The sequence below is a fragment of the Elephas maximus genome, chromosome 13, assembly GCF_024166365.1.
Source record: "Elephas maximus indicus isolate mEleMax1 chromosome 13, mEleMax1 primary haplotype, whole genome shotgun sequence".
NCBI lineage: Eukaryota > Metazoa > Chordata > Mammalia > Proboscidea > Elephantidae > Elephas > Elephas maximus.
The window spans coordinates 29,670,016-29,939,541 of record NC_064831.1 but is presented as its reverse complement, the minus strand read 5'-3'; the positions used below and the strand labels follow the sequence as shown (position 1 = coordinate 29,939,541).

General features: G+C 41.9%; 1 protein-coding gene, 1 long non-coding RNA gene and 1 pseudogene across 4 annotated transcripts; all 3 read left to right on the top strand.

Annotated features, from left to right (window-relative positions):
• The first annotated feature begins 17,024 nt into the window (after positions 1-17,024).
• Positions 17,025-24,110, top strand: LOC126057260 (uncharacterized). The gene is made up of 3 exons (XR_007512458.1): positions 17,025-17,221; positions 22,113-22,192; positions 23,830-24,110. It is a non-coding gene; the product is annotated as an uncharacterized LOC126057260 (long non-coding RNA).
• Positions 24,111-43,091: 18,981 nt separating this feature from the next.
• TMEM131L (transmembrane 131 like) lies at positions 43,092-234,515 on the top strand. Of its 3 annotated transcripts, none has more exons than XM_049852640.1 (35): positions 43,092-43,278; positions 44,028-44,098; positions 51,820-51,863; positions 131,946-132,014; positions 136,169-136,292; positions 137,626-137,742; positions 139,931-140,041; positions 168,193-168,270; positions 168,464-168,617; positions 170,401-170,459; positions 170,777-170,885; positions 172,822-172,921; positions 173,977-174,130; positions 174,777-174,947; positions 176,616-176,685; positions 177,795-177,912; positions 180,199-180,340; positions 182,673-182,782; positions 184,286-184,358; positions 187,405-187,532; positions 189,898-190,040; positions 191,992-192,178; positions 192,381-192,566; positions 193,158-193,307; positions 193,672-194,297; positions 202,663-202,814; positions 214,207-214,331; positions 216,990-217,153; positions 218,785-218,970; positions 219,380-219,458; positions 220,312-220,394; positions 229,502-229,622; positions 230,930-231,021; positions 232,292-232,431; positions 233,393-234,514. In XM_049852640.1, exons 1-35 carry the CDS (start codon positions 43,155-43,157, stop codon positions 233,666-233,668), a joined length of 4,836 nt encoding a protein of 1,611 aa, XP_049708597.1. In that variant the 5' UTR covers positions 43,092-43,154; the 3' UTR covers positions 233,669-234,514. The 3 variants fall into 3 exon arrangements, with proteins under 3 accessions (XP_049708597.1, XP_049708596.1, XP_049708595.1); XM_049852639.1 differs by lacking the exon at positions 43,092-43,278 and adding an exon at positions 43,307-43,932 and having other exon boundaries at positions 182,724-182,782; positions 233,393-234,515; XM_049852638.1 differs by lacking the exon at positions 43,092-43,278 and adding an exon at positions 43,307-43,932 and having other exon boundaries at positions 233,393-234,515.
• A 26,424-nt stretch (positions 234,516-260,939) lies between these two features.
• LOC126057323 (toll-like receptor 2) overlaps positions 260,940-269,526 on the top strand; it is a 13,654-nt pseudogene continuing 5,067 nt past the window's right edge.

The following is a 269,526-nucleotide window of genomic DNA, read 5'->3' as shown; positions in this document are numbered from 1 at the left end:
TGCTTCCTTGGTGGTATGAGGTCCCCCGTCTCTCTGCTCAGTTCTTTCTTTTATATCTCAAGAGATTGCCTCAAGACACAATCCAATCCTGTAGGTTGAGTCCTGCCTCCTAACACAACTGCCCCCTACCCTCCCTTTTTAACATCACAGAGGCAGGATTTACAACATATAGGAAAATCACATGATACTGGTAATCATGGCCCAGCCCAATTGATACACACATTTTGGGGGGACATAATTCAATCCATGACAGCAGCCCTAGCTCTTAACCACTGTGATCTGTCCAGTAGGTCTGGCCTTTTTTAGAAATTTGAGTTTTGTTCTGTATTTTTCTCCCATTCTATATGGGACCTTTTATTTTGTCCCTGGTCAGAATGGTCAGTAGTGGTAGCTGGGTACCATCTAGTTTTGGTGTGTGACAGTTTTGAGGATGAATTCCTTGACAAAAAGAAAAAGAAAAAAGTAAAGAGTTACGAAGAGTTGATTCTCTAGAAGGAATGGGAAAGTAAGGCAGAGATGAGTTTGATAGAAAAGGGGAGGAAGTATAAGTTGTTGAGATCTTTTAAATTTCATTTTCCATGAACTTTCAGAAATTAAGTAATTTTTTATTGAATCAACTCAATGCCAATGGGTTTGTATATTTTATTGAAACGATTCATATAAAATGAGCTAGGAATCTATGATCAAAAACAGATTAGTGAAAGAAGACTTTTAGCTGGAATTTATTAATGAAAAAGGAAATTTGTAATTAATGGTCATGTGTCTTTAGTTAAATATTGTTCTTAGCTTTCAAAAGTTAAAGGCCAAATGCACTCTGAAAAGCCTGCTTAAAATATACCTTAACAATTTCGAGACTGGGTTTGATGAAAAAGTGGTGAGTTATTTTGCAAACCTGAACTTGGAAGACATCATGTTTCTCATACTATTTTGAAAAGTAATTATGTGTCTTAGTTATCCAGTGCTGCTGTAACAGAAATACCACAAATGGCTGGCTTTAACAAACAGAAATATATTCTCTCACAGGTTAGGAGGTTACAAGTTCAAATTCAGGATGCCAGTTCCAGCGGAAGGCTTTCTTTGTTGGCACCAGAGAAAGGTCTTTGTCATCATCCTTTCCCTGGTCTAGGAGTTTCTCAGTGCAGGGAACCCAGGTCCAAAGGACCTGCTCCACTCCTGGCTCCTCATGCTTGGTGGTAATGAAGCCTCTGTCCTCTCTGCTTCCTTCTGTCTTTCATGTCTCAAAAGAGATTGACTCAAGATACAACCCAATCCTATAGATTGAGTCCTGCTTCATTAACTTTTTTTTTTTTCATTAACTAACTGTCTCTAATCCTGCCTCATTAACATCATAGAGCTTAGGATTTACAACACATAGGTAATGTCCTATAGGGTCACTATGAGTCGGAATTACAAAAATGGAGGACAACCACATAATACTGGGAATCATGGCCTAGCCCAGTTGACACACATTTATGAGGACACAATCCAATCCAGAACATTCCCTCTGGATCCTGGATCTGACTCGTCATCATCTGACCTACAGTTCATGGCACTTGAGCCAGCAGCTTACCATCTTACATGCTGATCCTGGATTCATCAGCTCTGTGGCCTGTGAGCCAGCAGTCTACCATCAGACCTGCCAATCTTGAGTTAGTCAGCCCCTGCAGTTACAAGAGTCAGAAGCCTCCAGTATGATGCCTGACTCACAGACTTGGGACTTGCTATCCTGCACAACCTCACAAGCCATTTCCTTGAGATAAATTGCTTTCTTTCTCTATATGTGTATATAAAAAACCAAAAACCAAACCCACTGCCGTCGAGTCGATTCCGACTCATAGTGACCCTATAGGACAGAGTAGAACTGCCCGATAGAGTTTCCAGGGAGCACCTGGCAGATTTGAACTGCCGACCTCTTGGTTAGCAGCCGTAGCACTTAACCACTATGCTGCCAGGGTTTCCATATGTATATGTATGTATATATATATGCTGGTGGTGCAGGGAGCCCTGGTGGCACAGTGGTTAAGAGTTCAGCAGCTAACCAAAAGATGGGCAGTTTGAATCCACCACCCACTCCTTGGAAACCCCCTGGGGCAGTTCTGCTCTCTCCTATAGTGTCATTATGACTCACAATCAACCCAATGGCAACAAATTTTTGGGTTTTTTGTATATGCATCACTGGTTTTCTTCTCTAGGGAACCCAACCTAAGACAGTTGGTACCGAGAGTGATTCCAGAGCCATAAAATTGTATGGATGAGTTATCTAAATTGGTTATCAAGTCTGGTTAGTCTTAAAGATGTTGATGACTCTGCTTCCAGTAATAAAGAGGGCACTGCTAATCCATGATGTGAGGTGGCAGTAGAAATACACAAAATATCACAACCAGTAGATCATGTATTCGTGAGAGATGAGGCTCTGGGTGATTACATGTTTGATGCTTTTCTACAATTTTGTCAGAATAAGAAGTATAAGGAAGCTGGTTTGTTGGTCCTACTTTTGCTAAACAATGTGGTGAAAGAAAGAAATGAACTCAGGGCTTCAGAGTCAAAGCTCAGTGCCACATAAACAGCCTCCGTGATGCCACTTGCAGTAACAGAGCTGATATCGCTGAAAACCAATCCAGAGACTTACCACAAGAATAGCTGAATTACAATGCCAGTTAAATTCCCAGCCTCATAAGGTGTCTGAAAGTTAAAGTGAGGGCATCGATTTGGAAGAAATGGGATCCCAAAACTTGAGATGGGAACATACGAGCAGATAATCAAGAAGCTGGGGATGCTGAGCCCCAAAATCCTGTCGAATTGCTCCTGCCAGCAAAACCATTAGCCCCTCTATCCACATCTGATGATGTTAACCTAGCTGTGTCTGAAGAGCCTTTGTCTGAGATATTGCTTGGGGCAACATCTAAGTCATCGCCTGGGGAGATGTCTGAGTCATTTCCTGGGACATCACCTCCGGCATATGCCTTACAAGACATTACTGAATATTCTCAAAACACATCCCCACCACCCGTTTTTGCTTCTAGATCTATAGCTAGACTTAAGGCCCAGCGAGCCCCAAAAGGTGAAGTACAAAGTGTGACCCAGGAGGAGGTACACTACATTCCAAAAGAACTGCTTGACTTTTCTAATATGTACAAATAGAAACAAGGGAATATGTGTAGGAATGAATATTGAGGGTGTGGGATAATAGTGCAAGGAACATAAAGTTTGATCAGTCTGAGTTTATTGATATGGTCCCAGTAAGCACAGGCTTTCAAACAATGTTTCAGCCCAAGAGGTTAGGAAAGGATCTAATAGTTTATTTGGCTAGTTCGCTGTAGACTGGGTTACACGGTGGCCTACACTAAATCAAGTTGAAGTACCAGACCTTCCTTGGTATACTGTAGAAGAAGATGTTATAGATTGAACTGTGTCCCCCCAAAATGTGTGTCAACTTGGCTAGGCCATAATTCCCAGTATTGTGTGATTGTCCATCATTTTGACATCTGATGTGATTTTCCTGTGTGTTGTAAATTCTACCTCTATGATGTTAATGAGGCAAGATTAGAGGCAGTTATGTTAATGAGGCAGGACTCAATTCACTAGATTAGGTTGTATCTTGAGTCGATCTCTTTTGAGACAAGAAAGAGAGAAGTGAGCAGAAAGACAAGACCTCAAACCACCAAGAAAATAGTGTCAGGAGCAGGGCGTGTCCTTTAGACCTGGGATCAGGGGAAGATTGATGACAAAGACCTTTCTCCAGTGCCAACAGAGAGAGAAAGCATTCCCCTGGAGCTGGTTCCCTGAATTTGGACTTCTAGCCTCCTAAACTGTGAGAGAATAAATTTCTGTTTGTGGAAGCCATCCACTTCTGGTATTCCTATTGTAGCAGCACTAGATAACTAAGACAGAATTTGGTACTGAGAGTAGGGTGCTGCTCTGAAAGATTCCTACACTGTGGGAGCAATTTTGAAACTGTAAATGGGTAGAGGCTGGAAGAGTTTTAAAGTACCTAATATTAAAAGCCTACAATGCCTTGAAGAGAGTGTTGGTGGAATTATGGACATCAAAAAGCGGACTCAGGAGGAAGTGAGGAGAGCTGTTACACTGGAGATGGCACTGACGATGAGAAACAGCAGCAGAGAAATGGCAGCATCAGAACAAGGAGACCAGTGTGAGACAGTGCTGGAGCCAACCCACAGAGCAAGAGAGCTGATTGTCTTTGTGCAGAAGGCTTCCTGTCAGAGTGGAGCCTCTGGGCACTTATTGGTGGAGTTTAAGAGCTTTAGAACACTTGCCCCAGCAAAGCAGACGTGGGTGGTAAGGCCCGAGGGGCTGAGAGGCCAAGGAACCAGGAAACAGAAGATGAAGAGACAAAGAACACAGAAATCAGAGCTGCCTCAGTCTCAGAGGGGAGGGCCATGACCTCTGGAGTCTCAAATCATGGAGACACAGCTTCTGGGGCTTCAAAGAGTGCGGCCACAGCCTCTTAGACTTCAAAGAGTCAGATATTCACCAATTCGGTTCTAGAGTGTGAAGCTGCCTTTCACAAGTGCCAGTGGGATGGAGTCAGATCTGCTGCCCAAAGCTGAGGGTGTGGGGCTGTCATGCCTTAGGGACAGAAGAATAGGGCCTGCCTGGGCAGAGGAGTTGGTGTTGTCCCTCAGACAAACTAGGAGAATGGGGCCGCCCAAATCTGAGGGGGCAGAGTTGCTGTTCCAGTGGGCCTGGAACACAAATCTGAAGCCCAGGGCCAAGGAGCCTCCACCCAGAGTCCAGAGAGTGTGGCTAACACCCAGAGTCTGGAGGGTAGGGCCATTGCTAAACGGTCTCAGAGAACAGAGAATTATTTTCAAACCTTGAGAGCTAAAGTAATGTGTTCTGCTGACTTGCTTAGTACCTGTTATCTCTTCTTCCCCTCCAATTTCTCCCATTTGTAATGAAAATGTCTAGCTTGTGCCTGTTCCACCATTGTACTTTGGAAGCAGATAACTTGTATTCTGGATTTCGCAGATGTAGAGAAATTCTTGGATTTTGAACTTGTAATTTATTTAAGATTTCTGCTATGATGTGATGGGATGAATGTGTTTCACATGTAGCAATGGCATGAATTTTTGGAGACCAAAGGGTGGAATGTTATGGATTGAATTGTGTCCCCGCAAAATGTGAGTCCACATGGTTAATCCGTGATTCCCATATTGTGTGATTGTCTACCATTTTGTCATCTGATGTGATTTTCCTGTGTGCTTTAAATCCTACCTCTATAATGTTAATGAGGCAAGATTAGAGGCAGTTATGTTAATGAGAAAGGACTAGATCTACTAGATTAGATTGACTCTTGAGTAAATCTCTTTTGAGATATAAAAGAGAAGTGAGCAGAGAGATAGAAGGATCTCATATCACCAAGAAAATGGTGCCAGGAGCAGAGAGTGTCCTTTGGACCTGGGGTCCCTGGGCTGAGAAGCTCCTAAACTGGGGAAGATTGATGACAAAGACCTTCCTCCAGAGCTGACAGAGAGAGAAAGCCTTCTGCTGGGGCTGGCATCCTGAATTCAGACTTCTAGCCTCCTAGACTGTAAGAAAATAAATTTCTGTTTATTAAAGGCACCCACTTGTGGTATTTCTGTTATAGCAGCACTAGAAAAGTAAGACAGAATGTATTCCAAGACTTATGGAAATTGGCATTTTAGAGTTGATTTATCAGGTTAGACCCACAGACCCACACATGAAGTACCCAGAGGACATACCTTTTACAATGGTAAGAAACAAATTTGTGAAGGGAGCCCCAGTATCCTTGAAGACTGCCGTGATTACTGTTTTTTGTAAGTCAGATTTGACAGTGGGAACTGCCCTGACTGAATTAAAACACCTAACTACAATGGGACTGATTGGATCCTGTCATGGTAGGGGCCAAGTGCTGACACTCAATCGACAAAGACGAGGTGGGTATGGATGTCATAATGGACAGCAGAGTCAAAGCAGTAATCAGAATAGTCTGATTTGTATGGTCTTACGGTGTTGGCTACTAAGCCGTGGTGTCCCTAAGAGTGAACTAGATAGGAAATCTGCTAAATATTTACTTGATCTGTACAAGTGGATGAATTGTAGGTCAAGTAAACAGCAGTCTAACTCGAATCACCAGAATAGAGAGTCACAGCCCCTCAGCCAATTCTCAGACTTGAGTAAGTTTAAAGACCCACAACCCCTTGATTGAAGGTGAGTCTGGGTCCCCTTGAGGAAGGACTCCAATACACTGCCAAAAACTTATACTAGTCTTTCTCCCAGTCTCCCCAAAGGGATCTACAGCCTTTTATAAGAGTGACTGTTCACTGGGAAAAGGAAATAATCAGATTTTGGGGGGATTACTGGATACTGGCTCTGAACTGACACTAATTCCAGGAGACCCAAAACGTCAGTGTGGCCCATCAGCCAGAAAGGAGACATATGAATGTCAGGTTATTAATGGAGTCTGAGCTCATGTACATCTCACAGTAGGCTCAGTGGGTCCCTGAACTCATCCTGTAGTGATTTCCCCAGCTCCAGAATGCATAATTGGAATAGATATACTCAGCAACTGGCAGAACCCCACATTGGATTCCTGACAAATGCAGTAAGGGCTATTATGGTAGGGAAAGCCAAATGGAAACCATTAAAACTGCACCTACCTAGGAAAATTGTAAACCAAAATCAATACCGCATTCCTGGAGAGGTTGCAGAGATTACTTGAAGGAGCAGGGGTGGCGATTCCCACCACATCCCCATTCAACTCACCTATTTGACCTGTTCAAAAAAAGTGGATCTTGGAGAATGACTGAATTACCTGAACTTAACCAGGAGGTGACTCCAATTGCAGCTGCTGTTCCAGATGAGATGTGGTTGCACTGCTTGAGGAAATTAACACATCTCCACACAGCTGGTATGCAACTATTGATCTCGCCAATGCCTTTTTCCCAATCCTGGTTTTGAAGGACCACCAGAAGCAGTTTGCCTTCAGCTGAAAAGGCCAGCAGTATACCTTCACTATCCTACCTCAAGGGCATGTCCACGCTGTAGGCGTATGTCATAATTTAGTAGGCAGAGATCTTGATCACCTTTCCCTTCCATAAGATGTCACACTGGTCCATTACATTGATGCCATTACGCTAATTGGACCTAATAAGGAAGAAGTGTCAATGACTCTAGACTTATTGGTAAAATATTTGCATGCTAGAGGGTGGGAAATTAACCAGATGAAAATTCAGGTGCTTTCCACCTCAGTGAAATTTCTAGGGGTCTAGTGGTATGGAGCATGTCAAGGTATTCCTTCTAAAATGAAGAATAATTATTGCATCTGACCCCTCCCACAACTAAAAAGAAGGCATAATGCCTGATGGACCTCTTTGGATTTTAGAAGCAACATATCCCTTATTTGGGTGTACTACTCCAGCCTATTTATAAAGTAACTCAAAAAACAGCTAGTTTTGAGTGGGCCCAGAACAAGAGAAGGCTCTGCAACAAGTTCAGACTGTTGTGCAAGCCACTCTGCCACTTGGGGCATATGATCCAGCCAATCCAATGGTGCTTGAAATGTTAGTGGCAGATAGAGAGGCTGTTTGGAGTCTTTGGCAGGCCCCTATTGGTGAATCACAGTGTGACCCTTAGGATTTTGGAGCAAAGTCCTGCCATCCTCTGCAGATAACTACTCTCCTTTTGAGAAACAGCTCTTGTCTTGTTACTGGGCCTTAATAGAAACTGAATGCTTAACCATGGGACACCAAGTCACCATGTGCTTGAGCTGCCCATCATGAACTGGACGTTGTCTGACCCACAGAGTCATAAAGTTGGACATGCACAGCAGCACTCCATCATTACATGGTAATGTTATATATGAGATTGGGCCCGAGCAGTACCTGAAGGCACAAGTAAGTTGCATGAGGAAGTGGCCCAAATGCCCATGGTCTCCACTCCTGTCACATTACCTGTCCTCTCCCAGTCTGCACCCCTGGCCACATGGCAGTTCCTTATGATCAGTTGACTGAGGAAGAGAAAACTAGAGCCTGGTTTACAGATGATTCTGTGCAATATGCAGGGACCACTCGAAAGTGGACAGTGGCAGCATTGTAGCCCCTTTCTGGGACCTCCTTGAAGAACAGCAGTGAAGGGAAAATCCTCCCAATGGGTTGTTCACACTGCTTGGAAGGAGAAATGGCCAGATATGTGATTGTATACTGATTCGTGGCCTGTGGCCAATGGTTTGGCTGAATGGTCAGGGCTTTGGAAGGAACGTGATTGGAAAATTGGTGACAAGGAGGTATGGGGGAGAGGATTGTGGGTAGACCTCTCTGAATGGACCAAAGAATTGGAGATATTTGTGTCTCATGTGAATGCTCACCAAAGGGTGACCTCAGCAGAGGAAGATTTTAACAATCAAGTTGATAGGATGATGCATTCTGTGGAAACCAGTCTTCCTCTTTCCCCAGCCACTCTCATCATTGCCCAATTGTCTCCTGAACAAAGTGGCCATGGTGGCAGGGATGGAGGTTATGCATGGTCTCAGCAACATGGACTTCCACTTACCAAGGTTGACTTGGCTACAACCACTGCTGAGTGCCCAATCTGCCAGAAGCAGAGACCAGCAATGAGCCCTCGATATGGTACCATTTCTTGAGGTGATCAGCCAGCAACTTGGTGGCAGGTTGGTTACACTGGACCTCTTCCATCATGGAAAGGGTAGCATTTTGTTCTAACGGGAATAGACATTTACTCTGCATATGGATTTGCTGTCCCTGAATGCAATGCTTCTGCCCAAACTACCATACATAGACTTACAGAATGCCTTATCCACTGTCATGGTATCCCACACAGCATTGCCTCACAACAAAGGACTCACTTCACAGCAAATCAAGTGTGGCAACTGGCCCATGCTCACGGAATTCACTGGTCTTACCATGTTTCCCATCATCCGGAAGACGCTGGCTTAATAGAACGATGGAATGGCCTTCTAAAGACACAATTACAGCACCAGCTAAGTAGGAATACATTGCAGGATTGGGGAAATAGTCTCCAGGAAGCTGTATATGCTCTAAACCAATGTACAATATTTGGTGTTGTTTCTCCCATAACCAGGATTCATAGGTCCAGGAATCAAGGATTGGTAATGGAAGTGGCACCAGTCACTATTACCCCTGGTGATCCACTCGCAAAATTTTTGCTTCCTGTCCCTGCAACCCTGTGCTCTGTGGGTCTAGAGGTCTTGTTTACAAAGGGAGGAATGCTTCCACCAGGAAACACTACACTGATTCCATTCAACTGGAAGTGAAGAATGCCACCCAGCGATTTTTGGCTCCTCATTCCTCTGGATCAACAGGCAAAGAAGGGAGTTGGTGTGATTAATCCTGATTACCAAGAGGAAATCAGATTGATATTACATAAGAAGTAAAGAAGAGTATGTCTGGAATATAGGAGATCCCTTAGGACATCTCTTAGTACTACCATTGCCTGTGATTAAAGTCAATGGAAAACTACAGTAACCCAATTCTGACATGACTAAAAATGGCCCAGACCCTTCAGAAATGAAGGTTTGTGTCACCCCACCAGGCAAAGAACCATGACCAGCTGAGGCGCTTGCTGAAGGTAAAGGGAGTACAGAATGGGTGGTGGAACAAGGTAGTGTTAAATATCAGCTACTACTAGTGACCAGTTGCAGAAACAATGACTATAATTGTTATGAGTATTTTTTCCTTGTATGTGTGCATCAGATATTTTTGTTTTCTTTACCTAAAAGGTGCAAACAGGACTAGTGTGTTTTCAGTTGTATGCATGATAGTTGTATCATGTTAGGCACAAGTATGACTTTATAATTGTCTTTATTTAGAGATTATATATGGTTTAAGTAGATGTGTAGAGGTGCCAAGTTTACAAGGGGTGAACTGTGATAGTTAAAGTTGTGTGTCAACTTGGCTGGGCCATGAATCTCAGTGGTTTGGCAGTTATGACATAGTTTAGCAGCTAGGTAATGGTATAATCACCTCCTTAATGAGATCTGATATAATGTAATCATCTCCGTGATGAGATCTGCTAAGAGCAGCCAATCAGTTGAAAGGGTATTCCTCGGTGGCGGGGGGAGGGGGGCCCTGCATCCAATATATATGGACTTTCTGGCAAAGCTCCCTGGCTTTTACTCACTTCGGATCCTGCATCTGCCTTGTCATCATCTGATCTCTGGTTCTTGGGACTTGAGCTAGCAGCCTGCTGTCTTACCTGACGATCTTGAATTTGTGAGCCTCTGCAGCCCATGAGCCAGCAGCCTGCATCTTGTGTTTCTCAGCCCCTGCAGCTACGTGAGATAGGAGAAGCCTCCAACCTGACATCTGATCCATGTCCTTGGGACTTGCCAGCCTCTGTAATCACATGAGCCATTTCTTTGAGATAAATCTCTTTCTCTCTCTCTATATATGCATCACTGGTTTTGCTTCTCTAGAGAACCCAGCCTAAGACAATGACTAAGCTTAATTTTAATAAGAATTTCATATACTTGTGTAGGTGTATGTTTACATTCTATAAGAGAGAGACCCTATACTCGAACTCTTAGTCATACAAACAACAAATGACCACATACCCACCACCAAACTTCCTCTACACTAAAAAATAAATCATTTGTAAGCTGAAAGGAAAAGAAAGAAAGAAATCTTGAAGGTCTCCATACTTTCTGGCCCCAACTTTTTCACCCTTATTTTTCACTGCTAATCTCTTAGTGGAAACCCTGGTGGCGTAGTGGTTAAGTGCTACCGCTGCTAACCAAGAGGTCGGCAGTTCGAATCCGCCAGGTGCTCCTTGGAAACTCTATGGGGCAGTTCTACTCTGTCCTATAGGGTCGCTATGAGTTGAAATCGACTTGACGGCAGTGGGTTTGGTTGGGTTTGGAATCTCTTAATTGAAGAATCATTAGCGTGCAAATTTTGTTTGAGCTCTTTATCAGGCATGCTCTCCAACTAAACCATTTCTTCAAGGTCCAGCACAAGCTCAGCATCCTTCATGATGCCTTCCATGGTAATTCCGGCTCACAGTGGCCTCCCCTCCGTTAGGTTGTTGCTCTGAACTATATACCAATTTAAGGCATGGCAACTCATCTAGCACTGGTCATGTACTGCTTTGTAAAGTTATCTAAATGTTCCAGTTTTTTTTGTCTTCTATTCATTGGATTTCAAGCACATGGCCCCTTGCATCCTCCACATAGAAGGCACTTAATATTCTTCAATCAGTTCATCTAATCCATTTACTGAGCGGGGATAATTACTGCCTAATCAAAACCGTTAAATGGAAAATTAAACAATAAGCTATTGGCCTTGTCCCTGAAGTCCCTGGGAAACAGCACTGAACTGTGGTTTTGGAATCAGGAAGTTACAGTCCTGGCTGTAACTGTTTGACTTTAGCCAAGTTTCTTAACATCTCTAAGCCTTCCTTTTTTCTTTCTTAAATGCAGATAAAATGAATGACTTTACAGATGTTGAGATTGTTTGGGAAAAATTAGGCGAAATAATATAAACACAGCAATTAATACTGTGCTCCAGCACAGAGTGTGTGTTCAATTTGTTGTTAGTTGCCATTGAGTTGTCCTGGCTCGTGGCAACCTTACTTATGACAGAAGGAAACATTGCCTGGTCCTATGCCATCTTCATGATCTTTGATATGTTTGAATCATCGTTGAGGCTATTGTGTCAATATATTTCGTTGAGAGTTTCCCTCAATTTTGCTGACCCTATGTTTTACCAAACATGTGCTATGTAAGGAAGACCTTACATCCTGCCATCCTCACTTCTAAGAAGCATTCAAGTTTTATTTCTTGTATGTGCTCAATAGAAGGTAGTTATATCATTGTAAACACCTACGGAGTTTTGGCAAGAGAAAATAAATCCTCCTCAATGCAAATACAGTGACAGAGGTCACTGTTACAGGGTCCTGGCCTCCAGGGTCTGGATCCACCAGTCCTCGCCTCCACCTTGGAACCCTTGCTATTGCTGCTGGGGGAGCCTAGTTTTCCCTGCCTCCCCACCCCCCCCCCGCCCCGCTTTTCACCACCACCACCTCCCAACCAGCCTCTACACTCAGAGCATCCGCATTCCTTCCAGATTGGGAGAAGATCAGTTATTGGAATCTCAAATTAGAAGTCGGGAAACATTTTTCTTTTTTTAATAGAAAGACGTTTTACATGGTGGATAAGGTCTCTAGTAAAATTACTTATGGGTGAATGGGCTTCTTTAGCCATATCTGGAAATCTAAACCACCATATCTAAAATTGCTTCTATGGGAAACTATGTTCCAAGTTCCAAACAACTGACTTAGAAATAAACTATGGGAATGCAACTTGTTTGGGGACTGTCTGTAGGCCAACATGTATAACTCATTGTTAATGAAAAAGGAGATGACATTTATTCTGCCATTACTGAAGCATACTGCACATATATTTCTTCACTGTTCCTTGAGGACACCAAGTATCTGAAGTTATTTAAAACAGCAGCCACGTATACTTATCAGGTTGAATTGATATATTGGGTCTAATTATATCTCCGCTACTAACTCCAGCAACTCTGATGTGCTTGTCAGGTGTCTTTTAGACATTTTTAGAATTTAGTATTTTTAAGTAAGGCAGAAAAAGCCTTTTACTTTTGCAGCTCCCTTGTGGTTATATAACTGCTGGGCTGAAGAAATGTCCTCCCTTCCCCTCCCCTCCTTGGAGGCTTCTCTGCCCATGTATGGAAACTGTTCCACAGCAGTTCTTGGTATTGATGTTAGCAAGCTGGACCCTTATTAGGATCCAAGCTTGCCAGTTAAACAGCTCAAGGGCTAAGATTAAGAATCCCCTGTAGAATCCTGTAGATACCGTATGGATCAACAAAACTGGGTTTGGGACAAAGTCATTCTAAGAAAGAGGAAAAAGTTTGATATGAATGATTTGTATGTGGTTGGTGTCCTAACAAAAAATCAGTTAGTTACCTGTTTTAAATCCGTTCTATCTTAAGTCCTAAGAAAGCATTTTTCTAAGGTTCTTTCGTTTTCATTTCATCTACCGCAAAGAACATCACGTATGTTCTTTCTTTTTCTTTTCTTTTTAAAAATACCAACAATAATTTAAATTTTTTTAGCAAAAGGAGAAGAGACAAATCTTACATCTTTGTGTATGTAGACAAAGACAATTTCAATGTCACTCACCCTCTTTTTTAAAATTAGTTTCTCTAAGAGGGAGAGTTAAAAAACAAAACTAGGCAGAGCATTAATTTTCTCTTTCTACGCCCTTGTCAAAGCCAGCTTTCAAGAAAGGTGGGATAGGAGCATCATTTACTATATCATGATAAGACTTAATAAGATGCCTCATCCAGAGTGTTTTCCTTGCTCTAAGGGATGGTTACAGCTTTTTGAGAATTACGGAAATTAAGTAAGCTGAAACTATTTTTTTTTTTTTTTTGCAAAATAAATTCTTGGAACACCATGGATCTCCAGTCATTTATGAAATGCCTTTTTCACACCATTGACAAAGATGAATAACAAGGTCCAAGCCTTAAAGAAAATCAGTCGTGGTGCACAAACAGAAATAGAAATAAGTAGTTACATATAATAAGTGCTTTTTTATAATAAAGATTTTCAGAGAATGCCAGGGAGTTTAGAAGAAAGAGAGTAACCGTCCAGGAGAGTCTCGAAGGGCCTCCTACAGGAACAGATGGTTTATCTAGGTTAGGTCTTAAAGGTAAGATGTTCTCCTGAAGTAGAGCAGACAAATATAAGAAAGGCCAGAAATTTCAAAAGGTAATCTGAGGGTCCTTCAGGCTCTCTAACTCTTAGGAATGACATGTGGGCTGAACATTGATACTTTTCATCAACAAATACTTACTGGGCATTTATTATGTGCTGCGGGTTACAGTGGTGAACAGGTTCTCACAGAGATTATGGCCTAGTGTGTGAGATGTTGAACAAAAAACTATACACATATAATCCAGATTGGATCATGTTAGTTATTTTGCTTAAACTGTGCTTGTAATAAGTACCATAATGGAAAATGCAGGGTACTAGGAGAGAGTTTAATTGAGAGACATTTTGGATTGGAGTGGGATGGATGGGGGGAGTGTCAAAGAAGGAAATGACACTGAAACCAAGACTTAAGTCTTCATGGAGGCAGAGAGAATAGTGTGAGTGAGACTTCCCAGGGAAAAAGCTGGCTTCAAAAGGAAAAGAGGGTCTGTGGGAAAGAGCCCCATGCCTGGGGGTATAATAGGTTGCAGAGGAGATCAGAAAAGTAGACAGACCCTTCAGGGCTTCTAGGAACTGTCATGGATTTTAGACTTTGTGGACAATGGGAAGACATTGAGCAGCTGAAGCAAAAAAAATTAACGTAATCACATCTGTATGTAAAAAAAAGTTATTCTGGCTGCTGTATAGAGTAGTGGCCACCAAACTTAAAATTATACACTTCTATCGAAAAAACATTTTAAACGTGCACACTAATATGTTATTGTTGTTGTGTGCTGTCGAGTCAATGCTGACTCACAGCGACCCTGTTACACCTGTTGCCATTGAGTCAATTGCAACTCATAGAGTAGAACTGCCCCATAGGGTTTCCAATGAGCAGCTGGTAGATTAGAACTGCTGACCTTTTGGTTAGAAGCTGAGTTCTTAACCACCGAACCACCAGTGCTCTGACCCTATTATAAAAACCCATTGCCATCGAGTCAATTCTGACTCATAGCAACCCTATAGGAGAGAGTAGAACTGCCCCATAGAGTTTCCAAGGAGTGCCTGGCAGTTTTGAACTGCTCACCACCTGGTTAGCAGCCGTAGCTCTTAACCACTATGCCACCAGGGTTTCCTGACCCTACTATAGATATATTTATTTACAGCAATGGGTTTGGTTATGTGTATTATAAAATACAGAAAAAATATTATGTATATTGTAAAATAGATTTTAAAGGATGAGATAAATAGAAGTCCTAAGATTTTCTTCCAACAGCCTGTTGGTACATCTTTTGCATTCACTAGGTGTGAGTCCAATTTTGGGAAGCTACAGGTATGGAGTGTGTAGGGACAGCAAGACTGGGAGTGGGGAGACCGTTTATGTTTATTGTAATAATCCAGGTAAAAAGTGGTGAGGCCTTGGATTAGGACAAGAAAGGAGAGAAGTAGACAGATTTTGAACACACTTTGCTGGTTGAATAGAGAAGACTTGGTGATTGGTTGGATGCAGTAGGGATTGGGGGAAGGGGGGGAAGGAAGAGGACAATGTTAAAGATGACTCCCAGTTTCTGGGTTGAGTAACTTCTCAGATGATAGTGTCAATTCACCCTTTAAATGCAGTTAAATAAACATCTGCCATTTGAATTTTGGAGAAAAAAAAAAGAACTCTTATAGTCATTTTACCAACATTTGTTTGTTTTTTCCATGAAAGGAATTATCTTCAGCCCTCAAATTTTCTGTTCTCATGTTCTTGTATCTCCCCTGAGGACTCTAAGGATAGGGAATTCCCATAGAAAGTCAAAATCTATAAGGCCTCACCTCTCTCTTTCTTTATTTTTCAGCTACTGAGCACCTGCCAAGTTGTAAAAACTACAAGAATACTTTTATTATTTGAGATTTTTATTGTGAGATATATACATATATATCATGTATCTTCTTTTCTCTGTTGATCCATTTTATGACCCAGATCTTGGTAAATTTCCAGAACCACTTGAGTTTATTTCTCAGCATATCGTACATCGAAAGCAATGCTGATCACTGATTTCCACCTACACACTCACGAAAATCTGGAGGTGTTATGGTTATTACAATATGTAGATGGCAAGCGTAGTTTACATATTTCCAGAGAACTACCTGAGAATTCCCTCATTAAGTAAGCCCTTGAATCAATACTTACCTGTAGGCAAATGTTAGCTGCAGCTACTATTAAAAAATCCTTTAAAAAACTAGCTACTACTCATAGAATCCAAAAAGACAATGGGTATAAAGCGTTTTGTGAACGGAAACTCACAAATATACATTAAAATATTTAATGTAAACACTAATATCTTTAAAAGAAAATTATTTTTAAGTCTCCTTGAATGATTTTGAGTTCAGAACAATATTTAGAATGGAAGCAGGATGATTCTCCTAGATGCATATTGAGTAAAAGTAGGTTTTCTATACCTTGTTAGATGTTCGTAATTACTTTTGCTTCAATTTATTATTTATAAAAATTAGCAAGCAAGTCACAGAAGTGGGACTGTTCATTGGTCCTAGAGTGTAGGAAGGATGTTATTTATAAACTTATAAATGCCTTGTTAATTTCCTCCAGCAAATACCATTTGAGTAACTCTTGAACTAATTTTAGAAAAATTCAACTTTATCTTTCCAAATATACAAGTTTATAAAAGACTTGACAACTACTTTGGGGACAGAAGCATTTTCTTTATTCTGTTAGAGATCTAAATATCGTTTGTAACTAATCACATTCATTGTTTGGGTTCAAAAATTGCTGCTGAGAAAGTGACCTAAATTTATGGTTGGAATTCTTGTTTCCTTACTTTTCAGGTGCGGCCTTGTGCTTGTTGTTTCAGTGAGTCCTGGAAAGTTGAAATCTTAGTTTTTAAAGGCCTGAGTCCTAGAGAGGACTCACAGTTATAGATAAGCTGTTGCTATGAGTCAGAATAGATGCGATGGCAGTGGGTTTGGGTTTTTGGTTACTGATTTAAAGGCAAGGGGGAGAGGGTTAGTAGGCACAGTCAAAATATCTTGTCCAGAAACCTGAAGGGAAAATTTCCCTGATATTAGAGAGAAAATCCTCCAGGCTGGGACGAAGAAAAAAAGAGAAGGGAATTTGGGGGTTCTAAGAGTTAAAATTTTTTTTTTTTTTTTTTTTTTTAAGAGTTAAGGCGGCATGGTGGTTAAGTGCTATGGCTGCTACCCAAAGGGTCGGCAGTTCCAATCCACGAGGCACTCCTTGGAAACTCTACGGGGCAGTTCTACTCTATCCTATAGGCTTGCTATGAGTCGGAATCGACTCGATGGCAATGGGTTTGGTTTTTTTTGGTAAGAGTTAAGGGAAATCCCTGGGTGGTGCAAACAGTTCACACGCTTGGCTGCTAATTGAAAAGTTTGAGGTTAGAGTCCGCCTAGAGGTATCTCAGAAGAAAGTCCTGGTGATCTGCTTCCAAAAAATCAGCCATTGAAAACCTATGCGGCACGTTTCTACTCTGGACGCACATGAGGTCACCATGAGTGGGAATCAACATGATGGCAACTGGTAAGAGTTGAGGGGACTTGGGCACTTCCTCTTGGTGTCACTGCTAAGGAGAAGGCAAGACCCCGAGAGAGATGGGTATGAGGTGTACCTGGATAGTTGGGGCCATGAGGCCTATAGGTAGACAAGGATTTTCATGTCCTGAATATGGCACTGAAGTAGCCAGGAACTGATGGACCTAAGCTGACATCTTTGCAATTGGCAGCTTCCATGAATCGAGGACCAGACACACAAGTCCTTGATATTATGTAAGATCTCAGAGCTGTGACACCATCTTGGGAAGTGGGGAGGGGAGAGCTTAAAAAGGCTGTGATCCCCTGTAGGATGGAGGCTGGAAATGGAAAATAAATTGATGTAGAAAAATAAAGTTGTATTTTGTGGGCTGTGATTCATAACTACTACACAGGGACATTTTTTCATATGAAGTGCAGAAATAAACTTCCATTTAACATGTTCAGGCAATTGTACACATTCTAGAATAGTGGGGAATGAATGAATGAAGGTTAACCATGCCAGCATTCTAAAATGAAAAGACATGGAAAGTGTTCTAGGAACGAAAGTCAGAGTCATTTAAACAGAGTCAGCTGTGGTTTTTTGGACAAGTAGCAGAGGCTTGGATGAGATTTTAGGCCTAAGAGAGAGGTTACACAATAAAGTTCTACTTCATTTCTATTTTTCAAAAAGGTACCGTTGAGGTAAAATGGGACTGGTAGCTCCAAAGAAACAGTGAAAAGTAAAGCCTACCCTACGAAATCTCCTTTTGACTAGCCAGAGAGTACCGGAGAGTTTCCAGCGCACAGAGGAGATGATCTCCTTTTCACCCCAGATGTCCAGTAGTTGTTAGTAAATGAAAGTAGCAAGAGGATAGGCTTGACTTCCATTCTCAGTGTCTGCCATGTGGAAGGGTACTAGGAATGGCCAACTGAAATGGCAACTATGAAGGGTAAGGTTAAAAGCAGAAAGGTGTGTTTGGCATAGAAACAGCTTGCCCCCCCCTCGGAGGAATGAGACTCAAGATGTGAACACAGAGAAAGTTAGAGATAGCAGGTAGGTGGAAACAAGCTGAGGAGATGTGTCAGGGAAGAAATGAAAGGGAAGGGAGAGGAGAAAGCATCACCACGACTTGGGGATTTCTGATGGGAGAGGAAGTGAAAACTACAGAAACGGAAAGAGGAACTTGGCGACTTTCTTTATCCTGCGCTCCCCCCCTCCCCACACCCCAAAGAAGCAACCGTATTAGGGGAAGGATGTAAAGGAAATATCCTTTTGCGTCTTCGACCCTGATTTTGTAACTGCATAAGATGTCATCTCTTCAATAAGGTATTTTCTAGGTTGGAATGATATGAGGGATGTTCCCAGAGGGGAATGCCTCCCGTTTGCATTTAGAAGAGGCATGAAGTTCCCGTCCAGCTTTGATGCTAATATTTGAAAAAGAAGGGGAAAAAATTACAAACTGTCACTTTTTATGTGGTGTTCATGAAAGAGGAAAGGAGGGTGAGAAAGTAGGAGGAAAGCAACATCAAAACCAAGTCTTCCAAGAAAATATTTTATCAAGCGTTTAATCAATGCTTGCTCAAGGCTAATGGTGGAAATAAATTGCGTACCTCTCTGCTTGCAGCAGGCAGTGTGCAAACTGCAGGTGCGACTCCACAGCATCACTGTTAAGTTCCCAGATGCAATTCAAAAGGTATTTACTAAACGTTAAACCAAATTTACGAGTCTTGCCTTATGTTTGGGGAACAAGACATAGACTGCCGCCACATTAAAATGTCTAGAAATGAGCCAGTGTTGAGAACTGTCACCAGAGGAGTGTCTATACTTTTTAAGGGGAGAGACATGAAAGGAAGAATCTATGTTTTGTGAAAAAACAAAAAAGCAAAACTATATATCCATATCATTTTTGAAAAACTGCTAAAGCCTTGAATATGTTTTTTAGTATTTATTAGGTTGGAGAAGGTGGTTGGAGCTGGACTTCAAGGTTTTGCTCCAGACCCTCTTAGGTGCTGGGATGGGTTCTTTCTAACCTCACAGAGATCAAATCAAGACTTTTTCTCCCTTAATAATTTTATGTGTCACTTTGGCTTAGTATGATTCCTAGTATTTTGGCCGAATAATAGATTAGTTAATGTTTTGTAATGTAATGTAATTATTTTCCATAATGTAATCAATCAATCAATTGAAAGGGATGTTTCCTTAGGGTGTGTCTTGCCTTCAGACTATAAATAGATATTTTGGCAGGACTCTCTATCACTTAACCTACAGATCTTGGGATGCAAGCTGGCAGAAGTCTCCAGCCTGCTGCCTAACTTGGGAATTTTTGACTTGCCAGGCCCCACAATCGCCATGAGCCAGTCCCCTGAAGTAAATCTCTCTATATATATATCTATGTCTCACTGATTCAATTTATCTGGAGAACCCTAACTAAGACAGCAGATGGGAGTGAACACTCATTCCCTCTATGATGCCTGCTTCCTCCTAACCTCTCCTGACCTTCTACCCCTAGAATGGTTTTCTAAATAGGGTTTAAAAAATAGGGTTTATGGGAGCAAAACTAGAGGAAGCATGCCTCTGTTCTTTCAAGTAGAAATCTTTATACAAGAATTCCTTTTCCTGGACCCAAATTTTGAAAACTTTTATTCTGAGAGTTGAACTGGATTCTAGTCTTTAGATAAAGAGAATTAAGTTAATGACTTGATCCTCTCAACTCCAGCCTTAATCTTGAAAGCCTATGCCTTTTACTATAACAAAATTCTCATCAGCTCTAAAATTGCCATAGTGGTCGCTTTTGACCTTATCCTCCAAAACATAAAAAGTCCTTTTTCTTTAATTTCCTTCAGGATGTCTCCTGTAATGACAGATGGCAAAGTATGACCAGCCTCACCTTGGTATTTTGACATGACCAACTGGCCCTGAAAATAACCTCCAAATTCATTACGCTCTAAAACTTCTGTTCTTGTACAAAGCAGCCAGGCGGCATCAGGATTTATCAATAATCTATTGGCCCATCTGGTCATCTGCAGAGCAGGAGCCTAAGAAAATATGAGCATTTACTGACATTTATGATTCCCATAAAACTAACTTATGGGACCCAGAAAAGCAAAATAGCAGACACTACAGCCTTTAAAAAAAAAAAAAAAAACTAGTGCCATCGAACCTTTTTAATTAAGAAAAAAAAAATCTTTTTTAGATGTTTACTTTTGAGGGTACCTTTTCACATTTCTTAAAAGTCATCAAGTTTTTAATCTAAAAGTATTTTCAGGCATATTTTTCGGAAGATTGAAACTAGTGAACATCTCTGTTTTCAAGCAGGGCAGTGTTTCTTCAACCTCTTCAATATATTTGAAGAAAAAGAAATTTTATAGCCCCCTGCAGTTTCAGTTCACTAGTTACTTGTCCACTGATTGCTCCATGAATTAAGATCTAATTCTGGGAGTGGAAGAAAGAGGACCTGGAAGGGGAAAATTGGAGAATAAAGAAAAGAAGTCTCAGGAATTCATAGATGGCCATTTGAGGCAACTCTCATGAACTTTTTTGCTTTGTGTAAAAACCTTGTCTCATCTGAGCAACTTCACTTGTACACTGATCTCCAGCCTTATCTGAAATTATATACAGAGGTAGGCAAGAAGAAAATGTATCGATTATCCATTACATATCTTTCACTCTTCATCTGAACTCAAGTCTGTAGGCTATCTTCTAGCAGTTTCTGTTTTTCCTTCTAAGAGCCCTTTGCCTTTGCAGGAAAGCTAAGGTATATTACCAGCCTTAGAAGAACCAGGCAGTTTAGCATATTTTGGGGCCTGTGAAATATGAATTTTCTAAAAGTGAAATTGTACAGCAATTGAAAACATTACCTATAGCTTTAAAAAATAGTTATTTTAAAAATCCTTTACTTCTTTCAGTGCAGAGGCTCCTTCCTACTGTTGTATAAGCCACATCTGGCAGATAGTATTTAGGAATCCTTCATTTCTCAACTTTGCTTGAAGGAAATTATGAGTAATTTTATTGCTCTTTTTTAAATATAGAGATTCTAAAATGGAGTAGCTCCAGAACCGTCTTTTTCTTGCTGGTTCATTACTCTTCCATAAACTTCTATCCACTAAAGATCACTATTAGGTTCAGCAATTGAAAATGTTACCCATAGTTCTTTCTCAAGCTAAGTGATTTCAATTTTTGTCTATTAATAGATACCTGTGCCCACACATTTGTTGTGGTGAGTCTCACATTGGTTCTTCTCTGAACCTTGTCCAAGTTATTTATATCACTTCAATTTTGAAATCTACTAGTAGACTCTGCTTAAAATAAAACAAAGCAGTACTCACCAAGGGTTTACCAGAACATGTGTCTTTATTAGACTCACTAGTGAGAAGCAGTTATGGTTCCACTGGGGCCGCTGGGTTTCACCTCTCTCCCTGTGATTTCTCACTCTTAGCCTCACTGTCCCTCTGCCACCTCAGGTCTGGTCTCCTCTTAAAACTCCAGTCCAAACTCAAACAAACACCTCTTTCCTTAGTTTTCTACAGTTGAAACAGTATGGTACAAAAATGCATATGTTAACTGTACTTTCCAGAGCAGACCTGATTTGAAATATTTTGATCCACTTTCATACCTCATGTCTGGTGGTATGATTTGCTTTTTTGCTCAGATAGTATTCTGCTAATGAAAGCTTAGTGGAAGAAAAGCACCCGGGCATGCTAACAGCAAGGCTCATGCCCTGACCACCTTGGTGTTTACTTGTGCTTGTGCCCCCTCCTAGCATGATCCCTTGAATGGGGGTCCTCAGTGAGTTTGTTGACCGAATAAATGAATGAGGGATGAGTAGGTTTTAGAGGAGTAAGATTTAGCCCCCGGTAAAAAAATAAATTTAAAAAAAAAATTTTTTTTTTTTTTTTTTAAGCAAACAGTCAAGAAGCAGAAGCAGAAGCAGGAGCAAGGTGACAAGTTACAGCAGGAATAACTTGTGAGGACCCAGGCCAGGTGAGGATGAGATAAAAGTATGAGTGGGTTTGAATATGACCAAATTATCCAGGTTGTAACAACCTAAAATCAGTTCTAAGTGGCTTGTCAGGAAGATTATGCAACCAGAATCCTACACAAACAAAAAGGAAGAGAGAAACAGAGGGCGGGAGGGAGGAAGAGCTCTCTTCCCAGCATCCTTCAGTTTTACATGCCTGGCATCATTCATGGACATGATCCTAATCATTCCATGTCTTCCTGATACCCCTGGCTCTATATACTGTTACAGCCACTCCCGGACCAAGTCTGTCTTCCTTCAAACTACAGTTTGTCCTAAATTTACCCCTTTTTAAAGCACGCTTCAAGTAAAGATTCCATTCTTCAGAGTTGGGAAACCATCTGATTACCTTGTTATAGGTATATTTAAACCACAGTCATCAAGCAGTTAGCGGTCAATACATGTTTTGAATCACTTGATTAAAATAATGTACTGTTTAAGTTTGAGTGATTGATAGGCTGCATTCTCCCCAGGAACATTTGTGTTTCAAAAGAGAGCATCATTAACCTAAATGAATCTAACTGATGGAATGAATTGGGGCCCTTTGTGGTGATCCTGATACTGGGCAACATTGTTCTCTCCCTACCTTCAGGCAAGAAATACTGGAGTCAGCAACTTGGTATCCCAACTATCTTCCTGTTGTAGGAAGCCATTGCAGATTCAGTAGGAAAAAAAGACATGATAAAAATGTTTTAGAAAGTTTCATAGAGAAGCAATCTTTAGTTCTAGATGAGGACATGGGAGGTGATTTCTCCTGCTGCTTTCCTGGTGCTCATTGCCATTTAGATTGAGTCCAGGGGAGGAATACAGGTAGGCTCTGAGCTCAGTACTTCTAAGGAGTGCCACTTGCTTCTGAAACATGTATCAAGTGCCTAAAATGTACCAAGTGCTAGGGATACAAAGATGAGTGAGGTCAAAAAGAGTAATCAAGTCTACCTGAGGTGAACACAAGTGGAAGCGTGACCACTCTGCCTAGAGTGGGAGGTATAGTTGGGAGAGTGACCAGCTCTGTCTGGGGAATATAGACAAGAAAGTAACCAAGGCTACCTTGGGGAACGTAGATAAAGTCACCAACTCGGCCTGAGGAAGCTGGAGAAGGTTTCACTAAGTAAGAAGGACCCAGCTTTATAGCACTTATCATCTTGCATAATTATAAAGTCTACTGTTTTTACTGTTTATAAATCCGGCTTTACCATTCTGCTGCTCCCGGAGGGCAGGGACTTCCTGTTACATATTTTAGGGCAGCTCAATGCATTACTTGGCAGAGGGTAGTTATTACTGTTAAATCTTTGAAAGAATGAATTGTGATCTTTGTGTCTTGAAAGATGTGTAGAAATACATAGGACTTTCTTACTGCATGCGGAAAGACGACAACATAAAAATAAAACCTCAGGGTTGGGAAATTTAGTGAGATTTTCAGGGAATACAATTGATTCGTTCCTGGAGTTTGGGGTGACTGGGGGAAAGAGATGGGAGGAGAATCAGAGTGTGGAGGGCCTTCTAGGCTGTGCTAAGAATTTAAACTTTTTTGCATAGGCAATAGAGATCCACTGAAAGTTTTAAAGCAGGAAAATAATTAGATCAAACTTGTGTTTTAAAGGAATCACTGGCAGCAACATGGAGATGAACCGGAGTAAAGGAACATTGGAAGCAGCAACTGTCAGTCTTCCGTGAGTGGCGAGGGGAGGCACAGACTTTTAAGAGAAAATTCAGAGTGGTAGTATTAGAGTGAGAGAACGGAAAGAGCTGAATTTTTAGTTCGAATTTGAGTGTTGTGTGAGAAATCAAGATAGGAAATGTGAGAAGAGAAGTAGGGGGAAGAAGAGATTAATTTAGTTTTGAATATTTTGAGTGTAAGGAGCCTACAAAATTTCCAGGGAGAGATGCAGGTATTCAGTCAGTCAACAGTGTGGAGTCCAGGAGAGAAGTCAGGGCCAGAGATACAGTTTGGGGTACAGAGCCATTTGATTGGATGGAAATCCAGAGGGATCATATGGAAAGAGAAGAGTAACAATGAGGTCTAGGGGAAATTTGACCCCCTCTCATTTTTTTTAAGTTCAGTGCTTTTCTCTTCATTACAAAAATATTGAAAAACCAAAAACAGTCCCTATTAAAGTAGAAATCACATTATATATATATATATATATATATATATATATATATATATATATTTTCCCCCCAGAAGTTCTTTATCTTCTGGCACTGTGAGGTGGCAATTTCAGATCCAGGAGTGCTGGTGAGGATTCTTCTCTGGGAGTTGGCTGCTGTGTAGTTTTAGGTCAATACAAGCACTTTTGTGGAATCAGCTCATCAAGGAGTTTATCAACAGGCCTTGAAATGTCTGCACATGAAATCCCAGGGGCAGGAGCCAGCCCAGCACAGAGGAAAAAGCTTGAGTCCAAGCATCAAAATGATGGAGTGGTTTAAATTCTCTTACTGTTAACTGTCTTGAAATGTTTGAAGACTCTGTGATGGCAAGTAGTCTAAGCAGTTTCTGGTGGTGGCCAAAGAAGAACCACAGGCAGGGTGGGTAAGGGAGGGCTTGAGGCACAGCACAGCCTGGAACACAACGGGAGCGAAGTATGTGGTAACTCAGGGTGGAGTAGTCATCCTGTGTGCGTGTGAAAATATACACAAAACATATATCCATTCAACAGTTTCTACCTGTACAGTTCAATGACGTTGGTTACAAACTCCATATTGTATCACTGTTCTCACTACCCCACCCGTGGTATTTCACCATTAACATAGATTCTGTTCCTTAAAGTTCTCATCTGTGCTTTAGATTTGTTCAGCGCAATTCTCAAGGCAAACATTCCTTATTAGTTGAGCTAAAAAAAAAAAAAAAAAAGGGAGTAGTAATTTTTGAGTGAATTCTAGGAGCAGAGGATGAGTAAAAGACTTAGAAGCTAAAGAATGGGAGAACTTAAGGGATTGGGGGTCCAAACTCAACAATGATGTTATTAACAACATCACTTGATTGAAATAAATCATTTCAGAAAGCACATTAAAGACAACAGCAAATGCATTTTGCAGGGGAAAGGATCAGGGTAGACTTCCTGGAGGACCTGACAGAAACTAACACTTCAGTGCCAGGCAAGATTCAAATGGGCAGAGAGAGAAGAGGTGGTGGGTAGGCAGGGAGAATGGTGTGAGCACAAAAGAAAAACAAGCCTGTGTAAAAATGTGATGACACGGGCTGTGTTTTAGCCAGCTGATTGTTTTTAAAACAAGGAAATATACACACTTGTGGATGGGCTGGATATTTCATTTATTGCCATCTCAGTTGATGACAGCTCCACTCCTCTGCTTGCTCAGGCCCAAAACTTTGGAGTCATCCTTGACTCCGTTTGCTTTTTCACATCCCACACCAGTCTCTCTGTCAGAAGTCTTGTTGGCTCTACTTTTAAAACATACCTGGAATCAGACTACCTTCCAGCCTCTCCACCGCTAACACCTGGCCCCAGTCGCTATAGTTTCTAGCCTGGGTTACCACGTTAGCCTCCAAACTGCTCTCCCTGTTTTATCCTTGCCCTCATACAGGCTCCTCTCTATACTGCAGCCAGAGGGGTCCTGATGAAATATGTATATTTCAATGAGGCCTGCCTTGACCTCCCTACTCAAAATTGTGCCCGCCCCCTTCTTCCCCTTTCACCACCACTCCTCACCTTCGAGGTTATACAGGAATAATTACTTCAGCTGTTCTACAAAAGGTTGCTAAAATACTCTCATCTCACAACCTTCCTTCCAGAGACTTCTGACATTAGAGCTCAAGACTCAGGTCAGAGAATCCCACTGCTTACAGTCAATGGCTTTATAGCAAAGTCATAACCATGTCTGTTGTAATTGAATAAACAGAAATAGAAGAGAACATTCCTCAAGAGGAACTTTTGATATATAGATGAATGTCTGGATATCTAAGAAGAATCCACTTCTATTTTTTATATAATTTAAGTCTAGTTTTATAGCCATTGTTCATAATTTGACTTTTCAAGAAATGAAAACACCTATTACACTTAAACAGACTTGAATTATTCTTTACTATTGTAATCTTATGTACTGCCTCCCAAAATAGACATAATTACCCCTTTTGAAAATTATTTTTTTAAGGTTAGAGTTCTTTTATTTTGATAATATACACTCCTTCATTCCCCAAAGGTTTTAAATTAGCAAGATCAGACAAATCAAACTAGAAACGTACATTAAGATCTTTAATCCCAGAGAAGGATCAATAAGACGAATCTAGAAATTTGAGACCTAGGAGAGATCTTTGGGCTGGTCCCCAGTTCAATTCCCCTCTCTGTTGAAGAACTGGAGACCTAGAGAGCACGTATGGCTTGCCTGAAGTTGCTCAGCTGATTGATGATAATTTACTAAAATAAATCATTAAAGAGAGGAGTGATGTCCTTATTACCCCAGACCACCTTCAAAATAGCATCCCACAATTATGCAGGTAGCCAGATTTTATTTATGTATTAACAGTTGTTGTTGGTTGCCGTCAAGTCAGCCCGACTCATGGCAACCCCATACAGAATGGAACAAGATGCTGCCTGGGCCTCACCATCCCCATGATGAACTGTGGATCAGACTCTTGTGATTCACAGGGTTTCACTGGCTGATTTTTGGAGGCAGATGGCCAGGCCTTTCTTTCTAGTCTATCTTAGTCTGGACGCTCCAGTGAAACCTGTTCAGCATCATAGCAACACACAAGTCTCTACCGACAGACAGGCGGTGAATGCGCATGAGATGCATTGGCTGGGAATCAAACCTGGGTCTACAGCATGGAAAGTGAGAATTCTGTTCTTGTTGTTGTTAGCTGCCGTCGAGTCACTTCCGACTCATAACGACCCTACGCACGACAGAACGAAACACTGCCCGGTCCTGCGCCATCCTTACAATCGTTGTTATGCTTGAGCTCATTGTTGCAGCTACTCTGTCAATCCACCTTGTTGAGGGTCTTCCTCTTTTCCACTGACCCTGTACTCTGCCAAGCATGATGTCCTTCTCCAGGGACTGATCCCTCCTGACAACATGTCCAAAGTATGTAAGATGCAGTCTCGCCATCCTTGCCTCTAAGGAGCATTCTGGCCTCACTTCTTCCAAGACAGATTTGTTCGTTCTTTTGGCAGTCCATGGTATAGTCAATATTCTTCGCCAACACCACAATTCAAAGGCGTCAACTCTTCTTCGGTCTTCCTTATTCATTGTCCAGCTTTCACATGCGTATGATGCGATTGAAAATACCGTGGCTTGGGTCAGGTGCATCTTAGTCTTCAGGGTGACATCTTTGCTCTTCAACACTTTGAAGAGGTCCTTTGCAGCAGATTTGCCCAATGCAGTGTGTTATTTGATTTCTTGACTGCTGCTTCCATAGCTGTTGATTGTGGATCCAAGTAAAATGAAATCCTTGACAACTTCAGTCTTTTCTCCATTTATCATGATGTTGCTCACTGGTCCAGTTGTGAGGATTTTTGTTTTCTTTATGTTGAGGTGTAATCCATACTGAAGGTTGCGGTCTTTGATCTTAATTAGTAAGTGCTTCAAGTCCTCTTCGCTTTCAGCAAGCAAGGTTGTGTCATCTGCATAACGCAGGTTGTTAATGAGTCTTCCTCCAATCCTGATGCCCCGTTCTTCTCCATATAGTCCAGCTTCTTGTATTATTTGTTCGGCATACAGATTAAATAGGTATGGTGAAAGAATACGACCCTGACGCACACCTTTCCTGACTTTAAACCAATCAATATCCCCTTGTTCTGTCCGAACAACTGCCTATTGATCTATGTAAAGGTTCCTCATGAGCACAATTAAGTGTTCTGGAATTCCCATTCTTCGCAGTGTTATCCATAGTTTGTTATGATCCTCACAGTCGAATGCCTTTGCATAGTCAATAAAACACAGGTAAACATCCTTCTGTTATTGTCTGCTTTCAGCCAGGCTCCATCTGACATCAGCAATGATATCCCTGGTTCCACGTCCTCTTCTGAAACCAGCCCGAATTTCCGGCAGTTCCCTGTTGATATACTGCTTCAGCCGTTTTTGAATGATTTTCAGCAAAATTTTGCTTGTGTGTGATATTAATGATATTGTTCTATAATTTCCACATTCAGTTGGGTCACCTTTCTTGGGAATAGGCATAAATATGGATCTCTTCCAGTCAGTTGGCCAGGAAGCTGTCTTCCATGTTTCTTGGCATAGACGAGTGAGCACCTCCAGCGCTGCATCTGTTTGTTGAAACATCTCAATTGATATTCCAGCAATTCCTGGAGCCTTGTTTTTCACCAGTGCCTTCAGAGCAGCTTGGACTTCTTCCTCCAGTACCATCGGTTCCTCATCATATGCCACCTCTTGAAATGGTTGAATATTGCCTAATTCTTTTTGGTGTAATGACTCTGTGTATTCCTTCCATCTTCTTTTCATGCTTCCTGCGTCGTTTAATATGTTCCCCGTGGAATCCTTCACTGTTGCAACTCGAGGCTTGAATTTTTTCTTCAGTTCTTTCAGCTTGAGAAACGCCGAGCGTGTTCTTCGCTTTTGGTTTTCCATCCCCAGCTCTTTGCACATGTCATTATAATACTTTACTTTGTCTTCTCGAGAGGCCCTTTGAAATCTTCTGTTCAGTTCTTTTACTTCATCAATTCTTCCTTTTGCTTTAGCTACTTGATGCTCAAGAGCAAGTTTCAGAGTCTCCTCTGACATCCATCTTGGTCTTTTGTTTCTTTCCCATCTTTTCAGTAATCTCTTGCTTTCTTCATGGATGATGTCCTTGATGTCATTCCACAACTCGTCTGGTCTTCAGTCACTAGTGTTCAATGTGTCAAGTCTATTCTTGAGATGGTCTCTAAATTCAGGTGGGATATACTCAAGGTCATATTTTGGCTCTCATGTACTTGCTCTGATTTTCTTCAGTTTCAGCTTGAACTTGCATAGGAGCAATTGACGGTCTGTTCCACAGTTGGCCCCTGGCCTTGTTCTGACTGATGATATTGAGCTTTTCCATCGTCTCTCTCCACAGATGTCGTCAGTTTGATTTCTGTGTGTTCCATCTGGCGAGGTCCATGTGTACAGTCACTGTTGAAGTTGGTGAAAGAAGGTATTTGCAATGAAGAAGTCGTTGGTCTTGCAAAATTCTATCATTCGATCTCCAGCATTGTTTCTATCACCAAGGCCATATGTTCCAACTACTGATCCTTCTTTGTTTTCAACTTTCACATTCCAATCACCAGTAATTATCTATGCATTCCGATTGCATGTTTGATCAATTTCAGACTACAGCAGCTGATAAAAATCTTCTATTTCTTCATCTTTGGCCCTAGTGGTTGGAGCATAAATTTGAATAATATTTGTATTAACTGGTCTTCCTTGTAGGCATATGAATATTATCCTACCACTGATAGCGTTGTGCTTCAGGATAGATCTTGAAACGTTCTTTTTGACAATGAATGCAACACCATTCCTCTTGGAGTTGTCATTCCCAGCATAGTAGACTATGTGATCATCTGATTCAAAATGGCCAATACCAGTTCATTTCAGCTCACTAATGCCTAGGATGTCAATGTTTATGCGTTCCATTTCATTTTTGACGGTTTCCAATTTTCCTAGATTCATACTTCGTACATTCCAGGTTCCGATTATTAATGGATGTTTGCAGCTGTTTCTTTTCATTTTGAGTCATGCCACATCAGCAAATGAAGGTCCCGAAAGCTTTACTCCATCCACGTCATTAAGGTCGACTCTATTTTGAGGAGGCAGCTCTTCCCCAGTCATCTTTTGAGTGCCTTCCAACCTGTGGGGCTCATCTTTCCAGCACTATTTCAGACAAACCTGGGTTTGCAGCATGGAAAGTGAGAATTCTACCATTGACTATCTAATAAATGTGGGGAAAAGTAGGCCAAACCACCACTACATTAGTACTCTTGCATTAAGTGATGAGATTTAATTTGAAAATATACAGAACCCTTTTCTATAAAGTTTGAGTGTTTGCTCTGGCAATTCACTCTCTGGCATTAGCCCATTTATCAGAAAGCATTAACGAACTCCCTGTTCTTATATGTGTGTGTGTGTGTGTGTGGCCATTTCTTAGGACCTAATGAAGGAGAGTTAGATCAAAAGGGATGGAATAATGTTCACCACATGAACAAACAATGGAGACTGTCAGGTGAAGTTATTGGAATGGAATGGTATCACTATGGTAACCAAATTCAGTTCCTCAGACACTGTGGGCTAGGGACTTCTGAGGAGATTCAAGTAACCTTCCTGGTTACCCCCGATGTTGCCAGTGCCAGTTTGTAGTGACGCTTTCTCTTCTCCATGCTCCCACTCTTTAGTCCTCAATAGTCACAAGAGTAAATTGTAGCCATGTGTCTTTGCTAATCTACCTACTAATTTCAGGGCAAGGAAAGAATTGACAGGAAACTCAAGTTGTCAATATGAAATAGCACAGAACTAAATAGCACATTTCTTATTCTATTCTATTCTATTTTGCAAGCATTTATATAGCATTTGAAATCCTAGACTTTTCCTCCCTTGCGACTAAGGTAGTCAGACTGTTTACGTCTCTCATCAGTTGAGTGAGAGTCACTTTATTATCTTAAATGTGAGCTCCCCTCCGTCTGGCCCCATTTCCTGATAGCCAATGTCCACCAAGAGAATGGAAGTGACATTAACAATTGGGTGTCTGGGGATTTTCAAGATAAAGTCTATTGTCACCAAGGTATAGAGATTTTGTAGGTTATTCTATGTTTTCAAAAAACCATATTCTTAGAATCAAAAATGTTTAGCAAACTTGTTTATGCTTGCCCTGAATTAAAGTGGGAAGCATGGCACATTTCTAGGTTACAGTTTGCTGTCCCAGGGCCCTGGCTATTTGGAATGCAGACTGCGCCCTGTTGGCAGGGATTTGGAATCAATTTACAATGTGCGATATGATAACACGTGTTCTGGATCAGTGGCAGGGGAATGTTTGGAGCTGTAATTCTGTCTGTCTGCCCATTAGCAGGAAGCCTTGCTAAATTCACAGCTGGAGAAGTGCCTAAAAAGAACGAGGCTCTTTGTGAGTATATGTGTGTGTGTGTTTATAAAGACAACACAAAACCCAGCCCCAGGGATAAACGCTAAATTGAGGCCATTAAAAATGAAAAGGTGCTTTCATCACTCAGATAAACTGGTGTCTGTGGTCAAACTGACTAACTTTCCCAGCTAGAAGCGTTGCCATATATCTTCATACATCTGGTGATGTTTAACAATATAAGAGAAAGAAAACAACCCTAGACTCCGTGGTGGCAAGAAAACCCAATGGAAAGTGTGCATTTTAATAAGGCACGAGGGGATATACAAGATTCAAACAACGTGACTTGAAACCCGATATCCCTGAGGCACAAGGTAAAAGCTGACTCTTGGCTCTGGTGGGCCAAACATTAAGAAAACATGTAACTACGTGTAAGTGCAAGCGTGTAGCCAGCATAGTTCAGAAGGCTTCATGAAGCCAAATGCTAAACTTAGGCAAGAAAGACATAATAGCCTTCTTGAAAAGATGTAAGTTACTTGTACTTTGAGATCAGCAGAAAGAATGGCTTGTATAATGTGGCCGTACTTTCCTATTTTCTTTTTTCCTGAAAGTCTACAGTGTTCCGTCGCTTACTGATGGGATTGTCCAATGTTCAGTCCGTTACCACTTTTAACCTATGTCCACAGATACACACAGCACTTTTCCTGTGATTATCCTGAGTAAATGAATAGATAAAGGAGCGTGCATCTAACGTAGGCTACGCAGATTATAGAAATCATTGAGCCAATCATGGCTGATTGGGGGTTTTAGATTATTTCAGTAATTCACAATATGATCAATTTAATTATGGCTTATAGATCTCCAATAATCTAATGAAAAGAGTCAATCTGGTTGAATGGGAAAGATACAATCCTAGTCTCAGATAAGAAAAAAGATTGCATTTGCTAAGCAATTTTGTCATGACTTACTAAAAAATTAGAACCGTTAGAATTTGTAAAATCATTGGTCTATCGATTTAGAATTATAGTTAAAGAACACAGTAGTTATTTTTTGCAGTCTTCTTTTACAGTGAAACATAGTCTTTAGGGCAAGCATTTATCAAGCATCTCTCAGTTGGCAAAGTACTTCACACATTATCTCATCTGATTTTCTTGACCTCTTACTGTTTCACTCAGGGCTTCTGTTTCAGAGGTAATCTGAAGTATTTGGTCTCAGTATTTAGCAACATTTTCCCAGAGTCCTGTCTTCATTACATCAACTCCCTCTGACAGTGAATAAGACTGGCTTTGCCATTTCCTGTTCAGAACCCTGATGCCTTTGAGACATTGACCTGTGTGCCAGCTTCCTGCTGCAAAGATGCCTTTAGTTCCCTGTAACTTGGTTCATTTGAAGAGCAGAGAGAAATCCATCATTGATCCCCTTCCCCATCTAGCTTACCACCTCTACCCCCTTCTCTTTGGTGACCCATTCTGCAGTCTTCCACTTAGTATCCTATTAAACTATGTGAAAGTTTTTCCCCCTTTCTATTCAATTTTTAAGAGTCCCCGGGTGGCACAGATGGTTAAGCGCTTGACTACTAGCTGAAAGGCTGACAGTTGGAACCTACCCAGAGGCGCCTGGGAAGACAGGCCTGATGATCTGCTTCCATAATGTCACAGCCTTGAAAACCCTACGGAGCAGTTCTACTCTGCACACATGGAGTAGCCACAGTCAGAATCAACTTGATGGCAAATAACAATGACAACAACGTTGAATATTTAAAATAATTTGATAGAAAAAAGCACAAACTCTTTGCTCTTTACTATAGGCTTCCACGTTTTTTGGGTTTGGGCTTGTGTTTAAACCACACGTCTTATCCGTGTTGATCCTGGCACTCGCGGCCCTTCCTCTTGTGCACAAACCCACGTTCTGCCAAACTGAAATCCTCTCCTCCACCCTTTCCCAGTTGCACTGTCCAGAAGTCCCATCTTCTCCAGTACCATGAGCATGTAACAGTCCCTTCTACTCTTATCTCTTTACAATATTTAAAAACCATTTTTATATACGTGTCATATGATTGAGTAGATAGTTTTTCACTGACTCTATCATAGTACTTGATAGGTTAGTAACTGATAGAGTCAGTGAAAATCTATCTACTCAATAAAATGACAAAAATAAAATGGCAAAACTACTCAATAAAATAATAGTCAGGTCTCTGGGTGGCACAAATGGTGTGTGCTCTACTACTAAACTAAAGGTTGGCAGTGCAAACCCACCCAAAAGCACCACGGAAGAAAGGCCTGGTGGTCTGCATCCATAAAAATGACAACCGAGAAGACCACACGGAGCAGTCCTACTCTGTGACACACGGACCTGCTGCGAGTCAGGATCCATTTGATGGCAATGGGTTAAAGGAATCGTAATCATCTTTGCCATTTCCCAGTTAGTGGGTTTATTTAGGGTGTTTTCAGTTTGGAGCTATTATAAATAACATTGTCATAAAAGTCTTGCAAAGTAGCTTTCATTTAAAATTATTTTCTCAAAGTAAATTTCCAAAAATATCACCGTGCAAAAGGGTAGGTCATTTTTATGACTCTTATTCTGTGTTCGGAAACCCTGGTGGCGTAGTGGTGAAGTGCTACAGCTGCTAACCAAGAGGTCTGCAGTTCGAATCCGCCAGGCGCTCCTTGGAAACTCTATGGGGCAGTTCTACTCTGTTCTATGGGGTCGCTACGAGTCGGAATCGACTAGACGGCAGTGGGTTTGGTTTTGGTATTCTGTATTCAGGTTGCCTTCAAGAAAAAGTACCAACTTGTTCTGTCCTTGGCACTGTAAGACAGGCTTTCTTACTCTCAATCTTTCCCCAAACTGGATTTTCTGACTTACCTTTTTTTGGTTAATTTAATCACTATCAAGTGATAGTGCAGAGTTGTCTTCATTTGCATTTCTACATTTCTGGTGAGGCTGAGGGGTCCCTGGGTGGTACAAATAATTAACATTCTTTGTTACTAACTGAAAGGTTGAAGGTTCCAGTCTACCCACAGGTACATTGGAAGAAAGGCCTGGCAATCTACTTCTGAAAAATCAGCCATTGAAAACTCTATGGAGCACAGTTCTACTCTGACACACATGAAGGCGCTGTGAGTCAGAACTGACTTGAAGGCAACTGGTGTGGTTATATTTTTTCTAGTGAGGTTGACTTATCAACATAAAATTACTGGACTGAGATCATACAGCACAAACGATTTCTTCAGGGGGAGGTCATTCCTTTAAAATTATTGGACTGACTCAGAAGACTTTGTTTACTCATTTTGGGGAAAAACCCCTATTGTCGTTTTATAAAATTGCTGCCTCTGCTCAAGTCTAAATGCTTATCTCCTTACACACAGAGGACTGTCATAGCCTCTTCACCAATTTACCAACCTGCAAGCTTTTACTTGCTGAATCATCTACCATACAGCTTCCAGTTTAATATGCTCGCAGGGGAAACTGGGCCCTAGGGAGGGCCAGGGACAAGGACACAGTAGCCCGTTAGGACTGGAATCTATGTCTCCTGAGCCCTAGACCAGTGTTCTTTCTCCTACATCTCGCCCCTCTCACTGCTTTCTGGGCACTCAGATGTCTCAGGAGGGCTGCTGTGTGCTGGCGGAGACTTTCCTTACGTTCACTGGCTGCAGCGGCAGCAGCCACTCACCGCATGAGGTTCACACACCCGCTGTTTGTGATTCTGCCCCTTTGCCTCCCGCTGGCCAGGAGTCCTCACACATCTGATAGCTCAGTTTGAGATGCTTCCTGCTGTCACCTCCATGCTATTGTTGGCAGTTGACTTGCCTCAGGTTGTTTCTCGGCCTCCTGTTTGCCTCGGGCATGGCTACTCTTCCTGAGCTGATATGGTAGGTCCTGTTCTCCTGTGCCATGGTCATGGTCAGCCAGGGGACAGTGAAGGTTGTGAGTTACATCAATCTCATTTCTATGCTGGTGGATGCATCCTCTGATCATACTGTGCAGTTTCTTTCCTGTTGTTAGGTGCTGTTGAGTTGGTTCTGACTCACAGCGACCGTATGTACAACAGAGCGAAATACTGCCCGGTCTCATGCCATCCTTGAAATCATTGCTATGTTTCAGCCTATTGTTGCAGCCACTGTGTCGATGCATCGTTGAGGGTCTTCCTCTCTTTTGCTGACCCTGTATTTTACCAAGCAGGATGATCTTCTCCAGGGAATGGTCCCTCCTGATAATATGCCCAAAGTACGTGAGATGAAATCTCGCCATCCTCACTTTGATGGAGCATTCTGGCTGTACTTCCTCCAGGACAGGTTTGTTCGTTCTTCTGGCAGTCCAGAATTCAAAGGCATCAATTCTTCTTTGGTCTTCCATATTCATTGCCCAGCTTTTGCATGCATATGAGGCGATCGAAAATACCATGGCTTGGGCTAGGTGCACCTTAGTCCCTAGAGTTACATCGTTCCTTTTTAACACTTTAAAGAGGTCTTTTGCAGCAGATTTGTCCAATGCAGTATGTCATTTCATTTCTTGACTGCTGCTTGCGTGGGTGCTGATTGTGGATCCAATAAATCGAAATCCTTGACAACTTCAGTGTTTTCTCCGTTTATCGTGATGTTGCTTATTGGTCCAGTTGTGAGGATTTTTGTTTTCTTTATGTTGCCGTGTGATCCATATTGAAGGCTGTGGCCTTTGATCTTCATCAGTAAGTGCCTCATGTCCTCTTCACTTTCAGCAAGCAAGGTTGTGCCATCTGCATATAACGGATTGTTAATGAGTCTCCCTCCAACCCTGATGCTCAGTACCTACCAGCTAAGTTCACCTAGATAAGCTATATGAAGTCACATGAACTCATATTGTTATAGTTTTCCAAATTAATACCATATGTTAATTTCCATAGCCAGATGGAATCCTAATAGTAGTATTTCAGCAACACTTATGTGACTTACCTGTCTGAACAATCTAGCTGAAATTTTGGAAAATATGCTTCGTGACCTTGAATAAGGCACTTCACCTTCCTGGCTCTTTTTTCTTGCCTATAAAACGAAGCCATAAGATGATATGACCTGGAAAGTCCCTTTCAGGGCTAATGTATGATTTTCTGGCCTGACCTGATAGCTTGAAAGCAGGAAACCTAAACTTTATCATTTCTTATTACTTCCAAATCCACTGAGTAAAGCAGCTTCACAGCTTCCTGAATCTGCGTGCTTTCAGATTACAGTCATGTTAAGTTTGGCACTTCAAGTTCAAATAAAAAGCTGTCAGGTCAGCTGCAGGGAGCCAGATGTTAGGGAGAAGGAGTGATAAAGGGGGATCTGTTCTTCCCTTAGGGGCCAGCCTGCACTGCCAGTCCAGAGCCACCTGGCAGTTTGCAGTTGGTAGATTCTAATGCCCTATCTGTGAGGTCGTGGGCCGGTTACTTAATCTCTCTGTGCTGTAGTAAAATGGGAATAATAGTATCTACCTCATAGGTTGTGGCAACTAAATGAGTTAGTACTTACCTATAAAGCATGTAGAGCGGTGCCTGGCACATAGTTAAGTGCTATATAACGTTGTCGTTGTTTCACATACTAAGGAAAGCAAAGTGAGACCTCGAAGAAGGTAAGCCCCTTGGATGGGCACTGCAGGAGAGCAGCTCGAGGATGACCCGTGAAGTGCCTCTGCCGCGTCCACTGGCGTGCCAGGCCAACGTGAAACTAATGCTCAGCCATGTTGTGCAGATGCCCCTGTTCGCTTCTCCCATTCGGATGCATGTCTAAATTCCAGGCTCTCAAGCGAATGTTTCAGAAAGGACCTTACTTTTCCTCCAGTTACAAAATAAACTGACCTCCATTTGAAAATGCAACACACAGTGTGAGATCTGTCAATCCTATAATCTCCCTCCCTCTTCAAGGACTAACGGTGACAGCAGCAAGCACTCATATGGCAGAGGATAAGTAACTTCTCCAGGTCACAGAGCTAATGGTGGAGCCAGGATTCAAACCTAAGCTGTCTAGCTCCAGAGCATGCACTTGTATGTTAGCAACCACAGCGTTCTGTGGCGGCAACAGACAGCATTCAGTGCGTGCGCGTACGTGCATGTGTGTGCACTGCATGTGTGTGTGCGCGCGTGCTTGTGTGTGCATGTTCGCGGAAGAAGAGAACAAAAGTGTGCCCTAAAGGATTTGAAAGGAAGGCCTGCTGGATTATTGAAAAATACACTCTCAACATGCAGAAAACATGACATCTGACTCCTCATTACGCTCAAGGTGAAAAAATACCAGTTGCTGTTGAGTGGATACTGACTCATGGGGACCTCATATGTGTCAGAGTAGAACCATGCTCCATATGGTCGTAAATTGCCAGTTTTCAGTGACTTTTACTTCTCCCTTCTCCTTAGACATAATAATATTTTAACTAAAAAAAGGAACGCCCCTTCCCCCCGGGCAGACACAGCATCCCGGGCACATGGCTTGGCCACTTGTCAGTGCCCTATGTAGAATTAGGAGAAGATTTCTCTTGCTCCAAGCAGCTTCTATCCAGGCAGGCTCTTGGCAAGTCAAAAGAGCTGGATTTCAGCCCCTACTTCTTGGGCGCTCCACGCACAATCATATATGGCAGCCCCACATAAAACGATGGGGAGGAGATGGAGGCTGACAGTCAGAAAGGAGAGCTTTCTAGGTAGAAAAAAGAAGTGCAAAGGCCCCAAGATGGGGTCCAGCCTGGTGGGCTTGAGGAACACAAAGGCCATTTGGCTGAAGAATAGTTATCAAGGGGAACACTGCTAGAAAATGAGGTCAGAAAAGTAGGTAGAGGCCAGGTTTCACAGTTCCTTGCAGGACAAAGAAAGGAGTTTGGATTTATTCTAGTTGTGTAGGCTGGAGGGGTTTATATGTAACCTAAATTCTATTTTAAAAAGATCATTTTGGCTGTTGTACAACTTGTCTGTACAGGGGCAAGAGAAGCAGCAGAGAGGCAACAGGAGACAATAGAGGGAGTCTACAGGAGGGATGAGGCGCTTAGACCAGGGTAGTGGCAGAGAAAGAAAGAAGAGGTACGGGAAATATTGTGGAGGTGTCACAGGACTTATTGGCAGACTTAAGTGGTGTGAAGGAAAGAGGACTCAAATATGACTCCTTGGCTTTTGGCTTGAGCAACTGGGTAGATGGTGGTGCCACGGACTTGACGTTGGAAAGGCTTGGGCAATAACAGATTAAATAGGTGGAATCAAGCATTTTGGGCATGTTTGGGGATGAGATGATTATTAGACAATGGAGATGGTAAGTAGGCAGTCGGATGTATGAATATGGAACTTCAGGTCAGGGATAAAAATATAAGGTGGAACTCATGGGTTTATAGACAGTATTTAAAGATATATTTTGGATGAGTTCATCTAGAGAGATAAAGTATAAACAGTGTCTGGGACCAAGCCCTGGGTACTCTTAGAGGTTGGGCATAGGAGGAAGAGGCTACAAGGCAGACTGAGGAGGAGGGGGAAATATCATAGATGGTACCCAGAGCTCTACTTTATATCCAGCACTGTCTGTCAGATGTGGCATACCAACAGGCTTAAGGTGGCGGTTCTGGTGATAGAGTGTCCTTTGGAGAAAAAACTAATTTACTAAGTGATAAGCCCTGTTTCTCTGCGGCCATCTAGTCATTATTTGGTTTTGTTACTTTTAATACTTTGCTAATTTGATATGCTTTTTGCTTGCTTTTGTTGCTTAATTTGATATACAATGATGCATGCTAGTTGCTTTGATCTACATTTGGAAATTAAGTCAAGTACTAGTTTGTTATTTTTTTCCCTTGTTATATGAGCATTCTGTTAATATCTCAGAGACTGGTTATTGCTAATGATTACTGTTTTGTTTCATTTTTGTTTTTGTTGCTTGTCTTACATTTTCTCATTTCGGATTGCTTTTGGTTGCAAATAAGAGAAAATCTGACTACAGTAAGGGGCTAATTTTGCTTATAAAACAAGATGCCAGAAGATAGACAGTCCAGCAATTCAATAATTCCACCACAGATCCAGACTTTTTCTACCTATCTGATCCACCATCCTCAGCATGTAGCTTTCTTCCTCAGTTCACCTGATGGCTGCCGAACCCCTAGGCATCACTTGCCAGAAGAAGGACACAGAGGAAAAGGGATGTGCTGAGTCTATTCCTTTCATCAGGAAAACAATAGCTTTCCTTGATGCTAAGCCCGTAGAAGTCTGCTTATATCTCACTGACCAGAACCTGGCCAAATGGCCATGCCAAGTTGCAAGGGAGTCTGGGAAGGTATTTCTTTTCCATTCATTTAATCACACTTAAAGCACAACCATACGCAAGACATCCTATATAAACCACATTCTAGCTTCCCTTAAATTTTTTTTATGCTTAAAAAATTTTTTAATTACATACAATAAAATGTACTCTTTTTATTGTGAAGTTATATGAGCTTTGATAAAAGCATAGAAAAAAATGAGTATTTTTAACTTCGAATACTGCTGTTCCCCCCAAACTGCTTGATGTTTCCGTTATAAAAAAAGACAATTACTCAACACAACAGTTTGAGAAAGCAGAGAATCCTTATCCAATTCACCTAATCAGTCTTCCTGAGATGAGATAGAATAAAGTTTGATTAAGAAGATTCCCCCTTAGGCAAAGGGGGCAGTTTGCATCTTGAGAATATATTGTCAAGTAATCCCTAGGTCTCTGCCCTGTCCAGGAACTATCCCTTCTAGGCAGCTCCTCCCAGGCAGAGATAATGCTTGGATTCCAGGAATGATGATGGGGGTAGCTTGGTGAAACACTTGTCTTTAGTGTCTTCATTAGGGCAAAGCCTAAGACGGATGGCTAGATTGGGCAGCAAAAAGCTGTTACATGTACATTTTCATCAATCACTCCCAAATCTGGCATGTCTGAGTGGTAAATGATATGATAATGAATGATAATGAATGGGTAACTCAAGTAATTTAATTTCAGTACCAAATTTACCACTTTAATGAAAGGTCTGGCATGCCCACAATGTTAACACAAGATAACATATTCACTGAGCACCTACACTAGATGCTTAACATACATTATCTCATTTAATCTTCGCAAGATTCTTGTGACCAGAGTGTAGTGGGTATGGACTGGAAATAGCAAGATTCTTGTGACCAGAGTGTAGTGGGTATGGACTGGAAATAGGCGATTTGACCTGCTTTGTCAATGTTATGAAGAATGTGTTGAGATAAAACTCACACTGAGAGGCTTGCTCAGTTTTCATCTGGACTCATTAAAACAAAAGCACAAGGGTAAAGTGAGTCAAAAGCATGGTCAACATGTTGCATATTTTAAAATAAGTATAGTTTTTTTTTCTTTTTTATAGATTTAGCCTATTATTAGGTGTGAGTTTTTTCAAACCATTTTAGTTTATATGACTCTAACTTAAAATTGATACACTCTAGTAAGATATCTCCTTAGTGCCTCTTTCATGCTTTAGCATATACTGTTTTCGTATTGACTTAATTCATGTTTACATTAAATATTTTTGGTTAACATTATATCACGTATACTTTGCCATAACTCTGTCATGAAAAGAAGCCCTCTAAGTCGGATATTTCTCATCTTCTTAGGGCTTTAGTGTCTTCATTTGCAAATGAGGCAGTTTGGCTATGAATGATTTCTAATTTTTTTCAAGTTCTAATATTCTGCGATACACTATCTATTATCTACAGGCGCACAGAAGTCTTCTTTGGAGAACAAGTTTATTCCAAAACATGGATGCTGCTTAATGGGCCTTAACTTTCCTGTTGCTCATGAGTCAGCATGAAAAATACCTCCAGAGAAGGCTAAGTAGGTCAGATTTATCTAAGAAGACAGCTGTGTAATTCTGTATCCCTCTCCAACCCCATGGCACTGTAGATACATGCTTCTGGCTTTTGGAACAGCAGTCAAATAGCATTAACCACTTTGTGATGTCCACAGGACCACAATCTGAAACATCAAGTTGGCCTTAAAAAGCTTCAGTAGGAGAACAAAATAGAGCTGCATTATATATGGTCCACAGTAATGTTCCTCTATTTTTCTTATGTCATTTCCATTAATGCTGTGATACTGGTTAGTGTGGGAAAGACTTTAGCAGTAAAAACAAAACTTTTGCATCATGACTTTTTATTAAATCCGTCTGATAAAACTTGTTGGCTTGCTTGCCTTTCTAAGTAGGGTAGTCATAAGACGGCTTGAAAATACATACTGTAAATAAGTAGGCCACTGAGATGAACTTTCATTTAAAAACAAACTTTAAAGGTGTAGTTACTGCCTAAGTGGGTACTTTTCCCATTCGAGGCCTCTTTAACACAGTGGGGGACTTTCGGAGCTCTCTGGGCAAAAACAAACTTGGAGACGTGAAATGAAGAGAAAAAAGGGGAACATGGGATGGGGCTGGAGATCCTTGCTAAGGAAAGGAAGATGTTGGCAGGGAATACAGAAAAATAGGAAAAAAAAAAAAAAAAAAAGGTAAAAAACAGAATACTGGACGTGGTCAAGCTGCAAAGTGACTTTTTTTTTTTTTTCCTCACATCAACGACTTATATTTATGCTAGCTTGCTTAAATGTTAAGTTCTGGCCAAACAATTAGGGTATTTAAGTTTGTTAGAGTTATTTCCAAACAGAGCGTGAGACTGCTTTCACAGTACTGTATTAGTATTACATCCTTAAGAGCAGCCGATCCATAATTCATTTAGTTCTCCGGCATCTGTCCTGCTATGCGACCACTGCCTTTCCATTGTCTAGACTATAAGGCACCAGAGCAATTAAACAGAGGATCAGTGTAAGCAGACAGGTGTGTCCTGGTCACGTCCCCTCTTTATACTAAAAAAAAAAATTAGATTGCTCATATTCTCTGAGTTTCATCCAAGCTACTCTGCAAGCAGTTATCTAACTAAAATTTAACTAAGATTCCCAATACTTCCAGGTTATACAAACCAATTGCTAATATACCCTTGTTCATGGCATTGTTGGCAAAGGTGTGATGTTAAAGGAGCTATAAAAGACATAACCAAGTATTACTTCTGTTAGCCTGTTATTGCCAGAAACAACCAACCGACCACGTTCTCGACCCCAGCCATGTTTCAGAAAACGCTAGTTTTTGCAATTCCGAAGCGGGGTGTCTGCAGAGTCTTTGAAGCTGTAGATCCCCTAGGATGAATGAGGCTTCCCCACCTGTCAGAACTTGGACCGTCTCCACCGAGGGTGCCGAGCGCGCCACAGCCACGCGGCGCGGAGGTCAGCCTCCCGGGTCTTAGGAGAGCTCTTTCTATTCTAAATTACAGACTTTGCAGCCACCGGATATCCTCGCTGCACAACTGCAGTAGCCATGTGGCTGCACTCGCGTTTCCTGACAACCACTGCATTATTTCCATTAATATCCTGTCTGTGGTCTCTCGCTGAGCGAGTCCTCACTCTCGCCGCCGCCCCCCACTCTGCGGGAAATAACATTACAGTGGCCCGTGTGCCCGAACAAAGCGGAAACCACCGGAAAGTTCATTAAAACGCACTTGGCGACAGGGGCCTGGTATTGCCTCTCGACAACTGTAAGCCACCCTGTCCCAGCCGCAAAAAGCGCCTCCACGCCGCAGGTTTGAAAGACGCCGACTTGCGATGCGGGGGAGCCGGCGACCATGTGCTCTGCGCGGCGCGCGGGGCGGGGCGCACGAGGCCGCCGCGTTCGCATTGTCGACGCTCCCCGCACCCCGCCGCGTTCCATCCCTCCCTATCTGTGGCGCACACGCGCGCAGAGCAAGCGGCGCGCCCGAGGCTGGAGCTGCAGCGGCGGCGGCGGCGGCGGCGGCGGCGGGGGTGGGGCGGGGCGGGGCGGGGCGGCACGGGGGCGGGGCGGCACGGGGGCAGGCCCGGGGCGGGGAAGCCTGGGCGCCAGCGAGAGGGCGGCGAGCGCTGCGAGCACCCGAGAGGAGCGCGAGCACCAGCATGGCGGGGCTCCGACGCCCGCAGCCCGGCTGCTACTGCCGCACCGCCGCGGCCGTGAACCTCCTTCTGGGCGTCTTCCAGGTCCTTCTGCCCTGCTGTCGCCCGGGAGGGGCTCAGGGACAAGGTCAGCCTTGCGCCGCTTTGCTGAGTTCTCGCTCCACCCCGCTCCCCCCCCCCCCCCGCTCTTTCTTTTAGGGAACTGCTGAAGTCTATAAGCGGGCGAGGGGAGGAAAGGGAAAGGGGCAGCAGGAGGAAGGAAAGCTGTTGCAATTCTCGGTTGATAACATTTCCTAAGCACATCATCTCCTTTCACCTCCTCTGCCCCCAGCACACCCGGAGAGTTGGGAACTCGCGGGGCTGGGGGAGCGCCGCGCAGACCGCTAGCCGCGCGCGCCCCGGAGCCTTTGTGCGCGGGCCCCGGGCGCCCCGGGCGCAGCCCCCGCTTTGTGTGGCGCGCGCTGGTTCCCTGCCGCGGCCCGGGCGCCGCGCTAACCCGCCCGGCTTCCTGCAGCTTTGTTCCCCGAGCCTGGCCGCCCGGTAGCCAGACTCACACAAGTCCGCCCCCGGTGCTTCGGGATGCGGAGCCGTGAATGCTCCCGGGGTGGCTGCACCCTCTCCCCCGCACGATCAGCCCCGACCCGGCCGCAGGCAGAGCGCAAAGACACGCTGTCGCCTTTCTGTCAGAGGGGCCGCCGGCTTACACCCAGTCCATTGTGTTTTTATCCCCGTCTCGCTTTTCTTGCCTGGGTGTTTAGAAGGAAAACGAGACTTGTTTTTGGTGAGGCGGGTGGAATGGGGGGACAAGAGTGGGACAGGAAGCATTTCTTTTCCGTGCATTAAAAATGCAATGTCTTTATTTTGGTGTTCGTGTAGCGATTGAGCCCCTGCCGAACGTGGTGGAGCTGTGGCAGGCAGAAGAAGGGGAACTCCTGCTGCCCACTCAGGTGAGGACGACCAGGTGACAGGGCGGGTGTGGGTGTGCGAGGGAGGAGAGGTGTGAGGCCGCCGGCCTCCCAGTGGCACCGACGCTCAGGCCACTTTGCAAGGCAAATAAACGGTCTGGCCGAGACCGAACACCTGGCAACGGTGGCCTTCCTGGCCTCCTCCTGCGCCATGTGACAAGGCGTGAGTCACGCCGGCCCCAAGTTCAGGGGTGGGAGCCCAGGCCACCTCAGCAGGGCCGCGGCTAGCGGCTGCGGTGCGGAGGGGAAGGGCGGGTTACTTGGCCGGCGCGTGGTCGAGGGACGTGTGCGCAGCCCTCTCTAATGAGCCCGTGCTGTGTGGATGGCACGGCAGGATGGAAGGTTGAGGATAACAGAAATATTGATCTCATAAATGTTAGTGAGTGGTACTCGCCATTAGCGTTACGTAGCTTTGGGACGAAGATGTGACTTTTAAAGGATTGTAATCTTGGATTTTTTCTGAGTGCCTTTAATTTGTGTTAGAATACACCCTCTTAAGAACTTGAATTTCAGGTTTTTTTTCCTTTCTGTGTGATGATATAATGATTGCATGTGGAAAGATAATTACTAACGTTTTATTGGGACTCTGGCTCATCATATAGTGTTTACTGTTACAGCAGATAAAAAAAGTGCTGCAAAGCTTCATGTTTAAGGTTTAACTTTTATGAGAAACTCTCATTATTTGCAGATGTACACGTTTGAATGTAATACTGTTTTTTCATCAGTGACCCAAAGTGTGTTTTTTGTGCACTAATAAGGACATATTCAGCTCGTGGGCAGTGATTTCCAGTACGTTCATACTCCACTTTGGTGGCAGCACTTCCTTCAGCATTGTCTCCCGTGTCAATTTAGAGAAGCAGGCTGTCTAGCTGTAACTTTACAGACAGGCTGGACAGTTTTACATTTCAGTCGTCTCCCTCCTCTGTGAAGCATTTAGAGTGCTGCTGGTTTTGAGATATTTGGAATATTCATTTTAACCAGGGCTAATGAATAACAGCTTCAAGGTGGAGAGGTCATTTTAGAGGAAAATTTCCCTGGCCCTTCCCTGAGGGCCAGCAGGCTGAATAAGACCAGTCGTGTGAGAAAAAGGCCTCATCAAAAAGGGGAGGAAAAACCTGCCCCTCTCTCAAAAGTTTATTCCCAAATGGATTTTTTTCCTGATTGTAAATAATACATATGTGTTGTAGAAGGTTTGGAAAATGCAGAAAGATACAAAGAAGAAGACAGAATAATTTATAATCCTACTGAGAGAACCACCCTTAAAAATTTGATGTGTTTACTTAAAAGTTGTGTATTTGTGTCTCAGGGTTGTTAAGAGAGATACTAGTGACATTTTAGACCAGGTAATTCTGTTGTGGGAGCTGTCCTGTGCTTTGCAGCGTCCATGGTCTCTACCCGCCAGACACCAGTGCCACTTATTTCCCCCCCCAACCCCACATGGGACAACCAAAAATGTCTCCAGACATTGCCAAAGGTCCCTGGGGAGAAAACTGCCTCTGTTGAGAATCACTGGTATATATCTTTATGTATTTGCATTTTTACTCAGTTGTAGCCTCCTCGTCTTACTGGTTTGTGTTGGAAACCAACCCAGACTAAAAGGAAAGTACATTATAGACTCTCATTAGTTACAGCAGTTGAAGATTTAGTCACTGTGCTTAGAGATGGAAATGTCAAGGCCTGTGATACGATTTTATTATTTTATTTATAGGCCCAAAACTTATTTTATAAAATTCTTAGTTTCTGGTTTTGTTTTGTTTATATATGTATAATGGAGTTTGGTAAAAAAAAAATGTTAGGTTTTAGAAGGTGTCTTTCTGGGGATACTCACTATAGAGGCGTTTATAGCTAAATTACTTTAATCAAAACTATAATGAAAGTGAAACTGGCATTCAGAACAATTTTCTAAACACATAATCTCTATCTGTATGTGTACCTTTTTGAGACTGTTTAACCTGCATATATTTGGGTGGAAGTGAGAGAATATATATGTATATATAGCATAAGCAGCAGAGGGTTCTGAGGAAAGTCATTTTTAAGAAATGCTTTTCAGTTTTTTCTCAGAAAGAGTTCCCTCGTGTGTGTCATATAGGGCCTGTTGAAAAGAGAATATTTATAGGTGTTTGAATTTGAGGATTTTGTGTTTAATTAAGCAGTAGGTTATGTTCCTTTCTTTAGGGAGGACTTCACAGATGGACTAAGAACTTCAGGTTTACCAACGATAGGTGAAATAGCAGCATCAGAAGATAGGGTGCTAAACAAACAGAAAAGAATACTGACATGTTTGCCAATACTATTTATACAAATTGTTTATTTTGGAAATGTTTTCTATTGAATTGTCTTTTTTTTTTTTTTTTTTTAAGTGGGTCTCTTAAGCGATCAAGGGTGTCCCTGGGTGGTGCAGTTAACACACCTGGCTGCTAACTGAGAGGCACCTCAGAAGAAAGGCCTGGTAACCTACTTCTGAAAAATCAGTTATTGGAAACCCTATGGAGCACAGTTCTACTCTGACACACATGGGGTCTTTATGAGTTGGAATAGATTTAACAGCAGCTGTTTCTTTAAGCAGTCAAGAACTTAAATAATACATCATTCCATTAAGCCCATCGCCATGGATTTGATTCTGACTCATAGTGACTCTATAGGACAGAGTAGAACTGCCCCATAGGGTTTCCAGGGAGCGTGTGGTGAATCTGAACTACCGACCTTTTGGTTAGCAGCTGTAGCTCTTAACCACTGTGCCGCCAGAGTTTCCGATACATCATTGGTAAAATCAGATAAAACAATTGAATTGTTATAAACTGCCAGACCGTCTGGCCAGGCTGAGTGGATTTGGTTCCCAGCTTCATTTCTTTCAGCTCTGTTAGTTCGCCTTGCTGTCCTCTGTTTCCTCATCTGCAGGATGAGGGTGATACTAGTGCTGACCTCAGAGGATTTTGCGAGGATTAAGTGCCTTGATTTCAGCAATCACCTAATACGTGCTACCTTTTATTTTGGTGATATCTCAGCTGAACCCTAGACTTCATCATAGGAGAGCATGGAACAGCTTTCCTGCTTTGAAGGGACTGAACCAGTCCAGATAACTCCATACTGTTCGATGGAGTATATTATTCATATCTTTTTGATGTACATTGTTATTATGCTGTAAAACATTTTGGTGCAAGAACATAAAAGCTGTATTTATGCATGATGATAATGATAAAAAAAAAGTTGCTGTTGATTCAATTCTGAGTCCTGGCAACTTAGTGTTTCAGGGTAGAACTGTGCTCCATAGGGTTTTCAGTAGTGATTTTTGGAAGCAGATTGCCAGTTCTTCCTTCCAGCGTACCTCTGAGTGGACTCAAACCCCCGGCCTTTCAGTTAGCAGCTGAGTGCTGATTATTTGTACTACCTAGGCACTCTAATGTGATGATAGGAAGGAAAAAAAAAAAAAAAAAAAAAACCTGTCAGTGACTTTTATTCTTAGATTTACAGAATTTTTCCTCTTCTTTGACTACAGCTACAAACGAGACACTGAATTCAAAGTAGTGATGGTTAGAAACCAGACAAGTGTTTTATTAGCTTCATGTGTGTGTGCAAGGTACTGCTGCTTGCGCCTTTTTCCCTCACCTTCAAGGTCAAAACCTTCCACAATTCCCTGTTATCCAGAGTGATGTCCACTTGATCTGCTGTGGCCTCCAGGGCCTTCTGCAGTCTGACCTTTGTAAGAAAAAAAAAAAAAATTGTAGCTCCAGTCAATTCAGCAGTAAGAAGAGCAACCAAGAATTTGTCGTTTTAGTCCATTCAGACTTTGCTGAAAAAAACTGACTCCTGATGTCCCCCAGTTGGCAGGTTTGGACACAGACACTGGTGCTGTATAGTGCAAGCAGCTGCCACCTGATGTAGATAGTGTTGACTCTGGTCTGGGAATGGTAGGCTTGGTGCTCTACTGGCTCGTTTGTTCTTTTAGCAAATACCTACCATGGGCCTGGCCCAGGTAGGCCTTGGGATACAGTGATGGGTAAGGTAGTCTCTGCCTTTAAAAACCTTACGTCTTTCCCCCTTACACCCTGTGAGCGTAGATAACGGAAATTGGTAGAAAGTGAAACAGGAAATGGTACATTGAGCATCTGAGTTCCTTTTATTTTCTCAGGTACCGTGTTATGTAATGGAATCTTGCTCCAGCCAATGAATCATTGAGTAGTATTTGGAAACCTTTTTGTCCTAGAGATTTATTTTTGGTGTAATCTCCTTTTACCATCAGCGTTAAAAAAAAAAAAAAGTGTGTTGAGCACTGCCCGCATTGTTTGAGTGTGTTATGAGTGTTAACTCATGATAACAACTCTAAAAACTATGAGGTATTATGACCAGATTTCAGAGATGAGGAAATTAAGGCACAGAGAAGTTAAATAACTTGCTCAGTTTATGAAGTGGCAGTGGTGGGATTTGAACCCAGGAAGTATTAAGCTCCAGAGCTTGGTGCTTGGTTAACATGCTTTCACCCACTGTGTTATTGTCGGAGTTTTAGCATAGTATGACCGGGGAGAAGTTTTGTGGTAATAAAGTTCTCACATCAGAGGGAAATAATTTTATGTTATTTTGATTTAGAAAATTTGCTTAACAAAGTTACCAAATATAGTCATATCCTCTTGTATTTAAGAAACAGCTAGACTGTACTTAGCTCTGCGGGTATTTATGGAGCATCTATTATGGGCTGCGTGGAGCCCTGGTTGGTGCAGTGGTTAAGCACTCACCCGGCAGCCAAAAGATCAGCAGTTCAAATCCACCAGCCGCTCCTTGGAAGCCCTGTGGGGCAGTTCTGTTCTGTCCTATAGGGTCTCTGTGGGCCAGAATTGACTTGTGGCAACTGGTTTTTTAATGGGCCAAGCACTGTTTTGGGGATATCATAGTGAAAAAGCAGAAAAATCCCTGCCCTTGTGGAGTGTGCAATTTAATGGAGGCATGTAGATAATAAACAAGGAATATAATAAATTGTCTAACCTGTTAGAAAGTGATACATGGTATGTTGGCAGAGTGGAGGAGAATTTCAGGGTGTGACGGTGGTGGGAGTTGCAGTTTTAAATTGGGTGGTCAAAGTAGGAGTCTTTGAGAAAGTGATGCTTGAGCCAGTCCTTGGAAAGACCAGAGTTAGAACAGCCAGTTCTGAGGCACTGCCAGGAGGGGATGGAAGGTGGAGGAATTACAGGATTTGGTCTCTGCCCTTTGAGATCTTGGTGTTACTGGTGTGATAAGGCTGGTAATACCCCGAGATAACAGTCAAGTGCGTAGAAATTGAAAGATGAACTGTGTGTATTGGATGGGTCAGTTAAGGCTTAGGGGATGACGGGGGAGCTTAAAGATTGAATTAGCAAACATGTGACGGGGTCCAGCCCAGAGCCTCACGTGGCATACAATGCAGTGTTTTTGTGCGGATATTTTAAATGATGCTGAGAGCACCTGCTGAAGTGTGGTTGTAGAGGTTGGGGATGAGTATGTCTAGGCTGATGTTGGACTGTGTCCAGTGCTTGGTTAAGGAGATTAGAGTATATCTGAATAGTGGTTAGGGAGCCATTGTAAGTTCTTTTTTTTTTTTAATTGTGCTTTAGGGTCGCTATGAGTCGGAATCGACTTGATGGCACTGGGTTTTTTAGGTAAAAGTTTATAACTTAAGTTAGTTTCTCACACAAAAATTTATACACACGTTATGTCACCATAGTTGCAATCCCCACAATGTGACAGTACACTGTCCCTTTCCATCCTGGGTTTTCCATGTTCAACCAGCTCTTATCCCTTTCTGCCCTCCCATCCCTCCTCTGGACAGGACCCACCCATTTAGTCTCGTGTATGTACTTGAGCTAAGAAGCACACTCCTCATGAGTATTATTTAATGTTTTATAGTCCAGTCTAATCTTTGAAGAGTTGGCTTCAGGAATGGTCTCAGTTTTGGGCTAACAGAGAGTCTGGCAGCCATGTCTTCTGGGGTTCCTCTAATCTCAGACCATTAAGTCTGGTCTTTTTACATGAATTTGAGTTCTGCATGCACTTTTCTCCTGCTCCGTCAGGGACTGTTTGTTGCGTTCCCTGTTATGGTAGTCATTGGTGGTAGCTGGGCACCATCTAGTTCTTCTGGTCTCAGGCTGATGGAGTCTCTGGTTTATGTGGCCCCTTTGGCTCTTGGGCTAGTATTTTCCTTGCCATTGTAGGCTCTTGAGCAGGGATTAACACAGTGACTTTGAATACTGGGTCCATACCGCGTTTGAGGTAAATAATGATTAATGTTGAGGAAGATTGCTCTTGAAGTGATGTTCAGGGTGGTTGAAGGCAGGGGGGTCTTCAACCAGAGTGAAAGCCCTAAAAGTCTGTCCTGGTAAGTGAGGCCTGGGATACTAATGGTGTGGGCTAATTTGCTGGCAGGAGGGATGGAGAAGAAAGGACAGGGGTGAGCTTCATTTTAGATTAGCAGGTAGGGCCTTATGGTTGGAGGTGAAGGGAGGAGAGCAATATAGGGTGACCATAAGGTTTGCCCAGGGGTCAAGGAGAGTGTCCTTGACATGTTAAAACAGAAGCCAGTTGGGCGGGACCCCTGAGGTTGGTTGATAAGTGTGGTGTTGGTCGGCATTGTTTCTGGGGAGCCGAAGGTGAAGGGGAGGCACAATGCATGTATCCTGGAGGTGTTTGGAGATAGGGTTGGAGTGGTAAGACAATTCATTCTACAAGTGTTTGGAGTACTTACTGTGTGCTAGTCACTGGGCTTGGTGTTTGCTGAAGATGAGTCTTGGCTCTTCTGGAAGTGTGGGTATATCTATCGGGTGTGCACAAGCGTGGTGGAGTGAGAGGCTGGGGCTGGAGATGGGGGTTTGGGCTTCATGGTTACAACCACAGGTTAACTTTCTGAGGGAATTAGTGTAGAGAAGCCTGAAGAGAGCCAGGGCTGCTGCGCCCAGAACAGTGGCAGCGACAGATGGGAGGGGCAGCCAGGCAGTAATACTGAGTTTGGGAGGCACTGAAGAAACAGGAAGAATTAGTATCCCTGCAGCCAGTGGTGGTGAGCCTCAGGAAAGAATAGTATGTCACCTGACTTGAGAGTGTCTGTCAGGCAAGTCACAAATGCAGTATTTAATCGATCTGCTCTTAGGCTTCTGTTTTGAGCACCTTTTCTTTTTACCCTCACAGTACCTTACATGTGATCAGATTTCCGCATGTTAAGTCTGGGAGAAGATTTTTGGAAGAGTTTTTGAGTATGATGTTTATACCAAAAACCAAAACCAAACCCAGTGCCGCCAAGTCAATTCCGACTGATAGCAACCCTATAGGACAGAGTGGATATTTATACCATTGATAAAACTATCTACCTTTTTTTCTGTTGATGTCAAAACATAACAGGTATTCCGTTAGGGGATTCTGAGCTTAACAGAATTCATTTCCTATATTTGGAAATTTTGATTCTTATTAAACTTAAGGCTCTTGAAAAGAAGTGATGTTAGACTAATTTTGAGATTATGTTTGGCTTGCGCTTTTAAACAGACAGAATATTTACTTACAGTGAATATCAGAGGAATCGCTTAGCAGTGATGTTCTTGGTACTTATTAAATGCCTGCTCTGTGCGAGGCACCGTTGTAGATGTTTATTACAAGTTTATCACCCTTGGGTGAGATTTCAAGAACTATTTCTTTTGTTCATTCTCTGTTCTCTGAAACAGCTGTTAAAGTGTGTGCTTTCTCAATAGGGTGATTCTGAAGAGGATATGGAGGAGCGGGCTCAAGAACAGAGGTAAGGAAAAAAATGGGTATGAATGCCTGTGTATTGAACTTCCTTGTCCACTTTGGATACCATCTGAAGTCTTGGTATATGTCTGTCCATATATGCGTTTTTGTGTATTTAATATTATCTGCATTATACCCTTTTCTTTGACATTTGTGGTATTTATTCTCTAATAATTAATTTTTTTTTATTTTAATATGAGGTTATATAGAAAGCTGTTAGAAACACCCCCCACCCCCCGACATATACACACAACCTGACTTTTCCCCCTGCCCTGCTTTTTATTCTTGAACATCTATTGAGCATCAGGCACCGTGTTGGGTGCTGGACATAAAACACTGTGCAAGACCAGTGCCGTGTGTAGTGAGGGAGTCAGTCATTAGCGTAAACAACACAGTTACGCTTATGATACGAATTGCCAAGAATTAGACTCCTGTGGTAGAGAATAAGGAGGTAGACGGGGTGGTCAGGTGAGGCCCCTCTTAGGCGGTGATGTTCAAGCTGAAGTCTGGAGGATGTGTAGGAGCAACCATACAGCAAGCAGAGGAAGAGTGTGCTGGGCAGAGGAAATAGCAGGTGCAAAGGCCCCGAGGCAGGAAGCACTGGCAGCAATCCAGGAACTTGGGGGTGGCCAGTGTGGTTTATAGGATGGTGAGATGAGGTAGGGCCTTAAAGGCACTGGTAAGGAGTTAGCTTTTCTTTTTTAAGTGTTGGTGTGCATTGGTAAAGGATTTTAAGCAGGGGACTAGCAAATCAAAAAATGTAGATTATATATACCTTGGTCATAGGGATGTTTTGGCCAATTGCTGTCAAAATATGATATGTGGTCACTTGTAGGTCCATGGGGTAAATTTCAGGGAATTAGCTGCAGATCCCCACTGACCTTATAACTCTTTCCTGACGTCGATGTATCTGTGGTCACAAGTTCACATTTCCTACTTCTCCTTTTACAAGCTCACGTCTCTACTTCACAGAAGAAAGGCATGCTTCTCGCCCATCCCAGCCCTACTGCCTCCTTCATCGTGGGTGGACAAAGGGGCAATTTGAAATATTGGCATTAGGAGAAAGTGATTAACTCTGATCGGATGACAAATTCCTTTGTAACTCTGGTGGTTTTCAAATCTTTTCTTTCAACAAAAATTGAAGGAGGACTTAATCAGACTGGCACCTGCACCTGATAGATCGTTAAAAGTTATTTTGAATGCTAGATCAATGTGTGATTTTTGGATAAAACTCTTAAGAGTGTTTAGAGAACTTACGGACAGACCTGTATAACAAAACTCTTCCATTCACATATATTGATGTGAACACGCTTTCTCAGTGCTTATATTAAAAAAAGAAAAGAAAACTAGGTGTAAACTGATGCTAACTAACTCTGTCTCATTCTAGCAGTAAGAAATGTTTACTCACAGATAGATGAACCAATTGAGGAAGGGGGAAGACAGCTCTATCCATCTCATTGAAAGGGTGCATTTTCACTAAAATGTTATTTATGTGAAATTTCTTCACCTGATCAAATACAAATTGTAATGACTCAGTTCAGAAGAAGAACTTAATACATAGACCCTGTGGTTATAGGAGATCTAAAAAACTCTGAAATTTTAATTTTCAGCCATAGTTTTGTTTCAAAAAGCTTTGAACATAAAGATACATGGGGACAGGGGGTGAAAATAAGGGTTCGAGGAGAAAAAGGAGCAGAGTAAAACATCCAGCAATAAGGAGCATATTCTTGTGTTTTTTAAAATGGGCAATGGTGGATATCCTCGCAATGATATTTAGATTCCATTGAATATATTTTAGAAAGTGATTGGGAGTTTTATTAAAACAGTCAGCATTTACTATATGCCAGAAATTACATTCTTTCTAAGCATTTAAACTCACAGTATAAATTTTATATGTTGGACAACTGAAACACGTGGACCAGGGTTCAGAGTTTGTCAAAATCCTTTTTGGGTGTATGGGAACAAGAAAAGGCAAGGATGGTAACTGGGGCAACAGTTGTGGCAGTGGGGGTGGAGGGGCGTGGGAACCTTTGAGATGTGGGGTGGAGCAGATGGACTACCTGTTGACTTGTTGCGGAGGGTGTGAGAAAGAGGGATCGTGGAGGACTTCTGGAACTTGGCTTGAGTATCTGGGGATGTGATGATGTGTGTGAGGTGAAGTGGGAGGGAAATGGGAATGCCAGTTATGTCCTCAGGCTCTCAGACTTCGTATGACACGTCCAAGTGGAAATGGCAAGTTGAGAGAGTTTGGTCTGTGAGTGCAGTACTAGGCAGGCCTGGGTGCAGACCCTAGCTGTGGGTGTCTTCACCCTCTAGGTAGCCTTGTGGCCTGGGCCTTTGTATTCTCCCATTTTGTAGTTGCATTTCTCTCCTTGTTAATTAGAACTGGTTTCTTTCTTTTTTTCCCTTTCAGTTTTCTGTCAGACTTAGAGGTATTACCTGATTTTATCCTTCCTGGCCTTTTGACACAGTGCCAGATTATCAGAAAGAAAGATATGGGGGTGAAGGGGAATTAAGTCAATGATTTAGAGCAGCAACTTCAAACTTTTGGGCAGCGACTCAGTTTTACATTATAACTATGTATTTATGCATATATGTATAGATGTACGAATATGTACATGTAGGCATATGAATTTATTATTAAAAAAAAAAACTGAAGTTCCACACAGTAGTACTTGCCTTACTACCCAAGATGTACGTGCTCTTACTTTCAGTTCCATTTTATTTCATTAAAAAATGCTGGTTGCTGCCAACTGGATTGATTAAAAAAGTCCTTAGTGGATCATGGTTCACGGTTTGATCAACTCTGATTGATGTTTTGTCTTCCTGATATCAGATGTTCCAATATTTTGCTTGATTTTATCCCTGGTTGCTTTCCTTTTAACCTAACTTCCAAGCCTCCCTGTTTTTCTTGACCTATTTTGGTTGAGATCTATTTTTTATGTATAAAGACAAGATTCTGACATGGGTGGGATGCTGCTCTTAGAAAACCTTTGTTACCATTTTCTGAAAATGTGGATTCTGGAATTATCTCCAAGAATTATCTCTGTAAGTGTAATGCTCTACGATTGTAAATCACTCACCTAAGTACTGACTGGGGCCCTGGTGGTGTGGTGGTTAAGGACTACAGTTGGCAACCGAAAGGTTGGCAGTTCAAATCCACCAGCTCCTCCGTGGAAACCCTATGGGGGCAGTTCAGCTCTGTCCTATAGGGCTGGTATGAGTCGGAATCGACTCGAAAGCAATGATTTTTTGGTTTAAGTACTGACTATTCCTGTGTTCCACTGCACGATTGAGGATTTTTTTTTTTTTAATTTTATTTTTCAATTCTCCCAAGATCCAAAAACCCATAACCCTAATCTAACCATGAGAAAAACATCAGACAAACCCAAATTGAGGGTTTCTGTCATATGGACTCATGAATATTTATTTTACACTTTGGGTTATAATCCAGTACAAGGTTTGCTGTGCTATTTTAATGTCGTTTATTCTTAATCTTATTTATGAAGTCATTACTCTTTATACATTTTCCAGACCTTTTTGCGATTTAAATTTTCATGACTATTTCACAGTGCCAGCTCTTAATGATGGTAAGGCGTACTTGAAGTCAACAGAACCAACACTTAAATGTTGAAAACGAATGCGTTTTCTCTGAAAGGACCATGAGGAGGAGCAGCTACTAACTTGGGACTCAAGAAGGAAACTTGACCATAAAAACAGAATCTCAGTATGTTCCAAGAAAGGTGGCACTGACATCTGTCACTGGAGAGAAATCTAGATAGTGAAGAGGGCTCTTGTGTTTCAGCCCCAAGACTGCCCAGGTTGGGGCCAGAACCTGGCTGCAGTTAATTCTGGGGTGTAGGGTTCTAGAGCAGCTTGCCCTTTATCTCAAAGCACAGCTTGGGAAAGCTTTCAGGGTAAAAGGCCTCGTTGAAGTTTTTGTTTATATTATCTAGACTTCATCTTCTGCAAATGCTATGTAATTGTATTTGGTTGAAAGCCAGAAAAGCAATATTCGAAAAACTTTTTCCCTCTTTCCTCTCCCTCCCCATTTTTCTCCTGGGTGTTCTCAAATATCAGCAGTATTCTATGATGAAAGCAAATGAGAGCTGACTTAAGCTCTTAGTAGAATTGGAGACACTCTGGAAGCTGGTGTGGCTTTCTCTCTGTGCGTGCATCTCTGATAAGCCTTTTTTTTTTTTTTTTTTGTATGTTTGTTAGATTATGAGAAATTTAAGTATTGGCAGAGTATGAATGGTGTATTATTTCAGCGTTTTAACATGGTTAAAAAAAATCATAAATACTGGCTGGCTACCGACAGTGTCTGTGAAAGGATTTTTTAAAATAAATTTTCTTTTATCTGGTTAGTAACAGCAGCAAAATAGGTTCTCCTGAAACAGTTTGTCAGTTAAGGGCAGACCCTAAGAGTCAGAACTTGAAGAAAATCTCATTAGCCTTTCAGGAACATACTGAAAGATATAATTACAGACAATAAATGACTTAATCTTCAGGGAAACTTCCTTTTGGCCGTGAAGGGGATGTTGGGGCCCCCACAGGGAATGGAACTACTTTTCACTTTTTGTTCTCCTTCAGAAATTGAATGCAGTGTTGTTGACAAAACCCCATCTTTATCTGTTGATGTGGTCATAGCACTTTTGAACCTGAGTGTACATTCCCCAGGGTTCCATCTCTCACCCTCCTCTCTTCCCATTCCTAGGTAAACTTCCTATTCTGTTGGGTTTTGATATATATGAGGAAGTTTAATGTGGGTTCTACCTTCTGACCGGGGGTCTTGCCTGGTCCCACACTGTTCAGTTGCTTCCACAGGTCTTCCTTTGACTAGCCTTCAGGTGTTGCAAAATTAGCACATCCTGAACTGAGCTCCTTGGCTCACCCCTGCCCCTTTCTTCCCTCCCCCAGCAGCTCTCCCTCCTGCTGAGTGGCAGTACCATGCCTTCATTTGTCTAACACAGAAATGGGATCCACTCTTGAGTCTTCATACTCTCACACTCCCAGTGGATTGCCTGTTATGTCTGGATCTTCTTCAAATGGTCTCCCTGCTGCCGTTTTATAGTTACCTCAGCCTGTTCACATTTTTGCCAGGGTGATGCATCTAAAACATACATTTAAAATTTTTTAAATAGTTTTCTTTGATTAGTAGCAGCAGCAAAATATGCCCTTAAAAACAGCTTTTTTGTGGACCACATTACCTCCAGGATAAAGCATAAACGTCCTTTTGGTGATCTAGGCTGTGTTTACCTCTTCAGCCTTCCACCCGTCTGTTTCTCACTTCCCCACATTCAGACAGGCTCGTCTTTTTGCCTCAATACTTCCCTTTCCTGACTCTCCCTTCACCTGGCTGACTCTCTTAGTTCAGATTCACCTGGCATCCTGGCACTTACCTAGTGCACTGCACTTACTCCCCTGCTCTGAAATTGCCTTTCTCAGCAAACCCAAGTTCCTGTCTGAGTCTCATTCACCTTTGATTCTCCAGCACCCAAACCTGATACCTTAGGTAAAGGACCTTAGGTAAATAACTTAGGTAAAGGATGGCTTAACTGGAGTAGAAGGTCATATTTTTAAATTTAAATCTTTCAAATTGATTGCTTGTTGTGCTTCTCATGTTCTCTTCATATCCAAGCCCCCAAACCATATTTGCCGTTGGAACCATAGTACTAGTTTTAGCTGTATTAGAGGTTGTGGTTTTTAAAATTAGGTTATTGCAGTTAGTGTGTTTTTGAAGAGAATGGGTTATTCACTTTGTATGAGTGTGCCCTGTGGTACCTTCTGCAGTGTTGTTTGGGCTCTGAGAGGCGTACAGAGTGAATGAATTCAGTCATGGTCTCCATGGATATAAAAATGTAAAGTGAATTTTCTCTCACTGTAAAAGAGCCAGAGTTTAGGTATTTTTGTTAACACAAGGCTTTAAGCAGGATTCTTGGTATGTACTAAAATTATTTTCAAGCCGTAAAACCCTTTTCAGGCTTTTAGGTTGTGAAACGTTTAGCAAAGCCTTTTGGCACTTCATTTATAATTATTTAGCCCTCAATTGAAATCAGTTAGAAAAATAGTAGTTGTGCAGTAGGATCAGAATCCTAATTTTGGTTTTCACTGAAATTTTTAGTTCACCTAGATATATCTTTTTTTAAGCTCCTGGAGTGATTAGAATTTGTATCTTTATTTTGAAAAAGATATTCGAATGTTTGATAATTCAAGGTATATTTTGAAGGGTTAATCTAGAATAAAAACAGGCAAAAACACTTGAATCATGTCATTATTCCTTAAACCAGAAAAGTGGAATTGAAGTATGGGGGTTGAGGGGGTTAGTTATTATATGTAAATGTGTGAATATGGCACCAGAACCTCTGTGTTCTTATCACTGTACACATTGTTTTAGACTAAAGATTTATTTTAAGAGAAGTGGTTTGTTTAATCTTAGAAGTCCAACTCTATGCTGGTTTCATTCCATATGCCACTCGATGGTTTGACTGATTGTCTGTTACTCAGTGTCACAATACTTAACAGTAAAATGGAATCCATTCAGTTGGATGTGTATTCTAAAGAAAGAACCAGGCCGACTCATTAACCTAGGACGACTTCGCCGTGGAAACTACAACATGGTTAAAAGATACGTGAAAGACTTATGACAAGCCTATTTCAGAAGAGTGGAAGATACCACTGTAAGCAGGAGAGAGACTTGGGTGTTTGCCATGGGATCCAACTTATATTTTTAGGGAAGCTTCTGGTCATGGGTGAGGTGCCATTTGGGTTGTTTTAGGCTCCTTTTATTCACTAGGCATTGTGCTTTGGATTGCTCTTTACTCTCCTTGTCTTGGTGGGTCGATGAGGAAAAAGGCACCATTTTAGATGAATCGCACAGCCTGGGCTGTGGTATCGATTAGTTCTGTAAAGGTGTTCTAGGTGTGTGGTAACACCAAGATTTCTACTGCTTAAAAGGTGGCGGAGCTTAGATTTCAAGGTTGGAAAGAGAAGTATAATTTCCCAAGGTAATATTGTTTGTCTAGGAACACCAATATTAATATAATGGGATCCCCTGGGAACTTGTTACTCTAGTTTTAAATGAATTATCATTAAATTATTAGTAGGTTGTTAAGTCTTCCACCTATGAAATAAGACTCTAGAGGAATAGTGACTTTCCCCAAATAAATGAAACAAAAGAATGTTGTCACTTTACAAATAATTGCCTTGGTAGTCTAGACAGTATTTCAGACATGTTGTGGAGCTCAATGAATATGTTTTTGGAACCATTGTTGTAGAATTGCCTTTATAGCAAATTTATAAAAGATATAAAAAAGTTTTATTTGCTTATTGTAGTCCTTGTCAACATTTTCCCCCAAAGTAGTTGGGATGTACTTTGAATCAGTCTGCTTTACACATGAAAATCCTTTGAAATTAAAAAAAAAAAAAATTCAAAATGCTTTGAAAAATTTTAATCATTTAAAAATTTCTCAATGATTTTTTTTTTTAACCCCTCTAAAAATCCTATAGTAAAATTGATGCTCCAGGAAGATGGCCATATTTATCTCGCGGCCTTGTTTTCTCTGATACATGCTTGAGAGGGCCAAGGGGGCGTATACGTCTCTGTTTGAGAAACATGGGTTTAGTGTCATGCCTGCTTATTTCCTTTTCTCTCATTCCTTTTGTTTTTACCGGTTTGTCTGAGTATTTCATTCAGAAGATAGGATTCTGAATGACAAGTGGCTGTCGGGCTAAAACTAAACATCTTATCAGAGAGATGATTTGCTCCGAAATGTCCAAAGGAAACCACTGCTTCACTTGAAGGCTGTTGCTAGAGGATGAAAAAGCCCATTGCCGTTGAGTCGATTCTGATTCAGTGACCCTACAGGACAGAGTAGAACTGCCCCATAGGGCTTCCAAGGAGCAGCTGGTGGATTTGAACTGTTGACCTTTTGTTTAGTAGCCAAGCTCTTAAAAGCAGAGGACATGTTGGTGGCCTCCCAAGCTGACTGCCATGAAAATGTACGCAGTGAATAATTCAGCGTATCAGTGTCATGCTTGTGTAACATTGACTTTCAGGGTTGTACTACTTTGTGGATGTTGGTCCCTTTAGCTGCCACTAAATTATTTATAATAGGTGAAACTCAGTTTGAATAACCATCCAAACAAGCAGTATTCCAGTTGATAGTTTTGGGAGATCTATGTGGTAGGAATTTTGGGTGAAGTAATGCTTCTGGGATCGTGATTAATCTTTATCTTTTGAAGTCAGGGCCAGGTTAATCCACTTAATCCACTAAAAATTGGGTTTAAGTAATTACCTTTTCTTGTTATCGCAGTGGTTTCTGAAGTGCGTTTACATGCATTATCCTTAAACAACCAGGTGCATGGTGGAGGTATTCCCACTTCATAAATGAGGAAACAGGTTCATGAAAAGGTAAAACAGTTTGTTCAAGATTACAGAGCTGTGAAGTGGCACAGCTGGCACAGAACCCCAGCTGCCCTCTCTCTAGATGACGTTTGCCTGCCTTGTTGGATCTAAAGTGAAATGGTTGGAAAAGCATTTTTCCAGCTAGATAGTCTGATTTCTGTAGAAGGAGACTTAAGTCTAGGATTGATGTGTGGAAGCTACTTATTCCTTAATATACTCCAGAATGATGTGGTCCTTATCAAACCCCCCAAAAGAGTGAGAGCATGGCTCTTAAAAGAAAACGAATTTATATTCTAAACTTTGCAGAGTTGAGTCTTAAATAATACTTTATTGTGTGCTAGATAGGCCCTGGATAGTGCAAGTTCTTAACACACTTGGCTGCTGACGGAAAGGTTGGCAGTTCAAGTCCATCCAAAGGTGCCTTGGAGGAAAGGCCTGATGATCTACTTCCCAAAAAACAGCCACTGAAAACCCTGCAGAGGATAGTTCTACTCTGGCACACGTGGGATTGCCGTGAGTCAGAATTCACTCGGGGGCAACTGGTGTGCTAGGTTGATTCTTCAGTTTTACACTATTTCTAAGTTTATCCACAGACATTTGGTTACATAGCTTTTGAGGCACCCTGGAAAATTTAAATACGGAATTTTAAAATTACTTTGTAGAATAGATGCCATTGTAATAATGTGCTGAGAGGTTGCCTTTAGTCCTCAGACCTTGCTATCTCGTTAGCTTGCTTTGTGATTAGATATTTTCAGCTCAGGTAATAGAAAACCCTGACTCAACCTGCTCAAACAATAAAGGATGTATTATGTCACCTAACAAGAAGCCAGGAGGCAGGGTGGTTCTAGGCTTGGCTTATTCAGCAGGTTAGTGTCTTTGCCAGGGAGCCAGTTTCTTTCTACCCGTTGTGCTGTGGTCAGCTGCCTGTTGCCCTCCAAGCCATGGGAACATCTGGAGGCAGGTTGGGAGGACCCGCTTCCTGGGCCTCTTTCTCAGAAGCACCCCTCAGCAGAGTTCTCCCTGTATCTATCTAACAGGTCAGAAATGGGTCCTGTACCCAAAATGGGTCCCCTACCCAAAAATGGGAACCCTAATCACCCTGAGAAGGAGCTCTGGTGGTGCAAATGGCCAGGCACTCAGCTCCAACGGAAAGGTTGACAGTTTGAACCCACCCAGTGGCTCCCAGGGAGAAAGACCTGACAATCTGCCTCTTTAAAGATCACAGCCTAGAAAACCCCATGGAGCGGTTCTACTCTGTCGCATGGGGTGGCTATGAGTCCGAATTGACTCGATGGCAGTTAACACTCACCCTGAACCAGTCACCAGCCTAGGGAGTGGTGGGACCACCATGATTAACCTTGCTCACAGGGTTGACCCAAGTCACAAGGGGACGTCCAGCCAATGTGGGAGAAGGGGAAGTGGACGGTGTGCAAGCGTAGCAGTGCGTGCTGCCCTGAATTAGTGAGGTGAGCTGAATGAGGCGTGAGAGGTCTAGGCAGTGTTTCTCAGAGCACAGTCCCTGGACCTGCAGCATCAGCATCTCCTGGGAACTTGTTAGACAAGTTCTCAGACCCCACCCAGACCTACTGAATCAGAAGCTGTAGGGGAGAGGCCCAGCAGTCTGTTTTAGTAAGCCCTCCAAGTGATTGTGAGGTACCTAAGAAATCACATCTCAAAATACACTTTTCTTCAAAATTTTTTTTTGTCGTTGAAAATGTACACAGCAAAACATATACCAGCTCAACAATTTCTACATGTACAATTCAGTGACGCTGATCATATTCTTCAAGTTGTACAGCTCCTCTCACCTGCCTTTTCCCAGTGATTCCTCCACTGTCAGCAGGAGCTCACTGCCCCCTAAGTTTCAAGATAGACTTCTTATTGAAGATGGAGTAATGAGAGACAGAAATGGTCTTGTAGATGAAAGATTGGGGTGCAAGTTGGAAGATGAAGATTGTTCTGTATAGCCTTGTTTACCGACACTAGGACCCACTACTTAAAGCCCTTGGCTACCGACTGAACGGTCAGGCATTCGAACCCACCAGCCGTTCCTTGGGAGACAGTTGTGGCAGTCTGCTTCTGTAAAGATTTACCACCTTGGAAACCCTATGGGGCAGTTCTGCTCCGTCTTGTAGCGTTCCTATGAGTCTGAAACAACTCAGAGGCAGTGAGTTTGGTATATCAGAATTTTAGCAAATTTAGAATACATACACATTCTCTTAATATGGTATCAGGTTTCAGCTCGCTGATCCAAGTTCTCTAAAAGAGTTCCGTCATAGTTTATGGGGTGGGAGGTCCCAGGCTGAGCTTTGGTGTCCAACTGTTGGGGTCCAGCATGCTCTAGCACGTCTGGTAAACAGGTGAGTTAGGCCACCACCAGTCAGTTTCCATGGGAGAGCTTACAAACTTTCTCCGGGATAATTCATTCATTATAAGGGAAGTGAGTCTGGCAGGAAATCTTGGCTCGGTAACAAAAAGTCTCAGTTATTGGATGGGAGTGGCCATTCACAGTACAGGGTAGTGTGTATGCTCAGATTCGTCTCCTGGCCCAGCCCCCTGTGGACACAGAGCTGAGCAGGGAGGGGAGGTGTATAAAAAAAGGGAAGGTTATTGGAGCATGAGGAAGCGGATAAGCAGGTAAAAACCGAAAGAAGTGTTTTATGAAAAATTCTGCTCCAAACTGGGGTGGGCGGAAGCAGCTCAGGCACCTCCCACAGTGAAGGGGACTTCCGTGTCCCGCCTTCCCATCCTGCTTGGCACAGGGCCCCCAAATGCGCGGGAGTGTGGGTGTCATTCAGCAGATGTGGTGGAAGAAGTGGCAGGAGGTACGAGTTGGTGCCCAGAGGAGGCGGCTGGTTGCAGGGAGAAGGAACAAAATTGGGACGGTAACGGCCATGGATGGCTGAGCCTCCCCACCCCAGCCACAGCCTGGGGTTGCCCTGAGGCCCTCTGTGGTGGGCGTGGGGACACTGCCAGCTGAGAGCAGGCGGAAGGGACCCCATTCAAGTGTGGTGACCAGTGGGACTTATTTATGAGTCCCCGTGAGGGTCCTCTCGCCTTCTTTCCCTGCACTCCCGTGCTCCAGGACTCTCAGGAAATACCTTTTTGATATGAGGTTGATGCTGTGCAGACTGATAGGTTGTGAGCTTTCATTTCTTAGAGCCGCGCATACCATCTGGTCTGTCGCAGCTTTGCTTGTCGATGCCCCAGCAGCAGCCACAAGCCCCACAGATTTTCTCAGCAGCGTAGTGAATAAACCTGGCCATTTGGTGGAATGGATTTTATTTCTGAGCATATCAGTAGGAGCATATTCAAGGAAATTATTTATTTACCTACGTAAACTGAGTGCTCAGAACAAGTATTTGTGTGTGTGCTTGTGCATGTGTGTGCTTGCATGTGTGTTTTCTTGTGGGAAATTAGTGGGAAGATTTTTTTAAAGACTATTTCAATATATCCTGGAGCCTAATGAGCAAATGGGCAAAACCACGAAATCAAACCACATTCCTTTAATTAGAATTCAGATAAATGCAGCTACTGAAACTGCTGGCAGGCTGTGTGTGTGTTGTGGTGTGTGAGCATCTTAGATTTGTTTGATTATCAACTGGAAGTTAACAAGTGAATGCGTGTGGGACGATCCACTTGCTGAGGCAGGTCCCCCTTAGGCCTTCATTGGTTATGGAGGGAGAATCCTTTTGTTGTTCCCTGTAAAATGCAGGAATCAAGATGAGTCTCATTCTGCTTCCTTGTATTTTAACCCAAATTGTCCTGTCTCTGGAATTTTTCATATTTAACTAGCATTATCTGGGTGTATAATTGTGCGGCCCATAAGGAATGACTGCTGCTGGTGTGAATTTTAATACTTCACCTATAAGTCGACTTTCAGGTGCATAAATGTCACACCCAAATTGCCTGTTAGTCTGACTTTCATATAACTTAATTAGCAGATTGGTGTTTGGGGAAAATCTGATCTGTGATCCTGAAATTGGTTACAGTTGGCGTAATTTGTGGGTAATTAGGTGCCTTCACAGTGACTTCTGCAGTCATTACAGAACTGGGGTTATTTGAGGTTGAAATGTGAGAGTGAGGAGAAAGCAGTTGCTCTCTAGTCCTTAATCTTTTCATCCATTTAACCTGGGTTGTAAATTCAAGCTTTGCTTTAATTTGAAAGTATGTCTGGGTAATTGGGAAGGGTTTTTATTAATTCACCACATTTAGGTCAGAACTGAGGGAGAAAAGTTATCCCTAATTGCCTGGCCGGACCAACTTCTTAATATTATCATGGGTCCATTAAAGTTATGTTGCCCCTCATTGGAGGCCACAATTCTAGATGTAAAATTTAAGCCTAAAACCAAAGCAAAACAACTCAGTTCAGAGTCAAAACAGTATGTCCTTGCCAGATTCAGAATATATTTGGGGCTTATGGAATAGAGTTTATGGGGGCACAGGTATCAGGTAACCGGGGCTCTTGCTGAATTAAAGGCCTGTCACTTACGTGAACACACAGTAGACCCTATTTACATTTTATTTCTGCATTTGAATTGGGGTTAAAAGGAGAAACTGGAGGAGAGATGCTCAAGAGACCTGAACACCTGTAATATTGACTAAAAGAAGAGAAGGGGGAGTACGTGAGAAGTGGAATAGGAGGAAACTGGTAAAGGAGCCCTGGTGGCCCAGTGGTTAAGCATTACGCTGCTCACCAAAAGGTCGGCAGTTTGAATCCACCAACCATTCCTTGGAAACCCTATAGTGCAGTTCTATCCTATAGGGCCACTAAGAGTCAGGGTCAACTCACCGGGAAGGGATTTGGTTTGTTTGTTTTTTTAGTCTCCGATTTACGATGGAGTCCTGTTCTGATGACTCTGTCATAATTTGGTTTTGATGTAAGCCCAACACCTCTTTTTTTTTTTAGTTTTCATTAGTATTGCCTTTTATTATCAGTATCTTTATAAATCTGATCTTTGAACATCTGCGAGTAAACAGCCAAGAATAATACCAGCAAATTGTGCACTGCAATGTTGTATGTAGTATATATTACTAACAGTAAGATGTCAAAAAAAAAAAAAAAAAAAAACCCAGATAGTTATGACGAAGTGTGGTTCGTCATAACTCAAGTTGGTCATAAGTCAGGGACTACCTGTATGTAGTTTTCTATACTTCTCGCTTTTGGGGCACTTTTCTTGTAGAGATTTTAGAGCAGTGCTAGTTTTGGATATATGTGGCAGCACTTAGCTCATGTTATTTCTACTATAAAATAGAAATGTGGTTACAGTACTTCAACATACTTATCGTAGTAAATAAATGAAATGCCTTGTTTTTAAGGTTTTCGTGGAAATTGAAACCCAAAAAGCTAATTTTGTGGTGGCCTTTTGGGGAGCAGGGCTAGGCAGGGTAGGCAGACCTGAGCATTTCGCTCTGTGCCACTCCACACAAGGTTGTCAGACTGAACTTGGAGCCCTTGGAGTGGTGGTCTCGATTCCGACTTATAGTGACCGTATAGGACAGAGTAGAACTGGCCCATAGGGTTTCCAAGGCTGTAAATCTTTACAGAAGCAGAGGGCAGCTGGTGACACTTGGTTGGCAGCCAAGTGCTTAACCACCAAGCAACCAGGATAGTTATTCAGATTTGTACAGAAGCGTTGTATGGGCAGTCCTGAACTTGACTCTGCTTTCTGCAGGTCAGTTTTTTTTTTTTTTAATTATAATGAAGATATATTCCTTTTGTAACCTAAAAAATCTATTTAAAAATTAAGTTAGAATGTTAATTTTTAAAACTAAGCTTGCTTTTAGCGTAATGTCACATTTCTGATTGGTTTTTATTGTATTAGCTTTTTTAATTCAGAGAACCTCCACTGAGAAAATATCCATATCTCCATTTACTTGTGTCTGTTGAGGCTCAGTTGTGAAATAACCATTCTGTATTCTCTATGCCTTTGCCTCTCAAGGAGTCTCTGGGTGGTGCAAATGGATAAGGCACTCAGCTAACCGAAAAGCTGGAGGTTCCAGTCCGCTCAGAGGTGCCTCAGAAGAAAGGCCCTGCTGATCTACTTCCAAAAAATCAGCCACAGAAAACTGTGTGGAGCAGTTCTACTCTGACACACATGGGGTTGACATGAGTTGGAGCCAACTTCACGGTCTTGCCTCACAAGGGTTCAGTTTTTGCCACAGCTGAGAAGTGTTAGAGCTGAGACTGTCACCCAGGTGTCAGGCCAGCGGACTTTGAGCTTCTAGAATTTATAGGCGTGGTGTCAATTGAAATGACTAGAAAATTCTCATTTGCTCTCGTTTCTTTCCTTAGCCTCCCCCATCCTGAGATGAGATGAACAAGAAAAGCAGAAGGGAATAGTTTCATTTATTGTTAGATATTTAAATTAAAAAAAAAAAAAATTTTTTTTTAATTTTTATCTAAATGCTATTAATTCATATAAACTGGGGAAATGCAATATTGAATTGTGGACACTTTAACCTAAAGATTATTTAAACTTACAGTTAAAAAAAAAAAAACCATTTGTCAAGTGGCTGATTAAAACATTCATGATGATGGTGACCTGTGGGTTTAGTTGTAGGTAATGCTTACTGGTTAAATACTTACTGTTAATTTTTTTTTCTCTTTTTTTTTATCCTGGATTAAAAATAGAAGGAGTTTGTTGAATGTTTGAATTTTAGCTAATGTTTACCCAAATCATTACATTTTCCATATTGATGAGGTTTCAATTGGAGGTTTTCAATGAATATTTTTAATCTGTATTGTATTAATAAATATGCACAAAACTTTGCTTAGATTATATTCTGAGTCTCAACGTTATGCATAAAGCATCTGATTACCAGACCGGATCTGGGGAAAATGAATATTCTGCTGTAATTGATGGTTGGAAGACAAGTATACTGGGTAGTAAGAAACTGGCATAAAGCATATTATTAGAAAGCCCCTGAAGCATATTGGTTAAACTGGTAGGTTATAACGGGGCCCTGGTGGCGCAGTACTTAAGTGTTTTACTGCTAACCAAGATGTTGACAGTTTTGAATCCACCGGCTGCTTCTAGAAACCCTGTGGGGCAGTTCTCCGCTGTCTGGAATCGACTCCATGGCAATGAGTTTTTTTTTTTTTTTCTGTAGTAGGTTATAAACACAGTCTCTGCTCTCATGGAATGTGTATGGTCTTAAGATAAGGAATATGTGACTTCAGCTACACATAAAGTAAGGTGTGTTTATGAGCTGGGTTTTTAGTCTCTTTTACTTGTACCTTTCCTGGCTTTGTATCATTTGGCTTAGGGCTGGGAGTAGGGATGGAAATACAGTAGAAAGTGAGGACAAGTGGATGGCTTGAGGATCAGTAGGTGGCTAAGGGAGAAAGGGTTGAGTTAAGGAGGAGACTTGATAAGGAGGAGTAATGAGAGGAAGGAAGTGAAGACAGAAGCCAAGGTCAGGGTTATTTCTGGCGGAACCTGAAGTGCTTATGGGCGGGGCTGTGAAATAAGATGGCAAGATGCAGGCATATATGGTAATAATTACCTGAGGCAGAGTATTTTTTTCCAACCTTAAGGTAGGATAATAACTCCGTGGTTAAGAGCTATGCTTAGAGCCAGGCTTTATACAGACAGGAGTCTATCTTTTATACTTCCTTGTTGGTGACTTTTGGCAAGTTGCCATGCCTCTTTTATGCCTCGATTTCCCCTTCTATAAAATGGGTACTATTAATTGTACGTACCTCAGAGTTGCTCTGAGGATTAAAAACGCAGGGCATTTAGAACATTGCCTGCAACGTAAAAAGGGCCCCAATATTAACTGGCTTGCAGAGACTGAGAATGATGTCGTTTGAGTTACATTGCCGTGCAACAGTGGGGGACCTGTTTCTGCCCTGTACCCTTCTCTGGCTTCCAGGGGAGAACCCTTCTTAGAAATTTGATTACATCTGAGAAGCCAGAACTAGTGTGGGTAACCACCAGGCCTCTGACTAGCTGACTAGCTGTGTGATCTAGCCTCAGTTTTCTCATCTGCAAAATTGGGACAAAAATAGGGCCTACATCATAGGATTGTTGTGGGAAGATTAAAAGAGTTAATACATGTAAAACAAACAAACAAAAAAAACAAAACCCAAACCCATTGCTGTCAAGTCGATTCCAACTGATAGTGACCCTATAGGACAGATTAGAACTGCCCCGTAGGGTTTCCAAAGCGTGGCTGATGGATTCAAACTGTCGACCCTCTGGCTGGCAGCCTGGAACTCTTTCGCTACCAAGGCTCCTAATACATGCAAAAGAAACCCTTATTAGTGGAATATGCAGTTGGCAGTACGTATGCAAGTATGTATATGCTTTGACCCGAAAATCCCACCATTAAGGGCTTCTTTAGACCACAGTACGGTAAGTTCATAACGGTGCATTCACCTGAGTGTTCATATTTGTTTATATTTGGGTAAAAAAGTTAGAAGCAGCCTAAATGCCCAGCAAGTACATCCATAAAGACGATGTCGTAGTAGAGTGTTTGACAGAGAAAGATGTTCATGTTCACTTCTGTTTAACGAGAGGAAAAAAAAAATCACTTGTGCAATCTGGAAGAAAACACTAAAATATCTGGTGTTTTTGTCTGGTAAGTGAGATAGATGTTCTTCTCTTATTTGTGCTTATTTTGCTTATGATATCGTGAGGTATGTTAGAAAATAAGACATCTTGGGGAAACTCACAACGAAGAGGAAACAGATGTACAGAAACAACAAATTATAATACGCGTTATAGCGGTGTTATGTATTGAGTAAGGAGCCCTGATGGCATGTTGGTTAAGTGCTCTGCTACTTTCTGAACGTATCTGACAGCTCCACGGGAGAAAGATATGACGATCTGCTCCCGTAAACGTTAGGTTTGGGAAACCCTGTGGGGCAGCTCTGCACGTCACGCAGGCTCTCTGTGAGTTGAAATTGACTACCTGGCACCGAACAACAACGACAATAAGAATGTACTGAGTGCTGTGGAACCGGGGAGTCTGTTCGGCTGAGGTTGCTTGCTTAGGCTGTCTCACCTGAAAGATGGTGAAGTTTTCTTTTTTGCAGATGAGGAGTGATTATAAGGTCTTGGGTACTGGAAAGAGTGAAAAGCTATTTTCTCTGAAAAGAACTACTTAACAGGCACCTAGGATTGTTGATGGGGACCCTCCAGTGGTGCTTCTCTCCCAACCGCTATGCCAATCCCTCGGCCCCCTGCCCTTCTTTGTGAGAGAGGAGAGAGGCACAGTAAGAAAGCTGATGGCTGCACCCAGGCTCAATCGGAGCGATAGTCTGAACATCTGCCCAGAAGCAGGTGGAGCGGGCATCCTGGGGTGGTGGTGGGGGGGCGGGGAGCTGCTCTGCCAGGTGTTTCCGCTTTAGTTGGTCCATGCTGGGGAGGTGTGAGGGGGTCCTGGAAGGGCAGCAGCTATTCACCCAAGAAGTATGGACCGGTTTCAGCATGTTAACAGAATGTTCCAGTACTGAGAGAAAAGAGGTCTAAAGACGAATTTCCAGAGCGCCAGCAAGACCTTTGAATGGCAGTGCCGTCCTGCTGCAGGTTGATGTATCCAAAAATCAGAAAGGTGGTTATCTGAGAGAATCACATTTAGAGTCAGGGTATGAAAATAGATTAGGCTATGGATTTAATTGGATAGGAATCACTTAGAAAGGCATCAAGTTGCACTTGCCTAAACATTGTTTCAGAAGCTTGCCCTAACTACAGTTTTCAAAAAACAAAGCAAAACTTTCTTTAAACTCTCTGAACACTTCATTTAAAAAATTATTTTTTTTAAATAATTAATTAAAAAATTATTAAAAATATTTTTCTGTAGAATCCAGGTATACAAAAGATAACTATAGGGCTTCTCTATTGCGTTGGGGGTGGGGAAGCCTGGAGGCCCACTCTCCAGTCTCCCCCCACCCCATCTAGATGCAGCTGGGGCTGCCATGCACGGTGGGGAAGACCAGGCTCCCCAGTCCTCAAGATGGATCTCTATTAGACTGTCAGTCACAGTTGTTCCCTTTGGTTTTGCCAGAGAATGATTTAGGATTGGGTATTTATAAAGACATTTTTGAAGGGATGCTATCTTAGGAGTTCAAGGAGAGTTTTTCTCTAAAGGACACCAGTGAGGATATGGTGCTGAGAGGATGGCAGGACGGCAAGGTGGGAAGGGCCCACAACCTTGAGGGTATCATTGAGCTGCTGAATCCACCTGTCCTGGAGCCGTTCCGGTCACAGGAAAGACATACTCTTATTTAAGTTGGTCTGAGTTGGGCCTCACGTGGTTAGAAGCTGAAAACATCCTGTATGTCTGTGTTTTAGGCATCCCTTCCTCTGGCTCCTGAGATAAACCCCTGAGGAAACCTGTGGCTCTATAGTCCAGTTTGAGAAATAGTGCTCCAAAGAACCTCTACTTCTCAGTTATTTTTGATGAAATCAAGACTTAACGTTTTATGTTATTCATATTTTTAAAGACGTTTTCGTAGTCTTGAATAAAACATTTTCCATGTTATAGTTTGAATCACATGGGGTTTATGTGTCTCCTGGTGCTGTTCTTTCCTATTCTGGAAATATTAGTTATTTGTGGGCTGAGCTTACAGACTTGAAATTAGAAAGTGACAGCAAACATTAGTTCGTGTCTGTTACATTTTATGGCTTAAACGGTTTGTGCTCAGCTACTGACCTAAAGGTTGTTGGCTCGAACTCACCCATTGGTACCGTGGAAGAAAGGCCTGGTGATCTGCTTCCATTAAGATCACAGCCAAGAAAACCCTGTGGAGCAGTTCTATTCTGTAACACGTTGACATGAATTGGAATTGATTGGACAGCAACTGGTTTGATTCTTTCGGCATTAATTTTTATCATAGACTATACTTTTTTCCATGTTTTGCTATCTCATCTGTGTTTACAAGTTGCGTCTCAAAATACAAGAGTACTGAAATAATTTTTTCCTTTTGTTGGTAAAATTTCAAAATTAAAATGGAGAGAATTGTTCAAGGAGAACCCAAGTATGCGACTCCTAGATTCAGCTCCTGTTGACATCCTTAACATTTTTGATAGCAGAGGCCAGTGTGTAAGCATTTCGAAATTTTTGGCTTAGTAGAGAAAAATGTTGCCTCCTCTGGCCTTTTTATTCAGTCAGACTTAAGGCACAGCTCCTTTTCAGTCCGCCTGCCATTTTCTGAGTTTATGTAAGCTTGAGGAGGCGGGTGGCAGAAGAGGTAGGAGGATGGAAAATGAGAATCTTACTTTATTCACAAACATGCTTAGGAGGCCTGGACAGCCAGGGGTATTGAGGGGTCCTGTGCCATTTCCCTTCAGCTCTTTATCCTCGTGTACCCTCTGAGGGGGAAGAGACTGTGAGAGGCCCTCCTCTGTTGGGAACCTTTTCTAAAAGCCCACTTTGGGCAGAGAAACAGGGATTGTAGCGGCACAGCCCAGGAGGGCCGAGGCCAGCTTCCCCTGCTCTCTCCCACTCATTTCCGGTTCACTGTTTAATTTGAAATCCTGGAACATGTGTTTCAGTGAATCGGTTCATAAAAATGTTTTTTGCAGGATTCCGGAACAGGGGCTGCACGTTCGTTAGTGCAACGTGCATGGATAATTACATTGTGTGTGTGTGTGTATTTTTGGAGGTAGGTCGGGAACTAGGGGCTGAGTACAGTCTTTTAAGCTCTTTCTCTACAGGATGTGAAGTGTTTTCTCCCTTGGTGTTTATGCCTGCGCTCTGGCAAGTGTGAACAATGAGGAGTTGAGATTCTGTGGCCTTCTCTGTCCCCAGGGTCTTCTCATTCAGCTCTTCTGAGAAAGGGTGGGCTTCCCATTTGTCCTTATCTTTTTCCATTTCAGTCACTTTGGAAACTAGTAGTTGGGAGCTGGAAATCGAGATGTTTCCATTTAGAAGTTTATGCAACATATGCAAAATAGAGCTTGTTCCAACCTTTGTGTTTGTATCAACTTAGAGCTGTTGCCAACCTTTCTTGGGGAAGAAGAATAAGGAAACAAAAAACAACCCGCTGGAATTAAGAGAAACGTCATGGCACTGTACAGCGTAGTCAGTTCTGCACTTGTAGTTTTGAAGGCTGGAAGTGTGGAGAGCTTTAGCAGAGCTTGGAGCCCTGGTGGCCCAGTGGTTAAGAGCTTGGCTACTAACTAAAAGTTCAGCAGTTTGAATCCACCAGCTGCTCCTTCGAAACCCTATGGGGCAGTTCTGCTCTGTCCTGTACGGTTGCTATGAGTCAGAATTGACTCGACAGCAACAGGTTTTAGCAGAGCTTCAGTATTACTGTTTGCTTTTGTTTCCCTTTTCCTCGAGTTTAGTCTTAGGTAGAGAACTTGGGCTGTCTCTAGGTTGGCTTATCCTAGGCACAACCCATTCTTTTTTCTTTCTGTTAGTGTTGAGGGGTGGGACCCAGCCAGGTGTGAACTCATTGTTTCAGGACTCCAGGACTGTGCCGTGTGTCTGTGAGCACTAATCCTGGACAGTCACTTTGCCAAGAGTTGACCCTAATCGGCCTTCTGAAGCGAAACAAGAAGTCAACTCTCTTTGCCATAGGGCAGCCCTTCACAGACTTGGATGCAGTTACCAGCTCTCATCTCTAGGTTGGTTTTACTTTTCTAAAAAAGTTCTCCAGACCAAATTATTCTTGATTTTTTTCATGGTTAATATTAACTTGGCCAGAACCTTTTTTTAGTTTAATTTTGGCCAGTGCTGGATAGAGCCTAGTCTGAATGGTACAGTATGGAGTGAATCCATTTCTCTTTTTGTCTGGATTCTATTTATTTTAGTGAAACCTGAGATTTTATTAGCAACTTGTAGCCGTCCCTTCCTCTTTGGACCGTGTTGATTTTATGGCCAGCAAAAATCTTAGGTCTTTCTGTTTCTTTTTCTGGTTTTTAACAGGACCTATTGTTAAGTTCTCTTTCTCAGTATACACTTAGCGTGTTGATTATACACTGAGCATATTAATTGCCTTTTTTTTAAAAAAAAACCTTCAGCGTGAGTATTTACATTTGCTTTTGTTAAAATTTTATCTTGTTGGCTCGGGACTTGTTGAGACTAAAACATACACACCGGCACGCACAGGCACATGCCACACGCCACACGCCACACGCCACACACACACACACACACCCCTTTTTTCCCCTAATTGTGAAGATTGGTTCCAGAGTGGCCATATGACTTCTTCTTCTCTCTCTGCCAAGATCCCATATAATATGACAGGACAGGAACTTAAAAAGTAGAGAAAAGCCCATAGCGAAGAAGTATCTGGGAGAGGAGCTGTCAGCTGATAAGGGATTTCCAAAAATATTCTGGAAGAGAGAAATGGATGGAGACGGTATGAAGGAGGCAGAGAAAAGCCCTCTGCACAAATGAGGAAGATTAGGAGGGTGCGTTCAGTACCTGCACAGGGGATCTCATGACTCGCAGCAAGCATACTGTGGAATTTCAGAACGCCGAGGATAAAGAGAAGATTCTCAAAGCTTTGAGGGTGGTGGTGGCGGGGAATAGGTCACTAATAAAGAGACCACAACGGGACTTCTCCTCGACCGCACTGGATACTTTGACTGAGGAAACGGGGCTTAGAATACCGACCTCACAGGGTTGTGGGGAGTATTTTTAAATACATAATGCACGTAAAGCACCTACTGTATTATCTGGCACGGTAAAAACTCTCAGGACTGTGTGTGCTCCTGTTACCACCACTATTCTTACCACTGCTGTTACTATGACAGTGAAGAAACGTATCAGTTATCATGAGACAGAAAACCCACTGGCATAAACAAGATTAAATGAATTAAATAAAGTCAGAGTTTATCTCTAGATTGCTTATCTGAGAGAGCAGTGGCCAAGCCGGGCAGATGTGATAATACCATGGTCATCAAAACTGTGGCTCCTTCTGTCTGGCTGTTCCGCCATTATTAGCTGCCTCCTAGTCTGAGGTGGCCGCTCAACTTGTAGGGTCATGTTCATATCCCCTCCAGAAGAGGAAGGAACTGAAGTAGCACCCCCTCTCCCCCGCCCCCCCATGGTCACTTCCTGGATGTAACTACAAAATTTATCAGTACACTAGGTCCTAAGCTTCTGGGATATAAGATTTGTGTCACCTGTTTGGTAGTTACCACACATATGTCCATTGACACGATAACTTTTACTTTGGGTGATATATGAATTACTGTGTATTAAAGTAGGCAGAAACCACAGAAGATTTTAATACGGCTGAAAGTGCATTTGAATTGGCTCTTTGAAAAAATTCAATTTAGTATTACTTTTGGAAAGGTTTGCAGATGAGAAATTGGAGGTGACTGACACTATCTCATGAGGGTGGCATTAGTCAGACATTAGACTTTTAATATGGAAATAATTCATGGAGGTTGCTTTGACTGTTAGAGGATGCATAAAACATTTGGTGTTTATAACTTCTTGTTGTTTGATCTCTCTGCCCTGGAAGTGCTAGAACTCTCCGGCTGTTCCCGGGAGATCTACAACTTTTCACGTTATTCCATTCTTCTAGGTGAATAACTACGGGGTCTGTGACCCTACTCCTAGATAATGAAATTTCTAGAAAGCTAACTGCTGCAAAGTCTCAGCTATATGATCTTTTTCTTTCTACATTTCCTGACTGTGTTTGCTTCAATTGACCCAAATACTTGAGATTTATTTTTAGTTGGAAAAACTCAGAGATGTTTCAGGTTAAATGCTATAAACTGCATTTAAACAAACAAAGCCATAACTTCAGTCTCTAACACTTAACTTGGGGAGTGCTTTCTCACTTTAGGTATTTCTCAAGGACCGTAATTCTTATCAAACATACACGTGGTGTTTTCCATTGCTGTAACTTTTCATTTAATTCATGTCATTCCTTACTCATTTTTAGAACAAAAGAGAATTTTCACGTTTTTAGAGATTTGGTTATTCATTCTTGCGCGTGGAGCATAACATAGCTTGCTTTTAAAGTTGTATAAAGCAGGACAGGATTAACCGTTTTAGATAGGAGAGAACGGGGTATGGTTAAGATTGTTTCCATGGAGTTGACTCTGACCCATACCAGCCCTGTAGGACAGAGTAGAACTGCTGCGTAGGGTTTCTAAGGAGCAGCTGGTGGAATTGAACCGCCGACCTTTCTGTCAGCAGCCTGACGCTTGTAACTGCAGCACCGCCAGGGCTCTTGGGGCATAGTTAAGTGGCATAATACAGACAGATATTTAAAATATAGCAAAATGAGTAAATTCTGTCTGGGAATTACTGTCATTTTCAAACTCAGTCATTACACTAAATTCTGTGTAAAGCAGTTAGGATGTAGTTTTGAAAAATCTCTTAGGATATACTGTGGGATAAACAGAAATATTAATAGTTAAGGAAGAACATTGAGTATATATTAAACTGATACCTTAGCTCTGTTTTGTGGCTGGAGTCAGAAGTAGGAGTCAGAGGACCTGAGCCCTGCAGCTTAGTGATGTGATTTGGGCCATGTTATTTAACCTTTGAGTTTGTTTCACCACAAGCAAAATGAGGGTAATGTCTGCTTTGCCAGTCTCACAGCAAGAAAGTAATGAGATACTGGTTACGAAAGTGCTTTGAAAATGATTAATGGCCAGGAAAATGTAAGGTTATGATAAGTAAAAGTCATGACTGAGACTAGAAGCAAATATTTAAATTAATAAAGAAACAAAGAAAAAATAATCAGAAAATCTAACTGTGCTCTGGGTATTCAATATATATTGAAACCTTTGGTTTTAAATGTTTAGCAGATGTGTTTGTCTTTGTGTTTCATCCTAAGCAAGAGAAAAATTGACCTATTAGAAAGATAATTATTTCGCTTCTTAGTCTTTGAGTTGTAATATAATTTTTTTTATAGATGATGATGTCATTTTTATTTATCCCATAAAACTAGTGAAATGTTATAATTCCTTTAACTAGATTGTCGATTTGCTTCCACAAAAGTAGTTTTTTGCACAAGCTAATGAGACTTAGGGTATATGAAAAATAGAATCCTTGACTTTTTTCTTTTCGTCCCATTACCACTGACCACATGCCATTGTCAAGGACGGATGCATTCACTTGAATCTCAGCTTGTTTTTCCAGAATGACCAACCTTGCTGAGAGTCCCAGGGTCACGTGGGAGGAGAGGGTAGGGTTGGTTAGGTGCAAGCTGTGGGGGTGTAGAGTGTCTGGTAGCCTTAATGGGAGGATAAAGACAGCTTGTATGTGTTTTGTGTCCATAAATATTTACAGTGTAATAACCAGTCAATACTGAACTCCAAAACTGTCAACGCATTTTTTGACTATCATGTGAGTGTATACATGTTAGTGTATCATTTCAATTAGAATTTGGAAGCAGTGTGTTTTGAAGGGGAAAAGAAAAATGTAAGTCATATTCTCACTAATCAGATTTGCATTCTGTTTAGGAAATGATTTATAAGCCTATGGCACCTTAATGGTAAAGGACCGTACTGTAATTTTATTGCTCAACTAAAATGTCTTTTTCCACTAAAATAAGTTGGGCAGTAAAATTATAAGAATTAAGAAAACAGGAGCTCAATTGGGGTCAGAAGAAAGGAAGTTGTGAAATAAGCAGGACAGATCTTGAGAGAAGCTACATACTTCAGATTGGAAATGAGTAGGGTGTGCCCAGGAATTAATGAAGAGACTGCCTGGCCAGAGCAGAGGGCTTATTTTGGTATGTCAAATGTAAATCTCATAGTTAAGCAGTAAAAGATTTTGATAGCTTGAATTTTTTCCTATGGAATTAAAACTTTTCCCCGCAGTAAAAAGGACAAGAGAGAAAGTGTTTGATGGAGAAGACAGGGGAAGAAGAAACAACTTTCATAGAATTGGAGCATGAAGAAGAAAATCAAAATACTTGAGTGAAACTAGTATGTACAACTAAAATCCAAGAAAGCTTTCTGAAAATAAAAGAAGACCTGAATGTACATATTGGAAGAGCCCACCAGGCACCTGGGGAAAGTGACCCAAAATTATCCAATTCTAATATATATTCTAGTAAAGTTATTAGACATAAAAGATGAAAAAAAAAAAAAAAACCCTCAAGCACTCATATAAGCAGGTTGAGTAATTTATAAGGACAAAATAACTTGACCAGCATCACATTTCTTAAAATGACATACAAAGCAAGGCAACAATGGAGCAACATTTCAAAAGATCTTAGAGAAAGAAAGTGACAAACAAGGATTTTATATCCAGCCAAGCTGACCATCAATATCAAGCTTAGAAAAACAGTTTTAAACATACACAAACTCAGGAGGATTATGTACCTTTGAGAAATCTTTTAGAGAAAAAGCTTCATTCAACCAAGAAATGACTGGGTAAACTTCAGCAGAATGACTGATGGTGAACATTTAATATTTTATTTATAGACCTAAGACTGTCTCTAGAGAAGCAAAGCCAGTAAAGCATATATATATATATATATATATATATATATATGTATGTTGAGGAAATGGCTCATGTGGTTGTAGAGGCTGGAACGTGGGTCAAGCTGGAGGTATCTCCTGATTCATGTAGCCACAGGGGCTAGTGAAGCCAAAGTCAGCAGGTCAGAAAACAGGGCTCTTGCTCACAGGCTATGAGGATTGACGAATCCCAAGATTGGCAGGCAAGACAGTAGGTAAACTGCTATCTTAAGTCCCAAGAACCAGAGGTCAGACAAACAGGAGCCAGCTGCAGGACCCAGAGTGAGCAAAAGCCCCTGAGCCTTGCCAGATAGTCCACTTGTACTGGATGCAGGCCATACCCCCAAGGAAACTCCCTTTCAACTGATTGACTGCTCACAGCAGATCCCATCATGGAGGTGATCACATTATATCATATCTCATCATGGAAGTGATCACATCATCATACGACTGCCAGACTACATCATAACTGCCAAACCACTGAGAATCATGGCCCAGCCAAGTTGACACACAACCTTAACGATCACAAAGAGTTGCAGAAAGGGTGGAAAAATAAAAGCCTTCCTTGTATCCATAAGCAGATGCTCCTGGAGGTTGTTTGCTGTCCCAGTTTGGGTTCTCTAGCAGGAAGTGCTGAGACAGAGTTTGGAGTACAGGATATTTATTAAGGATTAGGACCTGTGGAAGGGAGGGGGATGAAGCAGCATTAGGCAGAGGGAGAGCTCAGAACTGCCGTGTAGACCTGCAAAGCCTTGGCCAACACCACAGGGAGCTTTGGAGTGTTTATGGTGTATCAGAGGTGTCCAGTGTTGGGCCAAATGGCTGGGCTTTTATACCCTTGTCTTGATCAGTCACTGGATGTGAACTGCCCCTTAGAGGGCATGTTTTTGAGTGGGTAGCTGTTATGGATTGAATTGTGTTTCCCCAAAATGTGTGTCAATTTGGCTAGGCCATGATTCCCAGTATTGTGTGGCTGTCCTCCATTTTGTGATCTGATGTACTTTTCCTACTGGTTGTAAATCCTAATCTCTGCCTCTGGTTAATGAGGAAAGATTAAGTTATGTTAAAGAGTATTACGGTGGGATGCAACACCCTTACTCAGGTCACAGCCCTGATGGGACGTAAGGGGAGTTTCCCTGGGGTTTGGCCTGCATCACCTTTTATCTTACAAGAGATAAAAGGAGAGAGAAGTGAGCAGAGAGAGAGGGACCTCATACCACCAAGAAAGAAGCACTGGGAACAGAGTATGTGTCCTTTCGACCTGAGGTCCCTGTGCTGAGTAGCTTCTAGACTAGGGGAAGATTGATGGCAAGGACTGTCCTCCAGAACCGACAGAGAGAGGGAGAAAGCCTTCTCCTGGAGCTGGCACTGTGAATTCAGACTTCTACCATTCTAAACTGTGAGAAAATAAAATTCTATTTGTTAAAGCCATCCATCCATTTGTGGCATTTTTGTTAAAGTAACACTAGATAACTAAGACAGTGGCTATCTACCTGAACCAAACCCTGAAAGAGCTTACTGCTAGAAGCTGTTTACTGACAGCTATGGCAACAGGTCCTTACTTGGAGGGGGATCTGAGTAGCACATTTACACGTCTGCCGTGCTTGCTTTTTCTTTAGTAGAAGACTGGTAAAAGTTATTTTTTTTCTCAATTGTTGTAGACTTGTAATTGTGGTTTCCAAGAATCTTTTGAACCTCCTTTCCACATTGGGATAGTTCTCTACACTGTGAGCCCTGACTTCCCAAAAGAGAATACAAAACAAAAACACAGACGTTAGAACCCATCAGACTCTATTACCCACCATCCCTTGCTGTTAAGGTGTAGACATATGACTTGAGTTCTGCTAGTGAGTTCCCCTAGCAAGACTTGGATTTGGAAGTGAATTGTGGAAAGCCAGGCAGGGTGTGTGGTACCCACTGTGATGGTGTTGGTGGCTGTAGAAGCTCCTGATCATAGTAGAGCCGGGGTAGTTCTGGTAACAGTGAGGGTCACTGCTCCCTTACCAGACCAGCTCTGCAATGTGTTTTTCAGCCATGATCTGAGGGCTGGGTGTTACCTAGAACCCTGCTTCAATAAATGCCTTTAAAATATGTAGAATAGATTCTGTGGTTCGCAACTACTAAGAACCCTGACACATGCATAGGATGGGTTGTGGGGTAGAAGAAGCAGGGAGATGAATTAAAAGACCGTTGTGTAGACCAGGTAGAAACAGGTGAAGGCCTGAGCTAGGATGAACTTAGAGCATAGGACGGATTTTAAGGAGGGTGTAAAAGAAGGGATGAATCACATTTAATGATGGTTAGAATAAGGAAATAAACAACAACAAAAAACAACCCTCAGACATCATTCAGCAATTACCTCTGGGAAATGGATCTAAGTGCGATGTAGGGGTGGGATTGGATGTAAGGGTGTACAGGAAGTCCCCAACTTACAATGGGGTTCTGTTCTCATGAATCCATTGTAAGATGGTTCTGACATAAATTGAATACCTCATTTTTTTAGGTTTTCATTATTACTGCCTTTTATTTGGAAACCCTGGTGGCAGTAGTGGTTAAGAGCTACAGCTGCTAACCAAAAGATCGGCAGTTTGAATCCACCAGGCACTCCTTGGAAACCCTAGGGCAGTTGTACTCTGTCCTATAGGGTTGCCGTGAGTTGAAATCAGTGCAGCAGCAACGTACCTGTATTTAAACATGATTTTTTTTTTTTTCTAATCTAAAAAGTCACAATAAGTCAAGTTAGTGAAGACTCTGAAGATTGGAATTGTAGAGGTAGAAAATTAGGTAGATGTTCTTAAATTCAGAGCTTAAAAAAAAAAGAAATTACTGAGCCCCTGCTGTTGTACTACCAAGCAATAGCTAGAGTCCTTAAATGTTTTCTCATTTAATACTTTCCTCTCACTTTTGTATTGTAGATAATGTCATGCACCAAATAGGTAACCATTATGAAATGATTAACAATGTATCTCATGGGTTTCCTTGAATTGAAGGATGTGATTTAGTGTTTTGCTTTAAAAGACCTCTTTTAAGTTAATTAAAAAGATGACGAATTTCTATCTGCGTAGAACTCTACCACCTGTAATACTTTTTAATTGTTAATACTATGTCTTAAAAATTAAAATAGAGTAATTTTGGTTTAGGATCCCTGGTAGGCAGTGGTTAAGTGTTTAGCTGATACCTGAAAGGTTGGAGGTTCGAACCCACCAACTGCTCCATGGGAGAAAGATGTGGCTGTCTGCTTATGTAAAGATTTACAGCCTTGGAAACCCTATGGGGCAGTTAACTCTGTCCTACAGAGTCACTATAAGTAGGAATTGACTCGATGGCAACTGGTTTGGTTTTGATTAATCTTGGTATAGTCTCCTAATTAGACAACTCAGGTAGTTTTGTCAGATTATCACGGGGTTCTGTTCTGACTACTGCCATCTTAAGTTGGTTCTGACATAAGTTGAGCGCCCCAGCCTTTTTTTTTAGTTTTCATTATTACTGCCTTTTATTATTAGCATCTTTATAAATTCAATCTTGGAACCTCTGTGAGTGAACATCTGAGAATAACATCAGAAAATTATGCACTGCGCATTGCATGTAGTGTATATTACTAACAATAAGATACGGGGGAAAGGAAACAGGTGGTTGTAAATGCGGTTTGTCCTAACTTGAATACATTGTAAATTGGGGACTACCTCTATGTATAACTCTCGATAGTTAAAAACTAATTTTAATATTTAGGTATTAATTCAGTGGCTCTCAAAACTGACCACACTTCAGAATCACCTGCGTGGGTGGGGGAGCTTAAAAAAAAAAAGACTGGTGCAACTAAGGTAATTGAATCAGAATACGGGCAACCAAAGTGGGAAACTCCTGCTTGGGGATTGCTTTTTCAGTGGTGTGGTAACTGCGTTTACGGTGCTCTTGTTTTGGTCTTGCTGGCTGGGATATGATCTGTCAGGAAAGGGACTACCATGTTGGTTTTGTAGGAGGCGAAATTTTCACTTTCAGTGACAGCACGTCTCGTGACGTGAAGAGGTATGAAAACACCCACCTTTATATTAAAAGATATTCCTGACTTCCGCTTGTCAAAGAATATGTGTGTGTGAAACAGCTCAGTTTAGGATCAGGTGTTTGTATAATTTTTTTCTGATGAATTTTTTTTGTGTGTGCTTTATGTGAAAGTTTACGAACCAAGCCAGTCTCTCATACAAAAATTTATATACACCTTGCAATGTACTCCTAGTTGCTTTCCCCCTAATCAGACAGCACGCTTCTTTTCTCCACCGTGTATTCCATGTCCGTTCAGCCAGCCTTGTATAATTTTTTCTTAGTCCTTTTTCCTGCGCTTGCTGCCATCGCCATTTGCCTTTGAATTTGAAGTCTGTCCAAGCAAGGTGACTTAGAGCAGTGGTCTTCGAACCGTCGGATGCATGCCTGGGGTCCTGGAAGACTTCTCAAGGGATGTGTGGGCACTGATGATTTCAAGGGGACAAATGTCAAATTCCTATATTTCGTGTGTTATCATTCCTAGAACTGACCTGCCTGAAAAAGTGCCTGTGGCTCAGGTGGTCGCTAGTGGTCCTTTGGCATCTCCCCATTCACAGTTTCCATCCTTCATTCTTCAAAAGACTGAGCCTTTTCGAGTGCCACACAAAGGGATAGTTAAAATGCTGTGGCTGCTGAGAAAGTGAGTGACTCTAATGACTGGGTAAATGGTCCTTTTTCAAATAAGTTGGTTTCCTGTTCTTTACTTTCGGTAAAATTGAAAGGAGACCTACTTGAATGGTCAGCTTATAGACTAGTACATATTCCACCCTTGGATGCATATTATTCATTTTTCCATTGCTACCTACCTACCTGTTAATGTGAACACATTTTCTCAGTGCCTGCGTCTGTAAGAACTAAGCATAATAACAGGTGTCTTGCTGAATCTTGCTCATTCCAGCAATAAGTAATAACCTTCTATGAAGAATGAACTAATTGGAGGAAAGTCCCATTCATCTCTTTAAGATAAGCATTTCCAATAAAACTTCACTTATATTGAATGATGAATGAGATTGGTAATATTTCTTTTGGTCAATTTTGTCCTCATAGTAATCATTGTATTTAACTTCATTTAAGAAACTTGTAACATTGAGATTTTTGGTTAAGTACGTAAATTTCAATTGTTCACATATTTTTGTTGCAGAGAGGTGTACAGTATACTTTTCAAGCATAAAAGAATAGCATATTAGAATGGCATACGGTGGGGGAACTGGAATGGAAAGGTGAGATCAGGGAGAAAGGGAAGTAATGCAGAATCCCAGCTGTTAAGGAGTTGTTCATTTATTTTTTTAAATGGATGTTGGCATATTGGAAATACTTATGGCATGTAGACCAGAATGGATACATTTAAAAATGATGTAATAGTTTTATTTTAAATTCAGTATTTGCAGTATGCCAGAAATTACATTCTTCGCAGCCATTTAAAATTGCGAGGTAGACTTTTGAATGTTAACTTAAAAACTTAAGAAGTATATAGTGTTTACCAAATCCTTTTTTGGAGTTGCGCCAACAAAAAATGTGAGAACTCTTGGCTTGTGTCAGGTTGAACCCTGGGCGAGGCCCATCATGGAGGCAGATCTGTAAACTGTTGCTGTGGGGTCAACTCCAACTCATAGTGACCCTCGGACGGAGCAGAACTGCCCCATAGGGTTTCCAAGGCTGTAAATCTTTATGAAGCAGACTGCTCCATCTTCTCCCACGGAGCAGCTAGTGGATTCAAACCACTGACTTTTCGGTTAGCAGCTGAGCACTTAACCATTGCGCCACCAGGGCTCCTCGATGAGGAAGACAGTGGTGATTTATTCATTTACGTGTGCATTTATTTTTTCTTTAGTTACCAGGTTAGGTTACCTGATTATTTTTAAGCCTGTCAGCAATATTTTAACACAAAAGGATGGTTGCCGAGCTTTATTATGACATTAAAAAACGCGCACTCTGTTTAATTAGGATCACTTCACCGTTACAGAGTCCCATTCTTCTTCTCTGAGCCTTTGATGCCTCACATGACACCTAGGTATATTTTGCCTTCCTCCTGCTCAAAATTCTCTTCTTTTTTATGGGTGTTATTTTAGATATAAAGTCCCTGGTGGTTAAGTGGTTAATGTTCTCAGTGCTAACTGAAAGATTGGAGGTTTGGATCCACGCCAAGGCACCTTGGAAGAAAGGCCTGGCGGTCTACTTCGGAAAATCAGCCACTGAAAACCCCGTGGGGCATGGTTTTACTCCGACACCCGTAGGGGTGTCCTGAGTCAGAGTACACTCAGCAGCAACTGGTGTTTTAGATGCGCCGGCTGTTTGCATTATCAGTAAAGTTGACAGGGCTTTGCCTCACCAGCCTATCACTCCCAGGTACGTCTCTGATGTTTTCAGTTACCAGGGAGCCACTAGAGAGACTGGGGAGGCCTAAGGAAGTAGAAGGAGCCCCTGAGTGGAAGTTGGGGTGTTTTGTGTCTAATCTTGGCACTGGCAAGTGTTTGAATTTACAGAGAACTTTGCAGACTGTCATCTTAGCCTAAGGGCGAGAACATTGGTTTTCGCGTTTTTTGTTTTTTTTTTTTTTTGTCTTTGTGAAAGCACGTGTGAACTTACTAGGGAAAACTGTAAGACTTGACTGCTTGTAAAAGCGGTGTGGGGGCAGTGTCTGACCTTCTCCAGCCCCACAAGGAGGAAGAATCAAGGTCAACAGCGCAAGGCTGAGTCCAAGGAGGCGGTGGTCAGACACCCCTCCTCTCTCTGCCATCTTTACCGATTCTGACACCAACCATCCTGCTGCACAGTACTGTCTACTTCTCTCCTGGGTTCCGTAATTCATTGCAACGTCTACGCAGAACTCACAGACCATACTCAGAATTATGGGGTTTATTAGGGAAGTACCAGTTATAGTTCAGGCTCAAGAACACTCAGGATACAGTTCTTCCATCAGGACAGCCTCTCCCCAGCTGTGCTCGCAGGCATGCCTCTCCCAGGCCCTCATTCTCTGCCCAAAGGCACTCAGCTTTCTCGCTGCGTGGTCTGGGAAGCCCTTTGCGCCGTCTCCTGCTGCCGGCTCTTCCTTGGTGGTACTGGACTCCTCCCTCTGCTCTGGAATTGCTCTTTTAAGGCAAAACTGACCAATCCCCTTGGATTACCCTATCACACAGTCCTGCCCAGTCACTCGAATGGGAGTTACAAGACCATGGCTAGAAAGGCCACACAAAAGTGAGCAGTCAGTGATGAATAATCAATCAGTAATCAGCCAACCATATCACATAGGCTTATTTATCCACTGGATGGGGTAGGAGCTCTACTCTGTTATTTTTTGGGAAGATAAAACCAAAAGAAACTTATCAAATGAGTAAACTGAAGAGTGAAATAGGGCAGGAGGCTCAGTTTGCTTTTCACATCGCTTGGGCAGATGAGGCATTGGAGATACGGTATAGGTATACTTGTTTACTTATTTATTCTCTGAGTTCCACTTTTCTGAGGTTGCCTAGGGATGAAGAACTTGTCATAACATAAAAATACTTACTAATAAATGTACACAAAATTGGTCTCCATTCAAGGCATTGGCTACCCATCTGGCCCGTAGCCGGCGTCTTTGTGTCGGCAATTGGAAGACGAGAAAGTTGACAAGGGTGATGTGTTAAATGATTCAGAAGAAGGTGGTTTAAAATGTCAAAACATAAAGAGATGCCCTTGTGAAAATTAATGTGGCCCTTAAATATTTTAGCAAAAATTACCTCTCTATGCTAGCTTACAATTTCGTCAAGAATTATGGCAAAAAAAAAAAAAACTCTTGATTCATTTGTTGTCCCTACTGAGACAGGACATGGTTGGAAATGTATCAAAATTTATTAAATGCAAAACATCTTATTTTAATTAATAAGTTTTATTTTTTTAAGATAAAACCCCAGCCAAGTCTCATTTTTTCACCATTGTTGGGAATTTTAAGTGGATTACTTTGAGCAGCGTTTTTATTCAGTACTTACCTTTTCTCAGTTACTGCACAGCACAACCAGGATTTGAGTCCTTGGCCCTGCCTCTTGCCGTGGGAGACCTTGTCAAATAAACCTCTGTGAGCTTTGATTTCCTCTTTAAAGCAAGACCAATGGAACTTTTCCAAGAGGGCTGTTGAGAAGGTTTAATGGCATAGTGCTTGTGAAGCTCATGGTGGGGGCTGCACAGTAGCAAGGACTCTGTCACAGAACCAGAGGTTGCCATTAATTATTTCCCGTGCTCCTCTTGGATCTCCTTTGCGGTTCACTTGGCGCTTGTTTCTGCTGAGAAGAGAATCGCTTTTCAAATGATGAGAATTGAGTCAGGAAGGTGCAGTGATGCAAATATGAGGGCATCTCCTGGTGTTCGGAACAGAAAGAGCTTTTTTACATTATAAAGGCTGTAATGATAATAACTAAGTTTTGAGTGCTGATAGGGTCGCTGTGAGTCGGAATTGATTCGATGGCAGCGGGTTTGGTTTTTGGTTTTTGTTTTATCCTAGATACTCTTTAAAACCCTTCACAAACGGTATCTGCATTTAATCCTTTCAGTAGAACTGTGAGATAGGTTCTATTACTATCCCCATTTTATACCGGGAAACCAATTAGTAACTCACTCAGGTTTGCGTAGTTAGTAAGTGGAATGCCTCTTGTTAAACTTTTAAAGAAAATACTGTAAAATATAAAGATGAAAATTGAAGCCACGTAAAGCCATACTGTGAGGTTTTATTTAAAAAAAAAAAAATTTAATACAGAGACACCTCACGGTATGGGTTTATGGTAGTTTAAACCCATAAATATATATGCATTTTTGTCAATTCTGACTCATAGTGATCCTCTAGGACAGAGTAGAACTGCCTGTGCGGTTTCCTTACAAGTGTGTACGTTATAGTGGAGTCGCTTGGTGATGTGGTAACTCTGTGTGTAACATTTTGTGGAACTGCCAGACTGTTTTACAAGGTGACTGCACCGTTTATTTTACATTCCCATCAGCAGTGCGTAACTAGAAAACCAAACCAAACCTGTTGCCATTGAATTGATTCCGACTCATAGTGACCCTATAGGATGCAGTAGACCTGCCCTAAAGTGTTTCCAGGGAGCAGCTGGTGAATTCAAAATGCTGACCTTTTGGTTAGCAGCTGAGCTCTTAACCACTGTGCCACCAGGGCTTTTAGCAGTGTATACCCCTCAAAAAGTCCACTGCTGCCTAGTCGATTCCAACTCATAGTAGTTACCCTATAGGGCAGAGTAGAACTGCCCATAAGGTTTCCAAAGCTGTAATCTGTAGGGGAGCAGACTGCCACGTCTTTCTTCTGCAGAGTGTCTAGTGGGTTCAAACTGCTGACCTTTTGGTTAGCAGCCGAACGTTTTGACCAGCGTGCCGCCATGGCTCCTGGCAGTGTATGAGGGTTCCGATTTCTCCACATCCTTACCAATGTTTGTTATTGCCTGTTACTGTCTTTTTGATTTTAGGCCTGCTGGTGTGAGGTGGCGCGTCGGTTAAGAGCTTGACTGATAACCTAAAGGTTGGCAGTTCGAATCCACTAGGCGCTCCTTGAAACCTTATGGGGCAGTTCTACTCTGTCCTATAGGATCATGGTGAGTTGGAATTGAATTCATGATGACAGGTTTAGTGAGCTTGAAGTGGTATCTTACTATATTTTGATTTGCATTTTCCCACTGGAGGGCAAATAACGATGACTGTTGATGTCGAGCCTCTTTTTATGTGCTTATTGGCTATTTGTATATCTTTGAAGAAATGCCTAATCAATTCTTTGCTCATTTATAAATTGAGTTATTTTTTTGTTGAATTGTATACCATAAGATCTCAATGTATCCCACCAGAGCTTTTTTCTCAGTGTATTGATGGGATTTATATGACACATGACATTTTTTAACTTGCTTTTTAAACTTAGTATGTCGTGGCTGTCCTTCCATGTCTGTGTCTACTTACATCATTATGTTAATGAATGCCTTGTAGCTCCTTATGTGAATGTTCCATAATTGAGAAACTAATTCTTATTGAAGGGATTTACTCCAAGGAGCAAACCCTCAACCACACTGCAGACATCATTGAACACTGTGCATTCATTTTTTTTTTTTTTTTAACTGTGGTAAAATGTTGTCTTAGTTATTTGGTGCTGCTGTAACAGAAATACCACAAGTGGATGGTTTTAACAAAGAGAAGTTTATTCTCTCACAGTCTAGGAGGCTACAAGTCCAAGTTCAGGGCGTCGGCTCCAAGGGAAGGCTTTCTCTCCGTCGACTCTGGAAGAAGGTCCTTGTCCTCAATCTTCCCCTGGTCGAGGAGCTTCTCAGGCACAGGGACCCCAGGTCCAAAGGACAGGCTCTGCTCCTGGTGCAGCTTTCTTGGTGCTATGAGGTCCCCATGTCTCTCTGCTTGCTTCTCTCATTTATATCTCAAAAGAGATTGGCTTATCTAATCTCGTAGGTCTCCTCAGTATAACTGCCTCTAATCTATCTCATTAACACCATAGTGATAGGGTTTACAACACAGAGGGAAATCACATCAGTCAAGTTGACAGATATATTTGGGGGACACAAATCAATCCATGACAAATACATAAAATATTTGCTAATTCAACAGTTTTTACATGTACAGCTGAGTGACACTGATTACGTTCTTCATGCTGAACATTCATCACCACTATTCTGTAGGGTTGCTATGAATTGGAATTGACTGCAGCGGGTTTGGTTTTTTTGGTTATCCTTTTCCAGATTATTCTACCACCATTAACAGAAACCCTGTGCCCCCTAAGCAATGATTATTCCTCTTGCCCCTGGTCACAACTAATATACTTTGGTCTCTATATATTTGCCTATTTCCTGTAAGTGAGATCATATAATACTTGTCCTTTTGTGTGTTCACTCATTTTTTAAGGATATATTACAGAACTGGAATTGCTGGGTCAAAATTGGACATGTTTTAAGGCCTTTGAAAAATATTCCTAATTGCCCTCCAGAAATGTTCCAGATTATACTCTCAGACTGTTGTTGTTAGGTGCCATCGAGTTGATCTTGATTCATAGTGACACTATGTATTACAGAGTAGAACTGCTCCGTGGGATTTTTGGGCTGTAATCTTATTTTTGCGCTTTAAGTGAAAGGTTACAAATCAAGTCAGTCTCTCATATAAAAATTTATATACACCTTGCTGTATACTCCTAATTGCTCTCCCCCAGTGAAACAGCACACTCCTTCCCTCTTCTGATCCCTTCTTCCCTCTCATCTCCCCTCCATGAGGAGATGCCAACGTATTCTTATGTGTCTATTTGATCCAAGAAGCTCATTCTTCACCAGTATCATTTTCTATCCAATTGTCCAGTCTAATCCCTGTCTGAAGAGTTGGCTTTGGGAATGGTTCCTGTCTTGGGCTAACAGAAGGTCTGGGGACCATGACCACTGGGGTCCTTCTAGTCTCAGTCAGACCGTTAAGTCTGGCCTTATGAGAATTTGGGGTCTGCATCCCCCTGCTCTCCTGCTCCCTCAGGGGTTTTCTGTTGTGTTCCCTGTCAGGGCAGTCATCGGTTGTAGCCAGGCACCATCTAGTTCTTCTGGTCTCAGGCTGATGTAGTCTCTGGTTTATGTGGCCCTTTCTGTCTCTTGGGCTCATAATTACCTTGTATCTTTGGTGTTCTTCATTCTCCTTTGCTCCAGGTGGGTTGAGACCAATTGGTGCATCTTAGAGGGCCGCTTGCTAGCATTTAAGACCCCAGATGCCAGGGGATGCAGAATGCTTTCTTAATAGATTTTATTATGCCAGTTGACTTAGATGTCCCCCGAAACCATGGTCCCCAGACCCCTGCCCCTGCTACGCTGGCCTTTGAAGCATTCAGTTTACTCATGAATCTTCTTTGCTTTTGGTTTAGTCCGGTTGTGCTGACCTGTCCTGTACTGTGTGTTCTTTTCCTTCACCTAAAGTAGTTCTTATCTACTGTCTAATTAGTGAATACCCTTCTCCCTTCCTCCCTCCCTCCCCCATCTCGTAACCATCAAAGAATATTTTCTTCTCTGTTTAAACTATTTCTCCAGTTCTTATAATAGTAGTCTTATACAATATTTGTCTTTTTGCAGCTGACTAATTTTACTCAGCGTAATGCCTTCCGGATTCCTCCATGTTATGAAATGTTTCACGGATTCATCACTGTTCTTTATTGATGCGTAGTATTCCATTGTGTGAATATACCATAATTAATTTATCGATTCATCCGCTGATGGGCACCTTGGTTGCTTCCGTCTTTTTGCTATTGTAAACAGTGCTGCAATGAATATGGGTGTGCATATATCTGTTCGTGTAAAGGCTCTTATTTCTCTAGGATATATTCCAAGGAGTGGGATTGCTGGATCGTATGCTAGGTCTATTTCTAGCTTTTTAAGGAAGCACCAAATCGATTTCCAAAGTGGTTGTACCATTTTGCATTCCCACCAGCAGTGTACAGATGTTCCAGTCTCTCCACAACCTCTCCAACATTTATTATTTTTGTTTTTGGATTAATGCCAGCCTTGGAATCTCATTGTAGTTTTGATTTGCATTTCTCTAATGGCTAATGATCGTGAACATTTCCTCATGTATCTGTTAGCTACTGGAATAACTTCTTTAGTGAAGTGTCTGTTCATATCTTTTGCCCATTTTTTTATTGGGTTATTTGTCTTTTTGTAGTTGAGGTTTTGCAGTATCATGTAGATTTTAGAGATCAGATGCTGATCGGAAATGTCGTAGCCAAAACCTTTTTCCCAGTCTGTAGGTAATTGTTTTACTCTTTTGGTGAAGTCTTTGGATGAACGTAGGTGTTTGATTTTTAGGAGCTCCCAGTTATCTAGTTTCTCTTCTGATATTTGTGTGTTGTTAGTATTTATTTTAGTATGTTCCGACTTGCAGTGATATCCCAGTCAAGGTACTCAGTGTCTCTATAGCCTCTTTCTTACCTCCCTCTGGTTTTGCTTCTTTTAAAGCCTTTGCTCCGAATATGTCTCTCTGGAACCCCCTTTTTTTGTGATTTGAAAATTTGTCTGACTGGAGTGATGGGGTTTGAAGGTGATTTGTTTATTTACTCGTTTTCTGTATTTCCTAAACTTATTATGAGTGTAAAAAAAAAAAAAAACCCATAAACTTTTTGTTGTACAAAAAATTTCCCAGTGTTTTTTAGAGAAAGCAGAGACTTAGAGACGTGGTGACTGTGCAGGCCTTCCCTATGACCCTAGCCAGGTTCATATTTAGACTCGAGGTTGGCAAGCAGGTGTTTGCGTTCACACGCCCCCTAGAACTGTGCTGTGGTCTTAGGATCCAGCGCTTTCACCTGAAAATGTCTCCATATTTCTTGAGCACCTTTTGCTAGCATTGCTGGACGCACTGATTCTTCCCAGCGCTGATGGTTTTGCTATAATGGAAAGCAGTGGCAGCCGAGGCTGGGGAGGGATAGGTAGGAGCAGACCCAAAGAGCAAATAGAGCTCTGGGTCAAAGTCTATGAAAATTAGCTGGAAAACTGTTGGTGGAGTAGAAAAGCTTGAACACATAGTGAATACGTTAGTTTTTGTCTCAGCACTAAGCAATCCTGGAGGGAAAACATATATGACAAGTGTGACGTTGCAGGGTGTAGTGGTGTGGAATATTGAGATGAGCATGGGATGTAGAAAGGAAAAATTGGGCATGTTATTGAGAAATTGCCTATCGATTAAAATCATGTGTGACAGTTTCAAAATATAGTGACAAACTTTGGTATACATTTACTATAAAAATCTATAGCCTAACTTGGTATTCAGGTTCTATTTTCAATACCTCTGGGATATATCAAAGGTTTCTCTGGGTGGTGCAAATGGTTAATGAGCTGGGCTGCAAACTGAGAGTTTGGAGGTTCAAGTCTACCCGGAGGTGCCTTGGAAGAAAGGCCTGGTGATCAACTTCCAAAAGATCAGCCTTTGAAGACCCTTTGGAGCACAGTCCTACTGTGACACACATGGGGTCACCATGAGTTGGAGTTGACTTGGTGGCTTGTTGACTTGGGTTTTTTTAAAGGATATATCAAAACTGATTTTTAACTTTTTGGTTGACTGTGTGACTCTGGGGACTGTCATCAGGCGAGCGAGCTCACGTGCAGGTTTCTCAGCTGTTGACTAATGGTGTCTGCTCTTTCCGTTTGCTCTTATCAGTACAGGCACCTGGAAATTCTAGTTGTTGGGGCCATAAAGACATTGAGAGACTTTAACCTGCGGTTTACTTGTATTTTTAAACGTTCAAACCCTTTTCATTCATTTCCTGTGATCAGTTTGTAGTTTTCAGGTGTAGTACCTCCCCCCACTATTCTGGGGGAAAGGTCTATTTCTAAAAACAAAACAAAAAAACCCATTGCTGTTGAGTCAATTCCGACTCATAGCGACCCTATAGGGCAGACTAGAACTGCCCCATAGGGTTTCCCAGGAGTGCCTGGTGGATTTGAACTGCCGACCTTTTGGTTAGCAGCCATAGCTCTTAACCAGTACTGCATCACCAGGGTTTCTTCTATGTGTAAAGGGCTCGTTAAATTGATATGATCAGACAGCCCAAGCAGAAAGGAGAAGTAGCTCTGAGCATTGTAAACTTGCTGGTAAACTAGGGAGATACAGTGCTTTGTGGGGATACTTTTTGTTCCTTACTTAGAGATTTGGTAGGGAAAGTTCTCTGGAATTTCAATAGCCATTCTGGTGTCATGTGTAAATACTCTTTTTGAGTTGTGTGTTTGGGGCCAAGCTTTCTGTGGAAGTTGGTGAAGTTAACAGAAGTCCTGATAGAAAATTATTTAGTGGCCTAGTGTATTTATTTGTGAAGTTGAAGACTTTGTACCCAAATCAGAATGGATGTCTCTCACTTTTTCTTGCTTCTGAAGATACCCTGAAGTTTTTCTTAAACTTCAGCTGCATTGAAGCTGTAGAAGGGAAAAGAAGCCGGGGTAAAGGGCGGAGACACTTTAAATTGCTGTGGAAGGAGTTCGGACGTATTTACATGCCTGACCGTATTAGCTAACAGATTTATAATACAGAGAATGACTCGGTGCAGTTTTAGACCTTAATACTGGATATACATAGGAGGGGAATAACAGGCAGATGTAATTTTAAAGCAGATACATAAATTTAGTACATATATAAACAAAGAAAAAAACCAACAAACCTGTTGCCATCAAGTCGATCCCGACTCAGCAGCCCTACAGGACAGAGTAGAACTGCCTTATAGGGTTTCCAGGGAACTGCTGGTGGATTTGAACTGCTGACCTTTTGGTTAGCAGCCGAGCTCTTAACCATTGCACTACCAAGGCCCGAGTATGCTTATAATTTGGCCAAATTCAGAGGCAGGAAGAAAGGAAGAATTGCCCCCACAGGCAGTAGGGTAACTTGTTCGTACCCCCATCAGCACTGAGGGCTTCTCAGGCTTGAAGAGAAACTCACAGTGTGTTCCAGCCTGCTGCTGCTTCCATACTTGGTCTCTCACACAGGGACTCTTTGGAGAACCTGCTGTATCGTGTCTGTTATGTGTAAGAAACAGGATTAGACATGGTGGCTGAATAGGGAAGTTGGCCAGGCCTTGACCACAGGGAGTTTACAGTTTATACGTGTCAAAACAACTACCAGGGTAAAGCCCAGTGCAGTACATAAATGCCAAGTGAATGATACGTGCATCAGGCAGTTTCCCAGGGGAAGAACTTGTGAGTAATTCACTGGGGGGCTTGCGGGGAGGCCCTCAGTATCTGGGACAGTCGGTCCTACTTCCTCATCTGGGCTGACTTTGGGTGTGTGAGGGGGGTCCCCGAAGGTTTTGGACAAACATGGTCCATCTTTTTGGTGCCACTTTTACTTAGAATTTGAGAGAGGGACTTTTATATTAGAAAGTCAACATAAACTCAAAAGTTAGAGTTAAAGATAAACTCAAAAATTAGAGCGCTTAATTTGTGTACGTTTTGAAAATAGAAGACTAGCCTTTAAATATTTTTCATGCACTTCAGGCAGGAAACTGGGAAGGCCCTGGATCCTTGGTGCAACTCCTCCTCTGTGGGGGATTTAGGAGGAAATGTTTGGTCACGGCTGATGAGAGATGAGGAGAGGCCAGCTCTGGGCTCTGCAGCCTTCTCTCCTTTCCGCGCTTCCTGAGCTGGTTCAGTAAGGTGCATTTTCTGTTAGGTGCCCTGGGTACACAGTGCACCAGGGATGCCTGATTCAAATGGATTAATAATTAAGTGTGGAGAATTGGATCATTGCTTAAGATATTTTTTCTTCAGAATTAGCTGTAGGAAGGACTGCGGACCCTTTCGTGGATATAGTTGTAGCTTCTGCTTCCTTGGTTGCGGTCCTTGGACCAGCATCTAGAAGAGTGACCTGAGTTTATAGAGCAGGTGTTCCACGTGTGCACCTTGAGAGAAGGAGTGGTTGAGGAAACTTGCCGTCCCCCCAACCGAAGCCAGTTCCTTGACTGTGGTTATTAAAAAGTAAGTCTGATTTTGGGGAAAAGCGGTCACAGAGAGCCCATATTGGGAAGCAGCACTGCCCATGGGTTGGTGAGGCACAAACGTAGGCCACTTTCCAGCTCTGTTACCTTGGGCCTTGTTTCCTCGTGTGTGGCATGCGGATGATACCTACTCTAGGGTTGTCTTGAGGATTGAGAAAGCACGGATACATGATAGGGGTTCAGCTGATGGTAGCAGTGGCTGCGTTGAGGATAATGATATTAATATGTTGGGAGGGAGAGTGGTGGCCATTTATCCAGGAAACATTCTGTGGCCTTGGCCAGCCTTCATGATATAGTTCGGAGATTAGGTAGTCTCTATTGTAATTGCTAAATCCTTTGTCATTACTTCAGAAAATGTGTGCTTTGCTAAAGCTAAATACAGATAGACTTTAGATTAAGTACAATCCATTCCTGAAGACCGTTCTTTGTTTTTCACACCTCGTTCTTGTAATAGAAGAAATATGGGTTTATTTTATAGACTTCCAACCATATAGAGAAGAATAAAAAGACTCCATATTTCCTGTACCCAACATAAGTCTTGTTATTTTGATGTATGTGCTTCTACTGAGATTGTGTTTCAAAGCAGAATGGCTTGGAGTAAAATCCTACATACGTTTGGGTCTCTGGTTTCTCTGGACACGAGGGAAACCAGTGGATATGTTTTGAAGACAGTGAAAAATCAGGTGTGAGTGTGTGCTAGGCTGTGGTGCAGGGGCTGAGGGGAGACATGTGGAGCAGTGAAGTGGGAACCCTCAGCTGCCTTTTCTGAAATGGGACATTCTCACCTTTGAAGCCTGAGCTTGTGGGTTTTGAGTTCCTGTTTTGTGCCCTTTTAATTTCAACTTTATTTTTTATTTAAGTTCATAAGATTATAGTAAATAGATGTCCTGACTTTCATTATACATGAATATTAGTAGACCTCAAAAAGGTAGTAATCCCTCCCCTGCCAGGATGGGTGGGTACGTTGGGGGCAAAGCTATATGTTAAGCACCAGGGGAAGAAAGAGACCTGAGATGGAAGTAAAGGTTCGGTGCAGTGCAGAGAGGCTGAGGGGCAGCTCTCTGGGTCCCCTGAGACAGCCTGGGTGTGGCTCTTCGAGGAAGCCTGACCTCTCCCCCAACCACTGTGCTACTTCTACCTCTGTGCTCTACCCAGTTCTCAATTCGCTTGTTTGTGTCCACCAGCAAGATGGTGTTCTTTAAGAATGAGATCCTTCTGTTACTTTTGAATCCCCAGCATCTCACTGGGTTCCTTGGCCCTTTCTCAGTTGCTGTCAGGTTGATTCTGACTCATAGATACCCCATGTGTGTCAGGTAGAACTGTGCTCCACAGGGCTTATCAGTGGCAGATTCTTTGGTAGTGGATCACTAGGCCTTTCTTCTGAGGAGCCTCTAAGTAGTCTTGAACCTCCAACCTTTTGGTTAGTAGCCCAGCCCATTAACTGTTTGTACCTCCTAGGGATTCGAGGGTCTTTAATAAATGTTTCTTTGAATGAATGAATGAGAACCTGCCCAGGAGGTGGTCATTCCCAAGTCTTATCCTGCCTTGTGCTTCTCACCTCAGCTCTTGTGTTCCCTTTGTTCACACGTTCTTTATCCTGCCCACCACCTGTGGCCCCTTCACAACCCTGGGAGCGTCCTCACAGACCAAGTTCAGCAGTGGTTTTGCTTGAGGCCCTGTGAGCTACCCCTGGTGATTTAGACAAGCCAGAGGAAATCCCCATTGCCTTTGCCAGGGCTGCAGAGAGCATGGGTTTTCCCTTAGCCTCAGTCTAATATATGGTGGTTAGACTTGGTAGGACTTAAGGATTGTATAGATTTCTGTGGGTTATCTATTCATGTAGCCATTGTGCAATATTTCTGTGGAGTCCCTGGGAGGTGAAAATGGTTAAGCGCTTGACAGCTAGCTGAAAGGTTGGCAGTTCAAACCCACCCAAAGGCACTTCGGAAGACAGGCCTGGTGATCTACTTCTGAAAAGTCATAGCCTTGAAAACCTGTGGAACAGTGTACAGTATAAACACAGGGTCACTATGAATTGGAATCAACTCCGTGGCAGCTAACAACACTGTGTTTCTTAGTTCTAGAAAAAGTACTTACAGGCCATATGACTGTAGGATTACCTGTAATTTTTTTTTTTTTAATTGTACAGTAGGTGAAAGTTTACAGAGCAAATTAGATCCACATTCTGTAGTTTGTGCATAAAGTGTTTCATGGCCTTGGTTTCATTCCCCACAATGTGTCGGCATTCTCCCCATTTCTGCCCTGTGTTCCCCTTTACCTTTCGTCCTGATTTTTACCCCTTTCACCTTCTCATCTTAGCTTTTTGGCAAATACTGTCCTTTTCATCTTATTATAATTAATCGTTCTAAGAAGCACGTTCCTCTTTGGTGTTAATGTTTATTTTAGGGGCTTGTCTATTGTTTGACTGAAAGGTAGTCTCCAGGAATGACTTCAGTTCCAGGTCAGAACGGTGTCTTAGGGGCGTACTCTTGGGGGTTCCTCCAGTTTCTATCAGATCGGTAAATCTGGTCTTTTTTATGAACTTGATTTTTGTTCTACATTTTTCTTCTACTCTGTCTGGGACCCTCTTTTGTGATCCCAGTCAGAGCAGTCAGCAGTGGTTGCTGGCCACCGTCTAGTTCTTCTGGTCTCAGGGTCATGTACGCCATGGTTCATGTGGTCCATTAGTCCTTTGGACTAATTGCTCCCTTAAGTCTTTGGTTTTCTTCACTCGCCTTTGCTCTGAATGGGAAGAGACCAATAGCTGTATCTTAGATGGCCACTGGAAAGTTTTTAAGATCCCAAACGCTACTCACCAAAGTAGGATGCAGGACATTGTCTTTATGAACTACGTTGTGTCAGTTGAAATAGATGTCCCCCCATGTCTATGGTCCTTCGCCTTTGAGCCTAGGAACTTCATCCCGTGAGGTGTTTGGTGATGTCTGAAGGGTTTCCCTGACTGTGCCCGTTGTGGGCGCAAGTGTCTGTATTAACATACGAGGAGCGCCTACAGTCACATATGTAGAAATACCCACCACCAAACCTGGGATGCCCTGTATTTTTAATGTTTGTGCCTTTACCATTTTATAATCTCAAAGGAAGATCTGAAATATCATTTCCTGTGAATACAATTCTCAAATATTATCTCAGGCTTTGGCAAATCATGTTACTTGTAACTGCTAGAATTATGTTGCTTTTTAACCAGAAATATTTGTGAAACTTGGGAATTTCCTAATATCTGTCTCCATTGCTGTCTTTTGAATGAAATTCCTTTTATGAGACATGAGGTAAGACAGTTTGCCTAAAGCCAGAGAAAGAGGCAGGTCTCTGGCAAACAAAACGGAGCAGGGAGAGAAGCATAATGAACAGAAACATAAAAATTTGAAGGAAAACAGCACTACATTGTGTAGGAGGAAGCCAAATTAATGATGCAAGGTTGGAGGTAAGACTCAGGGTAAAGAGAAGGGGAAGTCTTTGAGGAACAGGAATTGAGGTTGTAAAAACGCAAAGGCTGACAATAGCAGCCTTGCTTGGCTAACTTTCTGAGGGCGTGTGGATGAGAAGCAGGAGGCTGTTAAGATTCTCATTGGCCTCAAATTTTGTGATCATTGATAACACCGTATTACTGTCGATGGTGCTGTGGAGGGAAGTACAGTGAACTGGTGTTAGAAGAAAATGAAAACATACTTCCAAACCCGGGCCACACCCGGGAAAGATCTCCCCCTCTCTGTAGCCAGCCCCCTGGATGATGCAGAAAGCTGTATTTTGTCTTTTACACTGAAACTCTGGGTGATGTCCCAGGTTCCAGCCAATGCGGAGAGGCCTTACACAGTCAGTAAAGGGAGTACGTTCTAGTTGAATGTCGGCCCTGCCCTTCATGACATATTTTTCTCATTACAGAATGTATTCATGTTTGTTGTAGGAAGATTGGGCAATTCAGAAAAGAACAAAGAGAATAAAAATCACCATTATCCCGCCCTCCTCCCTGAGAGCTGTTCTATCCGCACGTCTCACTTTAGGTATGCTGGGCTGTCTTTCCCTGGTCCCACTCCTGCTCAGTTTTTTGGGTCTCTCCTTCTATAGAAAGTGGGAAGTACGGGCCTGGCTGTGCTGGATTTCCATCCTCACAGCTGTGGGCTCAGGGATTCCAGCGCACATGGTTGTGGAGGCGGACTTTGATTGACCTACCTTTGGTCACATGCTGGGTTCTGTGGATAAGAAGTCTCTTACCAGCAGGACGGGATAGGGCAGGAGCCATGTGTCAGGCGGCCAAAAGCCATGGCTGCTACAGATTGCCAGTCCAAGTCTTCTGCAGTACTTTTGTAAATTTTAAAAGAAAAGTATTGCTAATAACAAGCATATATATACACACACATATATTTTATGTATATAAATATATGCATATGTTTATAACATATATGTATGTATGTATTTTAATTGCTGACATCTTTTGTAGCTATAACATATTACAAGAGAGAGTTAGATTTTTTATTTGCTTTTCCTGTGTTTATGTCTTCTTTTGGAATGATAATGACAGATACTTCTTGCCTGTTTTAGGGGATTCTTGTAAAGAAGGCAGACGTGGGATTGGTTGGTAGGAGGCTTGGGTTTGTGTCTCAGCTCACCGTTATTTAGATCCATGACATTGGACAAGTGTTCTCTGGGTTTCTATTTCCCATGCTGGAGAAGGAGAGATTTAGCCCCTGTGGTCTCTAAGGTCACTTCTAGTATAAAACTCCAGTGGTATGGCTTGACACCTGATTTTATCTCTCTATGTGATTTAGAGAATTTGTAGCTGTGCCATAGATTTGTGCAGCATTGTCCTAAAACCCACTTCTGTCCAGTCTGTTCTGACTCATAGTGACCCTATAGGACAGAGTAGAACTGCCCCAGAGGGCTGTGATTTTATGAAGAAGACTGCCACATCTTTCTTCCACACAGCAGCTGGTGGGTTCGAACTGCCAACCTTTCACTTAGCAGCCGAGTGCTTAACCACTGTACCACCAGGGTTCCCAACATTGTCATAACTGTAATGTATTTGGTGCCTTTGGCCAGGATATAACCCTTCAGTTATAAAGTATTTCCTTTGGGAATATATGATTGGGATTATGCTATAGTTTCTAGGGAGGTGCTTTGGAGGTAGCGCAGAGACCGTCTGTGTCAGTAGCTTCATTGGATGGCTCCTTTATTGAAGACCATCCTATTGCTTGGATAGGAAAGCGTACTCGATGATGCTAAGTGTGCTAAGCGGCACACAGTCCAAGAATTTGACAGGCGTCCTTGTCTGGTTTACAGGCTGATGTGACACGACACACGCAGTGATTGTTCTCTCCCTCAGGTGTGTGCGAGTGATGCAAACAAATCACATAGGCATGTATTCGGAACTTTGTAGTTTTTTTAATTAAAGATTCTCCCCTACTTTTATTAAACTTGAAATAGAATGATTCTCATACCTTTCTGGAGCTAGTGCGTATTCTTTCATCACAGATTTCAACAGCCTCATAAATTAAGCCTTTTCCGTTCAGTTTCATACATTTTTTATTCCTGCTGCTCTGCCTAAGTCTAACCAGCTCTCATTTCTTTTCTAGATGAGTGCTTCTCAAACATTAAGGTGCACACACATCACCTAGAGGTCCTGGCAACTCGGAGATTCTGATTCAGCAGCTCTGGATTGGGCCCTGGGTTCCGTATTTCTAACAAGGCTGCTGGTCTGTGGACCACACTTTTTTTTTTTTTAATTATTTTTTAAGTGAAAGTTTACACTTCAAGTCAGTTTTTCATACAAAAACTTACAAACACATTGTTATGTGACCCTAGTTGCCCTCCCTACAATGTGACAGCACACACCTTCTCTCCACCCTGTATTCCTGTGTCCGTTCAACCAGCTCCTGTCCCCCTCTGCCTTCTCATCTCGCCTCTAGACAGGAGCTGCCCACCTAGTCTCCTGTGTCTGCTTTAGCTAAGAAGCACACTCCTCACCAGTATCATTTTATGTCTAATAGTCCAGTCTAATCTTTGTCTGAAGTGTTGGCTTCGGGAATGGTTTTAGTGTTGGGCTAACAGAGAGCCTGGGGGCCATGACCTCTGGGGTCCCTCCAGTCTCAGTCAGACCATTAAGCCTGGTCTTTTTACTAGAATTTGAGGTCTGCATCCCACTTTTCTCCTGCTCCATCAGGGATTTTCTGTTGTGTTTCCTGTCAGGGCAGTCACTGGTGGTAGCCAGGTACCGTCTAGTTCTTCTGGTCTTGGGCTGATGAGCCTCTGGTCTTTGTGGCCCTTTCTGTCTCTTGGGCTCATATTTACCTTGTATCTTTGGTGTTCTTCATTCTCCTTTTCCGCAGGTGGGTTGAGGCCAATTGATGTAACTTAGATGGCCGCTTGCTAGCTTTTAAGACCCCAGATGCCACTCACTGAAGTGGGGTGCAGAGCGCTTTCTTAATACACTTTGTTATGCCAGTTGACGTAGATGTTCCCTGAAACCATGGTCCCCAGACCCCTGCCCCTGCTACTCTGTCCCTCGAAGTGTTTGGTAGTTTTCAGGAAACTTCTTAGCTTTTGGTTTAGTCCAGTTTTGCTTACTTCCCCTGTATTGTGTGTTGTGCTTCCCTTCACCTAAGATAATTCTTGTCTGCTATCTAGTGAATACGCCTCTCCCTCCTTCCCCACCCTTGTAACATCAAAGAATGGTTTTTCTGCATTTAAACCTTTCCTTGAGTTCTTAAAATAGTGTGTGGGTCATACTTTTGAAAAGCAAGAGCATGGAGTGTATGTAGGCCAACCAGTTCCACCTCTCCTTCAGCCCGCAGGAATCTCTTCTTCCGCTCAGTACCTGTATTTCTCATATGAGAATCGTTTGCCGACCCCTTCATTCAGGTATCCAACACATGTTTCTTAAGGGCTTCTTCCTGCAGGCACCGTACTGGGGTGAGAATGCAAGGGTGGGGAACATCCTCCCTGTCCTCAAGCTTGTAAACTTTGGTAAGGTTGGTGGGGCTTATAAATAGGTACTTGAATCTTGTGAAATGTGCTCTGGTTGAGATAGGCGTACAACGCTGCACAAACACAGAGGAGGCAGAGATTGTTTTGGGGGAAGGCGTTCTCGTAAGTAAGGTTTCATGTGAGTCTGTTGTATTGACAGTATTTGTAGGTTCTGGGCTCTTGAGAGAAGGCCTGCTTTTCATTTACTGTTTATATCTACTCCTGTGTCCCTTTTGCCTGGGACAATGCCTGAGACATGGTTCGTGGTTAGTGAATGCTTATTGAATGAGGTTATTTAACCCTCACAGAAAGGTTGAAGATCCTTTTAGGGCTCAGATCATAGCTTTTTTTCAGTTGCCACCTCTGATACAAAGTTCACATGTCGGACACATTCCATTGGTGTTTTTAGGATTTTGTGTAATGCTAGGCAGCTGGTTCTACTCTGTCATGCAGGGTCTCTGTGAGTTGAAATCAACTTGATGGCTCACAGCAATAACTTGTGACAAAGGGAGGCATGGTGTGGTGCAAGTGGTTTGCACTCAACTACTAACCTAAAAGTTGGCAGTTCAACCTACCCAGTAGCTCTGTGGAAGAAAGGCCTGGCAAACTGCTTCCATAAAGATTACAGCCAAGAAAATTCTATGAGGGAATTCTACTCTGTAATACTTGGGGTTGCCATGATTCAGAATCAACTCAACGGCAACGGGTTTTACTTGTGACAGGAATAAAACCCACAAGGGGAGGTTGAAGTAATTTTGCTTTAATTATTTGGTGACTTTTCTGAATTCTCAGCATCCTCACATCCCTTTTTCAAGTGAGGTGATCAAACAGACTGATGTCTCACAGGGCTTGACTGCTAACAGTGTATGTGAGGGGTCACCCCACCCTCATTTACCTTCTTCATTTTAATGTTGGCCTTTCTTTCGCCAAAGCGTCATAACTGGTGACCAACTAAAGAATCAGAATTTGGGGGTCTTGTTTTTAGGGGTAGGAAAGTGAACCCTAGAAAGGGTAACTGACTGTTCACCTGGGCAGTCTCTGCTCAAGTGTGGGCTGTAACCTTGGACCCTTGACCATGAGATGAGGATTCCTTCAGCAACATTTAGGTCTGGTCACGTCCTTTCTCTCTTTTTTTTTTTTTTGGTGTTTCCTGCCTCGGTGGACCACCTTGCATTTGTTTCTTTAGTTTCGTCTTTTTTTTCTGGTACTTCTATAATTTCCAGAGGCTTCTTTTCATTTTTGGTCCTGTTTGTTTTAGAGTTTCAGTTATCCTATTGAATTGAGTGTCTGCCTATTCCCATGGTCTTTTCTGAATTTCCTTGGCATGCTGAGAGACCTTACCTGCTGTGCCCGTTACATACATTAACTCACTGAGTTCTCTCTTCTCTGTGATACAGAGAACAACATAAATATGTATGGATTTTTAAAACTGGGCATGAAGTATTGTAGCCTCAAGCTTACTTCCAGATTTTGGCTTTAGATAATGTAAAACAGGCTATAGCTTGCCTCTTGAAGTGAGTTATTCAGTTATAAAAATGGAAACTTATTGATGGGGAGAACCCCAGATATGAAAACAGAACAGAGAACAAGACTGTATTTTAGCCCCTGGTAGGTGGCATTGGTGGATTTGTGTGGGTTGAAAAACATAAGTCTTATATTTGGTGTATCCTTTTCCAGTGACTGGAGAAAACTATGTGGCATGTTTTAAAATATTGAAAGAAAAAAAAAGTTCGTTTTAAAATATAATGTATAGTCTGATTGCAGTAATGCAGATAAACCATTCACCTGTGGAAATTTAAGGGGAAAACCCCAACTTAAAAAAACCAAAAAACAGTATAAGTTTAAGAGCAGGTAAAGGAGGAAAATAATTTAGAACTTAAAGAGGAAATAACTTTCTCACTTCCATTTTCTTCTGATATATCTGTACATACATGTATATTTTGCATAGAGATCAATGTTTATTAGTGGTTACCAGAGGGAGGAGGGAGAGGGAAAAAGAGGGTTTATGGTGATGGAAAAATTACATTGATTAAGGGCAGGGTTGCACAGCTGATTATTGTAATTGCTGTCAATAAGTTGTATACCCGTAAAAAGTAGTGTGATAAAATTTACAATGACCAAAAAAAAAAAAAAAAAAAAAAAACAGCAACCAGTATCACACCATAGCCTGGTGAGTAGAACCCAAAAGGTGAATCCTGCCTCCATGAGGATTCTAGCTGTAGGATCATTGTCAGTGTGATGAATATTTCTGTGCCTCCATTTCCTCATCTGTAAAATGGGGCTAAGAGCAGGCCCTTCCTTGGAGGTTGTTTTGGGAATGATATAAAATAATGTGTGTAAAGCACTTAGCATATTCTCTGGTATGTAGTGAGTGCTCAGTACTCATAATCTCTGAAATCTTAGTATTCCATCCTGGTTTTTGTTGTTAGCTGTCATTGAGTGGACTCTGACTCATGGTGATCCCATGTGGTGACCCCACATACAACAAAAGGAAGCATTGCCTGGTCTTTGTGCCATGTTCACAGTTGTTGTATGCTCAACTTCATTGTTGTGGCTACTGTGTGTTTTGAATGTCTTCCAATCTAGGAGTCTCATCTTGTAGTACTGTATTGGATAATATTCTTTTATGATGCATAAGGGTTTTTTGTTTTGTTTTGTGCTTTAGGTGACAGTTTAGAGTGTAAATTAGTTTCTCATTCAAAAATTTATACCCAAATTGTTTTGTGACATTGGTTGAAATCCCTGCAATGTGTCAGCACTCTATCCTCTTCCACTCTGGGTTCCCTGTGTTCATTCATCCAGTTTTTTTGTCCCTTCCTCCTTCTCGTCTTTGCTTTTGGGCAGGTGTTATCCATTTGGTCTGATATGTTTGATTGACCTAAGAAGCACGTTTCTTACATATGTTACTGTTTATAGGCCTGTCTAATCTTTGTCTGGAAGGTGGACTTCGGGAGTTGTTCCACTTCTGAGTTAGCTGGGTATCCAGGGGCCATAGTTACTTCCACTTTCTTTAAGATACTCATCATCTCTCTTCTAGGTTCCCTTCCCTGGCCTATCTCGTAATATTTTTGTATCAGGCGTTTGAACCGGAACGAACTGCATTTCTGACAAGGTCCCAACAAGTTATACATAAGAATCAGCAGGGGATCTTGCTTAAAAAAAAAAAGTGGATTCTGATTCAGTAAATCTGGGGGTGGAAATGCAAACTCTCAGAAGGTAACTTGTTAGAAATGCAAATTCTCAGCAGGGGCTTGAATGAGGAATGCACCGGTTTGAAGCCCTGTTTTGTGTCAAAGTTGCCGTACTACAAAAAAGCTGTTACAGTATGCCCCTCGGTGCTAGAGTTTCCAGATCTAGTAGGAATACTGTCAGGCAGAATGGGATTAGCTGGGACTTGGGGAGCCTGTCCCTCCCTTTGAGAGTGTAGGCTACAGAGAGAGGGTAGACTTTGAAACTGAAAAGACACATAAGCAGCGGTATCTTATCTGACAATGTGTATTATAGGTCTCACCAAGCTTTGACTTTTTGCTCCATTTCTGTAGGTCTAGAAAGTACCCTCTGGATTGAGGAGGTGGGATCCAGTGAGGTAGAGAAGACCTTCCATTGCTTTTACCCCCACTGTCTAGAAGGCTCTGAGACCACTCATCTGCCATTGTTGGTGGTTTCCGGATTATTTTGTGATTAATTTTATCAAGTTGCTAATGAGAAATGACACTTATCCTAATATCCATGAACTTTGATCTGTAGGAGACAGGAATGTTCTGTTCCGTATAGTCAGTTGTACTTGGCAGTAGGAAAAGAATTGATTATTTTCAGTTTTCTATTTAAGGAAATTGTACATACCATGCTTTTAAAATGTAGCAGAGGGGCAGAATCACTTTACAAAATAAATGAAAGTAAAATTTCCGCTTAAGAGAACTTAGCAAGCTTTTGTGGGTGTGTCTCTTCAACCTCAGAGAAACTGACTCAATGTATATTTTTCCACTTACTGAAAGTGAATATATGAAGTAATGAAGGCTATGTGGACTGCTGGTTTAGAAACAGATGCTGCTACTTTGGAACAGAGTGGGTTCAAAGTGGTGGAAAACCAGGAGGAGAGAAAATTGAATCCTCAGGGAGGAAAAAAATCTTAATGCAAACATCAAGTACGATACCAAATAAAATCTAGGCACAAAAGTGGTTTGCTTGTGGGAGAAAAATAAGTGAAGAAATTTAAGGGTAAGTGTATGTTTTGTTTTACACTGTGGTGTGCTCTCTGGCCTTAAGCCCTGTGTTAGAAATGATTTCACTTGCTTCATTCCCCACCTCGTCCAAGAAACCTGTGGGAGATCTTAAGTATTTGACATATGCTCATGTTTTTAAGTTACACAGTGTATTGTATTAAGTAATATCTGATTGCAGAAATGGACTTTGTGGGCTGTTACACAAGATGTTACCATATGCTTATTTCACGAGATGTCACACATGCTTTTAAAAAAAGAACAACCGTTATTATTTCATCTGAGTAGTTTATAGTTCATATTGGTGTTAAGTATTCTAATATTGGCAACATCTAAAATTCTTGCGGTCTCCACTATTCTTTTTTCACCTACAGGACTAGCTACTGTCTACTTAGGTCTCTGCTAGTTCCTGTGTAGTCAGTTCTCTGTAGTCAGGGGGCGTGTTTTATATTTTTATGCATTCACAGCTTCCAGTGAGCCCTGGTGGTGCAGTGGTTAAGCATTTGGTTGCTAACTGAAAAGTCTGTGGTTCAAACCCACTAGCCCTTCTGTGGGAGAAAAGACCTGGAGATCTGCTCCCGTAACCCTGTGAAACCCTGTGGGGGCAGTTTTACCCTGTCCTATAGGGTCATTGTGAGCTGGAATCGACTCGATGGCACACAACAACAATGCTTTGCTGGACATCAGGTCCAGAAAATACTGTGTAAAAAAAAAGCTTACTGAATGAATTTGAGCAGATCTTGATAATGGGATCGTTAGAATTTTCCAGTGGTGGTAGTTTTTTTTTATTTTTAATTAATCCCATCTGTTTAAGTGTCATTAATTTGCTGAATGACAGGATTGGGTGGGAGAGGGGGAGAGCCAGTTTAATGGCTGAAATAAAAATCAGGACCCTAAAAGATCCAGACAGGCTGCCTGTAAGCCGAATCAAAGAAGAAAAAATTCTAGAGATACTAGATACAGTGCAGGGAACTGACTTAGCAGTTGTCCGTACAGGATGGGGAGATAGAAGAAAACCTAGAGGAAGTAACGCAGATGAGGAAGGCTTGGGGGGTTAGACTACCTAGAAGGTGCTGCATCGGCCTCTGTTAAGAGTCGATGGTCCCTGTTAGCTCTGTTCAGGGTAGGCTGGCCTGCTGGGCTCATTTCTGGTGACCACCTTTAGAAGAGAATCCGTGGAGCAGTGTCAGAAGCACATATAATACTCTCATGCAGCCTCAACCCCAGGAATGTAGCAAAAAGCTAGTGATTCTTTTCACCTTCTGACCTAGCGAATATCTGACCTAGGGCTGACCATGGTGGCAGAGGCAACTCCCAGGCCCTGGGATCACGGCTCACCGGATGTTTCCGACTCAGTAGTTCTGGGCAGCTTCCCGACACCCCGTTTCCTCCAGCTGACAGAGGCAGCAGTGCTGCTGGTGGCTGGTTCTGTATTGTGCTGGAAGTCTTTCCTGGAGGCCCAGCTTAGAGCCTGCTCCCTTGAACTTTTTCTTTTAAGCACTTAATTCCCTGCATTAAATCCCTTTCTCAGAGTAGCTAGCTGGTTTCCTGTGACCAGACTCTCGCTGAGAACGGAAGAGTTTAACGAGAGAATGAGCTGTCTTGGAGACAGAAGTGTGGCTAAAAGTATCCCGGCAGGTGCAGCAGATGGGTGGATAATACATCAGTGGTTCCCTCGTGTACAGCCTCTCCCTCCTTCTCGCCTAGTGGATGCAAGTACAATGCAACTGTGTGGGGGAGCTAGTCCCAAAACACAGATTCCCAGGCTCTAGCCCCAGAAATTCTGTTAGAAGAAATTGGTGGAAGTCTGGAATCCATATTTCTAAAAACCTCCCCCTGGTTATTCGGAGACGTGGCCAGATTGGATACCAAGGTACTAAATTATTTCTTGACCCTATGAACCTGTGCACGTGATAATTCTTTTTAAAAGAGGAAATGTGTGGGAGCTACACATTTCTAAAGATTCCACTATAGGGGATTTACCTGGTTCTGGGTTGAAAGCGATTAATTCTGTAATTAATGTCAGAATGTGGCCGTATTTCTAGTGGAGTGTACAGGACTTCCCTCCTTTGTTATGACTAGAGGAAAGCGATGTATTTCAGAAGTGTAATTGGATGCTGAATAAAAACTGAGTTGTTTGCAATGGGAGTTAAAAATTGAGCTGGATACTTGATTATGCACTACTTTATTGTATAAATATGACATTTTGAGGCATAATACACTATCTCATTGCATGAAGTGCTGTTAGTATATTTTCTTATCTATGTTTATAGTCGAAGGAAAAACACAATGGAAGTTATTTAAACTACGGAAGTGCCTCCTGAGAGGTCAGGGGGTTATTTGGAGAACTGGCGGATTCAGAGTAATTTAGTATGATTGGAGTTTGCTGAGCTGTGGAGGCCAGGTGGTCTAAGAATCAGGGCTCAAGTGTCCATGAAGATTCAGAGATTGAGAGAGCAAGAAGCAGGGGCTGCGTACCCAATAAGCTAGGTAAGCACAGGCTTACTTGTGCTTACTTACTAATCTGTAGTGAACAGTTTCACATGTTTTTGACGTGGTGAAATTGGTCCCTACAGATTAATGAGTAAGCACAAATAAGCCTGTATGTACCTTGCTTATTGGGTAATCGGCCCCTGGCAAGGGCGGAGGACCTGTCTTGGTGTGAACACTTGTTCTGCACTTATTTGATTGCTCTCTCCAAGCCCAGTCCATCTGATCTTTGCCCTTCTCTTCACCTTCCCATATTGGCTCTTTTTTTAGGTGCGTGCTAACAAAGAAGGAAGTCACCGTTGCTCTCCAGGCTAATAGTGGCTCCTTGATTGAAATTGATTAGCCCTAGATGATTGGAGTCCTTGTAGCAGCAGGGGTTATATGTCAAATGGGCCTCCACTGAAGGGCAAGGCTCCCTCTGCAGCTGCCAGGCTGCTTGAAATTAGGCGAGTGATTTTGCACTTGGATGATGAATGGGATTTTGCACTTGGATAATAGACGGGAATTAGCTGGAGCTTACCAGGTGCTGCATAACGATGGGCAGTGTGGATGGTGCTAATCAGACGCTCAGAGGCCTGTGTGTGCCCAGGAAGGAAATGAGCCTGCAGAGCTTGTACGTGTTTGAGAAGGCGCATCTGCAGACATGCCCTCCTCCTTCCTTTCCTGCATGGAACCCTGACAGAACGGTTGACTGTGAAGCTGGCATGTGTACCTGTGGTTTGCTCTTCTTTTTTTTTTAAGGCAGCTTTATTGAGATACAATTCACTACCATGCAGTTTACCCAGTTAAGGTATACAACCCAGTGTTTAGTGTATTCACAGGGTTGTGCAGCTAGCGCCACGATCTATTTTTAGAACACTTTTGTCTGCCCTGAAAGAGGCTGTTGATTCTTTTATAAAGAAAATGTAGTCTATTGTGCATCCCATTTTGGAGAGTGGTGTCTGGGGTCTTAAACGCTAGCAAGTGGCCATCTAAGATGCATCAATTGGTCTCAGCCCACCTGGAGCAAAGGAGAATGAATGAAGAGCACCATGGACACCAGGTGATTATGAGCCCAAGAGACAGAAAGGGCCACATAAACCAGAGACTACATCAGCCTGAGACCAGAAGAACTAGATGGTGCTCAGCTACAACCGATGACTGCCCTGGTAGGGAACACAACAGAGAATCCCCGAAGGAGCAGGAGAGCAGTGGGATGCAGACCCCAAATTCTCGTAAAAAGACCAGACTTAATGGTCTGACTGAGACCAGAGGGATCGCGGAGGTCGTGGTCCCCAGACCTCCTGTTAGCCCAAGACAGGAACCATTCTTGAAGCCAACTCTCCAGACAAGGATTAGACTGGACTGCAAGACAGAAAATGATACCAGTGAGGAGTGGGCTTCTTGGATCAAGTAGACACATGAGACTATTTGGGTAGCTCCTGTCTGGAGGGGAGATGAGAAGACCGGAGGAGACAGAAGTGGGCTGGATGGACACAGAAACGCAGGGTGGAGGGTAGGAATGTACTGTCTTATTAGGGGGAGAGCAACTAGGAGTATATAACCAAAAACCAAACCCAGTGCCGTCGAGTCGATTCTGACTCATAGCGACCCTATAGGACAGGGTGAAACTGCCCCATACAGTTTCCAAGGAGCGCCTGGCGGATTTGAACTGCCGACCCTTTGGTTAGCAGCCGTAGCACTTAACCATTACGCCAACAGGGTTTCCAGGAGTATATAGCAAGGTGTATATAAGGTTTTGTATGAGACTGACTTGATGTGTAAACTTTGACTTAAAAAAGAAAGTGTAGTCTATACTTTTTAAGGGGCCCTTTCTTTCTCCCCACCCCACCCCCCTTTGGCAGGATACGTATTTTTTTAGGCCATTTATAGAATCATTTTATTTCACAGAAAGCATTTGTTTTCTTGAATAGTCATATAATGCATTTTAATGTTCCAAAGGTTACCTGCCTTCCTGACTTTTGGACCCAACCTCATTAATTGTGTTTTTTTTTTTAGTTACTAGTTTCATCTACCTACCAATTGGGGCCTTTTCAGTTTCAGGTAACAGATTCTATTCATCCAGCTAAAGCATTACAAGGAATTTATTCTTGTCACCCAGAAGCAGCAGAGGAGTTGGCTTCAGGCACAGGTGGATCCAGGGATTCTCTCTCCCTGTCTCAGATGGTTTATTTACATGTTGGCCACACTGGCCGCATCATGGCTGGGGGTCTAGGTGTGGGAGTGAAGTGCACAGCTACAGCACAGGTGGCAGAGGTGAGGCCACCGACTGGGCTCTGCGCCTCACCTCAGCTTGCCTATGTTCTCGTGTAAGGGGCGTTTAAATACTGTAGGTTTTGACTTACTTCATCCTGGGATTACAAAACTCCTCATTCAAGCAGTGAGACCAGCCAGAGTCACTATCTCAGGCAGGCTGTAATAACCAGTATTATTGATTCAGGTAATTATTCAAAGATTTTAACAAGGCCCAGGCCCTGAGCTTAAAAAAAAAATGTTGCTGTTGTGTTGATGCTGATTCATGGCGACCGCATGTGTCAGAGTAGAACTGTGCTCCGTGAGGTTTTCACTGGCTAATTTTTTGCAAGTAGATCCCCAGGCCTTTCTTCTGAGGCACCTCTGGAAGGACTTGAAGCTCCAACTTCTTGTTTAGTAGCCGAGTGTATTAACTGTTTGCACTACCTTGGGTGGGTTGTTGGTAGCTGCTGTCAGGTCGATTCTGACTCATGGCAACCCTGTGTGTTATAGAGTAGAACTGCTTTATAGGATTTTCTTGACTGTCCTCTTAATGGAAGCAGATTGCCAGGCCTGTCTTCCGCAGTGCTGCTGGGTGGGTTCAGACTGTTAGCCTTTAACGGTTGAGTGCATGCCATTTGCGCCACCTAGAGACCTCTTTCAAGAAGATTCTCTCTAAGCTGAGGATTAACAAATTGGGTCTCTTATAGTCTAGGTCCAACTGATCACAGAATTTTAGCTCTTCCACAACTTTTACTGAGAAGTATCTGCTTTTCCTCAATTTGATTTTGCATCTTCCATAGGGTTGCTATGAGTTGAAATTAACTTGATGGCAACGGGTTTGGTTTTTTTTTTTTTTTTTTATAGTTTCAAATATTTTACTTGTCTTGCCCATTCAGTAACAATTATAGCATTTTTAATTTAGTAAATTATTCCAATGTAGGTACCTTTGACATGACTCGACTGGACTTTTTTTTAAAGCTAATTAATTTATCTGACATTGCTTTAAACAAAAATATTTTTTTTGTGGTTATTGTATTTATTTAAATTTTTATTGTGCTTTAAGTGAAAGTTTACAAATCAAGTCAGTCTCTCACATAAAAAATTATATACGCCTTGCTACATACTCCCGATTACTCTCCCCCTAATGAGACAGCCCACTCTCTCTTTTCATGTCCATTTCGCCAGCTTCTAACCCCCCTACCTTCTCATCTCCCCTCCAGGCAGGAGATGCCAACATAGTCTCAAGTGTCCACCTGATCCAAGAAGCTCACTCCTCACCAGCATCCCTCTCCAACCCATTGTCCAGTCCAATCCATGTCTGAAGAGTTGGCTTCAGGAATGGTTCCTGTCCTGGGCCAGAAGAAGGTCTGGGGGCCATGACCACCGGGGTCCTTCCAGTCTCAATCGGACCATTAAGTCTGGTCTTTTTATGAGAATTTGGGGTCTGCATCCCACTGCTTTCCTGTTCCCTCAGGGGTTCTCTGTCGTGTTCCCTGTCAGGGCAGTCATCGGTTGTAGCCAGGCACCATCTAGTTCTTCTGGTCTCAGGATGATGTAGTCTCTGGTTCATGTGGCCCTTTTTGTCTCTTGGGCTTGTGATTATCTTGTGTCCTTGGTGTTCTTCTTTTTCCTTTGATCCAGGTGGGTTGAGACCAGTTGATGCATCTTAGATGGCTGCTTGCTAGCGTTTAAGACCCCAGATGCCACTTTTCAAAGTGGGATGCAGAATGTTTTCTTAATAGATTTTATTATGCCAATTGACTTCGACGTCCCCTGAAATCATGGTCCCCAAACCCCTGCCCCTGCTACACTGGCCTTCGAAGCATTCAGCTTATTCAGGAAACTGCTTTTGGTTTAGTTCATTTGTGCTGATCTCCCCTGTACTGTGTGCTGTCTTTCCCTTCACCTAAAGTAGTTCTTTTTAAAGTAGTTCTTATCTACTATCTAATTAGTTCTCCCATCCTGCCTCCCGCACTCCTCTCATAACCACAAAAGAATGTTTTCTTCTCAGTTTAAACTGTTCCTCAAGTTCTTATAATGGTGGTGTTATACAATATTTTTTCTTTTGCAACTAATTTGACTCAGCGTAATGCCTTCCAGGTTCCTCCATGTTATGAAATGTTTCACAGATTCCTCACTGTTCTTTATCGATGCATAGTATTCCATTGTGTGAATATACCATAATTTATTTATCCATTCATCTGTTGATGGACACCTTGATTGCTTCCATCTTTTTGCTATTGTAAACAGTGCTGCAGTGAACATGGGTTTGCATATATCTGTTCGTGTAAAGGCTCTTATTTCTCTAGGATATATTCCAAGGAGTGGGATTGCTGGATCGTATGGTAGTTCTATTTCTAGCTTTTTAAGGAAGCACCAAATCAATTTCCAAAGCGATTGTACCACTTTACATTCCCACCAGCAGTGTATAAGTATTCCAATCTCTCCACATCCTCTCCAACATTTATTATTTTGTGTTTTTTGGATTAATGCCAGCCGTGTTGGAGGGAGATGAAATCTCATTGTAGTTTTGATTTGCATTTCTCTAATGGCTAATGATCGTGAACATTTCCTCATATATCTGTTAGCTACCTGAATGTCTTCTTTAGTGAGGTGTCTGTTCATATCCTTTGCCCATTTTTTAATTGGGTTATTTGTCTTTCTGTAGTTGAGTTTTTGCAGCATCATGTAGATTTTAGAGATCAGACGCTGATTGGAAATGTCATAGCTAAAAACTTTTTCCCAGTCTGTAGGTAGTCATTTTACTCTTTTGGTGAAGTCTTTGGATAAGCATAGGTGTATGATTTTTAGGAGCTCCCAGTTATCTAGTCTTTTTTCTGCATTCTTAATAATGTTTTGTATACTGTTTATGCCATGTATTAGGGTTCCTAACGTTGCCCCTATTTTTTCTTCCATGATCTTTATCGTTTTAGATCTTATATTTAGGTCTTTGATCCATTTTGAGCTCATTTTTGTGCATGGAGTGAGGTATGGGTCTTGTTTCATTTTTTTGCAGATGGATATCCAGTTATGCCAGCACCATTTGTTAAAGAGACTGTGTTTTCCCCCATTTAACTGTTTTGGGGCCTTTGTCAAATATCAACTGCTCATATGTGGATGGATTTATGCCTGGATTCTCAATTCTGTTCCATTGGTCTAGGTATCTGTGGTTGTACTGGTACCAGGCTGTTTTGACTACTGTGGCGGTATAATAGATTCTAAAATCAGGTGAAGTAAGGTCTCCCACTTTGTTCTTCTTTTTCAGTAATGCCTTATTTATCTGGGGCCTCTTTCCCTTCCATATGAAGTTGGTGATTTGTTTCTCCATCTCATTAAAGAATGTCGTTGGGATTTGGATCGGACTTACATTAAATGTATAGATTGCTTTTGGTAAAGCAGATATTTTTATAATGTTAAGTCTTCCTATCCATGAGCATGGTATGTTTTTCCACTTATGTAGGTCTCTTTTGGTTTCTTGCAGAAGTGTACTGTAGTTTTCTTTGTATAAGTCTTTTACATCTCTGGTAAGATTTATTCCTAAGTATTTTATCTTCTTGGGGGCTACTGTAAATGGCATTGATTTGTGATTTCCTCTTCGATGTTCTTTTTGTTGGTGTGGAGGAATCCAACTGATTTTTGTATGTTTATCTTGTATCCCGATACTCTGCTGAACTCTTCTATTGGTTTCAGTAGTTTTCTGGAGGATTCCTTAGTGCTTTCTGTGTATAAGATCATGTCATCTGCAAATGGAAATACTTTTACTTCTTCCTTGCCAATCTGGATGCCCTTTATTTCTTTATCTAGCCTAATTGCTCTTGCTAGGACCTCCAACACAACGTTGAGTAAGCGTAGTGATAAAGGGCATCCTTGTCTGGTTCCTAATCTCAGTGGGAATGTTTTCAGGCTCTCTCCATTTAGGGTGATGTTGGTTGTTGGCCTTGCGTAAATGCCCTTTATTATGTTGAGGAATTTTCCTTTTATTCATATTTTGCTGAGAGTTTTTTTTATCATGAATGAGTGTTGAACTTTGTCAAATGCCTTTTCTGCATCAGTTGATAAAATCATGTGATTCTTGTCTTTTGTTTTATTTATGTGGTGGATTACATTAATTGTTTCTCTAATGTTGAACCATCCATGCATACCTGGTATGAATCCCAGTTGGTCATGGTGAATTATTTTTTTGATATGTTGTTGAATCCTTTTGGCTAGAATTTTGTTGAGGATTTTTACATCTGCATTCATGAGGGATATAGGCCTGTAATTTTCTTTTCTTGTGGTGTCTTCACCTGGTTTTGGTATCAGAGATATGGTGGCTTCACGGAATGAGTTTGGGAGTATTCCGTCCTTTTCTATGCTCTGAAATACCTTTAGTAGTAGTGGTGTTAACTCTTCTCTGAAATTTTGGTAGAACTCTGCAGTGAAGCTGACCAGGGCTTTTTTTTGTTGGGAGTTTTTCGATTACCTTTTCAATCTCTTCTTTTGTGATGGGTCTATTTAGTTGTTCTACCTCTGTTTTGTGTTAGTTTAGGTAGGTAGTACATTTCTAGGAATTCATCCATTTCTTCTAGGTTTTCAAATTTGTTGGAGTACAGTTTTACATAGTAATATGATATGATTCTTTTAATTTCAGTTGGGTCTGTTCTAATATCGCCCATCTCATTTCTTATTTGGGTTATTTGCTTCCTCTCCTGGTTTTCTTTTGTTAGTTTGGCCAGGGGTTTAACAATTTTGTTGATTTTTTTCAAAAAACCAGCTTTTGTCTTATTAGTTCTTTCAATTGTTTTTCTGTTTTCCATTTCATTTAGTTCAACTTTAATTTTTATTACTTGTTTTCCTCTGGTGTCTGAGGGTTTCTTTTGTTGCTCTCTTTCTATTTGTTCAAGTTGTAGGGATAATTCTTTGATTTTGGCCCTTTCGTCTTTTTGAATGTGTGCATTTATTGATATAAATTGGCCTCAGAGTACCGCTTTTGCTGTGTCCCAACGGTTCTGATAGGAAGTGTTTTCGTTCTCATTGGATTCCCTGAATTTCTTTATTCCATCCTTAATGTTTTCTATAATCCAGTCTTTTTTTGAGCAGGGCATTGTTCAGTTTCCAAGTGTTTGATTTCTTTTCCCTGCTTTCCCTGTTATTGATTTCTACTTTTATGTCTTTATGGTCAGAGAAGATGATTTGTAATATTTCAGTGTTTTGTATTCTGCTAAGGCTTGCTTTATGACCTAATATGTGGTCTATTCTAGAGAATGTTCCATGTGCACTAGAAAAGAAAGAATAGTTGGTTGCTGTTGGGTGGAGTGTTCTGTATGTGTCTACGAGGTCAGGTTGGTTGATTGATTGTGGCATTTAGATCTTCCGTGTCTTTACTGAGCTTCTTTCTGGATGTCCTGTCCTTCCCTGAAAGCGGTGTGTTGAAATCTCCTACTATTATTGTGGAGCTGTCTATCTCACCTTTCAATGCTGATTGAGTTTGTTTTATGTATCTTGCAGCCCTGTCATTGGGTGCATAAATATTTAATATGGTTATATCTTCTTGGTGTATTGTCCCTTTAATCATTATATAGTGTCCTTCCTTATCCTTTCTGATGGATTTAACTTTAAAGTCTATTTTGTCAGAAATTAATATTGCCACTCCCGTCTTTTTTGATTGTTGTTTGCTTGATATATTTTTTTCCATCCTTTGAGTTTTAGTTTGTGTCTCTAAGTCTAAGGTGTGTCTCTTGTAGGCAGCATACAGCGGATCTTGTTTTTTAATCCATTTTGCCACTCTCTGCCTTTTTTATTAGTGCATTTAGTCCATTTATATTCAGGGTAATTAGGGATAGGTATGAATTTAGTGCTATCATTTTGGTGTCTTTTTTTGTGTGTTGTTGATAGTTTCTTTTTCCCACTTAATTTTATGTGCTGAGTAGGATATCTTTATATGTTGTCCTTTCCTCATATTTGTTGTTGATTTTGTTTGTGCTGAGTCTCTGTTTTTTTTCCTGTATTTTATTTTGATGAGTAGGATAGTTTGTCTCCTTTGTGGTTATGTTATTATTTACCCCTATTTTTCTAAATTTAAATGTAACTTTTATTTCTTTGTATCGCCGTATCTTCTTCTGCATATGGAAGGTGTATGATTACATTTCTTAGTCCCTCTTTATTATTCTAATGTTGTCTTCGTTTATATAATAACATCGCTGTTACCGTTTTGAGCTTTTTTTTTTTTTTCTTCAATATAATCTTGCTTTGATTTTTGGGATTTCCCTGTCTGGGTTGACTTCTGGTTCCTCTGCTCAGGGTTCTAGTCTTGGGTTGATACCTGATATTATTGATTTTCTAACCAAAGAACTGCCTTTAGTATTTCTTGTAGTTTCAGTTTGGTTTTTACGCATTCCCTAAACTTGTGTTTATCTGGAAAAGTCTTAATTTCACCTTCATGTTTGAGAGACAGTTTTGCTGGATATATGATTCTTGGCAGGCTATTTTTTTCCCTCAGTTTTTTAAATATGTCATCCCATTGCCTTCTTGCCTGCATGGTTTCTGCCGAGTAGTCCGAGCTTATTCTTATTGACTCTGCTTTGTAGGTGACTTTTCGTTTGTCCCTCGCTGCTCTTAAAATTTTCTCTTTATCTTTGGTTTTGGCCAGTTTGATTATAATACGTCTTGGTGACTTTTTTTTAAGATCTACCGTATGTGGAGTTCAATGAGCATCTTGGATAGATATCTTCTTATCTTTCATGGTATCAGGGAAGTTTTCTGCCAACAAATCTTCAACAGTTCTCTCTGTATTTTCTGTTATTCCTCCCTGTTCTGGTACTCCAATCACTTGTAGGTTATTTCTCTTGATAGAGTCCCACATGATTCTTAAGGTTTCTTCATTTTTTAAAATTCTTTTTATGATTTTTCTTCAGGTATATTAGTGCCAAGTGATTTTTCTTGGAGTTCAGAAATTGTAGCTTCTCTTTTCTCAATTCTGCTCCTCTGACTTTCTATTGAGTTGTCTGCTTTTGTAATTTTATTGTTTATCTTCTGAATTTCTGATGGGTGTCTGTGTATGGATTTTTCCAGCTTATTAAACTTTTCATTATGTTCCTGAATAATCTTCTCATTTCTTCAGTTGTTTTATCTGTGTGTTCCTTGGCTTGCTCTGTGTATTGTCTCATTTCCTTCCTGATGTCTTGAAGGGTTCTGTATATTAAACTTTTGTATTCTGCATCTGGTAGTTCCAGGAATGCACTTTCATCCAGAAGATCCCTGGATTCTTTGTTTTGAGAGCCTGTTGAGGTGATCATGGTCTGTTTCTTTATGTGACTTGATATTGACTGTTGTCTCCGAGCCATCATTAGGTTATTGTTATCATTAAGTTGTTATCTCCTGAGATAGGCCCACACAGGTCCATGCAGAAGGGAAAGGTGCTCAAAGTTCACGGATGGTTTATGCCGGGACAGGAGTTGCTTCTGTCCTGAGCTCCCCTGGTTAGTGGAGGTGGTAAATTATCTTTTCCCCCAAATGCAAGTTTTTTCCTTCCCCAAGGCCGGGAGGATGGCTCTAGGTGCTCAACAGGGCCTACCTCAGGCCCAGGGAATTCAGCTGCTGAAGCCAGTTTGCGGGAGGGGAGGGCGCATTAAAATATACGCACGTACTTAGCTTTTGCCGTGAGCGCCGTTCTCCTTAGGTTCTGGAGGTATGAGTAGGCTGTGTAGCTGGCTGCTTCTCCCTGAAGAAACTGTGGCAGAACACTAGTAACAGCCCGCCGCCGCCACCCTTCCGGGAATGGTGCCTGAGGGCTCCCCGTGATTCAGGTCCGGTAACTCCTCTCCCCTTCTGAATGGTCTCTCCCTCCCCTTGCCCCTCCTTTCGTTTTCTAAGCTTGCCTTTGAAGCTCGGGGCTCCCAGCTTGTCACAAATATACTCGTTTCACTTTTTTTTTTTGGTGAGGGGTCTTTGTTGTAAAGAGGGCTTGCCGGAAGTGTCTGTCTATTCTGCCATCTTGACTCCCTAAAAAATATTTTATACATAGTTTTTTTTTTTTTTATGTTTGATTTGGTAAAGATTCAAATTGAGATTTGGAAACACTTTTATGATCCTGTGGTTTCTGACATGATGGGGCTAGGTTTATGTTAGATAATTAAAAAGAAATATTCCGAGGCCTCAATTGTGCTTTTATAAATCTATTACAGGTTTTCCTTCCTTCAACAAATTTTATTGAGTGACTCTTCTCTAAATGCTTGGGACACATTAGCAGACAAAGTGGACCGAAATTTCTGTCATAGGGAAACCTGCTATCTAATAGGGTATGGGAAAAAGACAGCAAGCCTAAATACAGTAGACACCTGTATTTTGTGGATATTCCAAAAAAAAAAATAAAAATAAAAAAAAACCCAAAAAACACCATCGAGTCGATTCTGACTCATAGCGCCCCTATAGGAACGGAGTAGAACTGCCCCATAGGGTTTCCAAGGAGGTACTAGTGGATTCGAACTGCCAACCTTTTGGTTAGCAGCCAAATGCTTAAACTACTGCACCACCAGGGCTCCTTATGGATGTTAGAAGGTGATGTATGGGATGGAGAAGGTGGAGAAATAAAGTAAGGAAAAAAAGGATGAGGGTTGTGGGGTTGTGGCCGTCATTATAAGCAGGGTTTTGAGGCTCATTAAGAGGGTGAGGTTTCACATGGATTTGAACGTGAGGGAGTTGCCCAGGAGGCCATCCAGACAGTACCCAGCAGAAAGGCCTTAAGGTGGGAATTTCTGCCTGGAGCGTGCAGAGAGCAGCCAGCACACCTTATGGTCAGAGCAGAGGATGTACCAAGGAGAGGAGGGAATTGGAGGGGAGGTCAGAGAGGCAGTACAGAGTGTGTGCAGGGGCCAGAGCTCACCTGTGGCCTTTGAAATGGGGAGTCATTGTGTAATGCTGGGCAGAGGAATGACGTGATCTGAGTTATGTTTTAAAAGGGCCATTGTGACTGGTGTTGAGCTTAGACCAGTTGAGGCCGCTGCAGTGAATAATTAAGAGATGGTGTTGCTTGGATCAGGGTCTTAGTGGTAGAAATTCTGCATGTTTTGGAAGCAGAGCCCACAGGATTTCCTGTGGATTGGATGTGGGGTATGAGATGAACAGTCAGGGACCACTTCCAGGTTACTGGCTTGTATTGCACCTGTTGAGTTTCAGGTGTCTTTTAGACATGCCAGTCGAGTGGGCAGCTGGAATGCCAGAGGTGGAGAGAGGGCTGGGCTGGAGATGTAAATTTGAGGTGACTGGCTGAGGTCACCAAGGGCATGATTGTAGATAGGGAAGACTGGAGCCTGGGGTCCTTTGGAAGAGCAGGGGAGGCCCTGGGTAGCACAAACTGCTAAGCACTCGACTCCTAGCTAAAAGGTTGGTGGTTCGAATCCACCCAGAGGCACCTTTGAAGAAAGGCCTGGTGATCTGCTTAGGAAAGGTCACAGCCTTGAAAACCCAATGGAGCAGTTCTGCTGTGCACAGGTGGGGTCGCTGTGAGTCAGAATCGACTGGACGACAACTAACAATAACTAAGGACAAGAGGAGCAGGCCCCTGCAGAGGGGACTGAGAAGTGACCAGTGGGATAGGAGAAAGTAGAGCAAAGTAACATCACCAAACCACGAGTTTTGGAATTGAAGCTTTTGTTAGCTTTTAAAGAATTTATAAATGTGGATATCTATTTTTCAATCAATAAAAAAGAAATAGTTACAAGCTGTTTTTAAGAGGAGTGTAACTTCCTTTTGCTATTAAATTTTCAAAAAGCTCATCACTCATAAAATTTTTAATAACATCAAAGAAACGGAACTGCTTAGCAGTTTTGAAAAATAAGGGAGAAGCAGAACGTCACCCATATTTCACTCTTCCTAACATTGTTGCTGTTAGCATGCTGGTAATTGTCTTCTCATTTCCCTCTGTGTTTTGGTTGCGATAACATTACATATGACAGTGTTGTTTCCTTTTATTCACTTGTCACGGCAGTGCATTTTTTCATGTTGCTATTATAACCTTTAAAAGAACGGCCTGGCAATCTGCTTCTGAAAAATTAGCCTTTGGAAACCCTGTGGAGCACAGTTCTACTCTGATGCACTTGGCGTCACCGTGAGTAGGACTTGGACTTGGTTCGTTATAATCTTCAAAACACAATGTTTATTAAAAACAAACAAAAAAAAACAAAACAAAACCCACTGCCGTCGAGTTGATTCCGACTCGTAGCGACCCTACAGGACAGAGTAGAACTGCCCCATAGAGTTTCCAAGGGAACGCCTGGTGGATTTGAACTGCTGACCTCTTGGTTAGCAGCTGTAGCACTTAACTACTGTGCCACCAGGGTTTCCACAATTTTTGTTAGGGAACGCTATTTCTTTTGGAATTGGGATTTATTGTTATAAGAACTCAGTTGATAAACAACGTGACTACCAGCTGATCTTTGCCCTCTGCCTGGCCCTTGTCTCTGCATAGGATTTCCTACTGTGCTTTGTCTAGGGATGCGAATGCTGGTGTAAGAGGGAAAGATGTTAGAGAAGAGCTGGGCGGAAGACAAGACCTGAGCAAGACAGGGACAGACCTGGCCAGTGGAGTGTAAACAGCCATCAGGACCAGACAAAGGGAGCGAGGGTCTGTGCAGAGGGGCCCTCTCTCCTGGGCTTGAGTGACTGCAGGGCCATTCTTTGTTTATAGTACCATCTTAGGCAGTACACTTCAGTTCCTCAAGGGTTTGAAAGAAAAATTAGAATTTCAAAAGAAAACCCTTAATGCACTATTTGCATATGAGTGGCATCTGAATAATTAAAAACAATTAAATTCCCAGGGCCCAGTGTGGAAGGGAGGCTCCTGCTACAGCTGCTGCTGCTGCTGCTGCGGAGTGCAGCCTGTGGTGGCCAGCTCCCTGAATCGGGTCACCTCTGTCATCCCCCCAGTGACCTTTAGTGAATACAATTCTGAAACACATTTTAGCCTTGTTCTGCATTCAAGGCGCGGAAGCAGAATTTGCTTTTGTAGAGTCCACGGAAATCATAATGTGAACCATTATTATTCGCTTTCCTGCTGACCTTAGAGCTGACACTTCTTTTCTTTAGTTCATCATTCCTTCCCACCCCACCTCACCCCAAGGACATACAGCCTCCTGGGGGCTTTGTAAATCATTTGGATACAAAATTTTACTTAATCTTCACAGTAGACTTATGGTATTACCTCCATTATGAGCCCCTGATGGCGTAAGTGGTGAACTTGCTTGGATGCTAACAGAAAGTTCAGAAGTTCAAGTCTACCCAGAGGCTCATGGGAAGAAAGGCCTGGCGATCTACTTTCCAAAAATCAGCTGTTGAAAATTCTGTGGCGCACAGTTCTACTCTGGCACACAGGGGCTGGCAGGAGTTAAAGTCGACTTGGCAGCAACTGGTTACTGGTTGGAGCCCTGTGGTGCAGTGGTTAAGAGCTGTGGCTGCAAACTAAAAGGTCAGCAGTTTGAATCCACCGCCATTACTTGGAAACCCTGTGGGGCAGTTCGTCTCTGTCCTGTAGGGTTGCTATGAGTTGGAATTGAGATTGGGTTTTGTTGTTGTTGTTATTACTGGTTGTAATAGTGGAAGCCAAAATTCTGGTCGCAAGGACATGAGATAATCTGTTGTGCTCATCCGTCTAGCTAGTTCCACCTTTGGGGTCGGTCCCTATGTTGTTGTGTCCTGTTGAGTTGATTCTGATAGGCCTGGGGATTTCACCACGTTCGTTCTTTCACTGCTGTAATCTTCATATCACATAGACTTCTTTCTCCCGAGACCGACTAGGAAGCAAGACGTGGTTCCACCCCTGTTTTGCAGGAGCTCTGCAGTTTGACACGGTGCTGGATGGCAGGAACTCAGCAGCCTTTTTCCACTGAGGCTTCTGCCAGCCACCCTAGGGAAATGCAGTTAAGGTCTGTGAATAACTGGGGATGTTTCAGGCGGTCTTTTAAAAGTATAATTTTTACCTGTTGCTTTCACCGAAATGTGAATGGTGGTGGGCTTGTATGGGCAAGATCTCGTCTAGGACTTTGCTTCTAGGAGGCCAGGTGTGGGCATTACCTGTGTGCTTCTTCTAGCATCATCTTTATTTCCGATGTAGTCATATTGTCTGGAATGCTCTCGCACCCTGGGTTCCCTGAAGTGGCTCACAGAGGTCTTTCACGTCCCTGTCTGGGACTTGTGCTCGCATGTCTAGTTACGAGGCAGGACGGTTGGTTCTGAACTAGAAGGTAGTTTCTGTGTGTCCAGTCCACAAGGCAGTTTGTATGGAGGCATTTGTCAGTTTTGATCAGTGTGTGGCACCATAGACCACCCCTGCAGTTAGCTGTTCCCAGGGAAAGGTATTAGCAACCCATTTTTCCCTGCTTCAGAGTTTTCTTTGCTTTACCACCAAGTTTCGGTTATGTCTGGGTGACGTCCATTGCTTTAGCCTTCTGATTTATTGGGATGCTCTGGTTCTGGGTGACATGAAAGGCTGGCAGTGCTGGAATCTGCCTCCTCCCGGGGTGAGTAGAGGCTGGGATGGTGGGGCTGTTGCTTAGTATTAGTTCTGTGGAGCAGTGGCCACTGGCAGCTTCTGGTGTTAGAAGAGGGTGAGACTCTGTTTCAACTACATTTAAGTTTGGCTGTCACCCCCCCAAAAAAGCCAAACCCACTGCCATCGAATCGATTCCGACTCAGCGACCCTATGGGACAGAGTAGAACTGCCCCATACGGTTTCCAAGGAGCAGCTGGCAGATTCGAACTGCTGACCTTTTGGTTAGCAGCCATAGCACTTAACCACTACGCCACCAGGGTTTCCTTGGCCGTCACAGAGGTACAAAATACAGTGGGATAAGTAAGAGGGTGTTTTCTCTCTCTATTGAGAGCCTAGAGATACGCAGCCCCTGGCTCCAGGAAGTCTTCGGGGACCCAGCTCCTTACAGATCACTACAGTACCATTCCCAGGGTATGAGGGCCTTGTACTTGGGGTGCAAGGGGCCATGTTTGTGTTCATGGCAGCAGATTGGGGGAAGGGGTAGAGAAGAGGGCTAAAGGGCCCACCTACAAAAAAACCAAAAAGCTAAAACAAACCTGTTGCTATTGAGTTAATTCCTACTTACAGTGACCCTATAGGACAGAGTAGAACTGCTTCATAGGGTTTCCCAGGAGCAGGCTGGTAGATTCAAACTGCTGACTTTTTGGTTAGAAGCCTGAGCTCTTAACCACTATGCCACCAGGGCTCCAGAGGGCCCCTAGATGCTGCCATAAGGTATTTCAGCTTATGTCCCATTTGTTGGAATTGAATCATGTGGCTGTACCCAGCTGCAAGGGAGCCCGGGGAATGTGCCCAGATAAAATTTCTATAAAATTATATTGGAAGAAGGAGAGGGGATATTAGGGGACAGATAAAACCTGGGAAAGAAACACTGAAACCTTTACTGTTATTTTCTAGGCAAAATTGTCCTTGACAAACACATTTTTAAGTTACGCTCTTTTCCTCCCCCAAAAGCACTCTCTCTGATGCTGGAATTAAAAAAAAAAAAAATCAATTCATTGTGTTTAAAATATTGTTCTGGGGCATGAGGTTATATAGGGTTATCATATCTTACTAAGAAACTCTTAAGAAATTACCTTGTGTACTTCAAGTTTTCCTCTTACCAATTTTCTGCAGTCTGTATGCCGTAATTTGTGTCTATCCCTTTGTCTGGAACGCCTTTCTCCGTCTTTACTGAAGACGTCATATGCAGCCTTGTAGGCCCTACTCAAATGGTACCTCTTCCAGAATGCTTTTCCTAACCCACTCCACATCGGATGATCTTTTCTTCTTGTGAAACATAGTATGGACTGTGTTCCACCTGGAGGTATGTATGATATTGTAAGCCTGTGAGGGTTAGGAAGCCTGACTGAATGCATCTTGTCATTCTTACAAAACTTCCTTGGCTATGGTCATACCTTAATGCAGTTATAGTGAAGAGATTAATATTGGTGGGATTTGACATTCTTATTTTATAATATTTGTAAGTTTTGCTACTGAGTTGCTCAGCAGGGTATAGATGAGCTTTTCAGAATGGCTGACTTACCTTCAGGGGACTAATATCTAAATTTACATGGACATTTTGAGAACTTAAAGTTGGTTTTCTGAAAATAGCTGAAGTATTACATGAGTTTGCATTGTCTTCCTATGGTTGAGGAGGAAAAGGTCCTTCATCCCAGTCTCAGGTTCACTTATTGTCTTTGTGAGTTTCTGCTTTGGCCTCCTCTTTCCTGGGTAGCATCAGGCCAAGCCCATTACCAGTGGAGATGTCTAATGCTTAGTTAATTACTTTTCATGCTAACCTGTTGTCTTAGAGCAGAAAAGTAATGCAAAATGGATTTTGTATTTTGCAGGTTTAAAAATCATGTTTAATTATTTCAACATGTAGTAGCATGGCCTACCCTTGAGCCTAGGAAAGATGTCAAATCTTTAAACCACAGAGAAGAACCCATAAGGAGCAGTAGGAAGAAGGTTGGAGTGGGGGTTAGAAAATATGAGCTTAATTGCCGGCCCATTCTTTTGTAGGTTTTTTGCAAAGTCATTTAACCACTTGGCTGAAGGAGTTCTTATAGCATAAGGATTGTGATAAGATTAAATGTGTGAAGGTATTACTGTATCTTAAAATTCTGTGAAATGCGAACGTAATACTCTTTGAACATAAGGTCCTGATAGCGAGAATAGAGAGGTGGGGGCAGATTTGAGTGGTATGAAAAGGATAGGACTTCAGGAGAGCCCTCAGCACCCCTGTGGAGTGTAAGAAAGACACAGGAGTCAAGGTATCAGCCAGACTTCCATCTGGACAGCTGGGCTAAGTCACTCACCAAGCTGGGAACAGAGTACAGTGAACCTGTCCAGAGTTATAAGCAAGATGTGGAGTTCCATATTGGATTCCTCTTGGAGGTGTCTCTGGGCCATCCATGGAGGGGTGGTGTCTGGCACTGATGGAAACACGAGTTAGGAGCTCAGCAGAGGAGCCTAGCCGCAGATACACAGGTTTGGGAAATGAATCAGTCAGACCACAGAAACCAACTCTGGCTGATTTAAGCAGAAGAGGAATTTATTGAAAAGATGTTGGGCAGCCTACGGAATCTCTAGGAAGACTTAAGAACCTGGCTCAGAAAACAAACAAACCAAAAGAGGGCTTAACAGCCCCAACCATAGCTACAATTATGCCGTGGAAGCAGGCTTCTGAGGACACTGCTGCCCTGCTGCTTCCCCTGCTGTGCTAGGGCTGTGGTTACCCCTAGAACGACCTCCCACCCTCCCGTCTGCGTCAGCTCCTGATGCCTTGTCCCAGGCGGCTGCATCTGGCCTAGTCTAGGCTGTATGCCATCACCCTAACTGCAAGTAAAACTGCAGTAACTGGCGCTTTCATAATCCAAAGGGGTGACGGAGTAGGTAGGAAACTACAAAGTAACAAGGAAATTTAGATGCTGAACAGCCAAAGAAATGGCAAGTGTCTGTTTAAGAAGCATCAGTCTGTCAGTGGTAGTGAACCTAGAGGGTGGGTGTGACTAGCCAGACAGAATGAGAAGAGGGTTGACAGAGAGTAACATGAGAGAGGTGGACAGAGGAAGAGGACCTTGAGCGGGAGATGAGAAGGAGCAGTCACAGAGTAAGGAAGGAAACCCAGAGGGGTTTTCTAGAAACCAGGGGAGGAGGGGATGCTTCAAGAGACAGAAAGCAGTGGGGAGATGGAGTTAGGTGAGCACTGAGGCGCCTGCTTGCTCTCACAGCTTGTAATCCCTGATGACCTTGCCAGAGCAGTGTTGTAGTGATGGGGCTAGAAGCAGAGTGGTGGGATGGAGGTTCAGAAGGTGTGTTCAGATTCCCATTCAGCCGCCTGATAGCTGAGTGGCTTTTGGCAAGTTGTCGAAACTCTAAAAGCTTCTGTTCCCTTGTGTGTTAAAATGGGGATGACAGTAGTATCCATCCAGGGTTCTTAAGATTCAGTGTGAAAATAAAGTGGTTGGCATAGCATCTGATGCATTCTAAGTGCTCAGTAAGTTTACGTGTGCCACTGTGGCCCCAGCTAGACTGTGAGGGAAGAAGAGGACTTGAAGCAGCTAGCGATGGTCCTGGGGTCTTTTCAGGTGGGCGTAGGTGAGCTTCACGTGTATAAGTGGAGGAGGATGACAGAGCAAGGAGGGAGACTTTGAAAATCCTTGAGAGAGCAGGATAGGGGCTGTGAGGATCCATCCATAGTGAGGGGCCATGGGGTGAGTCCTTTGACCCCTCTATTGTACTTTGTGTAACTGATACTTTGACCTTGAAGCCTGAAGCTTTCTACAGTGGAAGAAACTGCAAAAATATTCTACCAAATGACTTTTTCCTCTGTGGGATTTTAATGGGGGAAAACACTGGTTCTTGGCAAGTACAGTCATGTGCTGTGTGACATCCTTTCGGGCAGTGTCCGATCACATATACGTCTGTGGTCTCAGAAAGATATAATAGAGTTCAGAGATCCTGATGGGAGAATGGGATGTAGCGAACATAACTGGACATAGTGAACAAAACAGCTTCCCGCGGGCAACACGTGTCTCGTGTCTCTTGTATACGAAGCGATTGTGCTCAGGTGTACAGTGGTACAGTATGTGTATAATCTATAACACATATGTCTTAATAACCATAATAAACATGTATGTACTGTACTGCGCTTTCTATCATTATTTTAATGTGAACTTTCCCTACTTACAAATAAAAAGTTTATCATAAGCATCCAATCTCTTGTCTCTTCAGTGTTGTAGCGTTATCTCTGTTGTCTTTCGAAAATATTACAGTGAAGTGCATCATGGCTCCTAAATGCAGCAAAACCGGTGCTAATGATAGCAGCAGCAAGAGGCAAAGGAGAAGTATTGATTTTGAAATGAAACAAAAGGTATCCCATATAGCTTTGCTAAGTATATAATATGGTGTTTGCAAAATACCCAAATCACATAACGTTCTGTTTCACAGAACGTATCTTGGAGGTTAAGTGATGTAACACTGTAGTTAATGTTTCAGAAAGAATGGCAGTTGCAACTTAAGTGAAAGTACCTATGTATTTCTTATTTTTGCTATCAAGAAACTTCCTGGGGAAAGTTTTTTAAAATTAAGAAATGTAAAAAACAGCTGGTACTATAAAGGACACCCAAATTATGGGTTAGAATTTTATAACTCATGTAGTTATATAACTCATTTTATGAATCATGTAGCTCAGGCCATTTGTTTTTCAGATGAAGGCTCTAAAGCTCAGTGCCTTGCTGTGGGTCGTAGGAGTTTCGCTGGCAGCACTGGTACCGAGACTGTGGATGGGAGCCCGTGGAGGGGCCATGCTGTGGAGAGACCAGTCTGAAATGTTGGGCAGCTTCAGGAAGGGTTGCCCCAGGCTGAGACTTTTTATTTTTGTGCAGGGATTGATTTGAGTTCTAACTGCATAATGGAAAAGTACTAAATTCCTCTGTGGTCCCTGGGGGTATTAGCTGAGTCCTAGAAATATCCATTTCCCGTTTAGGGGAAGATGGTGAATGACCAAGCATTCCGCTGGACATGATTTTTAGAAGAATGCATACAAAGGGGACTGACACACGAATCCCTACCGTCTTGGAGTCTGCAGATCTCTTAGAGCGTTTCCATCACTGGGATCTGAACAGGCAGTTGCATTCTTGTGACTTAATGAGAGCCGCCCAGTAAGTGTCTCAGTAGCATAGCATGTCTTCCTTTGAATACTTCATAGCCTAGATAATAGCGTCGTTTTGGTGTGGTCCACTCTGTTACCTTTTCAAGGCAGAGGGGGTTGTGGAATGGGTAGGAAACCTTTCCTCTTGTCCACGCAACCTTTTTGCCCTGATGTGGAGAATAAGGCCATTGTTACAGCCTTAAAGAAATTTTTTTTTTTTTTGGAAGCACATGCTGCTCTTTCCAGGTATTTGAAAAAGTTTGCATATAAAAGGCAACTAACTGTAGATGTTGCAGTGTCGAGACACAGAGTCTTCCATGTGAACTAGTCCATTTAGAAATGTGGAAAACCACCCAGTTCTAGCTTCCCTCCTAGTCAGCAGTCATTGTTGTTGGGTGCTGTCCAGTCGATTCTGTCTCATAGCAACCTTCTTGGCAGAGAAGAACTCCATAGGGTTTTCTTGGCTGTAATCTTTGTGGAAGCAGATCACCAGGTCTGTCTCCCACAGTTGCTGGGTCGGGGGTTCGAACCACCAGTCTTTCTGTTAGCAGTCGAGTGCTTAACTGTTGCGCCACCAGGGCTCCTTTAGGCAGTCACCGTTGGCCTCTAATCTATGGTAGAAGGTAAAGTTATTTTTCACCTGTTTGGAAAGGCCTGTGGCCTCTGCAGGCCCTCTTCTGAAGCATTGATTGCAGTGTTGTCTGGACATTAGCCTGTCCTTTCTGGGTTAGGTCCAGCATAGACCTGCAGTACAGAAGGCCTGTCTCATGGGTTTTCGGGGCCGGTGTCTGCTGGCGTTCCCTTCCTTCCCCTGTCCTTGCAGACTCCTAGAGCTTTCAGCCTTAGCAGCAGTGCTGACTCAGGGCTGTTCTCGTTTCTGCTGTCTGAAGGAATGCTCACCGCCCATGCTCAATCCATCTTGCTTTATTCTCACTCTGAGGCTCAGAGCCAACAGCCTACCTTTCTAGTGTGCTTTCCCTGTGCTCAGACTTGTGTTCTCCAGATGTGGCCTTCAATTTACAAGGCTCTGCCTCTTTGCTCTTAGCTTTGCTTGACTGTGTTCTTCATTTAGTTTCCATGCATACTGACTGTTCTTCGAGGCCCAGCTCAAAGGCCTTCCGCAGTTAGAAGCCTTCCTTGACTTTTTCAGTTGGGCTTCTCTTCTTCTTTCTTTGAACTTTGGAGTTTCTTTCATTGAGTTTTGCTTATTGGCATGTGAACCTCATCCCACTACCTGGATTGTAACATTGGGAACATCTTTGTTGACCTGGCCACCTGCCCCAGTGCAGCCAATGCTTATTGCCAAGAGCTGTGAGGCCGGATCCTGAGTCACCGGACCGTGTTGGTTCTTTTTGGAGAGAGGGAACATTGGATTTGAAATGCTGTATTTTGGTCAGGTAACAGTTGTGAATAGCCAAAATAGTTGGTTGTAGCTAATTCATCTTTGGTAGTTACTGAACTGATGTTCAAATTAGAGTTTTCTTTGAAGTTAGAGAAATTCTGGCAATTTCCATCTTAGCACTTCAGGTTGGGCCTTCACTGTCTGATTTTTGTTGGGTATGTAAAAATTTCTGATTGTGGGATTTAAAAATCTCTGTTATGAGATGGTCTGGGTTTCTGTGTCATTTGTCCAGTTTAGAAATGACTTCCTCGTTTGGGACTTTTAAATCCAGAGGTTAACCCTGACTCTAAGCTCAGTTGGCTTCCCTGTCTGACCTCATTGCTTTTCTTGTTTGATGAGTGTCATCCTTTTAGTAACGTGAGCTAATATTTATTGTACTTTATGTGCCAGGCATGAACCAAAGGTACTATCTCATTTCATCTTCCCGACAACTGCCCAGGTAGATATTGTTGTCCTCTCCATTTTACGGACAATAAAGGTGAAACTTAAGAGAAGCTAAGTGTGCTGCTCTCGCAGGACTAGCAAGTGGGTCTCTCTGGACTCTGAAACCAAAGCCCTCACCCTACAGGCTAGAATGCATTGGTTCCTTGGATAGGTCATGCCCCGAGTGGGACACTCGGGTTTCCTGGTTCTGATTTAAGACAGAGCTGGATTGGAATTTTGGCTGTTGCCGCTTAGCATTTATGTGACTTTTGGCAAACTTCTTAAACACTCTGAGCTTCATCTGTTCATTCAAAAGTTGTGTATAAAATCTGATGGTAAATTCACTTTTTAGTGCACAGACAGGGAGAAGACTGTCATTAGTTATTTTATTTATTACTTCTACAGTAGCCTGGCTCTTTAAAAGGTAGTTTTTGGTATGTGAAGTTGCCTGCTTTATTTTTCTTGTGGCATGCTGAGTGAGCACTGGCCATCTGAGTTTGGAGTGGGGTAGCCGTGGTGGATCTGATTGCTGTTGGCACCTTCTTTCCATCTGTTTCCTCCGTTGACTCTTCGGTCATTTCTGGAGGCATTTGGATGCGTTAGTGGCTTTTGCAAAGCACATCGTGGAAGTAGGCTTGGCCTTTTGAGGTTTGAGGGAGTCTAGTAAATAGCATACCTCGTCTGCTTAAGCTCAAAACAAGCGGACAGATTGACAGGAACTAGGCAGATAGAGACTGAGGTGTCACCTATATTACTCATAAAGCTGATTTTGGAGAAAGAACAAAAGAGATATGGGTAAAAGATAATGGAGAAAAGGTTTTTAGGAGTGGGGATGGAGGCAAAAAAGTAGAGGGAGGAAGAAAAGGTTGCAGCTAGAATCCTTCATAGGGAATGAGGACTCTGGAACGGGCTTCTCTGGTCTCAGCATTGTTTGCACCTTCAAAAAACAAATTTGGGACCTTGGAGAGGAACTTGCTGAAGGTCACAAAGCTTCTTATGGACCAGTAAGTTCACAGCTCAAATGTCTTCCTCTGGGCCCTCCTCCGAGCTAAGCTTGGTCAAGGGTTACTTGGTAGTTGGACAAAATGAAAAAAATTAACAAATGAAAAAAATCAGTGAAATATAGGACATCTTTAAGCAGCTTAAAATACATACAATTAGAGTCCCCCAAGGAGAGGAGCAAAGATGTCATCTTGAGGACTGAGGTGCACCTGACCCCAGCCGTGGTATTTTCAATCGCCTCATATGCATGCGAAAGCTGGACAATGAATAAGGAAGACCGAAGAAGAATTGATGCCTTTGAATTATGGTGTTGGCGAAGAATATTGAATATACCATGGACTGCCAGAATGAACAAATCTGTCTTGGAAGAAATATAGCCAGAATGCACCTTCGAAGCAAGGATGGCAAGACTGTGTCTTACATAGTTGGACATGTTGTCAGGAGGGATCAGTCCCTGGAGAAGGACATCGTGCTTGGTAGAGGGTCAGCAAAAAAGAGGAAGACCTTCAACGAGATGGATTGACACAGTGGCTGCAACGCCGGGCTCAGTCATAGCAGCAATTGTGAGGGTGGCGGAGGACCGGGCAGTGTTTGGTTCTGTTGTACACAGGGTTGCTATGAGTTGGAACTGATTTGATGACACCTGACAACACCACCTTTTGAAATGTCACAGTGTTTGGTAGTTTCCTGATATATATACTTTTTCTATTTTGTGTCTTTAAATATTTATACTTGTATATTTTGCTGTATCTTTATTTTTTTTTTCCCCCTTTTATGTGTATTTTTTGTTTTGTTGGTATGGCTTTCTGCTGTTTTGATTTGTGGCTTTTGATTCTGAAGGAAAAGGAAATCATAATAATGGTTAACAACTGTGTCCTGCTGCGTGAGGTTTTATGTCATTGTTATTCTTAAAAATACAGATTGGAGATGGATTCAGTCTTTATGAGCCTCCCTGTTGTTCTGCCTCACCATTTCCCTGTTATAGGTCTAACAGATTTACACTTATACCTCCCCCCTCCATAAGCAACTCATCCTACGTGTGTGTCTTTTCTTGATTTAGATTTTGACAATTGTCATACCTGAAATCACTCGAAAATAAAGCCTGTTGAAACTCGATCCCATTTCTGTTTAAATGCTTACAGAATCTGTACGTTTGATACGAAGTTATACTAACTACAGTCTAAGAGGATCTTAAAATCTTGCAACTCTGAAATTATATTAGACTCTGGTAGTTCAATTTTAACGTTTCAAAGCTAGTTCAGACTCATCGGTGAAGGAGTAAAATTGCATCTCATGCAGCGAGAGCCGTATATTGTCTTAACATTCAAATTTTGAAACTACGACAAAAGCCAATTTCTGTTTTCTTTTTCTGTTTTAGCTTCTCGGACAAGCTATTTAGTGAAAAGGGCTTGCATTTTCAGCCGTCAGTTCTAGATTTTGGAATACAGTAAGTATCTTTTTTTTTTTGGTAATTCTTAATACTCATTCTATTCTTATTACTGGCTTGTAAGATACCTTATATGTATATGTACAATGTTAAATACATTTTCAAGGAACCCTGGTGGTACAATGGTTAAACGTCAGCTGCTAACTGAAGGAAAGGTTGGTGGTTGGAACCTACCAGTGGCTCCGGGGAGAAAAGATTTGGTGATCTGCTCCCGTAAAGATTTCAGGCTAGGAAACCCCGTGGGGGCAGTTCTACTCTGTCCTATTGGGTCACCATGAGTTGGAATAGACTCGAGGGCACATAACAACAACAACAAATACATACTAAGTATAATAATAATATCAAGGGATGTTGATCCTAAAACTTGTTAAAAGGGACATTTTCATGAAAAGTAAGGTGTAAGAGTTGTTTTCAGCTCCACTTTCAGTTTTTGATAAATACATTTTGTAATATTTATAGTAATGAGAATTAAAAAAATAAGAAGCCAGTATTAAGTCTTTTTTTTCCAACAAATTAGGCTATTTTGTAATGAGAAACTCAATTTATGAATTCTTTTAAGTTAGATTCATTTACTCACTTACTTGTTTATACTGCTTGCTACACCTTGGGGATTCCAGGTGACAGTATATGAACGTTAGTTATTGTTAGGATTAAGATATTGTCCTTGCCTTGACGGTACTCAAGTCAAGGGGGGAAACAGTGTAAGAGCTAGGAATTAAACTCACAGTCCATTAAGTATGAGATGAAGGGAATGTGATCAGGAGTGTTGGAGAAAGCGAAAAGGGAGAAGCCGTGGAGAGTGGGGAACTTACGAACTCTTGTTGGATGTGATAAAGTTTGAGACTTAAAAGTGCTTGACTCCCTGAATGCAGAATTTTGCCGTATCGAAAAGGTGAATTAGTATTGTTTCAAAGATGGGGTGAAAGATTGTTTCAGGTGTAAAAGTGCTGCTTGTTTTAGCGGCCTGGTGCATCACCGTAATTTTACTAAGAGCTTTTTTGAGTTACAAGAAAAGCCACGTGAATGAAATAACCATGGTGGAAGGAGAACATCTGGGGTGGGTTAGTGGTGGCCTCCTGGTATTCGTCTGGATTACCTTCCTTACATTTCCTTCTGATGGTCAGAAGTTTAGAGCTGCAGTAAGGCAGAGTAAAAGCTCAGTTTGAGAGTACCTTGTTGAGCTTCTAAAGGGGATGCTGTAAAAGAAGAGATACAGTCGTGGAGTGAGTTTGCTGACTTTACAAGACTCTAGGCGGCTGCTCTGTTGTTTTTGAATTTTTATATTTTTACTCTCAGATAAGGAAATTTAATAGAAATTGAATTGATGATGAAACCTCACTGATTGCAGATTATGAGAGAGCACTTTGCTTTTGTGAACCATCTTTATTGTAAAAAGAATTTTTAATGCAGGACCTATTTTAAAGAGTATAAATTATAGATTGGTAGATATAATAAGATGGATAGTAGTAAATATAGTTAAATTGGGATAACAATTCCAGTTCATAGGATCCTGGATGTCTATAATGTATTTATTCTTCTGTAACACAAAAATCCTGTAGTCAACACGCATGGGTGTGTATATATTAGCTGCCTGCATCAGTTACTGGTGCTGGTAGCTGTAAGCATGTGGAAAGAATGTTTAAAGGCTTTGATTTGAACTACCTTTTGGGATTCAGCTGCATTTATGTAGTGCTTTACAGTTATCAAAATCATTTGTCAAAGTTCTCTTGTCATTTGAGCCTTATATCAATTCTGGGAAGACACTTAAGACAGGTGTGTGTGTGTGAGAGAGAGAGAGAATATGAATCACCTTCAGATACCTCTGTGTAATGAGAATGTTTATACATTTGTTGCTGAGCAGTAATGTGGTTTTCCCAAGGCCATTTCACCAGAAGTGGCTGAATAAACCTTCTGATTTCTAAGCCAATACTCAGCATGCTCTTTTTCTTGTGAGATCCAGGATATGATTATGGGAATAAATTATTTTGAAGTTTAAAAAAACCTCAATTAGAACAAACTATATATAATCTAAATTAGCACCTATTTTAAATTAGTCAAGGTTTACATCTAACAGAAGACATAATTTATAAGCATATTAGATTAAGACTTTAGCCTGAGAGCTCTCCTGATTTCTTCACTGCCCTGAATTCAGCTTTTGCTGTTAATGTTTATTTTGATGTTGACCTGGGTCAAGCCCCATTCCTTTTCATAGCTTTGGTTTCCCTCTAAGATTCAAAATCAGGATCATGTTATTCCATTGCCCTCTGCCTCCTTTGTAAGGCTTGTTTTAAGGGTTAATATCCTACAGGTCCCAAGATCAAAAGTGCTAATCATTCATAAGAGATTTTAATCATTCTTTCAGTGGTATTAAATTAATAGAATGTCTTCCAGTTGTCACTAGTGCAGGAAATTTGTCTCCCTCTAACACTTAAAAATAGAATAAAAATAGCACAGGGGTGAGTAGATGTCAGCCAGTGTTCCCTGCTGGGTCTGGCCAGGTTGCTGTGGGTACGGTGACCGGGCTCGGTAGCCTTGCAGTTTTGCAGCCCTAACTTTCTAATGTGTTTTCTCTGGGAGGACATTTGTATTCTCTGAAACCAAAAATCTTGTATTCTAGTTATGTGAATGGAATACAAAGGTTGGAGGATAAGTATTAATAATTTTGCTGATTGATTCTTGTTATTCAAGCCTAAAACCACAGAAGTCTTTATGTATTTAATTGAGGAGGAAAAGGCAAATGTGAGGCCAGTGCTCTGGGATAGGGATTTCTGAGGTGACTTATGATGGTGCAAAAAAATTTCTAATGTTATTACTTGAGAACACAAAAAAAAAAAAAAAAAAAGATTTTAATCACACAGTTGTGTATTTTATTTGTAATTGGCTATAAAGATTTTATTTTTTAAAAATGCACATTGGACATATTAAACCTTCAGGTAAGGCTTATGATTAAAAGTAGGAGGAAAAACTAGAAGAAAAGGCCTTGAGGACTTGGTGGTGGTAAATACAGTATTTTGGAAGTCTCAGGCATAAGAGCATACATTTCATTTTCCCTTAAGCCAGTATTTTTAGAATCAGAATAAAATTAGAGAAATACAGGCATAATATATATGAAGGTCTTTTTTTTTTTTTTTTTTTTCTCAATTTAAAATATAGTTTGATTTCTGGGCTGTACTAATGACTACTGTGAGCGTATTGAAAACTGGATAAATGACTTCAGTGAAATTTTTGCTGACTCTTTAATTATTGCAGCATAATTCAGCCAGAGAGAATTTGTGTTGGGCAGTAGGAATCGAAAATAGATGATTAGAAGGGACGGTGCAGGTAGCTCCAGGTCGGTGGCCAGAGCCCTGCTCCCCTCGCCCTGCAGTTCTGTGTCCGGAGCTGGTGGTGTAGGTGCAGACCATTGACTGACCTTACAGCCTTCACCATATGGAGCACTGGCTGTAGAGCTGGCACGCTCCTCTGAGGCTCACGGGGAGTTTGGAATTATATATAAAGCTTTATGTGTGTGCATGTTTGCGGAGGGAGAAGCCATTGCTTTTATCAGAGTTTTCTGAAAAGCTCGCAATTTAAACCACGGCTAGAGAGCACTGCAGGGTTTTCATTCTTGCCCCAAGAGTGGCATTTAGCAACAATTAAAGTTTTCCTCCTTTCAGATCTAGCAAAGAGCAGTCTTTTTGTGAGTGAGAATTTTATATATGTGTGTGTGTATATATATATATATATGCATATTTTTTAAATCTCTTTAAATTTATTACTTCAAAAACAAACCCAAAGACATTTGGGTTTTTCTGTGAGTACCGTTGGTTATCTAAAAATGTATTTCCATTTGAATTAAAGAACCTAATCAGTGAAGTGCCTGTTTCGCATTATGGGTTTTTTATAAGCATTTATGTAATGGCCCAAATGGGTCAAATTCTTCTAACACAAAAACCAGTAGGGTGCTAGTGTGAATGGGCATAAGGCTTGTAAAAGGACTTTTTAAGAAAAATTCTCATGGATTAAGTATTTTATTATTAATAAGATTTGATAATGGTTGCTTTTAGATTTATGATGAATGTCAACAGGTTTCTGGGTTAAGGAAATACATATATACGTATAGTTATATTTATAGCCACACAATACATCACCTTTTCTCGTGTTTCCCGTCCTAGGTTCCTGGGCCATCCAGCAGCAAAGATCCTTTATGCTTACAACCCTAGTAGGGATAGCGAGGTGGTGGTGAATTCGGTGTTTACAGCTGCTAGACATTTTCATGTGCCTCCTGTTCATTGCAGGGTGAGTGTTGATGTACTCTTGGAAACTATGCTGTGGCGGGCTGCCAGGTGCTCTTGCTTTCTTTGGCTGGAAGTTTCAGCTTTTTGCTCCCTTGTCTTCCCTTTTTCTGCTACCCAGACTGTTTCCTTCTGCATGTGTGCTTTTGCATTTATTTTTACAGTTGTTCATTTTCATAGTTTTGGTGGCTCTTGATACGTATAGGGGAAAAAAGTTTAAAGAGCCTAAACTAGGTAGTAATGTATGTACATTTAATATGAATAATGACTAATGAAAACCTTGTATTATTTGTCTTGAAATTATGACAAATGCTAAAGCATTTAGTAGCTAATACAAGTTTACAGCTGTGGTCTCCTCACCTTGCGACTTACTAAGAAAGTTACGATTCCTCCTGTGTAAATATAAGGCTTACAAGGTGGTAGATGGATCCTTATAAGCTAATTCATACCATAACACAGCTCAAAATCCTGGTTCTTCTTATAGTTAAAATTTCAGTGGTCTTAAGCTTTTAATGGAGATCCTAATTGCTCATGGGAGCCCTGGTGGCCCAGTGCTGATTGATTTTTATATTGCTCACTATGTCAGATTGACAGTATACATATACAATATATATGTATATAATGAAACCAAACCCTTTGCTGTTGAGCCGATTCCATCTCAGAGCGACCCTGTAGGACAGAGTAGAACCCTCCCAGAGGGTTGTTGCAAGGCTATAATCTTTAGGGAAGCAAACTGCCACATCTTTCTCTCACAGAGTGGCTGGTGGGTTCTAACTGCCGACCTTTCAGTTAGCAGCCAAGTACTTTAACCACTGCACCACCAGGCCATATATGCATATATATATCTTTTTTCTTTTTCTTAATACCGGGACTAAGGAAATGGTGTAAGAGGCAGGGGAGCAATGTTATTTTGTTTATGCCAGTCTGTCCAGGTAAACCTTGCTCCTGATTTTCATTAAGGATTAACATGCTTGTTATGTTGATTATTCTCTGTACTTAAGTAGAGATAGAACTGTGTTAGATAAAGGCTGTTGAACACATGAGTAAGGAAGAGGAGGGGAAAGGAAGGATGTGAGACACATGATTCCTATCTAAAGTGAAAGGACTTGGCAACATCTTGCCATAAGTCTGTGGTATGTTCTTTGAAATATTCTCTTAGGTTGTTGGATGGTGATCAGTTTAGGGATTCTCAGGACCTCATGATGCATATAAATCAAGGGTGCAGACTATGCAAAAATCTGTTAACAGTATTACCAGAAAGAAAGTCCGTGAAAGATAATTTATGAAAAGGGAGTAGCATTCCAAATAGCTAATTTGGTACCCTTTTTTTCCCCTAGGTAATTCCAGCAATGGGAAAAACTTCTTTCAGGATTATTTTCCTACCTACTGAAGAAGGAAGCATTGAAAGTTCTTTATTTATTAATACCTCCTCATACGGAGTCCTTTCCTATCATGTAAGTAACTTTTTCCTCTTTTCACATCATTTGTTTGTCTACTTAACTAACAGGTTTGGATACTTTTAAAAAGATTTGGAAATGTCAGCTGCATGCTTTTTGTCAGTAAAATATAAGACTCTTAGTGATGTTAAACTTACCAGCTGTCACATTCTTCCACCTCATGCGCTAGGGTTTGCTGTCTTCAGTACAGAGAACAGAGCCATAACCCTCAGTATGAATCTTTGGAAGGTTATTGGAACAAAACAAAGGAATCTATCACACTCACTTTTCCAGTATAAAATATAGCAGGCTTTCAAAACTTAGGGCTTTCACTCCTGTACAATTCATGGAGGGAGCTATAGAGGCAACCTCTAGTGATTCGACCTACCTCCTCTCCTTGGCTCAGGAATATATCTAAGCAGGAAGCATTGATGGTGTGCTGGGAGCCAGTTCCCATGGAGCTCACTAAACATCAAGGTACTAGAAGGGGAGCATGAAGAATCTTCTGTTCACAAAAAGAGCTCAGAATCTTTACCTTAAGTGGTACCTGTGACATTGTAACAGGGTGTGGCATCAAGTAATTTATGTGCCAAGATCAGCCCTTTTTGTGGTTAATTCTTATTAATCCCACTAAACTGTTGGTCCCGTATCAAAAGAGTTACCTATTTGTCAAAAGATTGACCACAGTGAGGAACATTCAGCTGAAGTATAGCAATATTCATTGTGTCGTGTGGAGACAGAGGTAATTATAATAGTTGGAATAAAAGAATCTTGAAGGCCAAGTCGTGAATACAGATTTACTTGGGAAAGCTACTTTAGCATTATGATCAGTGTTTTTCTTTTAATAATTTTTATTGTGCTTTAAGTGAAAGTTTACAAATCAAGTCAGTCTCTCACACAGAAACCCATGTGCACCTTGCTACACACTCCCAATTACTCTCCCCCAATGAGACAGCCCGCTCTCTCCCTCCACGCTCTCTTTTCGTGTCCATTTCGCCAGCTTCTAACCCCCTCCACCCTCATCTCCCCTCCAGGCAGGAGATGCCAACATAGTCTCAGGTGTCCACCTGATGCAAGAAGCTCACTCCTCACCAGCATCCCTCTCCAACCCATTGTCCAGTCCAATCCATGTCTGAAGAGTTGGCTTCGGGAATGGTTCCTTCTAGTCTCAGTCAGACCATTAAATCTGGTCTTATGACAATTTGGGGTCTGCATCCCACTGTTCTCCTGCTCCCTCAGGGGTTCTCTGTTATGTTCCCTGTCAGGGCAGTCATCAGTTGTAGCCAGGCGCTATCTAGTTGCTCTGGTCTCAGGATGATGTAGTCTCTGGTTCATGTGGCCCTTTCTGTCTCTTGGGCTCATAATTGGCTTGTGTCGTTGGTGTTTTTCTTTCTGCTTTGATCCAGGTGAGTTGAGACCAATTGATGCATCTTAGATGGCTGCTTGCTAGCGTTTAAGACTCCAGACGCCACTCTTCAGAGTGGGATGCAGAATGTTTTCTTAATAGATTTTATTATGCCAATTGACTCAGATGTCCCCTGAAACCATGGTTCCCAGACCCCTGCCCCTGTTACGCTGGCCTTCAAAGCATTCAGTTTATTTGGGAAACTTCTTTGCTTTTGGTTTAGTCCAGTTGTGCTGACCTCCCCGTATTGTGAGCTGTCTTTCCCTTCACCTAAAGTAGTTCCTATCTACTATCTAATTAGTGAATGCCCTTCTCCCACCCTCCCTCCCTCCCCCCCCTCGTAACCACAAGAGAATGTTTTCTTCTGAGTTTAAATTGTTCCTCCAGTTCTTATAATAGTGGTCTTATACAATATTTGTCCTTTTGCAAATGGCTAATTTCACTCAGCATAAAGCCTTCCAGGTTCCTCCGTGTTATGAAATGTTTCACGGATTCCTCACTGTTCTTTATCGATGTGTAGTATTCCATTGTGTGAATATACCGTAGTTTATTTATCCATTCATCTGTTGATGGGCACCTTGGTTGCTTCCACCTTTTTGCTATTGTAAACAGTGCTGCAGTGAACATGGGTGTGCATGTATCTGTTCGTGTAAAGGCTGTTATTTCTCTAGGATATAGTCCAAGGAGTGGGATTGCTGGCTTGTATGGTAGTTCTATTGCCAGCTTTTTAAGGAAGCGCCAAATCTGGTCAATGTGTTTTAAAGCTCTAATATAAGTGTAATTCTCTTTTTGTCTCTGCAGGTATCTGGAATTGGCACTCGCAGAATCCCTGCTGAAGAGTCTGCAAAGCCACCACCCAGTGCTTACTTCCTACTTCCGCAGGTTCAGAGCATTCAGCTTTCACAAACACAGGTAATTTTAATAGTGGATTTATTTTGAATGTCAGTAAACACAAAACTTTGTAACCTAAATTTATTCATCTTTTGCGAAGTACAGAATTGGGGTTGTATTATTGTCAGGTTTTTAACAAAAATGCTGTTATAATAGAAGTATTATATATACGTAAAGTATCAGTCCACCACTTGGCTGTCAGTTTGTTGTACTGTGGTGGCTTGTGTGTAACTGATGCTGGAAGCTCTGCCACTGGTATTTCAAATACCAGCATGGTCACCCTTGGTGGACAGGCTTCAGTGGACCTTCCAGACTAAGACATTAGGAATAAGGACCTGGTGATCTACTTCTAAAAAAATTGGCCATTGAAAACCAGTGGAACATTGTCTGTATGGTGCTGGAAGATGAGCCCCTCAGGTTGGAAGGCACTCAAAATATGACTGGGGAAGAGCTGCCTCCTCAAAGTAGAGTCAACCTTAATGACATGGATGGAGTCAAGCTTTCAGGACCTTCATTTCCTGCTGTGGCATGCCTCAAAGTGAGAGGAAACAGTGGCAAGCATCTATTAATAATTGGAATGTGGAGTGTATGAAGTATAAATCTACAAAAATTGGAAGTCATCAAAAAGGAAATGGAATGCATAAACATCGATATCCTAGACATTAGTGAGCTGAAATGGACTCTGTTGGCCATTTTGAATTGGACACTCATATGATCTGCTATGCCAGGAATGACATGTTGAAGAGGAACGATGTTGCATTCATTGTCGAAAGGAACTTTTCAAGATCTGTCCTAAAATACAACGCTGTCAGTGATAGGATAATATCCATACCCCTGCAAGTAAGACCAGTTAATACAACTATTATTCACTAACCAGTAAGGCCAAAGGTGAAGAAATTGAAGATTTTTACCAAATTTTGCAGTCTGAAATTGATCAAACATGCAATCAAGATGCATTAATAATTACTGGTGGTTGAAATGCGAAAGTTGGAAACAAAGAAGAAGGATCAGTAGTTGGAATATACAGCCTTGGTGATAGAAATGACTCCGGAGATCCAGTGATAGAATTTTGTAAGACCAATGACCTATTCATTGCAAATACCTTTTCTCAACAATATAAACAGCGACTGTACACAGGGATGTTGCTGGATGGAGTACCTGAGAATCAAATTGACTGCATCTTTGGAAAGAGATAGTGGAAAAGCTCGATATCATTAGTCAGAACAAGGCCAGGGGCTGACTGCAGAACAGACCATCAATTGCTCATATGCAAGTTCAAGTCGAAGCTAAAGGAAATTAAAACAAGTCCCCGAGAGGCAGGGTATGTCCTTGAGTATATCCCACCTGAATTTACAGACCATCTGAAGAATAGATTTGATGCATTGGACAGTAATGACTGAAGACGGGGTGAGTTGTAAGATGACATCAAGGACATGATGCATGGAGAAAGCAAGGAGTCCTTGAAGAGACAGGAAAGAGAAAGAAAAGATCAAAATGGATGTCAGACTCTGAAACTTGCTCTTGAACGTAAAATAGCTAAAGCTACTGGAAGGTATGATGAAGTAAAAGCACTGAACAGAAGATTTCAAAGGGTGGCTCAAGAAGACAAAGGAAAGTATTATAATGAAATGTGCAAAGACCTAGAGTTAGAGGATCAAAAGGGAAGAACATGCTTGGCATTTCTTAGGCTGAAAGAACTAAAGAAAATTATTCAAGCTTTGAGTTGCGATATTGAAGGATTCTACGGGAGGTGGAAGGAATACAGAGTAACTGTACCAAAAAGAATCGGTCGACGGTTCAACCGCTTCAGGAGGTAACATATGATAAAGAACTGATAGAATTGAAGAAGTCCAAGCTGTACTGAAAATATTGGCGAAAAACGAGCCTCCAGGAATTGATGGAATACCAATTAAGATGTTTTAACAAACGGATGCAGTGCAGAAGCACTCAGTGGTCTCTGCTGAGAAATTTGGAAGACAGCCACCTGGCCAGCTGACTGGAAGAGATTCATATTTGTGACTGTTCCAAAGAAAGGAGAGTCAACGGAACATAGAAATTATTGAATAGTATCATTAATACCAAGGTGCAAGTAAAATTTTGCTGAAGATAATTCAAATACGGTTGCAGCAGTACATAGATGGGAACTGCGAGAAATTCAGACTGGATCCAGAAGGGAACATGGAACGAGTGATATCATTGCTGATGTCAGAGGGATCTTGGCTAAAAGAGAATACCGGGAAGCTGAACTGTATGAAGAAGAACACGACATCAGGGTTGGGGGAAGACTCATTAACAACCGGTGATATGCAGATGACATAACCTTACTTGCTAAAAGTGAGGAGAACTTGAAGCACTTACTGATGAAGGTCAAAGACGGCAGCCTTCAGTACGGATTACACCTCAACATAAAGACAACAAAAATCCTCACAACTGGACCAATAAGTAACATCATGACAAACGGAGAAAATATTGAAGTTGACCAGGATTTCATTTTACTTGGATCCACATTTAGCATCCATGGAAGCAGCAGTCAAGAAATCAAATGACATATTGCATCCGGCAAATCTGCTGCAAAACACTTAACCTGTTAAAAAGCAGAGATGTCGTCTTGAAGACTAAAGTGTGCCTGACCCAAGCCATGATACTTTCATTCACGTCATGTTCTTGCAAAAACTTGGCAATGAATAAGGAAGACCAAAGAATTGATGTATTTGAAATATGGTGTCGATGAACAACATTGAATATGCCATGGACTGCTGGAAGAATGAACAAATCTGTCTTGGAAGAAGTACAGCCTGAAGCTCCTTAGAAGCATATACTTTGACATCTTATCAGAGGGGACCAGTCCCTGAAGGAGGACATTATGCTTGGTAAAGTCAGGAAAAAAGAGGAAACCCTCAACGAGATGGATGGACACAGTAGCTCCAGCAATGGGCTCAGACACAGCAGTGATTGTGAGGATGGTGCATGACTGGGCAGTGTTGTTGTACATAGGGTGGCAGTGAGTCGAAACAGACGTGATGGCACCTAAAAGCAACAACAAAGTGTCAGTGGAATCCATGTAGTTATTCTTAATGGCGTATAGTTCAAGGTTTTGAGGTTCCATAGGTTGCTTCATCTATTCATTGGTCATTTGAAATGTTTTCCATTTTTCATTATTATTACTTTTAAGCTATGCATATATTTTATTTTTAAGCTATGCATGTATTTTATAAGTTTCTTCTTTACCCTTTTGGATTATCTGTTTCCTTCAGGTGTATTTCATTAAGAGAGATTCTGTCGTTAACAACTGCACTGTTTCATTAAAAAAAAAAAAAAAAATTAGAGCTTGTTAAATTGTGCTGGGGTGCTTTTCACGGTCACCAGTAAGGTCTCAGTCTTTCACCTCCCCACTTCTAGTCCTGCCTGGTTGTGTGGCTTAGAGGAAAGAAATGTTTTTGTAGGTGTATTTCTTTATTTTATTAATAGCTTATAGAGTTGGCCATTTCCCCCACTTTGATTATTCTTATTTTCTTGTACTATTGAGAACATTTTTTTAATTATGGTAAATATGTACATAACAGAACAGTTGCCATTTCAGCATTCTTCACATGTACAATTCAGTGGTGTTAATTTTCTTTATCGTGTTGTTCAGTCATCACCATTACCTGTTTCCATGTTTTCCCATCACCTTTAACAGAAGCTTAGTGTCCCCTAAGCAGTGAGTCACTCCCCCCGGCCTTTGGTAACCGCTATGAACTTTGGTCTCCGTATCCTTGCCTATTCTAGCTGTTTCATGTAAGTGAGGTCATACAATATTTGTCCCTTTGTGACTTACTTATTTCACTCGGCATGTTTTCTAGGTTCGTTTATGTTCTAGCATGTATCAGGACTTCATTTCTCTTTATTACTGAGTAGTATTTCCTTGTATGTATATACCATATTTTATTTATCCATTCATTTGGTGATAGATATTTAGGTTGCTTCTGCCTTTTGGCCACTGTGCTGCAGTGAACATTGGTGTACAAGTTATCTGTTTGTGTTCCTGCTTTTAGTTCTCTGGGGTCTAGACCTTGGAGTGGAATTGCTGGATCATGTGGCAGCTCTGTGTTTAACTTTTTGGGAAACTGCCAAATTGTTACGGAGAATTTTTAAAGTTGAAAAACTTTTGAACTAATATATTATGAACTTTTCCTACGCTTTGTTTCTGATTGATAAATTAAGAATATTGCTAGGAATAAAAAACAAAAAAAAGAACATTGCTGGAATTTTCAGTCAGTAGACACAGGTTTGGTTTTGGTTTGGAGGAGTAGTACCCAGAATTTTCGTTTATTCAGCAGTTTTATTGAACCTGTGCTGTGAGCCAGGCATTGTCCTAGAGTTTCTATGTTCATGGAGTTTATATTCCGTTGGGGGAGATAAACAAAATTAACTACGTGTAATATCTGAGAGCTTTGTCACCAAATAGATAATTCCTAGGGATTTTTAATGTTACATTGAAACCTGTTGGAGCTGGAACTTGACGCTTTTGCCTTGTTTTTCCGGGCCTTTTTTTTTTGGAAGCTTTTGCCTTTAACAGGGTGCCGTGTTACCGTTTTTCTGTTGCTCGTTTTAGTGGAAAATATTTGTGTTTTACTTCTCTGACGGGTTTTCACCTTATGCAGATTCTGGCGTTCACAGGTTTTACTGTATCATCTTCATTTTTATAAAATTGAGTAGCCCCTCTTCCAGGAGGAAACCCTGGTGGCACAGTGGTTAAGAGCTACAGCTGCTAACCAGAAGGTCAGCAGTTCAAATCTACCAGCTGCTCCTGGAAGCCCTATGGGGCAGTTCTGCTCTGTCCTCTAGGGTTGCCATGAGTTGGAATTGACTCGACAGCAATGGGTTTGGTTTTCCAGGATTTTAAGGAAGATTTCTTTTTAATATGCACACTTGGATTTGGGACCATGGGAATGCACTGGAAGGTTTTCAGCAGGGGACTGATGTGACCTGACTTGCACTTTTGAAAAAGAGGCTGGGAAGAGCTAGATAAGCTTAATTTGCATATGCTGACAGAATGGGTGTCAGCGGGTGAACATATTTAGCTTTATCTGTGCGCTCCTTTTCAGAAAAGAGGGGCAGCTGAGAAGGTCCAGATTTCTCAGGTGACTGAGATTGAGAACTCCCAGTGCCAGATGCTGTGTTAAACACGTTGCTGTCAAGTCGATTCCGACTCATAGCAACCCCGTAGGACAGAGTAGAGCTGCCCCATAGGCTTTCCAAGGCTGTAATCTTTATGGAAGCAGACTGCCACATCCTTCTTCCGCAGAGCAGCTGGTGGGTTTGTACCGTTGACCTTTTGGCTAACAGCCAAATGCTTAACCACTGTGCCACCTGGGCTCCTATGAGGCTGTGTTAGCGGTGATACAAGTACTGAACAGAGACATGTGGTCAGATTACTGTGGTCAGTGGGGCTTAATTTAAGAATACGTGACGTGGAATTCGGGGAGAGAGGAAACTGACCCTGCAGGTCTCCTAGAGAGCAGACGCATCTTGCCCACGGTCCACTCTACCTGACAGGTACTGTCTACCTCCCACTTGCCCACTGCCCCCTTGCATCTAGCTCATCTTCATCTCTCCCTGGATTGCTGTAGTAGTTCCTCAACTGGTCTTTGGCTCTTTTCAGCCCTTTTCCCAAAATACATGTTGGCTGACATCAGTCCCTTTAAGTGCATTCCAGTTGGATTTAGGATTTACACCAGGTCCTTATCTCAGTGGCCTTGCATGGTCTGGCCATTGTCTCTCCCCAGCATCGTTGCACAGCACTCTTGTTCTCTGCGTTCCAGTCACACCAGCCTTCTTTGGCTGCAGCCATGTGCCATTTTCCCTCCTGCCGCAAGTTCTTTGAGTCTGAGGTGTCCTCAGCCCGCCCTCCAGTGTTTGTCCACATTAGCTGTTATTCATCCCGCCTTCTTTAACTCAAGCTTTAGCTCTGCAGGGCCTTGCCTTATCTCCCAAGTCTAGTTCAGGACATTTGTTAGACTGTCATACAGCCGTGTTCTGCCCCTTTGGAATCCTTAGCCTCAGTAAATAATTACACACCCACACGATGTCATTACTTAACCACCCTTTCCTTCATTCCATGGAATTTCAGCCCTTTGAAAACGGGGGCTGTCTGATTTGGCTCCTCATTTTATTCCCATCACCTGGCTCAGTGCCTGCCGTCAGAGGTGCCCAATATTAAACATTTGCTGAGGGAAGTTTTGGTCCTCAGGTAGCCCTGGAGCTGTCTCCACAGAAGCAGCTTCTGTTGCTTGCTGCCTTGTGTCCACCATGGCGGTGACTCGACTCTTCTGGTTCTTCCCTTCTGCTTTCACTGATAGCAACCACTGTCTCATGCCAGTCTCTTCACTGCCTCCTGCCATCTGTCTCTTTCTTTTTTCTGCATTATTGTTTGTTTAACAGCTTTATTGTGATATAATTCACATGCTATACAATTCACCCATTTAAAGTACCCAACTCAGTGGTTTTTAATATATTTACAGAGTTGTACAACCATCACACTATATAATTTTAGAACATTTTAATCTCCCCAAAAAGAGCCTGTATACCATTAGCAGTCCCTTCCTATCCCCCATCTTCCATGCCCCCGGCCCATGGCAACCATTAATCTACTTTCTGTCTTTATAGATTTGCCTATTCTGGACATTACAGATAAATCATACAGTATGTGGCCTTTTGTAATTGTGTCTTTCACTTTGTTTAATGTTTTCAAGGTGCAGCCATGTGGCAACATGTATCAGTACTTCATGCCTTTCTATTGCCAAATAATATTCCATTGTATGGATATACCATGATTTGTTTATCCATTCATTAAGTGATGGGCATTTGGGTTGCTTCCACTCTTTTTTGGCTCCTATGAATAATATTGCTATGACATTTGCACACAGGTTTGTGAAAACATATGTTCTCAGTTCTTTGGGTTATATACCCGGGAGTGGAATTGTTGTGTCATATGGTAACTCCAAGGAGCACTGGTGGCACAGTGGTTAAGCTCTCAGCCACTACCAAAAGGTCAGCAGTTCGAACCCACCTGCCTCTCATCAGGAGAAAGGTGTGAAATTAAATCATTATGAAAAAGCTGGGGCTCAGATGGTAATAGTACTTAAAAAGTATTTTTATGAAAAAGTTGTTGTTAGGTGCCGTCAAGTCAGTTCTGACCCATAGGGACCCTATAGGACAGAGTAGTACTGCCCCACAGAGTTCCTAAGGAGCAGCAACTGCCAACTTTTTTGGTTAGCAGCTGAGCTCTTAGGATCCCATAATTTTTATGTGAGTAAAAAGTACAGGCTGCCGATATGTTTGGGTCTGCTTTGTATTCATTGCCTACGTAGAGTTGGATTTTAGTAGAACACATTGAGTATTTCAGTTTTTTTCTGTCTTAAACGTAGGTAAAAAGATAAAAAGACGTGTGCAGGGAGAATAGTGTTGATAATGGGACCCACAAGCAATGTGGAAGGTGAAGACTCTTCCCACCTGTGAAATCTGATCAGAGAAGGAAAAGCAGCAGGAATGTCTTGTAGAACTGTGAGTGGGCGTCAGAAAATGGCACATGTGCTCAATGTGGGCAGATGCTCAGCAGTACATTAAGGACGCATAATTCAAATGGCATTTTTCAGATGGCCGTATCAGTTTCAAAACTTGAAAGAAATTTGAGTTGTCAGAGTAATCGCAGAAGACATCAGCAGACGCTCGGCTGCTGCAAACCTAACAAAATTCCACCATGAGGAAGTAAATTGGAAACAATCAGAAAACAGATGCACACTTTAATGCGGGATCATGGTGTACATGAATGTGAAACGCTTCCTGCCATTCCTGCTGCTAAAACACAGACATGAAGAAGATGTCATTGTCCAGCTGTAGCAGGATGAGTGGAGGATGGGGCTCTAGAGCTGTGCCTGGTCTCCAGGTGCCCAGAATGAGCGCCGTTTATTACTGTCTCTCCCCCAACTGGAATGTTTGCTCCCTGAGGACAAGGATCTTTGTTTTGTTCATTACCTGGCACTTTGTAGGTGCTCAGTTATTATACGTGTTAGCATGAATGAATGAGTTACTACCCTACCACACCCAGGGATAAACAGGGCAATTCTTATCAAGTAAGATTATAAAGCACAAAAATATACGTGCTCTCGGGCAGCTGTTTGAATAAATAATGCCATTGAATAAATATGTCATTGATTTTGCTTTAACTTACCTCCATCACTCCACACAAAGAGAAATAATGATTTTATTTAGGAATAAAAGTTAAGGTTGAGAGAAGACATGAGATTGCTCTGTGTGTGGCAATTGAATCATGAAAAAGCTGGAACTCAGATGGTAATAGTATCTCAAAAGTATTTGTATTATTCATAAGTTAGGATGTTTAAATAGGTCATTAAGGGGGAGCTGGTGCTCCATGGGAGACATTCTCAGACCTTCGGTTCATTTGCCTGAATGTGAACTTTTTGTATCCATATGAAGAAGTGCACCTCACATGTATACGAAAGCTGGACAATAAGTAAGGAAGACAATGAATAAGAAGAATGGTGCGTTCATTTGAATTACGGTATTAGCGAAGAATATTGAATATCCCATGGACTGTGAGCAGAACGAGCAAATCTGTTTTCGAAGAAGAAGAGCCAGAATGATCCTTAGAAGCAAAGATGGCAAGACTTTGTCTCATTTACTTTGGACATGTTATCAGGAGGGATCAGTCCCTGGAGAAGGACATCATGCCTAGTAAAGTAGAGGGTCAGCGAAAGAGAGGAAGACCCTCAATGAGGTGGGTTGACAAAGTGGGTGCAGCAATGGGCTCAGATGTAACAACGGTTGTGAGGATGGTCTAGGACCAGTCAACATTTCGTTCTGTTGTGCATAGAATTGCTGTGACTTGGAACTGACTTAACAGCACCTGACATCAACAACAACAGTGAAGAAGTGAGTGTTCACGGAGAGCAGAGGGGCTCTTTTCACTGCGGAATAGTTAGCAGCATTGATTTTTTCAAACCTCTCACCATTCGCAAAGCATGCTATCCCCTTTGATAAGCTGTTCCATGCCATCCTTGGCCTGGCAGACTTCTCATTATCATTCCAGACCTATCTCCCATATCACCTCCTTTGGGACCTCTCCAGGCTCCCGGGGAGCCTGTGCCCTGGGCCCCCCTGGCTCTGGGTCCACACCCTGCTTTCACATTTTGTGTCTCATGTTGTCTCTCCCCAACCCCTCCAGACTCCCTAGGAACAGGGCCTGTTTCTTTTCCATTTTTATAATCTCAGCATCTGGCTTAGTGTTTAATGCATCGAGGGCCCCAGAGTTTGATAGGTGAGTCAGTGGGAATCTGAGCTGAGATTCCCAGACAGCATTTCTGCCGTTCGTAACATCTGTGATTTGTATAGCTTCACCTTCTGACCACATCAACCAGTTTGACCTTCAGCAGATTTACTACCAGGGCAGGTGGTACTATTCTTGTTTTAGAAATTGTAGAACGGACTTTAAGTTACTTGGTGGAGGTTGACAGTAGATCCAGAATTGGCAGTGCCAGCTTAGGGTGCTGTCATCTTTTGCCATATCTAGTATATGTTATAATGATTTTCATGTTTGTTGAGGATCCAGGAAGGTTAAATGCCAATAAATGCTCTTTGTAGCATTTTTATGATGCCAAAAAGAGTACAAACAGCTTAAAGACCTAACAGTAGAAAAAGATTTGGTAAATTTGAGTGTATCAGCATAGTAGAATGTTTAATTCTTCCAAATTGTAGTTTTCATGACTATGTAGAACAGCAGCCTGGCAAGTGAATAAGAGAATATAAACTAGACTCTACTCCATGGTTCCAACTGTAAACTACACGACAGCACAGAGTGTGTACACGTAGTCGGGTTAGGCTCATGAGAAAGCAGCAAGAGGTTTTACTTTTTAATGTCTTCAGTACTGAAGTGGATCCAAACCATTGAGATTTGGGGAGTGTTTCTGTGATTCATTTGGGCCAAACAGAATATTTGAAGTTGACATTGCCATGACAGTAAGCTTCTCTCAGAGTTTTAAAAGAAATTAAATTATTATTATTGGATCCATTGTAAAATAACATTGAATATTAAAAATGTAATTATAAGGCAATAGGGAAACCCAGAGAAGTTTAAATTTAGAAATAGAAGCCAGGACCCACCGTGCTACCACTACATAAAGGTGGTTTTGTGTGTGTTTGAGTCTGCATATGGTTCCGCCCTAACCCCCGGTATAATGTTATCGGATTGTCTAAAGGAAACACTACGTCTTCAGGATATTCTGTGATTATAAGGAATTATGATTATAAGAAAACATGGGAAAGCCAGCGAAGTAGAAAATTACAAATCACACCCATAAGCAGAGGTAACCATGATTCATATTTTGTTATGCCCTTTCAGTGTTTTTCCTGAGTGTGTGTATGTGTGCGTCTGTGCATGCATGCCATGGGATCATATTATTGGGTTGTGCAAAGGAAGATTATCTCTGGGTATTCTGTTTGACATCTGATATGTTTCAGACCAGGAGTTCCTAACCTTTTGAAACTGGCCCAGCCTCTCCTTTTGGTGTGTTGATGTCAGGGCCTTGTGCCTCCATGGGGGCAACAGGTGTTGGGTGAGGGCCTGTGTGGAGCCTGGAGCTGCCGGGTGTGGGGGAGGCAGCTGCGTACTTGCCACTTGCCTCCCTAGTGTGGGTCCCTGTCGTTTAAACGTGGCACTCTGGAAGGGAAGCTGTAAAATACGTGTAGGGAGGAGAACAAGGGAAGTTTTTCCAGTTGGGGTTTGACAGAGGAGAAAGGGAAAGGGGCAGATATTTCACTAACAAGTGGGTTGCAAAGATCTGACCTTGGATCTGGGGGTGGCCCATCAAGCACAGGGAAAGTTCAAGGCCTTTGAGGCGGTCCTTGTGCCTGATAAAAATTCAAAACCAAACCCACTGCTGTCGAGTCGATACCGACTCATAGTGAGCCTGTGGGACAGATTAGAACTGCCCCGTAGGGTTTCCAAGGCTGTAATCTTTACCTAAGCAGACTGCCACATCTTTCTCCTGCGGAGTGGCTGGTGGGTTCAAACTGCGAACTTTTCAGTTTGCAGCTGAGCACTTTAACCACTGCATCACCAGAGCTCCTCTGATAAAAAAAAAAAAAAACCTCTGATAGCCTTACGTAATTACTTAAATGGAATAAGCAAATTTTCTGGGCGTGATAGCTGAGAAGCCCTACGAGCAAGTGTGTAATCATAATGTATTTAACATTTGTACGATAAAAGTCATTTCATTTTTTTTTTTTTTTACATAAAGTCATAGGCTTTCAAACTCTGGAAAGCTATTACTTTGTGTTGGATAGGTACATATCATTACTTAATTTCCCCTTACCTTCCTCTGAATATAGCTTTTACAAATGAGGAAATTGCTTACGTTTTTTAAAGTTTTTTTCTTTCATCAGAGCCTCAAGTGAGAGTGATTCAGTGGAATGGGAACTTCGGAAGAGGAGAGAGGAGAAGGGTTGTGTTGGATGGATGGAAGGAAGGAAGAAGGCATGGTAAAGACTCTAGGGAGGGGAAAATTAAAATAGGGCGCTGTGTAGCTGTAGGTGTTTCTCCTCCTCCTTTTCTATTTGCAGTAGTGCCTGGGAACCTCTTGCCACCCCCACCACGCCTGTGAGCACCAGGGCATCCTGATTGCCTCTGAAGAACGAGCACCGCCCCCCTCCCCCCCCCCCCCCGTCTTCCATTTTCTTCTTTAAAATCTCTGCCTTCAGCTTCTGTGCGAACAGCAGTTTCCTGGTTCTTCTTTTAACTCAGTGTTGACTCTCTCTCTTTTTTTTAATTTTGCCCACCAGGGGAGTTGGCTAAATGCTTTACTGAAAACCTTGAGAGATCTCCGTTGTAGCAAGTAGAATACTTAAAATTTCTTGTTTTAGGTATGTGTTTTCCTTTACTAGATTGTGAACTTCAGGAACTCTGGTGGCACAGAGGTTGAGTGCTCAACTGCTAACTGAAAGGTTGGCAGTTTGAACCCCCCACCCGCTTCACAGGCGAAAGATGTGACCGTCTGCTCCTGTCAAGGTTTACAGACTTGGAAATCCTGTGGGGCAGCTTTTTGACCTACAGGGTCACTATGAGTTGGAGTCAACTCAATGGCAGTGGATTTTTTTTGAAACTCGTAAGAGCAGGACTATCATGCCCTAATCAGTATTTGTTTTCTTGTCACCTAGCACAGTTTTTGACAATATAATATGTGGGAAATAAGTGTTTGATATTTGAATAAATGAATCTTAAAAAGGAAGAAATTATAATAAACTCAGCTCTTTACTAAGGTATGGGGTCACAAATCTTCTTTGTCTTCTTTCAAACATTCATTTTTAAAAAAAATATTCCAGAAACATTTTTTAGAAGATTTGAAGATGCCCTAGACCTCCCAAGTGGTAAACATGTAAGGATTAGGAGTTAGAGAATTGAAGTATCACCTTTAAATTACTGATAATCCACATTCTATGTAATCTGAGGTAAGAGAGCCAGTAGCTACTAACTTCCTATCACCTGGTTGTCCCTGGGTGACACAGATGTTTAAACGCTCAGTTGGTAGCCAAAAGGTTGGCAGTTTAAATCCGCCCAGAGGCACCTTAGAAGAAGGCCTGGCAATCTACTTCCGAAAGATCACAACCCATGGAGCACGGTTCTACTCTGACACACACACAATTCCATGGGTTGGAATTGACTGACGGCAGTTGGTTTGGTTTTGGTTTTATCACCAGGTTGGACCTTGGCTCGTCCTGCTGGAAGGGAAGTTTGAATTTTCAGAACAGACGCTCTTACCTAGGGAGTAGAGAGGAGGAGAAAAGAAGCCGACTGCTCCAATAGCCCCTATCCTTTCACCCCCAGCCTGCGGCACAGGGTCATCTGTTGCTCGCCAACTAGGTAACTCCTGCTTCCTAAAGGATAAGGAGTGTTTGGGGAAAGATTCCTGCCATTGGAGAAGGCAGAGGAATGGAGAAGGGAATTCTTCCCTTAAAAACATTCCTCAGTTTTTGTTCTCTTGACTGACTGGGCTTACCTGTTATTAAACCTTTGGCTCCCCTTCTCTGGGGAGATCAGAGGCTCCCACTTCCTGAACCTCTTCCCCCTCCCCCAGTACAGCCCACCTGCTCCTTTGTTGGTCCCTCTCCGACTGCTGGGGCACACTCTTGTTTGCCCCTGGAAAGCTCTAAATGGATTAGAAGAATTCATTAATAATCTGCTCCAAGGCCACGCTATACCCGAGGCTGAAAGTTAACTTCCCTGTGTGTTTCCCATCCCCAGTTCTTTTCATTGGTGATATCTAGTACAGCTTATCAGAGGTTTGCAATGGGATCACATAACAACGTTAAGATACTTCAGTAAAAAATACCAGCCATATAAGGATTCCCCATCATAGAGATACGTGGTACAGTGAGTAAGAAAATGAATTTACGAGACAGCTTGGTTCTCAGTGACCTTGGCCAAGTTCCTTATTCTCCCTGTGTCTCAGTTTCTTTTTACGTAAAAGAGATAATAATAGTCCTACCTCATAGGATTGTTAAGAGCATTAAAAAAATTAATACAGTTGAACAGCTTAGAACTAGTGCCTGGCACATAGCTAAAAAGAATTCAGCATTTAAAAAAGATTTTGAATATAAACCGTCTCCTGTTATGAAACTCACAGGGAAAAATTTAAAATTCAGAGATTAAATCCTCTGGCAAGATACTAAAGCTTAAGGCTACAGTTCCGTATCGCAATATCTTGGCCTTTGTGAGGTAATGTTCAAAGAATTTAAAAACCAAAAAACTTGTTGTCATTGAGTTGATTCCGACTCATAGTGACCTTATAGGACAGAGTAGAACTGCCATAAAGGATTTTCAAGGAGTGGCTGGTGGATTTGAACTTGCTATCAGGAGGCTGATTTTGGTACTTCGAGGGTTGGGGCGAAGCCATCTGTACTCAGGAAGTGGTACCCTAGACACTGGCTTCCTTCAGAGTTAAGGAATTTGCAGTGATGGCAGCCAGTCACCAGGTCTTTCTTCTTTCTGCACATCTGGGTTTCCATTTCTCCTTGGAGCCCTTGGGTGCTGAATGGTATCTGGGCTCTGTGGAGCCTCTGCAGCACCTGTGAGCTGGGACATGGGGGACCTGTGCCCAGGGCGGTTTGCATTGCCTCTTCCTGTGGGCATGCTGAGGCTACAGAGCCTTCTTAGGCAAGGTTTCCCCCTTGCCCCATTTCTTGCAACTACAGAGTTGTTTCCTGCAGATTCTTGGAGGGAAGCTTCTGTTGACACTTTGGAAGCTTATGTCCGAAGGGCCTAGAAGGGATAGGACCTCACTGTGTGCCACTCACTGTCTTTCTCTGGTTTTTGAGTGAGCCCCTTGCCCTGCCTGGTTCCCCTTCAGTGGGTCCTCTTTCCTGTGCCTTCTCTTAGCTGAGTCCTAATTCTGCATATTTTGTGAACGTGTTCCCTCAGGGCATAGGCAGCAGCTGCGGCTGCCCCTAATACTGCCCTGAATGTTCTCCTGGTCTCTTCCTCTCAAGGCTGTCCAGGCTTTAGCTAACTCTTGGGATCGCTGTCTCAATCTTTGAAGGCACCGTTCCTTGGTTGCTCTGACTATGGGATCTGTACCTGGCTTTAAAAGCGTGTCTTCGTATTTCCTAGAACTGAGCCCTGGCTTGTTGGGCTAGCCATTCCAGTCCATTGAGATCTGGCCTATCTTCCTTTATTAGGATTTTTTATTTTTTGAGCCCTAGTCAGCACAAAGATATCTCCCCCTCTTCCCCATTTCCCCTACTCTCTCAGTTAAGATCCCAGTGTATCTCCATTTTTTGTTTTATGTCTCTCTAACATGGCCCTTAAATTCCCCTTTTCTACTTCATCTCTATCTAGTTTGTTCCCTGAGGTGTCAGGCTGTCTCCTAAGGCTCTCCGCCTCCTGCTTCCTCAATCTGCCTTCCTTTATTTTGTTTTTGTTCCTCTTGTCTGATGGGAAGACTGACCCTCACTTCTCTAACCTTCTAGCATTTGTTTGATTTCCTGAGGGAATCTGACTGCTCCAAGGACAGGTCTTTGGAGTTGTCTTCTTTGGATGTGCAATAATTTTGTCGAATGGCTTCTCTGACCCAAACCAAGATATGAGCATGTAAGAACACCCTTTACGGTGACAACCTTCTTGCTTTTTATTTGTAAAATCTACTACCCTTGTATGGAGTGTCACTGGGATCTTGAAAATTTAAAGCCGTGGTTAGCACTTACATGATGAGTAAATCTAAAGCCACTGAGTTGGGGAATAATGCCTGAGTCTCTGGACCAGCCAGCCACATGACTTTAAGCTAAACCCTTTCACAGCTCTGTCTCTTAGCCATGAAGATAATACACTAAAAGGGAACAGCCTGTGTTTATTTTATTTGACAATTTCTTAAAGACCTGACTGTGAAAGCAGCAGATGAGAAGTCTGTGAGAGGCATAAACGGCTAAGCATTTGACTACTAGCTGAAAGGTTGGCCTTTCGAACCCACCCAGAGGCACCTTAGAAGACAGGCCTAGCAGTCTGCTTTCAAAAGGTCACAACCTTGAAAACCCTGTGGAGCAGTTCTGCTCTGCACATGTGGGGTCGCCATGAGTTGGAATTGGCTCAACAACAACGATAAAAACAGCAGACAGTGTTCTGGAAGCCTTGTCTCAGTTTTGAGGAAAGCCTCAACCAGGACACCTTTTCCTTTATAGCCTAATCCCAGCCATGGCCATGCCTATTTAGGTAAAAGCTATGCCTTTGTTATTCAAGGTCAAGCTGTAGCAGTCTGCGTCATAAAGCCTGAGCCTTTGCTGAGTCCTGAGCCCTGGTTCAAGGCCAGAGTGAGGCTTCCAGGACCTGCTTGCCATTTGCTTAAGGCCCAGCATCACCCAACTGTATAAAAATAGGCACTTGCCTTGGACAGAGCTACCAAACGCCTCATGACCTACCAAGGTGAAAATCCCACATGGTTATCCTGAAACAGCCAGCCCTGGCTATAGTGGTTAAAGGCCAGCTGCTTGAGTGAGTGTTGCACAACCCAGGCCACTGTCACTTTGTCTCTCCAGGAGCCTCAATTTCTAAGTGCTAACCTGTTCCCCAGATTACTTTTGGTCTAGCTTTCACGCTCCTAGCACATTTTTGGGGGTGGGCTGGGAGGTGTGCAGTAAACGACACTTCTTTTTCTTCTTGGATTCTGAACCAATTGTGAAATAAGACAAAAGGAATCAGAAGTGTTTAAGAAAAAGAGGAAACCAAAGGACTGGGAAGAGGAGTTTTCCTCTGACAACTTTTATGTGGGAAAAATGCTTTCGCACAAGCGTCTTAAGTTATTTTTATGGAATTTTACGAAGTAAATGCATTAATAGCGAATGAACAAGTGAAAATAGTATCGCTTTTGAGGGCCTGCTGTGTGCCAGGTGGCTTAATGTTGAGAACATCACTGAATTCCAGAGCATCTTAGGGGAGGAAGCTGTCTTGGAGAGGTCGGGGAATGTCCCCAGGCCCTTATAGCTGGGATTTGATCCTCATTCTATCTGGACTACAAAGCCACTAGATAACACTGACTTTTCTAAAAAGACATGGTTTAGGAAAATTGCTTTACACATGTATTAACCCCCTTTACCTTAAAACAAACGAACACATTTTGATCAGGTCCTAGGTTTTTGCCAATATTTTAGTGAGGGGGTTTGTTAACATAAGTAAATTTTGTATCAGTGGGTACATATTTGAGGACTAGAAAGTAGTGATGGAAGTTGAAACATAATGGCTGTTTAATATCAGGGTAAAATAACCAACCATACACTGTTTATTAATAACCCAGCCAAGCCCAGCTGTTATACACGAAACACTAAATTAGGACTTTGGTTATGGAGCATGAGTGTTATGTGGGGGGGGACCTGGGAAAAGTACTCATTTTATACAAGATCATTTGCTATATAGAACATATTTTATATAGCACTGTATGTGTGGGCCACCAGCTGGAATGGTCATGTGGCTTATACAGAACCCATGTTCATGTCAATATACATGCTGGCATAAAGAATTTACTTTTATAATAAAGCCCTCTAAAATTTAGCATTTGAATTTGCAGAAGGGGAGAAGAATGAGGAAAACAATCTAAGAATGGTTTTTAAGTAATTCTTTTTTTATTTTATAAATTATATTCCTTAAATGGAAGGTTTTCATGTATGGTAATTACTGAGAATATCATAATTTCAGCTGCTTGCTTGTTCATGCTGTCTGGATTATTATAGACTACTTTTGTTAGGACATGGTTTAGTCTTGTTAATAACAACAACAACAACAAACAAACCCATTGCATTTGAGTCAATTCCAACGAAAAATAGTGCCCGTAGCGCAGAGTAGAACTGCCTTATAGGGTTTCCAAGGCTGTAATCATTACAGGAGCAGACTGGCACATCTGCACCACCAGGGCTCCTTGTTAATAACAGTCAACTAAACTTATTTAAGACTTCAAACCTATCCTGTTTTTCTTTTCCGTGTAGTTGCACATACCCGCTCTGACACACACGGATCATCCTCCGCCCCTGCCCCATGCCCCAGAACCAGTACCTTAGCAAATAGAGGAAGAGGGTTTTTTCTCTCTTGTGTCCAGTTCCCTGAACTTATCCTACCCCTTCACCACAAAGCAAGGGAGTACATTGCTATACAAAAGAGGTGTTAACCTTTCTCTTATCTTGACTGTTGGATTATCCCTTGATAGAGTTTTCTAATGCACATCTCCAAGCTGAGGAAGTTTGAGGACTTGGTCTGTTTTGCTTTGGAAAAAGTAGTGAGTAGTGCTGAAAGCTTGGCTGTTTGTTGCTGTTGCCCTGCTCATCAGCCCCAGGGCCTTTTATAAGCCTTTTAACCCTTCCAAGCCACATATTTTTCCATCTTCTAAAAGGGGATGATGCTGTATACTTTAGCTGAAAACTGCTAAGGAATTACTTGTTTATGGAGTTACTTTTTCTTGTGTTTATAAAATTTATAAAATCATTTGTCAAAAGAATGCAGACGGTTTCAAAAGTAGAGAATTAGTTTTTTTCCCCTTTTATAATCTGCTCAGACACACTCATGCATAAGGAGGTGAGGTCTTTAGCTGCAAATCAATCCTACTATTACAACCAGTGGGCACAGTTAGAGCCCTTCTGGGGGAATTGGTAATCCCAGTGTGGGTAGCTGTCCCATGTGGCTCACGCTTGGTTATAACTTCCTTTTCTAAGTCAAGATTGCAGTAATGTTCTTTTGAGACAATAGAAAGGCATGAACTTTAAAATTTCCCGTTTAGAAAAATTGGTTTACCTACAAGGACAGTTTAGAGGTGCTAGAACTCCCCCTTGTGGGATTCTCAGATATGTTCTCCAGCAACTGAAACGACCAAAAAACCCAAACCATTGCCATCAAGTTGATTCTGACTCATAGAGACCCGATAGAACAAAGAAGAACTGCACCATAGGGTTTCCAAGAAGCGGCTGGTGGTTTCTAACTGCCAAGCTTTTGCTTAGCAGCCAAACGCTTACGCACTGCGTCACCAGGGCCCTAAGTGAAACAAAGTAATGGTTTATTTTTGTTATGCTTCCAACTAATAGATGAATCTTTCTTAAAATGGCGAATTATTAATTATCCATCCAGAAATTTACCAATCATGACATATTTTAAGCTTAAACCCACATCATATTATTTTACACGTAGGCTTTTTAATCATGTTCAAAATCATAATTTTGAACCTGTAACATATTCTCCATGCTTCAAGAAATAGATGTTTTAAAATGCTTAGGGAAGCAGATTGCCTTTTCAGGTTAAAACCTATAACTACATTGTTGTAGGTTTTTAATAAAAACAACAGTTAAATGTATGCTTTGAAAGTGTGCTGATCGTTTTTTCTTTTTAAGCCCTTTTGAAAGTTTCAAATCAGAAGGACACACAGAATACTAGGTTTTGATATATTCTTTTACTTTTTAGCTATTTATTATTTCAATTTTCTTGCCCTTTTTCAGGTCTGCCTGATTCTATAGCATATGTGGCTGTGTACACACATCCATTCATTCAGCTATATATTTTGAGTGCCTGTTAAGTGATTGGAGTCCTGGTGGCACAGTGGTTAAGAGCTTGACTGCTCATCAGAAAGTCAGCAGTTCAGATCCACCAGCCGCTCCTTGGAAACCCTATGGGGCAGTTCTACTCTGTCCTATAGGGCCGCTGTGAGTCCGCATCTACTCAACGGCAACGAGTTTTTTTATTTTTATTAAGTGATAGGCATTGTAATAAAAGCCAGATATTACAGTAAACTAGACAAGGGTCCTGCAGCCTACTGACAGACCTTGAACAGTTTGCTGTGTGTATAGTAAGGAGTGCTACAGGGTGTTAGGTAAATACTACGTGTATAATGAGTGCTATAGAGTGTTAGGTAAAGAATGCTGTGAATCGGATTTAGCCAGATGGAAGGTTGGGAAAAGAGTTCAAAGCACAGAGACAGCAAATTCATGGTTCTAAGGCAAAACAGATGATCAGGAACCGATGGTACTGAAGGAAGAATTCCAAGCTGCTCTGAAGGCATTGGTGAAAAACAAGGCTCCAGGAATTGATGGAATATCAATTGAGATGTTTCAACAAACAGATGCAGCGCTGGAGGTGCTCACTTGTCTATGCCAAGAAATATGGAAGACAGCTTCCTGGCCAACTGACTGGAAGAGATCCATATTTATGCCTATTCCCAAGAAAGGTGATCCAACTGAATGTGGAAATTATAGAACAATATCATTAATATCACACGCAAGCAAAATTCTGCTGAAGATCGTTCAAAAATGGCTGAAACAGTATATCGACAGGGAACTGCCAGAAATTCAGGCCGGTTTCAGAAGAGGACGTGGAACCGGGCATATCATTGCTGATGTCAGATGAATCCTGGCTGAAAGCAGAGAATACCAGAAGGATGTTTACCTGTGTTTTATTGACTATGCAGAGGCATTTGACTGTGTGGATCATAACAAACTATGGATAACACTGCGAAGAATGGGAATTCCAGAACACTTAATTGTGCTCATGAGGAACCTTTACATGGATCAAGAGGCAGTTGTTTGGACAGAACAAGGGGATACTGATTGGTTTAAAGTCAGGAAAGGTGTGCGTCAGGGTTGTATTCTTTCACCATACCTGTTTAATCTGTATGCTGAACAAATAATACGAGAAGCTGGACAATTGAAGAAGAACAGGGCATCAGGACTGGAGGAAGACTCATTAATAGCCTGCGTTATGCAGATGACACAACCTTGCTTGCTGAAAGTGAAGAGGACTTGAAGCGCTTACTAATGAAGATCAAAGACCACAGCCTTCAGTATGGATTACGCCTCAACATGAAGAAAACAAAAATCCCCACAACTGGACCAATGAGCAACATCATGATAAACAGAGAAAAGACTGAAGTTGTCAAGGATTTCATTTTACTTGAATCCACAATCAACAGACATGGAAGCAGCAGTCAAGAAATCAAAAGATGCATTGCATTGGGCAAATCTGCTGCAAAGGACCTCCTCAAAGTGTTGAAGAGCAAAGATGTCACCCTGAAAACTAAGGTGCGCCTGACCCAAGATATGGCATTTTCAGTCACATCATATGCATGTGAAAGCTGGACAATGAATAAGGAAGACCGAAGAAGAGTTGACGCCTTTGAATTGTGGTGTTGGGAAAGAATATTGAATATACCACAGACTGCCAAAAGAAGGAACAAATCTGTCTTGGAAGAAGTGTGGCCAGAATGCTCCTTAGAGGCAAGGATGGCGATACTGCGTCTTACATACTTTGGACGTGTTGTCAGGAGGGATCAGTCCCTGGAGAAGGACATCATGCTTGGCAGAATACAGGGTCAGCAGAAAAGAGGAAGACTCTCAGTGAGGTGGATTGACGCAGTGGCTGCAACAATGAGCTCAAACATAACAACGATTGTAAGGATGGCGCAGGACTGGGCAGTGTTTCGTTCTCTTGTGCACAGGGTCACTGTGAGTCGGAACCGACTCGACGGCACCTAACAACAAGGCAAAACAGAGCTGAAAGACCATTGAGGCTGGAGCACAGACAAGGAGAGACTAGACAGGTTTCTGAGTTTTGTGGCTACCACCACCAGTTGCTGTCACGTCAGTTCTGACTCATGGCGCCCCCATGTGTGTCTGAGTAGAACTGTGTTCCAGAGGGCTTTCACTAGCTGATTTTTGGGAAGTAGATTGCCAGCCCTTTTTTCCCAGGTGCATCTGGGTGGGTTCAAACAGCCCCTTTTTTGGTTAGTAGCCAAGCTTGTAATTGCACCCAAGGTCCCCAGGAGTTTTGTAGCTGCAGTAAAGAATTTGGGACTTTTGCCAAGGGCGGTGGGAAGCCTTTGAAGGGTTTTAAGCCGGTGGCGGCATGACCAGATTTTTATATTTGTATACTCCTTTCTTGCTCCCTTTTTTTCCTAATTTTTTAAATTTTGTTTTTGAGAGTACCCTATTCTTACACAAATAGGACATGCCTTGTATGTTTGTTTGCCAGCTGCACCCTCCCCTGAGCAAGGTATTTCACAAGAGCAACACTTATGAAAACACCTTGAGGGGGGAGGATGCTGTTGGCAAACATAGAAGACAAAATAATTAGCACAGCATGCTTAGGATACAGTAAAAATACCATATATACAGTAAAACCAAACCAAACCCATAGCTACTGAGTCAATTCCAACTCATTGCAACTCTGTAGGACAGAGTAGAACTGCCTCATAGGGTTTCCAAGGCTGTAAATCTTTACTGAAGTAGACTGCCACTTCTTTCTCCCGACAAGTTTGAACTGCCAGCCTTTTGGTTAGCAGCAGAGTACTTAACCATTGTGCCACCAGGACTCCTATACATAGCAAAACGTGTACCAATTCAGCAGTTTCTACATGTATCATTTAGTGACATCGATTGTATCCTTGAGTTGTGCAACCATTCTCACCTTCCTTTTTCTAAGCTGCTCCTCCCCCATTAACATAAATTCACTGCCCGCTAAGATTCTTACCTAATCTTTTGAGTTGCTGTTTCAATTTGATCCCAGATAGATAGTTTTTTAAAAAGCATAATGCTCAGGGTAGACATTTTTTACTACTTAAGCTGAACTATTGGTTGGTTTTAAGAAGACTTCAGGGGATATTTTTGGTTTAAGGTTTAAAGATTATCTCAGGGCAATAGTTTCAGGGGTTCATCCCTCTTGCATGGCTCCAGAAAGTCTGCAGTTATGAGAATTTGAAATTCTCTTCTGCATTTTCCCCCTTTTGATCATAATTTTTGTATGGCATCTTTAATCATAATATTCAGCAGTGGTAGCTGGGCACCATCCAGTTCTTCTGGTCTCATGGCAAAGGAGGCAGTTGTTCATGAAGGCAATTAGCCACACATTCTATATCCTTCTCCTATTCCTGACTCTCTTCTTCCTTTGTTGCCCCAGGGGAAGAGAGAGCAATTGTTGTATCTTGGGCGGCCCCTCACAAGCTTTTAAAACCCCAGGCAATATGCAACAAACTAAGAGGTAGAGCCAAGCCCAAGCCTGTTGCCACTGAATCGATTCCAACTGAAAGCAATGCAATAGGACGGAGTAGAACTGTCCCATAGGGTTTCCAGGGAGTAGCTTGTGGATTCGAACTGCCGACCTTTTTGTTAACATCCGAGCTCTTAACCACTGTGCCACTAACAGAACAACTAAACATGTTATTAGGCCAGTTAACGGGGATTTAGCATGAAACCATGACACTAGACCTCCAAATGAAGTAACCAAATCCTGTGAGGTTTTTGATTGTACGTAAGCAGCCTTAGCAGCTGCTCTTTTTTTTTTGGTTGTTGTATTTATCACATACCTTCTGCCAATTCAACTTTTTACAGTGTTTAACTTACAGCGATTATAGTAATCAATGCTATATTTCCATCACTGTTAACCCCCCATCCCTCCCTCCTTCTCACCCCTGGTAACCACTAATAAACTTTGTTCTCTATACAAATTTTCCTTTTCTTGTCTTTTTATATAGGTGAGTTCATTTATCCTATTGTGATTGACTTATTTCAGGCAGCTTATTCTTCCAGCTCCATCCATATTACAGCATGTATCAAGACTTCAGAAACCCTGATGGCTTAGTGGTTAAGTACTACAGCTGCTAACCAAAGGATTGGCAGTTTGAATCCACCAGGCACTCCTTGGAAACTCTGTGGGGCAGTTCCACTCTGTCCTGTGGGGTTGCTGTGAGTTGAAATTGACTCGACAGCAGTGGGTTTTTTGGTTTATTGAAACTTCATTTCTCCTACTGGTTGAGTAGTATCCCATTGTATGTATGTAACAAATTTTGTTTATTCATTCATCCATTGATGGGCATTTAGGTTGTTTTCACCTTTTGGCTATTGGGAATAGTGCAGCAATGAACATTGGTGTACAAGTCTCTGAGTCTCTGCTTTCAAGTCTTTTGGGTATGTACCTGGGAATGGAATTGCTGGGTCAAATGTTAGTTCTATTTTTAGTTTTTTGAGGAACCACCATACTGTTTTCCACAACAGCTGTACCATTTTGCATTCCTACCAGTAATGGGTAAGGGTTCCAATTTCCTCACATCCTTGCCAACATTTGTTAATTTTTTTTTTTAAATCTTAGCCATCCTAGTGGGAGTGAAATGGTATCTCATTGTTTTTTTTTTAAAGTTGTGCCTTAAGTGCAAGTTTACAGCTTCAAGTTAGTTTCTCATATAAAAATTTATATTCAAATTGTTATGTGACCCTAGTTGCTCTCCCTGTAATGTGACAGCACACTCTTCTTTTCTACCCTGGATTTCCTGTGTCCATTCAGCCAGTTCCTGTCCCTTTCTGCCTTCTCATACTGCCTCTGGACAGGAGTTGCCCATTTAGTTTCATGTATCTGCTTGAACCAAGAAGCACGCTCTTCACGAGTATCATTTTATGTCTTAGAGTCCAATCTTTGTCTGAAGAGTTGGCTTCAGGAATGGTTTTAATTTTGGGCTAACAGAGCCTGGGGCCATGTCTTCCGGGATTCCTCTAGTCTCAGTCAGACCATTAAGTCTGGTCTTCTTACTAGAATTTGAGGTCTATACTCTACTTTTCTTCGGCTCCATTAGGGACTCTCTGATGTGTTCTTTGCCTCATTGTGATTTTGATTTGTATCTCTCTGAGTGTCTTTTCATGTGTTTGGTGGCCATTTGAATGTCCTCTTTGGGTGAAATATCTATTCAAGTCCTTGGCTCATTTTATGATTGGGTTGTCTTTTTCTTGCTAAGCTGTTGAAGTTTTTATACATATTTTGGCTGCTAGATTGTTGTTGGACATACGGTTTCCGAAGATATTCTTTCAGTCCCTAGCTTGTCTTTTCAGTTTTTTGGAGAAGTCTTTTGATGAAGAAAAATTTTTAATTTTTATGAGGTCCCATTTATTTGTCTTTTGCTGTTTGTGCTTTTGTAATTATATTAGATAATCCATTGCTGAAAACTAGGCCTGACATCATTGTCCTTGCTTTTTCTACAAAGAATTTTATGGTTTTAGTTTGCACATTTAGGTCCCTGATCCATTTTGAATTTGTTTTTGTGTATGGGGTGAGGCACGGATGCTGTTTTACTTTTCTGCGTGTGGAAATGCATTTTTCCCAGCACCATTTATAAAGAGACTCTCCTTTCCTCATCACATGGACTTAGCGCCCTTGTCAAAAATCAGTTGACTGTAGATGTATGGGGTTATTTCTGGACTGTCAGTTCTATTCCTTGGTCTATGTGTCTGTGTTGTTATACCTAAGTACCAGGCTGTTTTGATTACTGTAGCTGTATAGTATTTTTTTAAATCAGGAAGTCTGAGTCTTCCTACTTTGTCTTCCTACTCTTTCGAAATTGCTTTAGGTATTTGGAGCCTCTTGGTATTCTGTATAAAGTTGAGGATTGGTTTTTCTATTTCTGTAAAGATGGCCCTTGAATTTTGATTGGGATTGTGTTGAATCTGTAGATTGCTTTGGGTGGGATTGACATCTTAACGATATTAAGTCTTCCAATCCATGAACATGGAGTATCTTTCCATTTATTTAAGTTTTCTTTAGTCTCTTTCTGCAGTGTTTTATAGTTTTCATTGTATAAGCCCTTCACATCCCTGGTTAGATTTATTCCTAGGTATTTTATTCTCTTACATGCTATTGTAAATGGAATTTTTTCCCATCAAATTTCTCATTGCTAGTGTATAGAAACCCAACTGATTTTAGTTTGTTGACCTTGTACCCTGCAACTTTGCTAAATTCCTTGATTAGCTCTGGAAGTTTTCTTGTGGACTCTTAGGGGTTTTCTGTATATAGGATCATAGCATCTGTGAGTAGAGATAATTTTACTTATTCTTTTTCAATCAGGATACCTTTTCTTTCTTGTTCTTATTGCTCTGGCTTGGACTTCCATTACAATATTGTATAGAAGTGAGGAGAGCAGCACCCTTGTCCTGCTCCTAGCTCTTGGTTCCTCTTGATGCAGCATGGAGAACGGTGTGGAGAGGAAGGGGTGGTAGACACAGGGAGACTGGGAAGAAGGAATGGCACCAGTTCCCCTCCCTTTTTCTTTTGCTTGAAGTAGGTTAGGAGTCCATAAACTTTTTCTGTAAGGGCTAGAGAATAATTATTTTTGGCTTTGCAGGCCATATGATCTAAGTTGCGGTTATACAGGTCTGCCTTTGTAGTGTGAAACCAGGCACAGACAATACGTAAAGAACACACGTGCCTGTGTTCCAATCAAACTTTATTTACAGAAATAAGCAGTAGACTGGATTTGGTCCATGCCATTGTTTGCTGACCTCTGGACTCTAGGGTATTAGTCATGAAGAACAGTGAGTGGACTCAGGAGCTCTCTAGGAGGCACATTCAATATAACTTGGTTATGAATTTGAGGAGAATAAACGACATGGTGAAGTACAATTGATTTCCACATTTCTGGCTTGGGCGACTATATGTGTAATGATGCCACTTACCAAGATGAGGCACTCAGCAAGTGCAGCTGGCTGGGGGTGTGAAGATGCCAGTGGCTGCCCAGCTGTCGGTTGGCGGTGGGGTCTGTAGAGAGGCGTGAGCTGGGGATGAAAATGTGGGGGGCAGTTTGTCAAAGAGCTCTCTTTGGGCAAGAACGGAGTATCCAGAATAGCTCCAGTGTCTTATAAGGTTAGAGGAGAAGGAACTAGCAATGGAGGAGCCAGAGAGGAAGGAGGAAGAACCAAGAGAAAGAAGAGCGTCGGTGGTTTTACACGGGGGAAAGGTAGCAAGCAAAATGAGAAGCTTTTTGGATCTGGCCATGTGAAGGTCATTTGTAATTTTGAAGCAGTTTTAGTGAATGGTGGGCTTTTTTTTTTAATGTCTTTTTATAGTGGAATTTATGCACGGAAAAGACAGATTTAAAAATCTAGTTCTTTTAGATTCAGTTTACAGATCTTTTTATTCTGTTTAGATCTGGCAGTTGCTAGCATTTACTTTAAAGAAATTACTGTGGTGAAATACATGTGATAGAACTTTGGCCATTTCAACTACTTTTAGGGGAACAATTGAGTGACACTACGTACGTTTACCGTGTTGTGTGACTATCATCACTTTCCGTTTCCAGATTTTTTCATCAACCTTAATAGGAATTCTGTACCCTTTAAAGCAGTACGGCTCCATCCCCTCACCTGCCTCTGGTAACCATTAATGAACTTTGGTTTCTATACATTTTCCTATTCTAGTTATTTCATATTAGTAAGATCATACAGTATTTGTTCCTCTGTGTGACTCATTTCCCACAACAAAGCTTTTAAGTTTCATCTGCGTCATTGTAGTATGTATCAGAATTTGTTTTCTTTATGGCTGAATATTACTTCATTGTATGTGTATACCACATTTTATTTATTCATTCATTTGTTGATGGACACTCGGGTTGTTTCCGTCCTTTGGCCGTTGTGATTAGTGCTGCAGTGAACTTTGGTGTACAGGTATCTGAGTGCCTGCTTTCAGTTCTTTGGGCAAAATTCCTAGGAGTGGTATGCTGGATTCTATGATGTAATTCTTTGTGTAACTTTTTGAAGAACTAGCAAATTACTTTTTAAAAGCACCTTTGATTAATGTTTGGTTTTATTTACAAGCTCATTAAACTTTGTAAACATTTTAACAGCATTTAAAAGTGCAATATATTTTGCTCTTTTTTTTTCTGTTCTTTAACTGCCTGAATGACAAAGTAGTTAAAATGTATTTTTATATAATGTACTTGGATAATTCTTAGAAATCTAACAAATTAAACATAATTGTGGTGATTCTACTACATCTTCTTCACAGTTCTGTCAGCCTAGGCTATGGGGCTCCTTCTCACCTTGTAGAGATTTCCTGATGTTCCCACCGTGGCTATCAGGCCAAGTGCCTTTTAATAATCACTATGCCAGTGACGTCAAGCTTATAGAAGGAGGAGGTCTCATACCCAGATTCTCTCCATTCACATGCTGCCCTGCTTTTCTGTGTGTTCAGACGTGTCTGCAGCCCATTCTCCCGCCCAATGGCTGTAGCCATTTTAGAACTGTCTGTGTTATCCCACGTGACTGTTAAGATCTTTGAACTTGATGAAATCCTGCATTCTTTTCATATACTGCTGTGTCTTGCATCCACAGGTAATATCCAGATATTAAAAATGATAGCCAGCTCAGTTTTGGACATCTCTTGAGATTTTGTCTGACTGGGGGGTTCCATCCTCCAAGGTCATTCTACTGATGGAAGGCACACATTAGAACAGCTGCTTGGCTGTAAACCTGCTTTAAAACAAAAGACTCCTGTGTTTAAGCAAAATACCCAACAACTGTAAAAAAATGCAAAACTACAGTGTTCCTGTGTATATTTAGCATATATTTACCTGCTTATTGCCATAACAGGAATTTTCATGTCTCCCAAGGAAGAGCTTATAATTTCCATTAGAATGTAAGCTCACCGACAGCACAGCTTCTTCTGTTTTGCTCACTGTTGTGTTTCCAGTAAATAGAGTAATGACCAGGATTTAGCCGGATACGCGAGTATTTTTTGATTGCATAAATGAATGAATGAATGTAGTTTCTGAGCAAACGATTGTTTACCAATAATACTAGATTAAGCTTCTTGCTTCCTTTCTAAGTTCTTTTACCTTTTTTTCTTCTTGTAGGCAGAAACCACTAATACTAGCCTCTTGCAGGTGCAACTGGAATGCAGCTTACATAATAAAGTGTGTCAGCAATTAAAGGTAAAATAATTTTAGTGCTTTCTCCCTGCCGTCCTTGCTGCCTCTTGATGTAAAAACATAAAGACCAGAACGTTCTGTTCTCAGAAATTCGCACGCCCATACCTCATGTGTTCCTCTTTTTCTGAAAGTTGAAACCACAAAGTTTCGATGATTTTTTGAGTTTTTCCTTATTTTTTCCTGCCTCTGATCTCAGAGTTGTTATCTGGAATCCGATGATGTTTTGCGGCTGCAGATGAGCATAATTGTAACAATGGACAGTTCTTTGGAAGAATTGGAAGAGAACACACAAGATTTGTTAGATCATCTCTCTATTGTGTATGTAGCTACAGACAAATCTGAGACCTCAGGTAAGGTAGAATCCTTTGAAATTTTCATTCTGATCTATTTCTCTGAACCTGCCTCATCATTTTACAGCATTTACTTGTAGGTAGTATCATAGCAAACTAAGACAGAGGGTTTTGCTTTCATTATTAAGAGACTGTTAGAATAACTGCAGCAAAACAATACTGCATACGGCAGTATTGTTTTGGTAGGCGAGTGCAAACTCTTCTGAGTTTACTTGGGGGTAATTTTTCTTGGCTTGTTGGAAGTGTAGTACGCACATTAAAAGGAGCCCTGGTTGGTGCAATGGTTAAGTGCTCTGCTAACCAAAAAATGGGCGGTTCAAACCCACCAGTGGCTCCAATGGGATCTGCTCCCATAAAGATTACAGCCTAGGAAGCCCTGTGGGGCAGTTCTCCTTTATCATATAGGGTCAGTATGAGTTGGAATCAACTCAGTGGGATGTAACAACAACACACAACTTAGAAGGGCATGGCAGTCTAATATAAATATTCACAGAGTATTTAAGGGGCCCTGGTGGCACAGTGGTTAAGTGCTTGGCTGTTAACTGAGAGGTTGGTGGTTCGAACCCACCATTGGCTCCACGGGACAAAAGACCTGGTGTTCTGCTCCTGTAGAGATTACAGCCTGGGAAACCGTATGGGGCAGTTGTACTCTGTCTGATAGGGTTGCTGTGAGTTGGAATCAACTCATGGGCACACAGCAATGACCACCTCTTTGTTGTACTGATCTGCAGACGCTCAGTTGACCAAGTCATGCTGTCTTATACTCCAGTAGTCAGTCAGATGCTGATTATTCCTGGATACCTGGCAAGTTAAAGAGGTGTGAACGTTAACGTTCATTTCCACGAGCTTTATCTTTGAAAATGTGTGTAATATAATAACCTGCTTTAACATGCTAAGAACTTTTGTAGGAGATACATATTAGCTGATCCATGAAGTTTAAAATGTAGGATTTGCTACTATTCATTGGTTATCAAGACTGTTCTGGTATGTGAATGTGTGTGTATATATATGTAGTATTTGTACTGAGATTGTTGATTGCATAAATGAATGAATGAATGTAGTTTCTGAGCAAACGATTGTCTACCAATAATACTAGATTAAGTAGAGGGAGAGAGGGAGAGGGAGAAATGATATCAGAAGTACAATTTTACATTAGCAGTGTTAACTGTCAGTCAAACTTTGTTTCCCATTCCTCAGAATTGGCTATTGTAGTCATGGGTCAGCAGGAGAGCTTTCCTGTCACAGGTGTCTGTTTTTTGGTGATTCTGTGATGGCCAGGTGGACAGTGATGTAGGAAGGTTGTTGTCCCATGGGGAACATTTTTGTTGTTGCGGGTTAAAAGGAAACATGTATTTTGAGATCCAGGGTTTTATTCTTCCCAAGTGTGTTTGCCTGAATAAGGAAATGAGGGCTGTATAAAAAAACGAGGGCTGTCTAACCACCAGGAAAACGTCACTTCATTTGGAACTGTCCAGTTGGTTAGTTTCATCCAGAGGAGCGGCATCGTGCCCCTAGACTGTGAATTTCTGTAGTGGTAATTTTTCCTCATTTAGATAGCCTATGTCGTCATGTAAATCTTCCTGTAAAGATAGTTTTTCTTGTGATTTAAAAAGAATGCCCAATAAAAAATGCCCTTGGTTTCAATTTCATTGTTGAAAAATGAGTTACTTTTTTTTTTTTTAAATAGAAAATGTGTGGTGTGATATTTTAATTAACTACATTAGGAGTTGAGAATGAGATAGCTGTTTGTTTTAATGTTGATTGCTCTGATTCTTTTGGACAGATGACTCTGCTGTGAATATGTATATATTGCATTCAGGAAACAGCCTTATATGGATACAGGTAATGGCAAATGCTTACGTAAAGTAAATTTTGAAATCACAAGTGTGCGTTGAATGGTAAAAGGTGAAGATTTTTCAGGAACAGATACAGAAATACATGAATCTATTCTCTTTTGCTTTAATTTAAACCCATTTTCCCGTGTTTTAACCTGTATTTGGGTGAAAGCTGTCAGTACCCCTTTGATACAGTATAGACACATCTGCGGAGCAGTCCTTTTGTGTGTGTGTGTGTGTCTGTGGCGCTTGGTTACTTTGACCTGCACTGGATATGTACTGTCACGGCTGAGAGGAGTAACGTGTGAGTACTTTTGGTTACAGGATGTACATCATTTCTCAAAGAGAGATGCCCTGTCTCTGAAGTTCGAACCAGTACTGCTGCCTACGTCTACAACAAACTTTACAAAAATTGCCTCTTTTACTTGCAAAGGTACAGATTTTTAAAAAAAATATTCAAGATGGTCTTTTTATTTTTGTTACCTAGTTAGGATAGCGTTCTTTCTGTAAGATGACTGACAGTTATGGATGAGACCTGGTCCTAAGAAAATGATTGGATTTGGTTTCAACATTGTATCCTTAACAATTATAAAAGATATTGTAAGGCAGAAACGTGTGGAGGCCACTTTTGTTCTCCACAGATGTAGGATTTTGAGTTTAAAGTTTAACTCGGTGATTTGAAAGCACAGGATGTAGATACGTTTGGGGAAGGTGCTGTTTTCACAGCTAGTCATTGGTTTCTACGCAGTTTTGTTTTCTTTGTGTAGAATAGATGCAGAATGTCTCGTGAATACAAGCCCAGCCCTATCCTTATTATTTGGAACTGTCCAGTTGGTTACTTTCATCCAGAGGAGCGGTGCCCCTAGACTGTGAATTTCTCTAGTGGTAGTTTTTCCTCATTTAGATAGCCTATTTTGTCATGTAAATCTTCCTGTAAAGATAGTTTTTCTTGTGATTTAAAAGAGTTTTGTAAAGAAATGCAAATAGTTTTAAACATATGAAAACATACTCAGCTTCACTCATATTTAAAGAAACGGTAAATAAAAACAACAAATGAGATAAAATTTTGTACTCATATTGATAAAAAGATTGCTAGTATTCTATGTTGGGTGGCGTTTGGAGGACAAAACACTCGAGTAAAATTGGATGCTGGCTTTTTGGAGGAAAAATGAGCAATTTCTGTGAAAATTAAAAATGCACGTATATGCTCCTAACTCTGAGTAATGAATCCTACAGATACACTTATATGTATTCAAAGATGTTCTTATATCTTTGTGGTAGCAGAGCGGCCTAACTGCCCATCATAGGTGACTGGTTACATTGTAGTTCACCCACAACATATACCCATATACTCTACAGCTATTCAAAGACATACAGGAGCATGTAGTGCGAGCAGTGTGCCTACATTCAGTTTTTCTCAATGGGTATCTCTCTGTGTACTTGTATAAGCATAGAACATCTGGAAGGATGTTCAAGAAGATAAGTTGTTTCCTCTTGGTAAGATAATTGGGGAACCGGAAGGCAGGGGTAAGAGGTAGGTTTATTTTCACACTTTTTTGTTAGTGTTTGAGGGTTTTTGTTTTTGTATCATATGTACGGAAACCCTGGTGGCATAGTGGTTAAGTGCTATGGCTTCTAACCAAAGGGTTGGCAGTTGGAATCCGCCAGGCGCTCCTTGGAAACTCTATGGGGCAGTTCTACTCTGTCCTATAGGGTCACTATGAGTCGAAATTGACTCGACGGCACTGGGTGTGGTGTGGTTTGGTTTGGATCGTATGTACTGTATAGCTTAAAAAAGTGAGTTGGGTATTAGGATAAGAGGTAGGAATCCAATACCAGTGATTTTATATTATGACCAAGATCTGGGAAAGCTTTGGAGTATAGTTTTGATAAATCAGCAATGTATTATTCCTACTTTTTGCTGTCGAACTCTTTACTGTTAAGGTTTAATTCCGTTCTTATGCCTCCACGTGCTCCTTTCTTGCCCCACCCAGTGGAGCTTTATTTATTGCTTTTGTCGTCTCTGGCAGACCCAGGGACTTTCCTCTTATTTAAGGTGAAGACAGACCTTTTTAAAGGAACAGGCACAAAGGGTTAACTCTTTACTTCCCCCCTCGAAGAAGAAATGCGAGGGTTTTTTTTTTTTTATAATGGTAGGCGGCATGTTCCAAATAATCGACAATAAGCCAGTAAAGAAGAAAGGTAGATAGGCGCTTTTGAAAAGGGATTTTACCATTTATGTCTAATTCACTGTTTTAATGGAGACAGCAAATGAAAAAAGTTATGAGTAATATATCTTGTTGTCGTTCAGGCTTAATGAAAGAGAAGGCACTTAGGCTTCACATTTATCTCTTTATACCCCAAAACAGCTCCATCGTGTGACAGTGGAATGACTTATATGGAAGATGTGAAGAAAACAAAAAGCACACCAACACTAAGAGCATGCCTGTCCTCTCCCATGATTCAAGGGTAGGTTAATTCTGCATTCCCTGAGATCGTATGACTTTATTCTCTAGAGATGACTTAGAAATATAACGGATGTGACTTGTGTGATCCTCTTTGTCTCTGGAATTGCTTCCCCACTGTTGGCACTGCTAACAGGCAGCAGAGGGAAGAGGAGGGGAATGATTCACCTCATGACTTAGGTTCCCCCGCCAGCCCAGCGAGACGGCCAGGTGCGCTAGAGGAAATGCTCACCTGGTGTCTGAGTTGCCTCTGGTCCTGGCTTGGCCGTGGTGGCCCCTGTGTGCTGACCTAGCCATGCCAGTTGCCTCATTTCTGGCCGTCAGTTGTTCCACCTAGAGCGAAGTGATCTCTAAGGTCATTTCCAACACCCACGTTCTGTGACTTTCATCATCTTTTTTTTAAATTGTGCTTTAAGTGGAAGTTTACAGCTCAAGTTAGTTTCTCACACAAAGATTTATACACACATTGTTATGTGACCCTAGGTGCTCTCTCTACAATGTGACAGCACACTCCTCTTCTCTACCCTGGATTTCCTGTGTCCATTCAACCAGCTCCTGTCCCCCTCTGCCTCTCATTTCACCTCTGGACAGAAGCTACCCATTTAGTCTCGTGTATCTCCTTGAGCTAAAGAAGCATACTCTTCACGAGTATCATTTTATATCTTACAGTTCAGTCTAGTCTTCGAAGAGTTGGCTTCAGGAATGGTTTTAGTTCTGGGTTAAGGGAGAGTCCAGGGGCCATGTCACTTTTATCTTCTTTTTGCAGTTAGTTAGAGACTCTTTAGAGTGCTGACACAGTCCCTGTGTGGCACAGACAGTTGAGCGCTCCATTACTAACAGAAAGGTTGGCAGTTCAGATCCACCCAAAGGTGCCTTGGAAGACAGGTCTGGTGTTCTACTCCCAAAAGGTCACAGTCTTGAAAACCCTATGGTGTAGTTCTCTGCACACATGGGGTTGCCATGAGTTGGAATCGACTCAGCGACAGCTGACAACAATAACAGAGTGCCGATGGCCGTCTCACTCCCTGGGCTGTTAGCATGTGTGTCCTCTGTTCACAGGTATTTTAGAATGGACTCCGCTGCAGCCCAGTTTCACATGGAGACTCACGAGAACACATCAGGAGTCTGGTCAATGTGGTATCTCAATCATTTTGACCGTAGTATTGTATTGAATGATGTGTTTGTTTCCAAGGAGACCAAGCACATTTTAAAGGTACGGGTGGTATTTTACTCTAACTTTATTTTCTCTTTTTATCCTATTGTAAACTTTGCTTAAGGCCAGATGCTGTGAAATTAGTAGTATTTATAAATTTCAACAATAATTTTATTTACGATGATTTTAAAGCAAGTATTGTTCTTTAAAACTACTCAAGTAGTTCATTTTCAAAACTACTTTTAGGATCTTTCTCTCTCTCATTCTTAACCTATTGTTCAAGGGGCTCAACAGGACCTGGATATATAGCTTTTGTGAATATTTTCTCTTACTATTATTCCAAACACATTTTAATGTACCATTCCTACGGAAAGGATTGTATTTAGAAAAAGAAACCTGGGTCATGATAACATACTAGGATTTTGCAGAATTCCACCTCTAAGAATTCAGTACTACCTATAAAAATTCAATACCACCTATGAAAATTTCAAGATTATTTTGTGAAACTCGAAAACAATAGCATATTAAACAGTATTTGAGCCTGTTATTTATATAAAAATATTCTCATCCTTGACCTGGGAAATTGGGTAAAATGATACTTTTTAAAGTAAAAAAAGGGCTTTAACATCATATTTTATAATTTTTTTTTTTTGTCATCGTAATTAGTGTTAGGAAAAGTAACTTCTCTTGCTTCTTTTCTTTTTAGATTCTGAATTTCACTGGCCCTTTATTTCTACCTCCAGGCTGTTGGAATATATTTTCTTTGAAACTTGCTGTTAAAGACATTGCCATAAATATATTCACCAATGTATTTTTGACTACAAACATAGGTGCCATTTTTACAATACCTCTACAGATACATTCAGCCCCAACCAAGGTATTGTTTACAACACTGCATGTGTTTTATAATATTCTTGATAATTAACGTGTCTTTTTATTAACTTATCTTACCGTGCTCGGGTTTGATTACCTGGGTTAAGGTCATGTTGTTTAAGGGTGTCTGTGAAAGTGAAGGGCATCCAGGCCAAACTTAGATGGTAAAATAGTTAGACACGGAAGTCTTTATTTGGGAAGAGTTTCTGTTTCTCGTAATTTTAAAGCTCTTGAATGAAATAAAGCATTACAAGTAGATTACTAGATCTCATTTTCATTTATTTCCAAAATATGCGAAACAAGGAATATGCATTTGCTGTAAAAAACAGAGTTGAGCTCTTAATACATACTTGCAGTGAAATTAAATTTTAAATGTTTTATTTAGACCTCTATTAAGTGAGTCTCTGTTGCTTATACTCCTTAAATTTTCTTAGTGGGCCAAATCTAAGCCTGAAAGGGTTTATAATTAAGAGATGCTCTCTAAGATCTGGATAAATTATATTTAACTTAGATCTTATCTTAAGCATGTCTCTTTTTTTCCCTTAATGTTTATTTCTTTCATTTGGTTCTTATTATTGCTTCTTTTTGATCCAAACTATTATGTATAACACTGGGTTCTAATTTTTCACTATGAGATGTTCATGCAACCATCTTTATGTTTTTTCTCACTTATTAGCATTGATGTTTCATAGTTAGAAATGCCTCAAGTTTAATTATAAGCTTGAAGATACTCGTTGCGGTTGAGTCAATTCTGATTCGTAGCAGCCCTGTAGAACTGCCCCATGGGGTTTCCAAGGAATGGCTGGTGGATTTGAACTGCCCACTTTTTGGTTAGCAGCCGAGCTCTTAACCATCATGCCATCAGGGCTCCAGCTTAGAGATAAAAACCAAAAACCCATTGCCGTCGAGTCAATTTCGACTCATAGTGACCCTATAGGACAGAGTAGAACCCTCCCCATAGCATTTCCAGGGAGCGCCTGGTGGGTTCGAACTGCCGACCTTTTGGTTAGAAGCCATAGCACTTAACCGCTTACACCACCAGGGTTTCCATCTCAAAGATAGGACTCTTAAAATTAAACTGAGCAAAATGTAAGGTTAATTTCATCCATCCATATTTCGAACATGGGAGATTTCTTAGAAATCCTTTTTCCAGTCAAGAGAGGCATATAGGAAGAAGAGTGCCTCTGGGAGAGAGCAGGCAGGTTTCAGATATTCATACAATTAGCAAGTCTCTGCTCCCCAGACCTGTAGGAAATGGGACATTCGTTTAAATGTCCTGGTTAGCCAGGAATTACTAGAGAATAGTTTACTGGTTTTCAGAGGGTTGGATAGAGTACAGTTTAAAAAAAAGATAAAAGCACTAAAAATGTCCTGAGACTAATTTAATCTTAAATTCAGAATACATTTAGTGTTTTGTAAGCCGCGAGTGGCCATTATAGACAAAGGCTATTGTACAGAGTCCCTAGGAGTCATGCTTCCTCAAGAGACAGTTGAGATCTTTCATCCAAGTATATAAAGAAAACCAGGAAATCTTCGCTTTCCGGGTGTTTGGCTCCTGGTTAGAGGAAAGTTCACTGAGATGGACACCAGATCTACTTCATGTTTTAGTGCATTAGGATTTTTATGTTTAGTGTTGCGTTTTAAGTTATTCATCTGTTACTTTTCAATCTAGGAAGGGAGTCTGGGTTTTGAAGTGATAGCACATTGTGGCATGCATTATTTCATGGGAAAGTCAAAAGCAGGTAAGTGTTTTCCCCTTAGGCTGTCGGTGCACTGTCGTTGGGGAGGGGAGCAGTGAGGAAAATGTAGCACGTGTAGATGGAAGACTCAGTTCTGTAATGTAATTGCATCATGTTCTGTTGTTAGAGAGCATGATCATTAGCAGAGTGACTTGAAATTGTTAAGAATCCTCCAAAAACATCCGAGGTACTTCTGAAATAATGTCCCCTTATTCTTTAGTAGCTTATATTTTGTTAGAGATTTTTTTTCGTATACGTTATTTGTTTGATATCATAAGCAACCTTCGTACCAAGAAAAAGTTTGGAAGGCTCTGATGCCTTTTACAAAAGAGCTGACTAGAAGTTAGGAAAACAGTTTGGAATTGCATGGGAGTCGAGCTCGAAGATGTCAGTTAGAGGAGCGTGTATGCGTCTTGGGGTGGAGGGACTGGTGGTTGTGTGAGACTAAATGAAGGCCATGGGGTTGACACGGAAACTGTTTCTAGCCCCCCCCCCCAATCTTTGGATTTATTAAAATATCTATCTAAGAAGAGTTTGGAAGTACAGAGGTTTCTTTGGGAAGATTTCTATTTTTTCTTCCTGATACCCTCTTTAGTACAGACAAGACAATAGATAAGGTAGAGAGGGTGGTGGTGAAGGGTAGACCCCTTTATAAACATGCCCTTCACGTAGGCTCACCCTCTGGTCCGTGCCTCTGTCGAGAATTGCTGCTTGTCCATCAGTCCTCTGCATAGTAACCTGGAATATGAGCATTTACCTGGAGGTGGTTTTGCATTTTAGATTTAAAGCTGTTAAAAATATTCCAAGTATAATTTTAACTTGTCGCAGGCTGTATTCACAAGCCATGTGCTTTTATGTTGTTACTTTCCCATGATTCAATTATTATTTTATACATGTTTGTTTGATTTGGTATATCATTTGCCAAAAAAAAAAAAAAATTTTTTTTTTTTTGTTTTTTTTTTTAGAGGGACTTTTAGTGTCAAGCAGTCAGAGAACGAGGGGGCATTTGTTCCTCTCGGTTTGAGAATTTTTATAATCAGCCCTAGGCATTATTTCAGTAATTGAATTGCATTTTCTGTAAATGTAAGTATTAAATCTGATCTAACTTTCAGAAATCCCTAATTGGCAAAGGAGCCTTTCTCTGGACCGATCTACCTGGGAGGTAGATTCCGAACTTGCAAGTAAACTATATGAAAGATGGAAGAAATTAAAAAATGGTGACGTCTGCAAGTATGTCTTCAGTTTTATTTCTTTTATTCAGCAATGGGGACACATAATTGCAAAGTACTTGATTGCATTTCCAGTACTGAATTTTTAGCAATGGATGTTTTACCCCAGCTTTTTATTTTGACAGATAGCAAACCTCAGAAAAGTTGGAAGAATGGTGCAGTGAACACTGAGCTGCTCCTCACCTAGGTTCATCAGTTCACATTTTACAGTCTCTGCTTTATCCCTGTCGACATATCTCTATTGTATATGTAGTCAGCCAGTTCTCAGTATTTGCTGGAGTTACGTTCCATAAAGTCTCTGTGAACACTGAATTAGCGAATACTAAGCCACTGCTCCTGGGGGAAATGCAGGTTGGATTCCTTCGAGCCTCTGGTCACAACATTTTTGTCAGCAGATAAATACATAACCTTGTCGTATGTGTGTTTCTGTTGAAAGACTCTTTATTTAACTATAGTGTTGGTTCTTTAACATGGAGCTCAAGACCAACAGCACGAACTCAGTGCCTGAAAGCTTACCTAACGCATGTGTTTTCTCCATAAGGCCCATCACAGCCTTCTCGTGAATAGACAGCACTTCAGCACTATGCTTAAGGGCCTTTTAAGCAGCAGAATCACCAACAAAAAGCACCAAATAGACTCAGGATGCTTGTTTCCAGTATGGGAGAGGAGACAAGGCAGAGCGTTGCCTTGGTCAGCTTCAATGGGGAACGTGTGCTTCAGGCAATTCAAAATTTTCACCACTCTGTGCTTGTCTGGGAATGTCTATAAGTGTGCCACAGGTATTGATTTGGGGGTTACAAATAAATGTTAGCAAGCAGGAGAATTTGCAGATGTGGAGTCTAAATAATGGAGATCGACTGTATATGTATATATACATGCATATACTTTTTTTGCTGAATCATTTGAAAGTAAGCTGTAGATATCATGGTATTGCACTCTTCATACTTTAGCTTGTGTTTCCTGAAAAGAATATTCTCCTACACTTAACTGTATTACACTACCATTATCATGCCCAACAAACTTAACATTGAATCAATTATATTATCTAATGAACAGTCCATATTAAAATTTCCCTGGCTGACCCCAAAATATCCATTATAACTCTTTCTTTCTTTTTACCCAGGATCCATTCAAGGATCATATATTGTATTTGGTTGTCATGGTTTCCTTAGACTACTGTTCCCACCTTTATTGACCTTTTATGACGCTGACATTTTTTAAGATTCCAGACCACTTACTTGTCTTATAGTACATACCACACTCTAGGTTGTTCTGATTTCTCAAGTTTATATTCAGGTTAAATTTTAGTCAGAAATACTAATAGTCTAGTTAGTTTTGTGTACTCACCATTGCATCACATCAGACTAAAACCAGTTGCTGTCAAGTCAGTTCTGACTCATGGTGACCCTGTGCATGCAGAGTAGACCTGCTCTGTGGAGTTTTCAGGCTGTGACCTTTCGGAAGCAGATCGCCAGGCCTTTCTTCTGAGATGCCTGTGGGTGGGTTCAAACTGCCAGCATTTTGGTTGATAGCTGAGCACTTAACCTTTTTGCACCACCCATGGATTCTGCCTTATATCAGAAGAGATGTAAATGCATTTGTCCTGCCGTTGACATGGCTAAGTTCAGTCATTTGCTTTAGCCGATGCGTGACGTGGCGTGTTTGCACCACAGGTACTTCTGATATGTGGCAGACCTTTCCTTTACAAAGATACTTTCCTCCCTTGGCAGTTAAGTAATCTGTGGGGTGAAATGTTGAGATCATATAAATGTCCTGCTCTCTAAAAATGTTTTACCCACTGGTCTTACTTGGCCCCCATTGATACTTGTTGCCTGAATCAGTTATTAGATTAGTGGCTGCAAAATGGTGATTTCTCTAATTATTTTGTTTATTTTGTACCTATTAGCAGGTATTCTAACAAAAAGGGTATCTCTTGTTTTAGAGCATCCCTATGGATTCATGGATTCTTTACTCAGTGTGTTGTAATTTACTGTCATCACTATTTCTGATGCTAAGTTGTTCCAAATTCGGCTGGGGGAGCCCCATCAGGCTAGCTCCTTGTCCCTTTGACGTGTTCCCATCATTCTTTGAGCACTTGCTTGCCTTCCTGTAAAACAGGACGTCCCAGGCTCACCTCGTACCTCCCCTTCCCCAGACCTAAAATAAGCCATTTTTTCCCAAGGAGCCCTTGTGCCTTTTAGTGATAGTGGTATCTATCTAGTGACCTCCCTTTTTTAAAAAAATGTCAAAATTATTTTTTACAATAATTTCTTTCTTTGTTAAACAGGAGGAATGTTTTAGGAATGACTCGGTTTGCCCACTTGAAGAAATCCAAGGAGTCAGAATCCTTTGTTTTCTTTCTGCCGCGTTTGATTGCAGAGCCCGGCCTTGTGTTAAACTTCAGCGCAACTGCCCTTAGGAGCAGCGTGGTGAGCATAGTGTGTCTTTCAGCCTCTTTGTCAGGGACACCCAACTCTTGGCTTTTCAACATACCAGGGTAATTCCACCTCGGGTTACTGTTTCGAACCAAAATTAATTGAAATTCACTTTATGCCGCTCCCATGTGCCATTCAGCACTTTTAGTAAGAAGTAAGGTGTTAAACAGAATGAAAATCATTGTTGTGTGCTGTATTACAAGTACGTTTTATTTATGAAGTTTATATACAGTTCAGAATCTTAACTCTGAATGTGGTTAAAAAAGCATTCACCTGCAAACAACAGAGGTTTTGCCTAACACTGGCTTAACAAAGAGTTTGTTTCCTAGCAACAAGCCGGGAGGAGGGAAGTCTGAAGCTGGTGCGGTGGCTCTGTGGTCCCACCATGGACTGAGGCTCTTTCTGAGTGTTCGCTCTCATCCTCAGTCTCCTGGCTTCCTTCCTCATGTGTGCTTCTCTCCTCGTGCTGGGGACAGTGTGCAGGAAGAAGGGCGAAGGGAGAGGGTGATGCCAGCAAACTTCCACTTAGGTTGTGCTGGCAAGAACTGTATCGTGCTACCCAACCAACCAACCATCCAGCCATCCAACTATTCACCCAACCAACCAACCAACCATCCATCCAACCATCCATCCAGCCAGCAATCCAGCCAGCCAGCCATCCAACCAACCATCCAACCATCCAACCATCCATCCATCCAGCCAGCCAGCCATCCAAGCAACCAACCATACAGCCATCCAGCCACCCAACCATCCAACCAGCCAATTGCTGTCAAGTCAACTTTGACTCATGGCAGCCCCACACAGATGTCCCTAATTAAAAGTGTCTGGAAAATTGATTAGTCCTTCACCATGTCTATAATGGAAGCAGGAAAGGGAGAAGAGGTCAGGTCAGGTAACCTCCAGGGGCCAGACACAGCACCTTGATGTCAAATACTTCTGTTTACTTTTACATTGTTCAAGAAAATATATGAAATTAAATTCCTCTTCTGATTCAAAATATTATTTCATAATCTAGATGCATGTTCCTTAAGATACTCATAAAATATATAAAATATTTCTTAAAATATTGAATCAACATTTAAAGAGTTACTGAATTGTATTAATGCTACTACTAGGTCATTGGGTAGTTGAGTCAGACTAAAAGTTCCTTATTTCCAAAATTTTAATTTTTTAGACCCTTAAAACTCACAGATTATTTGTTTAAGAGTTTGGTTATATAAAGTAAGTATAGAACTAGTAACTCCATTTTCAGTGATTCTGGACCAATGGAATCAAGCTTCCCCTCCCACCTTACCCCCCATATCTTTGGAAACAGAATTGAAAATGAACCATTTCTTTAAAGTTTCTAAATTTTGATGCTTCTCCTTTCTTCAATATCAGGGCTTTTTGGAACATGTCATGCTTTTTTCCTGGAATGAGATACAATGATTCTTGCCTGCTTTTTTCCCTGGAAGCTATCAGTACTGGGAGTTGATTAGGAAATGTGGTCATTTCTGTTACTTAGATCCATGCTTTCCGGGAGTTTCGCCTGGGTCACCAGCTTCACAGTGATGAGGAGGGAGTCTTCAGATAATTAAGATTTGTCAAAAAATAAGCCATTTAACAGTTCCCAACGTCCCGTGATCCAGTGATTGTATCAGCCTTACCTTTGTGTTTTATTCATTGATCACAATAATGACAATCAATAAAAATGATCAGAGTTTTAATTTATACCTCTTCAGATGCTCGTTGAGTTTCTTAGGGATGACACCCTAAAACTTATTTTTTTTAACTTTTTATTGTGTAATAGTTTCAAACTTAGAAAAAAGTTTTAAGAGTAGTACTAAGAATTTCCAGTTACCCTTTAGATTTATTAATTTTTAACGTTCTGCTGCATTTCCTTTATCGTCCTGTCCCTTCACACGTTTTCTGAGTCATTTGCGAGCATCAGACGTTATGCTGCCTTAGCTCTAAAGGCTTCACGCGTGTGTGTGTAATTGTACTGCTGGTACCCAATTACGTGTAACACTGTTACCTGCAGTCTGTACGCACAGCTGCCCAGTTATCCCACTAATGTGCTTTCTAGCAGTTCTGATTCTGGTCCAGGGTCTCACACTGATTGAGTTGTCAGGCCATTTTAGTCTCCTTTAATCTTCCTCAGCCTTTCTTTGTTTTTTATAACATAGACACTTTTAAAGCGTACAGGCCATTTATTTTCTAGAACGCCCCTCAAATGGATTGTGCGGTAGATCCTTGTGAGTAGATTCAGGCTCTGAGTTTTGGGCAGGAATGCCTCGGGAGTGACGGTGTGTCTTCCTAGGTTTGATTCCCCGTCTCCTGTGTCTAGGTGAAGTACTTCGTGGTACAGAACCCTTCCTCTTTGCCCGTCTCCCTGCAGCTCCTGCCTGTCTCCTCATATCCTAAGCCCGAAGCCGCTGTGCGCCTGCTTCACAAATGGTAATGCACCCAGTCCCATGAAGGCTTTCTGATGGGCAGTTTGGGAAAGACTGTTAAACACACCAAGAGTATTAACCCATTAACCCATGTGACTTGGGACCCGCCCCCGTGGTGTGTTTAATTTGACAGAAATTACTGGCACCATTTGTTAGATAGCATCTTCAGTTGTACCACTTCAAGTCCAGTTTCCAATATTCTTTTCTTTGCTTAGAAAACAAAACCAGGTGCCATCTAGTCAATTCTTAATCATGGCGACCTCACGTGTGTCAGAATAGAACTGCACTCCACCGGGTTTTCCATGGCTAATTTAATGGAAGTAGATCGCCAGGCCTTTCTTCCAAGGTGCCTCTGGCTAGACTTGAAGCCCCATCTTTTTTAGTTAGTAGCCAGGTTCTTAACCGTTCACACCACCTAGGAACATTATCATCATGATTTTTCACCCATACTGGCATTTAGAATCTAAGTCATGTTGATTTCTGGGCAACACAAGAAATAAACTTAGTGTAGCACAAGTGGTTTGCCATCAGCTGCTAACCTAAAGATTGGCAGTTCAAATCTACCCAGCAGCTCTGTGGAAGAAAGGCCTGGCAAGTTGCTTCCATAAAGATCACAGCTGAGAAAACCCTGTGAACCAGTTCTGCTTTGTAATACACGGGGTCACCATGAGTCAAGGGCTGACTTGAGGGTAGCTCACAACAGCAACAACAACAATCAGAGTTGAACGAAATGATCATAGTATTAGTTGATGTGTGTTATAGCTTGATTTATTTTTGCACAATTATAGTTTTACTTAAAATATTTCTTTCTTTTGGCTTAGAAATACCTCCCCTTATCCCAAGTTGTCTCAGCCTTGTCATTGTTGATATTTGGGGCCAGATAATTGTTTGGGGGGTAAAGGAGCTGTCTTGCACATTGAAGGGTGTTTAGCCGCACCACTGGCCTCTCTCCACTAGGTGCCAGTAGCACCTCCCCAGGCTGTGACAACCAAAATTGTTTCCCAAACCCACTGCCATCGAGTCGATTCCGACTCATGGCAACCCTGTAGGACAGAGTAGAACTGCCCCATAGAGTTTCCAAGGAGCGCCGGGTGGATTCAAACTGTGGACCTCTTGGTTAGCAGATGTAGCACTTAACCACTATGCCAAAGTATTTACAGACATTGCAGAATGCCCTGGGAGACAAAATTATCTTCAGCTGAGAATCACTGCCTTTCAGGTTCAATAGCTATGAATGATTTTGGGGGAAAAATGGTTCAGATTTAGAGTTTTCGTCACCGTATGTTTCTTTCCATTCTGTGCTGCAAGAGTGATTCACTCACCAATGCACTTATAATACTACGGCAGTAAGGTGCAGGGGCAGGACACATCAGCAACAGGGCAGGACGAATTGTGTGCACGCGTGCAAACACGTGCTCACGTGTATAAGTGCAGGCACATGCAGGTGCATTATTTCTTTATTGGCAAATCTACACACAGTTCTAACCACTGTTTTGTTTTTTAATAGGTTCGGCACTGATATGCAGATGATTAATTTCACAACTGGTGAATTCCAGCTCACCAATGCTTGCCCTTCCCAGGTAGGCAGTCTTTAGACAGAATAAAGAGTGCCCACAAACAAGACACATCAACACACAGGCCTCTGTGATTTACGTTTTAAGTGCCTCTGTGTACTTTATGGGGCATATTTTATGTGGCTGTCTCATTTTTATTCTCTAGGCATTAAGTAGATACAGCAGATTTTTCCAGTTAACTAATGTAGCAGGAATCGATGGTTCACCACAGCCTGTAAAGATACAAATTCATGTGCGTGAAGAAATAACAGCTGAATCAGAGCTATGTGGAAAACCATAAAACTCAAGACCCGGAATTTATAATTCTCTTAAAATTCCCTGGCCCCTCCCATTCTTTTTAGGGGCAAACAGGGTTAAAAAGATCTCTTACTTAACTGGCTTAATGTTTTTAGCAAGTCACTTAGTTTCAGTGATATTCACCTCATCTGTAAACAAAGGCTTGTTCTGAAATTCTGAAGCTTCTGGGCCATCATGCGGTCTTACATAATACTTGGGAGTAGGAGTAAGCATGTCATGTGGGCAGGACGTTGTTTGCTTGGCGACTTGGCAGCCGTGTTTCTTGTTCGCTAGGTTCTGTGGCACTTTGTGTATAAACCAGAACCCAGTGTCAGTTCCGACTCATAGCGACCCTGTAAGACAGAGTAGAACTGGCCCATAGAGTTTTCAAGAAGTGCCTGGTGGATTTGAACTGCCGACCCTTTGGTTAGCAGCTGTAGCACTTAACCACTATGCCACCAGGGTTCCCACTTTGTATATAATGCTCAGTATTATAGATATTCTGTGTTTGAGATCAAGTCGAGAGTGGAACACCTGTTATAAAAGATACACACAAGTAGATGTATATACACACATGTACCTATTAACTATGTGTTTAATAGTTAAATAGGTATATGTGTGTATATGTCTGTTTGTGTATATTCTTTATAACAGATGCTGTTTGGTGGTGCAGTGGTTAAGAGCTCGGCTGCTAACCAAAAGATCAGCAGTTCGAATATACCAGCTGCTCCTTGGAAACCCTATGGGGCAGTTCTACTCTGTTCTATAGGGAGTCAGTATCAACTTGATGGCAATTAGTTTTTTGGGGGTTATGTGTTTAACACACACACACACACACACACACACTCACACACACTCACACACAACATGCCTTGTGTATTTTCTTCTTCCTCCACCCTTACCAGTTGCCATCAAGTCAGTTCTGACTCATGGCGACCCCATGTGTGTCTGAGTAGAGCTGTGCACTCTAGGATTTTCAACAGCTAATTTTTCAGAAGTAGACCGCCAGGTCTTTTTCTAAGGTGCCTCAGGTGGACTTGAACCTTTAACCTTTCAGTTAGTGGCAAAGCACATTATTTGCACCAACCAGAGACTGCTCCACCTTTTTCGCTCCAAAAAATACACCGTTGCCTCTCGATCAGCTTGAATAACAGCAGGGAGATCACAGATAACCCCCAACTAAGAGTAACAACTAACCAAAGCAAGTTTTTAAGTAGATTTTGACGCAGACTTATTTACGACAGTAAACACATTGCCGGCAAAGTTTCTTTTCCCTTGCTAAGGGCCAGCAGAGGTGATGAAGCACTGCACCGTCCTTCTCAGTCCCCCTGCCACCACACAGTCTCCCATGGCTGTTTGAGATAAAGTAGTCCAGAATACTAAAAGCTGTTTTGTACCTCTGGTATGTGAATCACATGTAGTTTGAAATTCCAAAAATAATGTCAGTTTCTTTCCTTGTAAATCTTCTGTTGAGATTTGAATGGACAATGCAACTCATCTGAAAAAATGATTGCATTTATGACCAAAGATCTTCCCCAATAACACACGTATTTATGGTAAGGGAAATGACTGTCATTGTTAATTTATTAGATAGACAAAAAAAAAAAAAAATGGTGTCAGTGCCTTGAAGACACTTAAAAATTTCACTCAAAATTGTTAGAACTCTTTGTCGTGTAAAGAAAGGCTGCCTGCATTTTTATTTTGTTGGTTTGTTTTCTAAAGTACAGCTCTTTGGTTAAGAGTGTGTAGAGTTAGACATTCAGGGCTTTGAATCCTGGCTCTTCTGGGGTCTATTTCTGGGACATGTGGCAGGTTATTGAACCTTTTGAGCCCCATCTTTCTCACTCTTAATGTTTAAGAAGATTAAATAAGGTTTTGAAAATGCTCAGCATTTTACATGCCGTATTCTATGCTCGTGCTTGGTATGTAAGAACCACTTAATAAATGGTGCTGTTGTTATCATTTTAATATCAAAAGCCAGCAGCTTTTTTTTTTTTTTTTAAAATATGCATAGTATATGTAGAAAGCAGTTTCTTCCCTCACGAAGTTTGTAATTCTAATGAGAAGGAATCAAATATCATCACGGTTTCTTTGATCTAGCATGGGAAATGCTAGCAATAAAAAATAGTTGACTGATAAAACACATTTAAAAATCGAAACTATAGGAAAGATTATGTGATTACAGCTTTGTAGCTCTAAAGAATCAGTGAACCCTTTGCAGTTACAGGAAAGCAGTGAAATGAACACTTGAATATTAAATTTAGAATACAAGATTCAATTAGAGGAAGTTAGAAATCTTGGAGCAAATAAAGGAACATGTGAGTAAATACAGGTATCTTTCTCCTCGCTGAGGAGACTCTTAATAAAGACGATTTCTGTTTAAACTTTATTTCAGCATTAAAGAGATTTTAGGGTTGCCCTGCAGTGGGTGGGTGGTCTTGTCAGAGGTAATTTAGTTTGTTTTTTTATTGACGTTTTACACCCAGAGCATGTTTGCATAGAAGGCGTCTAACCCCAGCTGCCATTGCAGACAGAAAGCAGATCTTTCTGACGTCTCTGTCTGCTCATCCTGCAGCCTCTGCCGCTGAGACTCAGCTATGGCTTAGGAACTGTTTGTTGGTGTGAACTTTCAGGATAAACAAGTTCAACAGGTTGATTAGGATCAAATCTAGACATTAAAAGAAGAGTAATAGTGTTTGTGCTCTAAGATGCACTTAATGGAGATGGACGCCTGCCTTACGGGATTTGTTTAATTGTGTTTATTAATAATTTGCAGGGTGTGCATTCTGAGGACTCCAGCCTTGGCATCCTCCACTTACACCTGCAGCCTTTAGAGATGAGAAGGGTTGGTGTAGTTTTCACACCAGCCGACTATGGGAAAGTAACCTCACTCATACTAATCAGGTAAGTGTGTCTTTGTTGTGGATTCTGCTTCTTCTCGCTGACTTGTCTGATTCTTTCTCTTGAGAATACGCAATCTCTAGCAGATAAACCAGAAACCAAACCTGTTGCTGTCCAGTCAGTTCCAATTCATGGTGACCCCATGTGTCACAGAGTAGCATTGCTCCATAGGGTTTTCCTGCCTGTAATCTTCATGGAAGCTGATTGCCAGGTCTTTCTTCCTTGGTGCCACTGGGTGGGTTTGAACTGCTGGTGTTTCAGTTAGTAGCTGGGTACTTAACTGTTCTCACCTCCCAGGGACCCCCTGTAGCTAATAGTTAGTGTTTATGTCTCAATCAGGCCTTTATGGATGAGGCTGGTTGCATGATAGGGAGAGACAGTGGCTGAGCAGAGAGGCCACCTCAGGCTCTTGCCTTGTACAGTGGGGAGGGTATGCTCACTTCTCAAAGAGGGGCGGTGCATTTCTCTCTGCCTGTCACCTGCTGTTGTCACAAAGAAAGCCAGAGTGCGCATGCACACGCTTACTTACTTCTCTGCCCTGCCTGATAGGGTTTTCTTTTTTAGTATCTGATTGTATCTTTGGTGACTGTGCACAACAATTTCTACACATAATGTTCGGTGAGATTGGTTATATTCTTCCGTTTGTGTCAGTGTGCACCATAGAGTTTTCATGGCTCTCATCTTTATGGAAGCAGATCACCAGGTCTTTCTCCTCCAGAGTTGGTGGGTGGGTTTGAACCACCAACCTTTTGGTTAGCCAAGCACTTAACCGTTGCACCACCAAGGCTCCTTGCATTTTAACTAAGACTCCTTAATATTCTGCGTGATGCGAAGGTTAATACACTTAGCTGCTAACCCAGAGATTGGAGGTTCGGGTCTGCCCAGAGGTGCCTTGGAAGAAAGTCCCAGTGATCCGCTTTGGAAAGATCCGCCGTTGAAAGCCCTGTGGGCGCAGCTCTGCTCCGACGGGGAGTTGCTATGACTTGGAATTGACTCCACGGCCACTGGTTACTATGTTTCATTTTAAACCCATTCTTCATTTAAGGACTTAAGGTTATAAGAAGTTCAGAGATAAATTTTAACTTCTTCTCAGGTTAAGCTATTCCAGACATGAAAATAAAGTCTGAAATTTTTGGAGTAGCTAATTCATTTCTGGTCGTTTCCTTACTGATAAACATGAAATAGTTTTCTGTAAACAGTACCAATCATCTAACATCTTATTACTTAAAGGCTTTTAAATGATTAAATAAAGGTTTTTAATCCTTTAGATAAAGATATAAAAATATTTCAGTGAAAATACTTCAGTGTGTTTTGTATAAATACCCACTGCCGTCAAGTCGATTCTGACTCATAGTGACCCTATAGGACAGAGTAGAACTGCCCCGTAGAGTTTCCAAGGAGCACCTGGTGGATTCAAACTGCTGGCCTCTTGGTTAACAGCCATAGCACTTAAGCACTATGCCACCAGGGTTTCATAGAAAAGTAAAATGAATTCTCTCTCTTTTTCTGTAGTATTTACATTAATGATGACCAGTTTGTAGTCCAGTTCACATCATTTAAACATCATTTCCACTTAAATTTTTAATCCTAGGAATTATGATTTCTGCTAAGGAAAAGGAGAAAACTAGTCAGAATTACTCTTTTTGTTTTGATCACTGATTTTGTTTAACTGCCCTGTTTTCCATGTTAATAAGAACTTGACTAAATATATGTGACTTGTGGGCTGGTATTTTTAATTTTTTTTTGATTCAAAAGAAACAGTAGAATTTTAGTTTCTAGAACCATCCCTAGGACAGAATTTCTTATGGCCATAATTGCTATGAAACCCCTTCATTCACTCTGGAAAACATTTTTACCAGTTTGCCAAATTTGTTCATGTTCTTCTGTGGCTCACAATTTATTTCTTCAGTTTTTCTCTTGGATGTTTGATCACCACTCTCTTGCCTAATTGTCAAAAAAAAAAAAAATTTTTTTTTATGTAGAAAGCAGAGAGTGTTTACAGTGATGGTTGCACAATATGATTAATGTAATTGAGACCACTGAATTGTATACCTGAAAAATGTTGAATTGGCAGTTGTGATATGGTATTTTTTTCTTTTACAACAAAACAACAACAAATGGGTCTCCGTCCCTTGTCCGTGGTGACAGAGTGATCACGACCCTTCACCCTTCTTGCTCTCGGCAGTTTCTCTGACTCTGGGCTGGGCAGCTTCCATTGCCTCTGGAGATGCCCCACTATTTAAAACGATTTTCCTTTTTAAAATTTTGAAAATTCCTTTGCTAGCTAGGATATTTAAATTCAGGTACAGTGGTTGTAGCTTGTGACTCTGTTGTAATGCCTTTTTATTTGTATCTTCTTTCATGATAGGAATAACTTGACTGTCATCGACATGATTGGCGTGGAAGGGTTTGGAGCGAGAGAGTTACTGAAAGTGGGTGGAAGACTTCCTGGCACAGGAGGTTCCCTCCGATTTAAAGTGCCAGAGTCCACGCTGATGGACTGCCGTCGACGTGAGTTCCTTCATGGGGAAGGCTTGGTGCTAAAGCCTAGGGTGGAAAGGCTCTGTAGCGTTGGTGTGAATAATAAAACCAGGCAAACGTTTGCACATGCTTAGCCTGATACTCCATGAATTAGAATAATAACCTTAGCCCAATTTAAATAATAGATTGTAGAGAGGGGGGAAAAATGTGTAATTGCAAAATTACCAGCATAGTGTTAAATATTTAAGACAAATAGTATGAAGCAGCTAATTTGGTATCAGTTACCTAATCATAGAAAATCACATCAGAATGATGGTGGGAAGACTAAATGTGCTGACCAGTAGAATTTTTTCCAGTGATGGGGACCTTCCGTATCTTGTCCAGTCCAGTACTCCAGCCACATGCGGTTACTGAGCACTTGAGATGTAGCTGGTGTGACTGAGGAAGTGAATTTTTAAACTTAATTTTAATTAATTTAGATTCAAATAGCCACATGTATCTAGTGGCTACTGTGTCAGACAGTGGGGACTTAGAAATTTATATGAATGCCCCACTAGAAATTTTTAAGTCGTTCAGTCATTTAAATTAATGCCTTTACGTTATTGAAATTAGTGTCCAGAACTTCCTCAGGAACTAAAAAATTGCACAATGGATGGAAATTGTTTTTGGTAAATTCTATCTTGTTTTCATCTTACAATTTTTAACTTCATGAAAACAGTGAAAGCATTTTTGTGTAATACGTTCTGTACAAAGAAAGCTGGTTCGTGAAACTATTGGGTCGTTTGTAACACTACTTTAATGTCTGATTGGAATGATTTTTTTAGAAAATTTTTTTTTAGTTTTTTAGAAAACTGGTAAATGAGTAGATCAGCACTGATTTTGAAAAAATATTAGCCATTTTGCATTCAAAATTCTTCATCAGAGTATTCATCACATAAGAGTTGACCTTGAAAGATATAATTAAGAAGTAACTATAGAACAAGATAAAATATTAGTCCTTATTTAGAATAGATTTATAAGTTATGAAACAGAAATATTTCTAAATTCTCGTAACTCTTCTTTTTTTAAAAATCCCCAGCATGAAATGTGCTGTCATATATTTGCAAGGGTTTAATGACCTACTTCCTCTTAGTGTAATGGGTACTTGAACTGTGTTTCTAGTTGTAGTTGGGTGCTGGCGACCTGTTTTCGACTCAGTTATTGTTGGGTGACCCCCTGTGACAAAGTAGAACTGCCTCATAGGGTTTTTTTGTTTTGTCTGTAATCTTGATGGTCTTTCTCTCATGGAGCCACTGGGTGGGTTCGAGCCACCAACTGTTCGGTTAGCAGCCAAGCACTTACTATATTTTCCCACGAATGACATGCCCACGTAAATAACACACATACATAATACACGCAGTGCAGTCAGGAAAATAACACAGGAGGGGGTTGGGTAGTTGGTAAAAACGTACATCGCTCACTTTATTTGCATAAAAATGCAGTAACCATTTGTGCCACCAGGGCTCCTCAGTGTTTCCAGCAGCTGAGATGAGTTTACACAGAAAATATGAACTGGTCCCTGGTTGATCGTGAGGGCCATGCTTGGAAGCAAGCTGGCGGAGGCATAGAACACATGGTGGCTGTTCGTAAATGCAAACTATTTGGCTTTTGAGAATAATGAACATTAGCTTTTTAAAGTAAACGGCCAAAGAAGAGACTTAGATTACTTTTGATACTGAGGCAGAGCATTTAACTTGACTACTTAAGTATCTTTATTGTATTCTGGTTGTATAACAGAATCTACAAGAAATTAGATAGAAACCAGTAATACTTAGAGTTTGTTGATTTTCCTACTTCCGTAATGTGGATCATGGTTTGTTGATTTAATAAATGGAAATTTTAAAAATAAAATTTGCAGTTCCTATGGGTTGGAATTGACTCAATGGCAACAAGTTTGGCTTTTGGTTTTTATATACTAAATACTACTTTTTGTCCCCACTAGAACTGAAAGACAGCAAACAAATTTTATCTATTACAAGGAACTTTAAAGTTGAGAACATAGGACCTCTTCCTATAACTGTGTCCTCTCTGAAAATCAGTGGGTATAACTGCCAAGGTTATGGATTCGAAGTGCTCGATTGTCATCAGTTTTCCCTGGATCCAAACACATCCCGGGACATAAGCATCGTGTAAGTGTTGAGTCTCCGTTTTGTGATGCTTTTAACGACATAGGGGAGAAAAAGTCCTTTTTCCCTCGATAAGATGTTTTTAAGCTCTTTATGTATAAATAATTCATTTCGTAGAAAAGAATTTGCTGTCATGATGATGATTTTGTTCTGTGCCTAAAATGAAAACAAGTGAAGGTACATAAAGGGAATCCTTTGTTGCCAGGTTTACTCCAGACTTCACCTCCTCCTGGGTCATTCGCGAGCTGACTCTTGTAACTGCTGCAGACCTGGAATTCCACTTCACTCTCAACGTGACCCTCCCGCACCACCTGCTGCCTTTGTGTGCAGATGTGGTTCCAGGGCCCAGCTGGGAGGAGTCATTTTGGAGGCTCACGGTGTTGTTTGTCAGGTAACCCACCACTTTCTCCACCGTTGTCTCGCTGAGTAGAGAAGCCATCAGGCACATTGCATGAAAACGTAAATTGCTTGATGTAGTCAAAGCGTATGAGTTGAGTGGGATTTATATTGCTTTGAGAACCTGGACATCTGTGATGTAGGCAGAGGAGTAACTGGTAACTTCAAAATAATAGCAAACTGATTGTAAGAGACTCGGGTGACCTAGAAGTATAATAGACAGTTGTGGTCCGTAAATGCATGTTGACGATCAGGTGGGAGATACCAATGTTTCTCAAATAAGCGCAGTACGATGGTAGCTAGAAGACTAAAAGGAGCCTCTTACAATGATTTGATCCTGAAAACATTTTTCTAAATTGGATTGGAATGTCAAGCTTGTAAATGATACATTTTTAGAAAAATATATTTTTTTAAAAAAATTTTCAAGAAATATTGGAAATTATGATGTCACACATTATATGGAATTTTAATACCGTCTCTTTAGATGCTGTTCCTCAATCATGTTTACCACTCTTCTGTAATGAAATTAGTCTTTTTAATGCCAGTCAGACCAGGCAGTAATGAACCTCGTTGCTTTCTTCCTCAGTCTGTCCCTGTTGGGTGTGATTTTAATAGCCTTCCAACAAGCACAGTACATTCTTACGGAATTCATGAAAACAAGACAGAGGCAGAATTCTAGCTCGTCTTTACAGCAAAACAGCAGTCCGATGGATGTCATCAGCCCCCATTCTCACAAGTAAGGCTTCCTATAGTGTGGTTTTGTTGCTTTTCACCTTTGCTGTTACTCATTTCTGGTTTTAAGATTTTATTTTAAGGTAATATAAATTTTGATTCCTTATTTGTTTTCAGCAGATTTTCTTTCCAGCCTTTTATTGTGTGAACAGCTGTAACCTTTTTTTTTTTTGTTACAAGATAGTTTGCCTGTAAGGACTTAGTTTATTGTTGCCCCCAGTGGCAGAAAATTCATGAACAAGGAGGAAAGTTCGCAGTCCTTAATACACACAATACCAATTGCTGCCTCTTTCCATTGGTTTGGAAGCCGAGAAGTAAAATTTTATTTGTTTTACCATAATGCTGAATGTTTTTCTTCTTAAATTCAGAAGCAATTGCAAGAACTTTCTGGATGCTTATGGCCCCTCTGATAAAGGCAGGGGGAGAAACTGCCTTCCGGTAAACGCCCCTCAAAGCAGGATCCAGAATGCTGCAAAGAGGAGCCCAGCGACCTACGGCCATTCTCAGAAGAAGCACAAGTGCTCAGTGTATTACAGCAAACACAAAGCCAGCACAGCCCTCACCAGCAGTGCCAACACTACTACTGAGGAAAAGCAGCCTTCGACTCTGGGCAGCTCCCTGTCTGCTCTTAAAGAGGACGTTTGCCCTGATGTTATGGGGGAGAACTGGATAAACCTCAAATACGCAAATGACATCAATGTCAACCTGCAAAAGAATTTAACCCTTCCCAAAAACTTACTAAATAAAGAAGAAAACACACTGAAAAACACAATTGTTGTCAATAATACTTCTTCAGAATGTCACATGAAGGAGGAGGTACAGACATGTATGTTTCCTAAGGAAACGGACATTAAAACTTCAGAAACTACCGCTGAACACAAGGAGCGCGAGCTCTGTCCTCTGAAGGCCTCTAAGAAACTACCTGAAAATCATTTGGCGAGAAATTCACCTCAGTACCAGTCAGACTTGCCAGAAGTTTCCAGGAAAAATAACGGTAATCTTTTCACTCTCCCATTCTCCCCAACCTGTTTTTAATGGAGTTTGTTCTCACCTATGGCTTTGAGTTTTAGCTGCGGATGCTGCATGTTTTAATTTACTCAGGAGGCTTCAGCAGAGGTATAAATGTTGAAACACGATTTGTAAAATGAAGTTTAAGGCAAGGCACCAACTTCTTAGAATGTCGTGGCTCAGACGTTTGACTGTAATTTAGTACCTAAGTTTATAAGTACGAATATCATATTTTATTATTGGGAGGAGATGGACATTTTCTCCCTTATTGCTCTTTATTTTAGCTTTTCAGGGTCTTTGCCAAAATTAATCAGCCCGTGAAATGTCTCTGAACAAAACTTCACCAACTTTATTTAACAGATTCCACCGTTTTGTGTTCCTTGGCCCTGCTTTTTCCACTAGTTTTGTCCCTTGGTTAAAGGAAAACAGGTGTTCTCTTGTAAAGAAAATGCAAACAGAACTAGACTAGGAAGATGATCTAAGCTTAAACTGATCTCTTTGGCTTCCGGCCTGAGGACCTGTGCTTATTTTTCTGTCCATCCTGACCTTCCTAATATGCCTGTTTCTGTACCTGTTAAAGCCAGATTTTTGGTACTTTCTGATCTGGAAAAATTAGTTGCTATTAATCATATTTAAAACACCTGAATATAAATAACTCCCTTTTTCACTCCTTGATATGGTAGAGAGGTACAGAAGTGTTAATGTCTCCATTCAGTAAAAACCCAGACCGAACGGTAAATGTTCCGTAAAAGGACACTTCCAGTTTAGAAGGCGATTGAGTCCTGAGTGGAACGTGGTTTGGGAGCTGCATGCCATCCCTGATGCAGCGGGTTCCAGCCTGTCTGCAGTCTTTCCCTTGGCAGCCGTGGACTTGTGTCTGTGATGCTGACACTGTGCTTGTGTCTTCTACCCTGGCATGTAAGTATGCCTTCCGGGGTAATGCCATTTAACCAGGTCTTCACAGAAAGTCCCGGCGTACCTTGCCTGTGGGTATTTTAATGGTGGGGTGGTTGGGTGCCTACTGTTCTATTACCTTCCCATTCTGTATGACCCAAATAACCAAAAAAAAAAAAAAAAAATTGTGAAAGGGTGAAAATATGAAGCAAGTCCTACTGACCTTTTTGCTTATTTGTGAGTCTTTGGACCTGACTACGGTATTTGAGATGGGATGACCTGACATAGACTTAAAATTGTAGCTGTTTGAGGGGATCATCCCTCTAGAAATGCTTTTCCTGCTTTCCATTCTGTCCATCAGGTATCTGAATGAATGTGACTGTGAAATGCCCCACCTAGGGCACTGTGGGTGGACGGGCAGGGCTGTCTGCCGCGTCATAATACACTGACGTGGTTGAACTGTGAAATGCCCCACCTAGGGCACTGCCGGTGGACGGGCAGGGCTGTCTGCCGCGTCATAACACACTGACGTGGTTGAACTGTGAAATGCCCCACCCAGGGCACTGCAGGTAGACGGGCAGGGCTGTCTGCCGTGTCATAACACACTGACGTGGTTGAACTGTGAAATGCCCCACCCAGGGCACTGCGGGTAGACGGGCAGGGCTGTCTGCCGCATCATAACACACTGACGTGGTTGAACTGTGAAATGCCCCACCCAGGGCACTGCGGGTGGACAGGCAGGGCTGTCTGCCGCGTCATAACACACTGACGTGGTTGAACTGTGAAATGCCCCACCTAGGGCACTGCCGGTGGACGGGCAGGGCTGTCTGCCACGTCATAACACACTGACGTGGTTGAACTGTGAAATGCCCCACCTAGGGCACTGCGGGTAGACGGGCAGGGCTGTCTGCCACGTCATAATACACTGACGTGGTTGAACTGTGAAATGCCCCGCCTAGGGCACTGTGGGTGGACGGGCAGGACTGTCTGCCGCGTCATAACACACTGACGTGGTTGAACTGTGAAATGCCCCGCCTAGGGCACTGTGGGTGGACGGGCAGGGCTGTCTGCCACGTCATAACACACTGACGTGGTTGAACTGTGAAATGCCCCACCCAGGGCACTGCAGGTAGACGGGCCGGGCTGTCTGCCGCGTCATAACACACTGACGTGGTTGAACTGTGAAATGCCCCACCCAGGGCACTGCGGGAAGACGGGCAGGGCTGTCTGCCGCATCATAATACACTGACGTGGTTGAACTGTGAAACGCCCCACCAAGGGCACTGCGGGTGGACGGGCAGGGCTGTCTGCCACGTCATAACACACTGACGTGGTTGAACTGTGAAATGCCCCACCCAGGGCACTGCGGGTGGACGGGCAGGGCTGTCTGCCGCGTCATAACACACTGACGTGGTTGAACTGTGAAATGCCCCACCCAGGGCACTGCAGGTAGACGGGCAGGGCTGTCTGCCGCGTCATAACACACTGACGTGGTTGAACTGTGAAATGCCCCACCCAGGGCACTGCGGGTGGACGGGCAGGGCTGTCTGCCGCGTCATAACACACTGACGTGGTTGAACTGTGAAATGCCCCACCTAGGGCACTGCGGGTGGACGGGCAGGGCTGTCTGCCACGTCATAACACACTGACGTGGTTGAACTGTGAAATGCCCCACCCAGGGCACTGCGGGTGGACGGGCAGGGCTGTCTGCCACGTCATAACACACTGACGTGGTTGACCTGCCGTGACGTGGGTTAGAAAAGGAGGCCCAGGGTGGGTCAGTCAGAGAGTTTGAATTTGTGCTTTTCGCTCCTGTCCGCTGTTGCTTTTACTTGCCGTAGAGCTGGCCAAACTCATGGTGACCCCACGCACAGTGAAACAAGACGCTGGCTGCTCAGTCCTGTGCTGTCCCCGTCACTGGCCTGTCCAGTACTTGATGTTCAATGCCAACAGCTGAGGCAGGATTACCACATAATAGCACTTCAGCCAGCGTGATTGACTTTTAATAAGGGAGTCCAATTATTATTTATTTTTTTGCCTCTACCATTGTAGATGGTAAACCTGCCCAGAATCTTTCCTTTCTGTGCAGATTACTAATATGCTTATAATGATTTAAATAGAAACAAATATTTGGAATAAGAATGTTCCATTGTGGAGGTTTTTTTCTTTTTTGCTAATTTTTTGACTGGATCAGCAGTGTGTTAAATGGTACTGGAGTGATTGTTGACCAGATCTTAAGAAACTGATGAAAGGACTTTGGCTTTCACCGTATTCAGACCAACAAATTCAAAGGTGCTAATTCACAGTCCTGTATTTTTCTACAGAATTAGTATGTCAGCAGGAGATGCCCTGACAGGGCACTCCATTCGTTGACCTATAAACCTACTCCTCACTTACCGACTGTCTCATTACCTGACCTTTTGCATTAACAACAATAGTAAATCTATTGACTCTTTTGCACGTTAACAAGGAGCCCAGGTGAGAGGGGCAAGCAGAGGAGCGCAAGGTTTGTGAGAGGGAGTGAGGCCACATGGGCTGCAGGTGGTTCGTATTACCTGGGGCAGGTGGCACGCGGGAGCTGGGCCGGGGCTCGTAAGTCTTTCCTCAGAAGAGGCTTCTTTGCCACCTCCGCAGCCTCTGCTGGGCCCAGGCGGGTGGGCCTCACCTGCCTGCAGGCCCAGGAGCTGCCCACTGCCAGGGCCCGTCCCTGGGGCCAGTGGATTGGGAAGGTGGAGAGGCTCAGCTCAGGCCTGCCTGGAGCCTGGCCAAGTGATGGTGGGCCCCTGCTGCTCCGGAGGCAGAGGGCAACCCCTGACCGCCACCCTACACCCCCAGACTCCTCGGCCTTTGCAGTGGTGGGGAAGGCATGGTGGTGGGACAGGGGGGCCTGCTGCACCACACACGTCCAGAGATGCTTGGGGGGTGCCTGGTCACGAAGGACACAGGTGCCAAAGACAGAGTGCAGCCAGACTCTCTTATAAGGTAGATTTTAGCATAATGGCCTTGTCTTTGGAACCTAATGGTGCCAATAAGTGAGGAGTGGGGATATTTTCTTCTGTTTTATGGTCACGGCACTATTCTAGGAAATCGTTAAATATGTTAGTTTTTTTTTTTTTTTAATGTGCTCGCCATCAATTTATAATTTAAAATTTTTACATAATTAAAGATTTTTAAAATGCAGGAATAAACATAAGGACTGAGGATCTAGGGGAAGATAATTGTAGTTTGAAGGTAGGATTTGGGCTTTTTTAGTAATATTAAGAGTTTTAGTGTTCTTTTGTCAAATTTTGAAGGAAATCACAGCACAAATTGGCAGATGGTGGACAAGCATTACTGGCAGGGAACCATACTATGTAAAAATGCTCAAGAGTGAGAAATCTATATGCAGGGACCTTCTAAGTTGTCCCTTTCAACTTGAAGCCTTAGTCCTTTTTTATTTTAAAAAGTAATTTGTTTGTGAAAAGGTTGTCAGTTCTGTTCTAAGATCCTTTCTAGAACCTGAAGAAAACAGCTTCAGCCATGCAAGCTGAACTTAGCTAACCTGAAGGTTGGTCATGTTACTTCCTGTGTGGCCCAACACAGTCGGAAACTTCCAGTTAGTATGTTTGCCATGTTTTGCAGTTTCTCCCCAAGCGTACAAATGTTCTTTGGAAACCAGTCCAGTGATAAGATGGCCTTTGGGAAAGGAGGGGAGGGGAGTTCTGCCTCCTAAAAGTGTCTTAAGTGACTCCTAACCTGTCAGAGCTCGGGAGGCCCCTGAAGTGCGGTGCTTCTGTTCTGAGGCATCTTTTCTGGGTGTAACTTTATTATTGCGAGACAAGAAAATGTTCCAGTGTGTGTATTAACGCCCTGACTACTACTCACTGCTGGTGTTGTCGAGAAACAGAATATTTTCTGAATAACAGAAAATGCGTCCCATCCTTTGGCTGCCTTCCCCCCTCCCCCCACCCCGCCCCCGGCCTCCTCCTGAGAAGCCTGTGGTAAACCATAAATTAAAATTGCCAATAGAAATGAAGTCTGTTGACAGACTCTTCAGTGCCCTATTTTCCCACACTTGTGTTTTGGCATCACCCTGCCAAACAACTGTGAAACAGCTAGATTTCTCAAATGTTCAGGGCATGCTTCAGAGTCTTTTGATCGTTCGACAAGAGTGGGGCTTTATGGGTAATGTAAGTGATCTTTGGTAGTATAACGGCTCTTAAAATGTTTATTACTATTATTTTTAATTGCGCAATCAAAATAACATAGGTTTAGGATTATGGCTAAAGGTGGACTGCTGACCTCAGCACTGCCGAAGAGGAATAGCTAGCAGATTGTTTCATTGCTTTCTGCTTTTTGTTAAATAAAAAAAAAAAAGTGAAGGATAATTGTCTTTATAATGTAATAATACTCTAAGCCTCGCAATTAAGAGTACATGAAAGTGTTCACTGAATTAGGTACCTCTAACATTTCTGAAAACAGTATTTGCAGAAATACAAAAAATATTTTCATTTACTTATAGATTCAGATAGCTGTTTACTCAAAATAATACCATATGGTTGGGTTTGATAAAGCTTTAATGTGATTCTGATGAGTTCACTTGCTTCCTGTTTTTACATTTGTTTTCGATCTTAATGGCACAGACGCTCTTACTGTGAGGTAAACGTGAGAACATTACATAACACTCTAAGCCTGCCTAATAGGATAACACGGATTGGTACCCTTTTAAGATGAAGCATGTACTCACAGTATTCCCCAATTCTTAAACATTTTCATGTTAGAATTTCTCAAAGAATCAATGGAAAACTTGTTATTAACGTTCATGTTATTCTTTGTCCTGATTCTTGGACCCATGAAGGACATTACTTATTTTCTAAGAGTCTATACTACTTTTTTGGGTGGTTTAGTATTAGATATTAAGCTTGGATCCTTAAAAAATTTTAATTTATGTATATGACTAAATACTTACAGTGCTTATTCTTGGCATGAAGAAAACTTAAGGAAATCATTTTCTCTTGAATTAGGACTCTAGGAATTGGCATAGGAGGATATTTGTATTCTGTCTCATACTTAAGGCTCCCAGGATCCAAAAAGATATTTTTATTTATGATTCCTTTTTATGTTATGTGTCCAGTCTCCTTTGTTCTTGGCTATTTCCTTTACTCATTCATAGTGTTGGATATTTTGCTTTATGGACGTCTAATAGCCAATTTGTGTTGTAGAAGGAATTAAATTTCAAAGTGCAAAAGAATGGTTTTTAATTTTGACGTGTGAGACGGAGTAATGATAATTCTGTAGGGCTGCTGTTTGGTGCATATGTTCAGAAATGTACAAGTTTGAAGGGGATCTGAAAGCTGTATCCCAGCTGCTCTCTAACAAAAAAAGAAAAAAAATTCCACTGCCATCAAGTTGATTCCGACTCATAGTGACCATGTAGGGTTTCCAAGGCTGTAAATCTCTGCAGAAGCAGACTGTTACATCTTTCTCCCATGGAGAGTCGCTGGTGGTTTTGAACTGCCGACCTTTCGATTAGGAGTCAAGCACTATAACTACTGTACCACCAGGGGTCCTTTTAATACCAGTAAACCAGCTGCCATCAAGTAGATTCTGACTCATGGCGACTCCCTGTGTGTTAGAGTAGAACTGTGCGACATAGGGTTTTCAGTAGCTGGTATTTCAGAAGTAGATCACCGGGCCTTCACTTTCGAGGTGCCTCTGGGTGGACTTGAACCTCCAGCCTTTCAGTTGGCAGCTGAGTGCGTTAACCGTTTGTACCACCCAGGGACTTTCCACTCTCTAACTAAAAAAAACTAGGTACATCTAAACCATCCAGGCAGATGGTTGACTGTCCTATGAGGACAGAAAGTCCTGAGAGCTTCCCTAAATGCCTTGATTCAGATTCTTCACAAGCTCAATCTTTGAAGTTTTTTCCAGTTATTAAAGGAAGTGTTTCGTAATGATCAGGTTTGCCTCTGAATAAGACTTTGGCCATTTTGTTCATTAAAACATCCCAAGCTGTTTATTTTATGTAAGCAACTTTAGCCAAAAGGTTAGTTTTCTAATTTCATTGTGTTGTGATATTTGGAGAACACACTCTTAAATTGGAGCCCTGGTCGTGGAGTGGTTGAGAGCTGTGGCTGCTAGCCAAAAGGTCGGCAGTTTGAATCCACCAGCCTCTCCTTGGAAACCCTATGGGGCATTTCTACTCTGTCCTAATGGATGGATCACTATGAGTTGGAATTGACTTGATGGCAATGGGTTTGGCTTGGTTTTGGAACCTTAAATTAATTTTGAGATAGGGCCTCTTTTTCTGAAAGTATAAGACCTAATATGCCATGATTGTGGTTAAACCCTAAAAACCTGTAAAAAAAAAAAAATTAAAAGGTGTGTACCATTTGCTTGCCCAGTACTTTTGTAACACCTGTTAACAGGAGTTATTGTAAGAAATTGTGTATCTTGCTTTGAGTTTAATTTATAGCTTCAGAAATCAAAATCAGAGGGGACTTTATTGTTCCTTTCATTTTGTGAGTGAGAGACTTGCCTTCCCCAAATCCCATAGCAGGGCTGTGTTGGAGCCCTGGATTTGGCGCTACGGTAGTGGGTGGCGTCTGATCTGGCCTTCGTTCCACCAGAGCCTGCGGCCTGCTCTGCTACAAAAAACGTGCGCCGTGGTAATCTAAATATTATCAGATTTCAAAGCTATTGTTAGGGAGTCTTGGTTAAGGAAGAAAAAGGAAAAGGTATTGAAATACTTTCTGTTTCAAGTTAAAGCACTGAGACTAGTTATTGTGGGGTTGAAGTTGATTAGACTTTATTGTGAGGTAAGGGACAGACGAAGAAATACACTTACGAATGGAATCACTCTAAAGGTAATGGAAAAAACGTGTTTTCAGACGAGGCCCCCCTACCCATACCCACTATTGCCAACGATTCATCTGCCAGTAATTCTTGAGAAGGCGGGCATCGTTCACCGGGGATAGAGTGGGTACTTGCTGTGAGGGAAGGGCTTTTCCTGTGTCCTCTGGTGGCGACGCTTTTTACGTCTCTACCAGTTCTGGTTATGTCTTTATAATAGTCTAGTCGATTCGAGGGCACTGGGTGGGGCGGGGGTTAGTGGCATAGGCAGGGGAGGTGGTGCCGTTTTTATTTTATACATATGGGAACCTGAGATTCAGGCAGCTTTAAGAACTTACTTTGATCACAAAACTAATTAGTGTGATCATAAAACCAATTAGTGACTGAGTCACCACCAGAAGACAAATCTTCACCAACCGCCCCGCCTTGTTCTTGACCTCTTTTAAAGGTTGTTTGTAGAATTCTTAAGTGCATTTTTCCTGTAAACAATACACTTTTAGGGCATTGTAGAGGTCAGAAACATCCGTAAGCCTAAATATCATGAAAGCAAAGTGTTACTTACGTGATGTGGGGACAAAATGGAAATAATTAGCTGGAAATTAAATTGTTTTTGTTTATTCAAGGGAGTAACCAGCAAGCGCCTGTCAAGAATGAAGGAGACAGTTGTGAAACTTTGAAAAAGCAGGGTGACACAAAGCTTCCCCCAGAGAAGAAGAGTCACAAAGCATCTAAGGAAGACGTATGTCCTGAGAAACAGGACGTGCCTCCTGCTGAGGTCTGTGTTCGTTTTGTTTCTTACCTCTTAAAAAGAATAAAACCCATTTTAGGGTGCAGATATCTGTGGAATAACAGTAGGTGTGTTTCATCCCTCTCCAAGAGCACAGTTAGCATGCATTTGAATCCATATTGATGTGTTTGTTCAGAAAAAGTTTTATTTTCTAACTCTTCAGGAGATACTTAAATAACTCTTAGTGAAACCAGGTGGCCTTTACTCTCAAGAGAAGCTGTTCTTAAGCCAGTGGGTTAACCCCTGCGTAAGGATGGAAGACAAGAGCCAAGTCACGGGTCCTGTCTCTCCATTGGATACCCAGCACCTATTTTTAAGGGCATACTCTTGCTAAGTTGGAAGAATAAGCCAAAATCCACAGGAGAGGGATGTCTTTCTAGCAGCGTGAGTGGACCCTAGTACAGGAATTTTAACAGAATCCCAGAAGAGAGAGCAGGGTCCAACTCCCTCAGCAAAGGTTGCACGCTGTCCTGGCTAGGTCTTCTCCTTCCCACCAATGCCCTTAGGTTACTGAAAGTATCTGGAAAGCAGAACCTAGCCCTGAAGCCATAGCTCATAGTGAAAAACAAACAGGTCCTAGGTAAAGGTGGGAAAGGTGATTATGAGAAGATACCTATTTTTTTTTTTTTTTTTTGATAATACAGAGCAATCTGTATTAGCAGAAGCCCAGTGGCAAAAAATAGCAGTCCAGTCATGGAAATATACTATAGTAAGAATGAATGAATAGAGCATGCAAAAGAGAAATGAAGATCCAAATAGACGAAAACTATCTAAGACCCTAAGAAAACTCTATACTTCACACTATAGAATATGAATTCAATAGAACAAGAGCTTTCAAAGACAATTAATACACTAGGATGAGACTGAAAGAGTTATTATAGAGCTAAGGAAATAAATGAAGAACCAAATGACATGGCATATACAATGGCCAGAAACTGAACTATTGATATGAAGGAAGACCTAAAGCACTCAGAGAGAAGATGATAGTTATGGAGACAGAGAAAGACAGTCCAGCATAAGGATAATGACTGCCTGGATAAAAGCCCAACAAATAGATCAGGAAAGTATTCGGAAATGTAACGGAAGAAAATTTTCCTGGTATAAGAAAAGAATTGAACTTGTAGATCAAAAGGGTATACTGTGTACACCAGGAAAAACTGAGCTATAATAGTGGATATAGACACATCCTGATTAAAGTATCGAACCTAAAGTATAAAGAATTATGTAGTCAGAGGCAGGAAAATCAAGAAACACAAACTTAAGCTGGCCCCGGGACTTCTCCATAAGAATGTTTAAGGCCAGAAGACAGTGGAGCAGTATTTTTGAGGGCATGAGAATATGAACAAAGAATGTACTCAGCCAAGCTGACTGTCAGGTGTAGAGGCAACAGGCAGACGCCCTTAAACAGGGATGAACTCATGAGCACGTTTTGAAAAAAAATCACATTGATGAAATTTAGCTAACCAAGACAGAAATAAAAATAAAGATTCTAGATTGAAGAAGCCATGTTAAAAGGTATATTGGTAAGCTTTCAATTCATATTATATCTGGAACTAAGACTATAACCAATGGGTAATGATACCAGCTCTCTCCTGACAGCATGTACTTATTACAGCTTTACAAAGTAAAAAAAATATATATAAACTGCAAAAATGGAAACAGGATGGAGAGTTAGGTGAAAGGAATAAGTTATAGTTTTATCTTTCCTGTTAGAGAGGCAGTACTTTGTAAAATTAAAACGTATAGTTAAAAGGGTGAAAAATTTTGGAAATATTTTTTACAGTCTTTTTCTTAACCTAAGAGAGATCCTTAAGTAATATATCGTGTTGAGAAGAAACAGTTATTTGAAAGTTAACAATTCCTTTGATTCCACTGCAGTGTTTTTTCTTATGTTAAATTCACATAAAATAGAGTTTAAACATTTTTATTTAAAAAATCATTTGTGGTCCCAGTGTTACAAATGATTTCCATCTGTCTGCCCTGCCATCTCTGTGTATATATAGAGATACTATTCAGAAACAAGGTTTGCCAAATAATCAGCTGGAAACCCTGGTTATTTCTGAGTGGTGGGATTTTTGTTGATTTATTTTTCCCTTCTTTATACTGCTGTTTTGCCTAAATGTTACAACAAACATGAATTTTTCATTTTAATAAAATGGAAGTAGTCCAAAGTAAGTATATCACAGACATTCCATACTGGGAATTTGCAGTCTGCTGACAGGGACAAGGTATTTCTGTGTAATCAAGCACCAAGATTAATGTACATAGAGGGGATTTCAGAGGTTGAAAAGCATCTTAGGCTGTAGTGGCCATGGAAAGCCCCCAGAGGAGCTGGAATGTGCAGGTGGAATGTGGAAAGGCAGAGATGAGAATGTGGGCAGCAAGCTGCACTGAGCCCCGGGGTGGAGGAACCATCATGGCGTAACTGGGAGCCATTAGGAGATCATCTGATAGAGAAGCAGCTTCCTGTTGGGGAGTCAGACAGAGGAAGAGCCTTGAATACTAATGAAAGTTTAGACTTTATTCCCTAGATCTCAACTGGAAAAACACAAAGGGTGAAATAGGTGAGCAGAAGCAGTAGGAACTGGTTGCCTTTACAGAGACCTGAAGAATGCTTGCCTGCTAAGAAGTTCAGAATCACATTTTTAAAAGCACATTTGCTCAAACAGAAAGTCTTTTAGGGGGATTCACCCTGAGGGTTTCCAGTTTGGGGGACCCTGCTACAAATACCAGAGAGCTATTGAAGGTTTCTGAACTGGGGGTGTTTGGAGCGTGGCTACCAAATTAAAAACAACATATAGGTTGTTGTCTTTTGAAGGTAAGAACAGAATCTTTCCAGTTCAGTTTCACAAAGACTAGTGGAATGACTGTTGCGTGCGTAGAACAGTATGCGTAATTGTTTAGTAAATGCTTGAATGCATGTGTCAGTAATGCAGTTTTGAAAGCTCAGTTTGAGTGTTTTGGAGACTGGAGTGGACGGGAAGGAAACAGAGCTCTCTTCTAACAAGGAGGCCGTTGCTCTGGTCTGAGACAGGATGTAATGAAGACCTGTATTCAGGCAGGAGCAGGAGTAAAGGGTAGGAAGAATAGATGAGAAACACTTTAGAAGAAAAATCCTGACCTCTGAGTGTCTGACTGCATAAAGGAGAGGAGTCGTCTTTTCCTACATAGCCATCTGCAGACAATAACTCTAGGGTTCCAAGCCTGGGTGACTAGAAAGACAGGGAATTCTGGTTCATTTTTATATTTGTTGAAGCAATGTTGTGTGGTAGTTACCAGCATGGGCTTCCTGGGTTCGAAATCATCTCTTTGCTGCCCAGCTGCATAACATTGGGCAAGTTACTTAATATCGTCATTTCTTCTTTTGTAAAATGGGGATAGTAATAGTGTACCTACCTCATAGGGTTGTGAAGATTAAATGAGTAAGTACTTACAATAGCACCACTTACTTACCAAGTACTGGCAAATAGTAAGTACCAAAGAATGGTAAGTGTGGTTTTGATCATTATCAGTGGGAGTGGTAGCTGGACTTTGAAGCGAGAGACGGTGGTGGGGAGTGGGAGAGACGGAGCCAGAGCCTTCGTGACAAGTCAGGGCTGGAGATTGAGCTTTGGGGTTATCCCTGGGGGGATTAGGATTGAAGAGTCACAGGGAGTTCTCCGAGGTATGTCCAGAGTTTGGGCCTTGGGCAGTGTTGGAGTTATGGTTGTGGGGAAGGTGCGGTGGTAGCAGATTTATAAAGAGCTGGGTTAAAAGATGAAGCTAGGGTACACTTTTAGAAGCAAAAATAGTTACTGAATTTGGGGTAGGAGGGAATGAGTGAAGTTAGCAGTTGAACCTCATGTCCATGGGTTTTTTCTTTGTTTTGTTCTATTTTTTGTTTGGCGGGGGGAGGTAAAATATATAACAAATACACAACACTTAAACCATTTTTAAGTGTACAGTTCAGTGGCATTAATTACATTCACTGCGTTGTGCTACCATGACTGTGTGTTTCCAAAAGTTTTTTATCACCCCAGACAGGGACTCAGTGCCTCTTCAGCAGTAATTCCGTTCCCTCCTCCTCCCAGCCTCTTTGCAGTCCCAGCTGCCATCCGGTCATCTCCAGCTCGTGGTGGCCTCATGTGTGTCAGAGTAGAACTGTGCACTATGGTGTTCCCATGGCTGGTTTTTCAGAAGCAGATTCCCAGGCCTTTCTTTTGAGTTACCTCTGGGTGGACTCAGACTACCAACCTTTTTGGTTAGCAGCCAAGTGCTTTAACCATTTGGTGTGTTCCCAGCCCCTAGAGGGGCTGATAAACTTTGATCTCTGTATTTGCCTGTCTAGAAGAATCTCCTATCCTTTCGATAAGAGCTTTGGTGTATTACATATTGCCCTGTGATGAGCTAGAAACCCTTGCCAGAATCCACCGACTCTGCAAGCCCCACACACGTGTGCTGGGAGAAGGAGCCAAAGATACCCAAGGTCGGAGGGCTACAAGGTGGAGGTGGCCCTGAGGGGCAGCACGTCCCAGTGCTGTTGCTGGCACCCATCTACTGCCTGTGTGGGCTCCATTCTCCTGTATGAACTCTGCCCCCACCTCGAAGCCTTCCCGGACTCCCCACATCAGACTCAGCCCTTTCCATGCCTGCCCTTGGTTACAGCAGTTTTTTGTACGTCTTCACCAGGAGATCCTTGAGGGCATGTACTGTCTTTTATCGTTCTATTCCTGGAGTCCAGGAATTCCTCACACTCAGGTCCAGTGATTATTTTCTAAATAAAGGAGCGGCTGGTGGGAGGCAAGAAGGACAGCAGTCAGGCCCCTTGATGTCCATTGAGCAGTTAGAGCAGATAGACCTTGACCTCCCTCTCCTGTTCGGTGCTGGGAGCCTGTCCAGGGTAGACATCTGCACCTAACAGTAGACCAGGTAGACCTTGACCTCCCTCTCCTGTCCTGTGCTGTGAGCCTGTACAGGGCAGACATCTGTCTGCACCTAATGGTAGACTGGATAGACCTTGACCTCCCTCTCCTGTCCTGTGTTGTAAGCCTGTACAGGGCAGACATCTGCACCTAATGGTAGACCAGGTAGACCTTGACCTCCCTCTCCTGTCCTGTGCTGTGAGCCTGTACAGGCCAGACATCTGCACCTAACAGTAGACCAGGTAGACCTTGACCTCCCTCTCCTGTCCTGTGCTATGAGCCTGTACAGGCCAGACATCTATCTGCACCTAATGGTAGACTGGATAGACCTTGACGTCCCTCTCCTGTCCTGTGCTATGAGCCTGTACAGGCCAGACATCTGTCTGCACCTAATGGTAGACTGGATAGACCTTGACCTCCCTCTCCTGTCCTGTGTTGTAAGCCTGTACAGGGCAGACATCTGCACCTAATGGTAGACCAGGTAGACCTTGACCTCCCTCTCCTGTCCTGTGCTGTGAGCCTGTACAGAGCAGACATCTGCACCTAACAGTAGACCAGGTAGACCTTGACCTCCCTCTCCTGTCCTGTGCTGTGAGCCTGTACAGGGCAGATATCTGCACCTAACAGTAGACCGGGTAGACCTTGACCTCCCTCTCCTGTCCTATGCTGTGAGCCCGCGTAGGGCAGACACCTGCACCTAACAGGATGGGTGCGAGTCCAAGGAACTTGGGGGACTCAGGCTGTACTTTGTGGCTTGAGAGTGTCCTTGTCCCCAACCAGGGTGCATTTTAAGGTGTAGGTTTGGGGGCTGTCACTTTTTCGGGTTCTGTCACTTACTTCTGTTTTGTAGTACTGCCCTTTAACATCCCAGGAGTGTGCTGCCCATGGCATCATTAGTTTGGAGCAAACCATCCCAGTAAACACATTCCCAAGTGCAGTGCTCAGTGTTTGCTTTTCTTGCAGATTCTTAGGGCCTAGCTATGTAGCCTAGAAAAGTGTCTAAATCTGTCTTGAGTGCAAGGGCAACATTCCTCTAGATTTACTGGTAAGGAACGTCGAAGCCCAGGTCTGGAAGCCACAGACGATTAAACCCAGCCGTGGCTGTTTGTTTTCTCTTGAGCAAAATTTTTTTTTTTCTTAGCAAAGTAATACATGATTATTATAGGAACATACAGAATTAAGGGAAAAGATCTATCCAAAATGAACCACTTTTAACATTTTGTTATATTTTCTTCTATGCAAAAAATTTCTTAAATTGAAATCATTGTGTGTATATATAGCTTTGTTGTAATACTGAATTTTCTCACATTGTTAAAAATTATTGGGGAACTTCGCTTTTCAATAATTACATACCATTCCATCATTGCACTACGCCATAATTTAAGCCATTCCTCTGCAGTTGGATACTAAGGTTGTTTCCAACTTTTTGCTTTTATAAATAACTGTGATGAACAGTCTTGTTCTTAAGTCTGGCCTGTATACCTGATTATGTCCTTGTTACAGATTTCTGGAAATAGAACGCAAGGCTATAACTGCTTTAAGGCTTCTCATGCGTGCTGCCAAGTTGCTTTCCAGAAAGGTGCAGGATATGAGAAAGCTAGCTCTACTCTCCTCTCACCAGCAGCAAGTGTTGTGTGCAAAATCGTGGTCACTGTGTCATCGTTGTTGCTGTTAGGTGCCGTCAAACTGGTTTTGACTCATAGCAACCCCATGCGACAGAGTAGAACTACCCCATAGCGTTTTCTGGGCTGTAATCTTTATGGAAGCAGATCACCAAGTTTTTCTCCCGTGGAGCTGCCGAGTGGGTTTGAACCACCAACCTTTTGGTTAGCAGCCAAATGCTTAACCACTGTGCCACCAGGCTCCTTTCATATTCAGTACGATAGGTAAGAAGCAGTCTTTTGTATTTTGGTTTGCATCTCCTACTAGGGAAAGGTGATCATTTCCCTTCAATTCATTTGCTGTGTAAGTCTCAAAAACATAAAGTAAAACTCATCCAACCAAAATCCTACCACTTAAAAAAGTTCTGTAGGTTACGAAGTAAACGTCCAACCCAGTCCATTTCCGCTGCTCCGAGCCAGACACTGTCAACAGCACCGTGCTTTCCCAGCTCTTCCTAGTGTTTGCAGACCTGAACAGACAGAGAAACACATCTGTGCTTTTGGAACCAAAATGGACTGACGAGATACGAGCTGGTCTGTGATCTGCCTTTCTTAAAAATGTATTTTATTAGGAAATATTTTGGATGAGCTCTTCTTGTTCTTTGGCCTTTTATATTTAGTGGTCTTTCTGATTTTCTGTCAAAACACTTTCTCTATGTAAAGGCACTAACTCTTTATCAGATATTGTGTATCAGATTTTTTTCTTGGTTTGTCCTTCCTTATTTTTGTTTTTACTTATGTTCTGTGGCTCTAAGAATGCAGTCAGCCTGTAATTTCTTCTTTTGCTTGTATTAAAGTTTAGGACATCCTTCTTTACCGTGTAGTCAGTTGCATCATCCTGTCTGTCGGGGAGATCAGAGGATCTGACTAGCTCACATAAATAAGTAAAAAGTAAGGGTGATGACCACTAACTCTTACATAGGCTGCTTACTCTGTGCCAATCCTGTGAGAAAACATACCAGTAAACTGAGGCACAGAGAGGCTAAGTAACTTGCCTAAGGTTTCATAGTAAGCGAGGAGTGAGATTCAAACCAGATAATTTTTCCTCGGAGTCCCTAAGTGGTGAAGATGGTTAAAGCGCTCAGTTGCTGACTGAAAGGTTGGAGGTTTGAGTCCACCTGGGGGCCCCTCTGGAGAAAGGCCTGGCATTCTACTTCCAAAGAATTAGCCACTGAAAACCCTGTGGAACACAGTTCTCCTCTGACACAGACAGGGTGTCCATGAATTGGGATCAAAGTAGACTCAATGGCAATTGTAAAAAGTGTGGCCCCAGCCACCTCTAATCTTCTTCTCTGCGTGTGAAAGAGTTTTTCTATTGTGCTTTAGATGAAGGTTTACCAAACAAATTAGTTCTCATTGAAAAATTAATACACATACTGTTTTGTGACATCGGTTGCCAACCCACGATGTGTCACGCTGTCCATTTATTAACGTCAGGTTCCCCATTTCCATTCGTCTAGCTTTCCTGTCCCCTTCTGCCTTCTCCTGCTTGACCCTGGGCTGGTGTGTCCATTGAGTTGTGTGTACATGGTTGAACTATGTGTGTTATTGCTTGTTTTATGTGCCTGTCTAATCTTTGGCTGAAGCGCGAACCTCAGGAGTGACTTTGGTACTGAGTTAAAAGGGTGTTTAAGGGCCATACAGCCCCACCAGACTTACTGGTCTGACAAAGACTGCAGAAGCCACCTGTAATCTTAATTGTGGCTTTTCATGGTCTCCCTTACAGTGGTCATTAGTCCTGCCTTCCTCTGGGTGAGACCCCTCTGTACCAGACAGCAAAGAGAGAGCTCGCCCCCTACTTGTCCTCGCATTTATTAAGTCTGTTGCTATGGCTTTCGTTCCTCCCTTCTGTTCCCTCACTGCCTCTGCCATCTTGTCTTTGGATTCCACCTCCAACCCCCTGTCAAGGAGAGCCTTCTAGGCGCCTGCCAAATTTCTCTTCACTGCCCATGGCTTTAGACGTCACTCCTCCAAAGCCTGCCTCAAAGAAAAAGAACATCCATTCGTTTCTGTTCCTCATTATGTCTTTTTTTTTTGCTGGCTTGTCTGTCCCTCTGCCTGTCACTGTTTTCCTCTCATGTGGACCCTCTTGTTGGTCAGTTCACTCTCACACCTCTGAGAGCAGCTTTTTGAGCACTGTCCTTTTCTCCCTAACACTCATATAGGAGGTGATGCTTCTAACCAGCAGATCCCATCGCTCGGCAGTCCTAGATCCAGTGAGCTTCTTGCCTGCCCGTGATGACACCTCTAACTAGATGGGTTTGAGAAAGGCAGCTAAGTGTCAGACTGGGTGCTGGCCAGCTCACCCCTTCTCTGACTTTGGAGACTGAGCCTCTATTCGTAGATGACCCTGGGAGGACAGAAAGGCGGAAATACTTGCTGTGTTGAAAGCCTTTCTTCGCCCTTGAGTGGAGAGGATGGACCAAAGGAGGTGATTTATTCACAGAAAACTTTTTTTTTCCCAACAGTTGGAAATACACAAAGGAACAATACATGAATAAAGATAGTATTTATCTAATGGTTAACATTGAATCATGCCTGTAAATCTTTTCATATGTGTGTTTAGCATCAAACTTAAGCAATTAGCATAAAGTCCTGTTGGATAGGGCTTTGTGTGTTTAATCTGTCATGTTTTCAAAATATCCTAAGACTCAGAAAAAAAGTGAAGACATACTCATTAGGGAAGAAATTAGAAAAAAATCCCATAATCCCATCACATATACAGTTGAATTTTTTGTTTCCAGTGTTTGTTTGTTTTGGCAAGCATATTACTTTAATAGGGACACAAGGTTTTTGATATCCTAGACACGTAACAAGGCGTCCTGCTGGCGCAGTGGTTAAGCACTTGACTGCTAACCAGAAGATCAGCAGTCTGAACCTACCAGCTGTTCCGTGGGAGGAAGAAGTGGCAGTCGGCTTCTGTAAAGATTACAGCCTTGGAAACCCTACGGGGTAATTCTACTCTGTCCTTTAGGGTCGTTATGAGTCGGAGTTGACTCATCGGCAACGACACACACACACAGATATAACATGTAGGCATCTAAAACCTTTTATTTTTCCTCTTCAAAGTCATTCTGTTGAGTGTATATTAGAGCCTCATGGATTCCTACTCTCATTTCTGGACCAACCTTCTGAAAAAGAGTTAGTCAAAAATGAGCTCATCTTTGCCCTGCACAAAATGTGTAACCTGAGGTTCAGTAAGTCCCTGGGTGGTGCAAACAATTAAGTGCTCGACTGCTAGCTGAAAGTTTGTGGGTTGAACCCATCCAGAAGAGCCTAGGAAGAAAGGCCTGGTGACCTGTTTCCAAAAGGTCACAGCCTTAAAAACCCTGTGGAGCAGTTCTACTTTGCACATGAGTCAGAATTGACTTGATGGCAACTGACAACAACAGCAAGGTTCACTAGGAGGAGGACTCCTTAGACTAGGGGATGTGCTTCTGTGTGTCACTGGAGGAGGCATCCACCTGCTGAAAGGACCTCACACATGGAGGAGATGGGCTTTTCAAGCCATAGGGTCTCGGCTGAGCCTCCACCACCTCCCACCTGCAGATAAGGCTTCTGCTTCTGGGAGCAGAATGGTGGAAGGAAGAGAAAGAACAAGTATTAGAAGACCTTGAAGACTTGAGCTCTTTTTTTTAATCGTAAAATACGGATAACGTGTTTGCCAGTTCAACATTTATTCTGCGTACAATTCACGGACGCCAGTTACATCAGTCATGTTGTCTGCAACCATTACCAGTACCCGTTGCCAAATTTTTCATCACCATAAACAGAAACTCAGTGCTTCCTAAACAATGAGCTGTTTTAAATTTTTGATTTTAAAATTTTGAGTTGTTACCTTATTTTTCTTTAGTGGTATTTCATGTAAGTTGCACGAACCAGATGAACAGGTGAAGGTTGGAGGATTTACTGCTGCTAAAGTTAACAGCAGGTTGACCCCCTTGAGCCTGTGAACAATAGGCCATGCCCAATACTTAAAATAGGAAAAAGTCCCCAAAATTATGTATGTAATTTTTATATGTATACATCCAAAAAAACCAAACCAAGTGTCATCAAGTTGATTCTGACTCATAGCGACCCTATAGGACAGAATAGAGCTGCCCCATAGGGTTGCCAAGGAGTGCCTGGTAGATTCAAACTGGCACCCTTTAGGTTAGCAGCTGAGCTCGTAACCACTGTGCCACCAGGGCTCCATATATGTACATATATATGGTAATGTATAATTTACACATGTATGTAATTTATATGTAACTCATGCTGAATTAAGTTTTTCAGAGCCACATTTAAAAAAAAATCAAGCATATTCTTATTTACCCCAAAATTACTTAAACTAGTTTAAAGTATTCTGTGAAGATTTGGTTGTTCTCCTCAAGGTCATCCATAAACAAATAAAAACAAATATACATATTATTCCTAAATTGGGTTTTTACCTGATTTTTCTTAAGTAGATTTCATGTGAGTTGCACAAGCCAAATTTACTGGCGAAGGCTGCAGGATTTATTGCTGCTGAATTTAACAGCAAGTTGACCGTAAATTGCTAGCAGATGTTTTTCCTTTTTAGCCCCCTAGGAACTTTAAAGGCAACCTTTTTTTTTTTTTTACCCCTTCTCTTTTTGCAGAGATGAGGGAGGAGATATAGAAAAGGAGGGAAATGAAAACAAACTAGAGATTGAGAAACATACGTCTCAGTTTTCACCAGTACTGGCAAGTTCTGACTTCACATGGAGCTGGTCTTCAAAAGTTCAAAAAAAAACCAGAGAGGCTTTTATTTATGTTTAGTCAGTTTAAACCACTAAAAGATTTCTTTTTCCTCTTTAGCAAGAAGATCCTTATAGGAAGAAGAAGCTTCAGGAGAAAAAGGAAGGAATTTTACAAAATTTAAATTGGAGTAAAAATCGAACATGTAGAAAAAACAAGAAAAGGGGTGTTGCTCAGGTCTCAAGGTATGTAATACTTACAATCCCTTTAAAAGGTGATGTTCTTCACTTTCTTAATTTTGGAGTTAACTCTTTTAATCTTATTTCTTTCGTGTTGGTGTGCAGACAATATGAAATTGTAGATGTTTGTATTTTGAGATGAAAGTATATTCTTAAAATGAATACCTTTTCTTAATTATGTTTTTTATTTTGTTAAATACTTTAGCATGAAGATTTTTGGGTTTTTTTTTTTTTTTTTGGTCTTTGTAAAATGCTAAAAACTATAAAAGGCTTTAGGGAAAAAGCATAAGGCGTCACTCCACACCAAGACTTCCATTCTGCTGGTAAAGTGCAGATGTGTCTGTAACTGGTCTCTCTGGCCGGGGGAGCAGGTGCTAAGGAAAACGCCTGGGCACAGGCAGGCGTTCTATCCTCAGCTCGGCCCCCAACCCGTCTGGGCAGTCTGGAGCAATAGTAATAGTCACCACGTACGTAACCCGCAGCTTAGTCCTGAAGAAGGTAGGTTCTTAGAGCTGTAGAAATTGAGGCTCCTAGATAGTAATGATTTGCTTAAAGCCACAGAGTTTGTGAGGGGCAGAGCCACAGAGTTTGTGAGGGGCAGAGCCACAGTGGGAACCCAGGCAGTTGATACTCTCCTTTGGACTTGAGACAATCTTTCTGAGCCTCCATTTTCTTCTCGGTAAAGTGAAGGAGCTGGACAGTGTTCGTGTGAGAATCCCTTATTGCCAGGGTTAAAAAAGGATTCTTTTGAGTCACATTTTATATAAATTTCTCACTTGGGGGTTTTTCTGACCAGGTCAGTAGCGTGTACATTCTGACTGCACATCAACCCGGGTGGTGTCATGTCTGAGTTTTAATTTCTTATGTCACACTTGTGACTCCCCCCCCAGCACCCATGTGCAGAGCCTTCAGCAGAGATGCATTCCCCTACTCCTTCTGCCCTGGGCTGGTGGTGGGGCTTTTCAGGTCCCCCTTGCCACCTTCCAGAGCCCCCATTTATGTAGGATACTCATTTCCAGCCCCCAGACTGCTGTACATGGCTGCTCTTGAGCAGGCTTAAAACTCTACCCCTGGGCATTAAAGCTTATTCCTTCTCCAGTAACCCCTCTGTCCTTACCACTCTGGCTTTATTCTGCCTTTGAGCTCTTGCATCTGGGGACTTCTCTCCCTTAGGAGCTCAGCTAGGTATTTAAGTTTGTTTCTGTTGAATTTTTCTCTAGCAGTTTCAGTTTCATATGGGGAAAGTGTTCCACCTTGGTGCAGCTTCACATGTGGTTGGAAGGACCGCCTGCCTTGGGGGCACAGATGTGTTTGTGTATAGCGTGTGTCCTCGGCCCCTGAGTGGCAGCCCTGAGCTTGGGCCCCATGGTGCAGCATTGTGATAAGCTCCAGCAGTTCTCACATGCTGTCTACTGGAGACCTGTTAGGCAGCTCCAAGGTTTCTTCAAGTTCTAGTTCTAGACCCAGCTCTGAGTAAAAAAGTCAGGCCAGGTTGTATTCTTCTACATGTGTTTTCATTAAAACGCGATTAACTGTGAGGTCACTTTAAAGTATTACAATTTCCTGATATGTGCATAGAGAAAGATAGAAAAACAAAGTGGACCAATTAAATGTCACAGAATATTTTTAAAAGCAGATTTCTGACGTGACTGACATGCTGAAGAAATAATTAAGTTGTTAAAAAAGTGGCTTGCAGCTCATCGTAATGTTTTGAGAAGATGCTGCTTACCCAGTGGCTTGTTGGTGTTGGATTGCCTGGCCACCTGGCTTTTATTTCTGTTTGTATACCCTTTTCACCTTGACCACAAGCTGGTAGAATCATCTGGCAAACCTAACAGTAGATACTAAAATTAGACCGTGTGAAATAATCTAGCTATTCTCTACACATTTCTATATTGCCACTTAGGAAATTTTATTAACATTCTTCCCTCAAGGAGTTCAGTCTAATAAAATCCAAAGTCAAATCCCTTGCCGTCCAGTCAGTTCCGACTCAGCAGCCCTGTAGGACAGAGCAGAACTGCCCCATGGGGTTTCCGAGGAGCGGCTGGTGGATTCAGACTGCCTACCTTTTGGTGAGCAGCTGATCTCTTAACCACCACACCACCAGAGCTCCTCAGTCTAAGAAGAGAGGTATTATTATTCAACTGTCAACTTCTTGGGGGACGAACTTGATTCTTCTTTGTAGCCCCTGCACCTTTTGTAACTCAAAAAGTGTTTGTTAAAGGAATGAAGGAGAAAATTTAAATTCATACGGAATACCTTCTCCCAGACACCAAAGAACAAGTTTATCTATTGAAAATCATATTTTACATTGAAAAACAAGAAAAGAAAACCATTCAAGGGTCCTAGGATCAGGTACTGAGCCTCCTGCCACTTATCAGTTGGCCTCGAGTGACTCATAGAACCTTTTGGAGCACTGCTCATCTGATTGTAAAATAAGAACATAGATTAAATGATTAATTCTAGTTCTTAAACAGCAAAATCTTTTTTTTTTTTTTTTATTGCTATCCTCCCTAACTCATCATATCCTCCCACCAGACCCAAAAAGAAGAGGCCCCCAAGTTGTCCCAGATCTATCTTCTCACCTCTAATAAGCCTCATGGAGAAGAAGTATACATGCATGCCTGATGAAATATGGATGTGTTTTCTTTGTGGCTATTCCAGGCCTTCTGAACGGAGTGAATTAAAGCTTGTGTGCAGTGAATTTGGAAGGTCTGAGCTGAGCAGTGACATGGATATAAGAAACTGGCGTATACAAGAAAACACCGGGGAGGTTTGTAAAACAGACGCTCAAATTGGAAGCTTACCTGCTGCACAGGGAGAGGCAGGTAGGTAATTACAGGGAGCTGTGAATGGTGCCTCTTTTGCAGTTTTTGTTTCCTCAGGGAGGTATTCAGTGTGAGAAAAATGGGGTTTTAATGACATTACCACTTTACCGGCAACTTAGCTTACTAAAGCGCGAGTGGAAAGCTGTGAGGATGAGACCAGAAAACTAAGATTCTTTTGAGCCTGGGCAGGCTCTCACATCACACCCTGTGTTGTTAGTCGACAGGTTGGCATCGACACGTGGCTGTACCTAACGTATAGCAGAATGAGATGTCGCCTGGTCCTGGACTGTCTTCATGATCCACGTTTGAGTCCACTGTTTGGGCCACTGTATCAATCCATCTCATCAAGGGCCTCCCTCATCTTTGCGAACCCTCCGCTTTATCAACCATGATGTCCTTTTCTAGCAATTGGTCTTTCCTGATTATGTGTCCAGAATAAGCTAACTGAAGTCTTGCCATCTTTGCTTCTAGGGAACTTTCTGGTTGTATTTCTTCTAAGACTGATTTTTCATTCTTCTGGCAGTCCACAGCATATTCGATATTCTTTGCCAATACCACAATTCAAATGCATCAATTCTTCTGTTTTCTTTTTTTTCGTTGTCTAGTTTTGCATGCATATGAGGTGATTGAAAAGATCCTGGTAGCACCCCTGCCTCCCCTAAAGTCTGCCATTTCCGAGGATCCTCATGCATATTGCTGCCAGGAGCAATGGTTGCTTCCTCTAGACAGGACCCTGGGTGAAAGGGGAGTGGGGGAATAGCCAGGTGAGAAGAGTGCCACCCTCACACCTGAGCCAGGTCGTTCAGATGCTGCCCCATCCGGGGGCTGCTGGGCAGCGTCCCTGGGAGAGGGAGGTAAAGGAGCACTGAATGCTAGGTCTGGGATAGGGCAGAGGATAGCAGGAGGCAGAAGGACCACTGAAGCTGGCTGTGCATGTGGGACTGCGGGGAGGTTATGATCCTCCCAACACCCATTTTCCTCAGACATTCCCCTCCCCAATATTCATGCACACAGTTAACTGGTTTCTATCTCTGTCCTTTCTTTTTCATTCCCTCGACACATGTGTTGCTTTTTGGTCTTGCTGGAGGTTCCACCCACACATAAAACGTTTTGAATCTCTCAGTGAACATCTTAGTAACAGACAGGAAAATTGCCCTCAAACCTCCAGTCCCACAGAATAGTTTTAGTTTGATAGAAGTGTTTGCCATTTCCAGAAATATTTTTAGAATGAGGTTATAATTAGTAACCCTTAACCCCAGAGCCCTGGTGGCGCAGTGGTTAAGAGCTACGGCTGCTAATGAAAAGATCGGCAGTTTGACTCCACCAGCCACTCCTTGACTTGAAGGCAATGGGTTTGGTTTGGTTTTTTGGTTTATCTTAACCCTAAACACGTTTAATTGCCCACCCCATAGGCAGAGTAGGTATATGCTCACCCCCCACTAGTAGTGCCTACTGTTAATAGGCAGAGATCAGAGACTCTGAAGGTGGATCTTGTCTTTGTAATTTTGCCTCTCTCCTTTTTTTTTTTTTCCTTTTGTTAGAAATGCATAGAAATGCGTAGAGTTAAAAATTATGTAAGTGACCTGTGCCTTCTCTGTGTGGAGTCAGCTTTTCTTTCTTTCTTCCCCTAGAGGATTACTACCGGAAGCCTGAGAAGAAACGTGTGGAAAAGTTCTGCTCGGATTCTAGCTCAGACTGTGGCAGCTCTTCAGGGAGCGTGCGCGCCAGCCGGGGCAGCTGGGGGAGCTGGAGCAGCACCAGCAGCTCTGACGGGGACAAGAAGCCTGCGGTGGGCCCTCAGCACTTCCTTCCTGCCGGTGAGTAGTGAGCACGAGCCCAGGGGCTCTGGAACCACCCTGCCTTTTTGCTCTCCCTCCTGTACCCAGTATAAGGTCTGGATCTGCCTTCCAGCACCCAGAGAGGCTCCCTACGGCCCCCATCAGGGCAGGCTCCCCTCGGCCCCCTCAGAATAGGCGCCTTTCCATAATGTAGTATTAATCCAAATCCGTAAATTTAAATGTTGAGTTTCATTAAGTTTTCCATGGAAAGATAAATTATAAGAGGGCTTTTAAAAATTAAATTACTGATTGTGCAAATGCCAGTTTATTGTGAGAAATAAATCCCTCATTACGGGTTAATGATATTAATAATCCATGGATTTTAATACAGAATACGTAGAGTAGAATTACACCTGTAAAAACTTGTGATGGTGTGTTTTTAACGCAGGAGACTGTGTTTCACAGAATGATTTTCCTTCTGAAGCTCCCATCTCCTTCAGCCTTTCTCACAACATCTGCAATCCCATGTAAGTTTTGACGGTTGCACTTTTACAGTAGCTTGATGTGCTGTTTCTTCTGTCAGCCATTGTGTTTTTTTTCTTTGTACTTGGTTCTGCAGGGTGGAAAAATGAAAACTTTTTGTTTTTGAGGATGCAAGAAAGTAAATCTGCCCTTACTAAAATAGCTCAGAAAGAGTGATCCTTCCAGGTGTCTCTGCTGTCATTCCGTGTCTTTCCAGCGCTAGAGTTAGGTTAGAAAATACCTAATTTTTGAAAGAAGAAACCAGCTATTATAAAGTTGGGAATAATCTGCCCTTTGCTAGGAGCTGAGATAAAACTGAGCATTGGTGATTTAGAACATTTTGCAAGAACCTCGTAGATCCTCACATGCTTACAATTCCACTGTGATGTTTTCTGCGGGAGAAGAGTTGGGTGAGCAAGAAGGAGAGAGCTTCAGAGTGAGAAATGTAAATAGGTTTCTTAGGTGCCTGGCATGTTGTAAGAGGCCAGGAAGACAGGATTAAATTGGCGAGTTTGTGAAGAAGGAAACAGCTAATATACAATGAAAGCCCCCTGTGAACTGTTTCGTTAGGGGTTAGAAAGTGAGTAGGCATTAAAAATTGCTGCCAACTGGGGAGAGGCAGATATGAAACTACACATTGCCTCAGTGAAATTTTTTTTGTTTTTAGACTTTGCTAGATCTTGGGAATTGCATATTCTGCGACCCCTTTCTTACAGTTGCCTTCATGGGCTTAATAACACATGGTCTCGGGGGAAGAACTAATGTAAAAACTCAGTCAGATGTGGTTTATACAATTTGACTGTTTCCTTGCACAGAGGAAAAAATTCTTAGGTCCTCATTTTCTCACTTTCTCCACAGAGACGTGCACGCTCTCCCACAGTATGCAGAGACTTCCTGTCCCAGCCTCCCTGACGCGCCTGCAGGTGTTGAGGAAAATGAAGGTGAGGTGTATTCGTCTCACGACAGACACCAGCCGTGGCCAGTGAGTGTGAGAAGAAAGAGTAGATTGGGTGACAGGGCCGTTCTCTCGGTACTGCCTGCTCTAAGCCTTGTCGTGAGACTTCAACGCATCATGGGGCTACCTGCCCTCGGAACTGATCTCCTCAGGAGCCTTGCTGACCCTTCTGCCTCTAGACTTTGCAGGGGTACTGAGCTCCCTGCTTGTAGCAGAGGCACAGGGTGCTCTGTGGCTTGGATACACTCCCGGAGCCCTTTTAAAGGGGACTACCACGCCTTTAGAGTCACCTTGCCTAGTCTGCAGTGAGAAAGGAAAATGGAATGGCAATGGCACAGCCCACGAGAGTGGAGGCCAGGGTGGAGAGCATGCCTGCCTCCATGTTCCTGACCCTCTTCTCTTCCTCCTCAAACTCACCTTGTCCTAGAAGCCTGTTAATTCTGCCTTAGCTGCCTGGGTGACTAGCCTTGCTGCTGCAGTAGGGCTGAGACCCAGAGCCGAGGTCCCTTGGACCTTCTGCCAGATGGGTGAGGACAGTGACCTAGGAGTGCAGAAATGGAGTGGGTCAGAAGGAAACCCCACTCCTGGGGCTCCCTGATGGAAGGTTAACTCTAGTTCTCCCTCATTTTTTTTTCTCCTTTTCTCCTCTTTCTCTCTCTCTCTCTTTGTCCTTGTCTTTCGTTTACTATGTTATTCTAGCTCCTCTCTCCTGCCTAATTAGGGTCAGGAACTGTGGTAGGATAAGCCTGATTTGTACTCTTCATGGCAGCATTTAGCTTGAATACTTTTGCTTTTGTGCGTACATATTAATGCTGGATTTAAAAACTGCTGAACACTTCAGAGCATTTTCTTTGAAAACATAAAGCATATTTGTTGTTGCATAGATAAATTTTGGGCATGCTTTCAAATTATCAATGGAAATAAACTATTTGTGAGTTGGATCTATTTACTGTTGTTGTTTTTAGGTGCTGTTGAGTCAGTTCTGACTCATAACGACCCTGTGTACAACAGAATGAAACACTGCCCAGTCTTGTGCTGTCCTCACAGTCCTTGCTATGTTTGAGCCCATTGTTGCAGCCACTGTGTCAGTCCATCTCGTGGAGGGTTTTCCTCTTTTTCCCTGACCCTCTACTTTACCAAGCATGATTTCCTTCTCCAGGGATTGATCCCACCTGATAACATGTCCAAAGCACGTGAGATGAAATCTTGCTTTCCTCGCTTCTAAGGAGCATTCTGGCTGTACCTCTTCCAAGACAGAGCTGTTCGTTCTTCTTGCAGTCCCTGATATATTGACTATTCTTCACCAACACCATAATTCAAAGGCGTCAGTTCTCCTTTGGTCTTCCTTACTTATTGTCCAGCCTTTGCATGCATAGAAAAAAAAAAAAACTTGGGTCAGGCATACCTTAGTTTTCAAAGTGACATCTTTGCTTTTGAATGCTTAAAAGAGGTCCTTTGCAGCAGATTTGCCCAGTGCAATAAATATATCCTTTGATTTCTTGAGTGCTACTTCCATGGGCATTGATTGCAGATCCAACTAAAATGAAATCCTTGACAACTTCAGCCAGGGCTCCATCTGTTTACTAGTCCGGTAAAATAAGTGTTTTTCAATAAGAATTCTCAAATGCAGTAATCAGTAATTTGCTAAGGCAAGATTTTTCTTTGACATAATAGAGAAGAAATATAATTTAGTGAATAATGGGGAAAAAGAGAAAGTATTTGATTTAACATTTCTTTTTGTTTTTGTTGGTAGTTAGAAAGACAATTTTACATAAGCTAGTGTCTCAGGAGCCCTGGTGGTGTACTGGTTAAGAGCTCGGCTGCTAACCAAAGGTTGGTAGTTCAAATCCATCAGCCGCTCCTTGGAAAGTCCGTGGAGCAGGGTCACTGTGAGTTGGAATCAACCCGATGGCAACAGATTTGGCTTTTTTTGGTGTAGTGTCCTAATTCATGTTTTTTGTGTGTGTTTAAAATGCCTTTTATTTGCCATATCCTTATTTTGATTCCCTAGTTTTAAGACTGGGGGAGAGCTCTCTCCTCACAGTAGAGTAGACCTTAACAATGGCTTAAGTAAAGCTTTTGGGACCTTCATTTACTGATGTAGCACGACTCAAAATGAGAAGAGATAGCCACAAACATGCCTTAATAATCAGAACTTACAATGTACAAAGCATAAATGTAAGAAAATTGAAAGCTGTCAGAAATGAAGGGGAACACGTAAAGATCAATATTCCAGGCATTAGTGAGCTGAAATGGACTGGTATTGGCCATTCTGAATCAGACAATCATGTGGTCTTCTATGCTGGGAATGACTAATTGAAGAGGAATGGCGTTGCATTCATCCTCAAAATAAACATTTCAAGACCTATCCTGAAGTACAGTGCTTTCAGTGATAGAATAATATCCATACGCCTAGTAAATACAGCTAAGGAGGACCAGTAAATACAACTAATATTCACATTTACATACCAACCACTAAGTCAAAGATAAAGAAATTGAAGATTTTTAGCAACTTCTGCAGTCTGAAATTGATCAGACATGCAATCAAAATGCATTGATAACTACTGGTGATTTGAATGGAGAAGTTGGAAGCAAAGAAGGATCGGTAGTTGGAAAACACGGTCTTGTTGATAGAAATGATACGGAAGATCGCATGATAGAATTTTGCAAGACCGTCGACTTACTGCAGATACCTTCTTTCACCAACATAAATGACTATACACATAGAAACCCTGGCGGCATAGTGGTTAAGAGCTACGGCTGCTAACCAAGATATCAGTAGTTCGAATCTACCAGGTGCTTCTTGGAAACTCTATGGGGCAGTTCTACTCTGTCCTATAGGGTTGCTATGAGTCAGAATCCACTTGACGGCATTGGGTTTAATACACATGGACATGGCCTGAGGGAATATACAGGAATCAAATTGACTACATCTATAGAAAGAAATGATGGAGAAGCTCGATCATTGAGAACAAGGCCAGGAGCTGACTGTGGAATAGACCATCTATTGTTCATATGCAAGTTCAAGTTGAAGCTGAAGAAAATTAGAAAAAGTCTACAAGCACCAAAGTACGACCTTGAGTATATCCCAACTGAATTTAGAGACCATCTCAAGAATACATTTGACACATAGAATGCTAATGACAGAAGACTAGATGAGCTGTGGGATGACATCAAGGACATCACGGATGAAGAAAGCAAAAGGTCATTAAAAAGACAGGAGAGAAAGAGGAAGACCCTCAATGGAATGGATTGACACAGTGGCTGCAACAGTGGGCTCAAACATAGCAAAGATTGTGAGGATGGTGCAGGACCGGGCAGTGTTTCATAGTGTACACAGGGTTGCTGTGAGTCGGAACCGACTTGACAGCATCTAATAACAACAACAACAGTGTACTTTGATACCTGCCCAGCTTGAATTCCCCAGTCATTTTTGTAATCACTTCCTTGACTCCTCTCCCTTTGTTGCATTTACCTAGCAAGACCACAACCGTGGTTTTACCTAGTTCAGCATCTACTCTGCCTGTTTCTCTGTAGATAAGTGAAGCTGGAGAACAACATACAGTAAACAAACATACTGACTGGTCTTTCTAAATTCATTACCCCTAACTTAGCATGAGGAAACCCGGGTGGTATAGTGGTTAAGACCTATGGCCGCTAACCAAAAGGTCGTTAGTTCAAATCCACCAGGCACTCCTTGGAAACCCGTCTTATAGGATTGCTATTAGTCAGAATTGACTGGACAGCAATGGGTTTTTTTTTTTTTGGTTTAACTTTGTATGATGGAGCCCTGGTGGCACAGTGGTTAAGCACTGGAATGCTATCCAGAAGATTGGTGGTTTAAACCCAGCAGCCCTTCCATAGGAGAAAGACATGGCAGTCAGCTTTCATAAAGACTATAGCCTTGGAAACCCTATGGGGAAGGTGTACTCTGTCCTACAGAGTCACTATGAGTTGGAAACAGACTCAACCACAGGGTTTTTAAAAAATTCGCATGGGCCCCTCTACTGACTTGTCCTACTCTCCTCCTCTAGCTTCATACTTCCAATGCCTCCTGTCCCGTTGCCTCTCTTAGTTGATCTTGCTTCCTGTTTTCTGAAAAAGAGAAGCAATTAGAAACCTCCAGAGCGCTCCCTCTGCCCTGTCGACCCACCTGTCGCTGTTGTGCTGCTCTCTGCTCTCTGTTGTAACCTGTCCAGTTTCCTATACAACCCTCCTCTCCAAGGACATTGTTTCAGGAAATTTCCTGTCCCTCCTTCAGTATCAGTTTTTCTCTTAAGGGCTCATTCCAATCAGCATACACATGTACTGTAATACCTCTCATATTTAAACAAAACAAAATCGGCGCAAATCCTCTTTTGTGACCTACTTCTCCAGCTCTTTCTTGACCTACTTCTCAGCTCTGTTGCTCTGCTCCTGTTTAGAGGAATTCCTTAGAATTGTCTGTGCTTTCTGATTCAGGTTCCTTTCCCCACATTCTTTGTTGAAACCACCCTAATCTCGTTTTGACACCACCACTCCACTGAAACAGCACCTGTCTGGGTCCCCAGTGCTTTCCACATCGTTAAGTCCCATAATCAGTTCTCTGTCTTCAATCTCTATGTTAATTATAGACATTAGACATTCTGTTCTTGCTGGGAAACCTTAGGGGTCCCAGTTCAGTTCCTTCTCAGCTCCCCCACCTCTCATAACATTAGTGCACCTCAGAGTGCAATTTTTGGTGCTCTTTTCTGTGCAGACTTCCCTGGTTATCTCTTCCAGTTTCAAAGCTTTAAATCTCACCTACTTTCTGACAACCCGCAAATTTATATCTTCAGCCTGGGCCTCTCTCTTCAACTCCAATGTCATACAGCCAACTGCTGATTTGATGTCCCAAACTGAATGCTTAATCATCTTCAAACCTTCTCTTCTTCCAGTCTTCTTATTCACTCTTTCTAATTGCTGAGGCCAAAAGTCTAAGCATTATCCTTGACTTTTTTTTTCTTGACCCCATATCCAATCTGTTGCCTCCTTCTGTTAGCCTTCTACCTTCCAAATATATCCACAATCTGATCACTTCTTACCACCTCCTCCAAAATGACCCTGGTCTAAGCCATCGTTATCTCTCGCTTGGGTTATCACAATAACTTCCTAACAGGTCTCCCTCTTCTGCTCGAACCCCACCTTATAATCTGCTTTTAACACAACATCCAAAGTGATCATGATAAATCATGCCAAATCACATTACTGTCAAAAACTGTGAACAGTCTGAGATTTTACCCTATTCGTATGCTAACAAATTAGCCTGCCACAATTTTGTAGATCCTGGCAGAAGACAAGAGACTCCTGGGCCAGAGACAAAGAACTTTTAGCACAGTAAGCCACGTGAACATCAGCATGTTCGTGTCAATTCCCCTTGACCCCAGTACTGTGGGGCAATGCAGGTGGGCCTCAGTAGCTGCCTATACATACAGTGGGTTGTACTATAGGAAAGGAACCCTGAGTGTAGGAACCCAAATGTTTTTTATAATGAGCAGGAGACATGACTTTTATTATGCTAGACATTAATCAAACTTGCCCTTTGCTTCAGAGGGAGACGCTATTTCTATCTTCTGACATTTTACTCAACAATCATCCTTGGAAAAATAGTTTGGAACAAAGTCAGTACTTTTGCTTGTAAGAAGTTCAGAAATGTAAGTAACCCATAGAGAATTGTCTCAGCAGTATACACCCCTTGTTTCTACATAGTCTTGGCTCATGGTAGTTTTTCTCATAAATATACCACTCAGTCATCAATTCTTGATTAATCTGACCAACAGGGTTGGGACCGGATCTGTTCAATTTGGCTCATACTGCATTTAATTTAAGCGCCTATCAATAGGATTTCAACCAACAAGATGAGGCCACCCTGCAATGTTTACCTCAACCATGCCCCATAGAGTCTCAGACCAAACAAGCTGAACAGATCGTATAACCCTCAGGATCTATTTTAGAACAGTCAGGTGACTTTGTCAGGTTTCTGTATTGATCTTTCTATTTGGCCAGAGCCATTAATCCAGGTAGAGCAGGATGTACGAATGATTGCATAGCAATTCCACCTTGGCCCACAAAGAAAAAGTCTAGGACAATTTTCTCATCCATAACAACCCTGGCCTGTGAGTTGAGGTTGACCTGAATGCCTCCCAGTCCTTCTAATTGGATGAATCCTATCACAGGGATAATTGCCTGCAAAATATGCATAAATAACAAATTAGCTGTCTCTCTGGGAAGGAAACCCAAGTAACCAAGGGTAGACTCATTTTGGAAGGATGGCCACAGTCACTTGAACGCTACGTGGTGTTTCCTTAAATATTTGAAGTTATCTTATTACTCAGACTTTTTGTCTGAAAGAGTCAGATGAAAGAGGGTTGAGCATATTTTTATAAAACTTACAGAGTCCCATTATGTCACCCACTTAAGCCAGAGTGGCCATTGTAGGGTGACTCAGCGAGCAGTGTACTCATCCAGGTGCTTGTTCTCCTTATGATGTGCCACCATGTCAAACCAGCAAGAGAAACCAGGCAGCTGACTCAAAATTAAGTCTGAATCCACCTGGCCTTCTTGCCTGTGCTGACACCCATGTCTCAGTCAGGGTTGGCCTGGGATTACTGTTGAGGGCAAGAATAGTCAGGGTGGAATTCTGAATGTTCAGAATGGGGATATATAGCCTCTTTCCCCAATACACACACACACGCACACTCTCACACTCACTCCCTCCCCTTTGGTCCTGATCATTATCCAAGAAGCAACTGAAAGGAAAAGATCCCTTTTTGGGGACAGCTGTACTTAGTGACCAAAGTGCCCTAGCAAGGTATGTAGACCAGAAGAGGTAGAATGAGAAATTTTTAGGGTTAATTTTGGAGGAGGCTCTTCTAATGCTCAGCAATACCAGATGCCTGTGGATAGTAGGAAGTGCGACAGGTCCATTGAATAACTTGACTGTTAGCTCACTGTTGAGTCTCTTTTGGTCTGGAAAGTAAAAGAAAACAAGAAAAGAAGCATGATACATATTATTTTCAAGTGGCCACAGTGGTGTGGCCAGAGTTGGCTGGTTGGGCTAGAACAGCAACACTGCAACCTAAAAATGTATCTGCAGTGAGGCACCGTAGGTAGCCTGGAGAGGGGGTTAAAGGTCCAGTCTAGTCACTGTGCCAGGACTGGGCAGTAGCAATGTCCTGTGTCATGTGGCCTCCCCCTCCATGAGACAGCCAGGTCAGTTTTTGGCAGGAGTCACAAGTCTGGTGGGCGGTGGTAGCCTTTACATCGGAAACATACAGTCCTTTACTTTATGCCCCCTCTGTGGTGCGGAAAGTGTTGTTGTGTCCGGTACAATGATGAGTCCAGACAGTAATGGTGACCATCTGGGTGGTACAGACTCGACCAGCAGCTGAATTCCAGCTGGTCTTATCAAAGAAAGGGCCTTTACCAGAGACCTTTATCTGAGTGACTCAGGAGATTTAATTAGAAGCCATGATTTGTTTCCACATTTCACAGCCCCAAAGAGAAGTGTCTTCAATTTGCCAGCCTGTAGTTTCCCAAGTGGCAGACCAAACATCTAGGCCTTTGGCAACAACCCAAGAATTCGTGAAAACATAACGAGGTTCACCATGGGGAGGAGTGGCCAGAACAGTCCTGAGTTCCGCCCACTGAGCGGAGTGACCACATCCATTCTTAGTTCTGCACGGCTGGCACTGAGCTGGACAGCCGCAGCAGCCCAGCGGACACCGTTAGGTTTCAGCTTAGCCAAACCGTCAGCAGACCAGGCCTGCGCATTGAGCAGGACCCTCAGTGAGCCGAGGGCCCCGCTGAGGCAGCAGCTCTGCTTCAGGCGGCAGAGTGCAGGATGGAGTCCCCCAGAGGGAGAGCTGTCGCTTTTTCACCTGAAGCTGAGAACGGCCGTCGAGCCAGCAGCATGAGCACTAGCATATTTCCTCAGCTTCCTCTGCCTCCAGGTGTTGCGAGGGCAACTGGAATAGGTCCAGCTACCTAGGTAGATACCTGGGTTGCATTACAAATGAACGCTAGGCTTAGGGAACTCAGATCTTTTAGAATGAGCAGTAAGCATGTCTGCCACTTGCTCCAAAGGGAGACACTATACTTCCCAAGGCTTTTGCTTAACAAACGCCCTTGAAAAGACAGTTCAGAACAACAGCAGTCAATGCCTCTGCCTGCAGGATGTACAGAAACGTGAGAAAACCTGCGTAGAACCTTTCAGTGGCTTCCCAACTGATTCAGAGTAAATGCCAGCGTCCTTCAAGTGGCCCATGAGGCCCTGTATGTTCTGGCTCCCAGTCAGCTCTGTGGCCTCTCTCCTACTACCCTTCCCCTGGTGCACTCCAGGGCCTTTGCAGTAGGTTCCCACAGCCTGGAACACTTTTCTGGCACCCTCTTGGCTCACTTCCTTACCTCTTCACATCTTTAATCAGATGTTACCTAAGTGAGGCCTTTGACTGCCCTGTTTAAGATTGCTGTGACAGTTATGGCACTTAACCACCATCTGTGATGCTGTATATACTTTTTATTGTTGTTTGTTTCTGCTTGCTTGAATGTAAAGCTGTTTGCTGCTATATTCTTGGTATCTCTAACGGTCCCTTCTTGCAGAAAACCAAAAAAAAAAACCAAACCAAACTCAATGCCATTGAGTCAGTTCTGACTCATAGTGACCATAGAGGACAGAGTAGAACTGCCCCATAGGATTTCTGAAGAGCGGCTGGTGGATTCAAACTGCTGACCTGTTGGTTAGCAGCTGGGCACTTAACCACTGCGGCACCAGGGCTCTTCTTGTGTAAAGTAGCCGTCGTATATGTATTGAGTGAACTGATCTTGTAATTCCAGTCTGGAGACGAGTTGTATACCTTCGGAAATAAAGGTCAAAGCACTATGTTATACTTCAGCATTATATCTGGAACTTCTATCCTGAAAGAGGCCAAGGAAGGCAGAAGGCTTTGGCATGTGGGGATGACATCAGGGAGTATTTTGTGAAGGGAAAAGAACTTGCGTTGGGCCTTCCAGTAAGGGTAGAATGAGGGTTAAATGGGTGGGAGGTGTACTGAGAGACCTTGTTCTCTTCTGTAGGTCTTTACCCACCTGGAGACCTGTGGTCCACCCAGCCAGTGTGTCTGACAAGCAGCTTAAACTGCAGTCTCGAGAACGGCGTGCCTTGTGTGATGCGGGAACCTCCCCCGGTTCATAATAGGTATAGCTTCACATCTGTTAAATGTGCCTTGCTTAGCCTAAAGGCTTGTGGTCAGAATTTGAACTCAGTTTGTTAGGTAATTCTTACAAGAATTCGGACCAAGCTTCCTTACCTCAGTGTACTTTAGCTATGTGTTTCTGCCCTTTGGAATTGCATTGTGATGTTTTTAGAAAATAAAAAACCAGGCATTGAAAGAAACATTAAAGGAAATAAAAGTAATATAGCTGGAGACCATGTCGTTATGTTCCTTTTTTAAATTGAAAAGATGATACATTGATATATCAGAGGCAGATTTTAAAAAGTCACCCATAATTCCCACCCCCAACAGTGGCATTTTCCCATGGTATTAATTTTCAAAATATTTAAAAGTCTAAAAGATCAAATTGTTCAAGTATTGAAAAATAGTTACATAGTGACAGTTTCTTAAATTCACTATTCGATATTGATATGTCATTCAGTTAGAGAAACCTGAGCAAATGTTAATATTTAATCACAGAATCCATTTGACTTTTTTTCTTTGGGTTCAACTTACTTTAACAGTATTTATTTTGTTATAAATAAATATATTTATTTGTCCATAATGAGAATCCAGTTTACAATAGCAATCAAAATATCTGTCATGAAGCATATAATCTTTATAGCTGCAATTACCTAGGATGAATGCTGACTTCGCTGGGAGTGAAAGATGGAAATTTCCATAGCAGACCATCTTTAAAAATCCTTCAGGTGTGTGCCGTGACACACCTGAAAGGTACTCCAGGTGTTCTTCCATAGTGCTAGTAAAGCCAAGGCTTTGGATTCTGTCTCAAGTCTAAACAGGGATTCGAGCCAGTTCATTTTGGTTCGACCCCCTGCTGAGAGCCTGCCTTTCCATCCCAGATACACTGAATCAGAATCTACATTTTCACAAGCTCCCCAGGTGATTCTTATATTCTCAGCAGGAGGTCAAACCGGAAACCAACCGCTTTGAAGCCCTGATTCTAAACGAGGCATGCTCCCAGCCTGAGCCATTTGTCCTGCAGACTGTATGTCACTGGTCATGAATGTTCAGTTAGTCTTCATTTCTGTGCCTTGAGAATACCCAGTAGGCATCTTTTATTTTCCAAAATTGAGGAATTAGCAATGATTAGGATGCTGGGCAAGGAAGCATAGAAAATACATAACGATTCAAAAGTTAGAAAAGAGAACAGACTCTTAAAACATGCTAATTCCTCAAAATCCCATAGCCTTTAAGAAATCGTTTTCCTCTTTCTTCGCTTTATCTCCCAATGTTTTGTTTCTGAAACTAGACCTCTTGTGTTTTATAGCAGTTTCATTGATTGGAACACAACTTGTGAAGGCCAGTTTCCCAATGTGTACTGTCCATTGGAGCTGAACGATTACAATGCCTTTCCAGAAGGTAAAAGCTATTTGAACAGTGCCATCTTTTATCCTCATACAGTCTGAGATGGGAGTGGTGGGACTTAAGACACTAGCCTGCAGAAGACTGTGCCTGCTGTGTGTGAGCTGACTTTGCGAAGGAGTTCATAGTGACGCCATGTGGATCCAATTGTGCGTGCCTGCCACATGTGATTTTATATGGCTCTCAAAAAGCCCTCTACACCTGGGCATCTGAGGGCTTCTACAAATAACCCCAATCCATTTAGCCCTTCAAATTAGGTAGAATTGGGTTGTTTGGTTTCATGTGGCCCTACCATGAGTCGGAATCAACTCAGTGGCAACTCACGACAGCAGCGTTGGGGCGCTGGGGCTTTTGGAGCTTTTTGCTGTTCTTTTTAGGCTGGCAAGTCTCATGCCAAGTAGAAACATTTACCTGCTTGTTCAGCAGCACGTCTTGACTCTTCTGCCCCTGGGTGGTGCTCCAGAAGGAAGGAAAGGAGCTTGGAGGGGAAATTGCAGAAAATGGCAGATGATTTCTCATAGCCCAGATACAAGCTGGAGTTGCCCTCTCACGGAAGGGATAAGCCCAAACCAAAACCTGTTGCCGTCCAGTCGATTCCAACTCATGGTGACCCTATAGGACAGACTAGAATTGCCCTATAGGGTTTCCAAGGAGCAGCTGATGGATTCAAACTGCTTGACCTATTGCTTAGCAGCCGGACTCTTAACCACTCTGTACCACCAGGGCTCCCAGGTGTATTATAGGTATTGCAGTTACTGGATTTTGATATATATGCATCCCTCTATGCTAACCACAAGGGGGCGCTTTAGTAACTGTCTTCCATATGATTGTGAGGCTTCGTGTTTACTGTCTCACTGATACCTAAGAAACGGTTGGTTTCGTATTGCTTTTAGTTTTCATATTGCCTTTATCAGCCCACGAGCTATATGTGTGGGTGGCTGAGGTTGGTATGACAATATTAAAATCTGTAGTAGTATTTTAGTGTGCTTCATGTGTTAGAAAGATTCCTACCAAATTATCAAAGGTGGAAAGACAGACTCAGAGAAAGACCTTGCTAGCTGAGGGCTTCCCAGGTGGTGTGTCTCATAAACAGTTTTAACCTGAGAAGGGCAGTGAAACTGTCCTCCTGACCCACACTGAGTATTTTACATCTGTTTTTTTACCTTGTCCATAGATGAAGGCCTTGCATGCTTTTGTACCTGAGAGTGAGAATTCAGTTCTCGCCATAAAAATGTTTGCCTGTGTTGATGTCTCCCATTCTTTGTAGAAAACATGAATTTCCCCAACGGCTTCCCCTGTCCTGTAGAAGTTCAGACGGACTTTATCGACCACAACCCTCAGTCTACCTGGAACACCGCAGCCAGCATGCCTACTGCTTGGGGACATGCCAGCTTCATCAACTCTCCGGTCAGTGTCCGCCCATTCTGTGTCAAGGGGCCCCTGGGCAGCTCCGGGTCATTTCTGGTGTTTCTTTAATACCCCTCTCAATTAGTTGTAGAGTTGGACTCGAATCAGCCACAGCCAGCTTGTTTCTTTTTAGATCACAAGAGCTAGGGCTGGCCACCCTCTGGAGGAACTTAGCATGTAATCAGACTGGTGGGGGTTGCAGACTTTGATATTTGTAGCCACCCCTGAGTGAAAAAGATATCCCAGACTACACAGAGGCGTGCTCGTTTATAGACAGAATTGAAATTGGGCCAGGAAGCCCTGTGTTTGACACAGCTATTGCAGATGACCTTGTTGACCTTTTCGCCTGTGATGACATGAAGGGAAGGTCAATGGACAGTGATTGGGTCATGACATCTTCCTGCCTGTGAACACCCCCTCCATCCTAAACAGTCCAGGACTTCCCCCCTTCGTATCCACTCAGTTGTTTTTACAGATTAAGAGCATTTGACCTGTGGATCCTCCCTTGGGTTGAAAATTAGTGAATCCAGTCAGAGAGGATCTCACAACCCTCCATATGAGAAAAGCGGAGTTAAAACAACCCCAATTGTTGAGAACAGTCTCATAACTTCCAAGTAGCTTTGGTTGAAAACCTTGGGTGGTGCAAGTGTTTTTGTGCTTGGTTATTTAACCTAAAGATTGGCAGTTCAAACCCACCCAGCAGTACCATGGAAGAAAAGTCCTGGCCAACTGCTTCCATAAAGATTACAGCCAAGAAATCCCTATGGAGAAGCTCTGCTCTGCCACACATGGGGTCGCCATGAGTTGGAATCGAATTGATGGCACCTAACAACAACAACTTGGGTAGATACCCAGTTGTGATATCCACTATGATATATTCCACTTCAACATTTGTCTACCTAAGGCTTTTTTTTTTTCTTTTTATAATAATATATTTTTCCTCTCCCCATTCACACTCCAGCCCTACCTCGCAAGCACCCGAAGCTTGTCTCCAATGTCTGGACTTTTTGGTTCCATCTGGGCCCCACAGAGTGACGTGTATGAAAACTGCTGCCCCATCAACCCTACTACGGAACACGCGACTCACATGGAAAACCAGGCAGTCATGTGCAAGGAGTACTACCCAGGGTTTAACCCGTTTCGTGCCTATATGAACCTGGACATATGGACTACCACAGCCAATAGGAATGCCAGCTTCCCACTGTCGAGAGACTCGGGTTACTGTGGGAATGTGTGACAGATTTGATTTTTAAACAATGTGAATAAAGATGCTTGTGTTTTGATTACTAGTGTGGAAACTGGTCGTTGAGATAGATTATGACATTGGTGGATATTTTGGCACTTTTATATGAAAATAAATTTTTTTTTAATGAAATCTGGACGATCTATTTTTTAATCCTTTGTAAATCGGTGGTAGGAACTCAACATCCCTAAGTTATAACCACGTAATTCAGGAAGCGTGTCAGACGTGCCATGTGTGTAATCAGAATGCAGGAGACTTCTAAGAAGGTAAGCGTGGAGGAAGAAAGAGCTGCTCACTGAGCATCCCGGTCACCTGGGAAGCTTGTAAAAATGGTGAAGTCCCTCAGGCCCCATTCCCAGAGATTCCGATTTAATCGACACGGGGCTCTGAGCACCAGGATTTTTTTTTAAGTTCACCCCTATTTTAATGTGCAGCCAGTGTTGAGAACTACTGGCTAGGGAAGCCCAGCTTAGCAGAAACTCATTGGCTGGATTGACTGCACTCGGAGGTGGAGGACACTCTTTCTGGTTCTGGTGCAGCAGGGCTGTTGTTGGGGCCGGGGGCAGGGAGCACCTGGCAGAGCTCTGCCTGTCACAGTTATGGTGGGAACTCCTTCCCCTCCATCATGCAAGCCATTAGGGGCAACCACAGCACGGGGACAATGTGGCAAGTGTGTGGTATCCCTCCCGGAGTGAGCAGATCTACCCTGAATGCAAGTACTTAGGGGGGCTAGGTAGTTGATGCATGTTTTTGCAGACTGGTTTGTATCTGCTTGTCAGTGACTTTACAAGTCCTTATTATGGTCGAATTATCTATTTGCATGTGTAAGCTTTGAAAACATTTTTAACTCCTAATAAAAATTTATTTTTATATATTTTTGCCTTTATTGAGAATTCAATAAGAGATTTTCGAGTGGAATGCTGGGGTTTCTTGCTTTGAGTTTTTTAATTTTTCTTTGCAATGGTTGTATGGGGGCTTGGAACAAGCAGGACAAGTGTGCTGTAAATTGGGGAGTGCCCTTCTGCAGCGAGCACCTCTGAGCATGCAGAGCTACTACAGAAGTCTCAGGTTGCCAAGTTAGGATCCTGATTTGAGTGAAGCAGTCTCCTTCACTGCCCCCCCTTCCAAAATTTGAATAATGGTAAAGATAACTTTGCATCGGGCAAATCTGCTGCAAAAGACCTCTTTAAAGTGTTAAAAAACAAAGACGTCACTTTGAAGACTAAGGTGCGCCTGACCCAAGCCATGGTATTTCCAATCACCTCATATGCATGAGAAGGCTGGACAATGAAAAAGGAAGACTGAAAAAAATTTGACACCTCTGAATTATGGTGTTGGCAAAGAACATTGAGTATACCATGGACTGCCAGAGGAACGAACAAAGCTGTCTTGGAAGAAGTACAGCCAGAATGCTCCTTAGACACAAAGATGGCAAGACCATTTCATGTACTTTGGACACGTTATCAGGAGGGACCAGTCCCTGGAAAAAGACATCATGCTTGGTAAAGTGGACGGTCGGTGAAAAAGAGGAAGACCCTTGGTGAGATAGACAGACACAGTGGCACCAACAATGGGCTCAAGTATAGCTACAATTGTGAGGATGGTGCAGGACCAGGCGGTGTTTCATTCTGTTGTACATAGGGTCGTACCCACCCTGCTTTTCGGTGCTTCAGCCCAGAAGTGATATACTGGAAGTGACAAAACTTCTGCTCACAACCTATTGGCCAGAACTAGTCATGCGGTCTTGCCCAATTGGAAGAGAACTGAGAAATAGAGGCTTCTATGCTTCCAGAAAAGAGGAGAACTGGATATTTCTGAGCACTAGTAATATTTCACCACACCTACAAAGTTTTGAAGGAAGTCGTTTTTATTCCCCCACTAGTTGGAGTTTCCAAGGAAACTCTACGGGGCAGTTCTACTCTGTCCTCTAGGGTCACTATGAGTTGGAATCAGCTTGACAGCAGTGGGTTTTTGGTTTAGTTGGAAAGAGAGGTCCCTGGGTGGCACATATGGTTTGCACTCAACAGCTATTCAAAAAGTTGGCGGTTTGAACCTACCCAGCAGCACTGTGGAAGAAAGACCTGGTGATCTGCTTTCATAAAGATTACAGCCAAGAAAATGCTGTGGAGCAGTTCTACTCTAATACGTGGGGTCACCGTGAGTCGAACTCAACGGCAATAGGTTTGGTTTGGTCTTGTTTTTAGTTGGAGAGATTTTGGTCTCTAAATGCAGGGAGGAAACCCTGGTGGCATAGTGGTTAAGAGCTATAGGCTGCTAACAAAAAAGTTGGCAGGTTGAATCCTCCAGGCGCTCCTTGGGAACTCTATGGGGCAGTTCTACTCTGTCCTATAGGGTCGCTATGAGTCGGAATCAACTAGATGGTAGTGGGTTTTTTGTTTAAACACAGGGAAGCCAATAGAGTCTGGACCTCCTAGAAAGAAGCCCTAGAGTCCCAGCAGAAGTTTGACCTGAAGCCCCACCATTTTGGCCATGCCTAAGGAGTTCCTCAAAAACGAGCTAATTCCCCTGTGGAACCAGGCACCCCACCCACCCTCTAGTTCCACACTCTGAGGGAACTAGATTCACTTTATAGCTTCTGGAGTTTATGGCCCCATTAGCTGCCTAACAGGAACCCCGGTGGCACCATGGTTAAGCTCTCAGCTGCTAACCAGCAGGTCGGTGGTTCAAACCCACTAGCAGCTCCGTGGGAGAAAAGACCTAACGTCCTGCTCCAGTAACTACAGTACAGCCTAGGAAACTCTATGGGGAAGTTCTCCTCTGCCCTGTAGGGTTGCTATGAGTCAGTGGGCCACATGCAACAGGTGCCTAACCAGACTTCACAAACTGTGTGCACTCCATGTTGTTTTTATTTCAGAAAAATAAAATTTAAGAAAAGCGGGATACATATCAACTGAACAGCTATTCAAAAATAATTTGCCAGAGTAACCAGTATGCCTAAAACCTAAAAGGGCTCTCTGTTGGATCCTGAAGCAGAACTTTGAGAAATGGGTAGTGGCTATTCTGGAGGTTAACGGTCAACTTCCTGACTGAAACTGAAAGTTTCAATCAAGTTCTCTTGAGGGAAGAGAAAGGAACTCAGCTGAAGCAGTGTTGAAGCTTCCGATCTCATGCACTGGCTAAGATGAGAAAGATGATCAAAACTACCGTGGGATATTATTCTAGCACTTGAACGTAGACAACCTGAAGTTGTGTGGGAGCTAGCAGGAAGCAGCAGATGCACAGGTATGAGAAAAACCAAGGCAGAGCCAGTGTGGTCAGAGGAAATGGATTGGAAAGGCAGGCCTGAGAAAGGTTTCAGAGAGTGACAAGGCAGGGTGCACAGGTAGGAGCAAGGCAGCCTGGGAGGTAGCCATGGCACCAACAGATTGTTTTCTCCTACCCAACCAGCAGTTCTGCTTTAGAGATGACACTGGGGTTTTGCCTCAGGAACCACTGTCCTCTCTCCTCTGTGTTATCTCTTCCACCTCCATATCTTCAATGACCTCTTTTATAACACTGACTCCTAAATTCATCGTGGGGTGCGCCCAGCTCTTTCTCTGCCTTTTAAGTATCAATGGAAATACCCTTATTGTTTGTCTGTTGTTAAAAAAATGCAGATAACCAAAAAGAAAAAAATTGAAAATCATCGTAATCCTATTACTCAATACGAAGTATTTAACATTTTGCTATATTTCCTTCCAGGTTTGTGTGTATTTGTGTATTTTTACAAAAATGGAATATACATACTATCCTGTGTACTGCTTTCCTCATTTAATGTTCTGTGCAAAATGACTTATTTCTGAATGCCTCTTAGACATTTTATCTGGCATTTCCCACTCAGTGTGTCAATACCAAATTTATTATTTCTCATCCATCCCTAATTCAAAACTGTCATTAATGCTGTACAAATACTTCCTTCTCTCTGCCTTCTGGACATATGGTAAGAATGTGATTAGGTGGGACCATGTTCTGGAGTCCCCCTTATGTCTTTCTCCCTGGCTCAACAACTGAAATGTTTGGAAATGATAGCTGCACCATCAATGTGGGTCCCTGAATGTGGCAGACAGATCCTAGGGTGGCCCCCGTGATTCCCATCCCCTGGTGTTTGTGCTTTTGTGTAATGTTTTGTCCTTGAGTATGTGCAGGACCTGTGACTTGCTTCTAGCCAATAGAATATGGCAAAGGTAATGGGCTATTTCTCCCCTGATTATGCTACGTTGTGTGTAAGACCTCATCTCGCTAGAAAACTTGCTCTTTTGCTCTCTCTTGCTAGCTTTGAAGAAGCAAGCTGTCAAAATAAGTGGTCATGTTGGAAAAGCCCAAGGGACAAGGAACTTCTGGGGGGCTCTAGTAGCTGAAGGTGACCACAAACAAGAAGCTGAACCCTTCAGTTCCGTAGCTACAAAGTGCTGAAAACTTGTGGGAGCTTGGAAGTAAATCTTTGCCCAGCTGAGCCTCTGATGAGATCATAGCCCCAGCCAACACCTGGAGGGCAGCCTGAGGAGACCTAGAGAGAAGAGCCAGCTGATCAGTGCTCCATTGCTGGTTTACTGCCTGTCTCCTCCACTTCCCCTCTCCCACCACCACTAGAATTAAACTCCGTAAGAGGGGAGAATTTCTTTCACTCACTTCTGTATTCCCAGCATGCAGATCAGCAGTTGGCACATAGTAAAAAAAAAAAATAGTAGGCACTCAATAAATACTTACTGGATGAATGAAAATTGGAAAGAATTTTGTTTTTCTTAAGAGCGAGAAAATTGCCCATAAAAATTTAATAAATCTAGAGCAATTAGAACTCTGTCATAAGTTTATTACTGAGTTCCAAGTCTCAGCAATAAAACAATAAGGATATAATTTGACCCACAGTGAAATTAAATTTGTGCTAAACCAAAAATACAGCGTATATGTAATTTATATGTAGAGGGTCAGCGAAAAAAAGCCTTGGTGAGATGGATCGACCCGTGGCTACAACAATGGGTTCGAGCATAACAATGATTATGAAGATGGCGCAGGACTGGGCAGTGTTTTGTTCTGTTGTACATAGGGTCGCTATGATTCAGAACTGACTCAATGGCACCTAACAACAACAATATGTAGGATCTATTAAATCCATTATAATTATTTCTTAACATAAAAATTTCTATCAGTCACATTATAACATGGGAAATTGGCTGGAAGGATTTTCCCCAAACTTGGAGAGGTTGTCTATAATAATTTGACTTAAAATATAGGCTACCCAATGCGCATGCAAAGTGGTTAAGTGATATGGCTGCTAACCAAAAGGTCGGCAGTTCAATCTACCAGCCACTCCTTGGAAACCCTATGGGGCAGTTCTCTGTCCTACAGGGTTGCTATGAGTCAGAACCGACTTTGGGCAATGGGTTTGTTTTTTTAAATATACATGAAGAGACCCTGGGTGGTACAAATGGTTAACATGCTTGGCTGCTAAGTGAAAAGTTGGCAGTTTGAGTCCATCCATAGGCACCTTGGAGGGAAAGTCTGATGATCTACTTCTAAAGACTGAGCCTTGGTAAACCCTATGGAACACAATTTTACTCTGATATACATGCGATTGCCATGAGTCAGAACTGACTAGGTGGCAACTGGTGGGATCTGGGAGTTGCAAATATGAGCCTCAAAATAAGAGTTACAAGAACAGGCCCTGATTCATAGTAGAAGCATTTCTCACATAGGCAACTTCATAAACATGCTATAAGGATTAATTATATAATGTTGATTATGATTCTCCTGAGTAATGAAAGAGATGAAGAGACAGCTAGATACAAATATGTGGATGTGTTGGTGGCAAGTGTATCACAGAGTGGATTGATTCACTCTGTCAACATATTTCTGGGCTTCTTTCATATCAGTTGGAGTAGGCAGAATAATGGCCTCCCAAAGATGTCCATGTCCTAATCCCTGGAATCTGCAAATACATTATATTGCAAAGGGGCATTAAGGTTGCAAATGGAATTAAGGTGGCTTTTTGAGATCAGGAAATTATGCTGGATTATCAGGCGGCCCAATTTAATCACAAATATCCCTATAAGTTGGAAAGACGAAGGCAGGAGCTTCAGACTGAGAGAGGTTTGAAGCTGTTATACTGGTGATTCTGAAGATAGAGGAGGAAGGGGCCACAAACCAAGGAATGCAGGCAGCCTCTAAAAACAGGAAAAGACAACTAAATGGATTCTCCTCTGGAGCCTCCAGAAAGGGATACGGCCCTGCTGACATCTCGATTTTAGCCCAGTGAGACTCAGTTTAGACTTCTGACTTCCAGACTATAAATAATAAATTTGAATGTTTTAAGCCACTAAGTGTGTGGTAATCTGTTACAGCAGCAATAGAAAATTACTAGTAGAGTACTGTCAAGAACAGTGAAGGGTTTGAGATTTTACCTACTTAGACATTAACAAGTTAGCCTGCCACTGTTTCATGAATGCTGGCAGAAGACATGAGACTTTTGGGTCAGAGAAAAAGGGCAATTTATTACTCACAGCAATGGCAGCAGCTACAGTATCAGCATTTTGCAGTATTTCACCAAACCCGGATTCCCATATGGCAAGGTAAAGAGGGCCAGGTGACACCTGCACACAAAATGGCTTGTGTTATAGGAGAGGAACCCTGAATAAATGCTTGGCTGCTAACCAAAAGCTCATCAGTTTGAACCCACCAGCTGCTGCGCTGCATGGGAGAAAAGACCTGGCAATCTGCTTCTGTAAATACTATAGGAAACCCTATGGGTCAATTCTACTCTGTCACATAGGGTTGCTGTGAGTTGGAATTGACAGCACATAAGGACAAACAGCAACAGTTGAAAAATGGTGCCTGGCACCTAGTAGATGTCTGATGGTTATTGCTCTCTTCCCTTCCTCCCTTTCCACCCCCCACCTTCCTAAGTTAGCTTCTGGGAAGAGTTGGCTGTGTGCCAGGCATGGGCAGTTTTGACACTATAGGAAGTTCTGGTCCTTTACAGTCACTTTGATTTCCTAAGGTTGAAATTTCTGTGAAGCATATTATGCAAGAGCAGAATTTTTATGCAATCACTCACTGGACTCCTTGGGGCAAGACAGAGCTACCCCTGTGCCAGCTCCTGGCAAAGCTGGTGTTGGCCCAGTTACTCAAGTTTCCAAGGCTTAAAACAGAACAAATCTTGTGTTTCTATGAGTGCCAGGGCAGATTTCTTCAGTAGAGTCATCGCTCATTCTTGTAAAAGAAAGGAATGTCCCTTCTCTTCCCAAGGTTAAGTCCCAAAGCTCCCCTCCTCAGAGAGCAATGAGCCTTTACTTGTGCCTGCTGATCACCCTCCCCTGACACATCAAAGAATTCCCTGAATAGCCAGGGAGTTGAATGAGCTGTGGCAAATACTCAGTATCAAAAACTTAATCTGTTAAATTCCTGGCAAGAAAGAGAAGGAAAAAAAAAAAAATCTTGTGAGAGGTGGGGCCAAGATGGCAGAATAGCCAGATACTTCTGGCAATCCCTCTTACAACAAAGACCCCAAAAATCAAGTGATATGATTGTATTTATGACAAACTAGGAGTCCTGAATATCAAAGGGCAAGTTAGAAAATGGACTGAGTGGCAGGGGGAGAGGGAGAAGTTTCAGAAGCGGGGAGAGGTTGCCAGACCTGAACCACTGGGATCCCTCAGGCACCATTCCCAGAACTGGCTGCAGGGGGATGGTGGTAGCTTTTGGCCACGATTTTCTCAGGGAGAAGCAGCCAGCAGCACAGCCTACTCATACCTCTGGAACCAGAGAAGAATGGCGCTCTTGGCAAAAGCTAACTATTTGCATATATTTTACTGGGTCCCCCTGCCCCCAAGCTGGCTTCAGAGGCTATTGATTTCCCTGGGCCTGAGATAGGCCCACTTAAGCACCCTGAGCCATGCTCCTGTACTTGTAGAAGGAATAAATTCACAACAGGGGGAAGGGATAATTTGCCAGCTCCTCTAACCTGCGGAGCTCAGGAAAGAAGCGGCTCCTGTCCAAGCATAAACGGTTCGTGGACTCTGAACACCTTTCCCCCCTGCATGGACCTGTCCAGGAGAATAGGCCCTTGCTGGCAGACTGTGACTGTTTAAACTGTGTGGTGGAGAGGTGAGTGTTTGATATTTGACACAGCTTTGCCTATTAAACAGGATCCTCACCTACCCACATCAGGGGCCTAAGGACTGGTGGCTCCACTCAAGTCACCCAGCCACCCACGACAGGGGCCCAAGGATAACTGGTATCTCCCAGTCCTTACGACCAAAATCACTGGGTACCCATGGTCCGTCTGCAGAACCCACCCACGTGTATGCTCTAGGGAACAGGGATGTACTTTCCTTGGAGACACTCGGGGGATGGTTCTCAGACCCCTGCCTTGTTCAGAGTGTGACCCGCTGTTTCAACCAGATGCCAGTACCTACACCAAACACCCCTGCCCCTCTAAGACTGTAGGACAGAGCCTGTACCACACTTGATGACCAGCTACCTGGACACCTGAGCTGAATCCACACAAGAAAAGTGAATGGACTCATAAGCTCAAATACCTGATGATAGCTCTAGCCATCTGGTGACAGGACATCAGAGCCCCAAAGGTGAAAATAATCAAGGTAGCTCACTCAAGCAACCCATTTGGGCATATCAAAACAAAACAAAGCAAGAAACTAGGATATGGTAAGCAAACATAAAATAAACTATTATAATAACTTATAGATGGCTCGGAGAAAACAGTCAATATCAAACCACATAAAGAAACAGACCATAATCGCTTCAACAAGCTCTCAAAACAGAGAATCAAATGATCTTCTGGAATTACCAGACGCAGAATTCAAAAGATAAATATACAAAACTCTTCAAGACATAAGGAAGGAGATCAAGCCAAGGAACACACAGGTAAAACAGCTGAAGAAATTAAAAAGGTTCTTCAAGAATATAATGAAAAATTTAATAAGCTGCAAGAATCCATAGAGACTGGTACAACAACAGACACATAGATCAATGGAACAGAATTGAGAATCCAGACATAAGTCCATCCACATATGAACAGCTGATATTTGACAAAGGCCCAGTGTCAGTTAATTGGGGAAAAGATAGTCTTTATAACAAATGGTGCTGGCATAACTGGATATCCATCTGCAAAAAAATGAAACAGGACCCATACCTCACACCAGACACAAAAAGTAACTCCAAATGGATCAAAGACCTAAACACAAAATCTAAAACCAAAAAGATCATGGAAGAAAAAATAGGGACAACGTTAGGAGCCCTAATACATGGCATAAGCAGAATACAAAACATTATTAGAAATGCCGAAGAGAAACCAGATAACTGGGAGCTCCTAAAAATCAAACACCTATGCTCATCTAAAGGCTTCACGAAAAGGGTGAAAACACCACCTACAGACTGGGAAAAAATTTTCAGCTACAACATCTCCAACGAGTGCCTGATATCTAAAATCTACATGATTCTGCTAAAACTCAACCACAAAAAGACAAACAACCCAATTAAAAAATGGGCAAAGGATATGAACAGGCACTTCACCAAAGAAGACATTCAGGCAGCTAACAGATACATGAGGGACTGCTCTCAATCATTAGCCATTAGAGAAATACAAATCAAAACTACAATGAGATTCCATCTCCAACGAGGCTGGCATTAATCCAAAAAACACAAAATAATAAATGTTGGAGAGGCTGTGGAGAGATTGGAATGCTTATACACTGCTGGTGGGAATGTAAAATGGAACAACCACTTTGGAAATCAATTTGGTGCTTCCTTAAAAAGCTAGAAATAGAACTACCATACGACCCAGCAATCCCACTCCTCGGAATAGACCCTGGAGAAATAAGAGCCTTTACACGAACAGATATATGCACACTCATGTTTACTGCAGCACTGTTTACAATAGCAAAAAGATGGAAGCAACCAAGGTGCCCATCAACGGATGAATGGATAAATTATGGTATATTCACACAATGGAATATTATGCATTGATAAAGAACAGTGATGAATCTGTGAAACACTTCATAACATGGAGGAACCTGGAAGGTATTATGCTGAGTGAAATTAGTCAGTTGCAAAAGGACAAATATTGTATAAGACCACTATTATAAGATCTTGAGAAATAGTTTAAACTGAGAAGAACACATTCTTTTGTGGTTACGAGGCGGGGAGGGAGGGAGAGGTGTATTTACTAATTAAATAGAAGATAAGAACTACTTTATGTGAAGGGAAAGACAACACACAATACAGAAGAGGTTAGCACAACTGGACTAAACCAAAAGCAAAGAAGTTTCCTGAATAAACTGAATCCTTCAAAGGTCAGCGAAGCAGGGGCAGGGGTTTAGGGACCATGGTTTCAGGGGACATCTAAGTCAATTGGCATAATAAAATCTATTAAGAAAACATTCTACATCCCACTTTGCGTCTGGGGTCTTAAACACTAGCAATCGGCCATCTAAGATGCATCAATGAGTCTCAACCCACCTGGATCAAAGGAGAATGAAGAACACCAAGGACACAAGGTAATTACAAGCCCAAGAGACAGAAAGGGCCATACGAATCAGAGACTACATCATCCTGAGACAAGAAGAACTAGATGGTGCCCGGCCACAACCAATGATTCCCCGTCAGGGAACACAACAGAGAACCCCTGAGGGAGCAGGAGAACAGTGTGATGCAGACCCCAAATTCTCATAAACAGACCAGACTTAATGGTCTGACTGAGACTAGAAGGACCCCGGTGGTCATGGCCTCCAGACCTTCTGTTGGCCCAGGACAGGAACCATTCCCAAAGCCGACTTGTCAGACATGGATTGGACTGGACAATGGGTTGGAAAGGGATGCTAGTGAGGAGTGAGCTACTTGAATCAGGTGGACACTTGAGACTATGTTGGCATCTCCTGCCTGGAGGGGAGATGGGGGGTAGAGAGGGCTAGAAGCTGGCAAAATGGACACGAAAAGAGAGAGTGGAAGGAGGGAGTGGGCTGTCTCACTGGGGGGAGAGTAATTGGGAGTATGTGGTAAGGTGTACATAAGTTTTTATGTGAGAGACTGACTTGATTTGTAAACTTTCACTTAGAGCACAAGAAAAATTATTAAAAGAAAAAGAATCCATAGAGAGACAGCAATCAAAAATTCAGAAGATTAACAATAAAATTACAGAATTAGACAACTCAGTAGAAAGTCAGAGGAGCAGAATCAAGCAAGTGGAAGGCAGAATTGGTGACCTTGAAGATAAAGCACTTGGTACTAATATATTTGAAGAAACATCAGATAAAAGAATTAAAAAAAAATGAAGAAACCTTACAAATCATGTGGGACTCCATCAAGAGAAATAACCTACAAGTGATTGGAGTACCAGAATAGGGAGCGATAACAGAAAATACAGACAGAATTATTGAAGATTTGTTGGCAGAGAGATGAGAAGATATCAATCTAAGATACCATCAAACTCCACATAAGGTGGATTTTAAAAGAAAGTCACCAAGACATATTATAATCAAACTGGCCAAAACCAAAGATTGAGAATTTTAAGAGCAGCTAGGAATAAACGAAAAGTCACCTACAAAGGAGAGTCAATAAGAATAAGCTTGGATTACTTGGCAAAAACCATGCAGGCAAAAAGGCAATGGGATGACTTATATAAAGCATTGAAAGAAAAAAATTGCAGGCAAGAATCATATATCCAGCAAAACTGTCTCTCAAATATGAAAGGGAAATTAGGACATTTCTAGATAAACAGAAGTTTAGGGATTTCATAAAAACCAAACAGAAACTACAAGAAATACTGAAGGGAGTTCTTTGGTTAGAAAATCAATAATATCAGGTATCAACCCAAGACTAGAACACTGGACAGAGCAATCAGATGTCAACCCAGAGAGGAAAATCACAAAAATAAACCAAGTAAAAAAAAAAAATGCTCAAAATGGAGAAACAGCGGTGTCATTTTGTAAAAGGAGACCACATTAAAACAATAAAGAGGGATTAAGAAATGTAGTCACAGATCTCTTACATGGATAGGAAGACAAGGTGATATAAAGAAGTAAAAGTTAGTTTTAAACTTAGAAAAATAGGGGTAAATATTAAGGTAACCACAAAGGAGACTAAGTATCCTACACATCAGAATAAAATACAAGAAAAAAATGGAGAGTCTGAAAGCATTCCCCTTGAGATGGGGAACCAGACAAGGATGCTCTTGATCACCACTCTTATTCAACATTGTGCTGGAGGTCCTAGCCAGAGAAATTAGGCTAGAAAAAGAAATAACGAGCATCCAGATTGGAAAGGAAGAAGTAAAAGTATCTCTTTTTGCAAGTGACATGATCGTATGCACAGAAAACCCTAAGGAATCCTCAAGAAAACTACTGAAACTAATCGAAGAGTTCAGAGAGCATCAGGATACAAGATAAACATACAAAAATCTGTTGGATTCCTCTACACCAACAAAAAAAAACATCAAGGAGGAAATCACCAATCAGTACCATTTACAGTAGCCTCCAAGGAGATAAAATACTTGGGAATATATCTTACTGGAGTTGTAAAAGACCTATACAAAGAAAACTACAAGACAGTACTGCAAGAAACCAAAAGAGGCCTACGTAAGTGGAAAAACATACCTTGCTCATGGATAGGGAAGACTTAATATTGTAAAAATGTCTATTCTACCAAAAGTGATCTATAGATACAATGCAATTCTAATCTAAATTCCAAAGGCATTTTTTAATGACATGGAGAAACAAATAACCAACTTCATATGAAAGGGAAAGAGGCCCCGGATTAGTAAAGCATTACTGAAAAAGAAGAACAGAGTGGGAGGCCTCACTCTACCTGATTTTAGAACCTATTATACTGCCACAGTAGTCAAAACAGCCTGGTACTGGTACAACAACAGATACATAGACTAATGGAACAGATTTGAGAATCCAGACATAAATCCATCCAGAGATGAGCAGCTGATATTTGACAAAGGCCCAAAGTCATTTAAATTGGTAAATAACAGTCGTTTTTACAAATGGTGCTGGCGTAACTGAATATCCATCTGCAAAAAAATGAAACAAGAACCATACCTCACACCATGCACAAAAACTAACTCAAAATGGATCAAAGACCTAAATATAAAATCTAAAACAATAGAGATCATGGAAGAAAAAATAGGGACAAAGGAGCCCTAATATATGGCATAAACAGTATAAAAAACATTACTAACAGTGCAGAAGAGAATCCAGATAACTGGGAGCTCCTAAAAATCAAACACCTATGCTCATCCCAAGACTTCACCAAAAGAGTAATAAAAGGATTCCTACAAACTGGGAAAAAGTTTTTAGTTATGACATTTCCGATCAGTGCCTGATCTCTAAAATCTACATGATACTGCAAAAACTCAACTACAAAAAGACAAATAACCCAATTAAAAATGGGCAAAGGATATGAACAGGCACTTCACCAAAGAAGACATTCAGGTGGTGACCAGATACATGAGGAAATGCTCATGATCATTAGCCATTAGAGAAATGCAAATGAAAACTACAAAGAGATTCCATCTCACTCCAACAAGGCTGGCATTAATCCAAAAACACAAAATAATAAATGTTGGAGAGATTGTGGAGAGACTGGAACACTTATATACTGCTGGTGGGAATGTAAAATGGTACAACCACTTTGGAAATCGATTTGGCACTTCCTTAAAAAACTAGAAGTAGAACTACCATACTCTTCAGCAATCTCACTCCTTGGAATATATTCTACAGAAATAAGAAAGCCTTTACACAGATATATTCACACCCATGTTCACTGCAGCACTGTTTACAACAGCAAAAAGATGGACGCAACCAAGGTGCCCATCAATGGATGAATGGATAAATAAATTATTGTATATTCACACAATGGAATACCACGCATCATTAAAGAACAGTGATGAATCTGTGAAACATTTTGTAACATGGAGGAATTTGGAAGGCATTATGCTGAGCGAGATTAGTCAGCTGCAAAAGGACAAATATTGTACAAGACCACTAGTATAAGAACTCGATAAATAGTTTAAACAGAGAAGAGAATATTCTTTAATGGTTATGAGAGGGAGGAGGGAGGGAGAGTGGTTTTCACTAGTTAGATAGTAGATAAGAACTACTTTAGGTGAAGGGAAAGACAACACACAATACAGGAGAGGTCAGCACAACTGGACTAAACCAAAAGTAAAGAAGTCTCCTGAATAAATCGAATGCTTCAAAGGTCACCGTATCAGGGGCAGCAGTTTAGGAACCATGGTTCCAGGGGACATCTAGGTCAATTGGCATAATAAAATCTATGAAGAAAACATTCTGCATCCCACTTTGGAGAGTGGAGTCTGGGGTCTTAAACGCTAGCAAGCAGCCATCTAAGATGCATCAATTGGTCTCAACCCACCTGGAGCAAAGGAGAATGAAGAATACCAAAGACACAGGGTAATTATGAGCCCAAGAGATAGAAAGGGCCACATAAATCAGAGACTACATCAGCCTGAGACCGGAAGAACTAGATGCTGCCCAGCTACAACTGATGATTGCCCTGACAGGAACACAAGAAAGAACCCCTGAGGGAGCAGGAGAGCAGTGGGATGAGGACCCCGAATTCTCGTAAAAAGACCAGACTTAATGGTCTGACTGAGACTAGGAGGACCCCGGAGGTCCTGATCCCCAGACCTTCTGTTAGCCCAAGACAAGAACCATTCCTAAAGCTAACTCTTCAGACAGGGATTGGACTAGACGATGAGATAGAAAATGATACTGGTGAAGAATGAGCTTCTTGGGTCAAGGCGATACATAAGACTATGGTGGCATCTCCTGTCTGAATGGTAGATGAGAGGGTAGAGAGGGTCAGAAGCTGGCCAAATGGACACGAAAAGAGAGAGTGGAGGGAAGGAGTGTGCTGTCTCATTAGGGGGAGAGCAATTAGGAGTATATAGCAAGGTCTTCATAAATTTTTGTATGAGAGTCCAACTTGATTTGTAAACTTTCACTTAAAGCAAAATAAAAAGTAAAAAATATCTTGTTACCACTGAGTCAATTCTAACTCATGGCGATCCAATGTGTCACAAAGTAGAACTGCGCCATAGGGTTTTTTTGGTAGTAATGTTTACAGAAGCTGGTTGCAGGGCATCATTGGTATGTTCAAACTGCCAACTTTCAGTTAGTAGTTGAGCACAAACTGTGGCACCCAGGGGCCTTCGAAAAGAGATACACTCATTGCCTTTGAGTTGATTCCAACTCATGTCAACCTACAGGACAGAGTACAGCTACCCCAGAGGGTTTCCAAGAATCGGTTGGTAGATTCAAACTGCTAACCTTTCTATTAGCAGCCAAGTGCTTAACCACTGTGCCACCAGGGCTCTATCCAAAACCAAACCCGGTGCCGTCGAGTCGATTCCGACTCATAGAGACCCTATAGGCCAGAGTAGAACTGCCTCATAGAGTTTCCAAGAAGTGCCTGGCAGATTTGAACTGCCAACCCTTAGGTTAGCAGCTGTAGCGCTTAGCCACTACACCACCAGGGTTTCCCAGGGCTCTACTGTCGACTTAAATTGAGAAAATTGAAGCGAGTTTGTAAAAGAACTCCTGACATAGGTTTGGGCAGGGTCTAGGGAAACTGAAGGCCTGAAGGGACAAAGGAAAGGAGGGTCATAAAACCTGCAGATGGAGAGGGTGGGTGGAGAGGAGAGGAAGGCAGACAGCTGCTGAAGATGGGCCCTGAGGTATGAAGCTGGAGGGATAAAGACCCTGACCTCCTTCTCCCTGTCTCCCATCTCCTACATGTGCTTCCTATTGGATAAACCAAGTGGAAGACAGAAAACAGGGATCCCATTGATGTTGCTCAGACAGGTCAGGGTTCAGGACAGAGAACAGGATGGAAAGAGGACCTGGATGGCAGCCTGAAGATGTTCCCACTCCTAGTCTTGCTCCCATCCTTCCACACCTTCCTAGTATGCTCTATGCTCACCTGTGCTCTGAAGCAGGAAGACAGAGAAAGAGCTGAAAAACAAGGCTGAGACTTCAGCCCTCTGTTCAGACTCCTCTACCTGGCAGCCAGATGAAACAACTGCTGGGTGCTCCTCTATCATAAAAAAAGCTGCCATCAATTGCACCGACTCACGGCCAACCCGTGCACAAGGAAATGAAATGCTTCCCAGTCCTGCTCCATCCCCATGATCAGTTGTGCATAGGACCATTGTGATTCATAGGGTTTTCACTGGCTGATTTTCAGAAGTAGATCACCAGACCTTTCTTCCTAGTCTGTCTTATTCTGGAAGCTGTGCCGAAACCTGTTCGGCATCATAGCAACACGCAAGCCTCCACTGACAGATGGGTGATGGCTGCACATGAGGTACACTGGCCAGGAATAGAACCTGAGTCTCACGCATGGAAAGTGAGAATTCTACCACTGAACCACCACTGCCCCCTCCGCTATTATATTACCTTATTTTAATTGTCTGTGTTTCAGAAATTACTGGTTAATATTTTCTTATTTATTTACTTATTTGTTTATTAATGTTTCTATTTAATCATTCATTTAATTAATTATTATTTATTAGCTTATCTATTTTTTCTTTTTCATTTGTTCATTGTCTATTTCCCCTCACCAGAACGGAACAGAGGTCTCAGCTTCCTTCTTCACTGCTGTGTCTCCAGTATTTAGAAAGTGCTTTAGAGGCACACGCTGTAGAAGTGCAATACATTTTTTTTTTAATGAATGGGTAGATCTCATAATTGGTGTCTGAATAGCCCTGGGTCTTAGTTATCTAGTGCTGCTATAATAGAAATACCACAGTGAATGGCTTTAACAAACTAAGTTTATTCTTTCACAGTCTAGTAGGCTAAAAGTCCTAATTCAGAGCACCACCTTCAGGGGAAGAATTTCTCTCTCTGTCAGCCCTAGGGAAAGATCCTTGTCATCGATCTTCCCCTGGTCTAGGAGCTTATCAGCATAGGGACCTTGGGTTCAAAGGATGTGCTCCACTCTTGGTTCTTCATTCTTGGTAGCATGAAGTCCTCCCTATCTCTCTGCTCATTTCTCTCTTTTATGTCTCAAAAGAGATTGACTCAAGATACAACCTAATATTGTAGACTGAGTTCAGCCTTATACACCTAACTAACTGTAATCCTGCCTCATTCAAATCATAGAGGCAGGATTTACAACACATAGGAAAATCACATCAGATGACAAAATGGTGGACAATTACACAATACTTGGAATTACGGCCGAGCTGAGTTGACATAGGTTTTGGGGGAACACAATTCAATCCATAACACTCTACTTGGGTTATGTGCCTACCCCCGCCTGGGGTAGTGACCAGAGAGAGGCAAATCACCATGATTGACAAGTCCATCCAGATCATAGGAAACAGAGTCACAGAATAGACAAAAGTAACAGACATTCACTGCATACCCCAAACTAGTCCTCTTTTCTCCTAAACTAGCTTGTTGTCCTTTATTCCCTCTCTCAGTTAATTAGTCTCTCTCTCCTTCATGGTATTAGTTCTGTACTGCTGTTCATACCCAGCAGCCATCTCTTCTTTTGAAAAGAGCATCCCACTTTTTCTTAGGGAACTGCTCTTTTCATGCCCCTCTTGCCCCCTCATTTTAGCATTTTTGGTGGGGGAGCTGCCATTTTATCACATAACCGTGCCTCCACAGCAACCAAGATTGATCTAGGGCGCTGACACACAGTGCAACTCAGTCAGTTAGAGTCCTTCTATGGAATGATTTCATTTGAAAACAAGGGACGGGAACTCTTTCCTATCTGGTGGTGATGCTGGGATAAGTCCTTCTAACCTTTGTAGGCTACAGGCAACCATTTAACCAGCTGTTTCTCAACTGCATAAGATTGCCTACTTCCCAGCCTCCTCATTGCTTTCCACCACACTTCCTTGGCTTAGTCAATTCCACATCTTAGGACTTGTATCTTTCAGAAACTATACTCTGGATCCCAATTCTATAAGTTAGAATATGTTCAGCTAAAAGTAATAGCACAGGAGGTGGAGCCAAATTGTGGACTAGTCAGATGCACTAAAACATCCTGCTGCAACAAAGACCTGAAAAACCAAGTAAAACATATAGACATCAATCCTGGAACCCTGAACCTTAAGCGAAGGGATAAAGTATTAGAACATAAGTTACTGAGGAGAAGAAACAGATAGAAAATTGGGAAGGAACAGAGATATGGAGTGGAGGTTACCGGCCAAATGGCATGACTCAGCATAGCCATCTTGGAATAATACCAACAACCTCACATGCAGAAAGGCACCTCCACAGAATCCCCAGTAGGTGATAGAGCTGAGTGACCGGCCTTGCACACACAGACAAGGTGGTGAAAACTCATGTCCACAGATGAGCAAGGAACAAAGCACACCCAGCTCACCCGCCCAGACATAACCAAACAAAACTAAAAAGCAGGATGAAACAAACATACATACAATCAATAAAGAAAATAATAGAAGAATGACTCGGAGACAGCACAGTATCAAAGCATATAAAAATAGGACAAGATGGCTCCAGAATAAATATCAGTTGATCTTCCAACAGAAGAAAAGGCACCGGAATTACCTGATAGGGAATTCAATATTTAGGACTCTCCAACAGATTAGGAAAGAGACCAAGGAAAACACAGACAAAATCATGGAAAACACAGACAAAACCAACCAAAACATAGCCAAAATCAAGAAAAACACAGATAAAGCAATAGGAGAATTCAGGAAAATAATAGCAAGAACAAAATTTTGAAATAAATTAGAAATCATACAAAAGCAGCAATTAGAACTCCAAAAGATAAGCAACAGAATTTCAGAAATGGACAACACAATAGAAAGCTTTAGGAGCAAATTTGAAACAAGTTTGGAAGACAGAACCAGTAAAATTGAAGACAAATCCATGGATGCCACTTTCTTTGAGGAAAAATCAGAGAAAAGAATAAAGAAAATCTAAGAACTACGTGTGATACAATCAAGAGGAAAAATTTGCATGTGATTGGAGTTCCTGAACAGGAGGAGAAAATGGAAAACACAGGATCATTGAAGATTTGCTGACAGAAAACTTCCCTAATATTATGAAAGACGAAAAGCTGACCATCCAAGAAGCTCAACAAACCCCATATATGATAGACCCCAAAAGAAAATCCCCAAGACATATCCATCATCACACTCGCCAAAACCAAAGAATCCTGAGAGCAGCTTGAGAAAATCAAAAAGTCACATACAAAGGGGAAACAATAAGACTAAGCTCTGATTACTCAGCAGAAACCATGCAGGCAATAAGGCAATGGGAGATTATACATAAAACCTTGAAAGAAAAAAATTACCAACCGAGAATAACATATCCTGCAAAACTCTCTCTCAAATATGATGGCAAAATTAGGACATTTCCAGATAAAAAGAAATCAAGGGAATTTTTAAAAACCAAACCAAACTTACAAGAATTATTAAAGGGAGTCCTTTGGTTAGAGAACCAACAACATCAGACAACATCCTGAGTCTAGAACACAGGTCAGTATCAGTCAAATACTGACCTAGGTAATGAACTCTCAAGGATAAAACAAAACTAAAAGATTCAAACCAGGGAACTAGAGATGTCTGTAAATGATTACAACATCAGAACAATAAAAGGGGAAATACATGGTGCAGGTATAGAACATTCAGTTGGAGAGGAAGTTAAGGCAATATCAAGTAATAAAAGATTGGTTCAAACTTAGGAAGACAAAGGTAAATTTCAAGGTAACCACTGAGAAAGTTAACAAAATCATTCAGCAAAACAAAGCAGAAAAATATAGTCTCAATAAACACAAAATTTACATTAACGAAAGACACAAAAACAAATTTCACAAAGGAATTCAGCACAAGACAGTAAGTAAGAGGAACAAAAAAAAGTCAGCACAACAAAAAAAGCATTACAAAATGAGAGTAATAAACACACCTATCAATAATCACACTGAATGTAAATGGCTTAAATGCACCCATAAAGAGACAGGGAGTGACAGAATGGGTAAAAAAAAATGACTCATCAATATTCTGTCTACAAGAGATACACCTTAGACAAAAAGTCATAAATATATTAAGAATCAAAGGATGGAAAAATATATCAAGCAAACAGCAACCAAGAGAAAGTAGGAGTGGCAATACTAATCTCAGATAAAATAGACTTTAAGGCAAAATTCACTATAAAAGACAAGGAAGGACTATATAAAGATTAAAGGGACAATCTACCATGATGACATAATCATAATAAGTATCTATGCACCCAATGACGGGACTCCAAAATATGTAAAACAAACTCTAACTGCACCGAAAAGAGAAACTGACAGTTCCTCAATAACAGTAGGAGACTTCAACACGCTGCTCTTGGTAAAGGACAAAACATCTAGAAAGAAACTCAACAAAGATACGGGAGATCTAAAGGCCACAATCTACCAACTTAACCTCATAGGCATATGTAGAACACTCCACCCAAGAGCAGCACACTACACATTCTCTTCCAGTGCACATGGAACATTCTGCAGAATAGACCATATCTTAGGCCACAAAGCAACTCTCAACAAAAATCAAAACACTGAGATAATACAAAGCATCTTCTGTGATCACAATGCCATACAAGTAGAAATTAATTATAGGAAGAGCAAGGAAAAAAAAAATCAAATACATGGAAACTGAATAATACTTTGCTTAAAAAAAAAACTGGATAATAAAAGAAATCAATGATGGAATTAAAAAAATTTCTGAAATCAAACGAGAGTGAAAAACACGTCATACCAAAACCTTCGGGACACAGCAAAGGCATGCTCAGAGGTCAATTTATATCAATAGGCGCACACATCAAAAAAGAAGAAAGAGGCAAAATCAAAATGTTAGCCATACAACTCGAACAAATAGAAAGAGAACAGCAAAAGAAGCCCACAGCCACCAGAAGAAAGGAAACAGCAATACAGAATAGGAAAACAATAGAAAGAATCACCAAAACCAGAAGTTGATCCTTTGAAAGGATCAACAAAATCGACAAACCATTGGCCAAATTGACAAAAGAAACACAGGAGAGAAAGCAAATAACCCAAATAAGAAACGAAATAGGAGACATTATAACAGATTCAACTGAAAAAAAAGGGTAATAGAGTACTATGCAAAACTATACTCTAACAAATTTGAAAACCTAGACGAAATGGACAAATTTCTAGAAACACACTACCTACCTAAACTGACACAAACTAAGGTCAAAAATCTAAACAGACCCATAACGAGGGAAGTGATGAAAAGATAATTAAGAAAAAATCCTTAACAAAGAAAAAGTCCAGATCCAGTTGGCTTTAATGGAGAATTCTATCAAACATTCAGAGAAGAGCTTGCACCAGTACTACTCAAACTATTTCAGAACACAGAAAAGGAAGGAATACTCCTGAATTCATTCTATGAAGGCAGCGTAACCCTGATACCAAAACCAGGCAAAATCTGTTGCCGTCAAGTCTATTCCAACACATAGCAACCCTATAGGACAGAATAGAACTGCCCCACAGAGTTTCCAAGGAGTGGCTGGTGGATTGGAACTCCTGACCTTTTGGTTAGCAGCTGAGCTCTTGACCACTGCACCACCAGGGCTCCAAAACCAGGCAAAGACACCACAAAAAAGAAACTTACAGATAAATATCTCTCAGGAATATAGATGTAAAAATTCTCAACAAAATTCTAGCCAACAGAATTCAGCACCATGTTAAAAAAAATAATACACTGTGACCAAGTTGGATTCATAGTAGGTATGCAAGGCTGGTTCAACATTAGACAATCAATCAATATAATCCATCACATAAATAAAACAAAAGAATCACACGATCATCTCAGTCGACACAGAAAACACATCTGATAAAGTCCAACACCCATTCATAAAACTCTCAATAAGATAGAATAGAAGGGAAATTCCTCAACATAACAAATGGCATCTATACAAAACCAACAGCCAACTCAATCTCAATGGAGACAGGTTGAAAATATTCCCCCTGCAAACAGGAACAAGACAAGGATGCCCTTAATCATCACTTCTAGCACATTTAACATTGTGCTAGAAGTCCTAGCTAGAGCAATAAGGCAAGAAAATAAATAAATAAAGGGCATCCAAATTCGTAAGGAAGAAGTAAAACTACCCTTATTTGCAGATGATAGGATACCATACATAGAGAACCCAAAGGACTCCACAAGAAGATTACTGAAACTGATAGAAATATTCAGCAGATTAGCAGGATACAAGATAAACATACAAAAATCAACTGATTCTTGCAATACCATTTATAAATCCAAAACCAAAATCCACTGCCGTCGAGTCAATTCTGACTCGTAGCGACCCTATAATAAATAAATATATAAATGGTATATAAATATACCATTTTTAGTAGCCCCTAAAAAAAAAAAAAAAAAACCTTGGGAATAAATCTTACCAGGTATTTAAAAGACCTATACAAAGAAAACTACAAAACACGACTGCAGGAAACCAAAAGAGACCTGTATAAATAGAAAAGCATACCATGCACATGGACAGGTAGACTCAACATTGTGAAAATGACAATTCTACCCAAAGCTATTTACAAATACAATGCAATCCCAATCCAAATACCAACAGCATTCTTTAACGTGACGGAAAAAATTAATCATTAACTTTATATGGAAAGGAAAGAGTCCCCAGATAAGTAAACCATTACTGAAGAAGAACAAAGTAGGAGGCCTCACACTACCTGACCTCAGAACCTATTATACACCTATGGTAGTCAAAACAGCCTGGTACTGGTTCAATGACAGACACATTGACCAATGGAACAAATCAAGAACCCAGATGTAAATCCACCTACCTATGACCACTTGATCTATGACAAAAGCCCAAAGTCCATTAAACGGGGGAAAAAAATAGTCTTTTTAACAAACGGTGCTGGCAAAGCTGGATGTCCACCTGTAAAAAAATGAAACAAGACCCACACCTCACACCATACATAAAAACTAATTCAAAACTATATCAAAACTATAAATGCTATATCAAAAACTATAAAGATCATGGAAGAAAAAATAGGGTCAACGTAGGGTCCCTAATACATGCCATAAACAGAATACAAACCATAACTAACAATACACAAACACTGGGAGCTAAGCAAGATAAATGGGATCTTCTAAAAATTAAACACTTATACTCATCAAAAGACTTCACCAAAAGAGTAAAAAGAGAATCTATAGACTGGGAAAAAAAACTTGGCTACGCCATATCTGACAAAGGTCTAATCTCTAAAATCTATAGGAAAATCCAATATGTCTACAATAAAAAGACAAATAACCCAATTAAAAAATGGGCAAAGGATATGAACAGACACTTCACAAAAGAAGACATTCGGACAACTAATAGACACATGAGGAAACGCTTGTGATCACCAGTCATTAGAGAAATGCAAATCAAAACTACAACGAGAAACCATTTCACCCCGACATTACTGGCAGGAATCATAAAAGCAGAAAATAACAAAAGTTGGAGAGGTTGCGAGGAGATTGCAACTATTACACACTGCTGGTGGGAAAATGATATGGCACTTCCTTAAAAAGCTAGAAATAGAAACACCAGAGGATCCAGCAATCCACTCCTAACAACATATACTAGAGAAATAGGAGCCATCACGTGAATAGGCATATGTACACCCAAGTTCATTGCAGCATTATTCACAATAGCAAAAAGATGGAAACGACCTAAGTGCCCATCAACAGATGAATGGACAAACTATGGTACTCACACACAACGGAATACTATGCAGTGATAAAGAACAGTGACGGCTCTTTGAAACATCTCACAACATGGATGAGTCTGGTGGGCATTATGCTGACTGAAATAAGTCAATCACAAAAGGACAAATACTATATGGGAGCACTATTATAAAAACACACGAAAATGTTTCCACACAGAAGGAAACAATCTTTGAAGGTTATGAGAGGGGAGGAAGGGGAGGGAAAACACTAACTAGATAGCAGATAAGTGGTAACTTTGATAAAGGGTGAGACAGTCTACAATACTGGGGAAGCCAGCACAACTTAAATAGGGCAAAGTCATAGAAGCTTAACAGATACATCCATATGCCCTGAGGGACCGAGCTACTGGGCTGAGGGCTGGGACCATGGTCTCGGGGGCCATCTAGCTCAATTGGCATAACATAATCTATAAAGAAAATGTTCTACATCCGACAGTAGTGAGTAGTGTCTGGGGTCTTAAAATCCAGCAAGTGGCCATCTAACATACCTCTACTGGTCCTATTCCAGCTGGAGTAAAGGAGAATGAAGAAAATCTAAGACACACGGGAAATATTAGTTCAAAGGACTAATGGACCGCAACTATTACAACCTCCACCAGACTGAACCAAGCACAACTAGATGGTACCCGGTTACCACCACCAACTGCTCTGGCAAAGATTGGAATACAGGGTCCCAAACACAGCAGGAGAAAAATGTAGAACAAAATTCAAATTCACACACACACACACAAAAAGCAGGCTTGCTGGTCTGGCAGAGACTGGAGGAACCCTGAGAGTATGGCCCCCGGACACCCTTTTAACTCAGTAGTGAAGTCACCCCTGAGGTTTACCCTTCAACCAAAGATTAGACAGCTCTATTTTTTATAGGGCCAACAGAAACCCTGGTGGTATAGTGGTTAAGAGCTAAAGCTGCTAACCAAAGGGTCGGCAGTTTGAATCCACCAGGCGCTCCTTGGAAACTCCATGGGGCAGTTCTACTCTGTCCTATAGGGTCACTATGAGTTGGATCGACAGCAATGGGTTTTCTTTATAGGGCCAACAAAAACACACGTGAGGAGTGTGCTTAGTATTTCAATCATGAATAAGAGACTAATGAGCTCACCAGCTCAAAAGCGAAGATGAGAAGGCAGAAAGGGACAGGAAAACTGGACAAATGGAAACACGGAACCCGGGGTAGAGAAGGCGAGAGCGTTGACACATGGTGGGGCTGGCAACCAATGTCACAAAACAATTTGTGTATTAACTGTTTAATGAGAAACTAATGTGCTCTGTAAACTTTCACCTAAAGCACAGTAAAAAAAAAAAAAAAAAGATAAATCAAACTATTAAACACATCAAAAAATTGAAGAAAAAAAAAGTAACCACACACTCAAAGACTTAAAGAATAATGTTGAGGAGCATTATCACTCTCTGGGCTCCAGCAGATGCCCTTCCAGACCTATGCCTGTACCACATGGAAGCTCCCCTTTTCTCTTCCCAACTTAGATCACTCCTGGGGGAGGGAGGGGAGGATTACCTTGAATGGGAGCAAGTATTACGCAAAAGAAACAGTAAGTAACTAAGCTACCTTGGTTTGGCAAGTTATTACTCAGAAAAGAAAGTTTAAAAGTTAAGCAAGTTTCAATTAGGCAGGGACAAGGAAAGTGATATTTGTGTACACCCCCGTGATTGTAATTATGAAATTCATACCTGATATATAAATGTTGTTAGATGCTGTTGAGTCGGCTTGGCCATAGTGACCTATGTATAACAGAACAAAACGGATATGTAGTTTAAATTGACACCACTTTATACCTAGAAATTGCCTTTATGTATATTTGTGATAAGTATAACTGATATTGATGCTCATTGTGTGTAATTTCATCTTGATTTAGTGCTGATTATGCCTCAATAGCTTGTTTAAAAAAATAAAGGAGTTCAGGAAGTTTTCTAACAATCTGACTTAAAGCTAGGATAAAGCTCACATGAAACCTGACTCCAAAGTACAGTGCTTTACAAGAAGAGGGTTGTCTGAGGCAAAGCTGCTCTACAAATGAAGCTTTCATTAAGTGGGTTCCTCCCCTCCCCTCTTTCTCCAGCTCCGCTCTTTCCCAGAACTCTGTATTCTCTATGTCTGAGGGGATCATCCTTCTTCCCAAATACTTTTTCCTTCACTGTCCTATGTGAACCTGCACAAGGCAATATCCTCTGCTCCAAAACTTCTCCACTCATGAGATCAACACTGTCATTTCCTGAGGGCAACTGAGCTCACCTAGCTGTTCAGAAGAAAATAGTATGATTGACCTAATTCATATGAAAGTATGAACAACTGAAAGCCCAATAATATTTACATTCCTTAGTATACTTGTCTTTTTATAAAAAAAAAAAAAAAAAAACTTATTAAATCTAAATGAACATTTTTTGTGGTACAACTTCCATAGAAAATTTTTGGCCAGTTAGTCCCTTCCAGGCCCCTCAAGGAATAACTCTTTCTTGATAATGTCTGTCTCTTCAAGAGTAAGACTACAGAGAGGATCAGTAATTTTCTATTTGGTCCACATCAGTGTGATGGTTAAAGTTGTGTGTCAACTTGGCTGGGCCATGATTCCCAGTGGTTTGGCAGTTAAAATGTAGTTTGGCAGTTATGTAATGATGCAATCAACTCCATGAGGAGATATGCTATGAGCAGCCAATCAGTTGGAAGGGAGTGTCATGGATTGAATTGTGTCCTCCCAAAATATGTGTCAACTTGGCAAGGCCATGATTCCCAGTATTGTGTGATTGTCCTCCATTTTGTGATCTAATTGTACTATGTGTTATAAACCCTAATCTCTGCCTGTGGTTAATGAGGCAAGATTAGGTTATGTTAAAGATGATGAGGGTAGGATGCGACACGCTTACTAACGTCACAGCCCTGGTCAGGTGTAAGGAGAGTTTCTCTGGGATGTGGCCTACATCACCTTTTATCTTACAAGAGATAAAGGAGAGAGAAGTGAGCACAGGACAGGGACCTTATACCACCAAGAAAGAAGTGCTGAGAACAGAGCGTGTGGTTTGTTCCCTGGGTCTCTGTGCTAAGAAGCTCCCAGACCAGGGAAAGGTTGATGACAAGGACCTTCCCCCAGAGCTGACACAGACAGAAAGCCTTCCCCTGGAGCTGGCATCCTGAATTTGGACTTCTGGCCTCCTAAACTGTGAAAGGATAAATTTTTGTTTGTTAAAGCCATTCACTTGTGGTATTTCTGTTATAGCAGCAGTAGATTACTAAGACAGAATTTTTTACCAAGAGTGGGGTGCTGCTCTAACAGATACCTATAACATGGAAGTGGTTTTGGAATTGAGTAATGAGTAGAGGCTAGAAGAGTTTTAAAGTGCCTAATGGTAAAAAAAAAAAAAAAAAAAAATTTTTTTTTTTTTTTTAATGGTAAAAGCTTATATTGTCTTGTAGAGACTGTTATGGACATCAAAGACAATTTTGGTAAAGTTTCAGAAGGAAGTGAGGACAGCTGTAACATTGGAGATGGTACAGATGGTGAGAACCAGTAGTAGAGAAATGGCAGCAGCAGAACCAGAAGACTGGTGTGAGACAGCAAGGGAGCTAACCCATGCAGCAAGAAAGCCCATGGGGCAAGAGAGCTGAGTGTCTTCTGGCCAAGGTTTACTGGTGGAGTGGGGTGTTTCCAGGCACTTATTGGTAGAGCAAAAGAGCTATAGAACACTTTCCTGAGCAGGGCAGAAGCCTGACTGGCCAAGAGGCCAAGGAACCAGGAAGCAGAAGCTGAAGAGACAAGAAACACAAGAAGCAGAACTGCCTAAGTCTCAAAGGGTAGGGCCACAACCTTTGGGGTCAAAGGGTGGAACCACAGCCTGCTGGGTCTCAAAGGGTGGGGCCACAGCCTCCTGGGCTTCAGAGGGTCAGATCTTCCCCGACTCGGTTCCAGAGGCTGCCTTTCATGACTGCCAGTGGGACAGGGCCAGATCTTCTGCCCAAAGCTGAGGGAGAGGGACTGCCATGCCATTGTGGCAGAAGAACGGGAACTTCTGGGGCTGACTGTGTAGGTTTGCCACTCAGACAGTCTAGGAGAATGGGAGCTGCCTAAATCCAAGGGAGCAGACCTGCTGTCCCAGTGGGCATGGAGGGCAGAGCTGATGCCTAGGGCCAAGGGGCCTCCACCCAAAAACTGGAGAGTACGGCCAACACCCAAAGTCTGGAGGGCAGGGCCATTGCCTAAATGGTCTCAGAGAACAGAGGATTATTTTCAAGCCTTGAAGGCTACTGTAATGTGTTCTGCTGACTTGTTTGGTTCCTGCTATCCCTTCTTCCCCTCCAATTTCTCCCATTTGTAATGAAAGTGTCTAGTTTGTGGCTGTTCCACTATTGTACTTTGGAAGCAGATGAAGAGGAATTTTGCCTCAGGATGGAATCTGGACTTAGAGTTGATTTAAGACTTTTTCTATGCTATGATGGGGTGAATGTGTTTTACATGTGGGAAGGAAATGAATTTTGGGGAGCCAAAGGGTGGAAAGTTACGGATTGAATTGTGTCCCCCCAAAATGTGAGTCTACTTGGCTAGGCCATGATTCCCAGTATTGTGTAACTGTCCTTCATTTTGTCATCTGATGTAGTTTTCCTATGTGTTGTAAATCCTAATCTCTGCCTATGGTTAATGAGGCAAGATTAGGTTATGTTAAAGAGAATTAGGGTGGGATGCAACACCCTTACTCAGGTCACTGCCCTGGTCAGATGTAAGGGAAGTTTTCCTAGCATGTGGCCTGCCTCCACTATATAAATAGATGTTCCAGCAGGGATCTCACTCCAGATCCTGTATCTGGCTCATCTGGTCCTTGAACTTGAGCTAGCAGCTTACCTGCCCATCTTGGGATTCATCGGCCTTTGTAGCCTGTAAGCCATTGGCCTGCTGTCTGACTTGCTGCTCTTGGATTTGTCAGCCCCTGTAGCTACGTGAGTCAGGAGAAGGCTCTAGCCTGAAGCCTGATGCATGCACTTGACCTTACCAGCCTCTGCAACTGGTTGAGCCATTTCCTTGAAATAAGTCTCTCTATATATATCTATGGAAACTCTGGTGGCATAGTCGTTAAGTGCTACATCTGCTAATCAAAAGGTCGGCAGTTCAAATCCACCAGATGCTCCTTGGAAACTCAATGGGGTAGTTCTATTCTGTCCTATAGGGTTGCTATGGGTTGGAATCAACTTGATGGCAATGGGTTTGGCTTTTTAAATATATATATATATATACACACACACACACACATACACATATACTCTTCACTGGTTTTGCTTCCCTAGAGAATCAGGAGGTAAGGTCTTTCCTTCCTCTTCGAGCTATGCCCATAATCAGCTAGAGATAAGACAGATTTGGGAACTGATTTTTTGACAGGCAATTGTTATCTGGAAATTTTCCTTAAGAATTAGCTTAAGATCTTAGAAAAAATGGTTTTGAGGAAAGTGGGGAAAAAAATCTCTCCAGATGTCTGCATTGTCTTCACATTGCTTAATTTTCTGTCAGAATTTTTATTCTGTGCCAACACAGCTTTGAAGTCCTACGATTTCATGTGTCTAAAACTTCCTTATGTTCATTGACCTACAATTCCTCTTTCACTTTTCATTCACTCTCATAAAATACTTTTGTCAAGCTATTACTATATATATAGGAAGTGCAAAGGTTAGTGTGTTTGGTTACTAACTGAAAGGGTAGAGATTTGAGTTCATCCAGAGATACCTTGGAAGAAAGACCTGGCAATCTACTTCTGAAAAATCAGCCAATGACAACCCTATGGAGCACAGTTGTACTCTGTAACACATGGGGTCACCATGAGTTGAAACTGACTTTACAGCAACTGTTTTTTTGGTTTAATGTTTTATCACTTATATCAACAGATTTTGTTTCTCCACAAAATAAGTACATTTGTTCATTGGGCTTTACTTACAAACCAACTCATATCTAGCACTTAGATGTGCCAGGCACTGTTTAAGTTCTTTCCACCTTGTACATTTCCTAGTTTTCACAACAAACCCTAAGAAGTTCATGTTACAGAGATGATGAGTTACTTCGTCAAGATCATACAGTTAGCAAAGGCCCAGAGTCTCTATTTGTAAACGCTGCACTGCACCACCTCTCTGTTTTACTTTCATGTTGTTAGAAATGTTTATAAATCACTTTGAAATATTACTTCTCACAAAAAACAAGAACTATGGTATCCATTATGGACTGAATTGTGTCCTCCAAAAATGTGTATCAATTTGGCTCAGCCACAATTCCCAATATTGTATGATTGTCCACCATTTTGTCATCTGATGTGATTTTCCTATGTGTTGTAAATCCTACCTTTATGATGTTAATGAAGCAAGATTAGAGTCAGTTATGTTAATGAGGCAGCACTTAATCTACAAGATTGGATTTTGTCTTAAGTCAATCTCTTTTGAGATATAAAGGTGAGAAGTGAGCAGAGAGATGGGGGGGGACTTGATACCACCAAGAAATAAGAGCTAGGAGAATAGCGTGTCCTTTGGACCTGTGGTCCCTGTGCTGTGAAGTTCCTTGATTGAGGAATATTGAAGATAAGAACCTTTCCCCAGAGTCGACAGAAAGAGAAATCCTTCCCCTGGAACTGGCAACCTGAATTCGGACATCTAGCCTCCTAGGCTGTGAGAAGATAAATTTCTCTTTGGTATGCCATCCAGTTGTGGTATTTCTGTTACGGCAGCACTAGATAACTAAGACAGCATCCTAATATCCTAAAAACTAGTCTACACAGTTTGACAAAATGAGAGGTTAAGGTAGGACTAAGATCCCATTGTACCCTTGGCATACTCAAGGTTGGTGTGGTGATATTCTGCTGTTCCCTAGTTGCTTGGTGATCCCATCACTAATCTTGACAGATTCTATGGGGGTGGGGGAAGCTTGCTCAGGAAATGAAAGGGTGACTGTGAGCAGAGCAAGTGACTGTCTTACATTCCTTTTCCCCCAGGACAAATGTTCCCATTCTTTGCGGCCTGATTCAACAACAATTTGATTAGACTGGCTGATCCAACAGCAAACTAGAGGTAGAACTAAGTTCCTGTAATTTAAATCCTAGAGTCTTTCTTAATATGAAGTTTAAATCCTAGGGCCTTTCTCACATGAGGTTATTATTAATAACCGAGCATTTACCAGACTCTGGGCACTGTACTCTGGATAAGAATTATCATCTCCATCTGACAGATATGAAACCTGAGTCTTGTGATCTGCTCAGTCATAAAGCTAATATCTGGAAGATCAAAGATTTGAACCTGATTCTGTCTGATTGCAAAGCACCTGCCCTTAAGAGTCATGCTATAGTGCTCCCACAATGCTGTGGAGGATGGGCTTGACTGAGTTGGGCTGAGCCCTGGGAATCTGGGATGTGGGCCACAGTTAATGGCTGCCCTGAGTCAATCCAGAGGCTGATTTATGACAGTGATTTATATTGAGTCCTTAAACACCAGTATAGCGTATTTTTAAGATCCTATACTTTAGTATCATGCAAGAAATAACTGAAAAGCTGCAATGAAGATTTCTCACTAGGATGCAGGCCAGGGATGATGATGATGATAATAACAATTATTAAGCTCCTTCTATGTACTAAGCATGCTGTTAAAGCACATTATATGTATAATTTCATTTAACCAGGAAGGAAAATCAGCTGGTATTTGAGTGCTATTCTATACTTAAGTCATTCTTCCATCATCATTTAACTTCCTTCTTGAACTTAAAACAGTAAATGACATTGTTTCTGGGAAAGTTTGTTTTGGCTTAAGATTCTTGTAGGAAGCAGTCTTACTTGAACTGTGCAATGCATTTGGGCAACATTCATACAAAGCAAACTGGCAGCAAAAAGGGTACATATACACACATATACTATAAAAAAAAACTCAGCTTTTTTATTATTTAAATAGTTGGTCACATTCTCATTGAATAAATTTTTCCATGTATAAGTCGAGGGCACTGGGTTTTTTTCTGGGAAAGATAAATATTTCAAGGCATGCTTCTACAAAGAAAAATTTCAACTTAAAAAATATAAACTATACACACATTTTAAATTGGAATTACAAGCCTGACATTTACTCTAAGTCACATTCTTTTAAGTGTGACAAATCTTGAAAAATAACAAGTATTCATGGTTTCTTTAAAAAAACTGATACAAGTATTAACTATAAATCTTTTAGGGGTTGTATCAAAAAACTTTTTTGAGCTGTACAATTGCAAAAAAGACAACTTTCCAGGCACTGAGAGATACTTCCATGGGTAGAAAACCATTACATCATCTCAAATAATTTGGAGATTTCTCAGATAGTTGGTCAGAGATATTGACCAAGAAGCTGGCAGTATTATTATTATTTTTCTTTTTATTGCACTTTAGATGAAGGTTCAAAAAGCAAACTAGTTTCTCATTTCAAACTAGTTGGCAACATTGGTTGCCAACCCCACAACATGTCAACATTCTCTCCTTCTTGACCTTGGGTTCTCCATTACCAGCTTTTCTGTCCCCTCCTGCCTTCTCATCCCTGACCCTGGGCTGGTGTGCCCACTTAGTCTCGTTTTGTTTTATGGGCCTGTCTAATCTTTGGCTGAAGGGTGAACCTCAGGGGTGACTTTATTACTGAGCTAAAAGGGTGTCCGGGGGCCATACTCTCAGGGTTTCTCCAGTCTCTGTCAGGCTGGTAAGTCTGGTCTTTTTTTGTGAGTGAGAATTTTGTTCAGTCTTTTTCTCTAGCCCTGTCTGGGACCCTCTATTGTGATTCCTGTCAGAGCAGTTGGTGGTGGTAGCCAGGCACCATCTAGTTGTGCTGGACTCAGTCTGGTGAAGACTGTGGTAGTTTTGGTCTATCAGTCATATGGACTACTCTTTCCCTTGTGTCTTTGGTTTTCTTCACTCTCAAGCCGGCAATATTCTTGTCTGTGACTCTGACTGGCACACACTGAACCCTAGTTATAGATTACAACAGGGATTTACTCTAAAGGAAGCAGTGGTCACATAACTCACGTCCCTGACTTTGAGTCATATCATGCACTAATTTTTGCATTTACTTATAGAAGTCAACAACCCCTACCCTGACTGCCACATCACATGGTTGGATTTAGCAGTTATTTGGCTCTTAAGATATTAAAATGTCTTTTCCAAGATGTTTCAAATGACTTGTGTTTGATCAAATTCTGCCTTTATAGTCTTCTTACCTGATGAGGTCATACAACCATTATGAATATTAAAATGATACCAGTCACTCATGGTTTTGTTTGACTGTATGGTTAAAATAATGCACTATATCTCTGCATTTCCATGTTTAAACACAGTGAGTTGCTGTGTGGTGGGGGTAGGAAGTCAGCCAGCACAAGAAGCCAATGATCAGGCTTCTCTCCTTTGCAACTCGCCGCCTCGCCTGTAAGGGCCATTTCAGATGTTTACACTCTCTTCCTCCAAGACTAATCAATTTTTGTTTAATAATTTATTTGTTGTTGTTGGAAAATATACACAGTGAAACATACACCAATTCTAAGGAAGAAGTAAAAGTATCTCTATTTGCAGATGACGTGATCCTATACACAGAAAACCCTAAAGAATACTCAAGGAAGCTACTGACACTAACAGAAGAGTTCAGCACAGTATCAGGATACAAGATAGACATACAAAAATCAGCTGGATTCCTCTACACCAACAAAAAGAACATCAAAGAGGAAATCACCAAATCAATACCATTTACAGTAGTTCCCAAGAAGATAAATTACTTAGGAATAAATCTTACCAGAGATGTAAAATACCTATACAAACAAAACTACAAGACGCTACTGCAAGAAACCAAAAGAGACCTGCATAAGTGGAAAAACATACCTTGCTCATGCATAAGAAGATTTAACATTGTAAAAATGTCTACTCTGCCAAGAGCTATCTATAGATACAATGCAATTCCGATCTAAATTCCAACTGCATTTTTTAATGAGATGGAGAAACAAATCACCAACATCGTATGGAAGGGAAAGAGGCCCCGGATAAGTAAAACATTACTGAAAAGAAGAACAAAGTGGGAGGCCTCACTCTACCTGATTTTAGAACCTATTATACTGCCACAGTAGTCAAAACAGCCTGGTACTGGTACAACAACAGATACATAGACCAATGGAACAAAATTGAGAATCCAGACATAAATCCATTCACAGATGAGCAGCTGATATTTGACAAAGGCCCAAAGTCTGTTAAATGGGGAAAAGAAAGTCTTTTTTGCAAATGGTGCTGGTATAACTGGATATCCATCTGCAAAAAAATGAAACAAGACCCATACCTCACATCATGCACAAAAACCAACTCAAAATGGATCAAAGACCTAAATATAAAATCTAATGATAAAGACCATGGCATAAACAGTATACAAAACATTAGTAACAATGCAGAAGAGAAACCAGATAACTGGGAGCTCCTAAAAATCAAACACTTAGCTCATCCAAGGACTTCACCGAAAGAGTGAAAAGATTACCTATAGACTGAGAAAAAGTTTTTAGTTATGACATTTCCGATCAGTGCCTGATCTCTAAAATCTACATGATACTGCAAAAACTCAACTACAAAAAGACAAATAACCCAATTAAAAATGGGCAAAAGATATGAACAGGCACTTCACCAAAGAAGACATTCGGGTAGCTAACAGATACATGAGGAAATGCTCATGATCATTAGCCATTAGAGAAATGCAAATCAAAACTACAATGAGAATCCATCTCACTCCAACAAGGCTGGCATTAATCCAAAAACACAAAATAATAAATGTTGGAGAGGTTGTGGAGAGACTGGAACATCTATACATTGCTGGTTGGAATGTAAAATGGTAGAACCGTTTTGGAAATCTATTTGGCGTTTCCTTAAAAAACTAGAAATAGAACTGCCATACGATCCAGCAATCCCACTCCTTGGACTATATCCTAGAGAAATAAGAGCCTTTACACGAACAGATACATGCACACCCATGTTCACTGCAGCACTGTTTACAATAGCAAAAAGATGGAAGCAGCAAAGGTGCTCATCAATGGATGAATGGATAAATAGATTATGGTATATTCACACAATGGAATACTACCCGTCAATAAAGAATAATGAATTCATGAAACATTTCATAACATGGAGAAACCTGGAAGCATTATGATGAGTGAAATTAGTCAGTTGCAAAAGGACAAATACTGTATAAGACCACTATTGTAAGGACTGGAGAAATAGTTTAAACAAAGAAGAAAATACTCTTTGATGGTCTCAAGGGAGGAGGGAGGGAGAGGGTGGGAGAGGTGTACTCACTAATTAGATAGATAAGAACTACTTTAGGTGAAGGGAAAGACAACACACAATACAGGCGAGGTTAGCACAACTGGACTAAACCAAAAGCAAAGAAGCTTCCTGAACAAACCGAATGCTTCGAAGGCCAGCATAGCAGGGGCGGGGGTTTGAGGACCATGTTTTCAGGGGACATCTAAGTCAATTGGCATAATAAAATCTATTAAGAAAACATTCTGCATCGCACTTTGGAGAGTGGCTTCTGTGGTCTTAAACGCTAGCAAGCAGCCATCTAAGATGCATCAACTGGTCTCAACCCACCTGGAGCAAAGGAGAACAAAGAACACCAAAGACACAAGGTAATTATGAGCTTAAGAGACAGAAAATACCACATAAACCAGAGACAACACCAGCCTGAGACCAGAAGGACTAGATGCTGCCTGGCTACAACCGATGACTGCCCTGACAGGGAACACAACAGAGAACCCCTGAGGAAGCGGGAAAGCAGTGGGATGCAGACCCCAAATTCCCGTAAAAAGACCAGACTTAATGGTCTGACTGAGACTAGAAGGACCCCAGAGGTCATGGTCCCCAGACCTTCTGTTAGCCCAAGACAGGAACCATTCCCAGGGCCAACTCTTCAGACATGGATTGGACCGGACTATGGGAAAGAAAATGGTACTAGTGAAGAATAAGCTTCATGGATCAAGTAGACACATAAGACTGTGTTTCTCTCCTGTCTGGAGGGGAGATGAGAGGGCATAGGGGGCCGGAAGCTGACTGAATGGACTAGAAAATGGAGAGTGGAGGGAAGG

Bases quoted from the DNA above. Each gene is read 5' to 3' on its own strand.
- TMEM131L (XM_049852638.1), top strand. From the start codon at position 43,731: ATGCGGAGCCGTGAATGCTCCCGGGGTGGCTGCACCCTCTCCCCCGCA. The intron at 176,686-177,794 runs GTAAGTGTTTTC...TCTAACTTTCAG, and splicing joins CATGGGAAAGTCAAAAGCAG to AAATCCCTAATTGGCAAAGG. The intron at 190,041-191,991 runs GTGAGTTCCTTC...TGTCCCCACTAG, and splicing joins GCTGATGGACTGCCGTCGAC to AACTGAAAGACAGCAAACAA.